At 42.2% G+C, this 288358-nt stretch overlaps 12 protein-coding genes across 17 annotated transcripts in view; 7 read left to right on the forward strand and 5 right to left on the reverse strand.

Annotated features, from left to right (window-relative positions):
- Positions 1-7998, reverse strand: part of akap6 (A kinase (PRKA) anchor protein 6) — a 154611-nt gene extending 146613 nt beyond the window's left edge. Inside the window, exons 1-2 of the mRNA XM_073483069.1 lie at positions 7754-7998; positions 7462-7633 (exon numbers count right to left, since the gene is read on the reverse strand). Of these exons, the coding sequence (XP_073339170.1) occupies positions 7462-7633; positions 7754-7998 (417 nt within the window). The remainder of the gene's footprint in view (positions 1-7461; positions 7634-7753) is intronic.
- Positions 7999-40069: 32071 nt separating this feature from the next.
- Positions 40070-93348, reverse strand: arhgap5 (Rho GTPase activating protein 5). Of its 2 annotated transcripts, none has more exons than XM_073483511.1 (7): positions 93194-93348; positions 83083-87032; positions 80906-81059; positions 53822-53899; positions 48932-49063; positions 44606-44711; positions 40070-42154 (listed from the first exon to the last, which is right to left on the reverse strand). In XM_073483511.1, exons 2-7 carry the CDS (start codon positions 86815-86817, stop codon positions 41836-41838), a joined length of 4524 nt encoding a protein of 1507 aa, XP_073339612.1. In that variant the 5' UTR covers positions 86818-87032; positions 93194-93348; the 3' UTR covers positions 40070-41835. The 2 variants fall into 2 exon arrangements, with proteins under 2 accessions (XP_073339612.1, XP_073339611.1); XM_073483510.1 differs by having other exon boundaries at positions 93162-93348.
- Positions 93349-125363: 32015 nt separating this feature from the next.
- nubpl (nucleotide binding protein-like) lies at positions 125364-128784 on the reverse strand. Its single transcript, XM_073483720.1, has 11 exons — positions 128622-128784; positions 127481-127625; positions 127342-127376; positions 127111-127201; positions 126871-126910; positions 126668-126758; positions 126493-126586; positions 126241-126326; positions 126027-126147; positions 125772-125854; positions 125364-125658 (listed from the first exon to the last, which is right to left on the reverse strand). Exons 1-11 carry the CDS (start codon positions 128748-128750, stop codon positions 125596-125598), a joined length of 978 nt encoding a protein of 325 aa, XP_073339821.1. The 5' UTR covers positions 128751-128784; the 3' UTR covers positions 125364-125595.
- A 302-nt stretch (positions 128785-129086) lies between these two features.
- Positions 129087-130976, forward strand: dtd2 (D-aminoacyl-tRNA deacylase 2). Its single transcript, XM_073484098.1, has 3 exons — positions 129087-129499; positions 130364-130433; positions 130508-130976. The coding sequence occupies exons 1-3, from the start codon at positions 129389-129391 to the stop codon at positions 130831-130833; spliced, it is 507 nt and encodes a 168-aa protein (XP_073340199.1). The 5' UTR covers positions 129087-129388; the 3' UTR covers positions 130834-130976.
- A 1442-nt stretch (positions 130977-132418) lies between these two features.
- LOC141009970 (uncharacterized) lies at positions 132419-141398 on the forward strand. 2 transcript variants are annotated; one of them, XM_073482711.1, is made up of 19 exons: positions 132419-132632; positions 133644-133767; positions 134190-134326; positions 134446-134615; positions 134738-134933; positions 136209-136468; positions 136564-136649; positions 136768-136829; positions 136918-137156; positions 137229-137418; positions 137501-137542; positions 137631-137751; positions 137833-137974; positions 138362-138508; positions 138616-138733; positions 138924-139552; positions 139629-139746; positions 140034-140103; positions 140224-141398. In XM_073482711.1, exons 2-19 carry the CDS (start codon positions 133644-133646, stop codon positions 140550-140552), a joined length of 3180 nt encoding a protein of 1059 aa, XP_073338812.1. In that variant the 5' UTR covers positions 132419-132632; the 3' UTR covers positions 140553-141398. The 2 variants fall into 2 exon arrangements, with proteins under 2 accessions (XP_073338812.1, XP_073338811.1); XM_073482710.1 differs by having other exon boundaries at positions 136918-137418.
- A 337-nt stretch (positions 141399-141735) lies between these two features.
- Positions 141736-146732, reverse strand: LOC141010948 (uncharacterized). Its single transcript, XM_073484115.1, has 4 exons — positions 145879-146732; positions 145356-145559; positions 144965-145175; positions 141736-144666 (listed from the first exon to the last, which is right to left on the reverse strand). The coding sequence occupies exons 1-4, from the start codon at positions 146582-146584 to the stop codon at positions 144414-144416; spliced, it is 1374 nt and encodes a 457-aa protein (XP_073340216.1). The 5' UTR covers positions 146585-146732; the 3' UTR covers positions 141736-144413.
- Positions 146733-148216: 1484 nt separating this feature from the next.
- yipf6 (Yip1 domain family, member 6) lies at positions 148217-151015 on the reverse strand. The gene is made up of 2 exons (XM_073484440.1): positions 150458-151015; positions 148217-149647 (listed from the first exon to the last, which is right to left on the reverse strand). Exons 1-2 carry the CDS (start codon positions 150794-150796, stop codon positions 149300-149302), a joined length of 687 nt encoding a protein of 228 aa, XP_073340541.1. The 5' UTR covers positions 150797-151015; the 3' UTR covers positions 148217-149299.
- Positions 151016-151628: 613 nt separating this feature from the next.
- On the forward strand, positions 151629-155234 carry snapc1b (small nuclear RNA activating complex, polypeptide 1b). The gene is made up of 10 exons (XM_073483682.1): positions 151629-151887; positions 152288-152444; positions 152527-152667; positions 153124-153228; positions 153310-153462; positions 153552-153614; positions 153776-153838; positions 153984-154122; positions 154311-154382; positions 154626-155234. The coding sequence occupies exons 1-10, from the start codon at positions 151757-151759 to the stop codon at positions 154670-154672; spliced, it is 1071 nt and encodes a 356-aa protein (XP_073339783.1). The 5' UTR covers positions 151629-151756; the 3' UTR covers positions 154673-155234.
- Positions 155235-155906: 672 nt separating this feature from the next.
- On the forward strand, positions 155907-183447 carry syt16 (synaptotagmin XVI). The gene is made up of 8 exons (XM_073483077.1): positions 155907-155928; positions 156122-156268; positions 169031-169204; positions 174278-174505; positions 177421-177659; positions 180479-180940; positions 181016-181205; positions 181681-183447. Exons 1-8 carry the CDS (start codon positions 155907-155909, stop codon positions 181992-181994), a joined length of 1776 nt encoding a protein of 591 aa, XP_073339178.1. The 3' UTR covers positions 181995-183447.
- A 12733-nt stretch (positions 183448-196180) lies between these two features.
- sgpp1b (sphingosine-1-phosphate phosphatase 1b) lies at positions 196181-216948 on the forward strand. Its single transcript, XM_073483355.1, has 3 exons — positions 196181-197284; positions 204782-204871; positions 211167-216948. Exons 1-3 carry the CDS (start codon positions 196487-196489, stop codon positions 211716-211718), a joined length of 1440 nt encoding a protein of 479 aa, XP_073339456.1. The 5' UTR covers positions 196181-196486; the 3' UTR covers positions 211719-216948.
- Positions 216949-218799: 1851 nt separating this feature from the next.
- On the forward strand, positions 218800-222387 carry wdr89 (WD repeat domain 89). Its single transcript, XM_073483681.1, has 2 exons — positions 218800-218967; positions 219756-222387. The coding sequence occupies exon 2, from the start codon at positions 219780-219782 to the stop codon at positions 220935-220937; it is 1158 nt and encodes a 385-aa protein (XP_073339782.1). The 5' UTR covers positions 218800-218967; positions 219756-219779; the 3' UTR covers positions 220938-222387.
- A 2157-nt stretch (positions 222388-224544) lies between these two features.
- Positions 224545-272163, forward strand: ppp2r5eb (protein phosphatase 2, regulatory subunit B', epsilon isoform b). Of its 4 annotated transcripts, none has more exons than XM_073483101.1 (14): positions 224545-224940; positions 233117-233277; positions 259486-259682; positions 261818-261919; positions 263337-263429; positions 263606-263736; positions 264843-264902; positions 267012-267120; positions 267779-267832; positions 268246-268296; positions 268386-268505; positions 268949-269076; positions 270004-270105; positions 271082-272148. In XM_073483101.1, exons 2-14 carry the CDS (start codon positions 233121-233123, stop codon positions 271179-271181), a joined length of 1404 nt encoding a protein of 467 aa, XP_073339202.1. In that variant the 5' UTR covers positions 224545-224940; positions 233117-233120; the 3' UTR covers positions 271182-272148. The 4 variants fall into 4 exon arrangements, with proteins under 4 accessions (XP_073339202.1, XP_073339201.1, XP_073339203.1 ...); XM_073483100.1 differs by having other exon boundaries at positions 224580-225136; positions 271082-272163; XM_073483102.1 differs by having other exon boundaries at positions 224850-224940; positions 233114-233277.
- The last annotated feature ends 16195 nt before the right edge of the window (positions 272164-288358 follow it).

Raw genomic sequence — 288358 nt, forward strand, 5'->3', positions numbered from 1 at the left:
TCTACAGATGAATAACTTCAACTGTATATTTATCAGAAACCTCACGAGCACGCCTGGATTTACTTCAACCAAAACAACAAACATGATTTCACTGTCGACGTCTTGTATCTGCTTTTATCTTTGACACAGAGAAACCCACAGAGCACACACACACACACACACACACACACACACACACACACACACTCACACACACACACACACACACACACACACACACACACACACACACACACACACACACATACTCTTCATCAGCAATGCAACAGCTGCCAGTTGTGACAGTAGCAGAGGAGGGGAGGGACAGAGCGAGGTGCCAGGAGTGAAGGTTAAAGAGATTTCCTGGAACCAAAATGTGTTTCATCATTAAAATAATAATAAATGTCCAACAAAGTGTCAAAACCTTTAAGATCAGCTGTTTTATTCATTTTGGTTTTAAATCTGACACCGTACAAACGTTTTAACGCCCCAAAAAGAAACCCACAGGGACAAAACAAACGTGTCTGACGACTGAGAATAAAAAAAGGTCTTAAAGTTTTGGTCCTTGTCAGTTAAACGGAAATTTTGTTACACGTCATTTTTTTGTGCGGCCGTCTCGAGACCAGTTCCACCAGTTTCCAGTTTGTCTAAACTCAAGTCAGCAGGTGTTTGCTGCTCTGACAGTCGGCCATGTTGGAGGACAGTAAAGTTAGAGCCAGATGTTTCTTCTTCAAGTCTCATGTAAGGTCACGAGTCTTCACGAGGCTTCAGTCTGCACAGAGAGGATATGTGAGTAAGAGCGAGTTGACCTGAACTTAGTGAACCAGCGACTCTCTCTTCCTAACTTCCTGGCCTCCTCCTTCCTCCACATGAATATCTCTCCCTCCATGTTCAGAGCCGTTCCCAGAATTCCTGGCGTAGTGGCGACGGTGACATAAGCAGACAGAAATATCCCGACAGCTGGGAGACATCGGGCTGCTTCTGCACTGCTTTTAAATAAAGCTCTGCGGGTTTGAATCGAGGACACGTAGGTCGAGGTTACAGTGGAAAAACCTGATCACGCATCACAGCGCTTCAGGATTTTAAAACGACATTTCATAAACGAGACTTTTTGATTCACGAGGTCGGACTTGGAGGGAATCTGTTGGTTTATGGCAAAAAATCAGAAAGACGTCGTTCAGTCGTAGAAAACAGCTCAAGTTTCAGAGGTTTTCAGAAATACTTAAGAAACTATTAATGCAAAAGTGACACATCGACACCATGTAGAGTTTTAGTTGATGAGTTCACCACTTGAAGATCGCTGACATTTCTCTGAGAAGGTGCAAATATTTGGAAATCTCATAAATCATCTTTCTGTTGATAACCAGCTGATTCTGGTTCAGTGATCCGGAGGTGACCTCCATCGTCGGGTGTTTCTGTTCTGTAACGTTGACTGCTGACTGGAGCTGGAGGGGAAATGTACTTTACTTCATGAACGTGATGTTACAGAGAGGAGAGAGAGAACCAGAACCAGAACCAGAGTCTCTGCTGAGTGCTGAGTTTAGTGGGAGTTGACCTGAATTATAACACACCAGAACAAAGGTCCAGTTGTTTTTAGACATTTAATGCAGAATCCTCACGTGAAGCTCAGCGTGACTCTCTCCCTCGATTAAATCAACAAACCAATCATGCTGTCGTTGCCGGCAAACATTAACTGTGTTCTCCTCTCTGCTGTGTCGACCCTCCTTCACCTCCAGTTCATCTCAAGACTCTAATTTCTCATCTGATGCGCCCAATAAATATTTATATTATAAATCTTTGAACGCAGGAAAACCTCTAACTAGAGGTCATTTATCACTCGCTGCGCTGTGTATTTTCAGTAATCGTGGAAATTTCCCGAAAGCTTGAAAAGCTGCAAAAAACTCTGAACCTCTTTAACACACACCTCGTAGTTTATCATGAAAATCTCCGATGACATCATTAAGCTGTTGTGCTGAATCACTAAAGTTACTGCTGCTGCATGTGTGAGTGTGTGTGTGTTGTTTGCATGCAAGTGTGTGTGTGTGTTTAAATGTACTGTGTGTGTTCACATCAGCAGCAGCCTCGCCCTCTCAGACATTCTCCATGCAGCTGTTACACACCGCCTGCAGCCTGGATGCTAAGAATGGCTGAGAGGCTGCTGGCATACCAACACACACACACACAGACACACACACACAGACACAGACACACACACACACACACACACACACAGAAACAGCGGTTGCATCACCATAATCGTGTCCAACAGTCGCTCTGTGGCAAGGTCAGGCTATAGAAAAATGCCCTGCAGGCAAACGCATTATAAATATGACAGAGAGAGAGAGAGACGCCGAGCGAGAAGAAAAGAACGAGAGGATAAAAGAAAAGAAACAAAGTGAGAAAAGAGCAGCGAGGACGGGATGAAGGAGGAGAGAGATCACCGGAGGCGTGAAAACTATTTCAAACAGCCGTCTGCCGGTCTGTCCGCTTCCATCCCCTCGCTCCGTCTCAGAGCCTGACGCCCGCCGACCGCCACGCCCGCCATTAAGTCAAATAAAGCTCGGGCCCGCTTTCGACCTGGACGCTCCGTGTCGAGGTAACGTCCAATCAGACGCTCAGCGTGCAGCTACGAGCTCCGACAGGGTGAGCCAGGTCTGCCGGGCCTGAAGGAGCTCATTATCCAAACATTAAACGTCAGCTGAATGTTGAACTTTACGATAAAACTGAATATTTTACAGGCAAACAAACAAAATGCTGCTCGGCTGAGCTGAAACCAAACATCTGGAGCTGCTAGCCGTGATTCACTGCAGCAACATCAGACTTTAACACTGAGTTTAATTTAAAGAAATAAAATAAAAGAACATTTTCATCAATCTCATGACAGAGTGGTCAGTACAAAGCTTGAGAAATGGTTAGCTTAGCATAAAGACTGGAAACGGGGGGAAACAGCTAGCATGGCTCTGAATACCAACACCTATAAACCTCAATGATAAACAAACCGTATGTAGTTTGATGAATCCTGGTTTTAATGAGAGTTATGTGACTTTCCAGAGTCTTGTCCTCAAAGGTAAGTTGCCAGGTTTGGTGCCTGAACAGAGACCAAAATAAAAGCTAAACATGGCAACTTGGGTGACAGTTTTACCTCCCTGTAAAGAAATCACACGTTTACATTATTAGATTTCTGTGTTAAATCAATCAGCTACAACATGTTGTCCATCAGCTTTATTAGTGTTGTTAAGTTTGTTTTTTCTCTTTTGATGAAGCAGTTTTAGCCTCTCAGCCAAATTCAGGATTTTCTATGGACAGATTTATAAGCAAAATACACCATTAACCTGTTAGTCAGGTACATTTTTCTCACACTATATTAATATTCACGTATAGTTATCTACTGTACGTGCACTTGAGTAAAAGTATTTAAATAAAACAGTCTCCTTCCACCTTCAGACTTCACACAGCGATGGGAGGCCTGCTGATGTTCAGTATTTCTGAAGTTGTTGTAATACAGAATATTCACCACTAGATGGAGCCGTCGACCAGAGGAAGAGTCGTCATGCTGCGACAGGATCCACCTGTTCTGCTTTAATCAGAGTTATTTATGCAGTAAAACAAAAACAACATAAAGATTAATAAAATCTAAATTATTAGCACATAAAAAATCATTTTCATTAACTGAAGCTAAAGATATCTGCACCATTATTGATCAGCTGAGGTTTTATCCTCCTGCACATTTTCTGACCCGACCAAATATTTTACATATTAACGTTCCTGTAACAGATTAAAGATGAAACTCTGAATGATTTTCTGTTTGATTCACAGAAAGCTGCTCACTAACTGCTTGTGATCAGACTGTGTTAGTGTCGTCTGACACCAACATGAACTGACAGAGGAGTCAGAGTACATGCAGTGTGAACAACAACACCAGGCGTCACATCTGTTTACGGCCCAGTTTTTTTGCCCCCCGGCTCCGACTGGACTCCACAAACTGTCATCAAGCTTTTTGTCCGTCCTCTCTTTGTTCTTGTCTTTTTGTCCTCTTCTTTCTGTCGACGCTTTTGTCTTTGACAAGCTGCCAGATCTCAAAAGTTGACAGTGAAAAGATTTAATTACTGTCAAGATAACTTAAAGCAAAGAGTGTGTGACGGATAGAGATTCATGCCGGTTGAAGAAGATATGACTTAATGCAGCTTTTAAAAACAGCTGCTGTGTGAAGTCAGTATCTGAGATCGTGTTGCATTTATTCTAAATATAAAAACACTATTTTTAGCACCTATAATAACCATTCTGAGTATTTGTTTACTGGTTTTCTCCTCCAGTTTCTTTCACTTTTATAGTTGCAGCATGATCTAACATGTTCTCACCACCAGAGGGCGAAACCAGGTGATCTATTCCTTAAAAAGTAACTGAACACCTCAAGTAACTGAGTATATTTAGTACTTGAACTTTACAAACACCTCAGAGGCAAACATTGTACTTTTTACTCCACTATTTTTCAGATGTTCCTCTCCTTCCTGTCCTGGTGTGCTGATGTTGAATGTTTTGGGTAAACTGAATGTTTTTTTTCTTCTTCAGCTAAATAAACGCTTTAAAAAACCTCTTGGGTTAGTTGGAAAATGCGTCTTCTCAAAAACACAACTTTATTCACTGATTTGGGTGAAACTGGATCAGCTCTGTCTCAACTCTGGACAGATAGCTTCACTTGTTGCTAAAGTAACTGCTAACTGCTGCTGACACGCAGCCTCCCAGTGAACACCTCTGGACCAGGGTTGTATTCAGCCTCCAAGAATGATGGCGGCCAGGCACAGTACCGAGGTGCTTACGGATTAAATGTAAAATCCGCTAAAATCTGCTAAATGTAGCTGCCTTTCTGTAGTCAGGTTAGCTTCATGAAGGCGGTGCTGTTCTGTCCCGGTCCGGCCGTGTTCATGACGAGGAGCTGCCAGTTCGCTAGGCGGACTGCTAGTAATGGTGCCCCGTGGGAGGCACGTAGCGCACATTCAGCCCTATTTATTATGTGAATCCAGAATAAAAAGGTAGAATTTGGTTCTGATGAGGATTCAGGGATCAGAAGCATCAGTTATATAAATACAGACACACACACACACACACACACACACACACACACACACACACACACACTCACAGTCTGAATGACATCAGTCGTCCACAACACAAAGCTGGAGTTGTAACTCTGTCACACACTGACACACACTCGTCACTGTAAGTCTGACCTCGTCACTCCTCAGAACTGGGCTGTGATCCAACACATCCCATGACTACACACACACACACACACACACACACACACACTGTCCTACACCACAGGAACAAAAGCGCATACAGAAGCACACAAACACACAAACACACCAGAGTCGAGATTTAAATTAAATTTCAGAGAAAGAACAAGATTCTGCTTTTCTCTGTGCTCTCATTTGAAGATGTAAACAAGTTATCACAGCCTGAAATTCACATGTGATCATCAGTCAGAAACACGGTCGCAGGTTTGTGATTTCAGAAGAAAATGGCTAAAAGAGGTGACTCCTGTGTGTTCGAGGCAGCGAGTGACTCAGCTGCAGACTGAGATCTCTGACAGGAAGCAGAAAACATCCTCTCTCTGCCTTCCCATCAGTGTGCTGAGCATCAGCGTGACTTCTGGTCTGAGCCGTTACTGGATACAACAACACCACCAACACCACCGCTACTGCTGCTGCCGCCATGTTTTATTCAGACACACGCACACACACACACACACACACACACACACACACACACACACACACACACACACAGTGCTGCAGAGCTAAAAACAGCAGAGAGGTGAGAGGAGACAAGGAGAGGAGAGGAGGAAAGACTGAGCAGCAGCAGCCTCGTGAAGATGAAACATCTGAGTCACTGTAGTTAAAAATACACACTCATCAATAAAAGATTCTCCGAGTCGACTGCGTCTAAACGGAATAAAACATCTTTATGAATGAATGAATGAATGAAAACAGTCCTCCAGCTGCTGCAGCTCAGTTAATAGTTTATGTTTAGATTTTGAGTTTCATAACAGCAGCACGTGAAACACAACGCTGTTCAGCAGACGAGGAAATGAGTGAAGGAAAGCTCGACGTTCACACTTCCCGCAGGCGAGGCTGTGATTTTTATCTGAAGCGTCACGTTTTACGTCACGAATGCACCGGAAACAGGGAACAACAGCGGATAAAGTGAACACGAGCGAGCAGGAGGAAGCACATTTCTTCCTCCCACTCGGATCAGAAGAAGCTCCCTGATTTCATTATCTTGTCAGAGCTGCATCTCGAATCAACTCGAAAGTCCAACAGAAGAGAAAACAGCAACAAACATTTTAAAATAAGATAGAAATGTGTTAATCCCGAAGGAAATAGTTATAGGAGCCAGAGATTCCTACAAATTTACAGAACAATAGCAACATGTGTCTTTTCTAAATATGACAAATTAACATCCATTCAGTCACCGTACACAACTTCAACAGCATGACACATACTGCGAGTTCACGTTCGTCAGTGATGCTACAAATGCTGATAAACGTTTGTGTCTCCGTCACCGTTTCCAAAAATCTCTTCTTCTGCCCGTCCAGACGTAAACACTGACAATGACATTTCTGAATATCTTCACCCAGGAGAGAGTTTTCTAAATGCTCCGTTTTCAGTGACCTGAAACGCTGTTTACGTTTGTAAAAAGGCCAAAATGCAGAGAAGAAGTGCGGTGACAGGGCTCAGGATCTAAACGTTCCCAGAGATGACAGATTTCAGGATGAATTTTGGGGTGAAATAAAATACAATTCAGCCATTAAAAACATGGCATCTTGTTTTAAAATGTAACTCAATTTTAAAGTGTACGGAGCGTTGGAAGAAGCAGAACCTTTCCCTAAGATCTAAATATAAAAAAGCAGAAATTCAAGTAGAAAATGACTTCATACCGACGTCTTAGTGGTAAATAACATTTGAACAAATCAGGGGCACGAAATGACAAAATAAAAGTGTGTTCGGGTGTTTGTCCTGCTCCTGTGGACACAACAAACCTGTCAATAATAATAGTTTAACGTTTGTTTTTTGGGGGTGAATTTCTACTTTAAAGTAAAGTATGTGAATCAAACTGCTCCAGACGAGACTTCACCTTCTCTTATATAAAATCCACCGGAGATGAAGAGGAGGACAGAAGTCTGACGATGAAGAATCAAACGCTCCGACTTGAGTTACATAAACAACCGAACGGTCAATAGTGTGACCTGTTGGTGCCAGTCGTTACATAACACAGAGCCCGTGGAGAGAGGAGGAAGGGCATTATGGGTAATTTACTGCCTGAGGGTCAGACAGTGAATTGACTGATCTTCATGAACGCAACACAAAACTGCTGAGAGGCATAAATACATGTTTATATGTTTGATAGAAATGTTGGTCTGACTCTGGACTGAGAGGTCACAAAGGTCACCATCCTGAAGACACCAGAGACGTCCATGTTTACCTTGAGCTGCACCAGGTGGACGTCCACGTGTCTGTTGATGCTGTCTTGTCCCACAGAGTGTGTGAGCTGCGTGACTCGGTCGCTGGTCGCTCTCAGCCACTTCTCGATCTCCGGCAGGTGGAGGACGACCTTCCAGTCGGCTCCGGTGTGGAGGGGCGGAGGTTTCTTTGACCTGAGGCAACACAATACTGCACATGAGACTGACAGCTGCACTACTTTCATATTGAAAGTCAACACAAACAAATATGGAGGAGAACAAACGTGGCGTGAACTCAAAAAGATCATCTGTTACCTCCTGGAGGGGTCTCGAGCCAGGTAAGGTCCTCCCCCGGGGAGGCTGCTCCGGCTGGGGCCCGGGTCGGGTGAGAGGTCCCCGTCCTGACACTGATGCTCCGCCTCCAGGCTGAGAGGGGCGTTGGTGACAGCAGCAGACGAGGTGGAGGCGTCGGGGTCACGTGTCGGGGTGACAGGGGTGACGGAGGTGACCATCGGGGACGGTGGCTCGGGGCCCACGGGCGAGAGAGCTACGATGCTCATGGTGTGAGAGAGAGAGAGAGACAGACAGGAATCCTAATGTGGGTGGACGAGCCTCATTGGAGTAAACTGGAGAGAAAGAGAATATAAAGAGGGAGAAATATGTAGTGATCAATCAAAATATGATTCTGGATCAAGTTAGGACAGAAGACACGAGTGAGGGGAGGAAGAAGAAAGGAAGGAAGAAATAAAAACCTCAGAGAGAAAGACAGAAGGAAGGAATTATCATCATATTAAAGGGCAACAAACACATCTGACTGGCTGTTCAAGACCAATAAAAGTGTCTCTTCCTGTACAACAATCAACATTTTATCTGACAAGACTGGACAGGACGCTGCAAGAACAAGGACCAGTTGATGAAATTAAGAGGACATGTCAGGACGGAGAGCAGGCCTGTCACACCGACCCAGAAACATTTACAATAAAAACATACTATTGTCATTTTAAGACCAGTTTTGACCCCTGATGTAATGATAACATAAAAGCATAATAATGCCGTTACACCCTTCAAAGAGCAATCAACTTTTAATTCTTAAGAATATTCACACAGTGAAACAAAAATAGTAAAAACACGAAATAAATAAAACAAATAAAATCAAAACACACAATCAAAACGTTACATAAAATGGACTCTTGAGCTACTTGAACAAAACATAGCATGTAAACATGACGGGTAAGTTTGAGGTCAGCAGGACTGAGGTCATAGACGCATATCAATAAGTCAATAACGTAATTATCATGACAGGTCAAACAAAATGCTTCACAACTTTCACCCATTCAGGAGAAATTTGGGATTCGGTGTCTTGCTCAAGGACGTGCAGACAGGAGGATCTAGGAACCGCCAACGCTGCAATTTATGTTATATGTTATTCATAAACTACAGTTTGAATTAAGGCTGCAACGAGGGATTATTTTCACGATTCATCTTTAAATGGTTTCGTCTATGAAATGTCAAAAAATGCTCATCACAAAGTGACATCTTCAAACTGCAAAATCCCAAAAGACTGTCACACATATGAAAGAAAAGCAGCAAGTCCTCACAGTAACGAGCTAGTGTTTGATATATCTGCATGAAAAATAAGCAAATTTTCTTTTGATCGACGACTCAATTAAGCAAGTAATCGTTGGAGGTTTCTAATGAAGTACTGAGGTTATGAGACAGTTTTCTATTTGTCATCAGTAAAACTGTGTTTAAGTTCATTGGTGTTTTGCCTCCACTGGTAAATCCACTGATACTGTGACGAACCAATGAACTTTGAATTAGTAGATTTTAAATCAGAAATGAAGGAAAGGTGAATGTAAGGGACCCGGGGCTTTGAAATGCATTTTGTCAATGACGGTCCTCACAGGTATAGATCTACAAACGTGCATGTGTATCATACAGCGACAGTCCATTATCTGGTCTGGAGGAAAGACAAGCTGCAGATCAATACGCTGGAGGAGACGGTACTGCTGCACGCACACACACACACACACACACACACACACACACACACACACACACACACACACAGTGTCCGACATCACAAGAACAAAAGCTGATACTGATGCAGTCCTGGTTTGTAAAGCAGGAAATCAGTCCTAAAACACTGGATTGTTTTTAATATAGTCAGTTTTAATTAACCAATAAGGACACAGAGGTCGTATCCATGGTAATATATCAGATCCATCATTTATAAATCTGGGTTCAGCTTTCAAACTTTGTCACTTACGTTAAAAAGTTTCATTTTGATTGTGAGTAAAAGTAACAGAATAATCTGATTGTTTTATCAAACAGAACCCGATCCAGAACAGAACCCAGCTGAAGGTATCATGTATAAATATGCCACAACAAAACAGAAACAGTGAGAGAGCTGGATGACTGTCTGACCTTTCAGCCTGACATCTAATGTCCTACTGTGGAGATAAACACAGAGATGTAAAACTAACTGTGACCTTCATGTGCGTCTGATAAAGTGATGGATCAGCTGTTCAGTAACACGCCCACACAGATCAGGAGAGAACGAGTCAGAGAAACAGAAAGTAAACGAAGAAGAGAAAAGATAAACAATAAGAGCATTATTTTATATTCATAGATCACACCTGCAGCAATCTGCTTTCTAATTATGTAACTTGTTAAAATTGTTTCATCTGAAGGGCCTTATTATTTATGTGGCAGCACAACGACCCACTGAGCAGCAGCGCTCCGGTTTGTTTGGTATTTTCCTCACCTTGAAATATGCATCGCTCATCTGTGTGGTATTTTACTGCCAAGTGCAGAGCACAGGGAGCACAGGTGGGGAGATTCACAACAAAGGCCAGTTGTTGGTATTGTGATGGGAAATGAGTCTGTGCAGAGGATTGATGTCTCAGAGGCACATCTGTTCCTGGTGCAGTGTTAATGTGCTGCCAGTCTGGTAATTTCATCAACAAAGAGACAATAAAACATAAAACATTAAAGACCTGAAGCCATCTGAAGAACATATACTGATAAATCTGTAGCCTCTGACCGAAGAACAAACTTTGAACAGCTCTGAATGTTCTCTAAAATCCACTCAAACATTTTTTCTGACACAAATGTTTTATTTTTTTCTTGCTCCTGTGTGTTAACGAAGTTGAAACCTCATCAACTTAAGTACAGGGTTGGGGCCAAACTCAGTAGTTTTAAAGATAACAACCAATTCACGTCAAATTAAAGTACAAATAATCTGATCAGAGCAACACGTCTCACCTGAGGAAACACCTGCTCAAAGCCAGTTCCTCTGCAGCAGCTGACGTCAGCACGCCTGAAGCCGGCGCTGCGCTCGTTCACGAAGAGTTGAACCTACGAGGTATCGACATCTTCATCGACATCTTTATGTATTTAATCAGCTATCTGGAGAATTGTTGTTGGAGATAACTGGGCTTTCTTGGGAATAAAGATGCAAGTTCAAGGAAGAATGTGTGGAATAAAAACAATATCTGTGGTTCTGCTGCATTTGTCTCCTTTGAGAATAAAAATGCTGAAGTGATGGCGAACGCTGAATTTCCATCAGGAAACAAACCGTGCGCGTGTTTAGAAATGAAGATGGATACGAAGATAAAACAATCAAAACTGACCATATACTTGTAATAAGCCCTTAAAGAGGTAAAAAAAAAAATGCTGCAGGATGCAGAATGGTCACATGGTCGGTCACAATGCGTACAAGGGTCGATTTTATTGCTCGAAAACAACACTGACTGTGAATGTTTCTTACAGGTGACTTATCGGAAGCATCTGCAGGTAATTAAACTCATGATCGTGTCATTATAAACAGATAAAATGTAATAATTGACCAACAGGACAAAAAATGCAAGACAAAGGTAAATTCATTGGCTCTGTAAATGTTCAATGTACTATTTGAATGTGGAAAAACACCAGGTCTATCACAGTTCATGGTTCAGCTTTTATGGCTCGGTAATGATCTTAAAAAGGTGCACAAACAAACAAGAGCACACTGTAAACATCATGTCCCACAGAGAGAGGACGGTTTCAGAGGGGAACAGTGGAAATGCCAGGAATACGGGAATACAGCAATTCCTCAACGCATTTAAGACTTTCAGAAAACTTTGAGGAGGAGAGAGTGGAAGCTTGACTGACTACTTTGATTGATTTGATTGCTCTGCTGTATCTGTACAGAGATCGCGACATGGCTTTTTGTCCAGACGAGAATCTATTATGTCCCGTCTGCCATGAAATCTTAAAGGAGCCGGTCCTGCTGCCATGCAGCCACAGTTTCTGTAACGCCTGTCTTCAGAGATGGTGGAGACAGAAAATAATTCTTAAATGTCCATTTTGTAAGCAAAGGTCTTCACAAAGGGATCCACCCCGAAACTTGGCACTAAAGAACTTGTGTGAAGCTTATTTACTGGAGAGAACTGAGAGACTTTCAACAAGTCCTGCAGATCTATGTATTTCACATGAAGAGAAGCTCAAACTCTTCTGTCTGGACCATCAACAGCCAGTTTGTATCATCTGTTTGCACTCAGATTCACACACCAGCTGCACCGTCAGACCCACAGATGAAGCAGCTCGGGATCACAAAGAGATACTTTGGGAATTCCTGAAGCCCGCACAGCAGAAACTGGAGGTTTTTAAAGACATTAAAGGAAACTTTGATAAAATAGCCAAGGACATTGAAGTTCAGGGTCAAGACACTGAGAGGCAGATCAAGGATGTTTTCTCAATGCTCTCAAAGTTTCTCAAAGAGGAAGAGGAGGAAAGACTTTATGTAGTGTGGAAGGAAAAGAGGAAGAAGATTCAGATGATGAAGGTAAAGAGTGAAGCTCTGAGCAGAGACACAGCAGCTCTTTCTGACCGAGTCAGAGCCACAGAGGAGGTGCTGAGAGCTGAAGATCTCTCATTCCTGCAGAGATACAAGTCTGCAGCTGAAGTAGCCCAGCAATCCCTGCCGGATGACCCACAGCCAGTCAGAGGAGGTCTGATAGACGCAGCAAAGCACCTCAACAACCTGCCCGCTGCCATCTTGGACAGGATTAAGCAAATGGTCTCCACTTCTGAGTACAATGACACAGGACTGTAGTCTGGCTTAAGAATCACAGATTTCAAGAAAAACTTAATCTTGAATCATTTTTTCATTGTGTAAAAAAATCAAACTGGGCACGGGGTGCAGGCTGTGAGGGAATTTCCCAAATGTCCCTTTGTTATTTTGATACGTTATTCTTGCATATGAAACTTAACGAGTACAGAAGACGTGTTAAGAGTGAAAACATTGTGTCTATGAGCCTCCCATGGTTTATGTCCTGTGACAGTTTTATGGTTTCAGAGCAGAGAGGTATTTTTGTAACCTTTTCTGTGTAACCTCTCCCGTGTCTATGTGTTCTGACAATGGTTGATGTATGAAACATTAATTATGGGATGTACGTGCATGTTAAATTTATGTTAACCAGTGGAGAAAGTGGATGTGGAGACAATGGGAGTGTTATTTAAATGAGTCCGGATGTAACCTTGTGACTGCTTCAATTGTGTGTGTATGGCTTTCTACTACTATAAAAGCTGAGGAGAGACTGCCTCTCTTCAGTCATCATCTATGCGCTGCTGTGTGACTCTTGCTTGCAAGCAATAAAATAACTTCTAGAAGAGAAATATTGTGTCGAAGTTGGTGTTTGGATCCTTTTTTCCTACGTTTTTATTTCTCAAACTCCCGACACTCGCATTTTGAATGTAACTAATTTCAAAGTTGAATCAACTCTCGTCTAAAAATAAATATATAGAAAAACAATCGCACCTTTTGAAAAGGTAGGACTGATGTGTTGGACTGCATTAGTTTTAGCTAGGTACAAGTAATAATCAGGAACTGAGAGAGTGTTTCTTTTAAAAAATAGGGAATTTTGTCATATTTAACATCAATTTATGTACAGTCTGTATTTTAGGGTCAGCGTTTCTTCTCACCCTGGTTCCCTCGAAAAAAAAGCCTGACTGATTTTTTAAATTGGTTTTTCGATTATAGCCGAAAAATGTGTGATACTTACACATTTTGTTGATCAAGATAATCTTCACAGATGAACACCACTTTTGTGATGTTGGAAGCGTAAATTAAATGTGTAGCAGTAAAAAGCTAATGCTAGGCTACAAACAGACGACATCACGGTCACATGACTTAATCGTCTCCACCACTGAGCGTCTTACTACACAATTACTATCCAGGTTTTCTATAAACTGATCGATGTACGAGTTGTAAAGTCAGAGTCAGAACAGTGTGTAACTAAAGTGGGCCTGTAAAGACGGACTAGTGAGTAGATGAGTCTCCGTGTTCGCTGTGAGGACGTTTAATGTCCCCGACAACCTCTGTAGTCTCATTCAGACACTTGTTAGCAACCGCTAACCGTTTTTAACACATGAAGAGCTTTATAATTAAACTGTGAGACATTTAATGATGGAGCTCACAGACTTGAAGAGTAAATCGAGTCGAGATTCACTGATCATTCCACTATTGTTGTCATAATCAGGGGTTGTTACTGGGTACACGGGACTAAAATCGTGGACCGAATGATACTGTACCTTTTAAATAAGCCATGCTGTTGACGGCTGTGAATTATTCATGCATAGCTCAGGTTAAGGAGTCATGCAGGAACTAGTTATCACATCATTACTGTAACTCACCTGGCCTTCTTCCCAGGTAAACCCACGTCATAAATTGTTTGGGTGCCAGTGAATCCATAAAAGACAACATTGCTGATTACTGACCACCAGGGCAGCATCAACAAATGGATCAACTCTTGGAACATTATAAAATGTTAAAGTTAAATAAAATTCTGATTCAAGTTGACAAAATGCAGCTCTGTAATGCTCAGGTGTGGTGCATGAGGAAGTAAAGCTTATCTAAATGTGGTGTATGAGTTGTTAATCAATGCAATCAGTGTGTAATGAGAGAGCGATGTTTGGAAATCAGAGTTCCACCCATCACCCGAGACAAACCAGAAAACCCAGTCTTTATCTGTCCTGATGAAAACTCAAACAAAAGCACTACGACTTACTGTAAAACGAAACTTAACTGCGAGAGGACAGAAAGAGAGAACGTCAACGAGCTGCTGACTCCTGGAGAAAACATTTTCAGAAGTTTCTTGAGGAGAAAACTGGATTAACTCTACCGAGGTTACTCCTGTTTCTTTCCTACATGCTGAGATTATTTTTTACATTTTTTTCTCTTTGCCATCAAGACCTGGGGCTGTTGAACCCTTTGTGTGACTGAGATTATGGCTACAAGTTCAGAGGAGAATCTATCATGTCCCGTCTGCCATGAAATCTTTAAGGAGCCGGTCATCCTGACATGTGGCCACAGTTTCTGTAACGCCTGTCTTGAGAGATGGTGGACACAGAAAACAACTCTTGAATGTCCACTGTGTAAAAGAAGATCTTTACGAAGGGATCCAACTCCAAACTTGGCACTAAAGAACTTGTGTGAAGCTTATTTACTGGAGAGAACTGAGAGACCTTCAACAAGTCCTGCAGGTCTGTGCAGTCTGCATGCAGAGAAGCTCAGACTCTTCTGTCTGGACGATCAGCAGCCTCTGTGTGTCATCTGTCTACACTCAGAAAGTCACACCAGCTGCACCATCAGACCCATTGATGAAGCAGCTCAGGATCACAAAGAGATACTTCGGGAACTCCTGAAGCCCGCACAGCAGAAACTGGAGGTTTTTAAAGACATTAAAGGAAACTTTGATCAAAAAGCCAAAGACATTGAAGCTCATGGTCTACTCACTGAGAGGCAGATCAAGGATGTTTTCTCAATGCTCTCAAAGTTTCTCAAAGAGGAAGAGGAGGCAAGACTTCGTGTAGTGAGGAAGGAAAAGATGCAGAAGATTCAGATAATGAAGGTAAAGAGTGAAGCTCTGAGCAGAGACACAGCAGCTCTTTCAGACCGAGTCAGAGCCACAGAGGAGGTGCTGAGAGCTGAAGATCTCTCATTCCTGCAGAGATACAAGTCTGCAGCTGAAGTAGCCCAGCAATCCCTGCCAGATGACCCACAGCCCGTCAGAGGAGGTCTGATAGACGCAGCAAAACACCTCAACAACTTGTCGACCGAAATCTTGGAAAGTATTAAGAAGAAGGCAACCCCCACTGTGAACCCCCAAACTGCTGATCCACAACCCACGGCTGACTCTCTGGTAGAAAGATGGTCCAGGATACAAGAGCGTCTGAGAGAAAAGGAGAGTGCGAAGCTATCAACACAACTCGATTCACTTCAATATCGTTTGGGAGCTGAGGGAGTTGGCAGGAACAAAGTGCCCTATTATTGCCCCCCTAAGCCAAATCATTGATGATTCGTACCATACAAGACCTGCTTGGTCTTTAGCTGGTATCCATCTTTCAAACAAAACATCTGATAATGTGAGAGATGTGATCACAGAGTTGAAACAGCATGAGACTTTCATGGTACGATAACCTTCGCAGAAAATATCACAGATAATTTTGGGCTTCCCGGTGATCAGACACTCAGCTTTTAAATGCTGCAAGAAAAAAAATCCAGCTGAGGAAGCCAAGAAAGACTACGGATATACTGAAGGTATATGCAACTATTGCACTTGAGCATAATGCAATCACAACAATATTTTGATTAATTGTGATGTTCAAATGTATTTTCTGAATATTTAGATATTTACTTGTTAATTCTATCCTTTTATATTCATGTCAGTAATTTCTGTGATCAGATGTCAATTATTTTTGGTGGTGAGAAAATATATTTGTGCTGTTGTGCACTAAATGTACATCACTGTGTTTTACAAATGCTTTTCAATATGCTCACCGTGATTATATGTGTGTTGGACAAAATAATATTAACACCTGATAGCATAATGCCATTATCAAAACCTGAATAAATTGATTTGTAAATGTACTGATGATTTACTGGCTGTTGTTTCATCATCATGATGCATCCTCAACACAAGTGTAAGCTACTGATTTTACGCAGGATGTGTCTTAAAAACAAATTTTGCAGGGAAAAATGTAAAGTATTATACAACATAACACTAATGCTGAAAGTTAAACATGTAAAGTTTGGATTGGAAACAGGAAATTGCAGGAAATAGATCTTTAAAGCTGGTTATAAAATATGTTAGGAGAATACTGCAAGACCGTTTTAATGTTTTGTGTTTTGTTTTATTTCTGGGTGAACTCTTCCTTTAAAGATAGTAGATATAGTAATACCTACTTAACATTAGCATGCTGATGTTAGCATTTAGCTCAAAGCACTCAGAGCTGCTAGCATGACTGTGGACATTTAGAGGGGGAAGTCCTCACTTGGCAAAATGTCCCCTCACAGTGGTCCTCACAACGTACAAAAACAGACACATGCACTCCGTACCTTTTCATCTGCGCACGACATTTAAAAGACATAATAATCCCAAACTTTAAAACCAGGTGGAGTCGTCAGACTCGTCCACGTGTGAAGGCAGAAGATCAAACGTGCGGTTCGAACGACAACAAACTGTTTATCTCCTCCAGTCTTTCCTCCGTCTGAACCAGAGAGACGAAACATTCTCGTCTTTTCTTTATCTGCCAGTCACACTTTCTCTCTCTCTCTCTCTCCACTGTGATCCCCTCTGTCTCTCTCTCTTTCTCAGAAACATTCAGGCTGTCACAGCATGGCACTGCACACACACACACACACACACACACACACACACACACACACACTCCACTCCTTCATCTCAGCTGTAGCTTGAAATCCTTTTAAAGCAGCACCAGACGCAGCGAACAGACAAATAAAATGTTTTATTCATATTCCCTTTTTTCTCTGAATAAAATATGCATCCAGCTCCTGATTCAGCTCGTCTGCAGGTTTCAGCATTAAATCCACATCGATATAAAAACATAACAGAGCAGTTAATGGTAAAAAAAATAAGCCGTCTGCATTAATACACTGAGTTTAAAAAGGGAAGATAAACATCAGGCTGCAGCTTTAAATAAAGATTTATTTTTTAAATATATATTCAGCACATGGAAGTGATTCATCTGTTATATGTGCATAGAAATGCCATTTTTTATAAATTCAACTATTATAATAATCACCAAACTGGTGTAATTCTTTGCTTTTGATTAAATTAAAAAATCCTAACTCAAACTGAGAATGAATAATTAGTTGTTTATGGCTTTTTTCCAGTAATGAGCGCTGTTATACTGGAACAAACACAACTTTTTGGAGATGTTTTCCTTTAGTTACTATCTTTGAAGCCAGAATATAAATCAAATTAAAACATGAATAATAATTAAAATGTTGGTTGTTACTGATTTTAAAAGATAAAACTTGAATTCTCGTTAATGATGAAGAATCAGAAAAGACAAACGATGCCCACGCCTTTAAAGAATGTGATGCGTTGGCTGGTTCGATTTTACCTTCTGGTATCAGTGTGAAATCTCTCTCTCACACACACACACACACACACACACACTGTGATCCAGTAAACACCAGCAGCAGCAGTGTGTTGCAGTGTGTTGCAGTGTGTTGCAGTGTGTTGCAGTGCGGGGGTGACTCAGGCTCTGTATTGATCAGCATTAGCAGCAGTGAAGCAGAGAAATGATGTCAGTAGAGCAGCCGAACGAACACCAGTCGCTGATAAACTCAACCTGCCCGACAGGATTAATGACGGTAACCCAGTTCAGCCCGGTTCAGCCGAGGACGGGGGTCAGAGGGAGGCGCTGGTTTGATTGAGTAAAGAATCAATTTTACTTTTGATGATCATGAAAATAAAGAGCAAGGAAGCTGTTTGCATCCAGAGAGAGTCCCCCGAATATACGACCAGCTGCTGTCACCTGACTTCAGTTATAGTCTCGCTAATCCTGCTTTTGATGTTGATTACTTGTGACTCCTCTGGTACTGATCCATTAAAATATAATAAGGTAACGACCTTTAGGACTGGTTTGGAAGATCCCTTGTTAATGTTTTGGTTCCTCTGGTGTGAAGCAAAACGTCCTTCAACTATTTTCAATCTGTTGTTGCTCAGTTTCGTCTTGGAGACCACTGAGATTCTTGCATCTTCACTGTGCATTTATTTATTTCTTTGCAAAGGTTTTATCTAATTTAATATTTTCTTGCTTTTCAGGTTTTTACGGTTTTAACTTGACGGCAGTGTGTTAGATGTTACAGACGTCTCATGTCATGATTGTTGTTGTCAGCTCGTACGCTGCTACTGGATGTCCAGATTCCCCTCGGGATCAATAAAGTATCTATCTAAGATTTTGGGCAGACGCTGGATTAAAATGTGTCCGATACTGAAACACTAATATGATTTAAGTCTAAAAGAAGTGAAGCTGACTCCTCCAAAGACTCACAGCAGTGAGACCTTGAGCTGCTAATGCGTCTGATCAGACACCATCATTAATGTTCATAAACTCTGAGCTGCTCGTTGATGTTCAACGTCTGCAAACTGCTCGGGCTCAAAGCCTCGTTAATATCAATCAACGCAGGAGATTCACACTCGTTCAGCCAAAGTTTCACAGAACTTCGAGACGCTCGATCCGACTGATAAAAGATACGATAAGATAAAGTATTCAGCCTGTTAACATTTCTTTAATAAATCCAGATTCCCTCTTTTTTGGCTCGTGCCCCCTTAAAACAAACGATGTGCAGTTTACAATTAGTTTCCTCCACAGACTGATTCATCTGAATCATCTTCTGAATCAACAGTGTTCAGAATTCACAAGAAAAAGGTGACGATTAGAGGAACAGCTTGTAAAAATAAACATAATTTGTGTTGCAGGAGTTTATTTAAACTCTGTTTCATCCCTTCAGTCAAGGACGAGCCCACTCATTTACTTTCTGACTTAATTATTTTGTTTTTAATGACATTTAATCCAATTTATTCTGTTAACTGTATATAATTACTTACTTTCCATCCTCTTTCTGGAAATTACCTCCTCTCTCTAAACCTTCCTCCTCCCTCTTCCCCTGAATCAAACTCATGCTCGTATGAGAGAAGCACTTCCTGTCTGTGAGGCGTGTCAGGATGAGGTCAGTGGGCAGAAACAGACATGACATCATCAGCATGATGTCATCTGCCACATGAGAGGGAGAAACAGCAGCGAGACAGGAGAGGAAAGAAGATGATGAGGGGGTGATGACGCTGATGATCATCATGAGAACAATGATCACATGACTCAGATCAATAAATCTTTTCATCAGCCTCCATAAGACGATGACGAGGAGTCGGTTACATCGACCTGCCTGTAACGATCGTGACTCGTCTTTATGTAAAACAACGACTTCCTGTTAGTCAGACATAATCTGATAAATCTGCATTATTAGATATTAAAACTAATTTCTCTTAATGTTTGCATCTGTGAACCACTGCTGCTGTTTTATTTTATGTATGTTTCATTTCAAAAGAAAAGAGCTTTGACATTTTATTTGATAGTTTCCATGAGACAACAGGTGTGTATCCAGCATGTCCGTCCCTTTTTACTGTCCCCTGGAAAATAGCAGCATTTCTTTCAGTCTAAAAATCTATTTTTTTCTCGCCTCCCTGCGCTGTAAGTGATCTCGGTCTGCTGACACAAAAATGTGGTTGGATTGATAATAATGAAGTATTTGTTTACAGCCCTCAGTGGTGAGAGAAGTTAAAAAAACAAGGTTATGACGCCCTCCTTCCTCTTTCTATACTGACACAACAGGGCCGAGTGTTCACGAGTTAATGAGACCGTGTACAGGACAGTAAATAGGTCATTTTCCTGCAGAGATGCCAACAGGGACGCAGGCTGGACACGTGAGTGCATCACACGCATACACACACACACACACACACACACACACACACACACACACATATATACTATAATAATAAGAAGTGAATATGAATCTGTGTTTGATGTCCTGCAAAACCATTAAACTAATTTTAATTCACATTAGCTGCAGAAACATGGACGATATTTCTTCAACCAAACAGAAATCGTTCTGGTTACGTGGACGATAATTAAAGTGATTCTGGAAGATGTGTGTTTTACATGCACTGATAAATATTTATAATTATCGAGTGTAATCTCCAGATCTCTCTTTGACCTTCGCCTCCTTCTCTTTCTTTCTTTCTTTCCTTCATCTTATAACTCATGAACCGTCTCCATGTCACTGTCCTGTCTGTTTGTAACCTGCACTGCTGCTCCGTCAGCCAGGTCTCTATTAATAAAGATTTTTTGAATCCTTGTCAGGCTGCCATGATTTAATAAAAGTTAATTTAATAACACGAGAGGAGAAAATCGACCAACATCACATCAGTCAGCGATAATTCACTTAATGTAGCAACTAAGACAATTAAATCTCAACTCAAATGAACCAATAATGTCAATTTTGTGTTTAAAAGAGAGTTTGTGTTGTCGTCTTTGCTGGTAACGAGTTGTGTGAATCTTTGTGTCTTTGTTGGCAGCGCTGCCGTAGAAACGTTAATCACTCAGCATCATATCGTCTTCGTCAAGGTTAAAAAACAACCTTTACTTCCTGTGAAACACTGTGAGAGCAGAGTGTGTGACAGAGACGTGACTTGTGTCGACTGTAACGCACAAATGAAAAGATGTGTTTGAGCTGCTGTCACCCTCAGCCTGTGTGTGTCTGTGTGTCTGTTATCTTCTCATCATTTAGTCTGCGAGATAATAACGAAGATGAAGTCGTATTAAAGGGAATTCCGGTTTATTTCATCCTGGCGTTCCCCGTCAGCCCGGTCACATCCCACCGGCTTCATTTCTTCTCTGAGGACGATAAACTCCTGCTTTGTTCAACCTGTTTGAAGAAGCTACACTGAAAACTGCTCTTCATGGTGCGTTCAAAGACACTCTGACATGTGAAATGTGACGCTGGTGTCTCTGTATCATTGTGACCACATACCAACACAGACGGATTATCAGATGTAACACATTTCCAGGACGATAAATAATCAGTGTCGATGTGAGAACGTCCTTTACTTCCACCTCTTTCTCTCCGTCTCCAGTCGCACTTTTTATCAGCTGGAAACACCGAGTCACAGAGCGAAGCCGTTATCAGCGCCGACAGAAACGACGTGGAACATTTATCGTCGCCGAGCGGATCAGGAGATGGAAATTGTTCTGCAGAATCAGAGTGTGTGTGTGAGTGTGTGTGAATGTGTGCGTGTGATAACGTCAGCGGTCTGAAAGGAAACACTGAGCTGTAATATTACCCATAATTACACGGGGAAAAAAAACATGGCCTCCTCACTCCTAATGGTTCTGGTTTTGGTCCCGGTGGGAATCCAGACTGGAGAGTGAAGAGCGGTAACGTCGTTAATATAACGTGATGCAGGAGCAAACCGCTGCGGAGGAGTGGACATAATGTGAGTCGTTATTTAAAGGTGTGGACATAAATAATGTGCAGCTCTACGCTGGTGTCGTTATCAATTATTATTGGTTTAATTAATAAATAAATGTAAAAGCGTGTAAAATCTGCGGAGACTCTCAGTCAACTTCCCTCCTCGCTGTCTGACGTCTCTGTCACACCGTTACCTCGAATATATTACGGATTTTAGCGCATAACTAAACAATAATAAGACACGTCGAGTCATTTTAATGCAGAAATGTTACAAATTATATCTTTAAATCAGAAAGTGGTTAAAACCTGATATAAACTGTACAACATGTCAATGTTTTTTAGAAGAAATGAATTATTAGATGAGAATAAATATTGAAGATCATTAAAGAAGACTTTGACTGTGAAAATAGCTATTTTCCTAACAGTTAACACTTTAACTTAAATTATCTTTCAGCATATTTACATTTTACAACATATTATGATACATTTAGCTATCGTGCAAATAACGTGTATGTAAATGGACGTATCCTTCACGTACTGACCCGACTTAATCACTTTTATTTGCACAGATACCTGCAGGTTCTGGTAAATAATGACTCCTGTTTTTCTGCCTCATGTTCAGTTTGTATGTAACTATGAGAAACACTAAGATTAATCTTTGAGGTGAGGATTATGATTATATTTGTGGTGCATGATGAACTTGTGTTGGGTTAAAAGGCCGAGGACAGGACAGCAGGTTTGAACCCTGATAGGTGAAAGCAGGAAACTCGCTGTTAAACCCTTCATTCCTCTAATCTGGGTTTTGGGAGTGAGGAGGACTGAGTCGCCCTTCATCCCCGAAGAAAAGACGCCTTTGCACTTTAACAACTTAACTTTTTAACAGCGACCTTCGTCGAGTTACATTTATTTTCTGCATCAGTGTTTGTGGTGCAGTCGAGGTTCAAAAGGTCGATACAGCCGCAACACGTCACCGATTTTAAAATGATTTCTTTAACCTCTGTTCTCCATCTCCTCGCCCAGAAACACGATACAGACGAGAGAGAGATTAACAACCAGGAAGAGAAGATCCTCCAACACATCTTCCTCCCCGATGATACATTATTCATACTGGGGCTGGGCTGGGACACCCCTGGGACACACACACACACGCACACACACACACACACACACACACACACACACACACACCCTGTTGTTCCTCTGTGACTGCAGTCTGCCTCCTCCACATCGACCTCTCCTCTGTTTATTCTGAGTCCCGGCATCACAGTGACGCTCCTCCTCCTCAACATGAACAGAAACACACAACGTTTGTGCGTTCGCTGTAAATGATTTATAACACAAAGTCGTGTCCTGTGAGCCGAGATCACCCTGGATCCTGTCCGCAGGCTCGCCATGTGCTGTGGGCGTCGCCAACGCAGAGCTAGTTGTGTCTGTGAGGCTGAAGCAGAGGATGATGGGAAACACTGAGCAGACAAACATTCAGCGATGTCGTTTGTTGTATTTCAGAAAAGTACTTCTTGTTCGTGAAGATACTTTAGTTCACAAGTAAGAGCAAAGACTAGAATAGAAAGTCGTATCAGCAAGATGTTAGCCTCAGATTGCTAATATCATGTCAAACCCCTTTTATTTATTTATTTTATTAAGTGAGGACAAAATATAAAAGCAGCACAAGGGAAATGGTGAAAGAAGAGGCCGAGGGATCAGGGATTATGTAAAGTAACAACACATATCCGTCAGGAAGCTTGTAGAAGACCTTTAAAAACTAAACTGATGATATTTTGCAGCTTGTATCATGCTCAGGGTGCAGAAAAGTAGAAGTAGAGTGGAGTTTTTTGTGTTTTCGCTGCATTCAAACTGGACGTCACGATCGTTGTGTCTTTAAAAAGCTAATATCAAATGTTGAGTCCACAGCATCTGGATGAGAGCTGAAGATCCCTCCTCTCTGCTTCGAGGCTCCAGCTGATAAAACAGCTGCCGTGTTACGTAAAGATCTTTCCCGATGTGGCTTTAATCTCGGCTTTAATCTCACAAAAGAGAGTTTGAATCGGAGAGTCTCCTGTCTGACTCCCAGACTGCTGATTCACAAACAGCCGCCGAGCTTTGAATGGTGAGATCAGAGAGGATTAGACGTCACAGGATGTTAAACAAGACGGTTTCTGTAGCGTGCGCATGTTGTGAAACTGAGAGATGTTTCTAACCGTCAGCTGAGCTCACACAGATTAAAGGACTGTCTGTTTATGATGCGTGTGACAGACTGAAGCGTGAAACGTTAAAGCTGCAGACTGAAGGTTCAGACAGGGCGGCACACACACAACATCTGGCTGCAGGTTCCTGATATCACGACATTACTTTGAGACATTTCTGGACAACCGTGATCCTCAAACGTTAACGGTGTAGACTCAGCTTTTCTATATATTATTTTCTATATATTCAGATTAAATGCAGAAAGAAAGAAAGAAAGAAAGGTAAAAAATAGAAATACACAGTAAGATCCAGATTGTCTTCTTGTCGACTGCTTTCAAACATGTTTGACTACCTTCTTACATAACGCCTCGAGCTTTTAGGCTGATTTATTATTTAAAGGTGCTATTTATAAAGAAAAGTTTTTTTGAGTCTCATTCCCAAATCGTTGACTCGTGTCGGCCGCCATCCCAAAGCCTCAAGATAAACTTTTCTTACAAAATAGCACCGTTAAAGTCGTGTTTGGTTAGCTTAGCTGCTAACTGCAACCTTTAGATGTAGTTAGTTTGGATGCTGCGTCTAAAAACCTTATAACGATCGAGAAAACCCTGAATGTGAGCGCCACCAAACCAGCTGGTCTGGAGTCAGCACGCGACATCTGGTATCTGCTGCTGGCTGGTGTCCTGCTGCATTTTGTCAGATAACTGGTCGATTCCTGCGTGTGTGTGTGTGTGTGTGTGTGTGTGTGTGTGTGTTCAATAACTTATTTTCCACAGATAACAGCCTCCCTGCCGCTCTGTCACAGAAACTGGTGGACTGAACCGGCCGGGCTGCAGAAGTGTTGCCCAACATCACGTGCGATATTAAAAACTGTGCTGGAGTTTTAATTCTGGAGCCGCGTCGACTACAAACAAACATCGTGACGTCAGCTTGATCTCCTGCTCACCACAGCTGGAGCCGGCAGATGTTACGCTGAAGCTGAGGAGGAACATCAGAGGCTCAGACTTCAGGACGTTCCTCATCAGTCTTTCTAGTGGTTTCTAGTAGCGAGGTGTCTTTTATGTCCCAGAATGCCGTTCAGTTACCCAATAACAACAAGGTGACACGAATGTTGCATTCACAGCAGGTTCAGCCGGCTGATTCAGACAGAAGAGTTTTACTTTTGGACCTCGACAGTCTCATCTGAACCAAAATTCCCAGAAATCCCTGCTTTGTTTTGCTTTCTTTTATTTTTTTTATAATAAATATACAATTATTTGACATTTTTCACAGTTTTCTGATCTATTTATTTGTTTTTTCTCTTTTTTTATTTCTTTATTCATTTTGTCAGGATGGATATTTTATATGCACACATGTGTGTATGTGTTTATACATATTTTTTTCATATTTACTTTTTTATTTATTCATATATTTATTATCTTTTTACTATCCTGTGGGGTTTTTCTTTAGATTTCTCTGTGAAGAATAATTTGCTCCAACATGTTTTGAGTCCAGACCTGCAACAATCAATCGATTAATAGTTCAGTTGCCAACTACTAAATTGATCTGCAACTATTTTGATTATCGATAAAGAAAGAGTCAAAATTCTGATTCCAGCTTGTTAAATGTGAATATTTTCTGCTTTCTTTCCTCCTCTATGACAACAAACTGAAAATCTTTGGGTTGTGGACAAAACACGACATGCGAGGACTTCCTCTTGGACTTGATCGACACTGATCGACATTTTATAAACCAAAGAACTTATCGAATAATCAAGGACATAATAAATACATTAATGGACAAAGAAAATATCTGTTAGTTGCAGCCCTGTTTGTGTTAAACCCAATAAAGATAATAAAAAAGGAAACCTCAGTATTTCCTTCCTGAAAATCTGTTCCTGACTACATTTCTCGTCCACCAGACGCTGTGGCTCTCTGCTCTGTAGCTACTGTTCACTGCCACACCCCGAGGTCTGAGCAGATGTTATCAATACAGAGAGAGACGAGGAAGACGAGGACGAGGAGGAGGAGGACGAGGAGGACGAGGAGGAGGAGGACGAGGAGGACGAGGACGAGGAGGACGAGGAGGAGGAGGACTGGCTCGCTGAGAGCAGGACAGCTGCCAGCAGAGACAATGAAGGAGAGAGAAACATAGAAACAAGACAGAGGAGAAGAGGAAACGGGAGGGTGAAGGGGGAAGACGTATGGAGGATAAGAGGAGGATAAGGGAAGAGGCAAGGTGAGAAGAGAGGACGTCACGTGAGTCTGGAGGAGAAGTGAAGGAGAGAGATGATGATGAAAGGAGGAGAAGAGGAGGGAGAGCAGAGGAGGAGAGGAAGATGATGAGCAGAAACAAAATGTACAAAGAAAGGACAACTCGATGTTTCCTTCCTGCCTCAGCACAAAGTAGATTCTTCTAGATACTGCACATGAAACCACAGGCCCATATCACAGACAGCTGAAGGCTAACTACATGCTAAGCAGACAGCATGGCTACCATTAAGCTAAGCTAACAACAAGCTAGATAATGACCATCAACAACAAACGAGTGGATAACAAACTGCAGCTGAGGACGGACCTGAGGAAGAAGACTAACACCGACCGTCCTGTGTTCCCGCACCAAAACCAACAGAACAAAACAAACATGGACGCCTGCAGCGTCACCGTTTCTGTGCAGCAACATTTGTGTTGAAAAGGATGATAAAAAGAGGAAACAGCTCAGAGTTTCCTGAGTGAAGTTAAAACAAAGTTAGCTTCAGGTGAACCTGCCGGCGCAGAACGAACAAGCTAGTTGATCGTCGGCCGTCGTCACAGGTGTGTCGGTAGCAACAAGCTAGGCTAACAGCTGGACAGGGCCCCATCTGGCCCCGTATTCAACCAGCAGAGGTCGATGAAATCAAGGATACAGTCAGGAGCCACTCACAGACGACCTACAGATAATCCAGCTAATCACAAGCAGCACCTCAGCCAGAGAAACACGGTCAGAAAGGAAACAGATCTGAAATTGTTGCACAACCGCAATATATTAAAACAAGAAGTGGAACGATATTCGGCTGACAGCGTCCTCAGCTCTGCTGCTGACTGAGAGTCGTTAAAGGAAGTAACACAGCGAGTTTATCAGTTTAAACATTAAATATCTACAGTTTATAGCGTCGCACCATCCCCCATATTCAAGTGTGTGTGTGTGTGTGTGTGTGTGTGTGTGTGTTCTTGTGTGTGTGTGTGTGTGTGTGTGTGTGTGTGTGTGTGTGTGTGTGTGTGTGTGTGTGTGTGTGTGTGTGTGTTCGGGGTTAAAGCGGCCTATTCTCCAGAGAGGAGCTGGATGACCCTGAACCTCATCATGTGGCGCCCATTACAGCCTCACACACTGTGAGTGATTCGTTCAATTTAAACATGGGGGATGGTGGGATCACACACACACACACACACACACATACACACACACACACACACACACACACACACACACACACAGCTGACTGAGTTCCCAGCAGCGTTGTGTGGTGCTGGAGGAGGACGGGGCCTCTGGTCTCCTGTTGAAAGCTTCATTAACACGTCACAGTTTGAACAGTGAGAGTTTAAAACATCGCCTAACACTTCCTGCACGGAGCCGCTCAGCCCGTATGAAACTACTGAGCACTGGGTTTGAGGAAGCGGTCGGATGTAACTAAGTAAATCTGCTCAAGTACAAATTCGAGTTACTTTAAATTTAGTTGAGTTTTTTCTTTTTGTGCTACGTCCTCCTTCTACTCCACCACATCAACTTCCATCAACCAGTGATGAAATAAAAGTATAATTTACTCAAGTATTGTTCTTAAGTACAATTTCCAGGTACTTTACTTTATTCTTCCTCTCCACTACTTTTATTTTATATAGATTCAGATTATTCAGCGTTTAGAGGCTGTTAACTGTGACGTGGTACCAATCAGAGAGCGTGATGGGCGGGACGATGTGTGAGAGGAAGCTGCATCAGAGCCAAAGAAGCAGATTTTTAATTATTTTATCGGCAATCTGACAGAATAATCTGCTGAATATCGGCCCTGAAATGTTAGCTACGCGTACATCCTCCGGTTATCATCCCTTATTCTGAAAAAAACTATATTCAGACTGAGCTGTTGGTTTATTCCCGTGCAGACCCTGATTAACGTAATGACGCACGTCCTGTTTAAGTATTTTACTTCATTTTCAAACTGCAGTCACGTTACAGAATTTTACTTTACATTTTAAACACAGGACTTTTACTTGTAACAGATTACTTTCACAATGTGGTATTAGTACTCTTACAGAAGTATCTGATTACTTCCTCCACCTCTGGTTTTGCTAACTCAGTTTAACATGTACGCTGGGTTTTTAAAGATGCTGATTCGACTCAAGATTTTTGTTTTCTTTCATCAATTAAATGATTGTTTCTGTAATATTTCCAGTCAGCTGCTCGTCTAAAGAACGAGGACCTCCTGAGGAAACAAGCAAATTAAAATCAGCCGTAGTAACAGTTGTAGTACAGCTTTCCATCCTGGAAGAGGAGGAAGTTAGTTTAATGTGATTATTGCGATTAAAAGCACTTTATATTGATTATTGCTGCCACGGTAATTAGATTGCATTATTACTACCATACTGAGTCAGTATCCTTTGAATTTAACACTTTTTGAACATTTTGCTGTCAGAGAAGAAAGACGTCTTCAACTGTGACATTATAAATGTTTAAACAGGAAGGTATGATGACGAGGATGATGATGAAGATGATGCTGTATCATCCTCTCACTACAGCAGATCATCATCATCCTCGGTCCCTGATGGGGATGCAGGGCGTCGGCTCTGCAGAGAGAGACCGAGGCTCCAGACCGGACCAGCCTGCAGCTCATCATGTCAGCTGTTACAGGATCGCTTCTGCTTTCACTTCCTACAAATCTAAAACCTAGAGCTGTCAGAAGAAAACTGTGAATCACCTGAAGCTGTCTGATAATCACCCAGAAAACAAGATAATTAGTAAACGAATAAAAGAAGAGACATTCGCATAAACGTAAATAAAGGCGAGGAACATTTTATGATGTAAAAAGCTGCAGAAAAAACACAGAAAATGTTAAATTCTGAATCATTTTTGACTGAAACACTTCCAGATGTGTTTATTACAGTAAGTGCTTTACAAATGAACTTGACCTGAACTGAACACAACTTGCTCCTGGCTAATTGCAGATGATCCTGAGGGAGTCGGTCCATCTGTACGGGGAGATTCAGCACGAGTCTCACTCATTAACCATCTCTGATATACGACTGTGTGGAGGAGGCCGGGGGAATAAACGCCGGAGGTTACAGATTAAGGTCAGGGGCGAATGTCCCCTAAAAGGTAAGTCGGGAAGAAAGCCTCTCTGCGTCGCAAAACAAATGGCTAAACTGCATAAAAATGAGACAGAAAGACGAGCTGCCTCCTCCAGGTGTCTGCAGCATGTGATGTCTGAGGGTGCTAGCTTTAGCTCAGCAGCTGAGAGCGTAAAGCTGCTGCTAACCAAGTGATGCACACGAGTGAGGAGTGAAGCTGCTGCATTAATGTCAATCATCCCGCCCGAACCAAACAGCAAGGAGACGTTTCACTCTGCTGAAACAAAAAAGCCTTTGTCCCTGTTCGTCCACGACCACACCTTCAAAATACGTCTGCTCAAACTGCTTCAGATCAGATTTTAAACCAGCGTGGACGAGGTTGTCTCATCAGAGCAGAGACGCTCCGTCTGACACACAGAAGACACCGTGAGACAAGACAAAAGGGACAAAATGGACCCTGATTACACACTTAGTGGTATAATAAGTAGAACGAGTCATGTTCTAGATAAATGAGAGATTGTGCACCTACATTAGCTGGATGACACGAGATAAATAAGAGTGAAACCATCTTGGTTTTCCAGCACTGGATTCAAATCTGGATGAACACTCCAGTCTGCATTATGAATCATTTCAGCTATAGTGTGCTACAAACAGTTCAGACCGTTAGCGAGCAGCTAACCAGAAAATAAACCTACAGAGTCTGCATAGATCACCTGTTTACATACATGCATTTTACATACAAACATTAATTGCTAATCACTTGTTGATACTCATATACATACTAAACAGGGCAAACACAATATATTTCATGTTGTCATTGATTTTTTTAAATATCTTCTTAATTTCTTCTGAATTTGATGGCAGCAACAAAAGACTGAGAAAGTCGGTTCACATCCTCGAAAGGCTCGTTCACAGTCTGGGATGGGCCGAGGTTCACAGGTTTGTATAAATGACGTGAGCTCGGAAACACAATGTTTAACTGCCGTCTGTAAACACAATTTGCAAAGGATTGCATTCTGTGTTTATTCATGTTTGACAGCGTCACGACTACAGATTCATGAATTTTGCAGCCTTAGAAGACGACATATCCAACAATAATCGCAGCTTTCTTTACAGCACGTCGCAGCAGTTCACCGTTAGTCAGTTTGGTTTTTAGAGTTATTTCTCCTGCTCACACGAAGTTGGATGTTGGAGCTGGGAATGACGTCAAACCCGAGTTGAAATAACACTTCTAGCCAAGTTAGCTCAGCTCAAACAAATCATGTTTAAGCCACGTGTATCCTCAACTTGACACAAAAACACGGCTGCCTCCTCATTTGAAGCATCGTTGGTTTGCTGTCATGATGGAAGCTGTATGTTGTAGAAAATAGATTTCTTATTTACTGTAGGTTAAATTGTGGACTGAACGGCCTCAGATCATCTCCCATCTTCTTAAAATGACTGATGTCATTGATATGATGAAGCTGAGGCTGCTGGAGGAGGTCGGCTACATTTCCACTGTCTACATCAGCATCATCGTGTCGACGTGTGCGATCCTCCGGCAGCAGCTTTCCTCCCCTCTTTGTTTCAGATGTGATCTCAGACACCATCTGAAACAGGAGCAGCTACACCCACTGTAACCTTCTCTGACATCTACACTTCTCTGCAGCCACTCAGCACAAGTTTAACAGCCCCGGAGGCGGTTACATCACATCCTGTGGAGTGGAAAATGCAGACAGTGAGCTGAGCTGTACTCCAACAACTCCCTGCTCTCCGCCATCAGCATAAATATAATGTCGCCAACGTATTTCCCCTTTTAAAACCGCTTGTCGTCTCCTTCTTTGTAGCCCTCTGAAGGAATCAATCCAGACAGCATCCTCTCAGGAAGCTTTTGTTTTGTGACAGGAAGTTTCTTTGATGCCACGTCAGAGAGACATTTATTGGGTCAAAACCGGCCCCACCCGGCTTGTGATGAGCAACAATAGTCGAGGCTGATGATCAGTAAATCAATCCTCCACGTTATGAAGGGAAGGTTTCTTTCACCACGTCCTCCGCTGCACGAGCTTCCCACAGCCTCCCAGATAAACACGACTCTCACAGGAGCCATCGCAGCTAGCTGTAAAGGGATCTACTGTGTATCAGAGGCGATGTCATCCACTTCTGACCTCACGTCTTTGCTTTCCCTCAGCAAGGAAATACAAACAGGATCAACCCCCCCGGAGTCTGACGCTGGGACGATCCACGCAGGAAACAATCTCAGAAATATCAGTCGGGACTAAACAGCAAAGCTGAAGAAGGGATTCCTGCAGGAACCTGCACACAATGAGGCCTTTAAAGCTCGGATGGAGATTTAAAGGACAACAGATCAACTTAATCAGAAGTGAAGATGAAATAAGATCACACAGCGAGAGATTATTACTGATTAATCTCAGAAAGATCTGATGGATCACATCATGATTTCACTTAATCAGAGCAGCATGAGACACTGTTGGGAAAAAACAAAATAACTTCTGAGTTATTACAAGTTTGGACCAATCCGAGGTGTTTCCTGCCCTCACCAGAGGAGAACCGGGCAGATTTTGGGTCCGATTCCCTCCTCACTGATTCGAAGCTGTGGTCCGTGGGCCAAATACGACCCTTTAACGACCTCATCCAGCCCTTTTATCATTTTCTTAGAAGGCAAATATACTAATAGGCGAGGCAATTATATACTTATACTCTCATTTCATTAAAAAGTCCTCACCCAGGTTGTTTAAGCACGAGAATCAAATCAAACTGACCTCTACTATCAAAAAGGTGCGTTGTTTTATTTCCCTTTACTTTGTACATGTAAAGTTTCTTTTTCAATTGTGAAAAAACTAAAAGTCAAAGTGTAGAAAAACACTTTAACTCATTTAAATCAGGAGCTTCAGGAGCCTGAATCCTTCGTATCAAACATGTTCGATGTTAAAGGAGCAGTGAGCTTAGTGCAACAGAGCCGGTCCGCGTTTAATGTCTCGTGAAACAACCGGCTGCAGACAACAGTCCGCCTCCATGTTTGTTTTTGTCTGAAGTCACGTTCGATCATCACGATGAAATCATTTAGAGAAATCCTCGTCCTCTGTGAATCCCTCATCATGTCGTCGGGCTCACGTCTTCACCGGTGTTAACACCGTGTTCCCAGAACTCAGCAGTGATCAGGGATGAGCACATTATTAAAGCCTTAATGAACTTTTCCTGCAACTCATGTAACTTCACTGACGAGCCAAGAATCACTTCTGCTTTAAAGGAGCAGTCTGTAGATTTTATGCAGAAATGTTAACCAGAAGAGGAAAACAAAGTAAATACAGACCCTGCCCTTTATTCACTTATATTACTCACAAAAGTTTGTATTATTACCTCATTATTATTGTAAATATATGAATTTCTTCTCCAGAAATACGTAGTGCACCTTTAATCTGTTTCACCTGTGCTTTTCAAAATGTCTGCCGTGAGAAAGGTGATCAGATCCAGAGTTTTCTCTGAAGCTCTTTGTTTTTCGAGTGTACAGACGTGCAACTGAAAGTCTTTCCATCATTTTCACAATAACTGCATCACATCCCTCCTTCCTGCATCAGTGGATCTGAGGTGGAGCAGGTGAAGGTGTTCATCATCACGCACCACCACCCTGGTTAACCTACAGAAACTTAGGAAGGCTGGTCGACTTTTACAGGAGGAGCTATAGAAAGCATCACAAACTGGCCTGGTTCATCACGGCCATCCACAGAGCATCAGTAGCCATGTTTCCACAAAATGTCAAGCGAGTTTTAAGCGAACGTTTGATGAATATAAGCTAATTTGGAAGTTTTGAGAGAATTAACTCGGCTACGTAAAGCGTAATTTGGTCAGAGGATGAGGCGGTGTAGGCTACATGGATACAGAAGTAAACCGAGGCTAGAGGTAAACAAACCAGGAGACAAGATGGAGAGAGGTCTTCAGGAGTTACTTTCCAAGTTGTAATCGTCCACACGTGCCGACTGCTTACAGAAACTCTGATTCACAAACAACACCTCAAGCGAGCGAACAAACTTTTTTGCGAATCAGAGGAAGTTTTATCAAATTCAACCATAAAATTTCTGACACATTATTCTTCAAAATGCTTTATGGAAACACGGCTCACGACGTCGGTGAAGTGAGACGTCTGCACTGAGCCCAAAGATACCAAAAGACGACACCCACCCTGCCACAGTCTGTTGACCTGCTGCCGTCTGACAACAGATACAGAAGTATCTGCTGCCGTACCTCCAGACTCAGCACCCTGCGTCCAAACACACAAACACTTTCAGCCTTCGTCGACACATCGCACAAACTTCAAAAGTTAAAACTTTGAGAAAAACAGAACAGAGGCGTCGGACAGGAGGGAGGATTTCCCCTCACACGCAGCAACAATACGAGGCTTTTCCCCCAGTAGAGTGAAGCAGCAGGACGGCCACCAGCACGAAGCAGGGCAGCAGACTGGGAACAGAGAGGAGAGGTGTTGGCCTCTTTCTGTATGCAGCAGGCAGAGCGAGCTCGTCTGCAGAGGCCTCCATAACAAAAGCTCCGGGAGAGAGAGACACTGGGAGTCACCTCCCTCTGCCGCTGCCTCCCTCTTTATCTTTACCCTTTTGCATCATTCGGGCGGCGTTAGCATCAGACAGCTCATTAAATCAGCATTCCACGAAGGATTAGGCACACACACACACACACACACACACACACACACACACACTCGTCTTTCATATATACAAAACAGGAGGGAGGTGACACAGAGCAGCTTCAGCACTACGTACCACATCTCTCTGGGCTTCGTCTCCTTCAGTCCATCTCGTTTCTTCTTCTCTTCCTGAGTGTCGGATGCTGGAGGATGCAGAGAGGGTGAGGGAGGGAGAGAGAGAGGGTGAGAGAGGGTGAGGGAGGGAGGTGCCTCTGATGTTGTGGCAATCCCACTGCAGAGAGAGAGAGAGAGAGAGAGAGAGGAGGGGGAGAGGGTGCTAACAGAGAGCAGGCTAATGCTAAACTAGCCACCAGCTCCGTATGGGACGGTGGGATGGACGGATGGGAGGGATGAGGATGATGATGCGGCACCTTTCAGTGTGGAAACAGAGAGGGAGAGGGAGAGGGGTGCCCTGTTACCTTGGAAACTGAGATGATGTGATGGAGAAGGTGGGGCTGAGCTCTGATTGGCTGACAGGGTGTGGTGCTCCCCCGTGCTGAGGGAGGGAGGAGGATGACAGAGCAAAGGCTGGGAGGATGTGAGAAGCAGCTGCTGCCTCGACGCGCAGCACAGGGAGGACCAGGAGCCATCAGCGCCCCCCGGTGGAGGCTGGAGGAGGTGCAGGGGAGGAGGAGACGCTGCAGGAGAGGAACATGTACAACAACGTGTTTATATTTAATATTCAGGGTGAAAAAAAGTTTAGTTTAGATGCCAAATATAAATATTTCATGTCTTTTACATCATAAAACTATTCTTCCATCTGACATAAAATGAAAAACATTTAAACGTGTCCTTAATAAATTACTTTTACCATCCTGTTTCAGCCAATATTATATTCAGTTGTCGTACAGTTGAAAACGTTCAGATTTAGAGCTCGAGCACGAGGAAATAAAAACAAAACAAAAACATAAAAATATTTTTAAAAAGACGCCAGTTCACAACAAAAGTTATATTACCACACTTTTTAATTACAGCAGGTCCTTCTAGAGGTTTGTAAACTCATCCAGTGTGCTGCCGTTAATCTCCAGCTGTTTTTATGATCCATTTAACTCCAAATTTAATATTATTTTCTTCTTTTGGTGCAAATTTAAACATCTTCAGGTCTTATAAACACAGAATATCTTAATATAAACGTTATAATTAATCCACAGCGCCACCTGCTGACGGATTACAGAAACCTCAGTGACATGATGCAGCTGTGTGTGACACTCACATGAAATCTGACCGTCCAGATGATATTTGTGTTTCTGGCAGCAAACAGACTGATGGAGCTTCTTTACTGCAGACACATGAGCAGGTGGAGTTAATGATCTCAGTGAGCCACAGTGAAGTGATTAGTTTCACCTGTGACTGAAGTCATGAACACTGCACACCAAACCCCATTCAGAAAAGTGTCTTTTTTACGTCGTACATGATCGGCCACATCATTAAAGAGGAAACATTTTACTTCTACTCCACTACAATCACCTTATAAATAACTTTAGTTACTTGTTATGTTGCAGACTCATAATAATAATACAAAATACAAACGATAACAAATAAATTATAATGTATTAAAACATATTAAGATAAGTAACATCACACTTTATTGATCCCTGGAGGGAAATCCACAGATTATCATTGTATGAATGAGCTCTATCTTCACCAGCTGTAATATTAAAATGATGCATCAATAATTATAATCCAAAGATATGACAGAATATTCTGCTTGATGAAACTTATTTGCATGAAATGTTGCATGGAGGACTTTAACTTGAGTATTATTGTACTTCCTGCAGTGTCTTCACTGCTGTGTACTTCACAGTTTGACCACTAGATGGAGGTCTTGACCTTCTCAACACCTGTCTGTGTGCAGGAGCAGCTGCTGTTGAATTTAGAGGTCACCTGTTAAAGCTGAAATAATGCAGAAGGAAGCTAAACACAAACATTTCACCTCAGGAGTACTTTTACTCATGTTTGATACTTCGAGTACATTCTGCTGCAGGTATTTTGTACTTTTATTTGAGCAGGGGAGGAAGAGGTACTTCAGTAAAGGTTTTGTTGCTGGAAAAATATTTTATTACAATTAAAAGTCAAAATATCTGGGCTTCAATGGGCAGCATTTTTCTTTTGTAGCTGGTCACTTCTGTATAATTTAGTCCAGTGGTTCCCAGAAGCCAGACGCAGAGGAAAGACAGAAAAGCAAAGTATGTTTTTATTTTTAAGGACCTTATCTTTGCTCTTTATGTGAATGATTGGCCGAGTTATTTAAGAAGAAGTTTAGAAAAGAAAAACAGGCAACTCCCTGTTTTATTGGGAGCATCTGCAAGCCAAACAGTTACAGAACCGCTGCATTAACCTTTAATAATGTGTTATTTTATGAGTGCATCTTTTTTTTAATCTAAAATCTTAATCTTAAGGGAAACCAGTAACCACAGCTGCTAATGAGGCTGTAGTGGAGAAGTAAACCTCAAAAATGAGGTGTTGCTACTTTGTGTTGTTCTGCTTTGCATCACCTCGTGTGTTTTGTCTGCAGTGGTTTGTGTTTCCTGCACAGAAGCAGAACAAAATGAAGTCTGCAGCTTCGGTGCTCGATGCGAAAAAGAAAAATCAATACATTTATAGAAGCAGGACAAAGAAAAGAAGATAAAATGTAACACAAATTCTGGACAATGTCTACATCTGTGCCGTCCTGTTGTGGCTGCTGAAGTGTCTTTGAGCAGGTTTCTGGACGTGTGTGTACAGAAGAGTATCGGGGCCGGGGCTGAGAGGACGGAGGACGTTTTGTCTTCATTATGCACTTCAACAATAAAGTCGAAATGTCGAGGATAAAGTCGACACTTTGAGATTAAAGTCGACCTTTTCAGACATCAAACAGCAACAAAATGCCTCGAGCCGATGAAGCTGTACCTCAGAATCAGACATTACTTCTGTTTTAGCTCATGAACAGTGAAGTTGTCAGTTTCAGGACTTTGAACACAACGTCACACTCCAAGGACGCAGTGATGTCAGAGACCGGAGGCTCGGGCAGGAGGCGACTTTATTCTTGAAGTTCATAATGAAAAAGAAAACTTCCTCCTCTCATTTTCTTCCTCGCCCCGGCCCTCGTACTCCTCCTTGTGTTTGTGGTTTCTGAACATCTTTCAGTCTTGATGAGATAATTTCTTGTCCCAGTTTATTATAAAAACTAACAGACTTTTATTTCTAAAGCCATAAATGTAAAACCAGTCAAAGGAAGCAGGAAGAGTCGCTGCAGGTTTGGAAAAAAAGAAACTTTATTTGGAAACATTATGGAGAGAAAACAGAAAGAAATAAAACAAAACTTGTTTTAGAGTTTTTCATTTCTGAAAATCATTTTTATTTACTATAATACACAGCGGATGACGTTAAGAGTCAGGTGGTTTGTACACCGGTGTGACTGGATGATAGAAACGAAGAAGAAGAAGAAGAACGGTTGATTGGCTGATGAAAAAAACTACAGACGAACAGCTTAATCTTTTATTATCTAGCAGCTGCTGAACCCCTCCTCACCCTCCCACCGCCCCCCCCGAACACTTGAACATGGAGCTCAGGGAGCTCCTGGCTCCGTTCCACTCCCCGCCGCTCGCTCCCTTCGATGTGCCCTTCAACGTCCTCTTCAGTCCAACATCATAAAACCTTAAAATGGGCTTCTGGCTACGTTCCATTCTGAATATTTATCCCCTTTAACACACCCTTTAGCCTCTCATTCACATCTCAAAGGTAAATTATGTCTCATTTGTCTGCGGCGGGTCCCATTCCAGACACATGTCCCCTTCGAAGCGCCCTTTAAAGTTTGCTAAATCAGATTTGTGGCCGCGTTGCGACAGACTTCTGGCTCCGTGTCTCTCCTTCAGGACGACCTCGTCCTCCAATTAAAATATAAATGTTGGGGCGTTTCTTTTCTACTTCTTCTTATTCTACATAAAGTCCTAAACATTTCAGGTAGAAGTTAGGGTTAGAAGTTACAGCTACAACTATCATCACTTTATCTGCTCATTGTTTCAGATAACGTCTTCAAAAACCTTGTTTTGTCCGAACGAAAGTCCCAAAGCCAAAACTTTACAATTAAAGTTAAATAAAACAAACAAAAATGTAAAAACATCCCTTTATGAGCTGAAAGGAGCAAATTTGTGGATTTTTTTGTTGAAAACCTTCAAATTATATCAAGTTGTGCTGATAAACTTCATTGTTTCTGTGCTGGGGGGAAGATAATTTAGTTATTCTGTCAATAAATGAACAAAAAAGGCTGAATTTGACATTAAATCTCGACCTCTGTTGCCGCCTGGACACAAATATCAGCCAACCAGGAAACAGGAAACAGCTGACCATTCTGAGGACACAGGAGACACATGTCTTAAATGGGACACACCCCCGCTCGACATTTTTGTGTGATTGGATTCATCCCTCATCGCCGACGTCATCGAGACACAAACATCCTCCGACTGAAGCAGAATTATTCCACTACAGTGCAGTGCATTCTGGGTAAGATGCCTCCTTTAAGCTGACAGACGTCGAGTTTAATAATATAATGAAACCGGCTGCAGAGAAGAGCAGAGGGGAAGTTAATGAAGGAGTGCTCAATTAATTAAAAACAGCTTTTGAGGAGGCTTTTAATTTGGCGAGGAGACTTTACCGCCTGGGAATCTGTTGATTTTAAACATCACGATAACTGAGAGCAGTTATTCTTATTGTGAACATGTTTAAAAGACTCTCATCTCTTATTTTTCAAAAAGTTAAAAACGATCAGGATTCAGTTTTTCTTGAGGCTCCTTCAACTTCTTTAGAAATTCATTCATTAATTCGATTTAAGTGCAAACACAAGTTGGATTTTGCACTTTTTCACGTGGAGCCGACCTGCTGCGTCCTGATTAAAAGACTCTCTGGGCGACGCCGCAATTAAACTGGAATTAATTGATTAACATGGTGCTAATTTAACAGCCTATAATTAGCAACACATTACCAGAGCTGAAGGTATTTAGATCCTTTCGTCAGGTAAACATACAAAAGACCTGACGGTGTGAGCAACACATTAGATTAAATGTAATTAATGTTACTTAAAGGAAAAGTTCACCCAAAAATCCAGCCATCATCTCCTCACCAACGTGCTGATGAAAGTCATTTCTGGAGCTTCACAGTAAAACAGAGCTGCAGCATTCTGCTGAACAGCTGAAGCAGCTGGAGACTTGATTTAAAATGTAAAAAAATAAAATCATAAAACATAAAATGTCTCCATACAGCTCGTCTGCTGTAATCCAAGTCTCTCCAGAAGCCTCGAGATCCCAAACTGATCTGAAAAGATGTTATTTACGTCCTTGACGAGCTCGTGCGTCCACTTCAGACACTTTTGTCTCAGCAGCTACAGTGAAGATTTCAGTTTAATAAACGGTGTAAATAACATCTTTACAGATCAGTTTGGGATCTCGGGGCTTCAGGAAACCTATTGGTTGTTTTTTTAAAGTCCTCAGCTACTTCAGTTGTTCAGGAGAAAGTTTTGTGGACGATGAAACTTCACCTGACTTTCCTTCGACATGGAGGCGAGGAGATAATGACTGAATATTCATTTTTGGGAGAACTTTTTCTTTAAGTAACTGCAAATTACAAAGTTCTCTCCAGGAAACTATGGAAATTATTCAGACGTGTATATTTCTGAATATATTTATGTCGATACTTGTGATATTTCTTTGCTCTAACATGGAAAACTGGTTTACAATCTTTGTATTTTTATCCAAACAGACTTAAGATCGTTGCAAGATTCTGGAAAACCTGCCATGAATGTGTTTAACGCCCTCCAGTTAAAGATTGTCGGGGATTCATCTTTCAGAACGATGACGCTCGCTCAGCACGTGAACAGAAACAAACTCAGGCCGTTACTAAACTCAGCCTCGTTTCTTTGTCTCTCCGTGTCGTCGATGAAGAAAAGCGATGAGGGATGTTTGATCTTCTCTTTCAATCAAAGAGGAATTAAAAACGATCCGTCATTAAACCCCTCCCCTCCACACACACACACACACACACACACACACGCATTCACACACACACCATCAGAAAATAAAAAAGATGGTTTCAGTTACACCATCAGATCAACAAAGAAATATGATTATAGCTTCTGACAGATTATACAGTCCAGTACCCCGTGGTATTTCACTAAATCAGCAACCTCTGCTGCTGATAAATTTATATATATATATACTTATATATACTTCTTTCCTCTATTTAGGGAAAACTATTCAACATATAACCAAAAATATGATATTAAGAGTCGATTTCTTGCATGACAGAAAAGAAAAAACGAAACCTCTCGTAAGAGTTTTTTCCCCTTAAAACCGAAAAGATTCAGATAAAACGATGCAGATCTGAACAACAGCTCCTGTTAGAGAGTTTCATTTCATTTTTTTAAACTTTAAAGTTCTTTTTTTTTCACTAAGTGGCAAAAAACAGAGACATGCAAAGTTTTAGTTTCCAACAAACCAACAGAACAAAAAACAGAAATGACAGAGTGGGATGTCCGTCCGTCATCCAACACGGAAGACGCCTCCTCGAAGCGAAACAGATCCAGATGCATCGTAGTGGTTTTTTCTCGCTCATGTGCCGTCACGGAGGGTCGGAGGGGGAGGAGGGTCGTCCCTTCAGATCGAGGGGACGTCGGTCGGTGCATTTAAGAGTTAGAGGCTAAAGAGACGAGACGGTTAGACTGAAGGTTTGTAGTGAAGTCCGTAAAAGTCTGATCTCTCGTACGGAGCGTAACGAGTCCGTCGGTCCACGTTTTTTCCCTCCTGAATCCCTCCTTCCCTCTGCAGAGAAGGTACAAACTGGCTGCAATACAGACCACAGGTCAGTTCACACAGATCACACACACCATCATCATCACACACACACGAACACACAAACTGGGTAGAAATCAGACGATACAAAAAAATATTAAAAAAAGAAAAATGATAAAACATAAAACTACGCAAACAGACATGAAGTTGGCGAGTGGGACTTTTGACACAAATCGTGCATGTGCTGTCCGGTCAGGGGGTTCGTTTTGTTTTAGTCTTTTAGTATTTAAAACAGAAGCCCCCCCCCTTCATCCTCCCCAAGACTAAAAATAATCCACAATATCTCATTTTTCTGCGAGGCGTCGAGTTCACAGCTCCACCGTTTGTACGTCTGGTGTCGAAGGGAAAGTTCTGGCATCGAGTTCGTCCCTCGCTTCCTCTTTATTTTGGGTCGAAGGGCAGCAAAAAAAAAAAAAAGAAGACAAAGAAATAATTTCCTGTGCCGAAATGTGGAGGAAGACTCCGTGAAATCCTTTCAGCCAGCAAACAGTCGGTCAAACATCGAACGAGTCAGTCTGTCAGAATCAGGAGTGTCAGGTCAGTGATGCAGTCTTGGGGACTCTAAGTTTTAACTTCCCTTTTCTCTCGTCGTGAGCAGGGAAAAGGTGGGCGGGTTTGAGGGGGACGTGCTGAGGACCCCAGTGTGCTATTTCCATCAGGGTGAGTTAGAGTGTAATCTTTATTTGTCCCAGAGTCCCCAGAGTCCAAGTCCGACCCTGCTGAACGATTAGTGTTATGTGCCAAATCAAATCAGTTCATTCATCGACTGGTTTCAGTCTTCGTGTCATAAAAGGGGCAGTCAGATCCAAAAGTTACTTCCAAAAGGTGACGTCCGATTGTAATTCTCTAATCCAGGATTTACCTCTTGAGCCGGTCTCACAGATTAATCCAACAAACGGTCGATGTGTCTCTAAAAGCTGACAAACAGCTGCTGATTCCTCAGAACTTATTTTATGTTTTATTTGAACGGCCGACCAGCGTTGTGTAGAGAAGACGACCTCCAGGCGATCGTCGGCCCAAAGCAGCTGGCGGCGCACACAGTCAACCCCAGACTTCATTTCCCAGCATGCTCCTGCAGGCCGTTAGATGAGCGGGTCGGGGTGCAGGGTGTGTTGGATCTGCTGCGGCTGCAGGGGCGGCGGCAGCTGCAGCGGCAGCAGAGCCTCCACCATGTTGTGGCAGTGCGGCGGCGGCGTGCCCTCGCTGCTCGAGCTCTCGGCCACCTCGCCGCCGTGGAAGAAGTAGTCGCTCTGCACGATGAAGGACTCGATGACGGCCTGGTTCAGCTTGGTGGTGGACAGCGTGTCCTTGTTCTCGAAGTCCGGCCGCATCAGAGTCGGCCAGAAGCAGATGGAGAGGTTGTCGGCCGTCATCAGCGTGGTCTTACTGTGCTGGCTCACCCTGCAGGAGGAGACGACGCAGGGAAATTAGATTTATAATTATATTTCGACACTGCAAGATCATTTCTGTGCAATACTGTCATTATAGTATTATAGAGTATATCTAGGAGCGTCTGAAAGTCTATCCGAGTATATTCCCGGGAACGATGTGTAACAGACGCCACCAGGAGGCAGAGATGCTGTTTTGTTGCAGAGTCTGTCAGCTGTGATTTTTGTCTGGATGGAGCATCAGCTGCTCGGCGAGCTTCCTCCTCCAGCAGCTGACTGGTTGTTTGAAATCAATAACTGATGAAGTGTGACATCATGATTAGGCCGCTGATTCATTAAGTTAATTAAATTAATGACAGCTGTCCAGCTTGTTGGGCTGATGTGTTGAGCAGGATGAAGAGAAGCGACAGGACGGATAACGCAGCACCAGATCTCATCTGATTAATCACCAATTAAGACAAAAACAACAGCTGAGAGACTCGTAGAAACAGAGCTGGATGAGACGCTGTCGCTGTCATCGATTTGACGTACAGATTACTCAGCAGATCATAATCATGGCTTGTCAATTTACTGAGAGGTTTTTCACATTGTGGGATGTTTCTTGGCATATTTCAGCAGAAAATCCTGATGCAGTTCAGTTATTTTTAGCGTCCTTCTGCAGGTTTCTGTCCAGTATCATCCTGTGTTGCAGCAGCTGCTCACATGAACAATATTTCTTCCTTCTGGTTCTGATTTTGGGTCAACTTCTTAAATCGGATGGGATCAGGAGGGTCTGGTGTTGTGTGACCTTGTCGGATATTTTATCTCTTTTGAGTGTTTGATCAGCTCCCTGTCCAGACGATGGTATCCATCGTCGTCTTCGTTATTTAAAACAACACTTCAGGCTTTTAAACTGATTACAACCTGAATATTAGGCTCGGTGTGATCACAGCGACCACATCCCCTCCTGAAGGCTGTAATATTCTCTCTTCTACCGTCAGCGTCACGTCTCTTTGACTGCCTCTCATATTAGCTGTGATTGTTTTGCTTTGTCAGACATTTTCCAGCCGCTAACAGGCCATTTCCTCTTTATATCTGTCACAGTGCAGCTCTGCTCTGATGACACGCCGCTGGCAGCTGTATTATTAATGTTTTCTACTTGTTTCAGATCCTCTAATATGACTCCTACCCTTGTCATGTTTCTGTCTGCAGCAGAAGTTGAAGCTCTGCAGAGTGGAAGTCTTGTTTTTACCCTCTGGTGCACCTTCATCTGCCACTTCTTTTAAATCTTTAACTACTTATTTTCTTGTTTCTGTTGCAACTTTAATACCTCTAAATGTCTTATTTCTACAGTGTGTCTATGCAGCTGTGAAGCACTGTGAATCGCCCTGTGTCTGATTATGAATAAAAGTTTTAGGATGAAAATATATGAAAATGTTCCTGCAAGAGGTCCGATGAGACAACGTTGTTTCAGCTCCTGGTTCTTCTAGAGAAATAGTTTAAAAACTACGACGACATAGTCAATGTAAAGGAAAAACTCTTTTTTCCACCCTTGACGTGCAGTCGTGGTCGTGCACCCTCCTCAGACGGGGTTCATGCCACAGCTACAAGATTTCAGCCTATAAAAAGGTGTGAATAATGTCTTTTCAGATAAATTTGGGGTCTCGGGGCTTCAGGAGACTTGGATTACAGCAGACGAGCTGTATGGAGCCATTTTGGGAATTCATTTTGGGTTCGTTTGTACATTAAAGAGGACGTTATTTACGCTCTTTTTAAAGCTGAAATCGTCAAACTCTTCAAACGCGACCGCACGTAACGTTTTTTTCAAACCATTTTATGTTTTTTTAAGGTCAATCAATCAAGTCTTTGAATGCTGCGACACTGTTTTTCTGTGAAGCTCCAGAAATGTTTTGTGGACGACGAGACTTCACCTAAAGTGAGCAGATAATGACTGAACTTTCATTTTTAGATGGACTGCTCCTTTAAGAATGAAGCACTGTGGACAGGACAGAACCAGGAGACGCTGTTTGATCCATGATTCTTCTTCTCTGACACTAATTCAGGCGTGTCTTTGACTTCGCCTCGGCTCTGATCACTCCGCTGGATGTTTTCACAGCAAATTAAACTCATTGGAAACGTTCAGCTGCTGCCAGCGCTCAGAGGCTCGATGTCGACGCCGCGTCGTTTACATCCTGCGACGACTCAGATGTTTTTAAGTCTGAATGAAGGGCACCTGCTGTGATGTGTTCACTGTCATCACAGGTATGTGTGCGTTCCAGCGTCGAGGCGTTTAGCTGCTGATGGAGCTTCATACTGAGGATTTCTCACACATGGATCAACAACATCACACTGACTGAGGAGGGTGTGTGTTCATTCTGCACACGGGCTAAACGTGTGTGTGTGTGTGTGTGTGTGTGTTTAAGTACCTCTAAGCTTTGTGTGTGTGTGTTTACGTTTGTGTGTGCATGTGTACTTGAGCTCTTACCTGTTGAGGTGTGTGATGATGTATTTGAAGACCTGGTAGTTGACTGGAGGGAACTTCTTCACGATCTCCCGCAAGACCTGCAGACGCTCGATGTAGTCCACGATTTCTGACACACACACACACACACACACACGCACGCACGCACACACACGCACGCACACACACGCACGCACACGCACACACACACACACACACGCAGGGAGAGAAGACAGAAGGCGTTTTACATTTTACACACACTCTCTCTTGGGAACGGAAATTATACTCTCTGGAAAACAAAAGGCTGAGATGCTGCCAAGAGCAACTCCCACGCTGTGCCATACACACACACACACACACTCACACACTTATACACACACTCACACACACACTCACACACACTCACACTCACTCACACACACACTCACACTAAGCCTTGTGGGCAGAAGTGATACTATATAATTTTTAAGCTGCATCACGTCTTTCTCTGCTGGCTTAAATGAAAACAGTTTTCTGCAGACTAACAAAACAAACACGTCCAAACTGTTCAGATTTAATAAAGTCATACTGAGCTGTTTTATTATTTTTATTACTATTATGAAGCTACAGAGCTGAACAAAACTTACTGAACTCCATACTGGTATTTTCATAGTTTTCCTGCCTGTGGTGTTCGACAGATGTAACTTCGATATGTGAGTATTCGGTGTATGTGATGTTTTTGTCTGTGTCCTGTTTTTCAGATGTTTGTATGAATCAACATCTATTGATTCTACATTTTTGAGATGTTTGACACGCTGAGAGGGTTCGATGGTCAACCACACCTGGTGACAAAGACTCCATAAAGATCTGACCAGGAGGATTAAATCTCAGTTTAATCAATTAGAAAAGAGCGCACATCCAAGCTCGTTAAACACTCGGTGCTGGACAGAAGCTTAAGTGAAGAATATGAAAATAGAGTAAAGCTCTTCTTCAAACACAAAACAGGTGCAGAGGGTCACCTGACAGGTCATATCAGTACAAATACACATGAAATACAAGATGCAATATCATCTACACTACCTAAATAAACCATAACAAGATCATCAGGTTGTGTTAGCGTATTTCTTGTATTGTTGTTAATGTTCATGGGAGCGTTAACGACAACTTTCCAGGACGTGTTCGGAGACTTTCCACGACCTAATAACTGATCTTTTCTCCAGGTTTGATTGTTTGTCTTTCCCTGCGCTCCCTCATCGAACAAGTTTTGCTCCATCGTAAGATGGCGGGCTGCAATGATCGGCTTGAATCTGTTGATTGGTTTTAATCAATTAATTACAGTTTGAATATCCAAAACTATCATAAAACTGTATGCTTGGGTCAGCCTCCCGGAGAGGGAACCGATTCATGTTTTTAAATTTCTGAGCAGCGTAGCCTCGTGTTTGAGAAGATGTAATGAGCAAACATTGAGGTTTACTTGATGGATATTGACTCGTTGATGATTAATTGATTGGTTTCTTTCTTCCTCTATGACAGTAAACTGAATATCTTTGGGTTGTGGACAAATCAACAAATGTGAGGACGTCATCTTGGCCTTTGGGAAACAATGATCGTTATTTTTCACTCATTTTATCGACCAAACAGTCGACTTATCAATAAGATAAAGAGGATATTGTGAGACGAAAGGCTTTAAATATTGTTTTATCAGCTGCTAATGAGTCAGACATGTCAGAAAGAGAAAACTAAGACAAATGTAAAGCTGGTCGACGTGAATAAGAAGTGGCAGCAAAACCAACAAACACGCTGTTGTATTCCTGAAGAGTAAACCTTCTGTGATGTTTCCTCGACATCCTTCCTCCTCCCGAGAGGATCCGCCACTTTCCCTCCGGCGAAAGCTCGTTGGAGCTGAAACGCTTCGCTCACTTATTAAATATTTAAAGAGCAGATGTGAAATACGAGCTTTTACCTTTGGACTGTCACAACAAAGATACTTTAACACGACCGTGAACGTCCTTCGAACGCTGGAATATTCTCCAGGATATTCCAGACATTCCAGAACCAGCGGGAAGCCTTTTTTTTATATTTTTAGACGATCGCTTACAGCCGAGAACGTGACGGAGCTCAGATTTATTCATCCTGCGCATCATCAATCATCTTAACGAGGAGCCGACGGGACGTTTTGTGCCTCTAATGGCTGCGAGAGGTCAAAGGTCGTTAATCTGCGCTGCTGAATCTCGACATTAGCGAGAAATATAAGAGAAAAGAAACCACAGGACCAACTGAACAGTTTAATCCTCATTTATCAAAACACTGCATGCCGTCGTATATATCATCATATTAATGCTGTCTACACTGTGTTCCCACAATGCAATGGGCTCAATAAAAGTGATAAAACTATAAAGGATGAGTTCTGATGAAAATTTAATGATCCCTGCACCAGGAAGAGATGCTGCTGCCGCTACAGGCAAATAAAATATAGATAAAAAAGAGAAAACATGCTGAACAGAAACGTGTGAATGAACAATTCAGGATCTCAACCAGTGAAACTGAATCAGGTAAACAAAATGTCAAATGTTCAACATGAAGATGTGACAACAAACAACCCACAGTTACAATATTCATCTCTTTATTCTTTACGACTAGAAAACAAACAAAACAAGTAATTATCCATCCATTATCCAAAGCTTTCATTTATTTCACAACTCTACGGACGTATAACATTTTATTTAGAGGTTTTATTGGATTGGATTTATGCCTGCTGAGGAGAAATGGAGCTCTTCTGTCGGGGAAATTATAATTATGAGACGTAACTTCTGAGAAAATTACTGAGGAACTGCAGATCTTTAAAACCAGGAAAACACACTTTACTCCACTAGCAGGTGTGATGGAAAAACAGCATATGACACGATACGTGATCAGCAAACAAACCCGAGACCTGCAGCAACTGAAACGGACCCTACCTACCCGGGAAATAGACCCAGCTGCTCTGGTCCAACGACAGGCTGGCAGTAGACTTTTTCACTTCAACTTATTACGGAGTAAAGGTTGATTTCGCAATGTAATGGCTTTTAGATTGGGTCCTTCACAACGTCGCTTTTACTCTATTTGGTCTGCCACCGGGCACAAAGTGTCCCCTGACAGTGAAGGCAGCCTGACACCATTTCTATTTGCTTTCATGTCTCCATTAGAGACTAAATGAATGAATAAACTCTTGTTTTGTCCTGTGGAAAACGGAAACGATCCAGATGTCTTTGCAACAGCGGTGCCGATAATAAAACCACTTGGAAACGCGAGAGGAAAGTTGTTGTTTCCACTTTAACAAATGATAAACAGGCAAACCCATGACGACCTCCTGTCAAGATAATACATTAAAACCTGTCAAGTTATTTTTCCCAAGTAAAAAATGGCATCATGTTTAACGGAAGCCAAAAGTAAAGGAAGTAAAAAAAGGAAAAGGGAAATGATCCTGGGAGCGTCACAAAATCCTATCAACGTTTGCTGCTACAAGGAAAAAAGAGAAAGAAAGGAGGAAGAGTGTGTGTGCTGACACAAAGAGAGAAAAGCCAACGGGATTAAGAAACAAAAAATGAAAGTAAAAACAAGATGAAAAGAAGAAAAAGGAGTGACGGAGGGAAAGAAAAGACTGGAGAGATGAGAGAGAAGAAGAGTTCCTGCTTTATATGACTCATTTTCCAGAGAAGAAGAAGCAGCAGCACTCTCAGTAAGACACTCATTAAAGTGTGTGTGTGTGTGTGTGTGTGTGTGTGTGTGTGTGTGTGTGTGTGTGTGTGTGTGTTTGTACACGTTCGTATAAAATGTTTTTACATCTCTTGTTTTAACAGTGTGTGTGTGTGTGTGTATTTTTGGCTCATTAATCTGCTGTAGTCAGCTCTCTGCTGGTTTCAGCACTCAGCATCACTCACATGCAACCAGGAAACACACACACACACACACACACACACACACACACACACAGCAGAGAGTAAATGTCTGACAGCATCCTGGGGCTGAAAAAATCCTCTTAAAAGTGTGTGTGATGTGACAGAAAGCTGTGTGTGAACTTAACCTCTGCAGCCCTGAAGACAGCAGTTACTATAGACCAGAGGTTAACGGCACAGGTGTGTGTGTGTGTGTGTGTGTGTGTGTGTGTTTCCAGTGAAAACTGTGTCAACAGTGTATTTGTGTGTTTTTTCTCGTCTCTTTTCTGGGCCCAGAAAGATTCAGGGAGAAGACTTTTTTTTGGAGAATTTGGCAGACTCACAGATTCAGGTGGTGTAGACGGTGTGTGTGTGTGTGTGTGTGTGTGTGTGTGTGTGTGTGTGTGTGTGTGTGTGTGTGTGTGTGTGTGTGTGTGCGTGTTGTGTTCATCCTTACTGGCGGCCTCCACCAGCTCCGGGTGCAGACTGTAGGGGATCAGCGGGTCGGGCAGATCGGCGAAGAAAGCCTTCAGCGCTCCGGCAGCAGCGTTCACCGCCACGTCCATCGCCACGAAGTCGATGCTGTGATCTACAGAGACACACAGAGAGAAAGAGGGAGAGAGTTTGACTTTCCACCATCTGCAGCAGATTCACAAGGTCACTTTTCATGTTTTCTTCTCTTGTTTCGCAGCAGCTTCAGCTACAGAACGCCTCTGCATCACAAACAGAGCAAACAGGAAAACAGCTCCACCCAGAAGAGCTGCTGGATAACATGATCAAACTCACGCTGCTCTCGACTCTGCAGGACTCAAAATCCTCCAGTTTGACACTCACATTCTCCTCCAGCGTGCAGAAACACATTGCCGACTGTCTTTGGCTCTATTTATTCCTACATGGTCCCTATAATCAGTCCCAAATGACATAATTCTATGCATGACAAACAAAGCATAACCAATGTTAAGTACTGAGAGTTATTCATGAAAGAAAATGAGCAGACTCAGGAACAACTGTACACCGCCTGCCCGTCTCAGAGTGAATAAATAACGTGGACAGTCGGAGGATTGTTTTGCAAACACTTTCAACACCTTTGCCACAAAATTTGAGGACTCAGCAGAACGAAACAGCGAGTTCTCAACGTGTGATAAACATTTAAAACCGACCGGGACCAGCAGCTCCGAACAGGCTGAGTATGATGATGATGACGACGAAGGAGCAGCAGAACAGAACAGGGTTAGTTTGAGTTATTATTATTCAAGACATCAGAGGTCGAAATTCTCTGTTTCCTGCTTCTTGAATGTGAATATGTTCTGGTTTCTTTCCTCCTCTATGACCGTGAACTGAAAAAATTTGGGTTGGGGACACACGAGACATTTGAAGACGTCGCGTTGGGCTCTGGGAAACACTGATCGACATTATTTTTCAATAACTGTTGGTTGCACCTTCAGTGTGCTGCCGTGTTGTTTTCTGTGATGTGGCATGAAGAGACTCATAGTTCAGCTTCGTTTTGCAGCCATGGTGTCGCAAGATGATGAATAAATGAACTTCAGGCAGAACTGAGTGACGGTCGGTGCTGGAGGAGCCCAGTGTCAGATGTTTTAAGGTACTAACTCACAGAAAATACTAGAAAGAAAGCTTTTTATCTTTTACATATCATGTTCTTGTTCTACACATTTGGTCCCACAGATAAATAAATCATCTTAAACTGGGCTGAGGCATCAAGAGTCTGTCTTTTATCTTTGCAGTCTATATGATCGTCGAACAACACAACACACACGCTTCACACAAAAAAATCTTGTCATGGCTCCTCCTCAAGGCACCACAACAGAGCCCACTCTGGGAAGGACCGTCACAGAGGGATGTAACGTCTCTGTGAATCTCTGCAGACTTTCTTGTAACCAAAATGTTTGAATTATTCAATTATTAAAGTGGAAACAGACGCCGCTGTCAGAAAGACAAACAGATCGCTCGCCGTTTTCCCTCGGGTAACGACTGCAAACCAACAACAGGACAACATGTGAGTTTATTTGTTCATAATGGAGCCGCAGATTGAAACGGTACCAGGCCGACTGGATCGTGCCCAGTGACACGGAACAGCATCGTTAAAGCAAGTTTATCGGGAACCAATCAAAACAATCAATAATCACCATTATTAACCTGCGTCTCAGACCCGAGTCTTGATAACCCTCGCTGAGCCATTCAGATACGGGATATTTCCTGGGTCAATGCTTCAGTTTAAAAGGATTTCAAAGAGCTTGTGAGTATTTGTGTTGCAGCAGCGAGGCTCACAGCTGAGCTTTGTGTCCGAGCAGCCGAACAGAGCTGCTCTCTGATTGCAGCTAACAGAGGTTATCATCAGTCTGTCTGCAGGCACAGAGGCCCGAGTGTTTCTCTGACTGAGCCCGAACAGAACGCACGTCCACTTCAAACAACCGGTTTACTGCTCTGTTATTCCTGTCGAGAGAGGAGGGAAGCTCCGGTTTGATTTTATGTTGTAGCCGAGCAGGTCGGGTCATCTGATGATCAGACTGATGTCAGCTCTGCCATTAACCCCGAGTACAAATACTGCGTAATGACGGCGTATAAAAAAAAAAACAAATCGCACATCGGCCACCAGAGACTCGGGATGACACTGAAATATATATCACTTCCTGTTTTGACACTGGAACGGCCAATAGATGACGGGAAGGAGGAGAGAGAGGGAGGCGAAAAGGGAGAAAGAAAGAGGACAGAGCCCTGAGGTAACACGACAGCTGTCACACTGAATCTGAAAGGCTGCCAACACACACACACACACACACACAGTGGAAATACTCTCAAGGAAATAAAGAGATTGGAGGGAGGCCGAGAGGAGAGAGGAGAGAGATTTAAACAACAGGAAATGCACAAATAAAAGGAGGACAGAGAAGGAGGGAGGCGACGGCAGAGCAAGACAGAAGGAAAGAGGGACACGACTGAAGACGAGAGGAGGAGAAGAAGAGGAAAGAGGAGGAGAAGCTGTTGTTTAATGAAGTGTTTTTAATAAACAGCCAACAAATGCTGCTTCAGCCCAAAGCGTTAATGAAGCAGAACCACGGTGACCTCTGAGTCTCCACTCTGCAGCTCCCCGAGCAAATATATTCAAACCGTCTCCATAAAGAAACATCCAGAAGCAGCCGGCAGCTAACAGCCCACCACCCTCTCTCGCTGACAGAGGAGCTAATTGGCTGTAATGGTGCTTTTCACACAGACACGACCGAAGCTGCACAGAAATATGAAACTAAAGGACAGCAGCTGTAATCTCTCTGACAGCGCGATCCGTGTTTGATTTGTTATCTGGGACGATTTATCAGATATTTGTTAAAGACGCCATTTGGTGACATTTAGTTGACAACAGGAGACACCTGAGCTGACTGACTGGAGCCAGAAACACAAGTTATATCACCACATGTTTTTTGTTAATGGTTCGTCAGTTTAACCCTGAGCAGCTTTTTATCTCAGTTTCCTTATTTACAGCGATATATCACGAGTCGCAGCAGAGGAGGAACTTCTGGCACAACTTCACCTACTTCTGAAGAGCGTGGGCGACGGGAGAGATGCTGAGGAGAGGAACTCCAGCGACTCTGAAGATTGAATTTATGTATTTTCATGTTTATATAAAGGGTCTTTGTTTCGTGCTCTGATGACTTTGATGCTCGTCCCACTAAAACTTTATTTTCAGGAACACTTGGCCCATTTTAGAAAAATATCAGCTGGCAGTTGAGCGGTTCTTCATGCTGCAGGACAGTTTCATGGAAAGAACTCAAAGAACTTTGAAATAGTTTTAATCTTTTCTTGCAGGACCACGTTTCCAACACAAATATCTGTATGTGAATAGATGCAGGGTCTAGTGTTGTTCCTGGAGCATCATAATTAATGTAAACATGGTTAAACATGGCTTGAACACACCACAGAGATTGCGACGGGCGGCCGACGAGCTTGTACGTTCTGCGCCTGCCTGAGAAGAAATACCTCTCAGCATATGATGTAGCCGCTCTCGCTGATAAAGCAGCTACTAATGGAGAATATGTCTGATGAAAGGTTTAAAGTCTCACAGGAGGAAATAAGGAGAAACTGCACTAAACAGGTGAAGTCATGGATATCTGTTTCCGCTTCTCTTTTCTGCACTGATCCCCGATCGCAATGATTTCTCTCACCAACGAGCTGGCACCAATTCTACATGCTGAATCGGCCAAAAATCCTCCGACAAGGGTTGTTTAGTGCCAACGGAGCGGGACACACTGCTCTGACAATGCCCGACAGCTGACAGTCAGCCTGCTGTGTGGGGGGGCCTCTGGGGGTGTAACGACCATAATGAAGGTACATTCAGAGCCTCAGTCTGAAAGTTCATTTTTGTTACTTCTTTTTCTTTTCTTCTTCCTTTTGCCACTAAATTCCCCACAAAGAAAGACTTGGATGTAGATTTGGAACGAGGACAGTAGCAGAGTCAGTGAGTTCGCTCTGGGCTTTTCACCGTGAGTCCAGTTGTTTTAATGTATCTTGCACCATTAACAGTCACGACGCATCAGGATACTGGCAGTTTCTGTTTACACTGAAACCAACTTATACACACAATTATCAGTGGATGACTTCTGATACTAAAGAACATCTCATTTCTAAATGTATTTATGGTTTATTATCTGAAGAAGACAGGAAGGAAAAGATCGTATGACGTCTGCATGTTTCAGGCTGACTGATTCATGACACTGAGAAGAAGGTGCATAATTTTTTTAGATGCATTTAAACGTATATTTTTATTATTTAAAGGGGAAAACACTCATCATATTTCGGCTGTTGACATCTGAGGCGTCTATTAATCTGAACAGTCATGACACAAATTGATTGACTACAATAAAAGAGGAAATAACGCGATCAATAATCAGTGTGGGACTCCCTCTTTCAGCGGCTGGCTGTAAACTGCCTGGCACTGCTGACCGTGAGCTGTTGATTTCTGCCTGTGGTGACTTTATTTATTCTAACAGCCCGTCTGGCAGCTCACCAGCCCTCGTGTGCAGGTTCGACGCTGCTCCGCGGGGCCATGTGTTTCTCTTTAAGCACTTCTGCTGCGTGGTCAGATTTGGGATCAGTTTTCTCTCTGTGGGTTGAATTTACTGCACACATCACACAAACCCTCCTCGATTGGTAACACGTTTCCAAAGAAACTCCTGAGTTCCCCAAACGTTCGTGGGAAAATAATTCAGAATCACGATCTGTAAGAAAATAATGAGAACCAGCGGCGCCTGCGCTTTGAAACTCCTGTTACACTTCAGGTAGCTGAGTGTGTGTTTATGAGGTTGTGTGACTCTGTGCAGGTGTGTGTGTTTGTGTTTACCTTGATCAAACTGTTTCTGGATGTTGTCCTGGTCCGTCTTGTTCCCGCTGACGCGATACAGGCCTTCTGTCGTCAGACCTGCGAACACAAACACACCTCGGCTCAGAAACAGCTCCGACTGGACCTTACACAGAAACTGCTGAATTCAAACAGACGGGCCGACAGGAGTTGTGTAATTGGTTTCAGATAATGTGGTTTTCTGTGACCACACAGTGAGATGCTTTTGGGGATAAAGGTTAGAAACTTTCATGCCACGAATTCCCGAAGTTTCCCAGAACTTTTTCTCTGACACAGTATCCACCGCTCGCATCACTAATTTAGGCTTTTTCTCATTAAAGTCTCGATAATTTCTGGTTTCCTGTAAGTTGGCGTCATCAGTTTACTTTGAGGGTCGCAGAGGAGAAAAACACATGCAGCACAGATGAAAACATGAATCAGTAAATAAACAAAGTGATACTTAAGAAGGATTACTTTTCTAAACTCTGGGTCGAGTTATGGATCAAAAACAACACTGCTGTCCGGCACAAACACATCAACATCACAATCACTGAATAACGGAGGAAAGTAGAGAGCAAATCTTTATGTAGGTCAAAAAAATCAGCTTCTAATTATCAACGAAAGGTGAAGAAAGCAGCAGAGAAGAGAAGCTCAGTGAGCAGGTAGAGATGGAGGAGGAAAACCAGCACTCAGCTGAATATTTCTCTCATTTTGTTTTTCATTTAATGCAGAAATATTTCACAATCTAAGATTTCAAGTTTGTTTTTTCAACTCGTGGATATTTTAATAGTTTTCAGCCTTTAATATGACAAATTTGGGACTATTTGCATCTCACACTTCACTTTAAGTTTTATTCCAATTTTGCTTCTATCAACATTTTGATTTATTATTATATTCTGCCTTGTGTTTCTTTTATATCTTCCTTTTTATTGTATTTAAGCAGAATTTGTTGGCAATCATTTATGAGTCATCAACAATATCTGTTGTTATTTCTTTATACTTCATAATACGTGTGGACTAATAAATAAAGTAAATACAGTACTGTGAGTCAGGTGGGTGTATAAGCTCTCTAAGCTCCGGCCTACAGCTTTTCGGTCGTTGCTATAATCTGTTTCAGATATTATTTTGTGTCTCATTCTAGGTTTCAGTTTGACATTGTTGTATTTAAGGAAAATGTGTTATTTTCACCCTTACTTAAGCTGAAATCTTCATTGTAGCTGCGAAGCTAAAACCACTTTCGTGTCTGAAGTGGGTGCACGAGCTCGACCACACGTAAATAAAGTCTTTTCAAATCAGTTTGGGATCTGAGGGCTTCTGGAGATTGTTTTTTTGATTGTTTTTTCCATTTTTAAATCAAGTCTCCAGCTGCTTCAGTTGTTTAGCAGAACGCTGCAGCGCTGTTAGAAATGTTTTGTGGACTACGAGACTTCACCTGACTTTCTATCAGCATGGCAGTGAGGAGATTTGAGACTTTTGGGTGAACTTTTCCTTTATAAATACAGCAGTTATTGTACTGTGAGTCAGGTAGGCGTGATAAGCTCTCTAAGCTTCAGCCTACACCTTTTCAGTCTTATTTTGTGTCTGTTTAAGCACTCAGGTGCATTATGTTCCTCCGCTTTAACTTATTGGATTAAATGTCAACGATTTCTATTCCTCGACAACGTATGACGGCAGAGTCTTCTCCAAAACGTAGCTGTGATTTGCCTGAATAACGTTTAAGTTTGTCCAACGTGTTGTGGTTAAAATCACTCATAATTCAGATGATATTTCAACCTTAAGCTACAGACAGTATGTGCAACAGTTGTTTAGAGCAACAACAACAATACCAGACAAACAAGAAGTCAACAAATGATTCTGAGCCTTCAGCCGCTCTCAGAGCAGCTTCTGTTCGCGTCTCCGACCGTAAAAACATCTCAGCCAGCTGGCACCTGACAGCTGATCTCAGACCAGCACATATGGAGACAGAGTGTCTTAATTAGAGCTATAATGTGCGTTCAGGCTGCAGGGATGAACACAACACACACACACACAGACACACACACACACAATCCATACAGGTTCTGCTCTGTCGCTGCTGCAAGGTCATCCACACTGCAGCATACATGCCTGTGCTGTGTGTGTTGTCTCTGCAGAGGCAGTTAAGCAGAGACAGTATTATGTAAATTCAGCTTTAATGGATTCAACTAAATCATGTCAAGTGTGAGAAACTGTGGGAGTGTGTGTGTGTGTGTGTGTGTATCTGTGTATATTAGTGTCTCCCTGTGTGTTTTGAGTGTGTGTGTGTTGACTCAGGTGTGTGACAGAACACTTTGTCTCTTAAAGTTAACAGAAATCTGAGGAAAGCAGCGTTTTTTTCTTGCTAAATGAGTCTAATCAGCAGCCCACTCAGCCCAATTTGTGTGTGCATGTGTGTGTGTGTGTGTGCATGTGTGTTGTGGCAGCGTCTCACACAGTCAGCAGAAGCAGCTCAGAAAACAGAGTGGGTGGAAAAGCCTTTAATATGTTGCACTGCTGTGTATTTAATATGCTCAGATTACTATATTTGCGAGGACTGACAGTGAACACGCCGAAGCGTCGACCTTCAGCCCGATGACACACCGATATCACGCAAATTACACGGTGGAGAAAAACGCCTTGTTCAAACATGTGAACTCATCCGAAGCCTCTGAGTCACGGTCGTGCGACTTTAAACTCCGGTTCTGTTTCCTCACATCGAGTTAACTTGCCGATGAGACCTCAGAGTTTCGATGTCTCACAGAAAACTGAACATCGAGACGTCGAGCAGAAAAACCACAAAAACATCCACGAGGAGCTGGTTCCTGAGGAGGAATTTTAATGATCGAGAACACAAAACAAATGAGAAAGGCTCAGATTTTAATGTGTGCTTGGCAGTTTTTTGTTCCTGGAATATTTACTGAGGTTAGACCAAAACTTTTAATTTAGTTTTTCTGCCGTTATTTTTATATTATTCTATTTTTGTCTTGTTTTTCCATTTTTATCATTCAGTCACTGTTTTTTCCCTCTGCTTGTGACTCTTTGAGAACATTTCCTCGCTGAGGGATAAATAAAGTCTTTATTTTCTATACTAACATTAAATATTCAGACTTTAAATCTGAATTATCAGAAACACATGCAGACGTATATCTTTCCTGTCTTTTCATTGGGATTGTCTTCAATTTTGTGCATCACGCTCAACACAACGCAATAAGCAGTAAAGACCATAAAGATGCCAGTTACCAAAATATTATTTTGTTTTTAAGAACGTTAAATGAAGCACAATGCAGCTGTCCTCTATAATACCACTTTCACACAAACCCACAAACACTCACTAACATCTGGCTTTTGTCTTCAAAGATCGAGGGAACAACATCATTTATTCCCGATTAAACGACCCTGCAGTAGTCGAGGATATTTATCGGCTCCAGCAGTGATGGAAACATGATATCTGGGCGGACACGCTCATTTTCACCGGTGCTATTCTGTAACACGCATTGACATTAAGGATGGCGGTGCCTTAAACGTTTCTATCCGTCTCTGTTCAAGCAGCACCCGAACTCTGTTCAATCAGTGTTGAGTTTGAAACAGAGACTGAAGTAAAAGATATTAAAAACGTACCCACGTTCACTGTGAGTCACAGCTGGCTGGTCGGTACTGAGCATGTGCAACTTACAACAACAAAGACGAGAAAGAAGCAAGACGTTCCCGACATCAAACACGACGCGCCATAAAAAAAGTTTTCTTGTTTTCTTTTGTTTTTGTCTTCAGTCTTGTTTTCCTGATCGAGACCAAAGATAAATCAGTTATTCTGTTCTGTTCTCCTTGAACAGGTTTGTCTTTGTATGGCGACAGAGTTAGCTTATGTGAACCTCACAATAAAGTGTGATCTAATCTAATAAACTATTCTGACGCATTAGATGAAACATTTGTAGTTAATTATTGTCAGAATTCGTGAATGGACACTTGAACTTCTTGCCAAGTTTCCTACCTCTTGTAAACAACTCATTTCCGGCGGTATGACATCAAAGTCCGACTGATACGTTGTTACAAATTCACATTTCAACCAGTTTCATCACATCAAAATGCCTTTCTCTTCACAACCAGCAGCCCATTGTTTAAAGCTTTCGATCGACCCTTCACTGACCCGCTTCAATGGGAAACACATCACATTAAGGAAGTAATGTTCTTTTGATTATAAAAACATTCACCTGGCATACGCTGGTCTGTAAAATCAGCCGATAACTATCAGGAAACAAACGTTTTATGTGTACAGGCAATTATTTTTCACGATTTCCTTCGTAGTAATAGCCCGGCCGATGAGCAGTTACGTCATACAGGTGACTCATTTTTACGATTCTTCCACGTGTCCTGAACGCAGCATCGCTCATTCACCTGGGACTTTAAACTGACCCGACCAAACGAAATGCCACCACCCCGAACATCTCTGTGTCCTCGTGAGGACATTTGATTCTCAACAGGATGTGCGCACACACACACACACACACCAACACACACACACGCACGCACACACACACAGACACACCGTAAACCTGAGGGGAAGGAAGTTAACAGTGCAGCTCATGTTTGCATGTTGAGATCTGATAAGATTCATCCTGCTGTGATGTGATCTAATATCCTGATGCATGCACACACACACACACACACACACACACACACACACACACACACACAGTTCCTCTCATCACTCTCTCTCTCTCTCTCTCACCATCTCTATCTGTCCATCTCTTTCTTATCGCCAAACTCTTTCACTCTCTCCCTCTCTACCTGTCTCTCTCTCTCTCCTCCCATTGGCCACTTGCAGCCGTTATTTTATTGTCGTGACAACCATCTGCCGTGGGAGGGGACAGGAAGCCAGTTCAATGAGTGAAAGTCAATCATTGGCTATTTTTAACTCTTATTTTGCCAGGCAGGGACACACAAGCCTGATTTTCCATCACATCTGCCGGCCTGGCTCTGCTCGGTTTGACTGCAGTGGCACCGAACGTTACGACTGCTCAGTTTGAGGCTTATTTAAAAAAGCTATTTTAAACTTTACCTGCAGATAAAAGTTTCATAAAAGTTTCATAAACTTTACAATGTGTATGGTTATAATTATGCTGCATAACTGCGACCGAACTCAATAAAGGTTTTGGACTATATTAACAAACGTCTTGTGTGATTTTCTGCATCGTCAAAAAAACAACCACATTCAAAGTTTCCAATAGAGAGTTGATGTGTTGAATAATGGAACAAAGATGCACAGAAAATAAATAACTCCTACACTGTTCGACACACACAGAGAGCGACTGTTGTGAGAACTGCAAACAGTGTTGTTGCCCCGAGGAAAAGATCCAAACACTTTTAAAACAGTCTCCGCTGCTGTTCAGGGATTCATTCAAAGAGACTGGAAGCTGGCAGCAGAACTGTACTGCTGTTTATCATCACTGTGTAGGGTGACCTTTGACCTCAGCTGTTTGATAGTGACTCAGACTGAGGTGTTTACTCGTCTTTATAAATAGAGCACAAACCTCCGAGTGTTGAACATGTTATTCCCATTGAGATAATGACTTTAAAGTGTTGACATGACACCGAGATAACCAGATTTAAGATAATGCAGCTCAACACGTAAACACGGTCTGTGTGTTCACGGCAGGCTGTCGACCTCCACACAGGAACAGGAAGCCATTTTTAACAAGATCTAAGAATTATCAAGTCGACAGTGTTTTCTTCACATCACATGTTCACCTGCCATTGTACCGCGTCCTTGTTGGATCGCACTAATACAAAGCCTGATATATGTCATTCCTCTGAGCTGCAGAGCTCCATTGTTGTCCGCAAACTATTAAAAACACATCAGTGAGTCACACACGCTGTGGTTTATTTTGATTCAATCCCACATACGCCATTCTGCCGCCACGAATACTCACTGGGGCTCCTAATGTGCATGCCAAAATAATTCCTCTTGTTTGTTTTAAGAAAAAACTGGGACTTTTAAAGGGCAACTCCACCAGCTTTCCACATTAAAACCACTCACTGGTTAAGTGAGAGTTAAAATCTATGTTAGCCTGTTGGAGAAGCTAACACTGATAGCCTGTTAGCTTTACATTTTCTGGACCAACCGCCTCCACCAACACGCATCAAAGCTAAAACTGATCGCCTGTCTGATCAGTACGTGTCATTCAACCAGAACCAAGGATCCTATTAAAGCTAATAAACTATTATTTGTAGGTTCCCTGACCAGAACCAGCATTTTACATGTTAGCAGGGCGTTAATCGTGTTTATTAGAGCAACTGGTTTATGTTCCCTCAGAACAGTACGTGCATCGTTCAATCATGAAGATCCAAGTTAGCGAGTTTATCGTATGCGCATCAGTTATTATCTGATGTGTCAACTATAATCATAATAATCTCGTTAAAACTGTAGTCGGGGATTTTTTAAGGTAACATAAGAGGTCTGAGATATGACAGGACACAGCTACGAGTTTAGGGACTGCTTCTGTAACAGGAAGACGGGATTTTTCCTATGTGAAATTGAAACTTTAGATGGGACCAGCAGCATGGGAATGTTTCTGTGATGAGGCTCCAGGGTTGCAGGAAATCTGACACCGACCCAATAGTAAAGATTTTTTATTATCCACCTGAACATACGGCAGCAGTCTGAAGTGGGTTTCTTACCTGTGTGTTAGGTTGTTTACCCTGAACACACAGAAACACACACGCCCACCAGCGTCGGTCAAACCCGACAGCAAACAGGATCTGCTGCTTCACATCAGCAGATCCCAGCCCGCATGTTCCAGTTCCTCGTATCCAGAACATTGAGGCCTCATCCCGCTCATTATAAATGGTCCATGACATGCAAACATGCAGCGACTCTTATAAGGAAGATGAATGTGCAGGTAAAGGCGCTTTTTTTTCCCCCCCTGAGGAAACCGAACGCTGCTTTTTCCCACAATCCTCAGGCTGAGAAATGAGCTGAGCTCTCAGGTCTGGAAGTCATTCTGCTGCCGATACTCTACTCCAGAGAGACTGTGTGTGTGTGTGTGTGTGTGTGTGTGTGTGTGTGTGTGTGTGTGTGTGTGTGTGTTAAAGAAAGAGTGCAGCTTTATGTGTATGGAAGTAATGACCTAAGGTGAGCACTTTCTTTGTCTTTTTTCCCCTCTCTCTCTCTCTCTCTCTCTCTCACTCTGTCTCTCTCTCTCTCTCACACACACACGCACACACATGCACACACATGCACGCGCGCGCGCACACACACACACACACAAACTCAGAGTTGTGGTCTGGTGGAGTCATCAGTTTCTCCACTGGTGTGTTAATTTAATGACCAGCCCTCCACACAACCATGGGTCAATATAAATCAATACAAAGGCTGCAAGGAGTGTGTGTGTGTGTGTGTGTGTGTGTGTGTGTGTGTGTGTGTGTGTGTGTGTGTGTGTGTGTGTGTGTGAGTATGATTTAATATCTGGGCACCTTGTGTAACGAGATCCATACTCACACACACACACACCCTGAGCAGACACCAGGCCCACAGCTGCAGTCTGAGATCTGTACAGTCGGGAGTTAAATCACAATTTCATCAAATGTAAAGCTTCGGTGTTCGTCTGCACTGAAGAAAGATGGTGCGTCTGGTTCTCTGCTCTCGGAGGCTGACAGCAGTTTCTCTGCAGTCAAACTGTCAAGATAAAAAAACGAACAAAAAAATCTGAAACATGACACGCCGGGCCGCAGAGGGAAGGTGAGCTGTAATTTCAGAGGAATATCAGCCTCCTCAAAACGCTCCGACTTTAAGACCACCGATGAAATATCAAGCAGCCCTCAGGACATCACATCAAGATCAGGATGTGAGAACAGATGTATAATGTCTTCTGTTCCTCTGGAGGAGCCTTGTCAAGTCTGAGAAAACTACCCCAGTCAAGTAATCGTGTTTCTCTCGGCTTTTGAGACGACAAAAGTGTAACAGGAAGTCTGCAGTGAAAACTGGAAGCTAGCACTTGGCAGGGAGGGTCTAGACGAACAGAGATCTTCGTGGGACACCTCGGGGATGAAAATAGGCATGTATGACTATTGTCCTCTCATGCTGTCATGGTTATCTCTCCCGCCACAGTGCTAGTTATAAAAACTACTCAGGGTGAGACCTGAGAAAAATATGATGGATTTAAACTTTTTGAAAAGGCGTTAAACTCATTTACTAAGGACAAATGTTATTTTATTCTCCCATAATACTTTGAACAATAAGTCTGTGTTGAAATCTGAAGAAAAAGAGCTAGTTAGCTGTTAGCAGTCGGTGGGTAGCAGTCTTTTTTACACACTATTAGCATCTAGTATTTTTAAGGCTTGATCCATACAAGAGATTAAAAGTCAGAACATCTCTTCCGACTCCTACGTTATGCAAGTGCAATAATAAATCACCAGAATGCCCCCTACATGACCCAAAAAAATAAGCCCTGTCCTCTGGTAAGCATCTGGCTTTAAACAACAAGTATTTACTTTATTAATTTAATTTAATTAATTTAATTTGGCACCGCAGACAGAAAAAGTTGGACTGGTGCATCTTCACGAGACACAGAGAAAGAAAACTGGAAGAGAAATAATATGAAAATAAAAATAACGGCAAAATTACTCAAGCGAACTATTAAATCAACAAAGAAACTGAATCAAATGTCACATGACGAAGCTTTCAAATTGCTATTTAAAAGAACAAAACCTGCACAGAGATGTTTCTCATTGGACCTGTTTGATGATGTGAAACGCAGCTCGACTGTCAGGACATTTACATCAATATTTAAAGTCGGGCAGCACGAATGTTTCTGCAGAACAGATACAAGAGGAAGAAAGAAGAGATGAGACGCGAGGAGCCGAAGGCCGATCGCTGCGAGGCTGATAAGAAGCAGAACCATGTTTGTAAGATCTTTCTTGTGTAAATGTCTCATTTACATCCCGTCAGCCTGAATCTGAGCTACATTTGTTCCACGCAGGAGAGGAGAGGGGAGGGGAGGAGAGGAAACACGAACACAGTGGATGAAGAAAATGAAAGCAAAGGTGAGAGCAAGACATATATAGTCAGTGCATAAATGCAAATATACACAAACATTAATGCAAATAGTAAACGTGGCTGTGAGGGTGCAAACAGCGACATCACCCTGCTGATCGTACGCAGCTCACGTTCTGTTGGTTTCATACTAAAGTTTCAGACATAATAAAAAACCTCACATACTGTTTCAGTCAACTAAACAGCATGTTGGTAAGAAATGCCAGACGAAGTTTTGGCTAACGCTGGAAAAAATGCTCAGATGATGTCAAACCAAGACGGTGAAACAACTTCTCCAGCTCCAAGTAAACTTTTAATAAGGCAACTGACGAGAATAAAGAAATAAACGATCTCGAAACAAGAATATGAAAATGTGTGTGTGACAGTCACCTTTTATTTACATGTGATATTGTGCAGCACGACAGATCGTCTGTTTTATTCTCAGACGATGGCTCGTGTTTAAAAAACTTTTAATAATTACAGCTGTGAAGGATCACAACCTGAAAACACACGCTGACCTCCACACAGCTTCCCCGTATGAGCGGTTGTGATCTGTGTGTGTGTGTGTGTGTGTGTGTGTGTGTGTGTGTGTGTGTGTGTGTGTGTGTGTGTGTGTGTGTGTGTGTGTGTGTGTGTGTGTGTGTGTGTGTTGACAGTCGGACAGATGTCCAGCTTTCAGGAAGCGACGGGAGCAGCCGACAACACACCCACACAGTCACACACACTAATTTCTAATGTAACAGAGACAGATGGGCTGGCATTATAAATAGAGTCGTCAAGCTGCAGCTACCTAGCTACCGCTCTATTTACTCACACGCACACGCACGCACGCACACACACACACACACACACACACACACACAGTCCACTTTTTGTGTTGTCCTGTTTTTCATTACTTCTCGACCTGCAGCTCGATGAGTTGAATGATAATGAGGCCTATTAAATTAGATCTGAACACACAAACTCTGCAAAGACAAAACACCGACTATCGTCCTCCACACTGACACCAAATTTGTACGAGTGCCGCTTTTTTCTTTGTCCGTGCAGCAACAGAACAAACTTACAGCGGAGTTATTTTTTCTTTAAAATGTTTATGACAGCAAACTAAGATATTATTCACCAGACAACTTTCCCTTTCTAGCTGGTGCAACAAAAAACAAACAGATAATGTGTGTTTTCCTTGGAGTAGCCACTACCACAGGACCAAACTTGAGTTCAATCATTCATTTAGTCTGTAATGGAGACGTGACAGCAAGTTGATTAATTGTTTCAGGGAATTTTCATGCAAAAAACTCAAACACTGTCAGCGTCCAGCTTCTTAACTGTGAGGATTTGCTGCTTTTCTTTGTCACTGATGACAGTAAATGAAGAGTATTTCAGAGTTTTGGACTGTCTGTGGAAAGAAGAAGCCATTTGAAGACGTCATTTTTGGTTTCGAGACATTTTATAAAGAAAAAGACCAATCGTAAAAACAACCAACATATTAATCGACAATAAATATAATTGTTGGTTGCAGCTAGAGATGGAAATGGTATAAAAATTCCCTGTTTTTTATTGATTAATGCAGATTCAAGATTGTATTTGCTGTAAAATGTTCTGAATTTTGTCCGACAACGAGTCAAAACCTCAAAATTATGCCGTTTACTTTAATTTGAGACAAAGAAAAGCAACAACTCTTCACAAAATGGAATGTTGGGCTTTTTTTTTTTTTTTTGCATAATGGCTGCACGGTGAAACATCCCCTTAAACCTCGATGCACTGACGAGGAGGGCAGCAAAAACCCACAATCTGACCACCAGCGCAAACATCTACTACAGCTGTGGGTTGTGAGTCGTGAGTCAGCTGTCAAACTCTGTTAAACACACACACAAAACTGAAGACTCACACTGCAGTTTTTCAGTGACTTATCTGAACTCACCAGCACACACACACACACACACACACACACACACACACACACACACACACACCAAGCATTTATTTTTGGTAAGGCTAAGAGACAGCACGGGGGAGAAGAGGACGGAGAGAGGAGATAATGATGAGATGGAGAGGATGGAGAGTAAAGCCAAAGAGAGGAGCATGAGAGGATAACAGGAGAGAGATGAGATGCTGGAGGGAGAGGGGAGAGAGGAGAGGGGAGAGAGGAGGGAGGAGAGGGGAGGAAGAGAACGACGAAAAGGAAGAGGGGAAGATTAAAAGAAAGGATTACAGAGGGCAAAGAGGAGAGGAGAGGGGCAGAGAGAGTCAGCACCTTGTGTTGTACAACATGGCCGACTAAACGCCCTCCAGAGACCTTCATCAAAGCTACCGCATCATCAGAAATCTGTGTGTGTGTGTGTGTGTGTGTGTGTGTGTGTGTGTGTGTGTGTGTGTGTGTGTGTGTGTGTGTGTGTGTGTGTGTGTGTGTGTGTGTGTGTGTGTGTGTGCGTGTGTGTGTGTGTTAAGCCTGCAGCAAGGTGCTCGTGAGGTCAGCGGCTCTCAGAAGGGCGACAGACTGACATGTCTGTAACAGCAGGACTTCAAATCCTCTCAACACTTTTCCATTTGCAGCTAATGTCCAGCTGTTAAAGGACTATTCCACTTTTCTTTTTTTACACTCTGACCGTTTCTAAATCTGTGTTTTCTCCCCGTCTCATTTAGAGCTGATTTGGGTCCATCGCGGTGCCTAAAAAGCCGACAATAATGGATGTTTTCTTGCGGTTATGTAAGGCCGTAATCACAATCCAATTAAAAACGAAACATTGCCAGCTGTATTCATAAGCCGTGCAGATTGTTTGTTTCTAACCATTCACAAACAAGACGTAAAAAAAAAGCAGACGCGACAAAAGCTAGAAAACATTCACCTCATCGGGGAGGAGACTCAGGGAACGAGCAGAAACTCACAGCGAAGCTTAAAACAGCTAAAAATAAAGACGTGTTCGGCAGACAGAATCACACCCACCGCTGATCCCACTTGGGCCAAACTCTGGGAAACGATCGTTCAAAGCGTTATGAATGACACTGATCAGCGAGAAGTGCAGTTACAGCCGAAAAACAAGGTGACATTTCCCTCCTGATTGGCTGAGACGGCGATGACATTACCCAGCGAGCCGGGACATTTTTTTTCTTACTGCTGCCTTGTTAACAGCGAGAGACGGAGGAAGTGTTGAGTTTGAGGCTGTCGGAGTTTATTTTAATGTTTCAATTTCAGCTGAATGTCAGAAAAAGGATAAATTTGAATGCAGATCCGACTGTCAAAGTGTTCAGTCCTCAAACTTTTGGACCTTTTCCGAAACAGACTCAACTGACAGGACTGAACTTGTCAAAAAGGTTCCCCATCACCGTATATCAGTTATATAAACTCTTACTGAATAACTCCATACATGACAGACACTCCCTGCTGGTGAGGACTGAGTTTAGTGCATCCAGATAATAAAGCAGGTCTCCAAGCAGCTGATCCGTCTATTTTAATGAAGGTTAAATTAAATATACTTCTTTCTTCAATATGTTTTACCAAAGTTGAGTAAAGAGAAACTTCTGATCCGCTGTTCTGAACGTAAGAGTCCAGATAATCACTGCAATTTAGACCAAAGCTATGGAAAATACTTGTCTGTGACCGGTGAATCAATGCTCGTGGTAGCGTAGCTTAGCATACATTAGCGTCTGCGTCTCCGTTTTGGCCTGAGCCAAGCAGATAATGGCAAGAGGCAAAGATAAACATGACAAGGATATTCACTCCCTGGTCGGGAGGAAGCGTGGAAATAGTTTTGATTTTGGAGAAAAGCTAGCAAGCTGAGATTTAACCAAGATGTTCTGTCGGGAGACGCAGCAACTTAAACCAGCGGTGAGTAAGAGAAAGTATAAATAACGTACAATCTGATACGTCACACGTAGAGAAAATGTCGGCTAATCACTTGGCTAATTTATGCTACGTAACATGTCATAGGCTTCAGCTAATAGTCGTGACTAGCAAAACAAAATTGTTGTGTCTATGAACCTCGACAGTTTTTGCAAATTGATATCCCATCATCAAGGATCAATATCATATTGTGTCATGATGACACTTGTGATTTAAAGCCCTGCAAAGTAACACTAACATATACAACACGCTGTATCTTTAGGATCCCACTGACTGATGAGTAAAAGCTGAAGTTTCAACATACGCAACCTTCGTTTTCTTTGTACCTGTGCTGTTTTCTTTGCCTCACCTGACCCAGTTGGATCAGAATATTATCCACCATGTTTTAGCTTTCATGTGTTGGTTTACTGAAACTAAAAACGTTGGGACACACTGTGAACAGTTTTCATACACATGATTACTTCAGCTCCAAGTAGCTCTTATAAAAACAGTGTGTTCTGTGGATTATTCAGAGCGACCCAGACTCTGTGAAGAGACGTTGTCATGCTGTCAGCACCAGAAATTCATTTCAAATGTATTTGTGCGGAGATAGAAATCTCAAAACCTGGGCCAATAACAACACGGCTATTTGCAAGATAGCACGAGAGCCAAGTGAGAAAATATATTTGTTTTGTGTCCTCTGGGGGATCCAAACTCTCGTCTGTGATAAATGGCCAATGATGTAATCCAAAGTGTCCGATTGAAAAAGAAATAATGCGACACTGTGATTCGCCTTTCGCTCCACTGCATATATTATCCTCACGCACGGAGGTCCGAGTGAACGTGGTCACCTTCTTTGTCTTGATATTCACTCTGCTGCTCGCTCGCTCGCCCGCCGGTTTGTTTTCAGAGCGCTCACATGTTCGCTGGCGGCATCATGGCAGCGAACATGAGAGATAAAAAAAGAGAGAGAAGGGCAGCATAAGGGCTTTTCAAGGCAAACTAAAGGAGGACTGGACTGCTCAGATACAGCCACAGGACACACACACACACACACACACACACATTTACACACAAGCCCCATTAGACCAGATGACTGCCTTAGAGCTAGGTGGCATCGCACTAGCCTCCCTCTCACCCTGCTTCCTCGTTCTCCCTGCACAGCCTGGCCCCAAGACACAAACACACACAACGACCCATCCAGAACCTGATGTAGCCCCGGGCCTGAATCAGGCTGGCCTCGTCTGTCCCCCCTAATACTCTGCTGCACACACACACACACACACACACACACACGCTAGAGGCCGTAACCAATTGCCTTAATCTAATCCTGCACTGGCCCTCTCACTTTAAGCAATATGGAGAAGGAGGGAAACAGAGAGAGACTAAAAAGGGGAAATATCCTCTTCCTCTTCTTCTTCAAGTCAGCAAACAAAGACTATGTTCATCACAGCCAGTGTGTTGAGGGGTGGACTGAGGTTTGGGTTACTTTATTTGTGCTTGTAGGTAGATTTAGTTTGCAGTAAAAGAAGACAAAGTATCTGTCCGGACAAACACGAGCTGTACTCTCAAACCCTTCATTCTGCCCACTGCTGGTATCGTTGTTTAAACACTGCTCGGGCCAAAACGAGCCCATTATTGTCCTTCTTGATAAACGTCAGCTGCTGTTCTCGACTGTAAAATATACCCGTCATAATTCTGCAAATTACTTTCTTTGGCTCAAAACAGCACAAAACCCTGAGAAAGTCTTTTAACTGTCCTATAATACACAGAAAAAAGAGCAAATCTTCATTAGGGAGCTGCAGCCAGAACATTTTGATTTGCATATATTTCCATTTCTATTTCTGTTGTCAGACGACTGAACGAGTATAAAACACTGACTTCATCGTGCCTCATGGACGCCATCAATTAGGAATCAGGTGACACGGGAACTTTTCACACCTGTGGGGATTTCCCCACGTTTTCAACTGCGTCAGGAGTCGTGTTGAGCTACAGCTGCTGAAAACCCAACATTACCTGGTTCTGCAGCTTCATAATAAAAGGTTTTAAATTACTTAATATTAACAAGACTTGTAATGTGGAGAAATTGGAGAACGTGAAATGTGTTTATTAACAAATTAGCGGGGCTTTGTTAGCGGCTATTTGTCGATCTTACTGCAGGGAGGAAGAGTTTTTAAATCTGCTCAGTTGACCACTACTCAAGACGAGCGCGTCATCAGTTAAAGACACACCTTGGCGCAGGTAGCCCTGCTCGGACCGATACCAGTCAAGCCAGAACATGTGGATGGAAAAGCCCCAAAAGACAAAACCAACCCAGGACACTCTCGCTGCTGCAGAGATTTCATCTTGAGTCGATATTTAATGTTTCACAAAATGAAAATAAAGATGCTCTGTTAAATTTGCTCCTGGCCATGTTTTTTTTCTCACAAAACATTTGGCCAGCACCAGTTCTGGAAACCACTTTTAGAAAAGCTGCATTTTCTGGGTGAGAAAACAGAAACTTAGCGTGAAGGTCTTAGCCGACATATTGTGGACGTACTCGCGCAGAGAGAGAAGGTCATGATGGATATTTCTGAAGCCAAAAACAGGCGAACACTTTCAATTAAGTAAAGTACAAAGGATGCACCAAGGCCTCTCTCTCTGTCTCTCTGTCTCTCTGTCTCTCTCTCTCTCTCTCTCTCTCTCTCTGGGGATGATCAGCACACAGAGAGAACAAACACAAGAGAAGAAATAAAGAGGGCGAGCGAGGGAGGCAGAAAGAGCAAAGTTTGCCCAGAGGGAGGGAGGGCGCCTGGATGAAAGAGGTTAGAGTCCTGCTTCACCTATTCACCAGGAGAGAGAGAGAGAGAGAGAGAGAGAGAGAGAGAGGGATGGGCGGGAGGGTAATGGAGGAGTGGCTGTTCAAATATTCAGCCACAGGCATCACACAGACACACAATGACACACACACACGCACACACACATTTTCTTATCTCTTAGTGTCTCTGAGTCGGTGACCAGGAAATCCACAGGGAAGAGATTAAGAGTGCGGGCAAGGGAGCAGGATGTAATGCAGAGTGTGTGTGTGTGTGTGTGTGTGTGTGTGAGTGAAATGACAAGAAATGTTCATTTAAAACTGTGTGTGCGCTTGACTTTTTGAGGGAAAACTGAACCGAGCTGAAACACTTGAGTGCCTAAAATTGGGTTGTTACGATCACACAAGCGGTCACACACACACACACACACATAGAAACACACACACACAGACACACACACACAGTATGCATCCAAGCCCAAACATCTTTTTCAACCACCAGCAACAACCCAGACTGGTTCCACAAATACATCCGGTCATACATACATTCATAGTGTTTTGGTCTCGCTCTCACGCTACCTCTCTCTCTCTAACACACACACACACACACACACACACACACACACACACACACACACACACACACTATCTACCCAAAAACCACACGCCACACAAATAGCTCCCATCACCTCGCTGCCTCTCAGCTGGTGGTTTATCGCATGTGGTTAAAACTTCCAGTTTGTCTTTTCAACTGGTAAAAATCAAACACGAGTCAGTGACTCACACACTGGGAAGTATTAAGAAACACACTCTGACTCAGTTCCAACATCACCACTATAAAAAAAGGTCAAAGGTTAGAGAAGCGGGCTGATCAGAGGGATTTATCCTGAGCAGGAAGTTAATCAGTTAATCACTGCAGACTGCCGTCATGTAAACGGAGCTGTATAAAACACCTGCTGGGGCTGAAATATCACAAACCTCCAGAGTCTCGCTGGACGCAGTCATGTGAGAAAATGAAATTCGCCAGTGACCCGGAGGTAATCGTAGAAAGGGCAAGATTGTGTACGCTGAGATTTCCTGGTACAGCGGAGGAAAACTGAAAGAGTAGCTGGAATAAAGCGTCTGGCGTGCCCTGGATGGAGAGCGTAAATAAAGCTGCAATGATTCATTAGTTGTCGACTATTAAAATAATCTGCAACTATTTTGATGATTGATACTCAAAATTCTCTGGTTGCAGCTTCTTAAATGTGAATATCTTCTGGTTTCTTTCCTCCTCTATGACGGTAAACTGAATATCTTTGGGTCGTGCGCACAACGAGACATTTGAAGACGTCATCTTGATCTACTGGTCGACATTTGTCACCATAAATGAGACGTTTGCTTCGACCAATGACAAATACTGGTGAAGTGTGGTGAGGTGAAAAGATCAGGACAGCACAGTTGTTTGGTTTTCCTTCTACTGTGTTGATACTGTAGGAATTCAAAAGTGCCTGTTAGTTATCATTTGTTTGCAGTTGTCTGCTGACACACCTGTCCAAAATAAAACAGCGAGCTAACATCTCTAACGTGTTCAGATATGGCTGCACTTCCTGTAGCTGCTTCATAATTATGACTCCTCCAGTATTTCCTTTGTAGAAAAGCCTGTGTGTTTGGTTTGCAGTAACAACAGCTGATCAGAGCGCACATATTGGCTGAAAAGGAAAAGAAAAAGGAAATAAAGCTGAGTGTGATTGTTAGATGCTGCCCTGACCAACATGTTTTCTGCTGCTCAGTCTGGTTTCTGTCGTTGGTGACTCATTTCGTAGCTGTGGATTGTTTGTCGTAAAGAAAAGGCTTCCACATAAAGTTTGAATAAAGTGAGATGTTTTCATCCCAGACAGACAGAAACACCAGAAGGCCACAGGTCAGACGGTCAGACCAGTCCCAACAGGCTGCTGGGAGCACTGGCTGCTCTGGACCATTGAACAGGACGCCCGGTCAGTGTGTTTCCATTGGACATGACGTCAGCCCAGCTGCCAGCAGGAAATCAACACACACATGATTACATCACAACACACACACACAATGAGTGTAGAGAATGGGGCTCACGCCAAGCGCCAATCAATTTCCAACTTGAACTCTCACTTTAGCTGATTTGTGCTGGAGCTCAGAGAGCTGGAGGCAGAGATATAATAATAAAGAGGAGAGAGGATGATTGACGGGGAAGAGCAGAAGAACACAGTGTTAAGATTACGTCTCATCTCCTGTCAGTTGTGCTTTTGTAGCCTCTTATATCTGAACGCTCTCCGTCCAAACTCTTCCTTCCACTGAATGACGACGAGGCTCTTCAAGCGCACACTCAAAAGATGTACTCTAAAACCTATGAATTATTTTTATAAAAACCTATTTCACTCCAGAGAAAATCCCTCTATTCCGCTACAAAGTCAGGAGTGGTGATCTGACTTCAAAGCAGGCTGAAAATAGCCAATAATCAGCTTTGTATGAAGCCCGGTTGACACGGCTGCTGAATAATTCTCCGGCAGAGCTCAGAGTGGAAGTTAGAAACCAGCCTGCTGGGGTTTCCCTGCCTCGCTCCTCCAGAGAGACGCCAGATGGGCATCTGCAAAAATCTGGCACCGTTACAACAGACTGAGGAGACTTACAAGTGCAAGACGATGTCACTGACACCAGAAATTAGATATTCACGCTGATAGAGATGTCTATTATAAGTGCTGACCATTAACACGAAGGAATTATGTTATTTTAAAAGCAGGGCGGGGCAGTAGACGGTTGTTGTGTGTCTCATGCTCCTACTCTGCATCAAGTCTGCTGGTCGTTCACCATATGCAATATTGAAATACGTAAAAATGCAGGACTCTCGTGCACAAATAACAATGTAACATTAGCTAGCTTGCTAATTAGGGCCCGAGACATCAGCAATCTAGTAGTTTGTTTCATGCTGGTTATTGAGAAAAGGACCCAACACTTCACCCCGCCCCTCTATCCCAACAAGAATCGGGACACCCTATCCTAAGGCATCAATGTGCAAAATGGAGGGTAGGGCTAAGTGGTATATTGGGATTGGGCCGAAGCATTTAATTCCTGATAAGAATCTCACCAAGTAAAATAGCACTTGCACTGTGCTGTTATGATAACCAAGGGTTATCGGGGGGTTTAATTCAGAAATGATGGCACAACCAGAGACGATGGAAAATTAAAAACCCGAATGATGAACGACATGTTCTGACTGAAAATTGCTTTCAAACAAAGGATAAAAAGTGCAATTCTTCCAAGAGCAAACTTCGTTTAAGACGTGTTTTTATTCAGTCAAATAGCCGAAGGAAGTTCTTTTGAAAAGCAGAACAGAACAGAACAGAACCGCCTCTCCTCCCTCCATCCATCCCTCCTCCTCACATTATACTAAGTGCTGGAGAAGATAACAACCAATGGGACTTCCAAATGCATCAACATCAAAAAGCTATTTAATCATTGCTCTGCCTCTCTCTCTCCAGCCTTCGTGCCAAATACCATTTCATGTCTCTGGGGAGCAGGAAACATTTAATAAAACTTCTCTAATCGAGTTCGGCAGTGGGGAGCTGCGTGGCCTCGCTCACGCAGTCGCATCCGGCTGCTCGTCATCTGAAAGACTCTGCTTCTGCTCCGAGTTCGTCAAATGCTTTTATTCTCAGAAGCCACCGTGATGTTTCTGAGGGCTGTTTTGTAAGCAGACCTGACAAAAATAAACCCTATTGTGCCTTTTTTTTATCCGGCTTCAAGCCCAGGGGTTATCAAAAATGAAGTTTTAAGGACTGCTAGGGGCTGGATAGTTAAATTTAAAAGACATTTCATTCACTGTACGTTAGAACAAATGTGCAATTGAAGCAGCACTTAAACTAGATTAAAATATATGCAGCCTGAACTGGTGCAGACTGCAGCCTGGGGCGTGTGTGTGCTTTAGCCATTTTTAAAATACCAAGATGTCAGCAAATTTGGGTGAACAAAGAGCATTTCGGAGGCAAAAAACAAGTGAGCCAGCGCCTCACTTCCACCGCTCTGCATCCACTTCTCACCCGTTTTTTTTAAAGCATTTTCCCATAAAGACAAATGAAACATCAGGATGACTGTTTTCCAACTGATGAGACTGATGTCGTTTGATTTCTTGAAGAAAAGTACATCTTTAAAAACCCGGCTTGTGCAATGATGCGGTTGCCGTGCTGTTAAAAAGGCAACACGGCCGGCATATAAAATATGAAGAATTTGCATCAGCACCCAGCATCAGCCAGCACTCAGAATTAATTATTCACTCCTGCGCTGTATATTAATAAAAACGGGTTTTAGGATGCAAATGAGAGGTTTAAATGTTGCAGCTGTCTTTATATTTCATCATTTTAATGCCAAAAATTAAAGAATAATCAGTGTTTTAGAGGAAATGTCTCCAGAAGGACGGAGTTATCACGTAGCAATCACCTTGACCGAAACAGTCAAGGACAAAGTCTTTTTACATAAAATTGAACGTAGGCTTACATCTGTCATCTTCTGTGGTGAGACAGTGACACATTTTGGGTGTTTACGCTTAAATTTGTCACATCAAGTCAGTAACTGTCAGTTGAAACATCCCGAGGTTTACTGCTGGAGGCATGCTAACACATTTGGGAGCTCAGTTTTAAATTAAAACAGAGTTTCAAGGCCTCCCCTTCTTTTTTCAGAAACCTTGAAGGCTTTGGTTAATTTATTCCTGGAGGCACGTTGACAGATTCGGGCACTGCAAGTTGTTTTTGTCTTGTAACGAGTAGAAAAAACCTGCCAGTGGAACAAGAGAAAATTAACTAAAAACAAGTCTTGTTTATCTCACTGAAATGAGACTTTCTGGGTGTCTTATATTAAGTGTAATGACATATTTTTGACTTGAAAACACACAAATATGCTCGTAAGTATTGAGTTTTTGCACCGCTGCTAAAACGGCGACATGGTTGGTACATAAAATATGAAGAATTTGCATCAGCACCAGAACCAGCGAGCACTCACAGTTAATTATTCACTCCTGCGCTGTATATTAATAAAATGGTTTGAGGATTCAAATGAGAGGTTTAAATGTTGGGACTATCTTTATAGTTTATCATTTTATTGCCAAAAAGTAAAAGATAATCTGTGTTTTCTGTCCCCTTCACTTAACTACTGAAATGATGTCATCGGTTACAGCTTTTTAAAGATGTAATCTCAGTTGTTTTTTGGGGCCAAAGCTGATATTTGGAAGTAAAAAATTCTGATATGTTGACAATTGTTTTGCAATGATCCCTTAAAATGTGATTATCAAAAAACAACAGGATATTTTACAGTTGCTGCCAGTTACCTGTCGCTATAACGTCCAATTAAACGTCCGGTTATCCGTCAAAGATCGAGGAAGAAAGTCGGCGAACATCACTTAACGTAACGTGAATAAAACTGTTAAAAATGACCTCGTCTGTGAGCATTTCTGAGTCACATCAGATAGTTTTTTCAGCAGGACGTCCCTGTGTCTCCCTCTAGGACAGCTGGACAGTGTGACTTTTTGGGACGTCTCCTTTAACTTTAACTGAGCCGCTCCGCTGCCGGAGACTCTGCTGGAGGACGACTAACACTAACACGCTGCACTTCCCTCAGTAAAGAAGTCATTTTTCAAAAGCTACTCCTGCTGTCTGAATACCTGAGAGTTCACTTCTCATACAGCGAGAGGTTGCTGAGCGCGTGGGCAGGAAACTTTAGAGAAGTACCTCATGTCTCCACTTACTCATCTCTCTTTAACAAAAAAACCCTTTCACCTTCTTCTTCAGCTCTTCTTAGCTGTCACTTCTCTTCTGCAGCGCTCCTCTTTCCGGAGTATTATCAGGTCTCCGCGGCTCTGACCCTTCGCCTCCTTAATGTCGGCTTCTAGTAGAAATTGAAGTTCCTCCCGCCGATGACCTCTCGGTACGTCGTTCCGGATAACACTGAGAGCTTAATGCACAAAATACAGAGTGCAGATTTGTGCTCGACCTTGTGCAGTTGGGTAAAACGGTGGCCGTCTAAAAGCATGATCCCCTGACTGCTGCATTTTGGAGAAAGGTAAGTTCAGGACTGATCGGTGTGCTGTAAAGGCCACACACAAAGAGATACCCGAGGCAGAGGCACACCGAGAGCTTTAGAGACCAACAGACTTACTCTCCTTGAGATACATTGAAAACATTTCATTTACACAACCTCAGGTACGCGTATATTTACAGTTTCTCTGAGATAATAAGTGTATGTATGTGTGCATGTGAGGCTGACACACAAAGTCCAGGTAGGATTTATTTTTGTTCCCTGCTAAAGGATACTCCCATCATCCACAGTGTTTTTACACCTGACTGCATCCCTCTCAGAAGAGGCATCTGACAGCTGGTGTAGCTTGACAATGAAAGAAATTGTTAACCTCTCACACCGCCACTGTCATCCGGAGATATTTTCTTTCTTAACTCCACCAGACTTCCCTCAGTTCAATTAACTCGCACAAAGGGACATTTTATAATCCTAGGTTTGTTGAAGCACTCTCATTCTTGCCTGTACCGTCTATTCCCTCAACAAGGCAGCGTCACTTAATCGATTAGTTGTCAGCTATTTTGATAATTAACCGGTTTTGGTTTCCAGCTTTTCAAACGAAATATCTTTGGGATGTGGACAAAACAAGACCATTTCAGTAGTCCTCAATATCTCAGCACCGATCAATAAGTATAATAAGAGGAACACAAGCACACGTGGAGGGTTGATGGATATAAAAAGATCCTAAAAGCTCATCTGAAGAAGAAGAAGAAAGTGAGCTGTCACAAGAAAAGGAGAGTCCAAAGATTTACTTAGAAAATGATGTTACATTTGTATAAAGCTGTAATCTACAGCACTGAAAACAGCTTGAAACACTGAGTGGATGATGTGAATCGCATCACAGGGGATTTTCTGCATAAGGACGTACTTATCACGATGTAATCACCTTGGCCGACAAATTCAAGGACACTGTTTTTCTGTCTTTTTTAAGATAAAATTCAGCGTTTCTTTGTTGTCGGTGTCTGAGGTAAGAGAATCACACGTTACGGGTGTCTGAGCTCACATTTGTCGTGTAAAGCCAGAGTTAAAACATCCCTGGGTGTTCGTCTGCAGGCGTGTTGACAGACTTGGGCGCTCGGTTTTAATTCAAAACAGTCCTTTCATGGCCATTGTCTTTCAGAAACCTTGAAGGCTTTGGTTAATTTTTTCTTAAACAGTACAAACCTTTGAGGGTTTCCAATGCCCTTGGGAAGCCTGTTAGTTATATTATAATTAGAGTGCGGCGGCTGGAACGCACTAAAAATGATAACAAGCAGATCCCTCCGAACAGGAAACAGAGAGACAGCGAGCGCAGAACAAGCATCATCCTGATTTAATGCAGGCACTTTATCTCAGAGTTTCTTTGACGCTGCACACTTTACACAAAACTCTTGACACAGACGTGCACTTAATTAGCCGATTCCTGGGGAAAAAGTCACATTGCGTTGTCACCATGAGACTCACGGAAAAAGTTGTGCATCTGCATCGAATCCGCCGGGCATAGGAGGAGCTGACGTACACAGCACGCGGCTCAGTCTTATCACTTACACAAACCCACCAAATAAAGGTCACACACAGAAATCACAGCTTCACGTCTTCACACCTTCAGTCACATTTACAGCCACCCTCCGTCACACGCACACACATACATACACACACTTTTGTCTCACACTCATAAATTCACAGTTTCTCCTCTCACACTTTCTGGTCTGAAACCGACGGCACCACAAACAGCTATCATCACCTCTCTGCCTCTGTGCCTCTCGGCTGGCAGTTTATTACATGTGGTTAAACTAACCCAACCAGCCGTCTGGCTCCTCGCTGCAACCAAACAAATAAAACAGTGACCGTACGAGGGCTGCAACTACGGTTCATTATCATTGTGGGTTCATCTATTGAATCATTTTTTCTGTGGCGTTGATTAATCCAACCCTCTATCAACAAAAGACTAATCAGGAATGATTTTCATAACAGATTTATTTATTGTTCAAGCAGGTTTGCCACATACATCAGTGGTCTAAACTGCTCAGATGTGAATATTCGTCTTTTGTGATGGTAAATTGGATGTCTTTGGTTTTGGAGTGTGAAAACAAATAATAAAAGTGCCTTTATTATTACAGATCAAACAATTTATCTGCATATTCATCAACAATTAGAGGCGTGAATCTTTACTGGGCACGTTTCAACCCTTCCAGTCTACGATATAACACCAGTATCTGTGTGACCCATCTCTGTACATAAACAGCAGCAGCTCGAACACGGGACACTTCCTGAATGTGACAAACATCACAAATATGACATCTTTCTTAAGAGTCGGATGGCAAAGTTGACAGAGATTTGCTGATTAACTGGGCTCGCTGTTCTCTTCGTGGTTGCAGACGACAACTAAGGGTGAAAACAGCCATCAAGTGTGCATCTTGTCCCATTTATGCTTCCCAGTGTGTTATTACAACCCGAAATGTCCACTTATGTAGGCTGCAAACACTCGATCATGTTCTGTCATTGCATTGATGCAAAATCTTCCACGTCTGCATTGCAAAGCCCTGTTTTACTGATTTATCTCATAACCATTTAGCCTATAAAACATCTCAAACAGGAAGAAAATGACCATCACAAGTCCCCAAAGCCCAAGGTGACGTCTTAAAATTGCTAGATTTGTCCAACCACTCGTCCAAAATTGGCGATAGTCAAAGAATAAATCAACAAGACTGAAAGTCCGACCGCATTTGATCCCAATTTTGCATATTTGTCGTTAATGGTTTTTTTAATTGCCACAAACACATTTCAGTCATTATGGGCTGTATTATGGCATCATTTGGCTTAAAGTCATTAAGCTTGAGTGTCTGTAGGTGACGCTCTGAGCCACAGACTAGAGACATAAAACAAATCCATTTCTGTGAGTATTTTTCCAGAGATAGAAACACATTAAATGGGCCAACATAGAGGGAAGGAGTGCGTTAACACTTTGACTTTCACCCCCAATCATTGTGACGAGTGTCAACAATAACACAACATCATAGTGACGTTTTAATGATTCCCGCTGGGACGCTCTTTCCTCCCACCCTGCTCAGAGGTCAGAGGTCAGACAGAGAGTCAGTATCTTATTTTAGCAGACAGTTTCTCTTTCTGAAGGAGTGTCTCCCTAACACCGACACCCACCATCACTTACACCTCTCTACATCCACAGGACGACCACACCCTCTGAGCAACAAACTCAAATATGTTCGACAGGCAGATTAAAGCCCTACCTGGCCTCCTAAAGAAAGAAACCACCTGAAAGGTCTCATCAAGTTGCAAAAGCTCTTAAATTGTCTTGATATGAAGCACCTTACACAACAGCAGTCTTTAAAAAAAAAAAAGGACAAAGATGTTCTCACTGCGTCTGGAGAGAAATGATATTTCACAAAAAGAAGGGAGGGGAAAAGCTATTAAATCTACCCAACAGACCGTCTGGACTTAAAGGGTTTCACGGCACCAGCCATGAAATCTCCAATACACTGCTGTCAGCTGGCAGGCGTCCGCACACACACACACCAAAATCCACACACGTACAGCGCCGGGATTAATCCTGAATTTGGTTGGCAGCCACCGACGGGCTCATGTAGATCCAGCTGAATATCAAAACATATTCGGAAGGGATTTTCAGGACAGGAATTAACAGAACGAAAAAGAGCTCAGACGCTACCTTCAAAACAGAACCGAACACTGGGAGGAACACAGGAAATACCTCCTTTTTAATGGACATGCTATACATTTGCTGCACATATGGCTTCGACAGCGAAGGGAATAAGGTGATAAGACATGTGTTTTCAGTCTGCTGTTAAAGGGACTTTCCTGTCGACAGCTGAAGGGTTCATACGATGATAAACGTCCTAAAAAAAGATAAGTAACTACCTTAAAGAGCCTTTCTCTAAAGGCAAATACTACAACTGATCCAGAATTGAGCACACAATGAACAAACTTGAGTGCCTGGAGTAACACTATCCCCCCCGAACACACAAACACTGGACAGGAAACATGACGTCAGATATTTTAAAGAATCTGACTGGGGGTGAATTTACTTGGAGGTCTTTCACCAAGAGACACTTTTGCTTCTTAGAGCTTATTCAGAGGCATTAAAACATGGAAAAGAGTACTGAACCATAAGTAAATACATTATGCAACAAGCTAATAAAATATTGAATATGTTTAAAATATTCATTTCAGTGGACAGGGGGAGAAAGTAACAGTTTGGTTGCTGCTGTTTGGGTCTTTTAATAGGCAGAGGGGAAGGTTTATGTCTTGTGTGGTTTAATGTGGAGAGCAAGGCATTAAAACAGGCTTGGTTGTGGGTTTGAATCTCACTGCAGTCCTTCAGAAAGACTCTTGCACCACACATGGTGTATAAATATCTATCAGACTGATCCATGACCTCACTGAGGAATCTCTCAGACTTTTGGGGAGGCCGCCGTGCAACAGCTGGGCAGGAAGCCAGACACATTCCCAGCATGCACTGGTGTCTGCGTCAACAGTTAAGGCATGTCTTATTTCAAAAGTAAAGTTATCCAGAATATGATCAGTCTGCTCGTCTGGTATAACGACTGACTTCTACAGTTGGCAAATTCAACAGTTTTAAAAAGGAGCTGAGTCAAAGGATGAGTCAAGCAGCAACGATTAGTCGATTAATCCCTCGAAAGAAAATCAGCTGCCAACTATTTTGATAATCCATTAATTATTTCATTCATCTTTCAGGCAAACATTTCCTGGTTCCAGCTTGATAAATGTGAGAAAACCACTTATCATGAAAACATTCATCAGATTAATATATAGTGACAACTTCTTGCACTTCTTGTGCACAGTTAGGAATAAATGGCACGCTCTGTACCTGTGTTAATCTCTGCTGCCGTTCCTCAATCAGGTCTTTGATCTCAGTAATCTTTTAGCATCTTATTTTGAAATCACTCCAGCAGTTCTTTGGCAACACATCAGATGCTCTGCCAATAATGCTCATTGAATAGAAATTGACTTGTATTGAGTGGCAGCCTGGCAGGCTGGATGACAGACCAGACAAAACATGTTCGACAGGTGACATCAGAGCCGAGAAGTGAAGCTTCTTGGAATTTAGATTCATGGGTTTTCCCCCCACATCCATCCATCCATCTGTCCAACACTCATTTCCCCGTTCGCTTACTCATTTGGAAAGACATGACAGGCATCTTCACAGCAAATAACCACAAAGCTTTTGCATGTAACAACAAACCGGCTCTACCTCGCAAGAGTTACAAAACACCAGAGAAACCTGGCTGCACCTGAACGCACAGGCGGAGAGCAGAGAGAGAGAATAAAGGAACAGAAACAACAGAGGAGAGAGGGATATGAAACAGAGAGAGAGAGAGAAACTGATGAAAAGGCACGACTCACCTGTGCGCTCGATGTACTCAACACATTTCTCGATGAAGAGTGGGATGGGTCGATCCGAGGTCACCAGGCTCTGCAGGGGAATGCCAAAGTAGTTGCTCTCCCAGGTTCTCCGGGTGGGAGGGTACAGAGGTTTGGGGGGCTTGGAAGATTTCGGCTGTAAAGAGAGATGAGAGAAGAAGAAGAGGGATGAGATGAGACAACAGGAAACAGGGAGTGGGGGTTAAAGAGAGGCAGGAGATAAGATTGGTGAGAGAGGGAAGGAAGGAACAAATGGGAGGATGAAAGGATGAGATTAGCAAGATGTAAACAATGAAAAGAAGTTAGAGAAAAGGGGGAACAAGGGGGTAAAAATAAGGAAATAAAGATGGACAGAAAAACAGGAGAGAAGGAATGAGGAAGTAAAAGAGAAGAAAACGAGAAGTAGTTTAAAGAGGAAATTGAGAGAAAGGAAAACAAGAAAAGAAGCCAAATGAGATGATGGAGGAGACACACGAGCAGGTTGGGATGATAATAATTGATGAGCAGAAAGGAAAAACAGAAGAGGAAAAAGCAAAAGAGGGAAAAGGAATGAAAGAAGAGGGATTTGAGAAAAGACACGAGGGAGAACAGAAACAGAGGAGAGAGAGTGATGAGAAAGCATATCAGAGAAGAAGAAGAGGAGGAGGACGAGGACGAGGAGGAGGAGGGCAATCGGGGAATAGATCAGAAAGAAAGTAAGTGGGATGAAGGGAAAGAGGGAGAAAGCAGAGGGAGGCCCGTGTGGAGGAAGACGAGAAGAAAGAAGACAACAACAGACAAAACTGTTATTCAAGACTGACACTGGGACGAGAGGCAAGGTAGCAAGGTGGCTTTGATTTCCCACACCGCTCTGCTCTTCAAAGTGTTGTCATGCCTACAGCAGTTCGGGCTCCTCTCTAATTGGTCAGGACGGCGACTAAACACCTTCCATTTTGTACCTTGTGGTTCTCCCCTTCGCTCTCCTCTCTGATTATCAAAGACAGTTTGAATATATTCTAACAATGCCCTGCATTCATGACGCCCATGTAGTGCCGCCGGCTGTTTCTATACTGATTTGCACACTACTATCTGATTTGTGCCAGCATGTTCGCTCTCATGCATCTGTGTGTGTTTGTGTGCGTGTGCGCTGCAGTTGCCAAAAGCCAGATTTTGTGTATCGTGTTTTCAAGCGACGACAAACAATTTAGATCAAAATCAGATGTTCCTGATTAAGTTAGAAGTTTCTTAATTTGATTCATAAAAACTGTCTGAAAGGATCCATTTTGAGCGTCGAGCACTGACTTCAAAAATGTTATTGCCATTTTAGATGTCAGTCTCAACTCTTATGTGAATGTACCTGTAAATATACATCCTTTTAATCGCTTAAGTTACTAGTTACTTTGCAGACTGTGTGCTGCATCAGAACTAAAGAGGTACCGTTTTAAAATTAATTTTGTTTTATTAGGAATCGGTCAGCCGCTTGTTTCTTTAATGTGACCATTCTGATTCCTTATTTACATGTGTGTGTTTGTCGACATATAAAAATGCTAGTTTTACTGCCACATGCATACAGTATTTGTTTTGGTGTTTAGATAATGGTGGCTGAATAAAGTGCACTTGCTCATTTTTTCGTGCGTGTGCTCTCAGTCTCAGACAGGCCTTTAGAGAGCTGTTGTAAAGGATAAGCAGGCATCATATCGCAGAAGCGGCCTCTGCTCTGAGATTATACAGACAGAGCCCTACTGTCTTTAACAGGGCTTCTATTATCAAGCTTTTTATTGGTTGTCTGGGGCCTGTGGGGTGGGGAGGCTCATAAACCATTTCAGCAGTGGGGCCGATCAATCAATTATCAGATTAGTTTATTCTCACCACGAGTCCCGGGCCTATTAAAAATAGCAATCTGCTCATATCTCACACCCATACTCTATTATACACAATCTATCTTTCACATACACTCACATACTCTTTCATATTGAATGCACTGAAGCTCTCTTTCAGTCACTCTTTAAAAAAAAACACACACACAAGAAAGCTTTAGCTCAGTGTCTGGGAGACTACAATATCTTTGCTGTCTTGCTTCTTTCTGTTTTCTGTTGCTCTACAAAAGGTCTTTCAAACCACCATAAACTAAACAGACAAAACTTATCCAGCATCGAAACTCAGATTTATCACAGACTCACCTTCTTCGGTTCCTTTGGCGTCTTGGGCGTCTTCTTCTTCTTCATCTTTTTGTCCTCCTGCTCAGGGTCAGAGGTAATGGCTGGGTTATCTATCCCACCCTTCCAGGGGTCGGCGGGGGACAGCAGTGGGTCCTCCTCGCTGCCCCGGTGGGCTCTTCCCTTTTTCTTTTTCTGCGTGGCGGGGCCAGACTCCTCACCGTCACTGTCAGAGTGGAATCGTCTTTGGTAGGCCTTTGTCTTGCTGAACAAGATCTTAGAGCGATGTTTGTATTTTGACGGCCGCCTTCCAGCCTGAGACTTCCTGTCGTATCCATTCTCCTCCTCTCCTCCTCCATGGAGGCCATGTAATCCACCAAAGGAGTTTCTTATTTTGACCAGACGGCTGTGTGCGTCATCAGGCACGGCATAGATGTCGTCGTTGTGGAAGCCCCTGGACCTTAGCAAGGTGTCCACGGGGTCTGCATAGTTGTCTGACGCCTCCACGTCCTCAGAGTGGGTCATTGGGCCACGCTGCATCCTACGGTTGCTTCGCATGCCGGCCTCAATGGTTTTGAGCAGGTTGGGGTCCAGCTTTTTGACATTAGGTTTGGGGAGCACTGGTTTGGGCCGGACAGGTGGAGGCACTTTGTGGTTGCGTTCATGGTCTCCAACAGGCGTGCTATGGACTGGGTACTCATTGCCTTCGAGGTCGATTCGGTACTTGGCTCGCTCGCTGGGTGTGGGGAGAAGCTGGACGTCATCACCTATTGGACTGTAAGGTGGCGGGGCCTCGTTATCATCATCAGATTCTGGGTAATAGGTGTTGTAGGCTGGGGAATGGCTATGTGGTGAGGTGGGGAAGACGTCTTCACTAGCTCCAGTGGTGCATTCCCGTGACGAGGTGTCAAACAGGAAGGAGCTCTCAATACTTGGCTTTTTGTCCAGCACTTCATTGAAGAAGGGTGTAAAAACCTCCGTCTGACGATGATACTGTGACAGTGAATACAGTGCTGTAAACTTGGCAGCAATCTCTGTGGCAATGTGCTCTCCCTCCGTCATCAACTCCTTGATGGCATCATTCTCAAAGAAGTCGGCCTGACTGTCTGTGATCGCCACCATCTGGACGGGGATCACGTCCTGGACTTCAGCCAAAAATGCCCGCAGGGTCGCCATAGAGGCTTTGCGTTTGGCAGAGTAGACCAAGATGTATCCGTGCACAAGTTCATCTTTGCGGACACCGATAGCAGAGTGGTAGGAGAGGACAGTGACCTGGATCCTCCTCCTGCTGTCCCCGATGATCTTGTCCAGTATCAGCGTGTTGGGCTGACCCGGCTGTCCTGCGCTACAGCAATGCGAGTCTAAGAAAGGCGAGAGGATGAGGTCAACGCTGAAAGGATCCCAGCACATAGCACACATGACTATCCTAAGGTCCGTCTCTGACATGTCTTTGATACAGGGCAGCGGGGCCAAGACATCAAAGTTATGCTTCAGCCCCTCCAGCACTGCTCGCAGACCCTGCTTAATTTGGAACTCTGTGAATTTACGTGGAAAGGCCCCAGAGGGGATGTCGACAAAGGTGCACTGCAGCTTGTTCGCCAGCTGTTGGCCCTGGTGCCTCAGGATAGGTATGTTTTTGCAAACACTGTCCCTCTGATTTGCCAGGATGAGAATGAACGGTAGTGGCTGAGCAAACCTATCTCTCCTACTCTGTGCTATCTCCGCTCTGATCCTGCCTATGCAATCTCCGATACAGTTGAGAGATTCTATGGAGTTGAACACACAAAAGCAGCCGTGTGGCTTGAAAGTGTTGACCCATGCATGGCTGAAGAGCAGCGTGGAGTTGACATCTACGGGAAGAAGCTCCAGTTCATAGATTTTACCGTCCAGGGTGTACTCATCATCTGTGGACTGAGCTCTGATCTCATTGGCTAGTTCCTGTGAGAGACCCTCCCTTCCCAGGAGGCAGAGGTTGATCTTATCGATGTTGGCACTGTTATAGTAGAGATTAGAGCGTCCGTGGTCGAGCTGCACCAGCCTGTTTGCTAAAACCTGCTCCACTTTCAGATCCACACAGTTCTGCCCGCTCAGGCATGTCTCCTTAGTGGGATGGTAAACAAACCCAATGTGTTTGAGGAGGAGCGACTCTCTATCTGGGGCAAGTTTCTGCAGCGCTCTGTATCTGGGTTCCTCATTCAGCACACTGTGAATTTCGCTCATCTTATCGCAGCTGGGGGTTGCATTCAGATCCAAGTCATAGAATAACTCAGCATGCTCAAAAAGCATTTCCTGAAAATCCTCTTTGGCCCTTTCAACTATTTCCTGCTGGTGTCTACAGTAAACATCCCTCCTATCTGATTCTGTGATGTACTTGTAGGCCTCGTCCTCCATGACAAAGCACATGACTTCCTCCCAAGGCTGCCCTGCACTGATAAAATGAACCCTGTCCAGCGTCTTCTTGAATCTGTCTTTCATCTCCACCCTTCTCTTCTCGGAAAGCAGGTGCTGGACGTGGTTGTGGTAAATTCTCTCACCATCGGGTGTATCCAGGAGGTCAAAGGGTATCCTGCGGTCACTGTTGTCGATGTGGTCCGACTCGTCCCATGGCGTTTGTTCCAGAACTACAAACCAGTACTGGAAATCAGGGCGGTTCCGGATTACACTCTGCGCCTCAGGCCATGAGAGCTGTTCCACCTCCTCCAGGTTATTGAGGAGGTTGTTAAGGGTTTTCGGTAGTGTTGTCAGGTACTCTTCCCTCCTCCTCCTGATGTGCTCCTGCTTCAGTTGTGCAATGTGCTTTGTGAACATGTTGCGTGCTTTCCTGGAGCCCTCCAAGGTGATGAAGTCATCATAGTCTGATTGGCCCTTCAGATTATTGACCACTGTTTTCCACGTGGTGTGGTAATCTCTCAGCGAGTGTACCATCAATTTCTCAAATCGATCTGTTACTGAGGCAACAAGCTGCCGTTGGATTTTATAGGCCTCCAGGTATGGCACAGTTTTTGGCTTCCCCCTCGTTTTATCCAGCTGCTGGATGAGGGAGTTGAAGGAGAGCTCCACGTTGATATTGGAGCGTGCCGATGTCTCGATTAGCAGCAGGTTCTTCTTGCTGGCAACAAAGGCCTGCAGGTCCCTCAGGTGCTGGTCAACACACTCATCACATTTTGTGGCAGCGACGACGATCGGCTTCTTTGACTTGACAATTTGAGAGTAGAGGCTGTTGACAAACTTCATTTGGTCGTCAAACTTCCTATTGCAACCCTTGCTAACATCAATGCAGAGCAAAAAGCCATCGATGTTCAGCTTCCCATCAGGCATCTGTTTCTGGTCAAAGTCCTGCTCCAAACCCAGCTGATCCGTGCAGATGTACATAAGCTTCTCCGCCGACTGGAGCTTGGTTGACGCCGCCCGTTTAGTGTACGGCTGCAGGTTCGTACTCCGATGCGGAAGAAACGTCTGGTCATCAATGAACTCTGTTTGTTCGATGATTTGGATTTTACAGTCCAACCCATCGTCCCCTCGATGGCAAACGTCCCCCCAGTACAGGAAGTGGTCATTGTTAACCACACGTCCCCCAAAGTCTATTGTGCTCAGCACTGAGGTGTGCTCCGTGTAGTAGCCATCCGCATCGGGACGTACATAACGGTTGCATAAGCAGGACTTGCCCACCCCACAATTTCCCTTCTCTTTCTCCGTCCCCGAGAGGCCAACCACACTGACGGCGAATGTCGGGGGGCGCGCATCCTTGTTCTTGGCCATTATATCCCCCCGCTCATCGCTAACTTGGTCACTTCCAGGAAAAAAGGTCAAGATATCATTCCAGTTCTGCTCATCAGTGGTACAGAGGCACTTTCATCCTGATTTTCCCCTGGTAGTGGTGAATCCCCCTCCGACTCTTGGTATCGCTCTCAGTTTCTATCCTGGGTCTTCTTTAAGCTGGGATAGAACAGCCGGCTTCTCCTTTTATCACCTGCCTGCAAGACATGGAATTCACAATAAGGAACAGATAAAAGGCAGAAACAAATAAAAACACTTTTGCATTGATTCGTCCTCAGAGCACTTCAGTCTCCTTATCACAACTAATATAATTAGCTCTTTGTTTCTCTGCATATCCCTCCAGGACACATATGCACATGTTTTCATTGTGTGGTGTTTTAAAACAACAAATCAGACATGTTAATCTGGCATTAAACAGAGTTATCAGAAAATTAGACAAAGGTACACATTATCACACTTGTGCAGAACAAAATAATCCCCCCTAAAAGGTTTTTGATTGGCCTTTCATATATTAGTAATAAAACGTGCTGGTGTTACACTAATAATATAAAAATGTGATGGAAAAGCCTCCAGCATTTTTGAGAAAAGAAATTATACAACTAAATGGACTTTTTGAGAAAAACAAAATCCAAAGTGTGACAGTACGACTTATATAAGAGAAAGGAGAGTAATTCAATCATGGCCTGCGCTCAGCAATGTCACTTTTCCCCTCGCCGAGAAAAAGAAGTGCTTTCAACCAATTTGTGCCGAGGCAGGATAAAAATGGCATGCAACTCCAGCCCTTTGACAGTCACTGACCTAGAAATGATTTGCTTCGCTGTGAGAATGAAACAGAGAAAATAAATCAGTTCACAGATTTGCTATCATCATCAGCACATCCTAGGGCTACATGATTAGGGCTAAACGTATAATCTTGATTATTCTGCCTGTCTGTCTTGTAATATATTCTGCCTGATATTCTGGTCATGATTATTAATCCTAATTGACTGTCTTGATTTGCTGCTTGCACCTCATCTATTCAACATTAACAACCTGGTGAAATTATTCACTGCTGACAATACCAATATTCAGCAGTTACAGACGGTGGAAATGTGGCAGCAATGAGGCATATGCATGTGATTGACTGTGCAACCTTTCTGTCAGTATTATCTGGGTTTGCCACAGCCAAATAAGCCTGAACCCTTCCATGACCCAACTAGGAGGCAGATAGCTGATAACTGCAGAGAGAATTGCAGTCATTGTTGCAGTTTTACAGAACGATGGCAATCAGCCAGTGAATTTGCCTGCGTGAGCTGGAACTGCTAGCTGCAGCACGGCGGCATGCTGAGCCTGAGAAACTGCACCAGAGAAGGAATTCGGTCCACTGAGACGTTGCAATGAGGTTTCCCCTGACTGTTTATAGAGGCCAAGGTGATGATGTCACCTGAGTGGGGGTTTTGTGCAAGGAAATAGACTTTTTGTGAGTTCAGCAGATCTGCAGCAACCTTAACAAACAAATCTTATGGAAATGTATGGAGGAAACACGTATGTATCTTTGTGCAACTACAAACAAACTAGGTGAAGTTTACCTGCAGGCAATGTGCCATTAAGGTTTCGTCACCTGATCTATAATTCTGGCTCCTCCAGCCAGGAGCACCTCAAACACGCCTAGGATATTAGATGATGTAAGCGAGCAAACCGACCAGCAGGTCAGTCAGGTTTACAAATCTAACCATTAGCCCCTACAACAGCCTCACGTTCCACACCTGAGTGCAGCAGGCAGCAGTGTATCTGAGCTTATGAACAGCTGAGGCACAACACATGCACATACAAAATGCCAAAAATGGCCACCATAAATAAGCAAAGTCAAACAGTCCCCGTTTGTATTCACTCATAGATACCAGCCACCTAAATACACCTGATTTTTTAATCAAGATCCATGCATTGCTCCCTGAGAAATTGACAAAAATGTTGAATAACGTCTCACGATGTTTAAGAAAGTGAGAAGTTTCCTGGATCTGGAAAAGCTAACAGGGTCTTTTCTAGACTGAGACCCATCCTCCATCCAAGTTTCGTGGAAATCTGTTCGGAAGTTTTTTGTGTAATCGTGCTGACAAACCAACCAAGAAACAAACAGACATGAGGGAAAACAATACCTCCTTGGCAGAAGTATATATGACTGACGGCTATTTTCACAATCAATCGAGTTTAGTCTATAAAATGTCGAAAAATGTGACACCTTCAGTTTGCTTTTGTCCAACCAACACCAATACACAAAGACGCTTCATTTACCGTCATAAATGATAAATAAAAGCAGCATATCTTCACATTTAAGAGCTTGAAAAATGACTTAAAATATTATAAAAAATAGTCGGCAACTGATTTTCTTTCAACTTATCAAATGATCGACTAATCGTTGCACCTCTGTTGCACAGTACAAAATTAGCCTCACTGCTAACAACCGCAACCACTAAGACTAATTCGGGCTCTTTACTTGGCAATACTCTGAAACCATCAATTACAACAACTGAAATCTATTAACTTCCTGTTGATCGACAAACCAACTAATTATTACAGCCCCACATTCCTCCCCTGACTCCCATCCAAACCACACAAGATCAGTCACCCGAATCCAAACATCTGTTTTACATTTTTGTCAGCCAATATCAAAGTCTTTTACTCTGCCGTCAACACACAGGGTCGATGTAAGCCTCATGAATAACTGCTAACATGTATGAGGGGAGCAGTGGTAGCAGCGTTCGCCTGATAGCTGTACTGTAAACACCTAGAAGGAGTCTATGGTTCTCCTACTGCAAACAGCCAAAACTGCATTCATGCTGCACTAAAATCTAAAAGTGGCGTTGTGCATCATGATTAGTCTATTCACTGTGAGGCTGCAGGGGGGATTAAGGTATCACTTGGCAAGCTGGTTTTAGAGATGACTAAATGCTGTTAAGCCCTGAAACACAGCAGAACACTGTCAAGGATGGTAGGTCTTTTAAAGATGCACCCAGCTGGATATTTAGGAAAAAAATTAACTTTTGCAGCTACTTTAACAAACGCACTACTGACTCATTACGTTTCCCCGCAAGATATTCTGATCTCGGGTGCAGAAGACTCTCCTCCCACAGGAAGAGATGAATCAAAACTCATGTGAAATCCAAACCGACTCCTATTAGGAAGCAGAGAAAAATGAGACTCCCCAAACATTACATCTTTTCCTCTCTTTGCGTCGTATAAATCATGACAGACGAGCCAGGAGCTTTTCTGACCCCGCCTCACAGGATTTCTAGGTGCTCACTTTCAAATTTTTAACCCATTACCTGTCGCTGACGCTTTGTTACGTAATGTGGTTTTAAATTTCAGTCACAGCAATTACTGTTGTAATACGAAGCAACACAGAGACTCAGTGTGTCTTCCTTATGAGTGAAAAAAGAGCGAGACCATCTTATTTTTACAATAATTAGACTTAGTGGTGACATTATCTGCAATTAGACCCTAATATTCCACTAATAATCAGACTAAGAGCCCAGTCAGAATAAAAATGACTCGTGTAACCACCTTAATCTGAAGAGACTGAACTGACTCGGCCCAGTCTGAATGAATTTCAATCAGGTCGAGAGGGGTTGGTGTAAACACTGGCTAATCAAATCAATAGGTAAATATTAGCGCCTAATAACCATGTCACCACTTAATCGGATCGTTTCTCTCCACTCAGAATAAATATATTCGTTCTGCGTGTCTTCGCCTCACGTGAGGGGCTTTTCTACCGCCACTGAGGCGGCGGCCAAGTCAAACTGAGCCGCGCCGCAGCCAATTGAATTAATGGAAATGTAAATACAAACAAAAGATCAGAAACGACTCAAATCTGTGCTGGATTAGTCACATGATGGTGTGCTGTGTTGCTGCAAGTTTTGACAACATCGAATACTTTACTTCATAACTATGAGGAAGGCACACGGCTGTTGCTTCCTGGGAAATAATTTTCCTTTTACAGAGCGTCAGTACAAAGCTTGTGTAAATAAAACTGTGTCAGCCTGCTCCAGAGTCAGGTCCAGACCTGAAAATCGAGCGTCACTCATCTGACTTCCCCTTCCCGAGGTGGCGATGATGTAAGAACAACAGTTTATAGGCCAACTGACACGTTTAACCGTGCCATCACTCAGAACAGGGCTCGCCGGTACCGATGCCCCGAGGTGGTTTGTGAAGCTGAGACTAATATCGAGTACTTCCCACCGTATTAGCATATGCCAATACCAATATGCATTCTTGCACGGATCTTAACGCAGATGCACGTCTAGAAATTTCTATCCATTGTGACATTGTTAAAGACGTGTTGTTGTACTCATGCAAGCTGATGGGAACCTCAAGTCTAATATGAATACACAGCTTTGCTTCAAACTGCCCATTCAAGAGGAGAAGAAGGAGGAGAGCAGACTGACAGAGAGTCCTTTTGAGTCAATTAGTGAGAAAAGGACGATAATTTAACACCACCGGTTCCCACTAATAAATGTTTTAACCTTGTCTATACCAAATAACTGGCAGTGTTGGAGGTCACACAGCGCGTGAGAGTAATATATATTTCTTAAAGCAGTAACGGAGTAATAAAACGCATTACTAATAATATTTCAGTAGTATACTACTGCAGTTATGTCACGTAACGCGTTACAATCCACGTTACTGACCGAAGTGAAGCGACGTTTTTGTTTTTGAGGATCCATCCACACGGCACATGACTCGTGTTTTTTTTTTCTTATTGCTGTTTAATGCAGGATATCGGCCAGGCTCGTATAATACTGGTTTGCAAAATAGGTCCCATCTGCTGGCCTCCTACGAGCACACTTTTATCTGCATTGTAGAAAAATATCGATGCCTCGTTCTTTAGTGAACCTGCTTAGAAAACGTGCTAATATCGGATTTGTTTTTTAATTAAAGTGACTACGAGGGACTCTCAGTTCTTGTTGATTCTAGCGACCTCTTTCGACAAAAGCGGTACGACACCAGCGCCTGCTGTTGTAAAGATTGACAGAGAGACCGCAACATATATACGTGACCGGACCCGAGCAGAGGCGTTCGTAGTAACTATATTAAAACAGCAGTCTTTTCGCTGATGGTGTCGTTTGCCGTTACAGGTCATCTATAATCATCAGAGGAATCACTGAAAAGTTCCTCGTAGTCACTTCAAAATTCACTTGGCTATCTATTGCATTTTGAAAGTGACTTGTCCAACACTGATAACTGAGGACTGCAAGGGGGCTGACCCGTTGGATAAACTGCAGACTGTCCCTTTAATGAGAGTTTTGTTAAAGGGCAAAGGGAAGCTGCAGCAGTCGGAGTCAATGCAAATGGCATGCAGAGCTGCTGCAGGACAAACCCACTGACCTGCCTGTGAGGATAAAAAAGTTAACACGCTGCTGATGACAAACTGTGGCCACAGCTTCTCATCACAGCTGAGACGTTTATGTGCAAAAAGACAACAAAAAAAACAGGCTGGTTAATGTAGGAAAATCCAATAATCTGCTCCAGAGACACTCCTGGATCTGACCCTCCATCCATCACATCCATCCTAGATGCTGGTATCAGCGATTAGCAGGACTTTTAAAGGAAGTCATGATGGGTAAAAACAGATAAATAGAGATACAAGCGTGTGAATGCTCTGAATACAGATGTCAGCACAGCAGCTGTGATATTAATCTTCCTCTCCTGTCAAAAGGAGGTTAATTTCCAGCCTGTTATCTTGTTATAAAAGCTGCAGAAAAGGGAGGATATCGTGCAAAAACAGTGAGAGAGACAGAGAGAGAGAGAGAAAAGGGGGAGTGAGAGTTAAGGGAGTTAACGTGACTGAGTTTGTGGAGCTGCTATTAAAACCAATAGACCTTAATGTTAATGCGTCAATGCACCGTGGCTAACGACCGCGACCACAGGGTCCGATCCGGCTCTCGGCTCCTCCTGACGGGGGAGGAGGGGGCACGGAGATGAAGCCCGGCTCGGCCTGGCTTGGCCCTGATACTCCAGGAGAGAGGAAGAGAAGAAGAAGAAAGAAAAAAAAATCCCACCTTTCCCAATTTGGGGATTAGCTAACATTAGCCGAGCTGTGCTAGCAAAGAGGGGTGAGGGACACTTAGCTTGCTAGCGTTAGCCACACCAATCCCGGGCTAACGAGAGGGAGGAAAAGCTGGTTAAAATCACAACCCGGGCTAATTTAACTAACGCGCTCGCATTCCCACCCGGGCTACCTTTGACCCGGGATAGCGCACGTATAGAGGCAGGTTTTCGCCCACATGAAAAGAGTGCTAGCTAAAGCTAATGAAGTCCCAATCCCGGTCCAAACACATTCCCCTACCCACCTAATAACATGGTCGCTCCCAGATCCACATACCACGGAAAAGAGGAGAAAGCGTTCCCACATTTCAGGGCAACAAAACTCCCTGTTACAATCCACAGTCCGCGGGCAATAGTGTCCTCCGAAGTTGGCTGTAGTTGAAGGTGTAGTCCCGAGTACTTCCAGCCTGTATTTTAGTGTATTTTGCTGTAGTTGTTGGTGTGGTATGCGCTGTAAGCCGAAACCTGCTCCTCTCTGCTCCCTCCCCTCTCAGCAGCACTGCCAGGCAGTAATGGCGACTCTCTCTCCTCCACCCCCCTCCACTCTGTGTCTATGTCGCTCTACCTTTCCATTCACTCTCTCTCTCTCTCTCTCTCTCTCTCTTTAATATCATATTTATATTTTGTGCCATTTAATTTAAAGTCATTTTAAAAAGCAGGAAAAATCAAATATAAATGCGTCAAAATAAAAATCTAAACGTCCACTTAGCTTAATTAAATCATATAAATAAGTGTGACATAGAGAGAATTGAACATAATGTGCATTAAACATAATAAAATGCTTAAAATATTTAGTGTAAATGATGTAAAAGTCACATTAAAAAAAATTATCTTAAAGAGGTCGTACTATGCTAATTTTTAGGTTCATATTTTTGTTTCGGGGATCCTCGTAGAAAAGCTTTGCACAGTTTAGTTTTCAAAAAACACATTATTTTTCTCGTACGCTGCATCGCTGCAGCATCCTTTTTCACACTGTGTCTTGAAGGCTCCGTTTTAGCTACAGAGTGAGACATCTCGCCTCTGTTCAATCTCTGGCACATTACTTAACCAATCAGCCAATCGGAGGCAGAGTAGGGCGGGGCGTGCCGAGCAAGGTAGTGTGATCTAAAATAACACAGCATATATATTTTATAATACATATATAAATATATGTATTTATATAACTCCTGTTACGTAGTGATGCGCGTAAGTTACAGAAGTAAAGGCTCGACTCCAAACCAGGCGTTTCAGGCAGTGCAGGAGAGAGTAACTGCCTTTGGTGTTGACTTGAAAATGCTACATAACATAATAAAGTCAAGGCAAAAACCCAAAAAGCAGAATATGACCTCTTTAACATCGACCGAGGGATGCAAATTTTAAGTAATGCCTTACTTAAAATTGCCTTAATAAAAGACTAGCAATTAATTGTTAATAATATGTAAATCATGCTTCAAAACCAACCCTGCCATGACTGCATCTAATATTTTGATTAATATTTAGTCAATAAAACTTCACAGATACACAATTTATGTCATTAAATCTCTCATTGATATAAAAGCAGAGGCAGAATGACCACTAGGGGGCCCCAGGGCAAGACTGAGCCCCTACTTACCCCCACTATCTGTATCTCTACACTTTATGATAACCGTCAATAAGAAATGGTAAATTTATAGTTTATTAGATTTAATGAAGTAATTTCAGGATGAAATGGTTCATAAATCAACTGTAAAGGTTAAAATCATCAGTTGAAACTCTCTAATGGCTCTAATTTAAACATACATGTAACTTGACGACAGATTTTTCTCTTTCTCAGGAGACATTTAGACTTCGGCTAATAACATTAGCAATGCCTCTGTTCTGTGGAAGGGCCCCAGTTAGCGATGGTAGCATGTAGCATGTATGTACGATGTATGCAAGCATGTGCAAACATGAGAAAACAAGTACTGCAGGAGTTCGGGGTACCAGGGACGCCATGGGATCCTCGGCAGGAAGTCAAACACGTCTTCACCAGGGTTGTCCCATGTCACCGATTATGAGCTGTCAGTTTACGCTGGAAACCTTCACAAGCTTAGAGATGAAAGGAATAAAGTTCCAGATACGAGCAGATGAAAAGCTTTAAAAACTATCATAAGGTTTCCATTAACAGACTAATCGACTGATCAACTAACTGTTTCATCATATGAAAACATCTGTGCTGCCAAAAGAGGGAACATCAGATAAATCTAACAAACATGAAATATAACACACGTAACAGTGAGGTAGGTTCAGTCTATTTTGTGTCTTTCCACCTCTTTTCTCACTGTGTAAGTCTCCATCATCCCGTTTATATAAATACATAATAAACGTCTCTTTCTGTCTCTTTTATTCGTTTCAATAATCCTCTTTATTGGCATGAATGTTAGATGAACCGCGCTGCCAAAGAAGCATCTAAATACAAATTAGAATCTCGCTCTCGCTCGATCACTCTCCCTGTGATGTAATTATGTTGGGTTTTTTTTCTTCCTATGAAAATTGTTTAATTATGTATAATGTTGCTGTAAACGAAAACATTTGCTCGACAGGGAACGCAGGCTCAGATGGTGGATGAATGCTGTCATTGTAGCCGTAGCTGCTGCTTTTAAAACAAAGACGGCTCATCAATCAGTCGATCAGAAAATGAATCTAATCCAATTTTGATGATCTCCTTTGGTTTCCTGGGTAACTGTTTTCTTTTTATCTCACAGTGCTGGCTCAATTCTCCCCTAATAAGTGAGTTAAACAACATTTGTGTGATGTCGGAGTCACGGTGTTGACAGTAATGAAAAGAAACACAGCAGCCGCTGTTAGATAATGGTGGGCTGTGGGTGCACAAAGGAGTCCTCAGTGGAAATCCCTCATTTATATTTCAGTTGTTCTGGGCCGGGATCAATATGGGCTGCTGGTTCCAGTGGATTCCCTCGAGTGCAATGCTGTGTTAATGAGCCTCAGAGCTCAGAAACACTACTCTCACCCAGATAAGAGTGAACAGACGCAGCGGGGACGGGTCAGAAAAATCTAAAATTAGCCCGCTGCAAGGTGAAATTAAAAGACATATAAAAGCGTGAAATACTTGTTAAAGTTAAATTGTTGGTGGTGTAATAAATCCGTGAAAAGCTTCCCTTCTTCCTGAGTTGAAAACAGTTATTAGAGATTCTCTATTGTTCTCCATCCTCTGGATAAATGGCCAAATGTAAATGAGGCTGCGCTTACTTCTTAATATATTCAGCAGCTTCACTGGCACCAGATATTAGGAAATGTTGTAAAACATATGATGATTAAACGTCTGTGTTTGGGTTCAGTGTGTCTGAATTAAAGAGCGAGGGCCTCTTTCAACAGACGCCATTTTGCACCAATGATGTAACGACCCCACAGGGACAGATCCATCACCGGGGAGGAAACACTGACACCAATTTGTATCTCACAGCAGCGGGACAGAGACCACAAGACAAAGTATCTCAGGGACGGCTGTCCCGTAGAATAAAGGGGGATGTCCACAACCACGGACATATGTAACGTGTCCGCCTATTGCTTCATTTATGGGCCTATATGTCTTGATCTGCTTTCCAGGGCTAAAATGGATGGATATTAATAGGGCAGGACGATAAATCAATATTATATCATTATCATGATAGGAGATTGTATGTGGTCTTTCCTGCTTTTAAAGGCAGTAGAGTATCATCTCTAAAATATTGTCTCAGTATCGATATCAAGGTATTTGGTCAAAAATATTGTAATATTTGACTTTATCGCCCGGTTGTGGAGATTTCCAAATATCGAGATATAGATTGTGTATCGTGATGAAGTCTAAAAATGTTGATATAGATATACTAAACAAATAACATTTAACTTGTCATCTGTTTCCTGTGATAACAGTTTTTAAATGTGTTTTCTCTGGTTATTTATGTCATTATCACAGAATAACAAATGTTTTCCCAACATAAAAGATAATTAATCATAAGAAAATGACTTCATAAGATTCATAAGAGTGGACCATTACATACACGCTGCTCTGTGGGCTGGTTTATGGAGTTTCAAAGCAAACCACGTGAACTTTCTATGATTTTTCTCCATTATTAAGCTTTAGGGAATAAGAGGGAACAATCTTTCGTTTGTCTTGTGATAATGGATTAATTCAAGCTTTGTTATCTCGAGAAAACAAATACAATTTAAGTCGTTATCACAGGAAAACTGAGGGAATGATGTGCTCGACCCATAACTGTTTAGGACTTCAGTATTTTAAGGCCATATCATTCATCACTACAGATTAATTATAAAAGATAGTTAATAGTATCTATAATCAATATTGTTTGAAATTTGGATGGAAAAGGCTGCAGCCAGCAGGGAGTTAGCGTAGCTTAGCACAAAGACTGGAAACAGGGGGAAACAGCTAGCCTGACTCTGTCCAAAAGGAGCAGAATATGTCCTGTAGCTCCTCTAAAGCTCAGTAACTAACATGCTTTATCTTTTTGTTTTAAACTGTACAAAATAGTGTAAAAATAACAAGCTGTGGAGAGCTGACGCCTTTACCAGCTCACACTGAGAGACGTGGGGCTCACCTGGACAGGTGTATAAACACATTTTACATTAAACCACAATTTGCAGGAGGAAATCTGAGTTCTTAGAGATTCAGATATGGAACCAGTCCTCAGTCCTCAAGTGGACCCATATTCTGCATTGTTTAAAGACATTTTGGGAAACATAGTCAATCCACACTAAAGTAGGAGTTGCTGAGAAGGTCGACTTTGTGTGTGTGTGTGTTCGTGTGTGTGTGTGTGTGTGTGTGTGTGTGTGTGTGTGTTGTATTTGTGCGGTGCAGTCGGTGGCGGCTGCAGGCGACCCCTGCTGCAGGCGCTGCACCATCAGCACCTCCATATGGAATCTGCAGATGTTTCACTTTCTGTCAGCCTTTCATGTTTCACACCTTTCTGGTTTGTAAAATCCTGACAGGGCGCTTTTGTTTTTTTCTTTTCTCAGCGTGAGGGTTAGACCCTTAAGTTCCCTCCACAAACGTTGTGTTGCTGAAACACAGGACTGAAGCAGCAGAGCGCGGCCTCTGATTGGCTGCAGCAGAGTAGAAGCTCTCTTTTTGATGAGAATCCATCGAGCGAGGCAGGAAGCAGTCGTCACAGTGGAGAAGCAGGAAGTTCAGATTGAGGTTAAAGTAGCTTCATCTGTTAATCAGTAATTACAGCGAGTGTAAGAGGAACAAAACACGGTTCCTGTGAAACCACAAGCCGAAAGATTAAAGGTAATAAATTCAACACAGCAGCTTTAACTGACACAAACGTCTGGATGCAGAGGTGCTAAAAATACTGCAGAATAACAGAAAATAAACATCCTCTGTCTTGTAAAAACAAAGTAAAATATCCATAATTAAAATACAGTGTATAGCTTTAATTTTACATGAGATCGTGTTTATTTGTTGGCCTTTAAAGGTTTAATTAACTATATTTACACACATATAAACAATTGAATTACCTTTACATATGCTCAAACTGTACAGAAGAGTGCTTTTATTAGCTGGGTTTTCACCAAACAAACAAAAACAAAACAAAACAGGATGAATGCTGCAAAATTACATATTATCTTCTGTTTTATAGCATTTTTGGAGTTGCTGGAAAGTGTATTTTTCCACACACAATCACAGCTTTGAAGGTTGTTGCTGGGATTAACAATGTAGACGCCTTTGTAGCTACCTGGACATATATCTTTTAAACCCCTCACTTCTCCTGAATATGAATCTGCCTGAGCATATTGACTTTCTCACAGCTATATGAGAAGATGTAACGAGTTACTCTCCGCCCGCGTTGACAGGAATGTAAAGCATCTGTGTAAAACATACACAATGACTCCCGTCTAACACATTAGCAGTCATTAGCATTGCAAATGTAGCGCTCTCACATCGTGATTCATTTAAAAGTGACAGGTGCAGTAAATGAAGCTGAGGTGCAGCTTCAGTAAACCTGATCAGTCTGATGGATTGTGGGAGTGAAGAGTTAAGACTCCACTTGTTTTATGATGTGACTCAGAAGTATAACAGCTACACCCCCGCAGTAAAACACACAGGGAACTGTTAACTATCGCTCCGTTTAGAGGCCAACTCATTTTTTAGCTTGTTAAGTAGTGCATCACATTTTCTCCACTGGAAGGTCAACCTGGAGGGGATGTTTCCTGAACACTGGGCCATGAGAGGGCAGTTTTTCATGTTTAATCATATTTTAACCACATGGGCATTTAAGAGGGCATGCATCATCCCCCCAATGACCCATGAATGTCTCCCGGTGCACCTGAGAGCATAGAGAGAATAGAAAAATGTTAATGTTTGTGATTATGTATTTACAGAGTGCAGCTTTTGCACACCTGTGGATTGACAGGTGCGTAGGAGAAGACCGAGGGCCGACAAAATCAGGGAAAAAAGCTGTCCTGAAAAAAACACTGTCCACTTCACTTGCAATACGTTTTAAAGACAACGTTTTGGTACTCAGACCTTTATCAGGTTAACCTACAATACGATACAATACGATACGATACGATACGATTCGATACGATACGATAGAGTACGATACGATAGAGTACGATACGATACGATAGAGTACGATACGATAGAGTACGATACGATACAGTACGATACGATACGATACGATTCGATTCGATACGATACGATACGATAGAGTACGATACGATACGATACAGTACGATACGATAAAGTACGATACGATACGATAGAGTACGATACGATACAGTATGATACGATACGATACAGTACAATATGATACGATACTATGATAACCTGATGACACTCCAGCACACTGACCTTCAGTGTGCTGGAGTGTTTTTTTTCCTGATGTGATTCTATATTTGAAAATGGTTGCAAAAGCTAATGAGAGGAAGTGTTTGATGATTAGAGGCGGGAATCACAGAGTAACTCAAGATACAATTCATGATACATCGCCCACGATAAAGATTATATCACGAGACAATCATCTGACTGAACAACACGATATCTGTCAAACTGATGAAAGCAGAACAGTTCTGCTGGTTAAAAGAGTTTTTTGGGGGGAGTTCTCAAGTCTTGAGCCCAAGGACAGAATCCATCATACACAACACAGATTGTGACGTGTAATTTGTGATAAAATTGACTTGACTTGACATTTCTTGAGGAAACAAGTGACACAGTCGCAGAAAAATAAAATGACCTCCAACCTCGAACAAGAAAAAGACAAAAAAACAAAAAGAAATGTGAAGTAAAACTCTTGTCAGACACAAGAAAATATGTCTGGTCTCCTGTATTTCATGCGTAATGTTTAGTCTTCATGTCACTGGGTTTCTATTATAACTCATGCCTTTGTGTTTTTACGGTGCGTGATACAGCGATGCAGCAGGTCAGGAGGTCACATCTGGAACAGCTGGTCAGCAGTGACCACAGTCCTTGTCTCTTCAGTCTCCAGGTAACTGAGGCCATTATGTTCTCGTGTGGCTGATTGCATTAACGGTCGTCTCACTGAGGCATCCGTGTCCTCTGCCGACGTGAAGAGATCCTTCTGAAGTCGAGAACCGTCTCTTCTGTCTCGTTGACTCTGAGAGAGAGAGATTGTTGTCCTTGCTGCAGATCTCTGCGGGCTGACTCATCCTTGTTAGTGAAGAGCTGCTCTGCTGGGGTGTCATCAGCAGATTTAATGACACCACGGCTGTGATGTGAGCGCATCAGGTCAGGAGGAGGTCCAGGTGTGACTGCCTGAGGTCTGTTGCTAGGAGCTGAACGGTGATGGACTCAGTCTGGAGCGTTTCGGTCAAGTGTTTCTGTCATCCAGGTGTGAACGAGCCAAGTGTGATGTGCCTGTAGTGAAGCGTGTTTCAGTCCAGTCTCATCATGAACAGCTGCTTCGTGACACGTCGAGTGAGTATGAAGGTGAAGGATTCAGGTAGCAAGTCGTACTTCTACTTCGTCCGTCACTCTTACAGAAGCAGTGGTACCTCAGTCTGGTGCACCGACACACAGACAGGCGGACAGATGTTGCCATGCTGCATGTGTTAAAATAATTACAGATATAGATTATTATAATATCGTTGACAGAGAAGCTGAGCTGTAACAGAAGTGTTTTATATTGATGCTCTGAATGATGAATGATGAATGATGAGTGATGCTGACTCACTGCCTGACATTTACACAGAAGCTTCTCGGCATCGTTTGGACGTTAAAAATAAAACTCTGTCTGATGAGATAGCGAGCGAGCCTCCTGTTGGATTTAAAGATTCATCAGCTGATTTCCTGCCCTGCTCCTCGCCCTGAACCCAGCAGAGAGTGTGGAGAGCATGCAGCATCAGAGAGATGAAAACGGCATCGATGACAGAGAGCGATGACTTTTCCTGCCTCTCAGTCGGTTATAACACTCCGGGGCTTACCAGGCGTATTTTTTTTTTCTTGGGAAAATCTCCTTAAAACCCACTCAGAGAGTAAAACCCAGAGGGTGAGAGCTTTGAAAGAGACATCAGCCGGGCTGAGAGGACGTCCTGTCCTCCCCTGCAGCTCTGCAGCAGCTCTGAAGCTGTCGGGTCAGCTGCTGGTTCATAAACTGCACCAGTGACTCTGCCCAGCTGCTGTTCACGGGCCGGATTTCCCCCCAGTCATGATGTCACGTCCTCGTATTTATTTACACCTGCAACTCTGAGCCATGATGAATTATGATGAATTAATTTTAATCCACAGCTGTGATGTCAGACTGTCATGATGCTGCTTTCTGTTTCTGTTAGCCAGAGCGCTAACGTCCTGCTAGCAAGAGTCAAAGCTTATAACATTATGTAGTAGTACTAGTAGTAGTCGTAGTAGTAGTAGTAGTAGTAGTAGTATTCTTAGTAGCAGTATTACATCAGCAGTAGTAGTAGTAGTAGTACTGGGACTAATATTAGTAGTAGTATTCTGAGTAGCAGTACTTGTATCAGCAGTAGTAGTAGTAGTATTTGTACTTGTATCAGTAGTAGTAGTAGTAGTAGTAGTAGTAGTAGTATTTGTACTTGTATCAGCAGTAGTAGTATTTTTAGTATTTGTACTTGTATCAGCAGTAGTAGTAGTAGTAGTAGTATTCTTAGTATTTGTAGTATTTGTGCTTGTGTCAGCAGTAGTAGTAGTAGTAGTATTCTTAGTAGCAGTACTTGTGTCAGCAGTAGTAGTAGTAGTAGTAGTAGTAGTATTCTTAGTATTTGTACTTGTATCAGCAGTAGTAGTATTTTTAGTATTTGTACTTGTATCAGCAGTAGTAGTAGTAGCAGTAGTAGTAGTTGTAGTAGTATGTGTACTTGTGTCAGTAGTAGTAGTAGTAGTAGTATGTGTACTTGTGTCAGCGGTAGTAGTACTTCAGTAAGTACAGTAGGTACTTCTGTAAACTTTAAAACACATGTATGTGTACTTGTGTAAGCAGTAGTGGTAGTAGTAGTAGTAGTATGTGTACTTGTGTCAGCAGTAGTAGTAGTAGTAGTAGTAGTAGTAGTATGTGTACTTGTGTCAGCAGCAGTACGAGCAGCTGTAGTCAGAAACAGAATAAACAGGAGATACCAGTAGATACTTCAGTAAGTACAGTAGGTACTTGTGTAAACTTTAAAACACATGTATGTGTAAACTTGTAATAACTGGCAGCAGCAGAGACACAAACAGATGAAGTGTTGAGACGATAATGAACCCAAACGGTCTTGTGATTATTCGGGCCGAGCCGGTGTGAGATCCTGCAGGATTTGGCTCGTTCACAGCTCCGTATTGTTGGAGAGGACGGAGATATAAATACTCAGACAGCTTCCTGCTTCTCCCTGCTGGGGTTCGGCGTTACAGGCGTCCCAGCTGAGCACACACCCAGACACAATAGACCGGCCCGGCCCGCTTCACCAGGCCCGGGCTGGCCTTCATGGAGGATTATCCCACACAAGTCCCCTTCATGGCTTTTTATTCAGAGCGTGAAGGAGGACGGACACAAAGCCGGAGACATTCAGAGTCACTTACGGTTTAAAATCACACGAGGTGATGAAGTCAGGAGGAAATCTGAACTATTTCTGCTCAGATTTCACTGCCAGCGTCGTTTTTAGGTACATTTTGATTTCCAGGTACAGATACTTTTTATTTCAAATACTTTATTTAAGTAAACTCTGAGTACTGACCTCGGAAATCATAGATGACTAGAAAGAGGAGAAGTGAGCAAACTAGATTATTAAAGGAACAGTTCACCCCAAAATAAAAATTCAGACATTATCTAGTGCTAATAGAAAGTCAGGTGAAGTTTCAGCAAAGCTTCACAGCAAGACATTGTTGCAGCCAGGGGTGGAAATCAATAACCTTTATCAGTGAAAACATATCATTTTAAAGTGCATAATAATATGCATTGAAAACACTTGTGTTGACTAAAGATGCAAAACAATAGTTTCTAAAGATTGGCTCCCCCCCTCCATACGCCTCACAGTGGTTTGGTCCACTGCGCCTCACACATCTGTCTCTGTGGAGCGTCTCTGAGTGTGGCGGTGCTGAAGGGCCATAGTGAGTAGATATTGTGTAAAAGTTGACTTTAAAGAAAGCTGCTATTTTTCTCTTGTCACACAGTTTTAGGTTTAAGCTAAAAGAAGCTCCCTGTTTCAGTCACCGCTGTAGATCACCTGAGGTCTCGGTAAAAACACCTGGTTTTGTCGCGACAAACAGGGATAGAAAATGTCCCTGGTTGTCCTTAGAAACCTTCAGGGGTGAATGAGATTGTTTTGTGTTTATTGTCCCCCTGAACAGTGAACTGAAATATCCGCCCTTGGTCGCAGCATTCTCCTAAACAACTGAAGTAGCTGGAGACTTTTTTTAAAAAAGCCAAAAGCGTCAGCCTCGACAACAAGACGCGGGTGTAAATAAAGTCTTTTCAAAATAATTTAGGATCTCTGGGCTCGCAGAGACGCCTGACGAGCTGTATGTAGTCTCCAGCTACTTCAGGTGTTTAGCAGAATGCTGCAACGCTGTTTTATTGTGAAGCTCCAGAAATGTTTTGTGGACTACGAGACTTCACCTGACTTCCATCAGCATGTTGGTGAGGAGATAATTACCACATTTTCATTTCCTTTTCCTTTAATGTTTGTTAGTGAACTAAAACTGAGAACAGAAATCAAACAGTGAGGTTTTAAGAAGAGGAAGCAGTCAGTGATGCATCAACACGAAGCTCAGCTCAATCTGAAAACTGTCCTCCTGTTGTTGACACGTCTGTTGGGACAGACGGGGACAGACTGCGAGGTCAGTGTCACAATATTGAAATGTTTGCATCGAGGCAGTCGAGTGTAATGAAAGTCTCCGCGCTCGCCTCCTCAGGTGGGCGAGTTCCCACATCAGCACCTGTCACTGCTCCTGCTGAGCCGTGGGATGGAAAACAGCCGACGCTGATAAGCTACAGACTTTATACTGCTGCACAGAGCTGGAGAGTAACTAAGTACATTTACTCAAGTACTGTGACTCCATCTCAGAGACAAATATTGTAGTTTTTACTCCCATTACATTAATCTACTTTGCTGTTTCAGGTTAATGAAACACAATGTAAGCGACACATAAATGATGATGTGTTATTATAGATTAGAAAAATACTTTATTGATCCTCGGGGGGGAAATTCACGAGCAACCCAGCAGATTACACAGTAATTAAAATCAGCTCCACCTTCACCGGCTGCAATAACTATCAGGAAATGGATCCTTCTGCATGAGTACTTTGATTACATGTAGATGCTGATACTTTTGTACTTTAACTTTAAGTATTTGAGTGCGTCTTCCTCCTCTGGTGAATGAACACAGCCTGGCATAGCGCGGTGACCTCCAAAAGGCAAAACATAATCAAACCTACCAACAAACAAAATGCAGGATTATTCAGCAGCAACCGTAAAAGCTGCGGCAGCTGAGAGGAACTCTTGCTGTGAGCGAGAAACACGTTAATGCTTTGCGAGGACTGTGACCGACTCTTTTACTACCTGCAGTACAAAGACCCCCACACACCCAACTGACATCAACGATCGAGCTGCGACAAAAGGACGACTGTTGTGTTGTGTTATGTCACCTCTCCAAAAAGCTGCACTTGAACACATCGCAAAGATTACAGCTAGCGGCCAACAAGCTGCGCTCCTCTCTGCTGATAGACAGACCGTTGGTATGATGATGCAGCATTTTCTGACACCACTCTCGCTAATGTAGCCGCTGCTGATGGAGAATATGACTCCTTCTGTTCTTCTTCCATTTCTCTCTCCTGCACTGATCTGCTCGCCTAAACAGCCAATCAGAGGGATTTCTGAGTGTCCAGTGAATCATCATTATTTCCAAAAACCGTTTTGTTTCCCCACAGGATGTCTGACCATCTCCATCAGTGATCCTGCCAACCAAAACAGGTATTTTAATTCAAACCGTGATGTTGTCCTAACCTTAACCAAGTGGTTTTAGTGCCTAAATCCAACCAGAGCATAAACACAGAGCTGTGACAAGAAAGAAGCAGTAATTTCAACCTAAACTTGAACTTATCTGTGGTTTTGCAGAAAAGTACTCAGCTAACATTTATTCTGGCGACCGGGTTGGTAAATCATTGTTGTCGTTGTTTGCTCCTCTTTCAATGAAATAAACTATATGCTATAGCAGCTACACTAACCTCTTGAGGAGCCGCCATTGTTGTTTTAAAATGAACAGTCGCTTCTCTCGCTGGTAGTCACACCTAAACCACTCCCGCAGCCGCCAGCAGGTCTTCAGAGGTCGCTGATCTGTTCAACACCTAGATTTATGAGGTAACACGAGGATTGTCTTCTTCTTATTGAAGCTCTCAACTTGGCGGGCACAAATCTTATTACTACCAAAAGCAAGGATGACAAAAATGACGAAATATAAATAGTGAAAAGACTGAATTATCCGTATGCTTAAAAGCCCACAGGAATATGAAAGAGAGAGCTTTAAAGTTTAAGAGATGAAATTCAAAGTAGAAAAGATCTTTTCCTCCTCGGTTCATTAAAAAAGTCATTTAGTATTTAGAGATATTTTAATGTCAGATGGTTTGTTATATCTCAGCTTTGAAGACTCTTTCCTGCAGCTGAAAGGTCATCAGCTGGAGTCAGCGTGAGTCCGTCAGCTCCTTCGACTTCTGTCAGCGAGTCCTTGAGCGATACAGCGACCCCCCTCCTGCGTTAGCAGCAAGTCGCCCTGAAACATCGCGTCAGCGAGTATCTGAAGTGTGAATGCAGAGCGTACAGTAAGACCTCTCCCATGCCTCCTGATAGCAGCGGAGAGCGTTTCATCAGACGGGGCCTGCCGCTGCCTGCCTCCTGACTTCCTCTCTTTGATCCTGAACCCTGCAGTCATATGCAAAGCAGGCTGGGAAGACGCCGCCATGCTGGGAGGCATCGCCTGTACAGAGTAAAGAGTGGAGTAGACTGTGTTTCCTTTACAAAGGTTAAAGTCTGACGGGGAGATTCACACCGGAGCTGTGAATTATACCGATGATAACAACACCACCACTCCCTTCATATGAGACACACAGTCATTCTCCAACAAAGACTTTAACTGACACAGTTTACTATAGAGCGTGAACCTGTACGTCATCACAAGAGCTGCAGATGATGAATAAGAAGCTGCTGGTGAAGCTGCCTATGCCCTCACTTTTTTTTCCCAAAATGGCGATCAAGAGTCCTCACAAAATGGATGTAAGATTGTTTCTTTGGATCAGCAGCGTCCTGGTAAACTGAGCTGTTCTCTCCGTCGTGTTCTGGCAGCTCCTGGTGAAACCAGTACGAACAAGCCTCTGGTGAATGTGTTCGTCTGTAACGCCAAGAGAAAAGAAGAAACTTTGACTTACGGGTCAGTGAATATGTGTCATTTGACAGATGTAATTCTCCAGTTGCACAATATAGTGTGACGTTTATCCACTGTACAAAAACTCCACGTCCTTTTGCTTCTGGTGCTGACTCCACAGTATTCTGTACGTCTACAGTTTTTAACATTTGTGATTCAGTTTTCCTCAAACTTTTTCAGTCCAAGAACCACTTAACCAAAAAAAACAAAACATCACGGACCATTTAACTTCCCAACATCCCTCAAAAACAATTGTCATACTTCAACAGTTTCCATCTTACTGGCTTTTTTTTCTGAGACATCGATGAGACAATGTCTGGACCCAAAACCCACTGCACTGATCATTGTGGGTCGGCTACACTGCTGAGGCCTGACAACACAGCAAAACAGCCAACTCAAATAAAACATGGTTGAATTTAAATGCGAGTTGATTTAATATTAAAGACAACACATCAGTTCCACTCACGACGAGGCTTTGGGGTCGCTCAACATCACAGACAGTTTGAGAAACACTTGAATGTGATATTTTACCAAATATACTCACAAACCACTTTTAGGTCGCTGTGGCTCTTTGTTTACGCTCGGTGCTTGGAAAGTGGCTGACGTACACCACCTCGGTAAACCGAGCAGTATAAGTATTAGTAGTCATTTTTAAATGTCTTCCTGCCTTTAGTTCAGTCATGCCGCAGTAATAAACATTTTCTTTACTTCATTCCTGAGTGAATTGGCAATGAACAGGCCTACAGGAAAACCAAGACTGAACCAGACAGGAAAAGTGCTGAAAAACCAAAATCATGAGATTAAAAAGGCTAAAAAGGTCCATAAAGCAGGAACCACGCTGTGGTTTGGTTACCCCCCTTTTTACCACTGGTCAAAAATCCCACGTAAACCCGCTCCGATTAGTTTTTATTTGATCTGAACGTAAGACCCGGGTGAACACGCTAAATCCTGCCGCGCAAAGTGATGACACGTTATCAACATCCAGTGGTTGACACGCGTTTAAAAAACCTGTGTAGACCCGCTGATTTTGGTGGAAAAGCGGCATTATTGCGAGCAAACCCCTTACACACTAAAAGACCAGCTATAGATGGAATACATTATTTCTCCAGGAGGCAGCAGTCTGTGGAGGGAGATCTCCTGCTGAGCTCAGAGTTCACACTGATTCACAGACTCAGATTGAACTGTGGTCGTCGTCACAAAGGCTGATGAGATTCACGTTAATGCTGAGAGGAGACAGCAGCAGCCGCTCTGCATGTTCCTGCTTCCTCTGAAACTTCAAAGTTCACTCTGACGGATGCTCACGGCCGCCGTCTGCCAACGATACAGCAACGCTCATCTTTTAAACAACGTGCGCTTCTGTTTTCTGTCATCACGATTCATTTCTTCTCTGCTGTAGCAACACATGTGAGGCGATGGTGATTTAAACACATCGAGGAGGGAAGACATTTTGGGTGACCTATTTGGCTATTTCCATCAGGATAAGATGACTTTATCTGCTCGGTATGAGGGTGGAGACGACACACACCAACACACACACTCACTCGGGGAGGTTTAACAGGCCTCCACAGGGGGTCTGTGCTGCAGCGGCGAGCAGCTGGCTGCATCTGATACTATTAACAGAAGTGATGTGAGTGTGTACCGCAATAAAAATGTTTCTGGCAAATGTTGAATATGTTATTGTGGGTGTGTGCTGCTCGATCTGATGATTGGAAGTTTGTGAAGAAAACGCTGGAGACGTGTGGGAGGGGGAGGACAGTATGTGAGGCTCTGTGCACATAGTTTTAGTAACAGTCACCCAGAATCAAATGCCTCATTTACATTTTCACTAAAGTGACTTTTTATCACCAAACGAGACAGAGACAGAGACAGAGACAGAGACAGAGACACAGACGCTCCTCCTGGTGTACGAACGGTTCAAACTTTGACCGAGTTTGACTTCTTGGCAGCGCTCGGTCCCTCTGGTGCCGAAGCCGAATCCAAACCTCAAACTATTGTTTTGTGAAAGCTTCTCATAAAAACAGCTGCTGGTGATTTCAACTGCTGTTCAGCGTGAGTGTCTTTCTGGAGATAAACATTGATGATTTCAAGATTCAAGATTCAATTTGTTTGTCATTATGCAACCAGGATTGTATAATTAAATAAGACTGAAGACTGATTATGCTCGATAAAAAGGAAAGTTATATAAATGGTTGATTAAATCAGACCTGATTAAAGTCCGAAAAATAAAATTCTTCATCAAATTTCTTTCTTTTTTCTTTTTTTTTGGTGAAGTGGAGGATGAATTGGATGCTTGTCCAAATGTTTCCAGCAGCTCTGGTCAGGTTTGCTGGTAAATACTGTGTATATTCAAGGATCGAAGGCTTCAACAAGCCAACAAGGCTGCCAAACAAAGGACCCGAGTTTGAGTCACACCACTGGATATTTTGAGGACAGTTGCAGACATTTCCATCCGTAATCGTAGCAACCAAAGCAGATATTTTAATCCAAACCATGATGTTTTCTAACCTTAACCAAGTGGTTTTGGCGCCTAAACCTAACCAGAGCACAAGCACAGTGTTGTGACAAGAGAGACATAGAAAATTCAACTCAAACAAACGGAAAGTTGCAACATAAAGAGCTTTAACGTATTCTGTGTTTTTGCAGAAATGTAGTTAGTGAACATTTATTCTGGAGATTGGGTTGCAAAAACTACTTTGTTAGGTTTAGTAAAAGATCAAAGTTTGGGTTAAAATGACCTTGTGAAGGCTAGAGGAGCTTCTTCGTCATGGTTACAACTATAAATAAAAATAAAAATTTAAGTTTGATACAAAACAAACCAAGATGGACGTGAGAGGAAGGTTGAGTATCAGCCAGGAAAAACACAGTTTAGAGAAAGGATTTTTTCATATCTAACTAAAACAAAGTTTGTGGTTGTCAGAAGAGTGGAAAGAGGAATCAAGATGGTTTGGGTTTGTTTTATTTTGTTTTTGTCGAGTTTGAAAGAAATGTGTTTTGCGATTATCTGCGAGGTAAAATTGCTACTTTTGTCAATGTAGTCTGGTGGCTTTCCATAATTTATAACAATCTGAGCCGGTTAGTGGCAAAAACAAGCACTTTTAGTGGATGTAATGATTTAACGATCACTGGATGTTGCACGGGACTCAGCTGCTCCCAAGAGGAACATAATGAGGGCCCATTAATGAGTGTAGCGGCACTACAGTCCATCAGGGCAACTGCAACCCGACATGTTTACATTTCTTTACTTGACTTGTCTTCAAGTCTAAGTTTGACATCGATATGATCAATAAAACATACCCATCCCTCGTAACTTTGACAGTCAATGTTGCCCACAGGGCAACACCAAAAACTGTCGCTCCATAACAACATCACCTGATTCCCTCCTTTACACCTACATCCACCAGAGGACTTTGTAAGGTAAACAAATGCAGTTATGAGGCTGAAACGACAGATGCTGTAGCTGTGTGTCCACATACTTTTGGCCAAACAGTGTATGTAGAGTCAGGAGAGAGGAGAGGCTCCAGAGAGAGGAGAAAGTGCAGCATAATGAGTGTGAAAGTGAAAGAGAGAGAGGTGACAGTCAGAGGGAGGAGGGGTGAGTTTGCATAAAGAGGACAGGGAAGGGCGAGAGACACTGAGAGAGAGAGAGAGAGAGAGAGGTGACATTTAAAAATAGAGAAGAAGAAGAAGAGAGGACGGAGGAAGGAGATGTGTGGCTGTATGTGTGTGTGTGTGTGTGTGTGTAGCAGCTGTTTTCCTTCATCCACTGAATACTAAAGTCATTTTCTGTATCAGGGCCACAGCGCTAATTTCCCATGATCCTCTCCTCCAACAACCTTCACTCCTCCCTGGTGTGTTTGTGTCATTTTAAACAGGAAGGCTGAGGTGTGACACTGACAACAACACACACAGACACACACACACACACACACACAGAGACACACCACACACAGATTATAAAATCAAACAGTGATTACCGATTTCCAGCCAATTCATCATCACATGTGATGGTGATGTGATGAAAACAGCCAATAATCAGATCTTTGTATCATTCTGTATTTCAATTTTAACCAATTTTACTAAACATATCAACTGTCGCAGGGTCGGTAGCATGAAAAAGGACTGCAGACAACAGGGAAATGTAGATAATCAGGCAGGAACAGTTCAGGTTTTATAATAATAAAATGATAATTCATATGTTCACAGGAAAAGGCAGCAAGTCCAGACAGAATATGTGGCTACGTACCAGACTGACGTTTTTAACAAAACTGTTAGGGTTAGGGTCAGATTACTGTAAGGCCGGACCCGCATTGGATCCGGTGTCAGGCTGGTGCAGCGGTGTGGGAGTGTCACTCCATGGTCCGTGTGTGTGACGTGTTGGGAACCCCCCGCTGATCAGTGTGTCGAAAAGATGAAGCTTTAGTTTTGATCTCTCTTCAGACACAATGGTACCAAACCTGGCAACTTGAACAAATGATATCCTTTAGATTTGTCATCATTAAAGGTGTTCATGGACACGTTTTTTAAACTTTGGACAGAGCCAGGCTCGCTGTGTGCTAAGCTAAGCTAACCAGATCCTGACTCCTAACACACCAACCTGAGATTACTGTGCATCTTCTCATCCAGCTCTTCTAAAAAAGAAAGTGACTACGCTTCCCTGAACTGTCTCCTTTAAGGTCACGACTCCTCTTAACGGGATGCGACATTTCAGGAAACGTCTGCTCTTTTATTAAACTGCTCTGGTTTCTCAGCAGGACGAAATTCAGTTGTAGAATAAAAACAAACTGACAGGAAAAACCAATTCAGTCAACACATACGGGAAGAGTCTGAAAGAGTGTGTGTGTGTGTGTGTGTGTGTGTGTGTGTGTGTGTGTTTCCAGAGAAGGAAACGGCCTTACAATCTAAACAAAAGCTTGTCATGAATCACCTCTCTCTCTCTCAGCTGCTCTCGGTTTGTTTCTTTCCTGTAACGACCGACCAGCAGCTCCGTCACTCACAGCTGCATCAATCAGCAACAACAGCTTCAGAGTCCATCAGTGACTCAGCAGCTACAGCCTGAGATTTACTTCACAGAGCGATCAGTCAGACTCTCTTTCTTTAATGTGTCTCAAACAGTTTCAATATTTTAAAAACATCATGAATAACTCTTTTTTTATGTGTTTGCAACTTCTAAACAACAAGGAGCTTCTTTTTTTTCAGTCTCGTCGCAGCAAACATCGGACGAGTAGCTGCATCACGTCCCTCGTTAGAAATAGTCCCAATTTATTAGCGATACTAAAAGTTTGGTCCCCCTGGATCTTTGTGACAACAGTTTCAAATGATTCAATGATCTTAAATAGATAAAACTCAGCCTGTTCTTTCTGCACAAAAGAAAAAGTCAAAGAAAATTAAATCTATTCAGAATATTTGATCTAATAAATGAAAACCTGGGTCTGCATCCTTCATGAGTCATTCAGAGTGAGTTAATCAAAAAGACAAGATTAATGTTCAGTCCTCCGTCTGGCAGAATCGTCTTTTTATTAAAGCCTTGAAACCTGAATGATAAAATATCATGTTTGAAATGTGCTACTACTGGTACATTATCAGGTTAACATCACCACTCAAAGAAATGTTTGAAACACTCGTGTCTCATACCGACTACTGAGGTTGAGACCAGGGGTTCAAGAAGTCCTTCACATGTCTGTGACTGAAGTTGAAAAGAAGACTAAAATTACATTGTAAAAACTCTATATTCTCTATATTTTGAACTCTGTAAGGACGTCACTAGTGAACGCTGAAAAGCTCAGCGGGTGTCCTCAGCAGAAAAAACGACCATATATGTCGACTGTATATCAGCTAATTATGACACATATTTACGTTTCTTGTTCGGTGGCGACCTTGAGCGGATGTGGTAGTTATAACAGCAGCAAAGGAGGAAGTCAGGATGAGTAATATAAAGAGCGAAAAACAAAACAATAAAAGATCTCAGTGGGGAAGGGGAGCCCGGGTGTGTTTGGTTATATAAACAAAGAAGAATAAAGAGAAAAAATAGTTCAACTGAAATAAAAACCAATACAAAGATATCAATATTTGTCCTGCCTGATTAATTTTGAAAATCTGATTCATGCAGTTTTGCTTGATGCTTCAATTTAAATGTAAAACAGAGAGGAAGAGTAAAGAGAAGTACAAAGAAATAACAATAAATAGATAAATGAATAAATGTATTGCTCTATTCATTCTGTGTGATACAAATCAATCGGACGAGATAAGATGAACTTTTTCTTCAAGCTGTTCAGTTTTTATTGTCGTCTCCTCGAGCGCACAGATGTGACGATGAATAAAACATCTCACTTTTTCCTCAGGAGCTGCATGTCTCTCTAGAAAAAGTCACAAAATGTCAGTGAATATCTCTGGTTTATTCTGGTGTTATAAAGTGCAAATAAAGAAAATATTACATTTTAATTTTGGCTCACCAGTTTCCCCTCCTGTGTGTTTCTGTATGGTATTTTTAAAAAGCAGAAAAGCAGCAGAATGTGGAAGTGAGAGCAGAAGCATTAAATTTCAAAAAGGAAGAAAAACAAGAGGAAACGCTGTCTTTTCACCAGCAACAGAGAAACATAAGACGCAGCAAACAAACACTGAAAACCCAAAAAAAAGGGAACTTCCCCCCTGCGGTGAACGGCTGCTTCCTCCAGGGGGAAAGAGCTTCAGGAGGAAGAACAAGAAGATGTAATTATTATAGCAGGAACTGAGCTTGAAGAAGTAGAAAAGAAGAAGAAGAAAAGCGCCGCAGTGTGCAGCAGCGCTGATGAGAAGATGGATTTGGGTTTGTTCCTGTAATGCAGTCAGAGAGCTGAGAACAGACGAGCTCTTCATCCTCATCTCTGCTGCCTTGACCTCATTCCTGAATGCGTCTCTGTGTTTGTTCCACTGAAATGTGCCGTGTTTACTCCCTGCAGAGGTGAAAACATCTGTACATGTCATTGTGGAAGCTGTTTGAGGACAGATGAACTGTAAAACTCATTTTTTGGAGGAGTAAATACAGCCGTGCTCGCAGCTCGGAGACGCAGCTGTGCTTCGAGCTAAACGCTAACGTCCACCTGAGGGGGGCGCTCGATTAAAGGTCAGGAGATCCCCCGAAGTTTAGAGGATTCATCGTCCAATCGATCAAAATTGTAAAGAGATATTTCAGTTTGGAGCAAACCGGTCGAACACTCGACACTGTACACCTGTGAAAGAACAAGCTACTGCTCAACGTCTGCTAAAAACCAACGAGCTGATTGTTGATTGTGGAGCAGGTGAGCAGTTTTAAGGTGCCTAATTATTATTATAAATCATTTTTAAGGCTCCGTGTTCATCACAAAAAGGAGAACCGGGGCGAGAGGGTCAAAAGCAGAACAAACAGAGCGAAGTTTAAACATTAACCCGACACCTGAAACATCCACAGCACACCTTGTTCTCTGCTGGAGGTGTAAACCGGTCCGTCCGTCCGTCAGTAATATTTCATAAAGTACTTCGGTTCACCTATATCGCCATAGCAACCTCAGCCTGATTTTAATTGGAGCCCGAGGCCAGTCTGCATCCCTTTCATCTTCCACACACACACACACACACACACACATCCACAAAGACACACTGTACGCATCTGTGCTCACTGAGACACACACAGATGCACCTCTCTTTCTTTATCACACACACACACACACACACACACACACACATACTGCTCCGAGGCGTTGTCTCCCGACGGGACGAGACTGATCTGGTGTCAGTCGTCGCTCTTGATGTCGAAGGTTCAAATCTGGTTCACGAGTGTCAGTCAGCTTGTTTCTTCTTTAGCCTCGTTTTCCTGCCGCAGGTTCTTAAAAGAAAACAGGTTCAGAGTCGACCTGAAAACAAGTCGTGTGAACCCTGAAGCAGGTTGAGCTGCCTGTAAACATTCCTCCTGCTCAGACTGGACATTAAAATGAAAGGAAAGCTTCTGACATGCTTCAAACCTCGCTGATGGACGACAAAATCCATTATTATAAACTCAAGTGGATATCTTCAAGTGTTTTTAGTGCAAAATCCCCCATCTGTGTGTCTGTGGACAGTGTCCCCCTGCTGAGGGAGGTGGAGGTCAGCGATATTTAGTTTGGTAAGACATGAAAGCCAAGCAGGTTGTAGGAGGTGAAAGCTTAAAGCTGGGCATGCACTGTACGATTTTAGAAATGTTGTTAATTCAAAGTTACTGTACGAGTAAATCGTCTGCGATGTGAAGCCAAAGCTCACGGTCAGTGTGTGCTCGTCAGTCCCTGCAGACCCTCCTGTCCATCGACGTGCTGCCGTGGCATTTTCAGGTGATATGCCGATCCTTCACACTAACTTCTGTGGTCAACGTCGTGAAACTGTCTGATAAGTTTGGTTGCTGTCGGACACGAAGTTAAGTGATGAGATTGAAGTTGATGAAGACGAGGGCAGCCAGGTGGAGCAGGCTGAGGTGACATCCAGGCTGGAGAGGTCTCACAGGAATCACAGGTGAGCAGGTGAAGAAACTAACGAGGGGATGAGGTGCAGGTGGAGGGACGCTGGGAACAGGGCGGTGCTAACAAGGCTGATGTGAGACAGGTGTGGGGGAGGAACACGGGAACAGGTGAGCAGGAAGCAGAAAGGAACTACAAAATAAAACAGGAAATAACTGACCAAAAACCAAAACCGTGCCAGAAACAGTCTGGTTTGGGGTTAAAATTAGACGTGACGTAACTTAAAGGGGCTCTACGTAACAATTTGGAGCAACTTGCATGTACTCGCTTGTTAGACGACACACAAAAAGTCAAAACATGGGTTGTGGTAACGCTCAAACTGACTTCACAGTTGCTGCAGTAATCGTCCACCATGTGTTGATACCAGGCTTGTTGAAAATATTAGTTTAGTTCTATATTTTTTGCCAGCACTCGTTAAAAGTGTCGCCATAATGAGATATAATGAGGCGTCCTGCTGCAGCTCGTTTCTCTGGTGTCAGCCTGCTCAGCTTCCTGTTGAAAGTTGAACCTCTTTCAATAATGCAAAGTTGAAAAGGTCATCTATTTTTTTTTTTTAGGATCCATTAAGTAGGAACTCCCCACAGCTCGGAGAGATGGATGAAAATGTCCTCGCAGCACCGAAGCTTTTAAAAAAAAAGATGGTGCAGCATAATATTACTTGAGGTTTCAAGAAACATAAAACCAGATGGATTTGGTGAAATGTCAGAAACTTAAAAAATAAGGAAGGAGGAGGAAAACACGCCTGAAGAGCTGCTTATATCAGCTTAATAGATACGAGCAGGAGACGACTCCGAACACGGACTTTAAAAACTAAATACAAGAAACTGAATTTGTGTGCGAGTCGACAGGAAATCACTACACCAGCCTGCAACTCCTCCATAACTCTGCACCGATGGTCGGGCGAGACACTGAAATTATGAAGAAAAAGAAATTAAACTGCACCGATTTTCGTTTTAGCTATAAATAATTCAGACACACACACACACACACACACACACACGTCTGACCGTCTGGCCCGAGGCTGAGGGGACTCAGGTGAACCACATCGCTTATTAACCCTCCCACACACACACACACACACACACGCAGACCTTTAACAAGACAAAGGGAGGCTCCATCTTTTGACAGGCGGACCGAACACACACTGTTGTACTCCATCTTTGTTCTGTTTCAAACCACTGGAGCACAGAGCATCATGGGAAATGAAAGGGGGGAGGGGGGCTGTCGTGTCACGATTTCCCCCGATAGTTCAGTCAATCAATCTGCAACTTTGGCAATTAAGTTTCATCGTCGTACAAGTAGGAGAAGAAGAAGGAGGACGACGAGAGACGAGCTGCTCAGCGCCGACTTTTGTCCAAAATGGTGGAAGATATCAGTTCATTTCTAATTAACCGTCCTCTGTTGAAGCATTTAAGGGTTTATAAACAAACACACACACGGTTCAGTTTATACCTCACTGCTTATTTGCATACACAAATGTATTTTTCTCAGCGACCCTCGAGGCTACACAGATGTGACAGTATGAATCAGATTAAAGGGGAAGAAATCCAAACTCAGAATTTTAATATTTACACTTTTAATGAGGTAATAATACAAACTCAGAAATGTAGAAATGTGTATTTTTCCATAAGTGAATAAAGAAGCTGTTCTCAGAGGAAAACAGTAAACAAACACAATAATTATCGCACATCTGGCAGCGCCGGTTGTCGACTAAATGAATGAATAGTCGTGTTTTATCCTGTGTGGTTGGTAGTTGTTACTGTCGTCGCGACGATAACACCGCTTGGAAACACTCGAGGGACGGAAAGTTGTCGTCCTACCTCAGATTTATTCCTCTACGGTGGCAGTAAACACAACAAACGAGCTTTCCTGTCTTTTCAGAAGTGACTCAGAGAGTCGGATAGTCGCTCTGACTCCATCGCCGTCCATGCTACGTTCACCCCCCTGCATGACCGACTGTATAGTCACAAGGCCACGCATGCTCGTCACTGCTCCCTTGTTCTTTGTGTAAATGCTGGGAGGGAGAGTTTTCAGCAGCATTTGAAGTTGCAGAAATGGAAGAATTGTTCCTTCAGTGTTGACTTTGTGTCTGTGTGACGTGAATCATGAAGAGGAGACGAGACGAAGGGAGGAAGACTTCAGCCAGGAGGGAGAGAGAAGGGAATAAAATGAGACTATAAGGGGAGGAGGGAGAGGAGGGAGACGAGGGAGACGAGGGAGAGGAGGGAGGCAACAGAGACAATAAGAAGTGAAGGACGAAGAGGTGAAAAAGAGAAAGATTGTGTGAGAAGGAAAAAGAGATAGAAAGAGCAAAATGAGATGAGGAGGTCTCACCTTGTTTTCCCAGAAGAAGAAGACAGATGAGTGGAGGAGTGTGGGGGTGCTGCGTTAATGAGAGCACACACACACACACACACACACACACACACACAGTGACACATACACACACACACACAGTGACACAGCACAATTGCTACCAGCTGCTGCTGTTTATCGTTATTAACGAAAAAATCCCAAGGTCACTAAGGAGTGTGTGTGTGTGTGTGTGTGTGTGTGTGTGTGTGTGTGTGTGTGTGTGTGTCCAGGGAGAGGAAGGGAAGGCGAGTGGGCGACGGGTGTGAAGAATCCTTTGACCTCCTTCATGATAAAAGCTGCGAGCTTCACTGAGACACACACAGTCGACAACAGAGTCGACAACAGAGTCGACAACAGAGACACTTTCACTGAGAAACACCGAACATTTGGGTGCACGAGTCACAAAATGGCGCTCCAGGAAAAGTCGCTTGAAACCAGGTTGCACATTAAACACAAGGGTCTATGGCGCCTGGTCTGAAGTGCAAGATGCAAGTATTTTCAGGGTGTGTCCGACTCCGCTTTGCTCGTTAAGCGGCGGATAATCTGGCCGCAAAGTGAGACGCACGGTAAAAAGAGGTTGTATTTAGCAGCAAGACCTTTGCTAGCGCGAGTTGGTGGTGCGTGCATTTGTTTTGGAAGCGAGTGACAGAGAGGCCGCAGGATGGATCACGATGAGGTTATGTATTCCAGTCTGCAGGATATATTATTAGCAGTTAACGTCTCTTCAAACCACAGATACATCCACTGTTCACATTATATGCCTATTAGCCACCTTTCAGGAGGTGAAGAGGATGGTGGCGGTGGTGTTATTACAGCCGGTGTTAAGTGTTATGAGGCAATTAGCTGCTGAACCCAAATGCAGATAACACCAGAGGAGCCAGGAAATCAGTTTTTTTTGCAGGAAAAGGTATAGGTATGATATATAAGGTATGATAAGGAGATGGCTTGGCTGGCGAAGAGGACAGGCAGGACTGTGAGCGGATGGAAAACAGGGTTATTCACTCAAAGGCTTGAGTGGCTGCACGAACAACGAACTGGCAGCGTGGAGATGACTGAGCAGGGTACAAGAAGAAGAAGAAGAGGTCTTGATTGCGCTGATGAAGTGCAGCTGGTGGCTCCTCCCTGACAACAACCATCACAAGAGAGAAACTGCTGCGAGGCAAACAACCGAGAAACACGGTAGTCAAGGAGCCGATGTTACAATAAGGCTGCCGACCGCAGTCACGCCACTGGATTTCTTTAGGGACACCTGGAGACATTTCCAGCTGTTTTTGTGGCGTCAAACCGTGATGTTTTCCTAACCCTAACACAGTGGTGTTCATGTCTGAACCTAACCAGAGCATAAGCACAGAAGTAGAAAATTCAACCTAAACAGACGTAAAGTTGCAACACAAAGATGCTCAAAATCTGTGGTTTTGCAGAAATGTACTTATTCTGGAGTTAGCTAACCAGAAACATCTTGGTACGTCTTTGTTTCTTCAGGAATTTGTCACCTTGTTCCCTGAAGCACCACGGTTTCGGCCCTGTGGCGATAAACGTATCCACTTGGAGTAAAGTGGGTTTCGTCTCTCGCTCCCTGATGGATCCTGCCGTCGCTACATGCTTCTACTTTCCAGCGTTTTGTCCCGCCTGCCTCTCCTGTTTCGTCGGCTATCCGACGCAATCAGGAAGCTCGAGACTCTCGAAAACGCCGTTTCATGTCGACTGTTTCAGTAACAGGCGCTTCAGTGGATTCATCGTGTCGGCTCTGCTCGACTTTCCCCCAAATTATATATTTTTTTGTTTTATCTTCAGCAAAAGATGAAAGAAAGCGAAGCCGCGCGGCCTCCAAACCTTCTCATTATGACATCTCGTACGCTGCAGTCTGTGGTTTCATCACACAGAAAGCTGTCGACTTCCTCCAAACATTTTTTTTCTTTCTGTTATTGTTTACGGATCCGAGTCTTCACCTGCACTCGCCCAAAAAAACACAGAGCAGCAGCAGAAGAAGACGAAGAAGAAGTAGAAGAAGAAGACGAGCGGTGGAGGATCGCAGTGTTTGTTTCTATGTTTGTAAAAAGCCGTCTCTCCCACTCATTTTCTCCGTCTTCTTCTCTAATTTGGGAATGCAGGATGTGGTTTTCATAACAATGAGGAGTTATATTTCATTTCAGGGCTGACTGAGGCACAAATACACACACACACACACACACACACACACACACACACACACACACACACAAGATAATTCACATTCACCGACTCACACAGAAAACCTGCTCATTACACAGGCCGATACACACACATGTACAAGTGTGTATTTTATGTCTATTCCACATACATTATGCAAATGTACAACACTGACACACTCACACACAGACACACACACACACAGGAGGAGGAGGAGGAGGAAGAAGAAAATGGAAATGAGAGTCGCTGCTGGATGAGTGACAGACGTGATTCAACTGCAGCTGAACTCTCGACGTGCTTTGAGGATATTTTTATCCTCGTCCTGATCATCTGCACTGATTACGTTTCTTTTATCGTCGTTTTTTTGATTTTCAGTATTTATCTCATCACGCGTCGCAACTGTCCGCCGTCATCACGGCCTTGAAGGTGTGACTCCACGAGATAAAGTTAGATTAAAGTGTCTCGCTCATTACCGTCTCAGTTTTGATCTTGACACCTGGTTATTTATATCCCTGTTTTCTTGACTCTGAAGCCTCGTTCACACAAAGATCCCAGTTAATTACTGGGATAACCTTTCAGGCACCGCGACAGATCTTTACTAACCACACGTACAGCTGCATGTGCAGGAACAGATGCTGCAAGAGACGGTCCAGTGATGTCCATGGATGCCAACAACAATTCTTCTTCCTCTTCTCCTTCTTCTTCTCAACGACATAAAAATCAACAGTAGAAGAAGAAGGCGGTGGAAGGCCGGATGTACGTGAACGTGGCTGAGGAGCTGTTTTTGTCCGGTGCTCGTGTAAAATCGTTAGTAGTCGACACGTAACGCTTTATCGTGATCAGAAACACATCGAAAGCAACAATAAAAGAGTAAATACCTCATCAGAGTGTTCACTAGTGTTTGAAGCCTCCTGAAGTCGTGTTTGAAGGTCAAAAGTAGAGCTCAAACACAGACGTAAGCACCAGCGAGGGGAAAACTGGATCCACCTAACGGACTCCTGATGCTGCTGATGTTTGACTGGTGCTACCTTCACTCCGGTCGGTACAGCACTTAAAATGTCCTTTATAAATAAATCAAACCCGACTTGATAAAATTAAAGTGTGCTCTATCTGCGACCGGGGACGTAAAAAGAAAAAGCTCCATCCTCGTGGTAATTACTCTTTTATTTTTAATCTGGCTGTAATCAATGAGATGATTAAAATGTAAATGTGATCTCTGAGGCTTTCTGTCGCAGCGTCACATGAATGAGTTCTTGTGAGGTGAGAAGTTTAAAGAAGTTTCTTAACATAACCCGAATCAATAATATATCTCAATGTGTTATATTATTCATGTTCCTGCTCTCAGCGCTGATGAATCAAACCGGAGGAGAGGAAATCTTTATTCTGTATCTGATACCAGAAGAGCTCAGGATCAGATGGAGGAGAGGAAATGTACAGGAAGGGCGTCTCCTTCTTCTTCTTCTTCTTCTTCTTCTTCTTCTTCTTCTTCTTTATCTTCTTCTTCTTCCTCCTTTTCTTCTTCTTCTTCTTCTTCTTCTTCTTCTTCTTCTCCTTCTCCTTCTTCTTCTCCTCCTTCTTCTTCTTCTTCTTCTTCTTCTTCCTCCTTTTCTTCTTCTCCTTCTTCTTCTTTATCTTCATCATCATCTTCTTCTTCTTCCTCTTCTTCTTCTTCTTCTTCTTCATCTTCTTCTCCTCTTCCTCCTCGTCCTCCTCACCTCCTCCTCGTCCTCCTCCTCCTCGTTCTCATCCTCCTCCTCTCTCCTCTCCTCTCCTCCTTCTCCTCCTCCTCCTCGTCTTCCTCCTACTCCTCCTCCTCCTCCTCTACTTCCTCCTCCTCCTCGTCTTCCTCCTCCTCTTTCACCTCCTCGTCCTCATCCTCGTCCTCGTCCTCCTCCTCCTCCTCCTCCTCCTCCTCCTTCTCCTCGTCCTCCTCCTCCTCCTCTTCCTCCTCCACCTCCTCTCCTCCTCCTCCTCTCTCCTCTCCTCTCCTCTCCTCCTCCTTCCTCTCCTCCTCCTCCTCCTCCTCCTCCTCCTCCTCCTCCTCTTCTATATATCTGGTTCATTTCCTGAGCTGAAATAGAATTGACTTCCTGATTCAAGGTTAAATGAGTTTGGTGTCGGTTCTCTGCAGGGAGAAAGAGAGACGGAGCGAGGTGGAGGTAAAATTAATATGTTGACTGATGGGTGTGTGTGTGTGTGTGTGTGTGTGTGTGTGTGTGTGTGTGTGTTTTGCATTCATTATTTCCATCCAGGAGCTGAAGACAGTCAGACATGTTGAGAGCTCAGTTTTCAGTCTGTGGTTTGTATTTATGTGTGACAGGCTGAGACGGTGATGTCGCCTGTTGCCTCATGAAACTCCTTTTTTCCTCATCACAGCCCAGTCGACAGGGTAAAACGTTAGCAGTAGACGTTTCTGCCAAAATATGTCACATCATGTTGACATTACAGGTGTATTACCTCTCTGGAGGTGGAGGAGACGGTGGTGCTGTTAAAGGCGATAAGGCTGCCGACCCTGGAACAATTTGACGACAATCAGAGTACTGTTTCATGGAGCCTCTCCCAGCTTCATTACTGTTGTGTCTTTTTCTTTTCTAAATGTTTTTAGCTTGTTTTTAACTTGTTATATAGATATTTATTACAGTTAAAAGCACTGACACACATTGGAGCTGGCAGAGACGGTATTTCGTTTCATTTTGTGTATGCAGATACTCAATAAAGTGAATCTGAATCTGCCGAGTTTGTACAAAAACTGGATATCTATGACGGTAAGTCAGGTATCTGCAGGCCATGTTTGTGCGACCAAAACAGGTATTTTGAGCCAAAAATGATGTTTTCCTAACCCTAACCAAGAGGTATCTGTGCCTAAAGAAACTTAAATCTGCAACATAAAGAAAAGTTTTAACTCATCTCTGGTTTTGCAGGAGAATCCTTTGCTAACATTACTCTGGCGAATGGATTGTTTTTCACTATTTAGTCACTACAATGTCAAAACTTGAAGTTTTAGTTCGCTATCGTGCATAACTGAGAAGCTGTAACGAGGCACTGTTGGTTTTTTTTCTTATAATGGATTCATGGATTATAAAAAAAAGATTATTTTCTCACAACAAATCATTTCAGCTCCTCTCACCTCTGAGCAGTGATACGTGTGGCAGGTGTAGTTTGGTAGAAACAGCTCACAGCGAGGCAAGTTTTTTAAATGTTTTGCCATCTAGAAGTCGGACGTCTCCAAAACTCTGCAACTCAAACCAAAACAGATGTGGATAGACGGATAAACAGCACGATAAGAGGAAAAATATGTATTTTCGATTGGTATTCGACTGTTGAGGACTGAAGTCTGCAGTAAACATCAGCAGTGCTGTACACCGCGGTCACACTGATCAAGTGTCGTCTTCCACATTATGAGACACGCATGCTGTGAATCCCTGTGAATCCCTGTGAATCTCTGGAGCGTGGGCGTGCAATTTAAATCCCATTCACAGAGAGTGGACAATGAAAACCACTTCACAGAGAAACAGAGAGGCAGCGACAGGACGCAGAAATTCATCAAGTGGAAGAAATCAAGAAGAGTTTTGATGTCTGAGAAAATCTGGAGGATTATGAGTTTATGTTGCTGTTTTTGAAACCAGAGGCCGAGGTGTGTTTGGTGTAAATAAATCCTGATTATGCAAATGTGTCGTCTGTTTCAGTTTTATTTCAGAAAGTGAATTAAAGCTTTAAAAAGAAACTGTACGCTTGTTTGTGAAAGCAAAAGTTTGAGAAGACATCGAGGGAAATCCTTCTCAGGGACACATTTTGGACTCAGGACCGGTTCATCTGGGCCGGCTGGGTCAGTGGCTCGGGTGAGAGTTCTGGTAAGTGTCCAGGAAATGAATGTAAGTCTTTGTGAGTGTGTGTGCTTCAACCGAAACAAAGATTTTCTCAGATAAGACTCAGTCCTGAACACTGTCCCGTCACCTTCCCAGAGAGAAACCTCCTCCCTCCTCCTCCGTGTCTGGAAGGAGCACACACCCACACACACTCGTTGACCTTGGGATTGAGAGCGGCGTTGCCTCGTTGCTGTGACGACACAGCTGGTACCAATTGTGCTGTGTCACCGTGTGTGTGTGTGTGTGTGTGTGTGTGTGTGTGTCTGCAGTGTATGGGGGTTGTTCAGCGCCTACACAGTGAGACATTTCACAGCTGCGGTCAGTTTCTGGCGAAGACTGTGTGAAAAAAACGCCTGTTTTGATTCAATGTCTTCGTCTGATGACATCACTGCCTCTTCCTCCTCCTCCTCCTCCTCCTCCTCCTCCTCCTCTGGTCATGTGACTCCGTCCAATCAAAACAAACAACAGATTTACAGATTTAAAGGAAAAACATGAATAATTCAGAGATAACTTTTGTACTTTCTACTCCACATCTACATTTATCTGACAGCTGTAGTCACAAGTTACTTTACAGGTTTTTTTTTGTTACTTTCTCTTTAAACTCTTTAAAAAGCCTCTCGGATCAGCTGGAAAACGCTTCGTCACAAAGATGAAAACTGGCTGTTTTTCTGACTTATCTGATGATCTTATAAAATATGAGGCGTTGCTGTAGATTAAACCGGCCAACAGTGTGTGAAGGAGTTAAAATGAGCTCAACTTTAAACATCTCCAGCAGTAAAATGACTCATTAAAGCAGCAGAAACATCAGATTATCAGCTGTGTGATGTGTGGACCGGTTCATGTTCAGATGAAATCTAGAAGACTAGATGTTACACTATCATGACATCTCAGCATTGTTTTTATTTGTCAGTATGCAGCCAGCGCCCCCTGCTGTGTGCCCACAGAAGTGAACAGTGTCAAGAAATTGTCCAACATTAAAGGATCATTCAGGTTTTGTGACAAACCAAACAATTTTGTTCCCAGTTCCCTAAATTGCAGCTCTACAGTCGTCAGCCTCAGGAGTGACCTTCATTAATGATCCTAAATAAACCAGAATCTGTCGTTCAGCTCGTGTATCTTCAGACAGGTTCAGGCTTTTATCTGAGCAGCTACAGTGAAGAGTTCATCTTTAAAAATAGGATGTAAATAACTTATTTTCAATCAGTTTGTGATCTCGGGGCTTCAGGAGACTTGGATTACAGCAGACGAGCTGTATGGAGACATTTTTTATTTTTTTTAGACATTATTTTGTAGCTCTTATTTCAGGATCAGATGATGAAGATCTGACATGAAACATCCAGGAAGGCTTTCTTCTTCTTCGTCGTCTTCCCCCAGCTTCTAATCTCCAGCTACTTCAGTTGTTTAGGAAAATGCTGCAACGCCTTTTTGTATATATGTACATTACAAATGATACATACATACATGACATAGTGACAGTTATATAGAGGCTTTATTTGTGATGTGATGGTTTTATCAGCTTCTTGTTTACAACAAAAATACAGTTTTCTTAGAAGAAAACATAAAACATGTAATTTACTGTTGCATGTATCTAATAATTATTAGATAATTATTAGATAATTATTGTTTTTTTTCATCTTCTTTATTTTATTGTCTGTCATTCAGACTACATTGGAACTCTGGGTAATGAAGTTTAAATACATGAACCTCACCTCACAGTTTTATTGAATATCATCACACGACTAAATGCATCACATTTATTCAGTAATACTGCAGTACTAGTACACAGTAAACTATACAGTGTGTACTGATGTTAGTAGTGCTTTGAAGTGAACGTATTGTGCGTTACGACAGCAGAGACGTTTGTGCGTTTCTGTCTCCATGTGTGTGTTGCTGTTGTTGTTGTTGTTTGTCATGGAGTGTGTGTTCACGTGTGTGTCCACAGTTTATGTTGACTTCCTGTTGGAGCTGTCGATCAAGTGTTGAGCTCCTCCAGTCTCCGGACCACAGCGGACGCCACCTTCTTGTACGCCTCCGCCTAGAGTGGACACACACACACACACACGGAAACACACACAAATTAAAGCACTACACAACAAAAATACACCTCAGAACAGAGCAGAACAGAACAGAACAGAACAGAACAGAGACCTCTGGGCTGTCAGGCGAGGAGACGACCACTGGCTTCCCTCTGTCTGACATCTCTCTGATGTTTAGATGAAGAGGAACGTCACCTGTGGAGTAGGGATGCATCGGTTACCTGATTTCACTTTTGTACTGGTGATATAATTGAGTCAAACGTTCAGGATGTTGTGGGTTTAACGTACTCCAGAACTTAATCATAAAACATCGTCTGTCTTTGCTTTAAAATGAGCAGCCGATGTTCCCGCCGCTCCTCCTACCTACCTAACAACTGGACTCCCAGAGTGTCTGCGAGCTGTCGGGCCCCGTCAGAGCCGAAGATGTGAGTCTGGTGGTTACAGTTGGGACACTGGAAGACGCTCATGTTCTGCACCAGGCCGAGAACCTGCGGGAACACCAAACACTTTCACCCTCCTGTAACTTTAACACTCAGTCTGTGGATGAACGCGTCAGACTTAACGGCTGTGGCTCAGATTACCGGCACGTGAACTTTCTTGAACATCTCGGCTCCTCTGCGAGCGTCGAGCAGGGCGATGTCCTGCGGCGTCGACACGATTACTGCTCCTATAGAACAAAACACAGACACATTTTACGTCTTCAAATTAAAACTCACCGTCGGCCGTGGCCTTCCTGACATCAGACAAGCTATCTGAGCACTCGCCACTTCCCTTGTAGAGATTGAGAAAAAGCAGAGAAAGTCATAAAAGGGTGAGGGTTTTTCTGAACTCACCTGCTATCGGGATGTTCTGGGTGATCGTCAGCTGGACGTCTCCTGTCCCAGGAGGCATGTCGACCACCAGGTAGTCCAACGACCCCCAGTCCACCTATAAACACTCCGTCTGTTAGAATTCAAATCAAGTTTGTTTTCCGGCCACTCTCACTATCAGTCTGCGACACGTTCTCACCTGTCTGAGCAGTTTCTCTATCGCTGACATCACCATCAGCCCTCTCCACACGATGGGAGCCACGTCCTCCACCAGGAATCCCATCGACATGCTGACAGAGAGGAGGGCAGAGTCACAAGAGGGTAGAACAGGAGGGACAATTTAATTTGCTTTTGCCTCTAAACTGGGAGCTCAGAGAGAAGGGGGGAGATGTGATGACTCACCAAGGAATCCCATAGTTGGTGAGCGGGATCATCAGATTGTCTGGAAGAAAAAGAAAACAGCTGAAGTCAGATTACAGGAACAGAAGCTTCATCAAATGTCTCCTGATTGCACAGAAATACACATCAGTCATTCAGACGGCAATATATTTTAACTTAGGGCCCATGTTAAATAACACTACATTACATAAAGATCACTGACCAAAGATGGATATAAAGAGAAAGATCAACAATGTGCCGTACTGTCAGAGAGCTCCGGGTTTCCCTTCAGGTTCATCAGTTTGGGAATCGACGGACCGTAGACGTCAGCGTCCAACAGACCGACTGACTTCGACTGAGACGGAAAGAAAGAGAAGATCAATATACAAGAGTATCCAACTTTCAAACATTTTTCTTGGTAAGAGCACAATTTAGGTAAATGACTAAATGGCTAAAATGTAAAAGAGGAGAAAAAAAGAAAACGAGACTTCGTACCGGACTGTTGGCCATTAATCCAAGAGCCAGATTCACTGCAGAGACAGAGAAACAGATTACTCAGACATGAAGGAATTAACTCCTAAAGATCTGTTTGCATTTGCTCTTGAAGAATAAAAGCAGGTAATCTCTGCTGTACCTGCGGTGGTCGACTTGCCCACGCCACCTTTCCCTGAAGCCACGACGATGACCTGTTTGACCCCCGTGATGGGCTTCTGTTTGGGGAGACCTCTCGCCATGTGCTGCTTCTGCCTCTCCTGTAACGCCTTACTGTCCACCGACCTCTGAGAAACACCACAACACACGACGTGCACAGTGAAAACAATCTGAAGGTTTGGACGAGAAGACTCCTTTACCATCTACCAGGAAACTCTTTGAAGCTTTCACACCGGAAACTAGTGACAAACAACTTCAAGAAAAATGAACATAAATGCTATGCTTTTCACTTTTTTTGATATATGACCTTAAAATGTTCATTGTCACTTTTAATAACACCAATGTTGATCTATGGCTCATGCTGAATTTACCATTAGTCCCACATATTTCAGAAAACATCCAAACATATACGGTACAAGCTCTGTTTCTTTGATGCTGAGAAAGAAAACCTTAAATTGACAAGATTTAACATGGAGTCTGGTACGAAGTTAAAGTTTTTTTGTTTTCTGTTTTGGGGAGCCAATCACAACTACATAAAGCTGTGACAATTCATACTACCTCTTTATAGGTGAGTTAAAGGTCATTGATAAAAACACTTTTGGGCTGCCAAGATGGAAAAATATCTCAGTTTTTAGACATATATATGAGTTACACACCCATTATAAAGGGGGACAGTGGTCCAAATTATTAGCCCGGCGATTAATTAATTATAATGACGTTATTTACATAAAACAGAATAAAAACTAAGCAATGAAACCAATTTATTGTGCAAATATGTGGTCACTGACAATCTCTGAGTAAAGTCCCCACGAATACAACACACACTTCCGGTTGTTGTGTACTTTAAATAATACAGCATTTAAAGTAATTTACGCATCGAAGCGAAAATACCCTCATAACACATGTATCTAATAATTTACAATAAAATAAAAATACAAGAAATAACATTCAATTACGTTATGAATATGTATTTTCTATTATTATCCGATGTGTCGCTTTTCTTTTTAATACAAAATAAAACCCACTTCCGGTTTGAATCCTGCTTCCTGTCTAGCTTGACGCTAACGCGAAGCCGCTAGCTAGCTTACCTGTGTTATGCTAACAGTAGCAGGCTGTAATCTCACCTGGCAGCGGACGAACTGGACACAACAGGCAGGTCCGAGGTTTGTTTCGGTCCGTGTTCGCAGAGCTGAAGGTTTATTGACGGATGTTCTCAGTAAATGCGACAGTCTGCTGTACGTTAGCTGAGCCATGCTAGCTCCTCTGCGCGTTAGCCTGGCGCGCGTCAAGCCTGCGCAAAGTACGCATGCGCGGTAGGCGTGTGTATATTTTTATTTTTGTGGTTTGTTTTCTTATTTAATCAGACCTAGTTTTCACTTTTTAACTGTAAATAGTGTTTTTTTTTCACTGTTTCGTTAGTAAGTAAAATTTCCATTTTTATAATACATTATTTTTCTCTCTCTGCTCCTTTTATTTTGTTCTTTTAAATATATACACTTTCATCTTGTGTTTGATTTCTTCACTTTAACTCTCGTGTCCTATCATGTCTTATAAATTAAAATTAAAATGTTGATGCGTTGCATAACAAAAGCTGATGATGATCATGAAAAACAGGCAGTAAAAGGAGAGAAAGGAAAGTAAAGGCTGCGAAAACGATGCGCAGCCTTGAGCCTCTTTGAGCAGCTTTAGGTGACGTTAATGCGGAAGTGAGTTGCGTGAGTTTTTCTTTGCCATTCATTGAACATTTCTGTCAGTTTACGAGTCAGTATTGTTCTGTTTGTTGGCTGTTCGGGTTGGGTTTGTTGGACCTGGTTCTTCTGCACCGCTGGTTGATGTTTAAAGTTTAAATCAGGGACGTCAGAGAGGATAAAGAGTCGACACCTGAGGAGTAATGTCGGAGAAAGGCTGCGCACCTGTGGCCCGGACGGTGCTGCAGCAGTGTCTGCAGGCCAGGCTGCAGGTGAAGCCAGCAGAGGAAGACTCAGAGGCTCAGTTTGTCCAGGTGAGGTCAGGTTCACTGCACCTGAACTGCACACATGTTTACAGTGCTGCAGTGATACACACTTATTTTGACTTATTCTCATTATGCACTGCAGCACAGTTCCCTGTTATAATGAGATAGCAATAATATATATGTAATATGGAAAAGAGGAAACATCATGAAGCTAAATTAGGGGGCAGGAGACCTTTAAAGTAAGCGTATTATATCTATATTATATTGCACTTAAGTAAATAGAGGTTACAGAGCATTTCACAGGATAAGGGAGAAAAAAATGATTTTTTTTACCCAAGGTTTGTGACTTCTAAGTAAATAAATATGCATTTTGCATCATTTAGGATCAATATTTTTAACATATCTGTGTACAAAATGTTGCTTTTCCAACATTTTTTACACAGATATGTGAATAATATATATATATATATCTTGTCTTATTGATTTTCTTCCCCTCGTCCTGTGAAATACTTTAACTTCCATTCACTGAAGTGCAATATAATAAGCTTACTTACTTCTCATTTTGACCTGAAACTGACACAAAAAACTGCTTTATGATGTTACATTTATTCCATATTATATGTATTATTGTTATTTCATTACAACAGGGGACAGAACTGTCGTGAATCTACATAAATCATTTCAGATTAAGAATACATAAATAAGAATAAGTCAGAATAAATGAATTGTGAGTGGTAACTTCTAGTGTTTCTTTGTATATCACTGTACTGAGCTGTACTTTACTTTTGAGTCTTACGACCTTTAAGATTCATAACCTTTAATCGATAATGAATATATAATAGTAAAAGATATCAGTGGATAAATTACAGCGTACATTGATAACAGGACTGGGCTCTCTCTGTTCTGCTGCAGATCGACAGAGGGATGGTGATCTACATCTGCTTCTTTAAAGGAGCCACAGACGACATCCTGCCCAAGATGGGTCAGTGACCTTCCTTAACCTTTTGACCCACATATTCAAACCCTTCATTGAGATGTTAAATATTGTCTCCTCAGTGTCCACTCTGCTGAACCTGCGGCTGTGTGAGTCCGACTCGGGGAAGCTGGTGTCGGTGCTGGAGCTCCCCGGCAGCGTGCTGATCGTCCCTCAGGCCACGCTGGGCGGGAAGTCCAAAGGCAGGGCCATGCAGTACCACAACAACATCGGCAAAGAGGACGGGCTGCGGCTGTACGGCAGCTTCGTCTCTCTGTGTGAGAAGGAACTGACGGCTGCTGCTGCTTCAGCTGAGAGTGGAGCTCAAGTGAAACACGGGACTTATGGAAACAGACAAGTGCTGAAACTGGACACCAACGGACCCTACACACACCTGATGGAGTTCTGACCCACGAGGAATCGGACTTTATTGCTAGTTTTCATCACAAAGGTGGAAATTGTCTCTTAATGTTTAAATATTTACCAACAAGGCTGCAGCAGCTGCTGGTGTATCACGTGATTTATGCTTTTGTGATAAAAACAAGACACACAGTTGGAGTCTGTTGTTGTTTTTGTGTAAGTAGAAAACAAATAAACACAAATAACACATCAGGTCATTAATAATAGTGTTGAATAATAATAATGCCCTTCTCTTCCGGCCCAGCAGGGGGCGCTGTGTGCGCGTCAGGGAGCGGAAATGAGCAGCACTCGGTAAGATTGGGTTACAGCAGCGTTTACAACCTGCGTCAAAAGTGCTGCTCCTCCTCAGGTCAGTCAGCCTGCAGCAATAACACTTCCGGTTAAACTATCCCCGCCAAAATAACAGCACACAACTCAGGGACTACAATGTAAAATCAGCTGTTTTGAAACAATTTTATTCATAGTGGTATCAGCATTTTAAAAAACATGATTTATAATAATATACAATCACTTATATTGTTTTTTCTGCTCTTGAAACCTTTTTGAAAATTTGAAGATGTAATTTTGCAAATATTTTTTTTTCCTTATTGAGAACGAGAGCAATGTACAAAGAATTCAGGAGAGCACATATTGATGATGTATATAAATATAAATGAAACAAATGTGCATAAGGAATGAGAAGAAAAAGTAGAGATACTAAAAATAAATACAAGTAAAGAAAAAATAACAAAAACACTGAGGTGTATGTATAGACAGATATAATCAGTCCAGACATTCATTACAACTTTTGTTCTTTATTAAATTGATGGATTTAAGCAGCAAGTTTAGTTCCAGAAAAATATATAGGGATGTACAAAATTTCTGTTTGTAAATAAAGATGTAAATCTTTCAAATGAAAATCAGTCATTATGTATAAAATGTCTCATATTTACAGACCTTGTCGCAAAATAAATAATAAACAGAATATGTTATACAGTAATTTAAATTCCTGTATCAATGTATGGATATATTTTAACATCCTAAAGATTCATGGTTGTTTAAGGAACTTTGATTTCAGCCCAAGCCTCCACATTCTTAGTGATCCACAAATGATATCTAAGGACGGACCGATGGACTTAATTCACACCAGTATAATGGTGGAAAAACAAATTATTATGAGGAACTGGAGGGAATGGTTCACAGAGCTGTCAAAAGTGGCATCACATGAACAAATCTCAAGGGCAGGACAGAGAAATATATGGGAAAGTGAACCGACACTTAAGTAAAATACATTTCATGGGCATATTATTGTTTCTCTTGATTTTTATGGAGAGTAGAAATGATTAGTGTACCGTAAATGCGAATGTAGAGCAAGATGCTAACTTTTTATTTTATCTATTCATTAATTTCCATTTGGTTTTGTTTATTTCCTTTCCCTGTTATTTGATTATTTAATCGTGTTATTATTATTTAATTGTAATTAAAAAAAAAAAAAAATAAAATAAAAATCCTCGTTTTAAGCAAAATATAAACCTTTATTTTGAAAATCCTTACCGGAACGCACCGGGTCCCCTGCTAGCTGCTGCTAGCTTAAACCTGCACAACACCAAACGCCACATTTAGCCTCAAATTTGAGCTGAAACGTGTCAGTCTGCAGCTTTTCTGTGAACATTTAGATACAACACGATGGATCCAGATGTTTTCAGGAGCAGCTCGGTGGGAAAATCTCGCAGTTAAACTTGAGCTTTTGTTGAAAGTTGCTGACGGTGTAACGAGGATTTGTGTTGACCGGACGCAGGATGTTCTGAGGTGGGGAGCTGAAACTTCACACTCACAGCAGGAATGTGTTGCATGAGGAGGAGATGCATGTGTTTGTGGTGTCACAACTAATGTGAAAGTCTGTGTGCATGTGTGTTTTTGCAGAAATAGAGAAGTGACAGTCAATCAACCAATCAATCAATCAATCAATCACTCAGTCAATCAATTAATCAATTAAGCATTTGTTTACAAATTGTCATCACTAATGAGGAAGTGTCTGTCAGGTTAAAATGGCTTATTTTGACTAAATTACTGTTCAAAACCCAGATGTTTTTACTTTAATGTGGAAAAATGTCAGAAAATGTTGAATTATTTGCTCATTAGCAACAAAAAGGAGAAGTTTAACGTTATTATTTCATATTTAACAAACCAGCCGTTGATTATTTGTTCAAGCTGTCCACGCTGATATGAAATATCCAGAGGTTTTCTATAAGGAACGGAGAAAAGAAAGCAAATATGTGACATTCTTACTTGATAATCATCAATTAATTTAATATCGAGATTGAGAGTCTGTTAGTCAATGCATTGAATAATCTTTCCAGCTTTACTGTGTAGTACAGTGAACGACATCCTCTGTTCTTAAACCCTCGATTCAAGTGAGGAAAAACTTACTAGATTTAGAGAAAAAACCTTTTACAGGGAGAAAAAAGACGGAGGAAACCTCAGGAAGAGCCTCAGAGGAGGGATCCCTCTCTCAGGACGGACAGACATGCAACAGATGTCGCCAGTACCGACCAGAACATCAAAATCCAGGAGGACGACTGAGCAGAAGTTGTGCCCGAGCCACATGACCTTGGTGACCTGGAAGAGGGAACATAAGATACACATCTTATTATCTATCTGCCACACAAGATAATAAGCAATAAAAAAGAAAACATATCGTAAAACAGAGGAGAGCAATGATCCAGGGTGTGACGATCATCGTGGTCCATCAGAAAGGAGCCTGAATGAAAAGAGTTGCATGAGAGTTGATTGTCTTTGTCTCTCTTTCCTCCGTTACAGATGCCTTCGTTCGACTTCATAGATAAGGTGGAGCTTTTTGTGCGGACGGGAACTTTTCAAGTCGGTGCGTCAAAGAGTTCAAAGAAAGTAACCAGAGCTGCCAGCAAACACTTCATCTATAAAGGTATTTCAGAGCTGCACCGGCAGCTGACAGAGACAGACACTTAAAGGCCCAGGCAGGTTAACTTCAGCTTCCTGGTAGTAGTGAAGCAGAAGTCTTAGTGACAGATGTGTAAAAAAACATTGGACACCAAATCTGTCTGAGAAAACACACAAAGTACGCAGAGGTCGGGTCAAACTTTATTAAAAATCAGAATAATTAGACCTTTAGAAATCTGCAGTCAGTTGGTCTAATAGGTCACTGATGTTCCTGATGTTAAAACTCAACTCGTCTACTTTAAAAGTTAGAAAACACTGGCTCTGCTGCACAGCAGTGAACCCGAAAGTGTGCGAAGGCAGAACGCGCTCACTCACATCACGACGATGAACTCGTCTTTGTTTTTAGTTTGTCTGTAACCGACTGTAGTTCCTCCCTCCGTCCTCCAGATGGCTGTCTGTGGCGTTCCTATCGAGGCCGCCTCCTCCGCGTTGTCAGGAGCGACGAGGAAGTGAGGGAGATCCTGGCCCGTTACCATGACAACAACAACCACGCCGGCCGGTCCCGGGCCGTAAAGGAGATCATGGTGATCAACAGAATATTAAAGGATTTACACACCTGCTGCGATGGCGAGCGTGGTGTTGCAAACAGGGTCTGTTTCTAATCCTCCTCCTCTTCCTCCTCTTCCTCCTCTTCCTCCTCCAGTTGATGTATTACTGGGTTGGAGTGACGGAGGCGGTGAAGAACTGGATCAAAGCCTGCGCTGTTTGTCAGAGCAAAAGTCCGGCCGAACCCCCCGACCCGCCCGTCCGCTTCTGCCTGGCCTACGGCTGCGACGCCTCCAACTACGTTTACCCCGGGCTCAGCTTCCACAGGTGGATCTTCACACATCAAGTATCATATTCTTAGCTTTGTAGCAGTGGTACTGTGAGGCTTGGCCCAGTTTGTCAGCCTCAGTTCTGTTCTGGCTCAGTATGAAAGTACTTTTTCCCTGCAGGTTTCCAAAGGAGGCTGAGAAACGGCGGTTGTGGCTGGCGGTGGCTCAGAGGGACGAGGGCTCGCTGCGCATGAACTCCTGCCTCTGCTCCAGACACTTCGAGCCGTCCTGCTTCACGCTGAGCGAGGGCGGTCAGCTGACTCTCCCGCCAGACGCCGTACCCACCATCTATTCTGTGACCGTGCAGGAGGACGAGGTGACACAGTACAGCTAATAGAGGCAGTTGCAGCTCATCTGCAGGCTTAATTTCGTACATTTCCAGGAATAAGGACAGGTTAATAATGCAACAACAAAACACGAGTTTATTCTTTCAGTTAGTCTCTAGTAGAGACGTGAAACTCTCACTCTCCCTCTTCGTCTTCTTTGCCGCCTCCATCAGAGTTTCCACAGTTGTTCCAGTTGTTGCATCGTTACCTGGAGATAACGACCGGGGAAAACAAAGCCTCTTCCTGTTTTGGTTGCCAGACCGACTCGCTCGCTTCCTTTGGGCTGTAATTCGACCTTTGCTTTTCTGGGAAAACCCGAGCCTGGGGAATGAAAAGCACAGTGAAAGAGAGTTAAAGGGAACCGGTCTATACGTGGATCGTGTCATTGATACATTACAGAGATTATTAATATGTCAGTTTTTAGTAAATACCGATGATACAGTGTAATAGCTGCAGGAAAATGACAGCGTCCACGTATAAACCTCGCCTCACTCTGCTCTTCAGGGGCTGGATTTTTCCTGACAAACTAACGTCGAGTTACAGCACGAAGGAAGCTCGTCTGTCATTTGGCAACCAAAACAGGAAGAGACATTGTTTTCCCTGGTCGCTTTCCCAAAGGTAACGGTGGAAACACTGATGGAGGCAAAGAAGGTGAAGAGGGAGAGACCGAGGTAAACCTCAAATGAATCATCTGCACTGTCGTCTAATCGTCTTCTCTCCTTCTCTTGTAAACTTCAGGAGAGAACATCAAGAACAAAATATGTTTATTTTACAGCAAAAACACAAAGTATTTCTGATGCGTCCTGCTTCTGTCTATTAGGGATATATTGATTATCGGAAACAGTGGAGCTTTTTGTCCGATTGCCGAGATATATTAATCATCTCCACCAACGAGGTTATGTTTTTGCAAACTACTGAAAAGATTTTGACTAAACTTGGATGTGGACCGCATTAACACTTGGTGTGGTTCTGGATAAAAGGACGGATCCAGGAATTGTTTCTCACTTTCTTTAACTTCTGATTCAGCTTGTTTACTCCAGTAAAAGTAATAGAGTACAGGCTCTGAAATGTACTCGGAGTAAAAAGTCTCCCTCTGAAGGACATTTGTGGTCAAAGCTAACTGAAGCTCACGTCATGTTAATATAATTCATTAAAGTTAAAGGTAGAATCAGTAGGATTTGTCCCAGCTGTTCCTGAACGCACCACAAAGATAGCTGATTGTCGAGTCTCATTCCCAGGATAACTTCATCCTCTTCTGTTTTCAGGTCTCCGTCCCTTCAGATGAGGACTTCCTCCAGTCCAGCACCCTGGAGGACTTCCTGTCCACAGCTGCTGCTGCTGCTGCTGCTGAACCCACAGATCCGTCTGATCCGGCCTTCGATCAATCTGAAACACCCGTGGAGCTGCAGGAGCACCAGTACTCCCTCCCAGCTCCCGATCCCGACTCCATGGAGACGGTGGAGGAGTACAAGAGGAGGAAGACCACCATCGAGCCGAGCTTCGCCGTTTACAACCAGATCGCCAGGTAGACCTGTGATCACCTGACCGCTTCATTCACGTGTTCAAGTTTCTTCATTTAACGGAGGTTGTGTTGAGAGGTTTTTACTTTTTATTCTGCAGGTATCTGAGCCACAGGATCTTACCTATGCAGAGCAAGCAAAGCAGATTTGCTTTAAAAAGGATGTCCAAGCGCTTCGGCCTGATAGGTGAGAGGACGGAGTGATAAAACACAACATCACTCACTTTATTTACCTCCTTCAATCCTCAGAGAGACAGATTTTAGTATCAAATTATGTCTTTAGAAACATTTCTCTTGTGTTTCAGACGGAGTGCTGATGTACACTCGAGTCTCTCCTCCTCTCAGAGTGCCGCGCAGCAGAGAGGAGGTTTGTGTCGTCTACTCACAGCGTCAAGTCTTCATGAATCATGTGAAATGTGTTACGTTGCTTCCCATCCTGCCTTTTTTGCTCCCAGGTGAACTCGATCCTGAAGCAGTTCCACGACAACCAGGGTCACTACGGACAGGGGATCTGCCAGCGACAGATCACAAAGCACTTCTATTGGGCCAGCATGACCCGAGACCTGGCCCGCTGGATCAGCAACTGCAACACCTGCCTGAACAGAACCAAGAGGAAGTGGCTCCGCTGCAGCGTCAACAACTGCACCAACTGCTGCGGGCCGGTGGAGAGAGGCCTGGGCCTCACCTTCCACAGGTACGAGCGCAGGTCAGAGATGTACGCATATTTGCTTCTTTTCACTGCATCTTCACCCGTCATCGCCTCCAGGTTTCCTCTTCACAACACGGTCCTGCTGACCCAGTGGTTGAGGGCTGTTGGTCGTCCGAACTGGCACCCTCGGCTCCGCTCGTCTATTTGTTCGACCCATTTCACCGAGGACTGCTTCGACCGCAGCGGGGACAAGGTCGCGCTCACTGCAGACGCCCTGCCCACGCTCCTGGTCCACGGCGACTCGGCTGTAAGACACAAGAGTTACTGACTGTATATCTGAATTATACATTAGTCTGTGCTGTTTTAAACGTCGTGTCTTTCCTCCTCAGACTCCGTCCAGAGGTCCGGCCCAGCCTGCTGCGGGGGAGGAGGTTCGTTTAGATGATCACAAAATGAGCAAATGTCAACCTTTTACAGCCATTTGGACTTGATTTTAACTTCCTGTTTGTGTGCGAGCAGGCCTTTTTTGCCAAGTACGATGCCGTGGAGCTCTACCTGAGCAGACGCATCTATCCTCCTGGACTGAGCTACGTAGAGAAGAACACCTTCAGGAGGTTCTGCAAGAAGTTCGCCATCAAAGGTTTGAACAGAACTACCGTCATCAGGATTGTCATTTAATTCCTTTAATACTTACTTACATGACCGTGTTCTGGTTTTCCAGACGGTGAGCTCCACATGGTGAGCGAAGATCGGCTGCGTTTGGTTCTGAGGACCAGGCAGCAGGTCGAAGCCGCTCTGGTGGATTATCACAACGAGCTGAACCACCTCGGAGTCAACAAGTGTCTCCGACTGCTCAACGAAAAGTGAGACTAATAAATCGCCTCCGTCAGGATGAGATGAAACTTTATGATCCTGCAAACAGAAGGTTTAAAGTAAATCTAGGTTTAAGCAAAGTTTCAGCTTATTTTACTGTTTACTGTCTGACTTAAAGACATATTTGTTCATGTTGTGACATATTTGTAAAACCTCAATCTGTGTCTCAAACTTTGTCATGTTGGGCCTGGAAAGTCCTTGAAAAGTCTTTGAATATGATGTTTAACAAAACATTATTGATCCATTGTGTAGCATCCTGATGCTGCATGTCTTCAAGAGTCAACGCAGAAAAGACAAAAAGGAAAAGTTTGTCAAACTGTTGGGACGATTGTAGGATATCCTTGATACTTTACTTGATTACACCTGATCTCTGACAGGTATTTCTGGAAGACCATGAGAGCTGATGTGATGCAGTGGGTCAACAGCTGCTCTCAGTGCAGCAGGAGGAAGAGGAGTAAACCAGAAACAGAAGCAGGACGATCAGAGTCGCTCGTATCACCACAGATACACGAGGACGTGGACAGGTGTGTGGGAGTCTGTCTGGAGACATCTGGGAAATTAATGCTTCATATTGAATTTCTTTGTTCTTACTTCTTTGTCTCTCTCTCTGTCTTTGTCGTCATGTCGGCAGTGGGAAGGATGGCGATGATTGCAGTGATGATGAAGAGGATGACAGTGGGGATGTTGATGAAGGCGCTGGGAGTGTCGCTGATGAAGAGAGACCGCCAGCGAATCCAGAGGTCGTAGTGGTGGGTGTCTCTGCTTCAGCCAACAGGATTCATCTTTGTCATCATCAAGTTATAACTAAAGATTTAAAACAACAGTAAACACTTAAATGAATATTATGTTGTAATAAATAAAATGCTAAGCTACCTCTGAATACTCCACCATCATCAGGAAAGAGTTTGTAAGACAACACATCTCTCATGTCAATCCTAGGAGAGCCCTTCGTCCTCTCAGCCTGAAACTCCCGTCAACCCTCAGCCCAGAATCCCCATCCTCCTCCATCTAAGAGCTCCCATCCACTTCCAGCCCAAAACTCCCATAATCCTCCAGCCGAGGACTCCTAACACACCCTTCGTCGCCAGACTCTGGTCCGTCAACAGAGCGACCCCAGCAGTCCAGAAGAAGACGAACAGCTCCGACGTTCAGCCTGAGAACCAGAGCAGCGTCCAGGTTCAGGAGGATCAGACAGAAACAGGAAGCTCAGAGGGCAGCGCCAGAACTCATCACTGTGTCAAAGTCCAGGAGACAACCAAACTCCTCACAGAGTCGCATCCTCCGCCTGAGCCCACGGCTAAACTCCCACAAGCCCCAAGCAAGCAGGTTCTACTTCCAAGTCAAAGCAGAGGACCAAAGACCCAAATATCAGCTCAAACCCGGAGTCAGGGCGGCGTCCAGCGCCTGGAGAAGAGAAAGCTCGAGTTGGCGGCAGGTTCATCAACTAAGAGGAGCTGCGGCGGTGGTCTGGAGCCTGTGGCGGCCTCGAGCACCAAACCCTGGCCCGTCTTCACCATCGCTCAGTCTGCCCCGACTAAGACAGCTGGACCCCCTCCTGAGGTGGACAGGTACGGCACCACGTTCTGCCTGCTTTCCTTTTATTAAGTGTTTTAACTGAATTGTAATATATGTGTGTGTGAGCAGCCCTGCTCTGTTTCGGAGGCCCGGGAGTCTTCAGGCCCGGACCGTCATCCAGCAGTGCAGCACGGCGAAGGTGAAGACCAAACCAGCCGTGGACGGAGCCGATACTGAGTGGGCGGAGGTGGGTCTGTGTGTGGATCTGTTTATTATTGTGTTTATTCATCTTCAGTAACTTTAGATTATGATGCTCCTGGGCTGTAGTGATGTGGATCCAACAGATATCCTGTCAGATCCGCTGAGATCGGAAGTACAAGGTACATCTTTCCCAAATGACTGAGTTTAAAGATCGACCTAGAACAGAGAGATTTGGGATCAGAAGTCTTGATGTTCCTGTCTCGGGCCTCACACCACTGCTGGGCTGTGAGATTTCACATTTTGGTGGATTTAGTGGATCTTCTCTGTCCTCAGATCCAGGAGGGGATAGTCGTGTACGTCTGCTTCTTCCACGGAGCCACTGAGGACGCCACTTACGAGATGGGTAAGATGTGACAACATGTTGTCTTAATTCATAATGTTATCACCAGATACGTGGATGCAGAGTGACGTATAGCGAGGTAAATAGCAACATAAGTCCAGCCTCTTCTGTCTTTTTCAACAGCCAACAGCCTGATGACCACCAGATTTTTCCGTAAAGACACCGGACACTGCGTCTCCGTTCTCGACCTTCCCGGGAGCGTCTTATTGATCCCTCAGGACTCCCTGATCGGGGAGCCGGTGCCCAAGAGAAAGATTCAGTACAAGGGCGGGTGTGAGCTGTGGTGGGGCGCCCAGCTGTTCTCCAACCTGGTGTCGGCCTGCAGGGAGCTCATGGCCGACTCGGTGAAGTGCACGAAGGCCGGCGTGAAGGTGGAGCACGGAGTCTACGGACAGAAACAGGAGATCGCCCTGAACTCTGCGGAGCCGCTGACGCTGCTGCTGGAGTTCTGAGGTTCTGATCCATGTTTTCTTTTCTACATCTCCTTGTCGAGCTTCTTTTCTGTGTGAAGGTTCTCGCACTCCCGCAGTTAGAGACACATTTTAGTTAATTAATGGGAAACCTGTCAAGTTTACTAAACCACCAGAGGAACAAAACTAAGGAACTGAAAATCCACTTTTTACACGAGGAAACAACCAAAAGTCTTAATTTTGTTCTTTATGTTTGCTGTCGTCTGACTCTGATGTCTGAATGTAATGACTTTGTCAGCTGTCTGCTGACTGTTTGATGGTTATTTATTTCTGCTTGAGAACAAAAACAGGCGTGAAACTGTCAGCAAATCAAGTTTGATTTCTCCTGTTCTTCAGCGTCATTGGTCACTTCCTCTTTCTCCTTTTATATATTTTTTATAGATTGTTTATTTAAAAAAAAAAAGGTCAAACTTCGTCTGGTCCCAGCTTCTGAAATGGAGGATTTGCTGCTTTTCTTTGTCGTTTCTGACGGTAAATGAAGAGACTTTGGGTTTCTGACTGCTGGTTGGACAAAAGAAACGATAAGACACCACATTAATCAGCAGATTCATCGATAATGAAAATAATCGTTTTGTCTCGAGAGCCGTGAGCAGATTTTTGGTTTTCTCATCTAAATTTTACAAAAAAAAAGACACAAATATATAGTTTAATTTTTAAAACAGCCGCTCGCCAAGCAGGAGGATATGGTGCGTTTGCCGGGGACTATTTTCAGCGGCGGATTAATCCACATTTGAAACACAGACGCCTGCATGCTGTCTGTCTGTCTTTTGTTCATATTGTTTATACTGTACAGAGTGAAAAAAAACAAATCTCAATATTAAATAACTATTTTTTTGTTTAACAAAATGTGTACATTGCATTCTTTCAGTACTCCATTCATTGTGTCTAATGAAGATCAATTACTGAACAAGAAGCCACGTAGTGAATTTAAGTGTCTGTGACCTTCCTGCGCGGTTTTGGAAAAAATCTTTAACTTTTGGGTGATGAATTCCTCAGAACAATAACAGCAAATGTCCGATCGTGTGGACTTTAGGAGCTATGAAATAAAGAAAACCATCTTTATTCCCCAAAACATCTGCACGGAAATAAACCGAGTGGATGAAATTAGATAAATGGAACAAGAAAGCAAAATGACGAAGAACAAAAGAAGGAAAAGGACCAAAAATAAAGAATTAATTCTTCTCTTTTAATGTACAATCATTGTTTCCATAAATAATACAACAAAATGTTAGAATTTCATTCATTCAGCTGACAAACAAAAGCATCTACAAACAATAATCACTCTTTCAAGTCTTTTTTTTTACGTTAGCTTGAACGCTACACTGCATCACCCGAGCCAGTTTCATTCTTGTGTTTGTAACACCAGTCAGACCGAAACAGACGTCACATCAGGTCAGAAGAGATTTTTTTTGTCAGTAACAAAGTAGGAGAACAAGAAAGTCAAGTTTGGGTTCATTTATGAGAAACAAACTCAGGAAAAAGGAGAGAAAACCCTGCATTTTCATGGCATTGTGGGAAAATAAAACGTATTGTTACATCCTTAACTACAAAAAAAAGTGGGCTGTTAATTACATAAACTGATCTGGATTAAAATCATTTCAACCTCACAGTAAATCCTCTGTTGTGGGTTTCTGCCGCGATATTTAACAAACTTCTTTTTCTTTCTTCAAACTGAAACATCGTTGTGACATTTTAAAAAGACCAACAACACAAAAATCGTTCCAGATTCTCAGCTGTGAATATTGGCTGCTTTCAAAACGTTCAAACAGAAACTAGAAAACTGAAAAAAACACATTTTAATTCAATGAAATAAAAATAGAAAATAAAAAAAACAAGACTTGAGAAATAAACGAAAATTAAACTAAACAAGGTCGTGCACTTTTTGTCAAATGTATCAACACGACATGTTGTGGCAACACTGCAACGCCCACGATAACATAAAACTACAACTAACTAAAACTAAACGTTCTTTAAAACAAAAACTAAAATGAAAACAAAAATTAAACACAAAATATAAAAAATACTGAATATTTGTATGTTTTGTTGGACAAAACAAGCAATTTAAATTCATCAACTGGGGCTTTAAAAACCTGCCAGAGTTACAGACCAAGTGATTAACTGATTAATCAGGAGAACTATTGGATTTATTGATACTGAAAACAATCATCAGTTGCAGCTGCAGCGTAAATATTATTTATATATATTTTTATAAAGTTTGGAGTCTCTTAGCTCAGAAACAAATCACATCAATATCAGATTTAATTCATCAAAACAAAATGAAAAACACTTTGCGAAGATTTTTCAGCACAAACCGAGAAAATTAGGTAGTTTATACATAAAATAAGAGACGAGGTCATTCGCTGAATCACAAATAAAATACGACAAAACTAAAAATGTTCACACTTTGTCTTCGTTCAGTCTGCGTTCGTCAAAATCAAAACAATCAAGGTGCATTAAGACGTTATTCGGGAGGAAAGTTGGCTCTAAGCTCAGCACAAGTGACACTTGATTTATTGTTAATGAAGATATTAATTCATGGAGTTTTAAACATCCAGAAAGTCATGAAAACTTCCTCATCCATGCATCCTCCAATCAACGACAAAAGTTGCAGCCTAACGACGGAGACGAAGTGCTGCCGGTTTTATTTTGGCACTCGTGCTTCTTCTTTATGACACATTCTCATCTAATCTAATCTAACGGACACGGGAGACGACGTTTTATCATCGAATTATTCTGAGAATCGATTCACCGGTTTAAGTCATTTTTTAAGAAAACAAAAGAGTCTCACAAAACAAGACATTTGAGGACGTCATCTTGGGCGTTACTGATCAACATTTTCCACCATTTTCTGACCAAACGACTAATCGAGAACATAACCAACAGATTAATCGACAATGAAAATAATCTTTAGCTGCAGCCCGAGCAAACTTTAACCGTCCTCCGTGATGAATTCAGTAACACGTACGTACATTTTCACTAATTCTGACAGCGTCATCGTGTCGCCAATATTTCGTTCTCCGTTTCTCTTTTAATCGATTGATTGAGAAAATAATCGGCAGTGAAAAGAAACGTTAGTCGGAAAAAAACAATAGTTTTTTAGCTCTGTTGGTTTTAAAAAGAAAAAAAAGAAACTAAATTCCTCTTAAAAGGGATAAATTAAGTGTGTCAGTCCATTTTTCCTCCATCGATGTGAAGATAACATCACTTCTCTGGTCACTACATGATTCGACTTGATTTGATTTCTGTTTCTTTTAAAACATATTTGTAAAGATCCATAACTGAATCAATGAACTGACGTCCATCATCGTCGCTCACGCTCAGTCATCCTCACTGAAACTCAAGAAGTAGCCGAGCTAAGATCGTAAACACAACACACGTTACACTTCAGCCGTGAGGAACAACAGCCCCGTCCTACAGAAACCTTACAGGTGATCATAATGTGGAGAACTGGGTTTTAAATTTCTGTTTCAATCCATTTCTCCTCCATCCGCTAGTTTACACTGTGTTTCAACCCTTTTTATTGGCTGTTTCTCCTCTTTAATTAAATTCATTTTGCTGAAGTTGTCACAACTCATACACACCCTGTGAACCGGGTCCTTAGTGGACTGAAGTGCTTCTTTTTTAGGGGTCTCGAGCCAAAATGTCGACTGATATTCAGCTCATCGTCTAATAAACTCTCATGTTGAGGCTCTTCTGCCTCTTTTGTCCGTCTCTCTGAAGAAAAGTGGCACCAGCAGCAGTCGCCACCGCAGCTTTTTGATGTCTTTTCCTGCTTCTGTTCCCGCCGCTGTCTTCTTCTCTCTTCGGGGGGAATTAAATCTACATTCCCAGCTCTTCCTCTGCTCAGTCGCCCTCCCACACGCAGTCACACTCCCTCAGCGGGTTTCTCTGGCGCATCGTCGTGATCACGTTGATCCTGTTCTCGGACAGCTCTCGCAGCTGGTTGATGAGCTCCTGCACGCAGGGGCTCGGCCACGGGTGACCGTTCAGGTAGTCCCTCAGGATGAACGAGCGCTCCACCAGCAGCTCCAGCTGCACCAGGTGACGCAGCCGGTGGAGGCTCAGCAGGTCTTTCTCCGGTTCTCTACGGAAAAACCTGAGAGACAAAAGAGGACAGGAGGAAGACTTTTCCTGCATCAATGACCGTGGCCATGCAATGAACATATCGTTTGTTCACTTAAGGCTGATGAAGCTCACTTTAAAGGCACGGTATGAATTCTCTGCCACTCAAAACACAACAAAAGATGTACATAGTGCCTAGCTTGAGAAAAAATATGGATTTCTTGGGTCTTAAACATTGTTCGAAACATTTGCGATAGTGTAAGTAGACAACTCAAACCTGCTCATCTCCGTAACCTCACAGCAAACCTAAAATAACGTCCCGTCTCTCTCACCGTATCCTGAGCGTCCTGAGCTGAGGGAACAACATGGGGATTCGTCTGCAGAGGCTGCCGCTGGAGCGGTTCTGCTCGATGTCCAGGTGCTCGAGGCCCGGGACTTTAGGAGCGATGGAGTCCATGTCTTTGAGAGTGATGGCCACACGCAGCGTCAGCCTGTTCACGCTGGACGGGATGGTGGTCGTGTAGACGGCCAGAGAGTTTCCACCTGAGAGGACAGAAATCACAAGGAAGGGTCACATCAAACCTCTGGACTGACAAGATCCCAAGACAGTATTCACTATTTTCTGATATTTCATTGGCTCATACACTCTTACGGATGATGTCACTGATTGTATATCGCCACAGGGTGTTTTAAATAAAGTTTTACAGTAACGGCCCGACTCACCGATGATGCTGAGCGTCTCCAGCTGTTGCAGAGGACTGAGCCAGGACGGGAGGCGACACTCGATGCCCTCCCTGATGTACCTGTAGCGGACCGTCAGAGACCTGAGCGACGTCAGGCTCCTCAGGGCGTTCTCTGGCAGGATGGTTTCTGGGTAATCCACCAGCTCCAGGGTGGTCAGAGCCGGGCCGCCGTACCGGGGAGCTCCTACAGGACAGAGTTCAGAAAGTTTAGCTATGACACTAAGACTTCGTCCACAGGGAGTCACAGGGGGAAAAGGGTCACAGAATGATTACATTGAGCTCAGAGGACCAAACTTTAAAGGTGCACTATGTTGTTCCTATGTGGCGGACCCTGCCACCTTCCTAGCTTCAAACCTGGGCGGGGTCCGGGTGAGTTGGCATCAGGTGACCCAGGTGTCAGTTTCAGCCCCTAACTGGAGTTAAAGTTCATGTTAATTGTAGTTAAAGAGCTCAAACATGCAGAACCCTCAGGTGCACGCATCACACACAGGTGACCGTCTCACCTGGCTGCTCCGGGTCCGGGGGGCTCAGGTAGTCGTCGGGCAGCGGCTCCGGCGGCTCCCCCCTCATCCCCCAGGACAGGTGCTTGAGCTTCTTCAGGTTGAGCAGCAGGTTGTGGAAGACGCCGCGGGGCACCGGCCTCACCGTGTCCAGCCCGTAGCCCTCCCCCTGCTGGTGGAAGAGCAGGTAGCGCAGGTTGACCAGGTGCGACACGGTGTTGATGAACTCCACCGTGCAGGTGAGCCGGACGTTGCACACGCTCAGGTGCGTCAGCCTGTCCCGCAGCTGCTCGCTCAGGCTCCGCCCCAGCATCGCCTCGTCCCAGGTGGCGTTCCGCACCCCGAACTCCCTCAGGTCCGGGAACCTGCTCAGGTTGTCCAGGTACTTCTCCTTGTACAGCCGCCCTCCGTCCACGAACACGATGGCGGTGAGCGACGGCAGGAACTTGACGAGCCGCCGCCACTCTTTGCGCCGCAGGTGCCGCACCGCCACGCGGGTGAGCTTGCGGTGGCGCAGGGTGTCCCAGAAGCCGTAGGTGTAGCGGCGGAGGTCGGACAGCACCACGGTGTCGGTCCGCCACAGGGACGAGTGGTCGATGAGCTTCTTGAGGTACCTGCAGCAGGTGCGCACCGTGTGCCGCTCCTCCGTGCTCAGGTAGCTGAACACATACACCCAAACTTCCGGCGGGAGCTGCTGCAGCGCGTCCATCGGTCCACTCGGAACCCGGGCCGCGTCAGGGGAGCAGAGAGCGGGTCGGATGGTCCCGGAGCATTCGGGCTGCAGCCACCAGAACTTCCACGGTGTTGTGTAAACGGACACGCAGCTAGCTCAGCTCACACCGCAGCGGCTCGGACGCGTCGCGCTCTGATGACGTCGTTTGTTATTGAGACGCGTTGAATATAAAAAAAAAATAACAAATTAATTATTCTGTAAAAGAGGAAATGTAACGATTTTAATGCCGAAACAAGTCTAAAAGAATAATTAGATTTATTTCTTTATTTTTTTATTTAATGTTGTTTCGTTTTTTTTCTTGTACATATTAGTCGTGATTTTAAATTTTTATTTTTTATTTTTTATATATATATATTTAAAAACTATTCCCTGCACATTGAGGGGGAACTTAACCGGACTTGTGTGTGTACACATACTTTGCCAATAAACCTGATTCTGATTCTACGTGTTAAAATTTCTTTCTGAACTGAATTATTTTAATTTAATCTTTTATCCCATTTAAATGTATTATAGCCTTATTTAACACTGCAGTGAAGATCTTCATTATTCATGTTGATTTGGTGAAAAACATTGTTGCTTGCTTTGACTGTAATCCTAATTTTATATTTAATTTAATTTAATTTAATTTAATTTAATTTAATATTGTCTGTCTTTAAAGGCAGTTGCTACTTCCAAACCTAACACTGTCTCTGTAGATTTTATTATAATATGTATTTTAATGTCAATGCAACTTCTTAGTTAGATAAAGTTTATATATATTTATATCTATGTCATCTTAAATAGTCCAGTGATGGAACATGACAAAATACACTGACTTAACTTCTGTCCTTCACTACAGTTTTGAGGTACTTGTACTGAACTACTTCAATCATGTGTTACTTTATACTTGTACTCCACGACACGTCAGCTGCCAGTTCAGTCGATGCCTGTGATACAGAATGCAGACTAACAGGTTAAGTGTGTGTGAGGATCAGTGTCGTGTGCACATGTAGAACAAAACAGTTTTAATGTACAACGCGTCACCTTCTGTTCCTCTCATGTTTCATTTTCTCCATGTTGAATTCAAGCTTTGCATCTAAAACTGCCTCAATGTTTAATCTTCAGGTACTTTTGGTCTGTGACGTCTCACTGGAAGTTATTGTGGAAGCTGTTTCTTTGCCACCTGTTGTGAATGATTTGAAATAAGCTCATGATCTTCGTGTTTTCAGTAGCTACAAGAGAAGAATTCAGATTTCAAGTGATGGTGGATAAAGACCTTTGGTGATTTGTCACGTGAAAACATTTTGTGTTAACGTAAATTAAACATTTCACAGGTTTGTCTACGTAGTGTGATGAACATGTTAGTGAAATAATCTAATACAACATATCACCAAATGTATGGAAATGATTTAGGTGACATGGACTCACAATTAAATACAATCACAGCTGATCAAATATATTTTAATCTGTTTCATGAATACATATAAATTAGAAGAAATGAACAGAAGTAGCCCCAGTGGTTTGGGAAACATCACGGACAGGATGTCAGGGGTCAAAGGTCACCAGGCAGGTTAGTAGGAGGTGAATGATCAGCCTGAAGTGAACAGGAAGTAGAGATCAATCTGAAACTCCAGACTGAGATTTTCTTTAATGACGTTTTGCAATTTTATTTTTTGATGAACACACTTTTCTGCTTCCACCTTTACACCAGTTACTGATGTGTTTCACTTCTTGAATAACATGTAACATGTTCACCAAAACACTCAGATCCAAATTACAGTCTCTACAATTATTGTGAATTAAGGTGAGCGTTAGAGGTGCAGGTTGTCATTTTAAAACAAGCTAGCGGTTTCCCCCTGCCTCCAGTTTCTGTGCTAAGCTAAGCTAACTGGCTGCTGGCTGTTAAACTACTACTAAAGGGTGAATAGCCATTTTGCTGGGCTGAACAAGATATCAAGAGAGCTCTCTCCCTCTCTCCCTCTCTCTCCCTGAATCCCTCCCTCCAACCATGACCCGAGACATTACTCCTTTGAGATGTCACTCCCAATCTCTGTCCCCTCTCATTTCCTGTCATCTGACTAGTAAAGAACATAAACGCCCCCCAAAATACTAAAAGAAACATCTTGGAAAGGAAAAACTAGAGACAAAGAACTATGTGATAGTTACTCAACAACAGCTCGACATTCAGGGTTCTTAGTCAAGCTGCATAAAAGTTCCTGAAAAATGTTAAAAATGAGGAGTTTAGTATGAAAATGTAAGCTGTCGGTTCAGTGACACCGTCCTCAAGACAGTAAGAGGTTTCAAACACACCCAGAGAGACGAGGAGGAAACAAGAACAATCATAGCCCTGCGAGTTCAAACATTCATAGAGATTTCTGTATACTGTACAAGCCTACGGACTTTATTTTTACACAGCTCGTAAACATCTGGGAGACAAACTGGAAGAATACGAACATATTCATCAGCTTTCTAACTCTCCATCTGCAGCACAGTGTCAGCTGGACCATCCCTTCACCTGACCGAGTCCATTTTGAATTATTTTGGTGTTTCGTGAGTCTAAATACTCAACGAGAGACCCAGAAACACTCACAGTCAGTTCAGTAGTCATTCATCTCCTTTCAAAGGCAGATACCGGTGTTTGTTTGAGTTCTTTCACTCCACAAAAACCTTCCTCATCTTTGTCCGTTTAACCCAAATCCTTCCGTTTCTCTTCTACTGTGATGGCGAGAACGTCAGGACCATCCACCCGATCACGAAGTAGAAGAGGAACACCGGGTAGACCACCAGCGCCTTGCGGTTGGGCGGCTGGCTATCGGCGAGGAAGGCCGTGGAGGCGAAGGTGGACCAGCCGAAAGACGCCGTCACCACCACCAGCCGCACGCCAAAGCTGACCGGCCCCGAGCCGCCGACCAGGACGATCCGGCACACGGCCATGGCCACGGTCAGAGGCATGATGCAGTATCCCAACACACACAGGCTCTGGAAGAAGGAGATGGTGCCGCCCAGCAGCTTGGAGTTCAGGGTGATGATGATGGAGCCGAACCAGATGATGACGAAGACCTGAAGGAAAAAGATACTTCATCATGTTAGTGAGGAGTCAGAGGAGAGATTACGGCTTTATATAAGCTGGAAACGTCTTCAGACTAGATTTTGGCACTAATACAAGACAGAGCCACACAAGAATGTCATGGCATCAATTTTGATCATCGATTAAACGTAAACACAGAAGAAGAAGAAGAAGAAGAAGAAGAAGAAGAAGGCTGTTGTCTTGGAGGAGGACGACTGTGGCCAAAAACTATGTGACAGCTTCTCAAAAACAGCTCGACGGAAAGATTTCTAAGTCAGGCTGCACTAAACTTTTAGAAAAATATGGAAAATCATTAGTTTCAATCACTTTACAAGCAGAAATGTGAAACATTAGCTGGTTCCAGATTCTTAAAATCAAGGAATTGCTGCTTGTCTTTGTAATAAATGAAGAATCTTTGGGTTTTGGACTGTTGTTTGGACAAATTGAAGACGTCACTTTGGCCTCTGGCTCTGGGGAATAATGGGGGGACATGTTGTAGACGAAACAACTGATCGATTAATCGTGAAATAACTCAATAATGAATAAAATTGTTGGTTGTAGCCCCACCTACAGCCCCGTGCAAGACCCACCTTGCTTGATATTAATGATGCAAATTCCCTGATGACATTTTCAATTACTCAAATTGCAAAACACAAACATTAAAGAGCAAAGATTAGTGACTCTGGGGTCTCTGGGGGTCCAGAGACAGTTTCTTACCCCATTTTTGCCCAGTTAGTAATCCTGCTCCACCCTCATCACTTGGTAATATAAATAAAATAGCAGAAAAGATAAGAAAGTGATACCTCAGCGAACTGCGGCCCCCCCTGGTCGTCGCTGTCCGCCGCGCCGCCCTGCAGCAGCAGCGCCAGCGTCACGCAGAGCAGCAGCGGGCCCCACAGGTCCCAGTCCCGCAGCAGAGCCGAGCTGCGCTTCGGGTACAGGACGTGGATGAACTTGTTCCCCACCGCCCGCAGGTCCCGCAGGATGGTCTCCTTCACCGGCTCGTCCAGGGTGGAGAACTCGTCGTCCCGCCTGGAGGAGCCCATGGGCACGGAGATGTCTCCCTCCACCGGGATGTCCTCGGAGATGGACACATCCGACAGCCCGGCGAACGGTCTGCTGGCCTCGTCCGCTGCCGCCATTTTATTTGAGAGCGCAGAGTTTAACGTGAGTCTTCAGTTATCTCGAGAGTTTAGACGACGACAACAGAGGCCATTTAATAAAATACGAAGTAAGACGACGACTGAAGCGACGAGTGCTTCTCTGGACCCGCGGATTCAGTTCCAGTTGGTCCAGTTGGTCCGGGCGATGCTGAAGTCTGCTGCTCCACGTCAGCTGAGGATTGTTTACTTCCGCAGGACGTTGGTCACGCACATCCGGGTGGTGCGTTCACGTACATCTAGTGAACGTGACAAGAGTCTTTCATAACTGAAACAAATACATTTTTCCAAAGTTAATACAAAATAAAGTAATTCTCCACAAAGACGGAATGATAAATTGATTGTGGCTATTTTTGGTTTGATAAAAAACTTGAGGCATGATAACTTTAAACAGATATTTTTCTGACAACATGGTCATCCATTTTGCGAAGATTTGATACAATCTTAAATTTAGAATTATTTTCAGTAAAGCACATTTTTTCAGATCGATTTTCGGATCAAAACGTTTTTCTGTCGCCAAAATATCTTCTTAGGGATAAATAAAGTTATTTTTTATCTTATTATATTTTAAATACATATATACAAAACAACAAATAAATGCTTTTTTAGTGATTATGTTATTGTCATTAGATTAAATTAGCATTTCGACACAAATATCTGCGTTAAATGAAAAATATACGTATGAAATATAAAGTGATACGTATAAACGCTAAGAATTACCTTTGCATTTGAAGGCATCACCAAGGCTGGCGAAGACGTCGCCTACTGATGACGCAACTAGCCGTCGACACTCGTTGCTGAGTCGTGTGTTTACACTATGACAACGTCCCTTCGCTCACACGTTTCTAGCTCGTTTTTATGTATAAAATTAGTTAAATTTATTATTTTATAACACATTTTTAATCTTTGTAACGTGCAGCAGTCTGAGTAAGCAGCAGTGAGATGGATGAAAGTAGGAAACGGGTGAAATCGGACTGTGAGGAGCTGCTGAGACGCTTCCAGACCACAGAGTCCGTCCGCTTCGAGATTTTCTCCAAAATATGGAGGGAAATGAAGTTCTCAGAGATTTTCTAGTAAGTCTAACTCAAAAAAATCTCTTTCTTGTCGATCACAATGTTGTTTATTTACGGATATAAGTCAAGTCATTGGTTATTTTATGGAGTAAAGTGACTTCAAACTTATGTCCACAAAATAAAAGCACATATGCATCACTGTGTTCTGCATTATCTGCTTCTGCTGTGAGTTTGCTTCATCATCTCACCTACAAATAACATTTTCAAGCTGTGGTCATCTACATCTATCTTTCTTAACTGTTGCTAACAACGTGGTGAGCATTGAAATAGGCATAATAAACAAAACATACAGGAAATAACATGGTTGAATGTTAAAACTGAACCTTTACACTAGTTTCTAGACATGTATCAGAGTCATCTTCAGTATTGAACGTACTGTATCACATGTTGTTTTTATCAGCGGCACTGTGGGGCGTCAGAAGCGAGCGTTCAGTCAGCTGACCCTGGACACCGCCAGCAGATTCCTCCTGCCTCCGTTCAGCTTCCAGATCAGAGTCGGAGGACTTTATCTGCTGTACAGCTTGTATAAGTGTCAGACCGCCTCGCCGCCAGAGCAGGTCAGCAACACACTCAGCACGGTATGTTGATCATCACATTAAATAAAGTCCCACCTAAACCAAGTGTTCTGTTCTTCTTCAGATCCGTCTGGCGCTGAAGGACTGGGAGGACATGCAGAAGTTTGAGAAGGACGCTGTGGACGCTCAGCACCTCGACGCCGTTTACATCCTGCGACAGCTGATGTTCCAAAAAGCTTTCCACTTCGCCGCCATGCCCACAATGGTGAGCGCTTACCTTATATCGGCACACACATATATCATTTAACAGCAGTGGATTTCAACAAGGTGAGTTTTGTCACAGAGTCTGGAGTGGGATCCTCTCCTCCTCACTGTCTTCCAGCTCTCCAGTGGTTCTGTCCCAGTTTGACTCCCTCCAAGTCTCCTCCAGGATTAAGAAGGAGAACAGCCAGTTAGTTTAAGTGCTTTCCAGTTGGCTAACATGGTTCTTCGTCACTTCTGAGCTCCCCCAGGCGGAGAGGAGAAAGAGATCAAGAGACGGAGGAATTATATTCACCAAATTCGACACCTTTGCGCCCTCCAGTGTCATTCTGAGAAGATGTTAATCAATAATATGCACATTGTTTATTTATTTTACAGCTATATACCTGCAAATTCATTCCTACTTGCAAATTTACTCTCCCCTCTCTCCTCTTTGTGTTCCCCGTCTTCCTCCTTCCAGCTCTCCTTCAGGAAGAAAAAGAAGCTGGAGAAGTCGCCGTTGTGTGAGGAGTTCATGGAGCGAGCGTCCCGTCCACAGGAGCTGATCAACATCGAGCTGCTGGATGTGAGCAGAGACTCAACAGCAACACTGGATGTAAAAGTAGATTTATTCAAAAGTGTTAACTTGTTTTTTGTCTTCGTGTAGGAGTTGTCGAACATTCATGGCCTCTATGACAAGCTGAAGACGTCTGTCTCTTCGACGTCAGTGCATAATTCGTCCATGAACCTGATCCATAAAGACCTGGTGCCTCAGCTACGCAGCAGTGTGGTGGATTTCTACAAGTGGCAGCAAAGGAAGGTGAGACTTTTAAATTGTTAGACAAACTATCTATGTTGTTATTTTAATGATTTTACATCTGTTTTCTCTTTGTACATTTTGTTCTTTAGTCTTCTCAGGATGGGACCAATGAAGATGAAGAAAGCGGTGAGGGGACGTCGACTCAGCAGGAGGTGAGTTAAACTGCATGTTTTAGTTTATGAGTGAACTTTTCCTTTTAAATACTCAAATTGAAGTCAATTACATAAATCCCTTCTGTTTTTACCTGCACCTTCTCTAAAGTTGTAATAATAAGTTTTGCGCTGTGGTCTGACTGCCTGTTTTGTGTCCTCAGTGCTCCAAGAGAGCTGATCGTCTCGCCTTCATCAAGTCTAAAGCGTACGGACAGGCCACAGAGGTTTGTGTTTCCTGATAGAGATTTTGTTTTGCTTTTGTTTTTAAGAATAGTTTCTTTAAATTTGTAACAAATGATCATTTCTTTATCATGTTAAATGTATTTCTTTCAAAACATCCACATAAACAAAACCATATGCTTTTCTCAGGCCTGCAAGTCGCGGCGTCATCGTCAGGTGGAGTTGGACTTCACGAGTAAAGAGGCTGGACCCTCCCACTCGTCAGGATACATCAGAATTAATAAACCGTCACTCAAAACCAGAACCTGCTTAAATGTACAAATCACAGGTAAATCCCTCCTGCAGCTTTCTACAAGATAAAATATGTTACAATTCTTCATTAAAGTTTATTACCGTATAAAACCTCTCCCAGAGTTGAGGAGGATAAGGCCGGCTGAGGAATCGTGGGCTCCGAGGGGGTTTTTTCTTCTATCTTGGACGTTTTGTGAAATAATCCTCACTTATTGTTGTTGCCAGATGACATGATGACAGACGCCATAGCGATCACTCGGCTCAGTCGTCTCACCGAACTGGACTTTGTTCCTGAAGGTATGCAGCCGGCAGCCACACATCTTAAAAATTAAAACACTTGCTGAAACAGTTTGTACACAGTTACCTTTTCTATTTTCCTGAGGAAGGCCATAGCAGATGGTTTAACTTTTAAATACCTGCACCAAATTTAATTGCAGTTTCTCCGATAGCTGTCAAAGATTCACTCCAGACCATCAGACTGACTTGCCACACTGCATCCTCCACATTTAATACATTTTGCTGTCTCTTTCCTTCATTCAGCAAAGCAGCGCGCAAAAGATCCAAGCCATGATGAAGACCACAGCTGAGTCGACCTGCATCCCGCTTGAAGCTGCTGTTCAGTCGATTCTGAAGTTTGTTTTAAAAAAAACTTTTATCACTGTAATGGTTTTTCTATCATCTTGAATGTCGACGGGTCCAGTTCTGTATCAGAAAATGTGGATGTTTTGACATTTTAATATGTTGTCATGTATTTTTTTAATGAATCTTACAGTGGCTGAGCTTTAAACAAACTGGTGTATTTAAGAAAAATGAAAGTTCTGACTGTTCTACAAACTCAAAGCTGAAGAAATTCTCAGCTTTCTCGTTGCAGTTTTTCAGCCATCACTTGTTGAAAATGTATCCTGTACCTGCCTGTTAGAGCTTTCGCAGTAAAGGACGTATAGGTTTGTCTGTATGTACATTTTGATGAAGCTTAGCAGGAATAATGACTATGAACATTTTTGTGATAAAGCTTTTCTCTCTGTGCAGCTTCGACACTGCAAAAGTTAAAACTGGATATCTGTTCTGCAGCTTTGCCTCATTTTTTGTTCCTTGTGTTAAAATATTTTACATAATTTTGCTGTTTTAAATAAAACAGTTATTTTTAAAGCTGCTGTTTTTGTCTCTTTCTTGTGTGATATTTGATTCAGACTATTGAAGTAAATGTTTATTGTTGCTCCACCTCTTCAATTTGTGTTTCCATCAGCTTTTATTGCCAATTTATTGTCCCTGTGTTTTATGATTTCACTTCTTATTTTGTTTTATTATTATTTAATAAATTAATTTACAATTTAATTAATTTAAACATGTAATTTACATGAAAAGTATCTAAACCTTACAACTTTCCACAAGAATCAGAAGCTCTGCTAAGCAAGGTGAGTTAGCTCATGAGCTAAAAGCCTATAACCGACTAGTTTAGCTGCCTGTAATCACTGTGATTTGATTTAACTGAAGTTAACACTTATGTGGAATAAACAGTCATGGTGGTATATCATCAGATTGTATATTTCAATCACATTAGGACATGTGTAAATAAATCTAGCTTAATTAGCTGGGTGGCAATCTCACCAGCGAGCTAACGATAGCTAGCTTAAACTGGGTTTAACTGTGTAGTTTCTGGCTGTTTTCTTTGACATTATACACTTTTTAATGCGTATTTTATGCCAAATTAAATGCCAGCAGGTATTAAACAAGTCAGATGTTGGTGTTTTTACGAAATTGTGGCTAAATGTATAGCATTAGCTAATGATTTTAGCCCTAGCCCACTGATGGATGCACAACATGTTCAAGGACCGGGAGCAATGTTAGTAAAAGATACAAAATTCGCCTTTTCCTTCCTAAATTGTGTCAATTTTCGCAAATTAATTCGAGAATTTGCGTACAAATGGCAAAATCAACGGATGAAAATCACAACATGAATTTAAAACTAACACATTTTTAGAAAACGACGCGAACGTAAGCCGATGAAGTGGCGACGTTTCCCACGGTCCGTGAAGGCGCCTCCGCGCAGCGCTGTGTGGCTGCGGATCTGCGGGTCTGGAGGACGAGGAGCGGCGGGGACGCTGCTGCCTCAGCTCCGGTCATCACGCACCCCGGTCCCGCTGCCAGTGTGACGGAACCAGCCGCAGCCATGGCCTCGGACAGTAAGTACGACCGTCTGCTCGCCGTGTGTCCGCCTCTGATCACGTTTTTTCCCGCATCAGTGCTGGTGATGGAGGCTGTTTTCAGGCTGTGATGTGGGGATTGTGTGATGAGCGGCAGGATGTGTAGGCCAATTATCCTATTATACCCGATATTATTGTTTCTCTGCATTTTAGCCATATTATTGATATTTCAGGGCCTGTGTCAGCCTCATATTAAATATATATGCATGATATTCCTGCTGTATTCCTGCAGGGGCTCTGACTGTGTAACACTCACTGGAGAGTTGATAGTTGCCTCATCATGGCCACTTCATGAAACCTATTTCTGTGTCTCCTCCAGCAACATTATAATATATTCCCATCCAGGTTTGAATTATTTTAAGATCTCCCCAGTGTGCTGTTTTATAACAGCCCACAGGCCTCGCTCCATTTTGAGTTTAAAGGGACCCTGTGGTACATTTTTCTGTGCTTATTATTATTAATAATCTGCCTCAGTCCTTCAACAAACCCTGAATTATTCCACATTTTTCATATATTCTTGCCATTAGTCAAAGTTTTTAAAGCCAGCAATGTACATATAGCATCAGACTACCAAGGAACCTTAAAATATTTCACATTTTGTATATATTTTGGACATTATTCAAAGTTTTCACAGCCAGCAATGCATATTTGGCGTCAGCTTTTCAACAGTAATCATTCATAACGGGAAGCTCTTCAGATCTGGCCTTCTGTCGTTATTAATAATCTGCCCTCCAATAACTTGCATGAATATTAGTCTTCATTCAGGCATCATTTTTGAACAAAGGAGGCTTTTAAAGAGAAGCATCCATCCTCCACATTTTATATTTTCATACTTTATATTATTTAAAACACCTTGTGAAGGACTGGACTGGATTTAAAAACTGACTGAACACTTGGAGCAGACGACTTGAGTCACATGTCTGTTTCCAACCAATCCTGAAGTGCCTTCTGACGTCACAGCCGTCACCTTCTCTACACTGTAAACAGAGATTATCAACAACAAGATGAACTTCTTGTTCCTTGTGAAACAGGAGTTTAACATTTAGTTGGTTGTGAACCTGATCGGATGTTTTTTAAGCTCTTCCACTGGAATTCGCGTCTGCATGAACCCCCTCACAATGGTACGTTTAATTAATTTCCTTTACTCTTTCTTGGATTCACATATTTGATCAGTAATCATAATAATTTGTGGTTTTCAGAAACGAGCATCAGACTTTAAATACCTTTAAGAAGTCCAGTTTTACTAGTTGTTGGGAAATAACGTGCAGTATCTCCCTGTCATCGTCATTCAAGCCAGTCGAGCCAAAAAGACTTTGCGGCATCAGGAGTGTGAATGTAGTGACATGTCTAAAATAAACAAAGGAAAACCACAGAGGAGCGAACACCATCTCATAACCAGAGGGGAGCCTGCAGGAAGAGACAGAGGCCCGTTCAGACAGAAGAAGAAGAAGAGGAAGAAGAAGAAGAAGAAGAAGAAGAAGAAGAAGAAGAAGCCACCTGTCTGTTTCAACTCATCCAACCGTTCAACTAGTAACCACAACATCACCAGACTCCCTTAACAAATCGCTTGATTTTAGGAGTTGTTCAGTGAGGAGAAACTGAACAGACTTTGTGAAACGAGTATGACAAACTCTAAACCATCGGTGCCTTCTTGTAAATTCAGCATTAAATGCAAAACATGAAGTTGTTTGTTTCCTTGTAAAAAGAGTTTCAGCCTCACTGAACCAGCCTGTCTGCTCCTGAGTCCCTGCAGCTGTTTGAACACGCTGTTTAAACTCATTTAACCATTTACGCTAAATTTATGAAAGAAGAAAACATTTTCTTGATCGTTAAAATGTCAAATGTTACAAATACAGTAAACAGGAACCAATATAGGCAATGTCTTTGACACCCGTGGAGAAAGTCCCCAGACTCCCTTAAGAAATTGCTTAATTTAGTGAGTTGTTGAGTTAGTTGAACCTTTATAAACGTTGTGAAATGCCGTCTTTGACAAACTCTTTATTATTTGGATCTTCTTGTAAATTCGGCAGACGTTGTACATGATGTTCTTTCTTTCTTTGTGTGAAAAACATTCTCCCGGTGAGTTTATTTTCATATAGAGCGTGAAATTGAGCTCAGATGTGGTCACCTGACATGTTGTTCATACCGGGTCTGAGCTGCCTCACCCTGACGTCGTCGTGCAGACAGGTCGAGTGGGATTTAGACGAGGTGTATTGGTCAGAAGGAGAGCGAGGTGTGACTACGGGCAGGTGAACAGCAGATTAAACGCACTGATTCCACTGAAACAAGCTGATTTTTTGCTGTTTTAAACGCTGGTATCACTGTGGCTTATCATAAACACCACAAGTAAACACCAGTGTTGCTGAGAGGAGATGCGAAACAGCATCAAAGATTTCCTCAGCGTGCTCCATTAAACAGTAGGAAGCAGTCAGCCGCGTGTGTGTTGCTGTTTCTGGTTATTGTGGCCTACTTACAGGCTGATTCGATGTCTAATTCATGGCTCTCTCCTCCCCTCTGTGGGCTCAGACTGCTGGCTGACGGGCTGAGAGAGGAGAGAGCTCTCGATCGAGACTCATGAGTAATATTTAATGCTGCTGTGTGTGTGTGTGTGTGTGTGTGTGTGTGTGTGTGATTCGCTGTATCAGGAAATTGAAACCGCTTTGAATCCGTGTTTGTTCCTGTTTATTTGAGGTCCGGGGCCTGTTGATGGAGCTGACTGACGGGAAACCGGACGCATTTCGCTTTCACTTTGCTCTGCAGGATGATCAGAACCACGTAGAGATTTCTCAGAGGTGTTTGGTGAAAATTACGACGGGTGAAGTTATTCATCCGCTGTTAAATGTTTTCACGAGGGGGCATTACGACTCCCCAACCAGCCGACAAGCACTAAACCCTGATTATGAGATAAAAGAGGCTGAAAACAAGCTCTGTGGAGGTGCAGGATGTATCCCACGATCATTTAGCAAATCAGAAACATCCCCATAAATAATGTTTTAAGTTGCATTTCTACCCAAAGTACTTGGAAAATGCTACTTTTTAGGGAGCGTTAAAGGTCTTTCAGCATCTGTTGTCTGTGTTTCCAGCAGGGTCTGAAAACCAAAATCAAAAATGAACCCATAAGTTTAAGAAAAGACATTAAAAACTACTCAACTTCACAAGCAAGCTAGCTTGGTTGCTAACATAACAGAAAGCTAAGCTAAGCTACTTTTACTTTGATTCATCTGCTGATTATTTTCATGATCCAAAACCCAAAGACTTTTTATTTACTGTCGTAAAAGACAAAGAAAAGCAGCAAATCGTCACATTTGAGAAGCTGGAACCAGCTGATCTTTGACATTTTTGTTTGAAATTTGAATGAAACAATTATCCAGATGTTGGCAATAATTTTCTTTTGATTGATTAACCGACGAATCAACTAATCGTTGCCGCTCTCGTCAAAAGCTCCTGAAGAATTGAGGAAGAGTTAGTTAGTTAGACGCTAAGGCTTCCAACGAATGATCGACATCACACTTATTGTCGTCTCACTCGTGTTCCTGATTTGGGAAATTGTAATTTTTGAAATCAGATCCTTCATTGTAGCAGTTCTGGCCTTTACCGTCCGACTCTGCAGTGTTCGGCGGGCGACTTTCTCCACCTTCCTCTGTGTTGTTGTGTCTCGATGGTATTCAGGAAGAGACGTCCGCCTCGCCCAGAGGGAGGCAGGAAAGCTGCGTTGATTGATGGTTTGTTCAGGACGCAGAACTGCTCCGACTGGAGATTTCAGTGAGAGGAGAAAAGAGGGATGAAGGAGAAAGTTTAGGAAGGCGAGACTCAAGTTTATTCTCTCGGGAGGTTGATAGGACGTATAAAGTATAAAGGACGAAGGAGGAAAGAGTAGAGAAGAAGGAGGTGAAGACATGACCAGCGAAGGAAGAACTAACGGGACGACCAGGTCGAGTGGCAAATGTGAGCTTTACATTTTACATTTTACTTATTGCTGAAAACTAGAAAACACAGTAACTGAGCCCAGTTTCTCATTTAATGTCTTGATTGTTTAGTTTCACCTGCTTTTATTTCTACTCTCTGATATCGACGATACTGAAGCAGAAGATTCAGATTTGGGCTGTTTTAACAGGTTGCATCTGAGGTTGTGTCACTTTACTTCAGCTGTGTGATGTTCCAGGTACGTCTGTGATCTCTTTGAGGAACTATTACACATTAAAACTTAAAGGATAAGTCCACTGTTTCCTGCAAGATCAGAAATAATTCAGGATTTATGGGTTCAAACATCCATTAGTGAGTCTCAGCACTGCTCTCAGCCAGAAACTCAGCCTTTTACCAGCAGATGGCGCCTCAACATCAGTTTTGTAAAGCTTTGTTTTGTGGCTCTGCTTCCTCAATTTCAGTTTATTGATCAGTATTCCTAAACTGATGGCAGAAAGTCATTATTTGACTGGCTAATTCTCATACTGTGATGTTTTAGACAAATACAGTTTCAATATCTGAAGGTTAAAAAACAGACACTGTATGGAGTCATCACATTATTACACAAACTGATGACAGTTACAGTAAATAAAGACAAAACATAACATAAAGATATGTTTTGGAGAGTAAGCGTATTTAAGGTAACACTTACGAAAGACAGAATTCACTTAATTTGAATCAATCCAGTCCAAATATTTGCTCAAAGTTAAATAAATGTTTTTTAGAAGTGAGTCCAAGTAGTTCCTGTTCCCAACATCACCGTATTGCTCTGCTACAACTCAAGGATGACTTGTTCGCCCCAAATCACATTATATTGGATTAATTTATTTGTATACCAGTACAAGTTTAGTATTCAGAAATGTTAACATCGTACCGAAAGAGAAAAGAGGGGTTTTGATATATAGTTGATTTATTGTCAATATTTTACAGTTTCTGCACGGACGCAGGACTTTAAGAAGGTTGATATTACAGCATCACATGAACGTTTTCCTACACGTGCTTTGTTTTTAGTTGCGAGCCAGCTAGCTAGCTAATACACCAGCTAGTAGCATAGCTGTGACCGGGCCTGGATGTATCATCACATCTGGATATTGGACCCAAAGATGTCACCTATTCAGTCCAATGAGAAACTGCTCGCCTGGTGCGTAAACACCAGAGAAGTTTCTTGCTTCCAGGCGTCATGATGCGTCAGCTACCGCGCAGAATAAGAAGAGTATCCAGGTGTTATTTAACAGCCATGGACCGGGCGTTATAGAGGAGAAAATACAACAGAAACATCACTCTTGACTCATGAAAATTAAATCAAATATATGTTAAATAATCTGTCCTGTGCGCTGGGTAGTCTCAAGACAACTAAGAACTGTCTTCATGCTTTAGTTGAGCAGATAGTTGTTGGAGAGATCGTTTCAGTGTGACGACTTTGCAGATACGCGGCTCACAAACGTTTCCTCATTAAAGGATTGATATAAAAACACATTATAAAGGAGGCGTTATGTGTTTGATTATAAAAGCAGCCTGATTGTAGCACCTGTCTGTTCGTTCACCGAACAGTAACTGGAAGTTTTGATACTTCGTTCTTTCCCAGTGAATCCTCCTCCAAGTTGTGTTTTTTTTCTACCTTCTTATTCATCATCTCTTCATCTCAACCCTGAGATGCTCTTGTCCTCCTGGCCAATCAGGACGAACAGACAGACAGCGCCATGGTAACATGAGACCTTCTCACATGTGGGTGGGAAAAGGCACACTCATTATACCTTAATAGAGCCACTGGGCTGTTTCCAGGGAAACTATGATTTTCAGGTGTGTGTGTGTGTGTGTGTGTGTGTGGGTTTGAATCAGACATGATGTGCTGATGTTTCTGGGTTGATTCGACCTCCCGGCCCGACAACAACAACAACAGCTCGGCTGTTTGTGTGTTAAGTGCAGCGAGGTCAGTGAACGTCACATGTCAGCTCCGGAGGTTCTTGTAACAGATGCAGGTGTGATCAGTCTCCTCAGGGTTGATGGTTTAATGCTTCCTGTGGTTGTTTTTCATGTAACATCTCATCATCAACTGGTGTCTGTGCTTAAACATTTTGCACAGTGACAGAAGAAGCCTCCAACTGTGAGTCAGGCATGTTTTAACGTCTTACGTGTATTTAAAGTTTTCTTAATGGTTGCAAAGATTAGAAAAATCTTCCTATTACAGGAGCGATTCATAAACATTTAGCTTCATTGAGTCAGAGGCAGTAGACGTGTTTCCATAAAGCATTTTGAAGAATATCGCAAAATTGGAAAAAACGCTCTCGAATTCGCAAAAAAGTTTGTTTGCTCGCTTGAGGTGGTTTGTGTCTTTTGCAAATCATCTCTGACGCAGTGAACATTCAGCTTACATGACTGATCAGCTGTTTCCTGTCTGCAGTATCATCATTGCATTTCTTTGTCGTCTCCGGACAGCATGCAACATGGCCGAGTCTCGCTGACATGCAAGAACAATCATACCCTGCCCTGTCGAAAGTCATTCCTGAAGACCTCTCTCCATCCTGTCTCCTGGTTTGTTTACCTCTAGCCTCTGTTTACTTCCACATCCACGCCTGACGTAACCACGTAGCCTACACCGCGTCATCCTCTGATGGAATTACACGTTACGTAGCCGATTCACATTTTGATTTATTTGATTTTTTGACATTTTACGGAAACATGGCGAGTGTCGATAGAGGAGAGGATAACTCCCCATTGATGCATTGTCCAGGAAATTTAAAGCTAGTAGACTAACTTCGATGTTAGCTTCTCCAAAAGGCAAACATCACTGTTAGCTTCGTCAACAGTTATGGTTTGAGCCTTTCACTATTGTCATTTCAATACCAACCTTATTTTGAATTTAGGACAGGATCTGTGACTCATTCTAAGATAAAACAGGATGTTCTTCTAAACGCAGCGAGGAAAAATGTTTCCGTAACACAAAAAATATGAGGCTAAGTGTGATCCAGGTCGTGTTGCACTGGATCAACTGTCATTCAAAAACCAAGCAATGACAAGAAAAACCTGAAGGGAAGAAGAAATCATCTTCTCAACATCCAACCCCGTGATAACAGGCGCACGTCACTGTTTTGGAAAACCTTTGTTTTTCACACCCACAGCACACAGACGAGCGTTTTCAGATTTCTCTGTGGGAGTGAAAAACGCCTGGTTCAGCGAGGATACAAGGACGAAAACAAAGAGGAGAAAAACAAGTTTCAAAATTAGCACGAAAACACAGATTTATTACGACAGAGGAGTAATCCTGCCCTCTGAATTCATTACACAAAGACTGAGGACGGTCTTCAGCTGTGTGTTATAGTAATAATCTGTCGGCCAAAGGTCAAGACACACACACACACACACACACACACAGGTCCTGAAACTAATTACCTACATTAATGTGACCTTACAGCGAACTGACAGAGACAGCAGGGGCTCCTTTTATTCATCGCTAAAAAAAGAAGAAAGAAAAAACTACAAAGCGTCTGGTTCGTCCTCTTCACCATCTCTCATATCTCTGGTTAATGAGCGGTAACGACGTGGCCTTCGACGCTGCTGCTTCTTCTTCTTCTTCCTTTCCTTTTTTTTTCTCATCCTAATCTGACGCTCACATCAAAGTGCTCTCTTTTCTCCTCTGGAGCTACTCACTTCAAAGCCGGGGTGGAAAAGTCAGCAGCTGCATAGTAATGAGGGGATAAGGATTTAGTATTCACACACACACACACACACAGACGCACACAAACAACCTTTTCACAACCGAGTCTGATTAGCGATTGTGAGATTTTTTATGCTTCGATCTCTCCATCTCATTAGCCTGATCTGATGCGTCTCGCTGACTTCTGGGTCACACCGCCTCCCTAATCCTTGTTTGTACATTAATTCATTAAGTTTCGCCTTTAATACGTTTTCACGTTCGACAAACTGGTTCATCAATACGCTCCATTTTATCTCCAGCTGACTCCCTGCTGGGTGCATTCATTAAATTCACCTCTCACTGAGATTATTTAAGATTTAGATAATATATTCTGATGTAAATATTGTTATCTACGAGTGAGTGAAAGAAAACTGATCAAACATACAAGCAGCAAATTTTGCTTTTAATTCCCGAACAAAACAAAGTCATCGCTGTTTATCATCATCATGTCACTGAAACTTCAGGAATCGTCCTCTCTTCATCTCTCCGCCTGAAATATTAAAATCAACCCTTTTTTTAATGGATGTTTTGATCCAACATGTTGACGTGGCGTGCGTGGGACTGTAGTAAGAGCGATACTTGGCATTTAAAGAGTTTGGAGGGTGGTGTTTTATTTTTTTTCCTTTCCAAAAACACAAGAGTAAAAGAGAAAAAGATTAAATTACACTTTATTTTGGTCAACATAAGCTACTAATGTTCGCAGGTCTACTTATGTTAGACCAGGAGTTACTGTGTTGGACTCTCTCAGCTTAGTTTATGTGTTGAGATGTGTTTCCAAGACTTTTTTGTGGAAGTTAAACATGTTGTTTGAGGGAATATTTTGGTTTATGACCAAAGTAAGAAAGTAAAACCTGCAGAACTGACAAACATCTCCATCAGCTGCTAAAATGTTAGCATGCTAAAGCTGCAAAGCTCTAAAAAGACAGTAAACAACTAAACATCTGCATATTTGCATGCTAATGTTAGCGTTTAGCATTGAGGCGTTGCAACAGACTGGCATTGACGATAACTGTGATAATTTAAAAGCATTTCTGCATTTCTGCATTCTGTATCCAGCATTTCTGAAAGTTGCTCATGCTTGTATCCAAGGTGAATTAGATTTGAAACAGGTGTTAAGACGACAGCTTTGATTGTTTTTCTGGTGCCTCCTCTGAATAGTGTATTATATTTTCATTTTTATATATATATAATTTAGTCGAGAAGGTTGTCGATTGAATTGGTCATTGTGTTAGTCAATTTATAGTCAATTAACCCAAAGATTAAGTAAAAATCTAAGAACATTTTCCCATTCCAGCCCCCCAAACGTGTAGATATGATGCTTTTCCTGTTTTCTCTGGCCGAAAATTGAATATCTGTTGGTGTTTTTGATTGTAGGGACAAAGATTGCTATTTCAAGACGACACCTTGTGCACTGGGAAGTTGTGATGTGCATTTAAAAGAGTAGCTCAGTTTATTTATGTGTGTTAGAGAGAGCCGAGCAAACACGGCTCTCTGCATTTGAAATGAAGTGCGTTCATGTTTGAGTCCTGTGTGTGTGTGTGTGTGTGTGTGTGTGTGTGTGTGTGTGTGTGTGTGTGTGTGTGTGTGTGTGCAGCAGGTGTGAGGCCAGACCTTGACCCGGGGTTTCTTCCTGTCCATCTGGACGCAGACAGTAGGAGGCTCTGAGCCTCCAACACTGAGCTCAGTGTCTGACTGTCAGAGCAGCTGAGAGGGAAACTCCACTTTTACGGCCGCACCCGAACACACCGTCCAAACATTTACTGTCGCGCTGTGTTCATCCCGGCGGGGGGTTTCATTTTGTATATTAATTCACAGACTTTTATTACCTTTTTTCAATTATACAAGTCTTGAAACGTACATTAGTCACAGCTTCAGATACATTTTAGATCGCTGAGGAAAAGTTATTTCAGTTTGTGTCTCAGTCGTTTCTCACGCTATTAAAATAGTCGACATTTGCTCTGTTGCATGGCAGAACAAGTTAGTGGTAACCCTTTTTGCTTAGTCAAATATATGTAGTAAATGTAGTAGAGTGTGAAACAGACATTATTCAAGCACGTTAGCTTGTTAGAGTGCTGCTGTGTGAAGGTTTTGCACATGAAAGCAGCAATAGTGGACTGTTTTTGGCAACAGACCGAGCTGTAAACAACACTGACAAGTTGTGGCGAACGTGTTAGCAAACATTATTTACAGATCCAGCAGTCATGCAGCAACGTTTCTTTAGAGAGGTGTCAAGTCAAATATTACCTCTCTTTCAGTCTCCAACAACTTCTGAGAAAACGATCTGTGTCTTTAGCTGCTGAACGCTCCACTATGTTCACCAGCTAGTGTCTAACTTTGTGCTTGATGAAAACAGTCACCTGCTGCTGCTGGTAACAAGGTTGACAAAAGTGCTGAGACTGGACCCAGCGGTAAATGTGCTGTAAAACCAAAAACAGGAGCTGTAAGAGGCTAAAATACTGTACTGTACAGTAGCCAGAATAAATGCTAACTATGTAGGTAGCACGTTTCTGCAAAACCACACCCATGTAGGGACATTTCCTTGCTGTGTTTATGGCGACAGAACAAGTTTTCTACGCCAAGTCAGCTGTTCAGGCCGATGTTTCAACATTTGTTAGAGTGAAACCACTGGTTAATTTTGAGCGACATTGCATCATTTTCTAGCTGTGTTTGTGGCGACAGAGCAGCTAGAGACCTCTGTTTGAGATGGCATCTCAGCATTTGTAAGCGTGAAACCGCTGGATATTTTTAACAAGACGTCGGGACATTTCCTTGCTGTGTTTATGACGACAGAACAGCTTTGCAGCTTGCGGCTGCCAAGCCAGAGACCACTGTTCGAGACAGCACATTAACATTTCTAAGCAAGAAACCGCCGGATATTTTTAACTAAATGTTCCAGCTATGTTTCTGGTGGCAGATTCAGGTATTTTAAGCCAAAACATGATCTTTTCCTCACCTTAAACAGACCATAAGCACAACATTTATGCCAACATTTATTCTGGCGACTGAGACTTTGCGTCTTGTTCTTCATGTTGACGTGTTTCCAGCTCGAGACTTAATCTAAGATCTGAGACACAAAATGCTGGTGCCTGTGCATGTGAAGGCAGGATTAAAACATTTACAGATGCTGTTGCACGCAGTTTAAGCCAAGACAGCGTCATCGCCACAGGAGCCAGCTGCTGTTGTTGCTCATTATTTTTGCCACCGAACGCACATAAAGTCACCGTTTGCTGTGGATGTTTTCTGTGTCGATTAATGAGGTACATCTGTAGTGCGGGGGGAGATTCAGTGCCTTCAAAATGACAGAGAGAGACATCAGAGTGAGAAAACAAAAGGTGGCGTGTGAAATAAACAAAACATCATAGTATTACATGCTCTCACACACACACACACACACACACCTACGCTGCTGAGTCCTGTCTTTGGCGTCGGCTCTCAGCAGGATGTGTACTCGTCTCCGTTCGCTCCCATTGATTCGGCTCCGCTCTCTGAAATGTTACCGTGGAAACGCGAGACGGCGACCCCCATAATGCATTTCTATTCATCTGTATGGAGTCTGAGCCGCCTCATTGAGATCAGAGTACTACGCCTTGTGTCACCGTAACTCTCTCTTCGTTTCCCTCCATCTGCACATCAGTTTCCCGTTTACTCCTCTGTTTTGGTTTTGACTCGTCCTCACTCCTTTCTTTCTATTTTGGGCCAGATGTTTTTCTTCCTCTCTCCTCCCCTTCGTTTCTCTCTTCTCTTATTAATCATGACTTCTTTCTGCCTCCACTCTCTCTTCCCATCCTTTCTTTCTTTCTTTCTCTCTGTCTTATATTTTACTCGTCTTTTTCGGTATTATTTTCGGTATTTGGTAATATTTGCACGATCTTTTTAAATGTTTGCACAATAGAAGAAAATAAGTCGTGTCCGTGGCGTGCACATAATCCCACAATGCAAGAAAATTACCACTGTACGTCTGTGAGTCTACACCTGCAGTAGCTGCGATTACATGCACCCTTTTTTTCATAAGATTTCAGGTTAGTGTTACGGCTAACGTCCAACACCGATCCATTCAGCATCATCTCTTTTGTACCTTTTTGATGGACTTGTTTGAGTGGGTCAGTACCTCTTATGTTCCCATCTTCCAGGCTTCCAATATTGTTCAGTTCTTTAAGAGTTTGTGCCAAAAACAAACTCTCTGCAGAGATCCAGTTCAGCTCGGAAGAAGACCGTCACTATGCAAAAGGGATCAGAACTTCATGTAAAAAGTCTATTAAATCCAACAGCTGTACTGTACTTTTGTCTTTCTTTGTATTTGTATTCTCAGCATCACTAACCGGGAATTTTAACTGGATTGAGTTGAAATTTCTTGGATGTTCAGGACGAATAATAAATCATCTTTCACCCGACCGTCGACTCTTTCACTCTCAAATATTAATATCTCCACTGTTGTAGCCAAATTTGGATTCTGCCTCTCACATGTTGAAGTTATTTGGTCGTGCAGATCTCGTTAAATATAGCTGCAGAGTGGAAAAACCCACTTTATAACATTATTTTCTCCCAAGAAGGATTATTTTGATTTCTGTGAAATTATTTATTTTCATTGCAGACACCTGGCACATTTTCTTTGTTTTGAACGATTTATAAAAAGCTTTATATGATCGGAGCTTCAAGGCGTTTGGAGGTGTTTCTATTTATTATCTTGTTTGTTATAAACCAAACTATTAGCCTCAGGGATGTGTGACAGGCATAGCAACAGTAGCTAAGAGGGGCGGGACTTTTGCTTGGTAAAATTACCCTTCATGTGCTCTTGAGCAAGGCACTGAGCTGCTGGTTCAGCTCATGAAACCAGCTGGGAAACTGTCTTCAGCTGTTTTTTTTTTTACACTGACTCTGCTCTTGAGCAAGGCACTGAGGGTAACTCAAATACTAAAGTGTCACTCGTTCTGTCTGTGTGTATCACATGTACCATGCGTACTGTGTGTGTGTGTGTGTGTGTGTGTGTGCACGTGTGTGTGTGTGTGTGTGTCCAGACTGTCTGTTCGTGTGGTCTGATCAGTGTGTCATTGTGTGTCCCCTCTCCCTCTCCCTCCTCCTGCCAGTCACCCCAGAGGCCATCGGCTTCCTGTCAGCGGTGGGCGTCTTCATCGTGGCGTTGGCCGTCCTCTTCCTCTTCATCAACAAGAAGCTGTGTTTCTCACGCGTCGGCGGGCTGCCCTGCCTGGAGCAACATGGCCGCCGGAAGAAAGGACGAGTGGGAATCCGCCAGGGGCTCGGTGAGTGACAAAAACTTTAACTCGCATGTCGCATGTCTAGAATAAAAAGATCAGCCGTCCCGACCGAGACTTCACTGAACTTGAACCAGCATCCCTCTCCGGGAGTGAGAGTCAGACAGGGTCCGCTATTTACTGATAGCGAGCAAAAAACTTTTTGTCACTTTCCACGATGCATGGTGGGTCACGATCCCAATCACAACACTTTATAACAGCATCAGTATGATTATAAATTAGATTTACAGGTGAAAACACGGCAATAACACATGATCTCAATGCTGGAGCGGCTCGGTCAGTGTGAACAAACAGAGGCGGCGTAGGGGCGAGCCTTCGTTGCGGCGATATTGCAGAATCTCTGTGTGAAGTTGATCCAAGAAGATGTATAACCAGATGTTAGCGCTCACTGATGCTGGGTCAGACATATTTTATCCCCCACATGCAGTTGACCCACATGTAGATGTCACCTCTCCCTCAGAAAGACAGTAAATGTTGAGCTGACGACATCCAGAAACTGTACAAGTCTTAGTATTTTATATAAATCTGTTACAAGTGAGCGCTGTCTGCTTTCTAGTGAAGTTTCACCTCTTATATAACCTGAGAGATCTCAGCAGGAAAGAGAGGCGAGAGAGTGACTCCTGTATGCATTATGACTCCAATTAAACTATTGAGTAACGGAGAGGGAGCGTGGGTGAGTCTGTGTTTGTACAGTGGTTTCTGTGGGCGAGTTTGTATGTATGAGAGAAAGAGTGGAGTGAGTCAGCCACATAACTGCCACACAGCTCTGCAGCAGCACGTAATAAAAAATATTAACATTATAAAACCTTGAAGAAACAATTCAGCGGAGAGGAAACAGAGAGAGAAAAGGACACACAGTTTGTTTTGTGTTCAACCAGTCAAACTATTTCTTTCCTCCCACTTGTCAAACACTGCTAACACCCACAGCAACGCTTACTAAAGGTCAACAAAGTGTTAGCTAACCCGGCAAAGTTAGAAAATACACCCACAGCTGTCTTATAGTCAAGTTCAGTCCTATTTGTTTCAAACATACACAAACAGGAAAGCTTCCTGACGTCGTGTCGTCACAGCTCCGACACTGAGATCTGTTTTCACAGGCTGCATCGAGGCAGGAGATGTTGTGATTTTCTTTTTTTCTTAATTGCAAAAACAATATTGTAATTTAAGCTGAACAATGTTGTTTGTAAAAGGAGGAACCTACAAACTTTTAACAACCAGCTTGCACGAGAAAACTTCTTTTCTGAGAGCAGAAACTTCCTGGAGTCTCCGCCGTTTAATACGACACCGCTAACAACAACAGCAGAGTGGCTCGTCTTAATCAATTCATAGTGTGATGTCACAAAGTCACGGAATTAAAGGCGGGACTACTGACGAGGCGTTTCAGGAGCAGTATTTTCCGTGGGAGAGAGGAGCTTCTGATGGTGCAGACTTTGACCTTGTTAACTTTTAAGATCTTTAACATGCACAAGAGCTGATATAACACAGGACGATGTACTGTAGATACGTAGGGTTTAAGTCTACTTCTCCATACATCTGCCGTAGGCTTCAATAGAGCTGGCACCAAAGTCTGGCAACAAGCACTGCATTCGAATGTTTGTTTTATGACATAATGAGCCTTTCTCGCTGCTTCTTTATGCTAAGCTACATAAACAGGTTGCAGGATGTAGCTCCAACATGTAGCGGCCAAAGTTTCTCAACTAAAAGCACATTTCTTCAAAGGTTGAATTACTCTTATATTAATATTATAAACATGTTGTGTGGAGTATCACTTCAGTGTTGAAGTGTACAGAAAAAGCTTTGACAGTAATAATTATGAGAGCTTCCTCCATGTGGGCTGAAGTGGGTGAATCCTGCAGGCTAATTTCAATGTGGCTGAGCACCTGTGAGTCATTTCACTCGAAGATCAAAGTTTGGATGGAAATCGGCGTCAGTTTGGACGCCGCTCAGCTGAAGTAAACAGAACATTTTCTGGCTTTTGATGCTTTATGATCAGATCAGAAAATGACAGAAAGATTAAAGTCACATTCCCACCAGCAGGATGTTTGAACATGCGAGTCAAACACTGAGCAAACACTGCGCTGCTCCGCTTGTTCCTCACCTGCAGCAGGTGGAGTTTCTGGTATTTACAGTCGGTTTCCTGAACAAATAAGACGTCCTGTTTGAAGTTACGCCGTGAAACTCACAACTCAGAATCCTCTGCAGCTTCACAGGACGAGGTAGGAGCTCTTTAGTTTAACTTCTACAAAGAACAACGAAAAACTTTCGTCACTTTCAGTAAATATATGTCTCTTTTCACAAAGTTTAACACAAGGCGGTTCAGCATATTGTTGTTAAATGTCTTTACACAATGTCATGTTGTTGCTTTAGCGTGATAATCCTTAATTTCTGGAATTATCCGGAGGGTTATAAGGGGTATATTATGAGATTAGACTGTTACTGAGTCAACATCCAGAAAACAAGCATTTGTTTGCAACTTAATACAATGAAGTATGATGTTTTCTGTATGAAAGGGAGCGTAAACGTTTGTCTTTACAAACTGAGTTCAGCTGAACAGGTTGTGTCAGTGTTGAGTCTTTATATTGAGTCAGTGTATCGACGAGCGAATTCATCAGTTCAGTGATCAAACGACCGCCTCGCCTCGCCTCGGCTGTGTTGATTTTAAAGATTTAAGCAGACTGTTCGGTGCAACATCAGCTGTGAAATGATTTATATAGAGAATATTTTCTGTGTGTTAGAGATGCCAAACAGAAGGTGTAATTCTTGCTTGATTTAGAAAGTATTAATAATGATGAACTGAGGTAGAACGTCCCTCCCCTTCCGGTGAACCATCATCGCCTCGCTATAGAAATAGAAAAGGAGGAAGAAGCGACTGGTTGTTGTCAGAAAATCAGGCTGCCTGTTGCATTTTCACTCAAGAATGAGCAGAAGTGTGTATTTATTTAAGTTATGGTAAATAATTCTGAAGATCAGAAGGTAAAACATCCAGATAAAAGCAGCGTTTATAGGCTTTAAACAGTAGGTCACCATTCCTGTCCGTCCTGAAAACTATGAAACACTTCAGACAGCACTGAAGCGTCAGCTGCTTCATTCATGCTTCACAATCAGTGGCTCATTCATCAGCTGTGTGGCCACCAACACACCCAACGATCCTCGCTGCTGCTCGTTCAAGAGCCTCCGCAAAGAGCCCCGTTTGCTATAAACGATCTCTGACCGAACAAAGGTTTCAGCTGAGATCATCCATACTTCACAGACATTGTTTTGTCTGATGTTGTGTTCAAGTGCAGCAGAGAAGAGCTGACAGGAAACAAGAAGATGCTTGTGCAACAACACATCAGTGTCTTAAACCGCTCAGCCACCAGGACACTTATATTTACTTCTTAATACAGTGTATATTTACTTAAAAAGGAGTGTTTTTTCAATTGGGTTTGGTTCGTCCCCTCTCCTGTCTGTTTGAGCGTGTATACGTGTTCGTTGAGCCACATCGCTCCACTCTGACAGCCCGTAAATAGCTCGAGAAGACAGAAGTTAAGTGACCGATCAGCCGTCGTCGCTCGCCCACTCGCAGAGCAGCTTACTGCTCTGTAGGTAACCATGGCGATCGCTCAAGGTAGAGACGGTGACCTGCGATTTAAAGAGATGGGGGGGTGGGGGGGGGTCTGGTTCGCTCCATCGCCACATCGCTCATTCAGCTGTTGCTATCCAATTATGGTGAAATTATGATGTGAGAGGAGTGACCCGGCGACCCGCTAACGCTAACAGGTTTTATTTTATCCATCAGGGACAGACGGAGAGAGAGCAGGTGACAGAGAGCGAGCGAGCAGCGGTTTATAAATGTTCTCTCCTCACTTACTTTATGAGTCGTTACTCTCAGTGAGCCGATCATCTTACTACAACTGTAACACAAAATGGCTTTTATATCCTGAACCTTTATATCCTGAACCTTTATATCCTGAACCTTTATATCCTGAACCTTTATATCCTGAATCCTTATAACCTGAAACTTTGTGCTTTCTTTCAACTCGGATCTCCTCTTCTTTCTTCCTTGATGCCTTCTCTCCTTTCCTCTTTCCTCCTTTCTTCCTTCTTTCCTTTCCTTCTTGTTTCTTCCTTTCCTGTCTTCCTGGTTTCCTTCTCTTCTCTCGACTTTTCTCCTCTCCTCTCTTCTCCTCCTCTCCTCTCCTCTCCTCCTTGTTTCCTCCTCTCCTCTCCTCTCCTCTCCTCTCATCTCCTCCTTGTTTTCTCCTCTCCTCTCCTCTCCTCCTTGTTTCCTCCTCTCCTCTCCTCTCCTCTCCTCTCTTCTCCTCCTTGTTTCCTCCTCTCCTCTCCTCTCCTCTCCTCTCCTCTCCTCTCCTCTCCTCTCCTCCTTGTTTCCTCCTCTCTCCTCTCTTCTCCTCCTCTCTCCTCCTCTCCTCCTCTCCTCTCCTCTCCTCTCCTCTCCTCTCCTCTCCTCTCCTCTCCTCTCCTCTCCTCTCCTCCTTGTTTCCTCCTCTCTCCTCTCCTCTCCTCTCCTCCTTGTTTCCTCCTCTCTCCTCTCCTCTCCTCTCCTCTCCTCTCCTCCTCTCTCCTCCTCTCCTCTCCTCTCCTCTCCTCTCCTCTCCTCTCCTCTCCTCCTCTCCTCTCTTCTCCTCCTCTCCTCTCCTCTCCTCTCTCCTCCTCTCCTCTCCTCTCCTCCTCTCTTCTCCTCCTCTCCTCTCCTCTCCTCCTCTCCTCTCCTCCTTGTTTCCTCTCTTCCTCTCCTCTCCTCCTCTCCTCTCCTCTCCTCTCCTCTCCTCTCCTCTCCTCTCCTCTCCTCTCCTCTCCTCTCCTTGTTTCCTCTCCTCCTCTCTTCTCCTCTCCTCTCCTCCTCCTCTCCTCTCCTCTCCTCTCCTCTCCTCCTCTCCTCCTCTCTCCTCTCCTCTCCTCCTTTCCTCCTCTCCTCCTCTCCTCTCCTCCTCCTCTCCTCTCTCCTCCTCTCCTCTCCTCTCCTCTCCTCCTCTCCTCCTCTCTCCTCTCCTCCTCTCCTCTCCCAGTTCTTCCTCTTTGTCACTCCCCTTGTCTCCCTGTGCTCTCCTCCTCCTCCAGTGAACAGTTACGGGGATGATGAAGATGATGGCAGCAGCTCCTCTGACAGTGAAGAAGAGGTCCTGAAGCAGTTCGAGATCTCCGTGTCGCGTTCGCAGAGTTTTCGCAACACGGCGTCGAACAGCGGCGAGCAGCAGCAGACGACGCAGCTCGCTCTGGGCCGACGCCACAAATTCACCCGGCTGTCGGACCAGGAGGAGGGCAGCACCGAGCCGTCGGACTGTGAAGGTGAGCTTGAATCAGATTTTAAATGAACGGGGTCAGAAAGTCCAACAAACACAAAACCAGCAAGATCCTCCACTAATCCATCCCAGTGTCGATGAGCCAAAAGGCCACAAATAACGTTTTTAGTGCAGATTAGAGGCTGTAAAGAGCTCAGAGGGGCTCAGTGTGATTGGACCGCTGTGGCCGGGTGAGTGTGGACAGACAGCAGTTTAATTAGGACACTTGTTTGTAGTGAGTTGGATTCTGGCGTATTAAGACTGACCCGCGGAGGATGAGATGGAAACAAACACCACCCAGGAGTTTTTTTTATACTTCTTTGTCTGTGAAATTACAACTAATGTGATTTTGATGGATGAACGTGTTTCTTATTTGTGGGTTTGTTGAATAATTGATCAAATTAAGGGTCAGGACAACAAAAACAAGACAGAAAATATTCTACTAGAGATTATAGTGGTGCATTTGGGACTTTGTGATATTTAGTTTTATTAATATCTGTAGCTAAATATTTACCTTACATTGCCAAATGTTTCAGTAATGTGGTTCCTAAAATTTCCTTCCTAAAAATTGTGATTAATGATAATCCCAACATCCAGTAAAACATAATCTGGATTATCATCTGAGCCTGAGTCCTGCGGCGCCGCCACTGTCTGGTGGGGATGTTTTACCACCCAACAAACCCAATCAAACTCTCCGGCTTCAACGGGAATAAATGTGAATAAATGAAAAGAGCAACACATCAGACAAGTCGTTACCATTTAAACAGGATAAATTACAAGACTGAAACACAATATGAAAGTGCCACACAAAATAACAGACACACTGATGATTCAGTTCTTCTTAGTCTGACCTGATAGAGGAGGTAGAGGGGTCATGAAATCATTACAGAGAGCCGAAGTGAAGCCGGAGAAACCACCACTAAGTTTCTTCTACACTAAACTACAAACTGACCAATGGACAAGCTGTAAAGTCAGAGTCAGAATAGTTTGTAACTGAAGTGGGCCTGTAAAGACGGACACAAACTCATTGACGTTGTTGTCCTTGATAATTCAATAATTCAAGTTGAGTGAGAAATTGAAAAATCAAGCCTGAAAGAGAAGTTCAAAGAAGTTCAGATTATCGACTGTGGAAAGTTACAGAAATTGTCGAACTCGTCTTATTCGAAATGTCACAGAGATGTGGGTGTTTTTTTTTTCTGAAGGTTTTGGACCATCGGACGAGCACGTCTGAAGAAGTATACTGGCATCTTTAGCCAGCTGACTAATACTGAAACATTTAGAGAAGTGGTGATTGATGTGTGTTGTTCTTAATAATTAAATTGATTAAATCAGACTGGATTAGAGATTGGAAGAGAGTCTGGGTAGATGGGACAGATACAGATGCACCAGTAAATATTCAGTTGAGCTGTAGTTTGTAGTATGTTAACAAACTCTTTATTTGGACCATGAAAGTTTGAACTGGAGCTACGAGTGATTACCAATTTAATTGATTAGTTGATCGACTGAACTTCTTTGATAAACAAGCAAAAATACCAAATATTTTCAGTTTCAGCTTCTCAAATGTGAAGATTTCAAACTGTTCTTTGTCACAAAAGACAGTAAATTTAACATCTTTGGACTCTTAAATGTCTTTTTTCACATGAACAATTCATTGATTCATCGATAAAATAACGGTCATTTAATTTGAGAATGTAAATGATCATTATTTGCATCCCAACCATCAATTTTTAATTTTCAAGAAAGACCAATGAGAGAAGCTAGTGGAACAGCTGCAAAACAGGAAGTGACATCACAGCGACTCCTTAAAAGAGAAGTTGTCACATACATTTCGGTCCCAGTGAGTAAAAAACAAAGAAACTGAAGTGAACCTGCCTTCTTTCAGACCAACAGCTGGTTGTTGGTGTGCGGTGACATTGTTAGGTTCGGGTCACTCCGTCTCAACTGGTATTTATTTTCCATCTCCAACATGTGAGCCGTGCTGTTACACACACACACACACACACACACACACACAGCGGCTGATGACTCACCTCAGCCTGTTGCCATGGTCAGCACTCTATGCAGCACATTGATATAACAGTCAGACCGACCTTAATGATGGTGAATTGGAGATAATTGCTATTGATTGGTCTGAGGTACAGGCTGTTCTGCGAGTGTTTCTGTCTCAGGAAAAGGTCAGCGTTTGATAGATTACACAATATCACCTCTGTTAACACACACACACACACACACTCGCAAACAAGGTTTAGGTAGCTTCTTTTAGATCTCCGAGACTCAATTAGATGGTAAACCAGAGGAGGCGATCACGTCCGGCCGGGTCAGATACTTTCGTATTTGCCATCGTCACACGATTAAAGAACGGCTTTTCTCCTGATAGTTTGAACTAAAGCCAATCTTCTGGGTGATAGTTACAGGTCCATTAACCTTTAATCAGCGATTTCTTAAGGGAGTCTGGGGACTTTCTCCACGGGCAACAAAGAAGTAGCCTGTATTGGTTACTGTTCACTGTATTTGTAAAAGTTGACATGTTAATCGTCAATAAATAATAATATAGCGTTAAAGGTGAAATCAGTTGAGTTGAGACGCACTTTAGACACAGGCGGTTACAGTGATGCCGCGATAATCTGGGACAGTATTTTGCTAAAGAAAGAAACAACTTAATGTTTTGCATTTAATGCTGAATTAACCAAAAGGCACCAATGATTTAGAATTTGTTGTAACCGTTTCACAAAGTTGGTAAAGTTTCTCCTCGCGTAGCAACTCTTAAAAATGTACGATTTGTGAAGGGAGTCTGGTGATATTGTGTTCAGATTTAAAAACCCCAACCCTTCTCGCAACGACTGTCCTCACACCCACAGATTTAAACCCGACCACCAGAGGGCCTAATGCTGACTTTCCTCTCCTGTTGCCTTCCCTCTGCAGAGATGGAGGCTCCGAGCCGGCAGGGTTTCCAGGACCCGCTCTCGGCGGCACTAGAGGAGAGCGAGAGGGCGTCGGCGATCTCTCTGGACAAACCGGCTGGACTGGAGGTGTCCAGCGTTAGAGACAGTCCCACTCTGAGTATGAGGCGACAGGCCGCAGACGGCAGTGAGGACACGGAGAAGGCGGTGGATCTCGACAAAAACGACGGCACAGACAGCTCCTCCACATGGAGCCCCGAGGTACTGCAGCCCGACATTGAGCATAAACGTGAAAAGGTTCATATTGGATCGTTTATGTCAGCATAACCAGTAAGAATCTGACTGAAAACAGTGATTTTATTTCTGTTTTTATTCTATAAGTTCACACGTTACATCACAAACTTCCTGAGAAAACTTCTGCAACATTTCACACGTCTCAGCTCACAATTTCTTTTACCAAAAACTAAAAAAACAAAGACACCAAAGCAGGGGGATTACTTAACGAGGTCAGTGAGTTGACACGCAGCCCTGCTGTTACCCATCATGCTTGGCAGAGGTATCATCATCATTCAGCTGTGAGCGGATTATCACTCTGCCATGTTATCCTCTCAGGTTCATTTTGGAGGAAACAAACCAAACACGGCCCACTGAGGCCTCGAGGTTTCGTATAAATAGTTGATATTTCCTCCGCTCTCCACGCTGCGTTGGCTAACAAACAGAAGCTCATGAATAATAATCAGTGTGTGTGTGTGTGTGTGTGTGTGTGTGTGTGTGTGTAAATAAATAAAGTATGCATACATGTACTTACCCTGTATTTCTGTGTGTTGTTGGGTCGTTGGTGTGTGTGTTTGTGCACGTAGGAGAGTGGGAATGTAAAATCTAACAACCTCTCAGTCACCGAATCACACTTTGAAATTGGGAGCAATCTGTGCAGTAAACACCTCCCACACACACACACACACACACACACACACACACACACTCGACACACACACGCACACACATCCCTGGAGACGCAGGGCGATACTGACATCTAGAAATGCTTCATAAATAACAAATGAGTTTGGATCAGTGGAGCCATGTTGTAGCACTTTTATTTATACAGTTACATAACAGCCCTGAAACCGCTAATGCTAACGCTAGTACTACTACTGCTGCTAATAATAATACCACCCCAACAAGTAGTGATACTATAACTGCAAGTATTGTTACTGTAAACAGACGAGTATTAAAACAACACTGATGCAAACAGTCCCTTTAGATTAACGTATATTCAGCCACATTACATGGAAGGTACCGTGTACAGTATTAAATATATGGTAAGTCATAAATATGAGTTAAAAAGTCAAAATAATGAGATAACTGTTGACTTTTTAACTCATAATTCGACTTTCTGTTTACTTTTTGCAACAACAAATTCATAGTGTGTAAAAGATTGCAAACACATAAATATCATAATTTCATGATATGATTGATTAACTGATCGATAAGCTGTGACGGTGTTGAGGAGGATGAAGTAGTAAACATCCACAGATGCTGCAGCGCGCTCGTCAGGTGAACATCTGTGTTTTATCCTTCATGTGTGGACGTTCTGACCCGCACGTTCGACAGCAGCTCCGTCATTATCTTATCTCCTCGGTGTGTTTCCATGTCGACGCCGACACTCGGCCGCGCTCTGTCAACACTCGACACAATCGATGTTGTGTTTGCTGACTGTAGAGGAGGAGGAGGAGGAGGAGGAGGAGGAGGTGGAGGAGGTCAGGGGGGTTTATTTCTCCTTTATGACCGGATCTCTGCTCAGTTTGTCTCTCTGAACGTTTGAAAGAAGCTTTCAGTGACCTTGAGTCTTTATATTGACAGTAGTGGAAAGTAACAAAGTACATTAACTCAAGTACTGTACTTAAGTACAGTTTTGAGGTACTTGTACTTCAGTTATTCTGTTTTTAATGAATGATTTGAATGCGCAAGTTTTATTTGTAAGTATTTTTGTGATATTTGACTCTTAATCTGAATAAACTGGCACTTCTTTTAAGCATATTAAAAGACATAACATGTATGGAGTCATCTTTCTCATTTCTAGTGCAACAGTCTACCATTTTTGTATGTATTAAGTCCAAATATGAGTGTATATTAAAATATATTTGGCTTGAAAATGTTCTACAAACACTTATTTCTTTAAAATCTCTGTTGTGAAATGATAAGAAGTTGTAGCAAGCAGGTGTGTTTGATGCACAACAGTTAGATTCTGGCTTGAGTATCACCTGAAGATATTTGCTGGAGTTTCCAGAGGAGAGTGGATCTGTTCGTTCAGCTGATAAGATTATCGTCATGCTCGGGGAGTCAGGGGCGACTGGAAGGAATCAATGTCCTAATGATTCTCTGTTTGCCCTCGTTCTGTTGTCGCTCTATTCATATCTCTAAGTTATAAATAGACTGAAGCAGAGAGGCCAGAGGCCGAGAGAAGATCAGTTTGAGTCCTTCAGATTTAGTTAATAATAAGAATTACTAAAACAATAACCACTATTGTTTATTAATTTACAAACAGCTTTTATCTCTGCAGGAATCCTCTCCGTAATGTTGTCAGACACATTCCAGTTTGTCTTTGGATTTACTGCAGTATAAAGTCTTGGCTAGTATTTCTTTAAAGTCCTTCTTGTTGTCTTCACCATCAACATTGACACAAATTAGAAAAACACACGCAAACTGACCAATCACAGAAGGTAGATTACCCTCTCATCTTATATTAGCTTAGCATAAAGACTGGAAACACAGGGAAACAGCTGGCCTGGCCCTGTCCACAGTTACAAAAAAATGCACATGTAAAGGTCTCTAATAAACACATTTTATTTCTTTAATTAGTACAAAAATCAACATGTTGAAAACGATTACTATATGCGGGACTATTTTTTGGATGTAAGCAGTGACTTCTTGGAGTCTTGTTGCCTGGAAACTGGTCGTAAACAATAAATAAATAAAAGAAGAAGGAGATTTCTTCCTTCATTCCTTATTTAGTATTGATGAATTAATAAAAAACGTTTAAATAAATAATATCGATTTTTTTTCTCTCCCTACCTTCTCAGCAGGAGCAGCCTCCTCAGGAGGACGTCTTCCCTCAGCCGGTCAGCTCTTCCCCTCGACCTCCCATCTCTAAATGTGGAGACCTGGTCCTCTCTCTGGAGTATCGCCCCGACACGGAGAAGCTGATGGTCACGGTGGTCGCGGCGCGGGACATCCCCGACAAGGCTCGCAGCGGGATGGACTCCTGGCAGGTGCACATGGTTCTGCTTCCCTCCAAGAAACAGCGGCAGAAGACGGCGGTGCAGAAAGGCTCGCAGCCGCACTTCAACGAGACGTTTCGCTTCTCGCGCCTGGATCCGTCAGAGCTGCACATGTCGGCCGTCAGGTTCAGGCTGTACGCGCTCGGAGGGAGGATGTCCCGCGAGCGAATGATGGGCGAGAAGGTGCTGCGTTTAGGTGGGCTCGACCCGGACGGAGGGAAGATGGAGACGACGCTGGTTCTGGAGCCTCGCAGCAACCTAAAGGTGATTTTGTTGTGGTCTAAAAAATAAGTGTACACTCATTTTTAGACATTTATTTTATTTGTCTCTGTTTGACAGAGTGTGGACTCCCAGGTGAGCCTGTCTGCTGTGTCACAGAGCGACAGCGCCTCGTCCACTCAGTCTCTGACCCACGGTGGCGTCCCCGAGCTGCTGGTGGGACTCTCCTACAACGCCACCACGGGACGAATGTCTGTGGAGCTCATCAAGGGAAGCCACTTCAGAAACCTGGCCATCAACAGACCCCCAGGTCTGCAGAGAGCCTCACACACACACACACAAACACCAGACTCACTCAAAAACACATTAGCTGTGTTTTCTTTCTAATGCCCAGCAGGGGGCATCTCCACTGGTTTCAAATGTGATTCTGATTGTATGTAAGCTTATAAGAGAATGACCCTACTTCTCACTTGATTTATGACCTCAGTAAACAGTTTCCTGATGAGTTTATGGTCTCAGTCTTTAGTTTCAAGTCTTCTTCAACACAGCACGATGTTCATTTTGTACATTATGATCCCATTTAGACTGAAACAGCTGACAAAGCAGGGGATGATTTAGGGCGTGGCTACCTTGTGATTGACAAGTCGCTAATCCATCAGACCCACAAAGATACACAGAGTGTCTCATGTATATACACAAGTGAGAGACATGACAGAAAAGGAAGTAACAAAATTACTTGGTTGACATTTGTCTATTTTATCCCGTCTTCCTCCCCTCTGGTTCAGACACCTACGGGCGCCTGACTCTGTTAAACTCGGTCGGTCAGGAGATCTCTCGCTGTAAGACGTCGGTGCGTCGCGGCCAGCCCAACCCCGTCTACAAGGAGACGTTCGTCTTCCAGGTGGCGCTGTTCCAGCTGTCGGACGTCACGCTGCTGGTCTCCATCTACAACCGCCGCAGCATGAAGCGCAAAGAGATGGTGGGCTGGATCGCACTGGGCCAGAACAGCAGCGGCGAGGAGGAGCAGCTCCACTGGCAGGACATGAAGGAGAGTCGAGGACAGCAGGTCTGCCGCTGGCACGTCCTGCTGGAGGCGTAACGCCACCGAGATCTAGGATTTTTTCTTCTGAGCTGGAAGAGAGTTTATTATGGAAGTTGCAGGATGATGCATGTGGCTTCAGAGGCGACGGATTCAAGGACTTAGCTTTTTCCACGATCGTCACATCTGACTAAAGATGGACACGCATCAAACCTGGCTGGTTATTTTATGTCAGCATGAAGGAACAAATTCATCAGCTTTTGGAGGCTGACACGACTTTAACACTCAGTCTCTTTGTTGAGGAGAATGGAAATAAATAAATGAAAGGAAAGAAGAAAGCCTTCAGCAGGGTTACGTGATAAAAAGCTTGCGATTCACTTGATTGGCAGATAAAAAACAGAATTTCTTTGTCATGGAAAACCTTTATACATCCGAAGGTTTCCTAATAAAGAGCTTTGTGGAGCGTCCGTCAGCCTCCAAGAGGAGCTGAGAATTTGTCCTTCACTTACGGCTTTTATTGGTGAAACAGCTCCGTTATGAGACGGCGGAGCTGCAGTTTTGTTTTTCTAGTGAAATGCTGTGTTAGGAAGTGCACACAAATTAGAGGTCTGTGTGCGTGAGTGTGTGTGTTTGTGTGACTTAATCTAAGTGACGTTTTTTTCTTAATCTTGCTGTTCTTTCACTGGCTGGCAAATCAATGGAGATGCAAACAGAAAATGCACAGTGAGACGCTCAGTTGTGAATGAATGCAGACAGGAAACAGAATGAGCCTGTTTATACCCGCCGCTAACATGGTTCTTGTGTGATCCAAAGAAAAAAGGCCACCAAGACGTATTGTGGTCCGATCAACTCAAACCACTTGTTGAGGTGGTCTGGGACAAGTGTGTCCCCGACAAAGATGTCATCAGCGCAGGAAGTGGTGGTTGTTCTGGTCACAGGACGCCAAGGTAGCCCGGGGCCAAACTCAGACAAATAACAGCAATATCACCAAACTCCCTTAACAGATTGCACAATTTTGAGAGTTGTTAAGTCAGGAAAAACTTAAAAAACTTTTCATTTCTGCCTTCTTGTAAATTCGGCATTGACGACAATTCATTAAGTTGTTTATGTCATTATAAAACGTGTCGGTTTGTCACGGCATCACGCTATTTTTCAACTGATTTCACCTTTTACACTAAATTTAAGAACAATGACAACATTTTATTGACAGTAAACATGTCAAATTTTACAAATACAGTAATCAGTAACAAATATAGGCTGTTTCTTTGCCGCCCATGGAGAAAGACAGGGGACTCCCTTAAAAAAATGCTAAATTTCAATGTTTTTGTGTTCAGGGAAACTTTATAAACATTGTTAAAAACTATCTGTCACACGTTTTACATTATTTGGGCCTTCTTGTAAATTCGGCATAAATACAATAAACGATATAGGCCAATTTTTTGTTGCTAGTGGCGAAAGTTCCCAGACTCCCTTCAAAAATCGCTCAATTTTGAGAGTTGTTTCTTAATTCTTAATTATTTGGGCCTTCTTGCCAGTTCTGCTAATGTTATACATCAAATTATTTCTTTCTTGGGGTAACATCCCATCATGTCCATTTGTCTGTACAGGTTTATTTGCAAATAGAGGAGGGAAGTAACGGACTTAAGAGTGTTCACTTGTGATCAGATCATCAAAGACACATGTTAATACCTGGTATGAACAGGCTTAAAGATGCAACATCCTGAAAGTCTAATATTGAAAATATTCCTGTCACATCCTCTCGACAACACAGCAGCTTTGTTTCAAAGATTTCGGGATCTTTGTTGCAGTTTGTGTCTGAGAATGGTGGATTTTATACGATGATGTCGGAAACTGACATAACCAAATCAATCAATATGACCAGATCACATCTCCCACATCTTCACCACCTCATCCTCCTTCATGAAAGCACCCGTTAAAACATTTTCAGCCACAAAAAGGCGAGTGATCGATACGATGATGTCAGTGTTATCACTGAAGGATCACGTGACTTGTAAACCACCGAGCACAGAAACAAACACGAGAGTAGAACTGAAGCTGTTTTGTGATTCGAGTGGAGGAGGAAGGCGTCTCATTCATATTCAGCACTCATTCATATTCTCCTGACACATGTGCTACTACAGGCAGGAAATCTCCAGCAGCTGGAGACTCTTAACCCCCGCTGGGATGAGAGCGTCTCTTCCCCCTTCTCTGCCTCGTCGACCCTGAATGATGTTATTTGGCCTCGGCTCGAACTCCTTCACAGGGCAAAGCTCATTTCAACACCCATCAACGCTGAGCTGAAAAGAGGCTTTAAATATCTCACTGCAGCTGTTAATAACATGCAATGAATTACTCTGGAAGTGTGTGATTTTTCACCACACTCTCTTCGTGGTAATTGGTAGTTACAGCTGTAGAATCGTACAGTGCGATGACGGTAATGCCGCTGTTAATGCTCATCCTCTTCCAGCCCGAGCATCATTGAGTCATAAGGCAGCAGTTCAGCCCGGAGGGGGGATTATATTTGTTTGTGTCGACAGATACTGTGGCTCCAAACCCCTCAGGGGTTCACACACTGAGAGCAGAGATGTGTTTATTTGAGCGTTCAGGCAGGTGACAACAAAACCTCTTTAGAAATGTTGAACTGCAGCTCGGTTTTAAAAAACTGAATGAGACCGACTCAAAAATGCAAGATTTCATGGGTATAAGGAGATGACAGTCTGTAATTAGTTTTGGAAAGTCAACCATAACAAATGAACTGAGAGGCTGATGCTCATATTCAAATTCTTCATGTGGATTAAAGGGTCAGTTCAAACAAATCACACAAAGAAACCTCTCTCCTGCACATCCCTCAAGGCACAGAAACATCCAAACGTTTTTTCTGTGCCGTGGTTTTGAGAGACTTTAGCTCAAATGGAAATTAATATACAGAAACTTGGATCACGATCTCCAGAATAAACCACTTGGTTAGGGTTTGGGAAACATCATGTTTAGGCTTAAAATACCCAGTTTTGTTGCCACAAAAAACTGGAAACTGCCCTGCATCTTGTTAAAAATATCCAGTGGTTTCACGCTGATGAATGTTGAAATGCAATCTCAAACAGTGGTCTCTGGCTGGACAGCCATCTCAGCTAGTCGCCTTGTCCTGACGTCTCGTTGGAAAACTTGATTTTGTTGCCACTAACATGTTTGGAAAATATCCTGATGTCTCCTTAAAAATACCCAGTGGTTTCACGCTTACAAATGTTCAAGCACCATTTCAAACAGTGGACTGTGGCTTAACTGCCATCTCGGCTAGTCGCCTTGTCCCGTCATCTTGTTGAAAAAACCTGACTTTGTTGCCACTATCATGGTTGGAAAATTAGCCACAGCTCATTTAAATATCCAGTGGTGTCACGCTTACAAATTAGGATATTTGTGATGTACAAATTTGAACATATCCATCAACCACGTAAATGCCAAAATTTTATTCTACCGACTGGCGGAGACGTGTTTTTCCAGTTTTTTGTAATATTGAAAATATCTCCATAAAATAGAGGATTTACTTCTCACTACACAAATGAGTGCTCATTTGTGTAGTGAGAAGTAAATCCTTCTTTGTAAATTTTCTTTGGAAGGTAAATTAATTGTTTACCTTCCAAAGAAAATTCATTATAAATCATGGACAGGAGATACTCATTCGAATAATGAACGGGTTAGAAACGTAGGCAGATAAACCCTCAACCTTGTGTGATTCACGACAGAATAAAAGAATGATTCAAATAGTTGGTTTTCACTAACAGACCCATCATCATCGTCATCATCATCATCGTCGTCGTCGTCACCAGTTTACTCAAAAGCAGATAGTTGGACGAACAACACATCACGGATGAACAACACGTACAAGTGTTCAGAAAACATAGAAGCACTTCTCTCTTTTCCAATGACTTATTATGTCGTTAACCGATTCAGGGAAGCAGCGAAGACTGAAAACGAGGTCTTTTATTCAAAGATGAATGACGTGATGAAAGGCACAATTAATGGACTCATTCTATATCTGGTAAATGCAGGAAACAAGCTGTAAAATGCTGTGCGTCTCGTGTTTAAACTGCAGATATGTAATGGCGACTACTTCAGGTATAAATGAAGCATGGGTGAAGAATAGGAGTGCTGCAACTGGTTTGACGTTTTGTTCAATTCAACAGGATTTTTATTTAATTGGTAATATTATTATTTTGCACATTAACACTCCCCAAAGACCAAAATAATTGAGCAAGTTAGCTACAGAGACCAAATCTCTCCCTAAGTGAGCTTGTTCTCCATTAGCTTGTTCTTGTATTTTCTTTCTTTTCTTTTTAAAAACTTGGCCGCTGATTTCCCGACATAAAAATACTCTTTATTCCTAAAATGATAACTGTGATCTGTAGTAAGCTAGCTAGTTAATAAGAAGTTAGCATCCAAGAGTTGATGATCCAGAAAGAAGACGAGAAAGTAAAGATTTTGAACAGCATGTTGAAAACAATAAAATTCTTCGCTGATGATCCCTGCCTTTATATGGAACATGATTGAGTCATTGAGGCTAACAGTTTAGCAAGCTAACAAGCAGGTAGCTTAACACAGGAAATGCAAAAGTATAAAAAGATAATAATTGAGAATATCAACAGAATCTCTAACCTACTAAGATTATAATATATGAAGTTTTCTTGACCACGATGAAATTTTGGCGACCTGTAACAAGAATTTTTTTATCAGCACTCCTATTCTGCAGGCTTCATACATGTGAGCGTGTGAAAAGTGACATGAACTATATTTACTGCACAGACTGATATATTTTATGCATGTTGAGTTGTTGTACAGAATCTATAATATCTATTCTATATTTTTTAAAATAGTAAATGTTTAATGTTCTTAAGTATTTCCCAGGATTTCTATGGTATTTACACGTCTGCATGCTCAGTTTGAGATCCCAGGTTGTATTACACAATCGGATTTGTGCTGCAGATGTAATACAGTCGTGATTCTCTGATGAAGTGCCTGTAAACATTTCGAGATGAAACATATCCGCCGTGACAAAAAGGGATGATCCAAAATTTGCATGAAGCCTTCTCGTTGTTCCCTGTGAATGCTGCTGTAGGACTGCATGCGTGGAGGGTGACGACAGGGCGGGCCGACTCATGTCAAGGCCGAGACCAGGGCTGAAGTAAATTCTACACCAGGGGGTTAAAATCAGGATCTTCTACAAATCAAAGAAAGAAATTTGATTGCAATAACACACAAAGATTTTCTCAAAATCATATCAGGGCTTCATTGGCATCAAAAGTGGAGACTGCAGCTGTTTTATAGTGGACAGCACTGAGACGCCGACACTGTCTACCAGCCTGTAGAGTCTGTCGTCCTGCAGCCCTGGTCCGGGCCGAGCATGCCGAGCCCCCGAGGCACCCAGAAAGCACTTTTTGTACCAAGTTTTGTTGTTGCCAATAAAACCCAGAAGATCCCCGCTGTGGGAATGTCTGTCTGCCATCTGTTTTCTCGGGTCCTTCTCTCCGTCCTGAGCTCCGTTCAGATGTCTTAATTCTGAGAACGAGGCCATCGTCGACAACAAGAACATAATCGCGGTTCATCCTCTTCTGATTGGTGGTAGAGATTTCCAGTTTCACGCAGGAAGTCACACAGAGTGGATTAGAGATTAGGGAAAGTATTTCGTGGTTTTTAAGTGTTACGGGAGAGTTTAGTCTAATCTGTGGTGGCAGATGCTTTGGTTTTTTAATTTGTTTGTGTTGTTTATTAGCTGTCAAGTGTTCAGCGAACCTTTATGCTTTCTTTAAGTAAACACTCGGCGTGTATGTTGGTGTAAAGCAACATTAATTATGACAGTTTTAATTGATCCATTGGGTCACTATAATGTACAATAATATCCAGTCATTATCTCCTCACCTGCATGCTGATGAAAGTCAGGTGAAGTTTCGTAGTCCACAAAACATTTCTGGAGCTTCACAGTAAAACAGAGTTGCAGCATTCTGCTAAACAAATACAAAAACTTAAAATGGCTCCATGCAGCCAATCCAGGTCTCCAGAAGCCCCGAGAACCCAAACCGATTTGAAAAGATGTTATTTACAGCCTTTTTTAAGCTTAAATCTTTACTGCAGCTACTAAGCTAAAAGCGTTAGCACGCACCCCGTCTGAAGTGGGAGCGTCGAGTGTATAAATGACATAATATCAAATCGATTTAGGAGTTGTATTTCACCAGACGAGCTGTGTGGAGCCATTTTATGTTTTTTTTTTCTTTTGGTTGTTTTTTGGGGAAGCAGACATAAACAAAATGGAGATTAGCATTTCACAACTCATTTTAGTAACATGTTACAGTGAGATAACCCTAAAATATGACTTACTTTCACTTTTACCAAAGTAATATTTCACACTATATCTTTACTTTTTCTCAAGTATGACTTTTGGGTGCTTTTTTCCAACACTGAAATTTTGTCAATAAAACCAAAACAAACCAAAAAAATAAGTTGAATTTAACAGTAGTCGACAAATGTAGACATGTTTTCTTTTTAAATAACACGAACATACTAAATCTTCATGAAGAATGATTAAATTGTTGGTTATATCATCCTTCAGAAGCCAATAATACACCCAAACATCACTGTAAAAAGATTGACATGATTTAGTTAATATAATAAATACTTTATTATTGTTAAAACTAAACAAGCAGAAGTGAATTTACTGAAAAAAAAAGAACTTGTTAGATACTTTCTGTTAATTGTCAATATATTTATGATATATTTAACTTTAGTTCTGCTTTACATTTTGACCAAAATCAAATGTCAGTGTGAATCAATGAATGAAAAACTGCAGTATTGAACTTGTTATATTCGTGTTCACAGAAACAAGATAATTTCTTAAGACGTCGTGTTGAAAAAACAAAACCAAACAGCATCATTTTATCCTCCTGAAGTCTGAAAAGTTGCCTCGGTCTGTGTCTGTGTTGGGAAAAAGAGGGAAAACGAGGATTGATGCTGGCGCGTCATCACCGCACTCACTCAGTCTCCTAGCAACAGGAAACATCAGCCTCCGTGAGGACCAATGAGGGCTCGGGGAGAGCGGTGTGTGTTCTCTCTTGTTGCTGTGAACGGGATATTTCAGGAGGCTGGAGAGCAGTGAGCGTCTCACCCCGGAGGAGCCGGAGCTGTCTGCCCGTCTGTCTGCCTTCCTGCCTGTCTGTCTGCACGCGCCGAGGGAGGCTCTGACTTCAGGCCGAGCCGGAGCGTCTCTGAGTCGGTGCGAGGACGGTAGATGTCGCGCCAACGAGCCGAGGAGAACAGAGAGAGAAGCTTTCACTGGGATTTACTGGACTGCTGCTGGACGGACTTATTTAAAGGTAAGAGGCTTTTATTAATGACTTTTAACAGATTTGTTGGTGGTTAGTTTTGCATTTAAAACAGCAACTGAGGGGAAGGAATTAAAACGACATTAAAAAAGGTTAAAACACACAAAAACACTGTAAAGAGCTGAATGAAAAAAGTGGAAAAGATAGTACGTCTTTAACTCTCCTTAGAAATAAAAAAAAATGTTTTCTTAAAACATTTAAAATATATATATACATATATAGGCTTATTGCTCATCAGTGAAAATCCCTGCAGCCGTGATTATTTTTCAGATAAATCAAAGGACTACATTTTTGTCAATGGGATGATTTTATACCTCTTACGTTAAAATAACCACCCCATTGATGACATACACATGCATTGGCAAAAAGCTCAACACAAGGCTGTTTTCTTAGCTTCTTTACCCATCAAAGTGTCTTAATCTGAGCTCATTCTCCACCAATCCTCACAAAGTTAAAGGTGGTTTAAAGGCAGGAAATCCTTGACCTCCTGTTCTGCTTTGAGTGCTGCAAAAGAAGACATATACTGTTGCATCCACACACACACACACACACACACACACACACTTCCCACGCAGCCTCTCTTCCTGCACATTTATCCATCATCATGCATCATTCTCCCACAGATGAAATATTCAGGCAGCAGTTGGATGTTAAAAACTGTGTGAGTCACTGCAGCAGCTTCAGGGGGGCCGGCGCGAATGTTTCGCAACGATAAAGCTGCCCACTCTGTGTTTATGATTGATTTATGGCATTTAAATACACACACACACACACACACACACACACACACACACACACACACACACACACACACACACACACACACACACACACACCAGCCTCTTATCTCTCCTCCCCTCGCTCCTTGGTGAATTTAAATGAGCTTGTTGCCCTTTAATGCAACATTAAAGGGTCAAATCAGGATATTATATTGCAGCACATATACAGATTCTGAGTGCTTTTAATGTGGAAATACAGCAAATAAAGTGCAGATTTATTAATAATAAGAAATTTACAATATATATCACAATTTAAATCTGTTTAATTTTGTTCCTTTTTGATTATTTTTTAATCATTTTCTTTATTTTTTCTCAGCTTCTTTCATCTTTTATTTTTATTCTCAATATTTTTCCTCTCCTAACATTTTTTTTCCTGCTGACAGGTGTTCAGGTGTTCATGTTTTCCTGCTGATTGATTGATGTGTCCTTAACCAAACTCTAATCAAGGCTGATCAGCAGTTTTCTCAGACCATTAGTTGTAAATAAAGAATTGTAGGCTAATGTAAATGTCCTACTTTGCAAGCTTGCAAAAATGTGTCTAAGAAATCAAATTGAAGAAGATAAAAGACACAAAATCAGAGGTCTGACAGATTACACTAATCATGTATCTTCCCTCAGTTGTGTTGTGAGCTTCTGTCTTCATGCTCAATGTTTTGGTCCTCTCTTTCCTCCTCCTCCTCTTCCTCCTCCTCCTCCTCCTCCTCCTCACTGATCTCTCCCTGCAGGAGCCTGAGGGTGATGTGGAGGTTCATATCAGCTCAGACACACTGATTCAAACTCCTGTTAGAGAGCTGAGAGCCGGCTGTGGAGCGTCAGCAGCAGGTAATCAGAGCTGCCGTCTGTTACCTCATTCACACTCACCCACAATGACTTCACAGGTGATGTAATATTAGAGCCTGAAGTAGTTTGAAAGGACTTTTTGGAAAACAGGTGATGAAAATTTGGAGACTTGAGGGTGCTATTGAGATTTGAGTCAGTATCATGGCAGGTAACTTTAAATCAGTATTAATATTAAACATGTTTTGTTGTCTTCTCCAGCAGCCCCTTCCCTGTGAGAGAGACCAAACCATTCAACAACGTCGAAAGTTGCTTACTTCAAGAGGAAATATGCGGAGGAGGAGGATTTACAGGGAGGCCTACATGGATATTTTCAAAAAGTATGAACCTCTAATTCACGTTTCCAACCATTCAAGTCAGTCTTCAACAAAGATCAAAGATCATGTAATTCTACATTTGTTTAACTCTTTACGTGATGTCCAAAAGAGTCACTAATAACACTCGACTCTTTCTCCGCTTCTATGCAGATGATATGTTTTTGTTTGTGACAATTCATCTGAGATTAAACAGAACAGATTAACTAGCTACCAAGCTAACGTCACCTTAATTGTATCTCTTGTGATAATAATACAACAAGTATTAACAAAGTTTTGCTCTTTTGAATTGTACTTGAATCCTCTGGTCAAAACACTGCTTATAACAAGCAACGAATAAATACAAATGTATGATGTTTATGATATCTTTTCTTTTCTAGTGAATTTATCAAAGAGTATCAAACAAAGCCAGCTCGGCTATGCTCGCTAACATTTGCCTACTAGCTATGTTAGCTAACGTGCTAGCTGCTATGGTCTTGCTCCTATCCAAAACCAGATAATGTCCATCGTGTTATCACGACAGATCTTTAGCCTAATGCATGTTCTTTGTGAAAACTTTGAGAAACAGGAAAAGGTAGCAACACAAAGTGAAACAAAATGAATTGTATTGAAATATTAGCCTAGCTAGCTTAAAAACTAGCGATGCCAAGTAAGAATAGACTATACCTTCCTGACTACCTTGATCATTTGAGTTAATTAAACACAGGGGAAATGTCAAATAACCAAAGACAAAAATATTCACACAGTGCACCTTCGTTATGAATTCCACTTTCTATTATCTGCTATATCTGTTTTCAAGGACACTGATGAAGGCGCACATTGCATCAAAATAATGTTCCTTTGATAAAGTTGGCTGTTTAAATCTGTGTGCTTCAGTTGTGGAGCAGTTGAAGCACTTTAAACTTCTTCCTTCAGGCATTCATTAATATTTCAGAATATGTGTGTGCAACTTGAAGATTGCCTCAAGTCAAAAAACCTCCAATATCTTTTCATGTTTCCTTTGAATTGTTTCCCTCTGAGAAACACATCATTTATGTCCTAGAAAGTTGTGGTTGATTCATGAAATTTGCGACATCTGGCTCAGACAACAACAGAGAAGTGTTATTACAGTACGCTGTTAAGATTATCTGCTGAAGACAAGTGAATGTTTTACTTCTTTTATGTTGAACTTAAAACCTGAATCTTTTATCTGCTTCATGAGCTGCACAAACTGATCCTCTGCCTTTGTGTTTTTCACCTGCAGCACCTGATACTGCAGGAGGACCGGAGCTGCATCCTGAAGCTGTCCCTGGAGAAGCTGAGGTTCCTGGAAGACCCCGAGGCCTACCTGAGGCGCTCCGTCCTCATCAACAACCTGCTGAGGAAGATCCACCATGAAGAGGAGGAGCTGGAGGCCGAAGAGGAGGAGGAAGAAGAGGATGAAGTAGAAGAAGAGGAAGAAGAAGAGGAGGAGGTTATAGGAGAGAGGGGGCAGCGGAGGCTGTTGTACCCGGACAGGACGAGGGTGAAGGTGCTGGTGATGGACTGCTGCTCTCCAAAGTTCGGCCTGGAGGAGCTGCAGCACTACCGGCTGGTGCCCTGTTACCCGTCAGCCGGATGCCTGTACAGTCTGGGTACCTGCCCAGGACTCACCCCCAACCACCAGGTCCTTCTGTACAACCTGGACGACAACGGCTGACTGTCTGGACCTCGCTGTCTCGCCTCTTGACAAAGCTGGGAAATGCAACATGAGGTCATGCTATGAACAAAATCACCAGGAGGAAAGCTGCTGTAAATTTGAGGGACATGTATCATCGGGTGTGTTTGTTCGTTGCCGGGATGTCACTTCCTCTCGTCACCTTGCTCAGAGGCAGCAGTGGATCTGAGAAGCCCTGATTCTTCTTCTGCCTCAGGATCAACAGGGTCTCTGATGTCAACGCTCTGTCGCAGCGTCACTGCCATTTATAATGTGAGAGGCTTGAAAAAAAAAAAACAGGCCGGAGTTTTTATTTGCTGTTGATGTTGTGTCATTGATTTTTATTGTTCTTGTCGCTCATGTGAACCGTGAGCAGATTCAGGGATTTACAGACTGCAGGCTACCTTTGATGCACCTTGGCTTGCGTGGAGAATATGCGCTGATGATGTGCTTCTGTTATCTTTTTACGCTACTGTGTGATCTATGAAATATTCTGTGTGACATTCCCTGGACCGTGTGAAGATACTCGTCCTCTGAGGTGCGTTTACTGCCTGCAGGGAAGACTGTTTCTCTCTCTCTCTCTGTATTTGATGTCCCGTGTTCATTCAACTTGCTGTTTTCATTTTGCATCACGTTGCTGCCCTCTGCTGGTCAAAGAACTCATGTTGAAGTGGCTGATGTGTCCAAACCTCATGATGCAAGCGAGCCTTTAGTATTTAAAAACAGTATATGAACATTTAATAAATGGTTTACAGAACATTGTAATGCAGTTGTATGAGGTTTAAAGGGCTTATTCATGCATTTGTCAACAAATATAACTCAGAAATGGAGGCTGGTGTATAAACATAACAGATAACAATATAGTTAAATACAGATATAATCATGTAAAATATCTCTTCATACTAGAAGTTATTTCTTGAAAGAATGGCAGCTAAAAATAGCAGTTGTTTTAAAGTGTTTGATAACACAGCAGGCTAGTAAGAAAATAAAGTTCAGTTACATATAACCTTTAAGATTTTGCAGAAGTTAAATAAAAATACAGTCTGTAAAATGGTGGTTGGGAGGTTTAAGATCAAATGAAATGACTAAAAGGTATAAAAGTAGTGATTTTAATTAGGTGCTGTATTTTGTTCCAGGTGTCAGAGCCACTAAAATTAAAAGCAGTCTTTGTAAGTTTGGACCTAACCTGTGGAAAATAAAGTTTGATTTATAAAGTCATGTAAAGTGGAGTTTCTAAGCTCTTCAGTACCATCACACGTCTTTTTTGATCATTCAGGGACTCCGTAGTTGATCGTTAAAAAGGAAACCCATGTTGTTTCTTTCTCTAGAGGAAAGTCAGCCATCAAAATAAATATTCTCAGTGTTTGAGGGTTAATAAAAATAAAAGGTAACATTTTATAACCATCATTAATAAAAGATCAATTCATGGTTTATTAGCTTTAGTTTACAAACGTTACAAACCTTTTCTTCTGCTCAGTAGTTTGTTATCAGCGGAAAAAAAACATGAACTGAAGTTTAATTAACTATAAATTTACCGTTTATTAATGATTCTCATTATAGAGGGTTAGCAAACTACAAAAAAAAATCATTTATATCTGCATACAGCTACATTATAGTGTGCTATAAACCATATATTAAATGTTTGTATGGTGCTTATAATGCTAAATAATGGAGCTTAAAGTAAAAAGTTAACAATAAGGGTATAATTTAATTACGTTGGAAGAAAAGTCAGGTTTTAAACTTTTGTGGTTTTAAAAAAGGAAAATTGCGTCTCCTCTTGTTCCCTTCAGCTCTAAGAAGTCACAACCTTTATTTTCTGCTACCAAATGATTTGTTTGTGAATTATTCTCAGCCTTATGGTGTTTTAAAGCTGAATTTCAGAGAGCAGAATGTCTTTAAATTGATATTATAATCCATATTTTCAGTCTTGGTTACACAGCAGCTGAAATGTTGTCACGAGGAGTTCATCTAAATTGTTGGAAGATATTATTTATTTTTGACGCGTGCTTTAAAAACTGGACTTATCTCCTTTATGACAATGATTCATCTGTTTCCAGTGTCTCTCTCTGTGTTTTCAGTGTTCGGTCTCTGTCCAGGAGTTTCACCTGGTTTGAAAATTTTGCATCTTGAAAACAACCACTACGATGGAAAAACAACAACAACAACAACAACAACAAACTGCAGGCAACTATTAAAGAGACGTTTGATATTTTAAAACAAGAATTTATATTTTGATGAAAATGCATATTCCATATTTAAGATGAAATATTTTGAAAAAGGGCCGTTGAATTTTTTTTTTCAGGTGACTATCAAAATAAAGTATGTGAGGTGACAAAGTGTTTTTGTGTTTTGATGAATCTTGTTGTTTCTCTATAATATTTTAATGTCTGTTTTATTTTTTGTTTGTATTTATTTCACATGTAAATTTAAAAAGATGTTTTAATTGCCCCACAAAATGATGAGACTACAGACTGAGCGCGGTCACGTTACGTCGTGACGTCTGGAGCGCGTTAACTGTGCGTACGCGCCGGAACTGCTGCTGCCTTCAAGTACTCCTGCAAGACTCAGATTTTCAAGGTTCAATTCGAAAATGCACTCAATGCCCAATTAAGTATCCAAATCCAGAAACTACCCCCTCTGTGATCAATATAGACTAATATAAACTAAGATATTTTCAATGTATCGTGTTTGAATTTGTATTTACATTTCCACAGATTTCTAACAAAGCAGATGCAGTATTTTTAAAATAACTTTATTTCTATACAAGGCAAAAAAGAGTAATAATTTTAAAGAAAAAAGGACATTATTCAAACAACAGTGGTGGAGATGATGCTGCAGCAAAACTGAACACAGACAGCAGACAATAGAAGTACCTTTAAACTGGAAAAGCAACTGAGATATAGATGCATACAGTTTTTTAGCCTTCTTATTCTTTTTTTTCATATATTTCAGTGACTTAAAGGTTTTTGCAAAAACGTGCACAAGCTCTTGGATGAGAGGTGAAACATCTTCAAGAAACTGAAACACGTCCAGTTGAACTTTTTCCTTTAAAGTTGAGAAATGTGAAACCAGTGTTTATGTTTGTAATAGTAGGAAATTAATGTGAACCCAAAGGTTGCTAAAAAAAAAAAAAAAAAGTCCTAATAAAATGGAGTCATGAATGTGCGCCCGTTTCACGAAGAATAGCGAAATTTCCGACAGCACCTAAAGGCACCAGGAAAGGCGCGCGCTCGGACGGCTCCGTGGATCTGTCAGTTGCAGGACTCCCCTCAGGTAGCGGGACACTGAACGCATCCTGCCGCACAAGAACCGACCCGTTGGTGTGTTTTTTGCGGTTATTATCTCACTTTTAACCGCTTTTCACCTCTTTCTGGTTGATATCACCTGCCGTCGTAACTTGTTATAGCTTAAAAACCGGTCCGGGCTTCACTTCTGAGCAGCTCTCCGCCGTGATGCGCGGGTCGGCTAGCTAACGTTAGCCGGGGAGCTAGCGTCCATCATCGGGCTGTTTGGGGGGGAAAAGCAGCGGAGCTCGTGCTCCTCGTTTTGGCGGTGCGGGGGCGAAGAAAACGGGATAAACATGGAGAAAAGCAGCCGATTAGTAGAAATCTTCGACTATTTGCAAGACCCACACCTTGTCGCCCGCTTCCAGAAATTTTGCGGGGTACGCGGGACGTTTTCGAGAAGCGTCCCTGCCTCTACTCCCTCCAGCAGCAGCAGGGACGCGGACCGGACTCACTCGCACAACAACGGGGCATGCCACCGTCACATCCCCGGGGAAAACGAGAGTGAAAGCGCGGCCGTCACCGGAGCCGAAGAAGACGAGTTCAAGCAAACGACAGCGGCCGGTGCTCGGAAGAGGAAACAGGGAGAGGAGAAGGAGAACGTGCCCCAGAATGGAGCGGTGGTGTCCGCGGCGAACGCCGGGGGAGACGCGGTCCTTGCGAGCAGCAACGGTCGCACCGAGTCCGCGGAGGAGGGCGGTGAAGTCCCGGTGAGCAGCACCCTGAAGCCGCTCCGCAAAAACTCTCTAACAGGTGATGCCGGACAGGAGTTCCTGATTGAGAACCGGTTCCTGTTCTACCTGTTCACCTTCGGAACCGAGCTGGGCAACGAGCTCTTCTACATCACCTTCTTCCCCTTCGTTATGTGGAACATGGACGCCTTCGTGGCCCGGAGGCTGATCATGGTGTGGGTCTGGGTCATGTACCTGGGTCAGTGCACGAAGGATGTGATCGGGTGGTCCCGGCCCGCTTCACCTCCCGTGGTCAAAGTGGAGATGTTTTACAACTCGGAGTACAGCATGCCCTCCACGCACGCCATGTCGGGCACCGCCATCCCCTTCTCCCTGTTCTTCATGACCTACGGCCGCTGGGAGGTACGTGAACGCACCTTAACTTTTTCATGTCATAAATGTCCTGAAATCTGATTTTCAGCAGGAGCAGAGAAGGAGAAGTTGGCAGGAGCTGCTTCCCTTTCCAGAGGAGGAAGCAGAGAAAGTTCCCCTTTCACACCAGCATGTGTTTACATATTGAGAAATACTAGAAATTGGTGAAAATCCAAAGAAAACTGCATCCAGAGAGCTTCACATGCTGCTCACCCTTGACCTCCTCACAGGGGCTGTGCAGCTGTACACAGATACTATAACCAAAAGACAACAGTCTGATATTAATCATGATAAAACAACAGCTGAATATATTGTTAAATATGCCACAAACTGGTGTATCACAATATTTAGGGTTAGGGTTAGAGAAGGATGCAATTTGCTTCATTAATGACTCAGTTTGAACCAAACTTAAAATGAATTCATGAGTCATTTATTAGTCAAACTCATTTTATATTTTCCTGCAGATAAATGCAGAAATGTTGAGTCGCTGACCTCATTACAGGGAATTTGTTTGTTAGTTCACATGATCACTGAGGACAGAATCAGCCAAAACCCACTTGGCTTTCACTGCCGTCCTCACGGACCCGGTGTTGCTGTGACATTGCCTGATTTTGGGTCACATCTGTGGTCTACTAGTATACACAGCCCACGTAATCATCTCCCTCGTCATGCTACAGCAACAAAAGCAACCATGTGCAAAGTGCCAACTCTCGATACAGGATCACTGAGACTTTGCCCTCTGAAGCGTCATTAACAATTAATGTGCGGTTGGCCCAGTGGATACAGTGACCAAAGCCCGGGCGGCTCTACAGCCACATGAGTACAGTAGTTTACTCTTTACTGCTTGTAAGACAGTGAAACCAAGCTCACTGTGGACACAACACGACTAAAAGTCTACAGCCAAGTGACAGTCGTCTCATACTGCTCGATACACAACAGAGAGGACGGCTTTTAGATGGATAAATAATGTAGAGGCCAGGTTTTTGTTCCAGCTTCCAAAATATTTGAGTTTTTTTTAGTCTTCTTTAATAATAAACTGAATATCTAATATAATTTTGATTGGACCAAACAATAAAATTAAAACATATCAGCTTTTCACAATTTCCTGACATTTTATCGTCTGAAAAAGATTATTGATTAACTGCAAAAATAGGTGGCAGATAAATCGATTTTGAAAATATTTTGTCAACCTCGGCTGTGCTGCAACTTGAGCTAAATGCACATGGTGAACATGGTGACATTTGGAGTGTAACATTCAGAAACTGAGCGTGTTAACGTTGAGTAGATTAATCGATTAGTCGCTTGATAGAAAAGTAGTTGCTTTTGTCAAGCAAAAATGTCAAACATTTGTTGGATCCAGGTTCCTAAATGTGACGATTTGTTACTCTTATTCGTCATTTATGAGTAAATGAAGAGTCTTTGGGTTTTGGACAGAAGAAGCTCGTCACTTTCTTCATTTTTTGACACTTCACAGACTAAAAGATTACTCGTGAAAGTAATCTACCAATTAGTTGATTAGTTGCCGCGCTCAACATACAGCTATAACTTCCTACAAACTTTCATCACTTCCTCCACTTTGGTCGCTGAGTTCCTCTTGACGTCAGCTCATATTCTAGCTCCGGTTTTCCATCATTGTCAAACATGATAAAAACTAAGTGTCTCATATCGGTGGAATAACATTCCTGCAGGAATTTTGTTTTAACAAGCCGGTCTCTGTTGTTCTTTTCCTCACCTCCCATTCACTCAGGAGGAACAACCCTCCATTGTGTCCAGTCTGTAAAAGCCAACACAAAGTCTGTATTGTCCACTTCCATTGTCTCGCTGAGCATCCACACAGTGAGGGACGTGATCGACCAACTGCAGGAAGTCTATTTGATTTTCATAGAAAGGAGCGATACGAGGAAAAGTCCAACACTATGTGGACTCTCATCACGCTCCTGAACTATATTTGTTGAGTCTTTGGCCACTTTTTGCTCTTTTAAATTCAATATCTTGAACGAAAAAAAAAAATTTTCCCCTATTTTCTGACATATTATATTATTTTATTATTATTATAATAACAAATAATTTTTCAATGAGGCATTGTGTCCCGACAGTATATAAAAAACTAATTCTTACTGTTTGAGTATATTCACAGTGGTTAAATGACAAAAAGATAGTGTACTTTTTTCCGTGCTGATTTGTGGACTCCTCTGCAACAATAATCTGCAGTTGCAGGCCTGTAAAGTTGAAGGACACTGCACTGATTACCACTTTTTGTCAGGCAGATACTCTTATTGTAGCCGCCGTCTGTTTTTCAGTTTTCCGTTATGTTCTCCAAAAAGTTGCCTGATGTTCGGCAGTCTTAACTTTGCTGTGGGTAGAAAAAAAAGCCCAGAGTTTTGGAAAGAGAAATGCGTGGGATCTCAGTATTGTGTTGCTTGAATCACAGCAGTCGAGAGCAGAGGTGGGATTGATTTACGACACTCTGCCTCCCCGTCTGTCTGCCAGAGGAGGAGATAAGAGGGCCGACCCCCTGACCTTCGAGTGTGGGGCTCAGCGATAAGATTGATTCGGTTTCTGGAGCTCTCTCCTGTGTCCTCGCGGTCTCAACAGGTCTTTCTCTTCTCTCCAACCTGAGTTTGAAAACACATAAAAGAATAGAAAATAGTGTTGAATGTCAGAAAAGCGCCAGAATGTCTGTTCTTTACATTCACAAACAAAACAATCTCTATTCAAGGTCTCAGACTACAAACTGCTGACGTATCCGTGTGGGACAGCAGATAAGACTCTCACTTTATGAACCTGATGCACTCACGTTTGTTTTGGTAATCAAAGATATCCTTATTTATCTTATCTTACATTATCGTAGCATTTGGTTTGACTAAAATCCTTCATCCAGTTAATAGATATTAAAAAAACAACCAAGACTGTGACATGACTTGAAACTGTTAGAAAGTAGTTGATTGGAAATGTTTAATGTCTGCCCATCCGGTTCAGTCTGATCCACCATCATTGTGATCTCATCTTCCAAAAAGTTTGACTTCCTCTTTTAATCCATGGCTGTTCTGCTGCCTCGGATGACTTGTCTGAGCAGAGCAGGAGTGTTTGGATTTGGAGGAGTCACAGTCAGCCAGACGGTCCTCCTCCTCCCATCACACCACCGCCCTCATCTCCAGCTCAGACAGTAACTAGAGCCAGATGTGTCTCTGTGGAAGATACTGGGGAGAATCAAAAAAAGGGAGGGGATGAGGGTCAAAAAAGAGAAAAGAGCAGCTCGAGGAGTGGAAAGTAGAGAAGAGATTAGACTCGACAGATGAGAGGAGATTAGACAAGATGAGACTGGAGGGCAAGAGATGAAGAAAGCGAAGAGGAGAGACGAGGTTGGAGGCAAGGAGAGAGGAGAGGATTAATACAGAAGAGTGATGAGGAGGACGAAGGATAAAAGAGGAGAAAATAGACTCAAAGAGGGCTGGAGGAGGAGAGTGATGGAGAGATTAGAGCCTGGGAGGCGAGAGAACGACGTAAAGGAAATCCAAGAGTTTCAGAGCTGCTCGAGTGAAAAATACGGCCGTGTTTTTATCAGATTGTGTGACATAAATTCTCATTATGTGGTCCAGCAGAGTCAGAACAGAAAACATTATGGTAAACAGGCTTTGTGTGAGACTTCCTCTCCCTGAGTGGGACCATTAGGTGGGAACTGTTCAGCTTTTCCTGCGAGCATGAATGAATTTAACTCTATAGCATTTCCTAAACTTCCAACTCTGAGTTTTGCATTGTGTTTTCATACAACGTGCAAATGAATATCAACCTAAATCTCTTCTGTTGCATTCAAAAGAAGGACAGTTTCAGAGTCTCAGTACTATTTAAAGAGCTACAGTAGAGTTTTATGACAAAGAGGGGCTGTAAACAGGAAACAGTGGCCTATAACATTCAGTTATTAGATATAAGTTCAAATGTACGAGCCCAATTTCAAGCCTGTTGCAGCAGATATGTGTTTGTTATAATGCACAGTTGAAGAATCTTACCTCAGCATTTGTAGGTCAGTCCTTATTAAATGTTGTAATGTGAGAATAGCAAGAGGAAACCTCTTCTTTCCATTTTTAAAAACATTTTTCTCTTGTTGACTTTTAGAGCTGCAAATGTGTGAAGTAGCAGCTGCCAAATTAAACATCGTAATAGCGATTTAAATTGTCTTTTTCTGTGGTATTATCAATTTACAGCAAAATAAGAATATTCACAAGTTTGGTTTGAAACCCACAAACCCGGCTAGTTTACGTCTTGGCAGTGTTGAAAGTCAAACACACACCCTGACTGCGAGCCGTGTGGTTTGGGTGTGTGTATGGATGTACAGTATGTACAGTATATGTCACGTGAGGGAGCGAACCCTCGACTGAGTCAATGAGCACTGTGCAGAGAACCACAGGCCACACAAAAAAAACACCACGTCCATAAACCTTTGCATGAGGTGACGGCCGCAGCACCGCCACGGTCAGCGGCGCGAAGCCAGAGCGAGCAGGCAAACGTGGCCGTGAGACTTGATGACACATGCTCTGTTTGCACATGGACAGAGGATACGGTTTGGACAGCGTCTCCACAGATGGTTTCTTCAGTCCTCCCTCTCTGCTCTACCCTCAGATTTGATGCTAGTCTAACACAGTGTTAGTCTGAGCATGTCGGGCGACTGCGTCTGAGCTAATCCACAGACAGAAAGACGGCTGTTTCTCAACCAAACCTCCCTCTGCGCTGACCTCATTTTGAAAGAGCCCTCAGTCTATAATTGACACTTGGTGGTTTGGGAAACACCTGTAGGAGAGGCTCACAGGAGCTGTCTGACTGAAGTGTCTCCCAGAACCAGACAGTCACAAACGTGATGCAGCAGCTTTTGACCAACTGTTGTGTCTTGTCCTTCTTGAGTAAGACATCTTTGTCTGATGACTGTGGATCAAAATGGCTGATAAGTAAATGCTAAATTATTGTGATGAATATCTGAAATGTCTGTCATCGTCATATCCGACCTGCTGCTGAAAATGAGTCTTTAGGAAGTTGATTTAAATATCTTTGGGTTGTGGACAAAACGAGACATCTGGGGACGACATCTGGGGCTTTGGGAAACACTGATCAACAGTTCATCATTTTTTTAACTTCCTTTAGACCAAACAACTAAATGATTGATGGAGAAAATAATCGACAGATAAATAAACAATGATAATAAACATTAGTTGCTTTATATTAACAGATGCAGTTTGAACAATTATTAATAAAAATGTATTTGCATGTAAAACGTGAATGTTTATTTACGTTTCCATGAAGTACAAGCTGTGAAGTCGGCTTCGTTGACCTTACCAACAGCTACTTTTTGGCAGATAAGCAGCCATTGTGTGGAGCAAAGGTTATCTCTGTGTTACAGAAATACATTAGTCCAGTAAAATACTAAGAGGCTGGAGTTCAGCCATCGTTGGCACAAAACAGCCACCTATCTTTTTATCCATCAGGCTGTAAAATGGCCTATATTTAATAGTTGTTTTGTCTTCTTTCAGTTTGCTGCAGGCTATTTATCACCTCGAAACACATTGTTGCAGCAACATTTCAATAAAGTAGATAACATGTAGATAAACGTTACAGGCTGATAGGGTTTCAAGGACAGCCGGTTCATAAAGTGAAGCAACATTTTGCCTAACAAATATATGGGTGTTAAAATCTTCAGTTTTCAGAGGTTTCAAAGGCAAATTCGCTGTGAATCACTGATGTGAGGCCGCACCGTGAAATGATCCTCGTCTCTGTTAAATTAGCATCAGCACCATCAAACGGCTCTGATTAGTCATTCCTCCCTGAAGCCTGGAGGTGCTGGAGTCACAGTGTTTTTGTGGGATTTTGTTAGAGGAAATCTGAACTATCTCAACAACAGGAGCCACAGTGAGGAGAACAAAAGGCTTTCAGCAAGGGTGCAAACCTCAGCAGCTTTCATCTGTCGTCTCTGTCTCTCGGCTCAACTGTCACTCATTTTCTTTTTCTTTCATTCTTTCGATCTGTCTGGCTGCGTTCACACCACAGACCTGCATGTTTAAGTCTGGATCGCTGCTTTATTTAGAGCTTAAACTATCGCTGTGTTGTTAGGCAACATTTACGTGATTTTTCAAGGCTAAAAGCCAAATATGTCTTTGTTTCAGCCTTCGGTTTTATGTGATAATAGACTGAATATCTCTGATGTGACATCGGCACACACGTGTAAATCATAGCTGCATACAGTGCAGATTTCTCACCAGATTTTCCAGCCAGAATTTAAATAAATTGAACTTTGACCCTGGATTCTCTCTCTGACCTCTGTGATGAAGGTCTGGAGCGATGGGAGATGGAAATATTGAAAGAGCTGAATTCACTGTCGTCTGATTTACTGACATTTTGTGACCCAACTCTTTAATTCTCTAGGAGCTTTAGAGAGAGGACAAGACAATAAGGTTCAAAATATTATTATTTCAATTGACTAGAGCTGCAACGATAACTCAATTAATCGATTAGACGACTGACCGAATTGTCATTTTTGGTGAAAACAGTCATTAGTTTTTTGATTTATTAAACATTTCTAGTAGCATATTAGTTATGTGATTATGTGATATTCATGTACTTTAATTGCCTCTGCAAGCACATCACTACAGCTTCTTCTAGCTAACACTAACTTAATAGTTTGTTGGGAGGATGATGATCCATTTGTGAAATGCGCAGCAACCGTTGGGTATTGGGTCTGATTTAAAGCCATGTGTTCGTGTGACCCAGATCAGAACTGCAGAACCCTGACCCAGTACAGCTTTCTGCAGTTTATGCCGATTAGAAAACAAATAATCAGAGTCACACGGAGGGAGAAAGAATCTGACTTTGGACACTTTGAGCTGCAGTATGAACGCAGCCTTTCTTCTCTCCGGCTACATCTGATAAGGAAACCGCAGAATCGCTGAAATATTTATGAGGTCCGTTGAGCCCAGAACACATTGGCAGATAATCACGTCCACTACATCACTGCAGCATTTTATCTGGGCCTTTAACATACTGTACATTGAGCATATTGACTCCGGCACACACAATCATTTTATTATCATGTTGTTATCTGCTCAGAACAATAAACGTGTCGGGGTTTTATGTATTTATGCTTTGATACAGAGACTCATCATCGGATCAGCTACAGTATGTATTGCATAATGTGAAGCATGAGTGCAGATCAAAGAAGAGTCGACGCTATGTGCATTGAGATGAACGCAGCTTTAATATTGTGAAATCATTTGAACTCTTTCCACTCTGTTGTACATTCAGAGCTACTCACCAAACCTCTTGTGTATCTGTGAGAGGTGTAACGTGTGTCGAGTGCATTTCCTTCCAACAAATAATAACCAACATTTGATAAAGTTATTCGTTATCAAAAAAAGAAGTTGTCGCATTAATCTATATTTCAAGTTTCACCTGTAAACATTTCATTAGTGTGAAGCTGTGTTGAAAAGTCTCCTTTCTCCTCCACAGTACCCGTTCTCACTGGGCTTCAGCATCGCTCTCTGCTGGTGTCTGGTGGTCTGTGTTAGCCGGATCTACATGGGGATGCACTCGGTCCTGGTAAGTCCACACACACACACGCACACACACACTGAGGTGCGAGCCTCACCACCCGCAGTGTCAGTTTAGCACCGTCGGCAGTTTGAACGTGATAGCTGATTTGTGGGAAACCGAATCCGAGCAGCAGTCACCTCGGCTATATAACTGGGCTGGCGTCAGGTTCGGGTGTCACCTGTGTAACTGTAGAAATGCAACACACAGAGCAAAGACACATACTTACAACACAAGACATTAGTGTTGACCGATCACTGAGAAAACAGTGAAAATGTTAATGTTTCCTGGGCTTTGGCCAATATTAGATATTATCGAATATAGAACAGCTGTGTGACTCTGCTTCTTCCATGAATGTGATTCTTTACTTTAATTTATTACAGTGTACAGTGTATTCTTTGCACCACAGTCCTAATTTAAAAGTTTTCAGTTAATATTATTTTGTTATTTCATAGTGATGTATATGTTGCTGCAAAGGCAGAAGTGATAACATTGTCTATTGTGATATTTGGGCAGGCCAGAGCAAGCTTGATATGGTGAAAACATAGACTGTCGGTGTTCGTTGTGTTATTTGTTTGGTGTGATTAGCTGGCAGGGTGTGAAACAGGAAACCTGTGCAGCCATTGATTTTAGGCAGGAGGTGGAATCTGAATTTAAGCCTCCAAACAATAGTTTTTCCTGCTTTAGAAATGTGGAGAAAACAAGCTAAGTCCACCAACATCTGCCAGGTGTCTGCAGCTTATTCACACCCAGCAGGGGCTGTTATTATACTGAAATCACTGCAGAGTTCCTTTCTTAAATGTACAAAAGTGGTGAAGGAATGAATTTCTAGTTTAATTAAGATAGAAGGAACTGTTTTCTGAAGCTGTGCTGTTTTCCAGAGGTCTCACTGTCACAGCTGTCCAGATTTTAGCATTTTGTTCCAAGATTTTTGAACCTCTTTTGAGTGTCTACCGGTGTTACCCGTACCACACAGTGAATCTCGATCATGCATCATATCTTCAACATGTTTAGACCTGTATATGTATCTAATAAAGGTTAAAACAATAATCGGCAGCATGTCACACTTCTTACCGGAGAAGCATTGAGACATTCATGCCTGCAAAAACCTGCTCCTGCTCCCATTATCCGCTGCTGTCACGTCAGCGGGCTGTTTTGCCGACAGCAGGGCTTTGGTTGGATGAGATCGCTGCTGCACAATACAGGTACAGTCATGAAAAACATCATCTAACACCACCAGGTCGGGTGGGTGCGGTTGCTTCTGTTGCCCTGCAGCGTACAGTAATACTGGGTTGTGAGTGTCAATAAAAGAGGTCACTAATGGCTTGAGTGAGCTCACTTCAGTGTGTGTGTGTCTGGGTGAAGTGCAGTAGTCACACAATCTTTTTCAATCAAGATAATTAGTACTGATGAATCATCCTCGTCTCAGACAGAGTGAACCAGGTTTGTTGGGGGAACTTCGCTAAGCATTTCACCCGTAAGTTGGTTGTTTTGTCGGTTTGTCAGCAGGATTACACAAAAGCTAACGATCAAATTTCCATGAAACTTGGATGGAGGTTGGGTCTCGGCCAAGGACGTTATATTACATCATGTGAAAGCTGCTCAGCTGCGTTTTGAAGCCAAAAAAGCTCGACTTCCTGGCTATGAAAATTGTCAATGTTTTGCAGCTGATAAAGGAAAACAAGTAAGACCAACACATTGGATTAATAAACATATTAATCTAATTCACCATGCCACCGAATTCAACAGACCTCGAGCCCCAGATGTTAAAGACTCAGACAAATTATTTTGGCTCATAAAGGTCATAAAAATCTTCCAGATGTGTGTGTGTGGGGGTTCTTCTGTCCACAAGGCCGTCACATTAACCCTCGTTTGGGGTAATTTCCTTCACTGGTAAATGATGTCACTGTTGATCGTGCAGTCTGTCGCCGTGGCAACAGTCACAGCTGTGTCAGAGGGACTGACGGATGATGTGGGACCAGCAGACGTTACAGTACGCCGGCCGTCCTCCCACACAAACTCCAGAAGGTAACTCCACATCAGAGACTCTCTTTAAGGGCTTTCTGTGGCTGCCCGCAGGCGGCGAAGACCACGAGCACATCTGCCGGCTCATATCTCATCACAGCTGCAGAAAAATATCCCTGTTTTCACTCCTCTGATAAAAGAGGCCTGACCTAGAAAAGGCAATCAAGACGATTAATTCATCTAGATAATTAGATTTACAATTCACAGAGCAGAGCTGAGTCATCCTGGTGAGCTCAGCAACAACCTGCGGCACGCCTCATTTGTCCTGGCAGTTCACCAGCTTCAAGTTCGACCCAGCACCAACAATCCCACAACTCTCAGACATATGAAACCCTCAGCTCGTTTGCCTTAGAGATGACTTGTTACTGTGATCAAGATTTTGACAGTGAGATGGCATTTAAATGAGTCTTATCTCAATAACTGACAAACATTGTACGGTTGAGACAGGTTTTACTTGTGTGACACCTCCTGTGGGTTTATAACTGCTTCAAAAGTTCAGCTGTTCAGTCTGCAGACATATTTTTGCGTCCTCTTTGCACCAGAGGATGCAGCTTCGTTCAGCAACTAAAAATAAAACACACATCAGTGCATTGTTTGTCTGTTTACAGCGAGGAAGCATTAAACCACCTGTTTCCTTCCTGCAAAGTACTTTTACTATTTATTCCTGTTACAGTTTGTCCTCTCTCCTCTTCCTCCTCCTCCTCCTCCTCCTTCTCCGGTTCCTGGATAAAATCATCCTGCTGCTTTTCATTCTGTTCATTTTTCCTCACTTTCAACCTCACGAGGATGTAAATAATGTCTGTAACTGTAGCAACCGTTCATTTCAGCTCAGGCCTGTCAGTTTATCTCTAAGATCTAAATAATCCCTTCCATAAACTGTCCCCTTCAATAAACTCAGAGAAACCATATTTTTCCACATGCCTGTAATCTGCGTCTGATTCTTTCTCTGCATCCGTGAAACTATGTCGTACTTGTAATGGCTAAAGTATTCAAACCAGAGATGCTGTTTATATTGGATCATTACATCAACTGGGAAAAATCTGGATGTCCGATCCATGTTGTCCATCAAAGCCTTGTGATTATTCAGACATATTTAGGATGGAGCGGTCAGTTACAGCTCGGCCCTTTTTATTTCCGAGCTTTTTGTCTGCACAATAACACATTTCTGACCTGCTACTTTCTTACTGCTTCATCTCAAAACACTGCAGTTTAAGGCTGGATTACAAAGAAGTGAAGAAGCTCATGTCCACCTGCTCCACAGTCGGACCATGTGTCGACCGCTGTGTTTCAGGGAGTGGAGCTCGAACACATGGTGCGCCATTATCGGTCTGCTCTGCTGTGCAGGCCTGCCGGGTACTCTGTGTGTTCTGGAAATCATCACGCCCAATAAAACAACTTCCTCCTCCTCTGTTGTGCAGGAAGAGCTCGGAGACAAATAGCTGTTCTGCTACTGATGATGTTGTTGACATCTGTTAACCTTTTTACAGACTGCCCACTGAGCACTTTCTCACAGTTTTGTTGGTTTAAGTCTAAAACGAGAAGAGAATCTGAACCCTTCTTCTGTGTTTGTTTGGTGAACGGCGGATTAGAGTTTCTCGTTATCCAACTAAATGTGTGTTCGGATAGAAAGTGAAGCAGATTTTAGTCGTGTTAGAAATATAGTCTTCATGTTCCTCCAGTGTATTTGATTTTCCTCTCCTCTGTGACATGGATGTGTATTCTTGACGTCTCTTCCCGTTGACCTTGTATCCAATCTCACCGCCCCTAAGACTCATGTTTAGTGTGAACACACAGTAAGGTAGTCAGAAAGCCCTCAGAGGCAAATTTGTAAGTATAAATATTGAAATGTATAAATCATAGAGCTGAAACTAATCATTTCTGTATCTTTTCATCCAAAGCTTTGTTAGTTTCAGCTTCTTAAATGTGAAGATTTGCTGTTTTTCCTTTTTTCTTTGATAAACTATGAAAAAATCTTCCGGTTCTGGACTTTTTTTTAGGGACAAAACAACTAATGTATCAACATTTTTCAGTATTTAGTGAGATTTTAATGAGGAATCCAGAAAATAATAGACCGACAAAACAATAGTTGAAATAATAATAAGCTGCATCCCTTACAAAAGAAGTGGGTATTAGTTTGACTTAAGTCTGACACATATCTCTTCTGTCATAATAACATTTAAGCATCATTTGAGTTGTATTAATGGTGGCGTGATTGTAGAGAAGGATGGCTGATACCAATGCTTTACGTTGGGTGTGCACGATGTTTTTAGCTAAATAAGCACAGATAATATTCGACCGGAGTTCCTCCCATTTTTCCGGGATGCTGAACTCTTCCAGGACACGTGAAACTCTGGTCTCGGGGGAGAAGAGATTATTCACTTGCTGTCCAAATGTCCACAACTGAACTTAGTTGAACAGTGTTTTAATGGACGCTGATAGCAGGAACCATTAAGTCATTAAGGCTTCCAGTTGGACCTCTGGCTGACTGAACATACAGTGTTATTAGTGCTGTAGTTCTGCTTCTACTGACACGATATCCTCTCATTTATTTTCATTATAAGGCACTTAAGATAAAAGCTTCGACCCAGTAACATGTACATGTTGTTCCTCAGGGCACCACGCCACCCGCTCGCCCTGTTTCTGGACATTTTTACATCAGGCAGCTGATTGTTTCGGAGCTCCCTCTAGTTGTGTCAGTGGAGGAGAAAATTACAGACAGCTTAAAGCTTTCAGCGTGTGTCATTAAGAGAGAGAGGGCTGATAAAAGTTTGCAGCGGCAGCACGGAGCTGATGAATCAAAGGTTTCCTGTCGGTTATCTTTCTGCTGAGTCACCTGTCATTGGTCGGACAGTAAAATGTGTCCTTGCAGTCGACCGTGTCCACTCAGACGGCCGGGACACGAGTCCTCTGCCAACATGTGACGTCTCTGGTACGTGTAGGTTAATGACTGACTGTGAGAGCAGGGCTTCTGTGGACCACAACATGTATTTAAGCAGCCAGATAGATATTTAAACTGTAACAGGACCTTGGTTTGCTTTCAGCGAGGTCGTCCAAGTGGGATAACCTGCCGGCTGAAATGTTCCAGCGTTTGGCTGGCGGACGGAGACGGGTGTGAATTTACAGTAACACTCATTGATTTCTCTTCCAGGGAAAGTGAACACTGATTACACTCGTCTGAAGGAAAGTAAATACTGAGCACACCCCAGTCAGACTGAAGAGGGACTGTTAACTCTTGATTTACACTCTCCAGCTACTGTGCAGTCTGTGCAGCGCACATACGCACTTTGAACGAATGTAAATAAACCAAAAATGGCCAAGAAATCAAGTGAACTCAGCAGAGATTTGACTGGAGCTGCTAGTTAATCTGCCAATTATTTTCTTCATTAACTTTTCAGTCTATAAAAGCTCAAAAAACTGTGAAAAATGCTCATCACAATTCCCCAGAGCCCAAAGTGACGTCTTCAACTTGCTTCTTTTGTCCGACCGAACAGTGCAAAACCCAAAGACTCTTCATTTACTGTCAGAAATCATCACAATTGCTGTAAATTCTACCCTTCTATCCTTTAATCTCTAAAAGTAACTAACTTCAATATCTGGAAGAAAAATATTTCATGTTAAACCCTGAATTAGGTTATGTTAAAAACAAAAAACTGAAGCATTTCTTTAATTTCAGGTTGTCTCTAAAAGTAATTAAGATGTTTTTGTTCTCTGAATCATCAGTTCCCGAGTTCTACGTCAGCTTCGTGGTGAATTCAGGGAAATGTGATGCGGAGGTTAAATGGTACACGTCAGTAAATCTGCAGCAGGAAGCCAAACTGTCAGTTTGTAGCTCGGGTCGATAACTAAACGACTGTGATGACCCCTGTGCTCAAAGTTCACTGCCATGTTGAGCTCGCTGATATCCCGTTTCCTGCCGACAGTCAACTTCCTGTATCCATCAGCAGAAAATGCACCAATAAATTTCTCCTTATCGAAAGTTATCTGATAACGATGTTCATATTTAAATTCAGTTTGCAGGAAAATACTTCACTGATTCAACAGTAAACGACAAAAGATAGAAATTCAGTTTGTTACAAAGTTCAGCTTCTCTTATCTGTCCAGAGTGAACCCTCCTCCCAGACAAATCAATAAAGGATCTCTGAAAAAGAAAATAAACACACAACATCTCCGGTGGCTTCAGATATTCAGAGTCAATATGCACCGCACACCGCTACAGAAGTGTTACCTTCATCATCACACTACGACACGTTAACCTTCTGCTCCTCTGTTTTCCCTGCAGGACGTGATCGCCGGCGTCCTCTACAGCAGCCTGATCCTGCTCTTCTTCCTGCCGGCGTTGGACCTGATCGACGGCTTCAACCTGACCTGCCGCTACGCCCCGCTCGTCATCATCTCGCTCCACCTGGGCCTGGGCCTCTTCTCCTTCACCCTGGACACCTGGAGCACCTCTCGGGGCGACACCGCTCAGATCCTGGGAACGGGCGCCGGGGTGGCCCTGGCTTCCCACGTCAACCACCTCCTGGGTCTGATGCCCGACCCGACGCCGGAGCAGCTCCCCTTCACCGCGCCCACCCTCAGCGCCGGTCTGGCAGGCATGGCCATGCTGCGGCTCGTCATGGGCGTGCTGGTGCTGGTGACCACGCGGGCAGCGATGAAGGCCATCACCATCCCGCTGGTGTGCCGGGTCACCGGGGTGCCCTGCGACGACGTGAGGAAGGCCCGACAGCACATGGAGGTGGAGCTGCCTTACCGCTACATCGTGTACGGGATGGTGGGCTTCAACGTGCTCTTCCTGGTCCCGTTCCTTTTCAGCTGCCTGCAGATCTCCTGATTGGATGTTAGTGCACTACCTGGTCAGATGTTCACCGGGACCTCTTTCTTTAGTCCTCTGGGTCGGGACTGAAGTGAGTTAAAGCTGAAACACTGATCTGAGCTGACGTGTGATCAGTTTTTTGGTTCAGGTTGTTTTCAGGATGTGTTCGACTGTCCTGACGGACTCGACTGTTATCAGTTCTACCTGTGGCGACCCGTATCGTTCTCGTTCTTTAGTTTTTATTTAAAATCAAATCAGACGGCTCCTCCTGATCCCAGGACACACCGAGCCACTCCTCCTCCACCAGCTTCATTCATTAGAGAGCAAAAAGCTTCCTAACAGTGGCCTCTGAGAGACTAAATACGCCACTGATTGCTACTGATAAATGACCTGTGTCTTTAAAATTGTTATTATTAAGAGTTCAGACAAAGAACCACAAATAATTCACTGCTGTCAGTCTTTTTACAAGCTGGAGAGTGTTTAGTGACTCGTTTAAAACCTTGTGGACGAGTTCTTGACATAGTTTTGATGTAGAGCTGCAACTAAAAGTTATTTTGATTGTCGATTATTCCCTCAAATTACTCAGTTGTCAGAAAATGTCCTCAACTGTCTTGTTTTGTCCACAACCCAAAGATATTCAGTTTACTGTCACTGAGGAGGAAAGAAACCAGAAAATATTCACATTTAAAGAAGCTGGAATCAGAGAATTTTACCTTCCTTCCATAAAAATTACTCAAACAAAATGAATTTAATTGTTGACTACTAATCGATTCTTCGTTGCAGCTCGAAAAAAAACTCAAAAATACTCAGTTACACTAATAGAAAATGGAGGGAGACGGCATATCCTCACATTTCAGACTCTTGACCTGAGAATTTCTGTAGTTTGGTTGCAGATACAGTTTTTGTTGTTTGAACTTTGTGTGGTTCTTTGTCAGGAAGCTTCTTAATAATATCTGATCTTCCTCTCGTCTGTCTCAACTCTCAAAGCAATAAGATCCTTCTGATTTTATACTTTCTTATTCTTATATCAGAGTTTATACTAGCGGAGAAAAAGGTTTCTCTTCGACCTGTCGAGTGAACTCCTCTTGATCACACGTGCACAGTCTCTTCCTAAAGGGCTCTTCCACTCTGTCTCCATTCAGACAATTTATCGTCTCTTCTCTGCGGAGGTTGAGTCTTTTCCTGTGACGAAGCCACGACCGGCACATACTGTAGGATTCAGGAGGAAGCGTCACTTTGTTTGGGAAATGTACAGAGAGGTTTTTTTATTATTAATAGTTCATCAGGATGACAGGAATTTGTCCACTTGGCTCAGCATTTCTTTTGTAACACTGTAAACTGACTTCCTGTTAGAGATGCTCTCGATGGCACGCAGCCACTTCCTGTTCAGAGGAGAGTTTGATGCGCTCGTGTCAGGAGGGCGGAGGAGGTGGAGAAAACGCTGCTCTCGGGAGGGAAGACGCGTGGAGCGCTGACGGTCGAGAGACCAGAGGAGGGAGGTCAGGATGATGAAGGGACGACGACTGAACAGATGAATTTAACACAAAAAAGTTACGTAGCTTTCTCACAGGAGGAAAAACAGACGGAGTACGGCGAGAGCAAGATGCATAAAACTCTGTAGATTCACAACTAAATCTGTGTGTACGTTGTGTATTCTGAGTCTTTGTAGTCGGGTTTCACGTCGACACGCTTCGTTTCCTCCCCCGTCAATTATTCATATTCGGTTGCAGAAATTCGTTGAATAAAATGTGACACGATCACAAACTTAAACGTTGTTAGTTCAGATTAGATTTTTACACGAGGAACATATCGTGGCTTCATTTCGTCAACATGAACGTCGACACTACACGACACTCTTGATCACCTCTCTGACATTTATTGATGGTGATCACTGGTGCAGGCACATGTGATGAATAAATAATAGGTGAACTATAAATAGCCACAGCCGAACGACATGCAGCACGATCAGCCTCTACTTCTCTTTTCTTTTCACTGAAAACACGAGTAAAGGTGCGTTTACATCCAAGAGTGTAGACTCATATTTCTGCCATCTTTAGTCGTGAATCTACTCTGAGTTTATTCATCTCGCCCCCCAGAAATTTAAAATATTATGACTGTAAATGGAGCGATAGTATTCATTTATATTCTGCCTACAAGTCTGTGATTTATCCGATGATATGAAGACTTAATCCAGGACACTGGAGACTTTATATTTTGTCACAGAACAAGATTTCATGTAATTTGTAAAGATTAACAAGAAGAAAATACAAATTAGTCGAGTTTAAAGAAAACATCTGCAGGTTTTCCCCTAAAAACAGTTCAGGAATAAAGAAAACAGACTCGTCAGCCTCCACGTGGACTTTGACTCCAGCTTCCTCTCCGCCTGTCGTCCTCCACAGACCACTAAAGTCTTTCTTTCTTTATTTCTTTCTTTCTTTATTTCTTTCTTTCTTTAGAAAAATGAGTTGAATTTCAGAGGTGGTACACCAGGTGTTAGTTAATTATTAACTACGGACCACTGAGTGCCCCTTCAGCAGAAACACCAGTGATGCGTTCAGTGTCTGAAACATTTCACTGTCCTGTGTTTGAACTGAACTCTCGAGGCAATAACGACTGAACATCTGGACCGAAGCTTGATGTTTCATTCACACATTCCTCCTGCAGCAGATTGTGGGTGAAGTGCCTTGCTCGAGGGCAGTTTCAGGTGCTGCTGCCCTCTGCTGGGGACCTTTCACCTGTCAGAACTGAACACCAACAGAGTCCAGAGAAAAACAGACATTTCAGAGTCTTAATGAGCCTCAGTGAGAGCAGCAGGAGCCACAGCTGACCTGCTGTACGTTGTTGTTTTATGGTACTGTTCTGATATGAATGCACTGTTCCCAGAATGCACTGCTCCCCCCCCCCCGAGCCGGGAAGAAAATCTGAAGTCAATGTTAATCTGAGGAAACAATTTAATAAGATTTTTAACCACTGCCCGGCTCCTTTCACTTCCTGTGGCCTTGCCTCGTGCACCAACACATTTCTGTTTGTTGAAGCGTTTTATTGTCTGAATGTGGTTTCCTGAAACGGGAAGTTTGTCTGCGTTTGCTTTTTTGTGTTTTTCGGCTCATCAACAAAACAACTTGTGTTCATCCTGTGGCGGGACGAGGTTTGTCTCAACAGTCACCGCTGTTCCAATAGATTTCAATAAATAAAACACACCTCCATCAGTTCATGCAGGAACGTTATCTCCAGGAGTTAGATGAGATTTTTACAGATTCACAAAACCAAAACCCTTTCAACGTCTGTTGATATTTGACATGACCAGTAACCTCCATCTTAAATAAGTGAGGTAAAGCAGTGATAAATCAGGATTAAGCTGTACGTGTTTAAACATGTGTCGTGTTTGGTATTTACGTCGCGGCGGCAGCAGGAAGTTTCCTCTGCAGATGGAGAAACGATCGAGGAAACGAGATGATAAATGAGATTAAACCAAACTTCCTGACACTGATTATAATAATCGTTTCCATTGTGAGGCTCCAAAAGGCCAGCACACCCGTATATTCACGTTCAACAACCTGTGTGTGTGTGTGTGTGTGTGTGTGTGTGTGTGTGTGTGTGTGTGTGTGTGTGTGTGTGTGTGTGTGTGTGTGTGTGTGTGTTGGATGAATGGAAGATCTGTGGTAGCTACAGCAGAGCTGGCCCGAGGTGTTTCACTGGACCTCAGATGGACTGAAACTTATTTATTACAATTTATTACACTTAAATTTAAATTAACTTTATTTGACAAATAACTCGAGAGAAATCAAATAAAGGCAGCAATGTAAAAATAACATTGTAAAACAATAACTGAGTATTGGATCTCAGATTTTGTTGTTGTAATCCAAGAAATTATTAAAATCCCTAATTTCATTTGTTCAAATCCCGTTTATTTTTATTTGGCAGAGTCAACCCCAGATTTTGTTTAATCCTAAACATTTAAATCTAAAAGTGTATTGGGTAATCTATAAGTGTAATTTCTTTTTGTTTGTTTAAAACAAATAGTTGTCATGATCCCAAAGACCAAGCAGCTCACCTCAAATGTGTTTTAATCCTGAATATTATTTGTTTTGATCCCAAATTTTGGCCTGTGATAAAATCCTAAAACGTGCCCCACGCTCCTGAATTACGTTGTTAAATTTACCCTTTTTTAAATAATATGACCAAATTTTATAGTGACTCTGCTCAGGAAACCCCAAACCCAAATATGTTTATGCCCAGATGTTGCCAGCTGTTGAACAACAACAAGAAGTTTATTAGTAAAAGTATAAATGATATTTTGTGTTTTCCACTGAGCACAGGAGCCTTCACGAAGGTCTCAGCTCCTCTGGGGCCCCTGGAGGCCGAGGGCCCGGCTCTGTTTGTTGTTTCTCTTTTGCTTTCGTTTCTATAAAATACTTTTTATATGAAAACTCTTTCTTACTTTGACCAAATATAAAGAGGTTGAACTGTGTCGCCTGTAGCTCAGCTAGCTGAAGTTGCTCCACGCTTCTCTTTAGTGCCTTTCAGGAAGATGTTTTATATTTCCCGACTTCTGTTCCGACTCTCTTCCGTCTGTTAGTCGTGTTGCCTTTTGCACTTTGTCGCTGCGTTATGTTTCTCTTCAGGGAGGGAAAATGGGGGGAAAAAAATGTTTCCTGGTTGATAATTTAGTAAATTCAAACCAGACTTTAGTTTCCTGCACTTCTGCCTTCACTTGAATTAGCAACAAGTGAGTCACTGTAGTTGAAATTTAAAAATGTTTGATTTGAACCTTTTGGTCCTGTTTTCATTCACTGACTGTTTGCATGAGAAAAATATTAAATGAGTCACTGATGATGATTTTTTTTCTGCCTGTTTGTCACCAACCAAATAAACCTGCGAGTGATTCTTCTGTTTGGTTAAAGTGACGAGTTTCATTCCAAAATGTCTCACATCCGTTTCAGGAATAATAAAGTTCTCAGTTGATAAATTATTTAAAATATTCCGGATCAGATGAAATGTTACGGTTAAGTTTTATCTCGTTGTCCGAGCTGGTGTCATATTTTTCATTTTGGAAATAAACTCTTCATATTTCAGTTTCAGAGTTCGGTCATGTCCTGAGCTGACGGATGTGTTTCACAGTATTGTTTTTATATTTCTGCAGGTTTTATTGTTGGATTTGATCTTTGATTAAAAAAATGAGGATCCGTTTCTGTCCGATTGTTTGTTTGTGTGAAATTAACTGAAATAAAAATGATAGAAAAATGAATGTACCCACTGCTCTTTGGTTGTTTATCTTGTATAAGTACCCAAAAGTCACACTCGGGAAAAGTGAAAGTTATCTAAATGAATAGTACTTGAGTAAAAATCTTAAAGTATCTGGTATTAAATGTGCTTGAGTATCAAAAGTACACAAAAGTATATTATACGTGTATTTTGACGTATGTATAAACTGTATGATGTGTCGACTGACTATCAGATCTGTTTTCTAGCATTTTTCTGATTATTGGGATCAGTTTTTTTATCATATCGTTGATAAATTGATTCAAGAATTAGCTACTTTGACTCTGATGCAGCATGTATTCTGCAAAGTAACTAGTAACTAAAGTTATCTCAAATAATCGTAGTGGAGTAAAAGTACAAATTGCCTCTAAAATGTAGCGGAGTGGAAGTGTAAAGTAGCAGAAAATGGAAATTTGAGGGAACGGGCTGGAAAGTCCTTGAAAAGTTCTTGAATTTGAATAAATGTCACCTCCTGAGTGCTGAGTTCAGTCAGAGTTGACCTGAATTCTGTCTGATGTGACGTTTAGTCTCGTTCTGACTTCCTTCCTCGCTCTCTGACTCTTTCCTGGCACCGTTACCTTTAATAAACTTGTGGATTTCTCTGGTTTGAGAATATGTAACAAAGGTTGAGTCGCTTTTAGACATTTTAATACAGAAGTCTGACACATTATATCTTTGAGGCATGAGGGCAGAACTAACAGACCTCTGAACCATCTGTGACCAAACTGCAGCTGCATCAACCAGAAAAACTGCAAAATTATCTGAGATATTAAAAGAAAAAAGTCTGGAATAAATCATGACAACTTCGGGTTAGATATTTATTTACATTACAAACGTCTCTTTGGGCTTCGGGCCTAAATAAAACCTGTGTAACCTCCTCTAATGTGCAACAGAGCTGCTCTAGATGCAAATCATGTTTGAATACGTCCACGGGGGTTTTAATGACTTCTCCTCCTTCATCCACACATGGTGCTGTGGTGCTGTGGTGCTGTGGTGTGTCACAGGACGACCGGTTTTCCACTTCGCTCTGCCAAAGCTGCAGCAGAGACAGACTGCAGCTGCTGGCCTGGACATTAAAGACATCTGTCTTTGTTTTTTCTTCTTCTTCTGCCCAGTGGCGTGTCAACCCCAGTGAAAGCTCAGGAGGATTGTGGGTAAACTTCTGTGAACTTCTGTTTTATTGGAAATGAGTCACACAGGCCGAAGACACCTGCTGTCACTGAGGGTCAAATGGACGGGGCGCTTATAGGGACATATTTAGATTTTTGCTTATAATCCTCGTCAGAGTCTTTGCCCTCATGTCTTTATTAGTTATCAACACTTAAATTCATATTTTCCTGACGAGTGACTTCTTGTGGTAATGACTGATTTGTGGCAAAGGTGGATGGAGCTTGTTGTTTTGAGTTACCTGCAAAAATCTCCTCATGTTAAGCAAATATTAGAGTTGGCACAGTTAAATAAAGTCAATGCAAAGACAGGAGTGGGTGCAAACAGATATGAATTCAGTCAGCAGGAGGTGAGTTCAGGTAAAATCATGAAATAAGAAGGAATGGAAGAGAAACTGGAGCAAAACAACAACAACAACAACAACAACAACAAGACAGATATGTATTAAATCTGTCTGTGTGTGACTGAACTGTGCCACCTCAGATTTGGGTCAGCTGGAGAGCTTCAGACAGCTTTAAGACCTGCTGCTGCCCCCTGCTGGGCAACTGAGGACTCACATCTGAGTTGCGGAACCATTTATTGAAGGAATGTTGCCACCCGGCTGTAAATATTGTGACACAGAGTATTTCCTCCATGCGTGTTTTTACAGCAAAAGAAGTGTGATGATATTATCGATGATTTTTACGAGTTTTTGATTAAAATTAATGTTTAAATAGTTCATAAAATCGTCAGAGTGTGGTAGAGTGACGTTTTTTCCCAAAATGGCGACAGACTTGTTGAAGTAATCTACAAAGTTTGGGTAGTTTTTCCTGAATTTGTGGAGATTTCTAGCACGTAGGTAGGTTGGAAATGACAACACATGACACATTAATAACAACACTTAACACACAAAAACAATGACTGGTTTAAACTGTGTTTGTGACCCGATTTCTGCTTGAATCTCTCAGAGTTGAAGAAGCTAGCACCAAACTCCATTCAAAAATTTGTATATTTTAGGTTTCCGTGCCAAAAAAATATCACATTAAATACAACTAATATCCGTCACGAAGTGGTATGTTTTATTCTTCAATTCGGCATTAGTTGTATCCACCAAACGACAATTTATTGTAATAAATTCTCAAATTGCAATAAATTGTGAATTTAATTACGTGAATTAGCAGTTAATGTTGTACTGAGTGTATGCCGAATTGCTAAATGATTTTTACAGATTCCTAAAACATTAAAAGTTATGTGTTAATGGCCACCCAACGACGAAGATGATGAAGAAACGTTTTAGCTGTTTTTTGCTGTTGTACACAGCTGCAACCATTAATCCATTAGTTGTCAACCAATATATACCTCACCAACTATTTTAATAATAAGTTAAGCAGTTTAAGTCATATTTTAAGAATAAAGAGTCAAAGTTATCTGATTCCAGCTTCTTAAAAGTGAATATTTTCTGGTTTCTTTCCTCCTCTATGAGGGTTGTGGACAAAACAAGACATTTGAGGACGCCATCTTGGACATTTTACAGCCCAAACAATTATTTGATTAAAAGAAAAAAAAATAAATCAGAAAGATTGCATGTGACAAGAAGCTTCGTGGCCTCTGAAACTTTAAGTCTATGTTTTTTTCCTTCCTGTTCAGTTTGGTCCAATCCACTGAGCATTCATGGAGGGTTTGGACGAGAAGCTCAAAGGTCTGTCCATCGCTCGCCGGTCTTGCCCAGATGAACCCACCTACCTGCTGGACGTGGCCCTGCAGCCGGCCGGCCTGCTCGCTGTGTCCTGCTCCAACTTCACCATCCACCTCCACAACAAGGACACTCTGAGCCTGGTGGGCGAGTATCGAGGCCACAGCGGGCCGCTGTGTGGGGTCGTTTTCTCCCACACCTCCCCTGACTTCCTGTACTCTGGCTCTGCTGATGGGACGGTACGAGGCTGGGACGTCCGCCGCCCGGGGACAGATGCAGTCCAGGTGTTTAAAAGCGACCCCTCACACAGCTACAGCAGCTTCGACCTCAGCTGCAGCGACACGCTTCTGTGTGGCGGCACCGAGCAGGTGAACGAGGAGGACAGCTTCCTGGTTTTCTGGGACGTCAGGAAACCAGGCAGCGGGCTCCTCGGGGTCTATTCTGAGTCGCACAGTGATGACGTCACACAGGTGACCTTCCACCCTCGAGATAAAGACCGTCTGGTGTCCAGCTCCACAGACGGCCTCGTTAATGTGTTTGACCTGAGCCGGGGGGCGGAGGAGGAGGCGCTGCTGGCCACCTGTAACAGCGACTCATCCGCCAGCTCCGTCTGTTGGTCCGGAGCAAACTACACCCAGCTGCTGTGCCTCAGCCACGACGAGGGGCTCCACCTGTGGGATCTGTCTCAGCTGGACACAGACGAGCCTCTCACGATCTTCAGCACCTCTGACGCCCGCAGCCTGACTCTGACAGCTGACGGAGGAGGCGTGGATTACCTGGTGGGAGGGAGGTGGCTGGAGGAGGCCCAGAAGCTGCTGGTGGTCGGAGGGAAGAACAGCGGGGAGCTCCACCTGATGGAGTGTGACGACGGGGGGCTGCGTCTGCTGAGGAGCCTCGAGGGCGGCCACGCCTCCACGGTGCGCTGCTTCCTGTGGGACGCAGCGGAGGAGGCTCTGGTCACCGCGGGAGAGGATGCTCAGCTGTTGCTATGGAAGCCAGGAGGGGAGGATGCGCTGGCGTCGGGGAAAAGGGAGTCGATGAAGAGCAAATCAGCTTTGAGACTCAAATCAAGGCCGCATAAAAAACACGGCTACCAGAGAGAGAAGAAGAGCGAAAATGTCAGCTCCACACAGTGAATCACACTGACTCCTTCACCAACGTTTAATTTATGAGAGAAACATATTCAAACTCAACAAAATCCTTGAATCTGAAAAACTCTTTGATCCCACTGAAGGTTTGGTCACATTACACGTCTGACTCTGAATATTTGCTTTCCTGTGTTGGTTCAATCTCCAGCTGCTCGTGAAGACCTGCAGGCCAAAGTTCATCCTTGTTCACCTTCGACCGGGCGACTGGCGTGTTTTATCACCGTATTTTGTACATTATCACGGAAGTGTCACACTCGTACACCGTCTACAGTCTGTGATGCAAATTATTTAGGTCACTTGTTCTCAAAGTGAGGTCCGGGGACTCCCATGGGTCCTTGAGTAGGTTTTCAGGTCTTCAGCAAAAAAAATTCAATCCATAAGTAACACAATAACAGAATATGTAACTATTTTGGTAATAAGTTTTTTGTATTAAAACACCTAAAAGCAAAATCCCTGTCAGACGGGGGACCCTGGGACAAAATCTTCTCGAATCTGTGGACGACTTTGTGTCAGTTTAGTTTGAGAACATTTTGAATACGTCCAAAAGTTAATATATACTCACTCTTTCAGTATGAAGACTAAATCCCTTTGATTTTTCTGTGAGCTGTTGATTGGATTTTTGCCTCAATGCAACACACAAAGGAAACAGAAGAAATAGAAATATTTGTTTTCTCTTTTTAAAGTTGGCAGTTTGGTCGACGACCACCGGTACACATCGTGTGTACTTTCCCACAGGGCAGTGAAAAACACTTATTCTTGAATACAAACTGAAAAAACAATGGAGCTCAACTGAAACTGGATTTTTTTGGGACGATATCAATTCTAGAGAGTAAAAAATGAATCAGATATCAATATATTGGCTGATATTCTTATATATTTTACACAGAATATAAACATAAACAGCCATTTTTTGCAATGATCCCTCAAATATGTTTAATAAATTATATTAATAACAGTTGTGGCAAAGATTTGTACGTTTGTATATGTTTAATTATTAATTACCTCAAGTATCTTTCTGCATTTTGTTTTGTACAGAGAAAACATCTGCTGATATGTATAAACAGTACACAGAAACATCTGTATTAAACAGTATTCCCCTAAAGAAACTGGTACCCAGCTGAGTAATCTTTGATATTTCCATTTTTAAATTAAGATTTTTACCACTTTTGAATCACAGATTTATTGCGACATCTTATTCCTGTGATATGATGGTGATTTCTGCTCTGAAGCTGCTGGACGACTTTTGTTACTGCATCACATCCTGAAAGTCACCGGAGCCGCCCAGCACAGCAGGATCCCACCGAGAGCAGCTTTCAACCTCACATGGAAAAGACTGGAATAACATGATTGGCAGTGTGTGTGTGTGTGACTCCTGCAGTGAGTTGAGGCAAAAATCTCCTTCACATTAGAGACATTAAAAGATTTTCAGTGATCTGTGTGTGGGGTTTTATTTTATTGAAGCTGACACCATGTTATAATGAAATAAAAGACATATTTACATGATGAGACAGACTGAGTCATTAAATTATTAAATCTGCAGGAACAGAGAGGTTATAACAAGAGATTCTCTGGAAAAGAAGCATCTCTGGGGTCTTTTAAAACAAATATTCAGTATTTTACCACTCATAGCCGCAGACAGATTATTATCCATTATTAACTAAAAGAAGTGGTTCATTTTTTAACCCTTTTCTTCTCATGACTTGTTTTTTTTTGTCCTGTAGGAGCTGAAGAACACACTGAGATGATGGTGTTCGATAAAAATGTTAAAAAAGTAGTAATATTTTGTACAAACACTAAGCTTGTGTACCAGTTATTGGTAGAACTATGATGCCACCAGAATTTAGAGTTCATTTTAAGAAACAGTGATTTTAGTGTGCACGCTGGGATTTTTAAATATGCTAACGATGGGAAGCCAATCCCGCGTGTGATGTGGAAACTTGAAGCCTCCAGTGCACACACACACTCTGAGAATGGACTTAACAGTGAAGTAGGAGACATCTTGTGTCTATTTTTTTAACTTGAAAAATAAAAACTATGCAAATTTGCTTTTTCTTGAATTTTTTAGTGGGCGTCATCTCAAGGATTTGAATGTGGTAATTATACTTTTTTTCTGCAAACACCAGACAAACATTAAGGAGTTTTGTATGCAACATTACATGAGTGGATGGGATTTTTAAGTACATTTCTGATTGTTGTTGGCTATATTACTTTATCTATTATTTTATTCCATTTATTGCACCTTAAGATTTAAAGACCTTTAATAAGATATATGATGTGGAGACACAGTAAGTTAAACCACCAAACACAAGATAAAATCCCACAATAAACAAACAGCCAGCTATTTTGGACATTTTTCACCATTTTCTGACATTTTACAGACCAAACAACTATTTGATTAATAGAGAAAACAATCTACAATGAAAATACTTGTAAGATGCAGTCCTAGTTGTACAAATACATTATAAAGTGCATAAAAAAATCACAGCTTGTGCGATTTGAATATTGTACTTGTTGAGTGTTAATTCTGTAATATTTCTTCCTTTTCTGTTTGTCAAAGCACTTTGTGAACTCTGTTTTTAAAGGTGCTGTATAAATAAAGTTTATTATTTATTAAAGTTTGCATATTGTTCATTGTACATCTTCTACCTCATTGTTTCTTCTTATATCTTTTAGATTTATAATGTTATGTTATACCAATGTTTTTCATTGCAAAGCTGCAAGGAACATTGTTTTTTTCAGCCGTGCTCCGGATGATAAACACTTTAACTTTAAAAACAGTCAAAAAAACAACAAAAACATTTTAAAAACTGCAGCTTGTGCGATGTGCATATTGTACTTGGCCATATTGCCATTACAATAGTTGTTGCATATTGTTCAGTGTACATCTTCTGCATAATTTTCAACCTCATAGTTTCTTCTTGTATTTCTTTTTTAGATGTTTAATGTTTTACCTCGTGTTTCATTGCAAAACTGCAATGCAAAGTGTTTTTTTCAACCGTGCATGTGACGATAAACACTTTAACTGTAAAAACAGTCAAATAAAATCATAAAAACATAAAAACATTTGCAGACGGCCACAAGGGAAACGCAACACATTGCCCACCCTGCTCCCTCCTGCATGCACGCCCATGTCCGTGCCCTAGCATTAGCTTTATGCACAGCAGACCTGCATGTTACAGTTATGTAACTCTCTGCCCCTGAACGCATCCCTCTCTAATCTCGGGGCTTCCTCGGGTATCCTCTCTCTTCCCGCACACGGCGCTGAGCCGGGCCGGTGTATTATTATAATATAATGCAGTAAAAGCCCGGTCACAGGGCCGTCAGAGTGCGGGTTAAAGAGTGTGGAAGTGCAGGGCTGGGCCTCGGACAGGTTTAGCCTCATTCCTGCACGCTGTGTGGCGGAGACTCGCTTCGCTTTCTGCCCCGATCTCTTCCCTTGTCCCTTCGCCTCCACCTAACCGACGGATTCGGAGCCTCATTTCCCTCGAACGTGATTGACGTCCGGCGCCGTCCAATCAGAACGCGTGACATTGCGCCCGGCGGCCAATCGGCGTCGTACGTCGATCTCAGCCCCGTCCAGCACGCTGCGGTGCGTCTCTGTTATGTGTGCCATGGTCTCAGCCCAGCAGTGTTGACAATAGGGTGAAAAGAAACAGCCCCGAATCATAAACGAGCTGAGGAAAATACCAAAATCCAGGGGTTTTGGGGAAGACGAGCAATTGAATCAGTAACAGGAATGTAATTGCGTGAACCTAATCGTTTTATATAGCCGTATTTTGTTATTAATGGGAGTTTGAGGATTATTCCGTTGGAAGGAAAAAGGTACTCGTGGGTTTGGCTGTTTCAGGCCAAATTTTCCTGCTGTTCCGCCGCTGCTTGGGAAAGGCTGTTCGCACCGAGCTGGAGGTAGCCTAACAGTTAGCCCGATAGATTTCCAAACATAGGATAAACTCCTCGCCGCCGTCTCCGTTGCGAACCGCAAAGGATCAAGGTAAAGTACTACAATTGGAGGGCTAACAGCCACTCGGTCGGCTGCAGCTTGTCGGGCTCGGGTCGGGACTCGGGACGGTGTGTGTTTCCCAACCCAGTCGGTCTGTCAGTCTTTGAGCGCTAGCTAACGGTAGCAGCATTAGCACTGCCCCTGTATTTACATCTGGGATGATGGGTGATCGCCCAAGCCCGCCCAGGTAACGTTACTTTACCTGCACACATGTAAATTTTTAGATCTGATCCAATCAATGTTTTCACATCAGCTTCTTGTGTTTCATTTGAAAGATGCACTGAAAGCTAGCAGGTGGCGGCTAATGAGCTAAAGCTACATGTTCTACTTGAGCTAACCCGCGATAGCCGTAGCACTAACGCTAGCTAGCTAGCTACCTAAGATGCCATTTCATGTGATAAAACTTAACAGTTTTGGTAAAAGACTAGATTGTCTCCATGTTAAGAATATTTAAGTATTATGTGTACATTCAGGAGACAACTAGCTAACCGTATATTGGTTTAATTCAGTTAATCGGGTAGCTATAGTAGCTAGCTAGCTAACGCTAGTGAGGTTATCGCGCTGTCAAGTTTTGAATATTATGCTGCTTGCTGCTGCCAGGCCCAACATGGCCAAGCTAACGCCAGCTCTCCTAAACGGCTTGATTTTTGACCTTTTGTGCAGTTGTTGGCCTGCTTTGCTGCTCTAGCTGATAACAGTAAATATGTAACATCAAATTGCACTGTAAACGGATCTAATCTTTATTGTGTTATTTGGCTTTGGTGGTGGCTTAGTGGCTGATCTTTCCAGGGCAGAGCTAAAGCATTCAGGTTTGCTTAAAAGTGAATGCTGATGTTTAATCCCTCATGGGTTGGAAAAAAGCCCCTGTGAATCTGGTCTGAGACAAGTTTAGCCGCCCTGTCAAGTGAAGCCAACTGTCAACTGTGTGGTGATAATCCGATATGAACTTTGACAGTGTCTGACAAAGTCCTAACTCTAAAAATGTCACCGGTCTGTCATGTATTCTTGCCTTTACATCTTGTGTAGTGTGTGTTCAACCAGTCAGAGGGAGATCATCACCACTAATGACACTGTAGTGACATGGATGATGAGAGGTAGTAACACAGCGAGGAGTGAGAGACGTGAGAGCATGATGTGTGCCGGGCTGCCTTTGTCGTAGTAAGGCAAACATCTCGCTCACACTTTTACCTGTGTACCTTCATTCATGTGTGAATGACAGCATGCCAGAGGCCAGGTGTGGCACATGTGATGGTATTTGCAGTGCCTGTGTGTGTGTGTGTGTGTTTTTGTGTAGGCATATTCCTAGTTTTGGTTCTTTCACAAATCTTCAAGGTTTTTTAATGTCACGCCACGTTGAGGGTTCAGGTCCAGAGCCGAGATAGGTGAACATCCAAAGTCTCTTGTGTTTATGATGACTCGGGTGTAGTAACTGCCTCCCTCTTATCAGCTGTGTATGCCTGTCGTTTTGTGTGTGTGTGTGTGTGTGTGTTGAAAGTTGCTGAGTTCATTTGTTCTCGGCTGTGTGAACAGCATAATTATACCTTGAACGTATCACACCAATTAGACATGCTGTCAGATTGCAGTATTCAGTCAGTAGTGACAGCAGTGAGCAGCAGACGGATTTGAAATAAGCAGATCTGTGATTCAGACTGATATAATTAGTGCTCGGACCACTTAACCGTTTAGCAGTAAACCTATGAGAGTGATATGTAAAATAACCGGTCCATGTTGCTGTGACAGGCCTGAAACTCTCTCGGTTCTGGCCTCAAAGTTGAAGAAGCTTTGGCTTTAATTTAATACGTTACTTAAAGGTAAATTCTTTTAGTTTCCCATCGTCATCGTGAATGGTGGCGTGTGGCTTTCCTTTTTTAAATGCAAACATCAGCATGTGAACACAGATATTGAGTTAGAGCTGCGACAGTTAATATATTATACATAGACTAATCAGTCTGAGTCATCTTTTTATTTAAAGAAAAAAAATAATTCTCTGATTCAAGCTTCTTAAATGTGAATATTTTCTGGCTTCTTTCCTCCTCTGTGACAGTAAACTGAATATCTTTGAGGACATCATCTTGGGATTTGAGAGACATTGACATTTTTCCCAGTTTTCTGATATTTCATAGACCAAACAACTGATCGATTAATCGAGAAAATACACAGCAGATTTATCGACCATGAAAATGAATGTTACTTGAAGCTCCGTATTGAAAATGAATCAGTTGAGAGTGTGTGCACAGTTTACAGAGCTGAAATGAGAAGTCTGTGAAATTTTTGCTTAAAATAATACAAAAAACTCATGAAGCCTCTGGTTCAAGCTTGTCAGGTGTGATTATTGCTGTTTTTCTTAATCTTATATGAGCAAACTGAATGTTTTGGGGTTTTAGTCGGGGGGATGACCAATATGGGGTTTATAGGGCCGATACGGAGGCTGATTATTAGTCGTCAAGGACGCTGGTAACAGATATTTGGAGACGATATACATTTGCAGAATTAAGAATAATCAGTGATGGAAGTACGATTTGTGGGACTACAGACACAGAAAGGATGCTGCACCGAAGGAAAAGTGTTATATTTTTAAATTGATGTATTTTATTAGCAATCAGACACAAAAAACACAGATACCCATGATGATAAATCGGTCCATCTCTTAGATATTCTTAGTCTGCCTGAACTAAAAGGCTACAATTTCCAATTACATTGCTCCGGTTGAGTGAAATGAGGAGTGAATATCTCAGCCTGCTTGTTAATCACGTTCACATTCAATTTATTTCCCCCAGAAATCACACGCGAGTTTAAATGAACTAATATTCAGACCCGAGGTTGAGTCAGAAATCCAGCGATGTTTGATTTTTGCAGCCCCGTGATATTTGAATTTTAACTTTCAGACCACAGGCGACATCCTTGAGCTCCTCTCCTGCCAGCCTCCTTTTCATCTCCTGTGTGTAAGTGTGTGTGTGTGTGTGTGTGTGTGTGTGTGTGTGTGTTTGCATTTTGTTCCCTCACTTCAGCTCTTTTTCGCTCTGCCTTGCCGATGCCTATTTGTTGACTTCCTGGCGAACGGCAGGCTCCCTCCCTCCCTCCTCTTCCTCCCTTTCTGTTGCTCTCCCTGTTGTCGGCCGTGCCCCCTCCTCTCTCCTTCCTCCTTGTTCTTTAATCCCACCCTCCCCGAGCCTGTTCGGATGTCATCTGGTCTCTTATGTAAGAGGAATGGGAGGGGAATGGCTTTGGTGCTCGGGTGCCATACGCCAGACCAGCCGCCGTAGTCCTGCTCTCCCTCGTGTGTGTGTGTTGTGGCGGCACTGGAGTGTTTTCACCATTAGCCGGCTGGTCGTAGAGAGCGATAGACAGTGAGGGACTGATGGTTGTACATGGGGACTCCAGTGCCCCTTTGCACAGGTAAGTGGAGCCGAAACAAGTCCGTTTTAAGATGTTTCTGAAGGAGGACGACTGCAGTTTATCCACTGGTGGCATTCACCAGGTGGCGAAAGCTTTTAAGCATCGGCAGCTCTTTGAATAATCATCGTTGCCATTGGCGATGTAGTAGGAAGAAACTGAGAGTCTGATGAATATTTTCCTCGCTGCTTTATCAAGATGTACAACTTCACAGCAGAGAGACTCTGTTTGATCAGAGCTGAATGAAGCTGACTGGCTGTGTGAAGCCTCCCTGCAGAGACTGGAAGTTGTGTGCAGCATGTATCCGAGGAGGAGAGTGTTTTTAACAAGTGCCTCCTCAGTAGGGCTGATTATTTTCATTCTCGATTAGTAGATTAGTTGTTACGTCTATAACATGTCAGAAAATGTTAAGAAATCACCACGATGACATCCTCAAATGTCTTGTTTCTTTTACTGTCCTAGAGGAGTAAAGAAACCAGGAAATATTCACATTTAAGAAGCTGAAATCAAATAATTTAGACTTCTTCTCCAAATAATTACTTACACAAATTACTTGATTGATTGTTGCAGCTTTAAAGTCAAATCTAGCTACAAATCTCAAAGTCAAAGTGCAGAATCTGTACAGAAAAAGGTACCAGAGCTACAACTAACAAGTGGTTTCATTATTGATTATTCTGCTGCTCTTTCTTCTGTTCTTTTGTTCATAAACTACCAAAAAACGCCCAAGGTGATGCCTTTAGATGCCTTTAGATGTCTTTTTATGTCCAAAAACCCAGAGACATTCAGTTAATGATATAAAACTGACAAAAGCAGCAAATCTCCACATTACAGATGCTGTAAAAAGTGAATTGATGATATTTTTGTTCACAAAATGACTAAAACGTGTGCTCTATTATTAGACTAATCAATTAGCCAATGGTTAGTTTAAAGCTAAACGTCTTTTCTTAGACCCTCCGTTCTTTCCTGAGTGAACCTTTTTTCTGTATATTTGATGGCAGCGTGTTGCCCCTCGCCATCGTCGCGGCAACTCCCAGAAATGTGGATTTTACAGGAATAAAAAACCTGACAGTCACAAAGAGTGTGCACGTCAGAGCTGTGCCGCTATAAGCCATTAGCCGGAGATAATCTCAGAGTGAAGGTGATTTTCAGAGGCTCTGGCCTGCTTTGCCCGGTCTTTGCGAGGCTCAGCAGCACTCAGAGAACAGGTGTTGAGGTGTCGATAGGCAGTTTTTATTTGTGTTTTCACTGGAGCTTGAGATGAGGCTGACATGCTGTTGGGTCTCGCTTTGTATGACATCTGAATAGTCCTGTTTCAAAGTTTGAGAGGCGAAACTGTCAATGAGGGAGAGAAATTAACATATTTGTTTATTACGCATTAGCAGTTCCAGATTAATGACGACTCACCTGCTAGTGGACGAGTTAAACCTAGAAACCACTGATACGACGGATCAGCGATCAGCTAGAGGTATTTTCTGATACTGATGCCCGACAGAATGCATTCATGGGGCTGGATCATTAACAGCTGTGTGGTTATGAAAGAGAAGACGATGAGCAGCGGTGACAGATGACTCTCGTCATCTTATATAATTGGTTCTGTCGTGTGTGAATTTGCAGTGTGGGGTAGTAAATAAAAACAAAAAAGAAGAGTCCCCTGAGTGCTAGTTAAAGTCAATTTACATAATTATGACGTAGATTTAATTTTCCCTGTGTGTCCACTACATGAGGATATTTAATTTACCGAATAAAACAGCAAAGTCATCACCTTTGAGAACCTGAATCCAGCTAATGTTGGCGTTTTTTCTTGATCAGGATTTCTGCAGGTCCTTCAAAAGTCTTAGAAAGTCTTAAATTCGATCGATATTGGGCCTTCAAAGTCATAAATTTGAGTTTTTGACGTCTTTATTGCCACAAACATTTGATGTAATTTAATTTATCCATCTTTTAATTCATTTTTGTCAAAATGAGTCGAGCTCTTCTGCGTGAAAGTCCACATTTCTCATGTTACAATTCTTAATATGCACTTTTTACTTTACACCTGGCAAAATGTAGAGTAACATAATTCACTTTAATAACTATATTACAATATTATACCTGCCTCTGCAAGGGACCACATATATATTACCTACCTTTTATTAATATTACCTGCAATGCTTGAATAAGAAAAAGGTGATTAATCCAGAAATCAGTCTTAAATTTAGTTATAAAATATCTTGAAAGTCTTAGAGTAAAGCGTCTGATACCTGTAGACACCTTGTTGATAATTTACTTAATTGATTGATGTGGCAACAAAAATTTGTTTGGGTTTGATTTCTTCGTTAATCGATTAGTTGTTCTCAAATGTCTTGTTTTGTCCACAACCCAAAAGATATTCAGTTTATTGTCACAGAGGATGAAAGACACCAGAAAATACTCACAATCAAGAAGTCGTCATCTTAAAATCATCTTCTAATAACAACATTGATAACGAGAAGAGATCGGCCAGGATCACGTGATCTGTTTGTGTCACAGTAATTAATCAGCAGCACGTTGTAATCTCTGATAAAAAAGAAAACTTGTTATAAGTTAGGAAAGTAGGACACTTGGCACTTTTGCTAACCAGTTTCCTGGGGGAAACCCTGAGTAGGGTACAGATATGTGGGTCTGGAAAAGAGGTAGAACAAGGATTTGGACATTTCGAGGTCCCGAGTTTGAGAACCGTCTTGTTCTCATGTTAGTCAGCTGATGTAAATATGCGCAACATACCATGAAAACAGAAAACAGATAAAGTTTTAAACAGTTAAAACTCTGCGTATTAATCACAGTTGTCAGTCTTGATTATAATCTCCCTCCGCTTACACTCGTATTGCATCAATGTGCTGACGGTCTCTAACCACAGATGGAAGTGAGTCGTCTGCTCTGCAGTCATTAATCACTTTTAAAACTGCAGTGTACTGTATGATGATGGACGATCAGCTGTGCAGCCTCATGGAGCCTGTAAAAGGCTTTCACTGTCAGCTAGCGTCGTCCGTATCCTCAGGCAGCAGCATGACGTGTGTGTTTGTGTGTGTGTGTGTGTCCGCCGTTATGTACGAGGCCTGCTGGACATACTGTACGACTGCGTGACTTTGACAGAGCATCAGAGATGCAGCCGGCACAGAGTACGGCCCGCAGCGTCTCATTCACGTCTTATTACATAACGGCTTTTTGCTACACTTCTGATTTATTTCTTCTCAGGACTTCTTCGTGTGATCCGGCGGTGTCGCCTCCTGAGTTATTGTTGCTTGTATGGAAGTCTAGACGTCTAAATTAATAAATAAAAGTTAGTGACAGAGGAAGTGAATGATTAGATTGACAGTTGAATTACTTAACTGCAAAATTAACTTCATTTCCATAGATCAGTTCTATTATAAGTAGGGTTTTAAGGAGTATAAAATTTTAAAAACAATTTGATGGATTGCAATGAAATTTGTCACAAACATCCTTGAAGTTTATACATCCCAGGTCAAAACTTACACATATCTAATACGTCTGTCAGTCTTTCCAAAGTCCAAGATGAAGCCCGACAGCCTAAAACTTTGTCTCCAGTATCATCACACGCTTCCTCTGTCAGCTGTATAGAAATATTATTTTTCCTCGTGGGTGTGGTTCAAAGAAGTAGTTTAGCAGTAGTTTGCTATAAAAAGTGCAACATCTGCGGCGGCTTGTTTTTTTTATTGTCACCGCCTGAGCAGCCGGTTTGTTAGAAGTCCTTCGGACCTAATCAGCAGCTCACACACAGCAGCGGACGTTTCCTCAGCTTCCTCCAACTCTGGCGGCGCCTCGCAGCCGCAGACCAGGCTCCATTGTTGTGGGTAGACGTTGGTGTTTGAGTGTGTTTTGAGCGTGATGGCCTGTTGGCAGGTATGAAGGCGGTGTGTGTTTGTGTACTGTAACCGGGCCTCATGCTGGGAACATGAGGCCGTCTGCTGTGGCTGCACAGGTTTGTTGTGAGGCTAATAAAATGCCGGGGATTTTAAAAAAGTTGGTGAGGATGTTGTTTTCTGTCTGTGTTTATAACTTTCATGAGATCACTACTAAGAAAAATGTATAGCTGTGCAACTGCATGGTACATGTAAGAAGAATGCAATTCATTTTCATGGTCATGATAAATAATTTCACAGTTTATTGTTTTATTTATAGATTTATTAGATATTCAACGACTCATTCAAAGTTTTCAGGCACTTCAGAGTTCATTTTGATAAAGTTACAGCATAAAGGCAAGTCATATATTTGTTTTTACATGATTACAACCTGATTTATAAGCGTTGATCATCATCGCCGTCGCCTGTTAAACATTAAAGCTGAAACTAATGATTATTTTCACTGTCCATTAATCTGCTGATTACTGTTACGATTGATCGATTAATCGTTCGGTCTACAAAATGTCAAACAAATTGCAAAAAGTGCTCATTACAATGTCCCGGAGCCCAAAAAGACATCGAAAAGCAGCGAATCCTCACATTTAAGATGCTAAAACCAGCAAAATGTTTGACATTTTTACTTAAAACGATTAATCGAAATAGCTGGCAAATAATTCTCTTTAAATCGACTGATCAGTTAATCATGCAGCTCTATCAAACAAATCAAAAAATGTATATTTTCCTTATGAAATCCTCGTCAGTTGAAGGCCAGTTTCACTTCTGTAAAACCTTCAGTATTCTGTGGTTAATCATTCTGCCCTCAGTGAACCGAGGAGCTCTGTGAACGCACGTCTTGATGTGATTGTGTTAACCTCCCTGTGTGTTTCTCCCAGCAGGGCTATGTCCTCGGCAGCCACCACATCTCCATCTGTGGACAAAGTGGACGGATTTTCACGGAAGTCTGTCAGGAAGGCCAAGCAGAAGCGGTCGCAGAGTTCGTCCCAATTCCGCTCTCAGGGCAAACCCATCGAGCTCACGCCCTTGCCACTGCTCAAGGGTAAGAGGGGAGGAGGGTGTGTGTGTGTTTGTGTGTGTGTGAAAGTTGGGGTTGATTTGTCGGAGTGATAACCCGACATTAAGTAGCTGCTGAAATCCACTTTGTTTCTGTAAAAGTACTCATATTCAGCTCACAGATAAGAAGGGTGTTTCACAAATTCAGCTTGTCTGCAGAGTCTTGCTTCATTAGGCGCCGCTGACCCCGATAGGTCAGTTTCAACACAGTTTGAACTTGTGACTTCTCCATTTAGTGTTATTGAAGTCAGGCGTCGGCTGTCGGAGTAAATGAGATCTGTAATTGTTCTAATCAATGTCGCCTCATCTTAAACTATCTCATGGAAGGAAATTGATCGCTCAGTTCATCTACTCATCGTTCTGCTGCCTCACTGGAGGGAAAAGCTGAAGTTGCATGAGCAGAAGTCAGCAAACAGCCAGTTTTCTCCTTTTTCTTCAAAGATTAGAGCAGAGATTACCCCGTTTGCTAACAGGGCAACAAAACATCCAGCAGATCAGAGAGCATTTCAAATAAAAGGTGACAGCTCTACTGTTGAGTGACCTGTTTTCTCTACAGAGCTGTTTTCTCTGTGAGCGAGTTGTGTGGATGAATGCAAATTAGGGAGGACAGAGACCAAAGATGTACAGTCACTGTAGGAACATGTGCAAAATGGAAAAAGATGGATTTTAAGAGAAAAAACATGCTTACAGATCATGAGCTGAAATGCTCCTTTACCACACAGTCACTGAAGTGAGTTTTGTCTTTGGACTCATAACATATACAGTCCCAAAATCCAAAATGTCTCTAACAGGCTGGACACACTGGATGCGTGTGCTGGGTGGCATTACCTCCCTTTTCATTTCAGCATCCATGTTAACAGGTTCGACCAGCCACACTGGATGCATGAGTCGTGTTTCTCACGCCAGTGTAAAGCGCGGCTGCTGCGTCTGGAGTCTCGCATATTTCTACCGCTTCATGCGTGCTGTTCTCAGTAAAAATAGACCTGAACGTGACCTGTAGACAGTCATATCCACATCATACCGACATTTCGCTACAGTTTTAATGTCTGTATGCGTAATATGTCACATACATAAAGAGAAAATACACGTGAGGGGCGACTTCTTTCTTTCACTTTCACTTTCTCTCCCTCCCTTCCTCTCTTTCCCCCTCGTACTTTCTCGCTCATTCAAGGCGGGATACAGGAAAATAACATCATCATATTCATTGATAATTATTAAAGACAAACTCAGTGTAAACAGATAGAAACCCAGGCCGGAGCCGCGCTGCAGCAGCATCGGCGTCCAGCCTGTAAGGTGGACTTTCAGGGTGTCCCGGTCGTCCAGGGGTTCAAGATGGTGTCTGTGTAGTTGGTTCAGTGGTGCATGACGCCAAAAATGTTCAATTTCCTGGATTTAAAATTACTTCGTAGTCGGCTGCCAAGTGTAAGCTTATGGAAAAGGTGTTGTCAGCCCCCTCTGCATCATGTGACATAATCATATAGTTTGGTCCTTATACCCTTCGCTGTGCTTTCGTCCCTGATTTGAGTAAAACCTCTTTTTCATGTCTGAAATTCTGCATATTTTTAGCATTTGACACGTGCGTGCTGAAATTGAACCTGATATATTTGTTGTTATGGGTCTTGAGTGAAATATAAAGTGAAGTTCTTTGCGTTCAAACATTTTAAGCCGCTCGACACACGTCTGTATCGGCCAGGATGTATCTTCTTCCATGTTCGCCTTGTGGAGTGAAGATTCTGCAGTGAATTTTCGACACTGACTTCACCTCTCCCCCAGCTTAACATGTAAACCACGCACTGTCGGCCCGCTCTCCGTCTCCTGAGCTCTCCTCAGCCCAGAGAAGCCTTCATGAAATTTTGAGCCCAGAAATGATTGTGAAACTGGTGCAGCCGCTAAACTTCGAGCTAGTTTTGTTTTCTTGCTTTGCTCGTTACAGAGTCGAGCTCTGTCTGAGTGTGTTGTTGTTGTTTCCATGCCCGCTCGTCTGTCTGCATAAGTGTGTGTTTGTGTGTGTGCTACGTGCCTAGACAGGTAGATCACTCAGGGCAGGACATTGCTGCTGTCTGTGTCTGTCGGTGACACAGAAAAGATGTCTCGATCTTCTGAACGTTCAGGGTCTGGTTCAAGTTAGATGGACCTTGTTCGTATGTTGTCTCTTAAGCTCTGTACATCTGTAAATGTTTGATAGGGCCATAATAGTGACCCCATCGTGTGACCCCTTTGATTAATCTTGAAGGCCCTTTGTGGGTCCTGACCCTCAGGTTAAAGACCACTGATCTGGACATTAGTTGATTGATTATCACCCAGATTAATTTTTAATATGCGTGTTTTAATGATGGATACTGAAGACGGCAGCGACCTCCTGACATCGTCTCTGACTCTGACTTGACATTTCACACTGCAGATCAAAGTGAGTCGGGTGATGCGTGGTATGAATTTGGGCGTAGTAATACACACCTCGCATTTCACCTGTGTAAATACAGTGCTGGTGTGGTTGCCGGTAACAGCAGGAATGTTGCCGCACAGAAACCAAACAGACTGTCCACCTGTCTGAGTGTGATGGAAAATCACTTCCTGGTTTCTTCCTTGAAACTTAAAAAAAGAAGAGAGGGGTCATTATGTCAACCTGCTCTCCGAAGTGTCTTCTTTCATTTTGTGGAGACGTTTCTTCATCAGAAGTCATACGACATGTTGGGCTTTAGTGTGTTTGTCCAAGCATCTCCCATTTACTTTGACACTCCTTCTTTTTTAAGTTCCTTGGTTTCTTCTCCGCCCTGACGCCTCATAAATGTGTCGTCCCTGTGTTTACATGTTAAAAAGTGTGTGAGAGAGAGTCTGCTTCATGCTCCACTTAGACTCGTTGTCTTTATGTAAACATCGTCATGCCAGCGGCCCACAGCAGCCCACAGCAGCACACCTGACCTCCATACGCAGACTAAGTGTTGATCCAATGACCTGCAGACAACATTAGTAAACACGCTCACTGTTTGAAGGAATTAAACACCCAAACAATGTCATGCTTGTTTGAACTGTTTCAAAGAAAGGCAGAACTGAGGTTCCTAGAAAGCAGAATGTCTCATTTCCTTTTTCTGGACTACTACAAGAGCATTATTATAGAAATAACACGGCAAATATAATCTAAAACATTAGTACCATGACAGTGTGACTCCGGGGTGTATGGAAGGCTTAGTTGAAGGGGTGTGGGCGTCCTTCTCTATTAAAATTTTACATTTTTCAATAGGAAATATGGAATTTCACATCATTGTAGATCATTATTATTAATCAAATCTGTGTAGAGTTTGAAAAGCTTAATGATAGAACTTAGTGTAGGAAGTAGAAGCATTAAAATAAGTTATTAACCTATTTATACACAGGATTTGTAATTTCCCTCGTCTGTTTCCAGGTGACGTTTTGTCCAAATACAAAACAAAGATCAACATTTTCACCTTCTGACGCAGAAGAAGATTTTCCGTTAACGGTGTCAGATGATTCTTTATCTTGTCATCTTGTGCGCCTCAAAGGTTTTATTGTAGTCGAATGGTGCAAATTAGGCCTGTCACTTTTTATTTGAAATTCAGACCATTATAGTGTATAAACGCAACAGGCCGTTCTTTGTACTCCAGCGGGGGAACATGCATAAGTCACTTTCACTTCTGTTTGGTTGCTGTCTTCTCAGTAAATTGGAGGGAAATGGACGAAAGTAGTGAGCTGTAAACAGAAAATAGTGACGTTAAATATTTTCAGACAACAAAGACCCGTCGCTATAGAAGAAAACATTTTAATAAAGGTAAAGTTTTTGGTGACTAACATGCAAGTCACCCGTTAGTGTTCTGATAATTGGACTAAACAGTCATTTGGTTTTAATTTTAATTGATGAACTAATAGTGGACTTGGGTGGTGATTCAGAGGCCTGGAACGAAGCGTAACCAGTTTCCCCGTGACTCAAATAAATGTATTGTTTTTCTTTTTGAAGCAGTGACGGTCCGAGTACACTTTGAATTCTCGAAATATGTGATTTTGTTTGGATTTTCATGGAGAACGGGGAAAATATCTCCAAGTTACATGAGCTGCAACAATCAATCAATTAGTTGTCAACGTGCTGATGATTAATTACTGTGACACGAACATATGACATGATCCTGGCGTATATCTTCTTGCCATCAGTGTAGTTACTAGAAGATGATTTTAACTTTTTCTTTCCTTTGGGTTGAGGTCAAAACAAGACATTTGAGGACCTCATCTGTGGCTTTGGGAAACTCAACATTTTTCACCGTTACTTACCACACAACTAATTGATTTAATCAACAGATTAACTGAAAATGAAAATAATTGTAGTTGTGGTTGTTATTGTAGCTGCATGATGGCTTATTGTGGAAACAAAAAATCAGGACATCAATCCTAAAACGGTAAATAAAGCCCAGTTACCGCAGTATAATCTCTAATCTAGGTGACAGTTTAATTGTATAATTGTACAGTGGATTTGCCAGCAACAAGTGTCACATGTGTAAAACAGGCAGAACGTACTCTCGGTTCTTGTCGGAGCTTATTTTAGTTTGTCTTTTATCGCCGCACTGTAATTATCTGTGTGTCTGTGACTGAGCCGGCACACGGTCGCTCTCTTTCAGCAGCTCCCTGCTTCAGTTTCACACGTTCACTTCACATTCACACAGCTCCACACATTTCTCACCTCCTCAGTACAATCACAGTCTGCTGCTCCTGACCGCCGAGCTGCTCCACTGGAGCTTTTACCCCCGCACAGGCGCTTCAGGAGGCGGGTTACTTACAACAGAGTCGGCCAGACCTAAATTAGAAACATAGTCAGAGATAACAGATTTCATTGTGAGGTGTTATTCCCTGTCGGCTGCTTCTCTACTGTATTCTGCAGAGACTTACTGTACGTTATGAATCAAAACACGGCTCAGATTATCACATTTTTTAAATCGGTGCATCATTGATGTCCTTCTGAATGAGAGTGGCACCAAGTCTCTGTGTGGGCAGGCAGTGTGGCTGCTGGTGGAAGGGCTGTTCAGTATTTCAGACTCCATGTTCATTTTAATCTGCATGATCAGCTGAGACGTCTGGTCTGACGAGTGCTGGTCCAAAGTGTTACTTTCAGTACCAAAACGATCATTTTAATGGCCTCAATATAAACATGCTTTTCTACAATATTCTTGAAGTTACATGTTCCTTTAACACAAGCAGCAGTACGAGAAACGTGCCTCGATAAAATACTGAAATCAGGTTAAAATAATAAAGAGTTATAAATTGTGTTGGGCTGTAGTGGGAAAGAAACAAAGCTGCGTTTTTTTTAAACCATCTTCGGGTTCAGCCAAACGTTTTTCCTTCACTGGTGTGGTGTGGAAATCATTTTGGCAACGTGAGACCAACGTGATGCTGATGCTTGGTGTTGGCTCATAAGATGAATGTGCCAGATTTAGCTAACTAACAGCATTTTTTTTTATGTGTTTTAATGTGCTGTGAATGAGGCTTAATGTCAGCTGACATCCAGAAAAGATGGTTAATATCCTGAAACGGCAACACAATCCTGCAGCTTTAGATAGTTAGTTTATCTACACTGAAAGAAACAGTTCAACATGTTGGTAGATAAGCCTTTTTGCTGTCTTTTTGATAAGTACAGAGCTAGAGCAAAGATGTGGTTACCCTAGCTTAGCATATCCACTGGAGGCATGGGTAAACAGCTAGCTGGGCCAAATCAATCGTGCCTTTTCGTAAATTCAGCATTAAATGCAATACATTAAGTTGTTTGTGAAGAATCGGGACTGGGATCTGGAAACCTTCCATCTGATCACAAGACGACCACACTCACCTCTGAAGCCTCCCTGCGCTCCCATATATGTCTGTCTGTGTAAACCAAGTGGAAGAACAAGGATTAAGTTAGCCTCTTCCCCTTGTCTCCTGTGAACTTTAAGCCACAGTAGACTCTCTGTGACGAATCCCGAAAGTCCCGTGTTAAACCGCCAACCGGCGAAATTGAATTAATAAATGCAATCAACAAGGCCAACCTCAGATGACCATACGACATGCGTGGCCTTCAGGAACGCCACACAATGACTGCCTTTTGTTGACAGACTCTTCTACCTCTAATCTCTCAGCATTATATAACTGCCAGGGAGATGTGTATAGGGCAGCACTGTGTTTTACTAACTGGCTGGCAGTCTCTGAGGCCGCCCCAAGGCTCGACCCATTTGGGAATGTTTTACACCAGGGTTCAGAGAAAGAGGTCAGATATATATATATTTCTGCTTTTCAAGATTTCTCAGATCCCTTTTCTACCTTATTCGTTACCTCCGGGCTGCGTTTCTTTTATTTTAGATGAGATGTTCTTTGTTGTTTTTATGCTTCCTGTTTTTTTCTTTAGATATTCTCTAGACACGTCTGCTTTTCCTTTGAAGTCTGAATTCCTATTCTCCCGCTGTGTATATATTTCTGGATGATATTTCAGGATTGTTTGTTTTATGTAAGAAAGGGACGAGGATACAACAGGTTTTTTTTTTTTTTATTTCAGTGACACTCGTAAAACCATAACTTCCTCTGTTTTTGGAAAAGAATTTCCTGTTTTCTTGCGTTTTCTATTAAATTTTCTAGTAACCGAGGAGGATGTTATCATTTATTGTGGCAGTGTGAATAGGATTTCTGTATTTTGAGGCCACAACTCAACAAAAACAGACCTCTTCTCCTGCATGTCCTTCATTTAACCTTTGTTGCATATTTTTTTCTTTCTTTCTGATGGAGGAAGATGCTTTGCTCTGTTTCTTTCCCCCCCCATTTCCATAATCTCTCCCGCCTTGAGGTACACATTTTCGGCAGCAGAAGCAGAGGTGGGCGTAGATCTGGACGGCTGTACTCTGCTCGCAGACTGCAAAAAGCACATCATCAAGATGCACAAATCACATCTTTCCCCCCCTCCTCCTCTTCCTCCTTCAGTTTCTCCTCCCATCTCTTTGCGGGTTAGTCACCGTCGCAGGTCACACTTCAGCCAGAAATGACAGGCAGGGTCTCGGTAAAGCACGGTGGATTACATAAATCCCGTCGGTGGCTGTGCAGCTCATTCTGAGACGTTTAGAGGAAGACTAGGAGGGCGCAGTTTCCTCAGGGGGATCCCCGGGCAAATGGATGACGCAATCAGGAGGAATACTCGCAGTAGACCACAATAGATTAGTCCTCATTGCTGTGTGAAGCCACCACTGCCACACCCCTGTTCAACAGATACTGACACTGGCTTTTTCCTCACGCTGCCAGTCGGCTCTGTCTCGACGTTTTGGCTGAAGGTCAATGGGAAAAAACTTGGTGAACCTGCAGTACAGTCAATCCAGACGATCTCTGACGTCATGTGGAAGAGAAGTGAACATGCACGGACATGTTAGTCAGTGCCATTGGTTTGGTGTTGTGACTGAAACAAGTAACGTCTTATAATATCCCACAAGTATGTGATTTAATCAAAAATAAAACCCTCTGGGGTTTGGCAGGAGTCTGTTGTGTTATAGTGCAATATACTGATTGTAAAGCACTTGACCTTGACGGGCTGAGAGGTGTCATTCTGTCACAAGATGCAGCAGTAAATCTCTTTTATCTTAAACTGACATTTTGTGGTCAGAGTATGGTTTGTCTTGGTTGCTTGTACTTCCATCGCTTGAAATACACTCCTCGCATAAAACTGGTCTGACGCTGCAGTGGAAAGAAGCAATCATAAAAAAGGGCAGTGGTATTCCCCTTCGCTCAAAAGGTAAAACAACCAGACCAATAAACGGGACCAGTACACACTCACGCTGATGGGTGACGTACTGCGAGTTGGACGGTGCTTGGTTTGGGCTTGATGCCTGTTTTGAAACAGGAAACAGTAAGGCGGCCAGCAAGTAACAAACTCTCTCTCTTTGGACTCGAACGTACTCTTTGCCACCGTGAACAGTGCATAAAAATTGTGGAGCAGTCTGTAGTTGATACAGCAGCCCTGAAATCCTCCAGATGACGTCACGTTTTACGTCAGTCGAAGGATTTTCGCTGGCAAAAGAGCGGGGGGATGAAGGCAAAATGCAAAGATTACCGTTGTTTATTTGCATATACTACCAACACTGTAGAGATACAGATGGTTAGGCTGTTTGATTGTTTGGACAACTTTAGTTGAACATTTTCAGCACACGTTTTTTTTTTTTTGTGACCCATTCCTCTTTGTTCATCATAGCTGTATCTCACCGAGAAACCACAACACTCCCTTAAAATAGGTCTTATGAGCTCTACATCCGAAGGCTAACCCGAGTGGCAAAATTAAGACATAATGAACAGAGTCAAACATCCTCTCCCAAATAGTTCAGGACAAAAACATGTACTGTTTAGACCCTGAGATTACTTGTTTGAATCCTGCAATGACTGACAAAAGATTGTAAGATTGCTGTTCTCGTCTCCTTCAACAACTTCTGGCAAACTGCGCTTGAATCTGACTCTTAATCTTCCACCACATTGCTCAGGTTGTACTACCCAGCTCCCAAATGGGACTGTACACAGCTTTTATGAATGAGAAGCAAAAACAACAAGAGTCTCCTGAATCAATAAAGGTTAAATATAAAGCCAAAAAATGGAGATGGAAATTGGAAGCATTACCTGTTGTTGCTGCCTGCAGACCTCAGGGGGTTTCTATGATTTGTGTTTTGCTGTAACTCGTTCAAGTAGACGGTGAAAAGTTTTCTCCAAAGTAATAAACGTTCATAAGAGGAGGGCAGGAAAAAATCACCAGCAAAGCTCCCTGGTTACCACCAGAGTTGGCATAGCAACAAAGAAGATCACATCACATGAGTCGACCCTTCATGTATCTCGGTATGAAAAGTCTGCAGTGAAATCGTAAATTAACAGTAGCAATTATATAATCTCATGTATAGTTTGAGCTTCGTTAAGTGTTTCCTCAGAGATGTTCGCTGAAGGAGGTAGAACAAGGAATGCAAACAGAAGAGAGAGAGAGAGGTGACGAGGCTGGCGGGAAACCTGGAGGAAGGATTAGGAGTCCTTTTAATGTTCTGAGGCAGAGGAAGGAAAGGAGGAGGAAGAGGAGGGGAAGGATACTGCTCAGCATAAACAAACTCAACTCCTCCTCTGTTCGGGAATCTGTCCATCCCATCCTTCATTCGTCCCCACTCTGTGGAGAAAATGTTACAAGAAGCAAGAACTCTTGAAAATAATCTCTCATCATGTTCGATTTTAATCTGAGATGTGCCTGCACACATTAGAGAAATTCTCTTCTATCTACTCAGAGAAAATCAGTTGTGACAAATCGATTAATAGATTGTAAAATACTTGGCGATTAATGTCATGTGTGTAATGGGAAGTGCAACTCATCACCAGCCCATTTCTGTATTATTCAGTCTTTATTTGGGTTTTGGTACAAACTCCAGCAATTTAACACAAAAAGTCAGCACATCCCAGCCTCTCTTACTTCCATTTTGATGATTTATCTATCTAAATATGTTTCTTTCAAGTCCCATGGCTTAATGGAGTGAGATAGCATATTGCTGTACCCGTTTCATTAATGTGCAATACTGAAAAAAACAAAGATTTTTATAAGCTTACATAAAAAAAAAGAACCACTCCAGTCAAAGCAAATCCAAACTCCTATTCGCCTTCCCCCAAACAAAAGATGTAAGAACTGTTATCCAACATTTGTTGACAGAGGGAAAAAAAGGACGATTACCACCAGACACAATTGTTAGACTTGCCCTTGCCTGTGAAGTCTGGCTGGTAAACTGAAAGTACCGGGGTAATTTGTAGTCCACCAACGTCCGTGTGAGGAGAGGAAAAAGATTTGTGAGTAAAAATCAGCTTCCTTCTGCTCCTGTGACTCGAATGTTTTCCTCCTGCAGGTGCTCTCCTCTCTTTCCTCTCTGACGTTAGCTGCTGTGACGCCTCACGATCGACCCCCCTCCTATCTCAGACGCTGTGACATAAATGGGAAAAACCTGACAAACGCAGCTTGTTGGAGCACATATCTGATTTCTGCGGCTAATGTGGGCCAAATCCTCATGTGGCTGAGCGTGTTGTTGGCATTTTCAACCTGAATTAGGTTCCTCTCGAGTCTCAGGCTCACGTCCACTTGTGTTGGAGGACTGATGCGTCTCTGACCTCTCTGGGCAGCAGGCTTTTAAATAAAGAGAGGGGCAGAAAATAGAAAAGGAAGACGGAGGTGTACAATGAACTCACGGCCCGCCCCTGTGTCTCTCTGCGGCTTCCTCTGGTCTCTGTTTGACCAATGAAGCCCACCGACACGCTGCCTCGTCTTCCCTCCCCTCAGGAGAAACCCGATCCACGAGGTGTCTCTTTACATTTTTCCAGCCCCACTCGCTACAAACAAGTCACAAGCGGAGCGTGGGTCAGCTAAACTCCTGTTGTCCACATGTTTGGCTCAAATCAGCTCACACCGCAACGTTCATGACTGTCGCTTTCTGCCGTTGGCGCCCAACAGGGAGAGGAAGCCTGAATAAGTGAGTGACGGTACTCGTGAATGCGTATGTATGTGTGGGGGTGCTCACCAGCGAGCACAGGAGAGTGTTGAGTGTTAAAGTTAGCCTCTGCTGTCAAGGGCTGACGCTGCTACCAGCCGGCCCAGCCTGTCATGTGTGTGTGAGGCAGATGGAGAGGTGGACTTAAAATGGACTGGGAATGGTAACAGAAGACGAGTGTTTTCACTGGCTGACAGGAGAATGGAAAGTTCACTGGTGGATTGAGAACATTTTATCTTTATGATTCCATGTGGAAGAATGTGCTGCTTTGTATTCGCGTTGGTGTTGACATTCTTCGAAGGTGGATTCAGCCTGTGGCGAGGTATCAAACCTGTCCTGAGCTGGAGCCAAAGAAGAAGCAGAGATTCAGTAAGGAAACATAACTTTTGAATCCTGCCTTTTAGATTCTTGAAAGTGAAGTTTGAGCCTGCTGAGCTTCCATCTTCTTTGCAGTTAAGCACATGTCAATACACGTGTGTAGTGTTTACAACATACTGATTATTTTCATTTTTTAATTATCTATCAGTTGTGCATTTTGGTCAGTTGTCTTGTCTAAGAAAGGTTCTGGAAAATGAGCAAAAGTTTGACTACAGTTGTTTTGTTTTGTTCAACTGTCTGCAACCAAAGACTGTGTTTTCCGTTTTATCATGATTATTCACTTAAACGATCGCCTTTTAATCAAAGTTGTTGCAGATAGATTTTGTACTTTTGATCAATGCATGAGTTGAGCTCTGTTGCAGTAAATGTTTTAAATTATATTAAATCCACAACTGGAGTTATAATTGATTATTAGATATCATTTTGGGTACTAGTGCTGATAAGATACCTGATTTTTGATCTAAAGCTGCAGCGGTTACTCTGTAAGTTGTCAACTATCGAATTAATCGCCAACAAGTTTGATAATCGTTAAATTGATTTGAGTAATTTTTTTAAAAGTAAACACTGATCGACTTTTTTTCAAAATTTTATAGACCAAACAACTAATCGATTAATCGAGAAAATAATCGACCGATGAATTATTAGTTGCAGCACCACTTTAATCGGTCCCTTTTCGATACCTTTGTTGAAACCTTTCTTGTCATGATTTAATTTAGTAACTAATTAGAAATGAATCAAAGAATGAGTAAATACAGTACTAATCGGGCCTAAATTGTCATATTATTTGCCTCCGTGCTATGGGCACACTTATGTTTGAACTGAAAACGTGACCATTAGTACTGAGGTTCAGTCTTAACTACTGAAATCTAATCAAAACTAACCCTAATCCGGTTCGTGGCAGTGGAGATTATCATGAGCTGATGGAGACACTTCTTCTCCTGACACAGCACAAACGTGTACACATGTCAACCGATGCATGCTTTGGCACTTGTGTTGAAATAAAACGTTGCATCAGGAGGTGATGAGTGAGCTGAGGTGATGGACAGGTACCTCCTGTGTTGTGTTGTGTTGTGTTGTGTTTGAATCACCGCTGCTCGTGTGCGGTGGAATTCCTGCTATGCGAGTCCTGTGAGCGAGCCGGCCCTCTCACCTGGACTCGTGAACGCTGTCTTTGTGCGAACCGTCCCAGATGATCGTTCCTGCCGCCGCCTCACAGAGCAGCTTTAACATCGAGCTGATGCTTTCAGTCTCACTCAAGGAAACTTTTGACATGACACATCAGCTGTCAGGGGGTTCAAACCTGTGACCTGTCAGTTATGTGAGTGTCTGTCCAGCCACTGCCAAACAACGCTGCCCTGCCAGTGAGGATACTAATGTCTCAGAAGTAAAACAAATTAAATATTAAAATAGACAGAAAGGAATAAAGAATCTGGCAAAGCGAGTGGAAATACCTGCTTTGAGTTGAGAATTTAAAATATGTAATCCTTCAAGCTTCAGTCTGCATCTTAACAGTGATTGTAATTATATATCTCATATATAATATATCATCAAGACAATAAAAAGCTCTTCTGGATTGTTATTGCCATGTTGGAATAATGTAAACATCAGTGCTGAAAAAGATCTAAAACTTTTTCAATTGTTGATTGAAGCATTTTAAGCAATTAGTCCGTATCTCCGTATCTTCTCTCGACACTTCTTCCATTTTGCTTCATCCCTGCCGGGCGCACAGCCCTTGATTGTAAACAAACAGGTGATTGGCTTAAAATAGTATCTTAAGTACCACTTTAGTTACTGCGTAGTGCTGAGGTTGTGTAAAATGGATAATACCCTGCAAATATACATTGTGTTTTCTTATCAGGCAGGTGCATGATTAGAAACTATTTTAAAACTGCATATCTTCTCATGGAGACGTTAATCTGCCAATGCAACAAGCATGATTACATTAGCACGTACAGCTCAAGCAGGATCAGGAACCTTCATAATGGAAGGATGGTGATGTTTTTAAGTTATGTTTATTCATTGAACTGTACAGGGAATCTAACCTCTAACCTCTGATGAGTGATACAACCAGACTCCATCAGCAAAAAGGCAAATTTAGACATCACTGATTCAGGATGCAGAGTGCTGCTGTTGGGTTTTAACATCATAATGTTGTCATGTTTAAATTATTGAAGGTGTTCTTTGGTTAAGGGGATGAAGAGTCCGCTGAGGCGCTCTAAAAGCATAAGTCTGTTGTAAAACAATAGTTCATGTCCCTTTATGAACATCGTGACATGTTTTCCTTCCGGTAATCACTCCTCCTGTTCATGTTGGCCATTAAGACGTCCCTTCTTAATCTAACCTCAGACAAACTTTGCACAGAATGAAGACTGTGGATTTTGTTCTCCATCAGTTACATTGAAAGTGTATTCCTAAAACTATATTTAGTATGATAAGGAAAAGAGGCCATAACATTTGTTTTGATTGCTCTTGAAATTTAGTATGGAAAGGCTGAAATTGTCTTCCATTTTAATGTTTTTTCCCACTTCATGTGGTTGCTTATCTTTTCTATTCAGCTTGTTATGAGTTCATACCAAATACTTTGGTGTGCTCCTTGTATTTCCTGATATACAGCACTTAAAATTCCTACATTTTATTGCTCATTCTGGCACATTTTTTTACCATTTTTGTAAAAACAATGTTCCCATCTGCCAAACAGACTAAACATATTATGAGAAAAACTCACTTTTCAGCCAAATAATTCGACCGAAGTTGACAAGTTCTTCAGATTTGTGCGCCACAGGGCATTGAAAGACACACAGGTTAATGGCCAGGGGAGTGTTTATTGCAGGCCATACCTGTTTCGATGATTCATATGGTCACCTGATTATTAACGGACTTTTCCTGCAGCTTGAAGACAAAGGCACGTCACTGATGAAGCAGTGATCATGCTTACTGTAAAGTTTTCTGTCATTAAGACTCGGTGAGATATAATTCAGACGTTTAGTACCTGTGACACGTTGTTAGTTCAACACAGCAGTGAAAGTGACTCGGGCCTCCACAGGTCTGCCATCTGCCATGTTGTTGGCTACAGTAGCTGGGAGCAAAGTTTACCCAGGACGACTGCATGTGTTAATGATTGACAGGAGCCTGGCGCCTTGCAGGAACGCTTACATGAGACCTGAGAACATGGACATAGGGTCACGGTAGTTTGTATCGGGATTCGGAAAATATATTTATATATCGGGAGTTCTTCCATTACGCAAACCCTGCTGTGTTACCTATACTGGGCTAGCACATGTATGTACCGCGCCAGTGTTTTCTCCAGGTTTTATGGACATATTTTAGTACAAAATGTGCAATTTCACATCATTTTTAGAGATCCATGTAGAGAACTGTGCAACACGTCTGTTATCTGAAGTCTAAATATATTACAGTCCACAATCTTAAAAAAGGAAATGACATCGAATTGTGTCACCGCACTTATTTAGATATGATGTCATTTTTTTGGTGACTAGATGTTCTCGGAAATTATCAACAATTTTGATAATCAGGTGATCCTTTAAAGCAAGACTGTATAACCGTTTAAAATGGATATGTTGTGTTATTATTTTTACAAATAAAAAGTTGGAAGTAAAAAACAGTAGCAAATGGAGGCTCTCTTTAGTTATTTATCAAGCAGAAATGTTAAACATATGCTGCTTTTATCTGTTTTATGTCTTAATAAACTAAATATCTTTGGGTTTTAACTGTTGTTTGGGCCAAAAAAGTCAAATTACAGACATCATTTGATGTCAGTTTTGCTATTTTATGGCATTTTGTAAGTAATTGCAGCTGAAGAGCACCGTGTTGCTCTTTTTGCACCAGATTTGGTGCACTGTGATCCAGTCCAGCATTTGTTTGACTGTTTGAGTCGGTTGCCATGTTTACAGCTGTTTCGCTGTAACTCATGCGGTCCACTTTCCTCGCTCGTCTTCATTTATCTCTTCCAGCCTGCATGTTTACATCCTCAAAGTGACAACATAATGGGCTGCGGTTTTGTCAACGGAAACATGAACTATTCAGTATTAGTTTTGAAAAAGTATCAAGTTTAGAGTCGAAACTTAAAGTGGTGTGGGAGCAAGAAAAGGTAACTCCTTAACTACACATCTGTAAAGGTTCAAGTTTGGTTTTGTTTGGCAAAGTTTGGCACCAGACTGACAGTGTTCAGATGTCAGACTTGTCTATGTGCATGAAAGCAGCGTGATAGTAACACAAAAACAGAAAGTAGTCTTCTTTCAATTTTATCAAAGTAGAAATCTGCTCGTAAACACAAAACGGCTGAATTCTGCAGAGGTTAATGCAACGGACTGTACCTTTTACATTGCAACAGGAGTGAGATTGACCTTTTGTATGTGCGGTTTGTCTCACACAGGACTCTGCTTAACTGCTTGACAACCATATGTGTGCTCATGTGAACATGTGAAAGCCAGCACAGTGTCATGATTGTTGATCAGCTGCTCGCGTGGCAGCTTCCTGTGGAGATTTATGTCGACAGCTGATGGCATGTTGCTGGGTCATGTCTGTCTTTCTGTGTTGTTTTTTTTTTTGTTTTTTTCAAAGACCAAACAGATGTTGTGGCAGTCAGTGTTTATCATCTCATCTCACTGTAATCCTTTATGTAATGTTTAACCCAAGTGACTTATAGACCCAGTAGCGACAGCAGTGACTGCTGGGAAACTGTTCGCCTCAACAGGAAACATGACTGTGCTTTTACGTGTGTTGTGCGACTAGTTGAATGTAGTTTATTAACGCCTTGTGCCTTCTCGCTGTACCAGAGCTGCACGATGTGGTGATATGATTGCAATATGATTCGTGATAAGCGGGAATGATCATGTTTGCTCTACAACTTTCATTTTTGCAGAGAGAAATCCTGATGATGTGACATTTGTTGGTTTTCTTAGAAGAAGATTTGTAGGTCAGGACATCTCTGCAGCATTACAGTACTTCATGGTGATTTTACTTTTATACATTTTTATGTGATTTGTTAATTGGCCATGTTGCGATCTTGACAATATTTCGATTAATTGTGCAGCCCTACTAGATACTGACTGAAATTATCCATAAAAGTGCCAGATTCTCTTTTCAATAAAACAAACAGCAGATTTGTATCCGCAAGGGTTCAGACGCTAGTTTAATATCTTCTAGTGTGAAGTATCTCCTCAGTTTTTAAAAAAATCTCACAGAAAACCTAAAAAGCCACAGAATCAGATGAACTTTGGTTGATGTTTGATGCCATTTTATAAGCATCTAATGAAGTTTAGCTTTTAGCATTTGAAATAGCTTAATAATAAATAACTAAATCTCTCAGACTCAGCTGAGATCTGTTATCTCTGTTTGTTGTTGTCTCTGACAGAGACATAACCTCCATTTATGTAATGCACAGTTTGCAGTTCGCAAGCTTAAGAGCAGGCGGAGCAATGATGACAATCAACTTAAGTATTTGTTCTTAATTGATGACCTCGAATAAACAAAACAATTTGTATAGAGGGAAGGAGAAACTGACTTCAACAACAGATTATGGTGATTAATCTCGGTCTGTCTTGTCAATTAAGTTATTTACTTATCGTACATCTTATCTTATCTCAATTTATTGAAATATGTATGTGGCTGCTGTCAGTTTTGCTGACCTCAATATATATTTTTCAATATTGTTTATCGCAATTATCCCTGGGACAGTGCATTGTCCAGTATAAGTTATTAATGTAACAGGCCAACCTTCATATTTCCTTCACTTTTATGTTGCTTAAAGTCAGAGTGAGTCACAGTTCAGTCACTAAGTGGCAAAACTTTTAAAACGCCTCCTCAATAACCATTGAGGAGACGTTCTTAAACCCTGACTAATTCCTAACTAACAATAGAAGGCTGTTTGGTCGTAGCTGGCAGGTGAACCAGGGTGCGGCTGACGAGCGGTAACTTTCTCCGAGTAAATAAGGTTAATTAAAAGCCAGCAGCAGCGAGGAGAGCAAAGGTCACACCCACAGCGCCTTCACATTCCTCCATCAATAACCCTGCACGTCTGCCTGATTGTTTGACTAATCTCCGCTGCACCTTCACCTCCACTGTTTATACCTTTATGGCGGCCGGTCTGTGAGTGTGTACACATACATAATATCGTCATAGCCAGTACATAATATCCTACTAACTGACCTTCAGGCGGAGGGGTCCCATCTGTCGGAGCTGCTCACTCTCTCTCTCCTGCCGTAACTCAAGCCCACTCGCCCGGTCACACACACACACACTGCTTTGAGAGAAGAGGGGCTTTCCCTTTTACACTCAGTGTGTGCGTGCGTGTGTGTGTACTGTTCTTAAAGAGTGCGTCGCCTGGTCATCTTACACCTTCCTAGACTTGTGTTTCCATTAAAATCTCTGCAGCGCTGCATGTAGAACAGTATAAACTAAGGATAGAACGCTATAACCTAAAAATAGGGAAGCGCAGCAGTGAAGTTTGTTCGGACTATAAACAAGAAAGCTGATCATAATATCTATGAAATTATAACATTCGCCAGCCAAATGAGGGTGAGGAAACTGTCCCCTGAAATGCATCATATTATTTGTAAAAAATAAAGACGTTATAGTCCATCAAAGACGTCTTTTTATCAACTGAGATCGAAGTGTAACATTATGACCTCACAAAAAGCAACGTCAACATGCAGAAACTTGTAGAACATTTGAGAAATAGGTATACTTCTGACTTCTTCCTCTCGTGTTGGCAATATAACTTCTCTAAGCTCTTGTACTGTTGCACTGAACATGCTTTTAGTAATGTCTTTTGAAGTGACCGATCTTGGAGACACAGAGCAGTGCAGAAAGTTTCAGGGATTCTGGTTTAGTCAGCGGAAATCTAGATAACAGATACCAGGGCCGAGATATCCTCCCAAGGTTTTTCTAAACAGTCGTCTTCATATGAATGCAGATGAAATAAAATAAGCTAATGAAATGCTAAATTGGCGTCAGATGAAAGCTGGGTTCTGAGATTGCATTTCAGCCGATGCATTCTGCCTATTTTGCTCCACACCGACTGTTTACCTGCATTCAAAACAGACTACAAACAAACCACAACGCTTCCATTACAAAATCTCGTCCCTTGCCCTCTGCATAATCCACATGCAGATATCTGTCTACAAAGTAAGAAAAGATAGTAACTGTACATTACATGATTTAGATATTTCCACTATAACCTCTTCCAGGCCCATTTTCTCTACAAATCGTAAATGTAAAGTGATGAAGGCCTGAGTTTGTGACCTTGAGAACGGGTGCTCTGGCCGCAGCGTCCAGCTGAGTCTTTTTCTTTGAGATTTAAACTCATTTTGTCAGTTTGCTTTGTACGTCTTGACCACGAGAGAACCCAGAAAGCTAAACCGTGATCTCGTCAGTATTTGCAGGAAGCTATTTACTTGCAGCAGAAAAGGTGTTTGGTTCAGTTTAAGGAGCCTCCTGCTCTATTTTTATTTACCCTTAAGAAGCAATGCTCTATGATGCATTTATACATCATCAACCTGGAGTGGTACTGAATTACACGAATGACTAATTGATTAATTGGCTGAAGGTTGCTGCTCTAGTTATCACCCTTTGGTTCGGTGCTTTAAACCAGAAACCTTGATTGAGAAGTGACCGCTGTGAGTATTTCATCTTATAAAACATATTTTGTTTGTGTGGTTTATATCTCAGTTTTGCATTTGTACAGTTTTTGGAGCAATTCTGCACTTGATTTTGTTGACTCTTCTTTGCTGTGCCAGACCATGTGAGTCTCCCTGAACACTGCCAAGTCATATTTGGCTACTAAAATAATCAGCTCCTGACATAATCTCGAAGACCCTGAATTTGAAACTTCCCACTTAAGATCTTGTTAAGCATAGTAAACAACATAAAAACAACAGCTTGTTGAAGCCACTCTTCTTGACGCATATGCAAGCTGCTACATCCTGACCCCGTGCTCACTAGGTTGATGCTGTTATGTAATTAGCCAAACTTAAAGGAGTTCCTGTGGCGAGCCATCCGACTGCTCTCTCTCCCTCTCGTGCTGCGAGTCGTTAAGCTTTTTTCCACCATTAATTAAGCAGCAGCGAGTCCTCTCTTCCTCTGCCAAGGGAGCCCAGATGAGAGTCTCTTCCAGAGCTGAGAAACAGAACAGAACCGGCAGGAAGGAGAGCAGCGGGGTGAGGCTGAAGCCAGAGCAGAGCATCAGTGTTTCCACACTCATAAAGTATCTCAGAATAGTCGGGTTGATAGGAAACCAGTTTGTTCATGAGAAGCAGTGATGCTTTTATGTCATCTTTTATCGCCAGAACACAAAATCTGCACCACAGTTTCTACAGTCGGCACAATGACGTCTCCTCGCTGCTGCTGCTGCTGCTGCTGCTGCTGCTGTGATGGAGCCGTAATCATCCTAAAAATGATGGTTGGCTTATACACAGAGTGGATCAGCAACAGCCGAACACTCATTTTTTAACTCTGATTTCATCCACTGCCCGTCCACTGGATTAAAAAAAGATCACATTTGTACCGGCTAAATGGATTTGGGGGATAAAGATGAATGTTAAAAAGTAAATGCTCTCAATGATATGGTTACTTTAAAAACATGAAAGAGCTTCAGATGAGGTCTTAGGACAAATTGGTCTGGTCAGCGTGTTCATTTGAGATCATCTGGATTTATTATGACATGAGTATCAGGTTCTTGTAGCTTGAGAGAGTGAGCAGATTTGGGTTTTTTGATGCTGTTATTCATGTAAATCATAAAACCAAGTTTGGTCTGATCATTGTTTTCCTTTGACTTTGGAGTCTTTGGAGTTTCTTTCCTTGAACTGATATATTAATTCCCAAAAGCAACATCAGGTCAAGTGTTTTATAGGTTTATAGATATTTTGTGGTTTGCAGAGCTGAAACAGAAACCACGGGCCAAACCTGGTCAGAAGTTCTTTGAATGTTTAACTATTTAATGTGTCCGGTCGTCCTCGGTGTGATTTTTTAATTGCTTCTGAGGAGAAAACATTAGCTGCATCGAGGTAAACTATTACTAAAACCTCTTGCTAACTGTGGATTGAGAAAAATTATATCATTTGCTGGTATTTTCGGGCACTGACACATCAAGTTTAGATGTTTGATTCCCTCTAAGGCAGCACATAATTGTCAGACGTATGTATCCCCACTCTCCTGACATTTTACTTTAAAGAAAGAACATTTTTAATGGTTAGTGGCAGAAAATTAATTGGTAACAGTTGTGATTCCAGCTCCCCAAATGTGAATGTTTGCTTGTTTTTTTAAGTAAGCTTAATATATTTGGGGGTTTGGACAAAAACAAGTAATTCAAGTATGTGAGCTTTGAATTTGGAAACTCATAATGCGCCTTTTTTAAGCATTTTCTGACATTATATAGACCTTTTGATTCTCAAACAATAATAATTGCGATGCCAACTAATAAAAAATGCTCAAACTGAATTTTATTGACATAAAGGTCAGCATTAGAGAATCAGCATAAATCATAAATCATATTCTTTCATGATTGCCCTGGTCATCCATGAACCTCCCTGCAGTGGCTCTTTGCCCGCAGCAATCGATAGTGATACTATTTGTTAGTTGCTGCCTTCATATTATCACTTGAGGTTATATTTGTGAGTCCATCATATCTCCAATAACAATACACTGAATGCATATTTTGATTTAATATGTGACCACAATGAAATACGGACCAAATAAAGTTACATTTTGGATTTGAGGATTTGCTGATTTTCTCTCTTATATCACTGATGAACATCTGTGAATTTTTTGGCTGTTGATCAAACAAAACAAGTAATTTGAAGAGTTTATTTTATGGATAAAATGATTAATTGATGAAAGGTGCGAATGTGTGAACCCTGGAGGCCTAATTGTTAGGGTGCATACCACGAGACCAAAATGTCCAGGGTTCGATTCCTGGGTGGGGGAGCTGTGTTGCAAATTAGAAATGATTTTATAAAAGCCCTGTTAAGAATTTTAAAGGTCTGATCAAAAAGTACAATAGATGTTAGTGTGGCATACTGATCATCTGTAGCCCCCTGGTTTGATATGAGGCGATTAAGTGATTATTTTTGCAAGAAAACTTCAAAGCACAGCAAGATAGACCTCAAAAACAAACTCTGATGCCTTTTTTGATTTAACTGATGAAGGTTTGATGCAGATGCACGTCAGAGTTTGTCCTTAATGTCTGACATGACCGTGCTGTGACAATAAAGTAAAAGTAAAATATTTAGTAGTTTAAAAGAGTGTCCTGGGGTTTTCTTGTGATTTTTATGTCTACATGTGTTTCTTTGTTGATTAATGTTTAGTCCACAACCCAACTAATTGTGCTTGTGTGTATGAAGTGTAGTTTTTGGGTTATTCTGGGCTTCACGCACATTATCTCATACGCTTAGGTACAGTCACACACACTCTTTCATGCACACTCTGTCTCTCTCTCTCTCTGTGTTCCTCTCCCACATTCACACTCATGCTCGCTCGCCCTGCTCCAAGCTGGTTAGCTGTGCTCCCTCTGTGTCTCTGTGGAGGGATTACTGTGTCCTGTGTGATTATCTGTCTATTAATAGCTTCCTTTAAGGCCGTTCACATACTCCTATAGTGGCAGAGCTGCAGGCTCCCCGCGACACAAGCCGACCCTGAACCCTGCAGCCAGTAATTACTGTAATGAACTACAGCCTACTGTACACACATGGACCTGCACACGCACACACACACACACACGCTGTACACAACTACAGCAAGTGTGCACACAAAACAATCATGCATGTATTCACTGCAGTGCAATGAAAGGTACTAAAAGGATTATATTCTGATATTTTTCTAGATAAAATTTTTCAGATACTGTTCCAGCTTCTACACTGAGCCAAACGCCTCCGCAGCCACAACACAGAGAGACCCAGATAAAATCTTCTCTCCTCAGGCCAGCAGGGTGGTGAACGCTGACCTCTGAATGTACTCAGCCTCGTCTAGTCCTCTGTGAATACGCTGCACCGCCCTGCAGATTTGCATACTCGCGCTCGAGTTTGCACAAAATCTGGTGCAGAAATATTTTGCATGTATATTTATGTGCATTTTGGATCCAAACATGTTCAGTTAATCAGTTTAAATGCATCTGATGAGATCTGGTAGAGGTTTGTTTCCCCGGATGGGAAACCCCACTTTCTTTCTCCTTGAGTGCTCAGATCTTCAAGAAGTTTTCATGAAGTTTTAAATTCATTCGAGCCAGATTATTTGTTTTTGAGGAACAAAACAGGGTCACAACTGTCTGCACAATCTTTGACAGCTGATCTTTTTGAGGAAAATTGGCCTCTGAAGTGTTTTTTTTATTATTATTAATTGCTCCAAAATTCATCTTAGTTGTTTCACTTCTTTGTGGGTTTACAAAGATTTCCTGACTTGACTCCAAAATGTCTAAACTTAAGTCGTTTTAAACAATTCAATTTTTTTTTTTTTTTCTTAATTATTCCTTGCTGCATATCGATCTTTTAGCTCACAGTCGAGATCATGATGCCAGCCGGCACATATTATATCATCAAGTGAGGAATCAAACCTCTTCAGTCTCGAAAAATGTGCACAAACACACCTTTTATGTCCATTTTTCACAGCACCTAAGCATGCACATTAGAGGTTTATGCCATAGTTCAGCGCGGGCTGTGGAGGAGTGATATTATTTTAAGGTCATATCGCCGACCCCTAATGCATATACATTTACAGGCAAGAATGCACACGCACATATAGACCTACAGCAGTGTGATGCTGTCTGGGCAAATGGCATTTTAAAATCCTGCTTTTAGATTTTTCTCAGGTGTTTTAATGTCACTTGATCAAAGTCTCTTTACCTCGTTTGATTTCTTCTTTTTCCTCTTGTTCTTCTTCTTGACATTTTTGCATTTTATTTAACTGCTGACATTGTAGAGATCTTAAACCTGGTGGGACCAGAATCATGGACAATCAACGACATAAATTGGATGTGATGTTGTCGGATTGTCTATATAGAAAGTTTTGCATTCTGTTGGAAGAATACGAAGGCCATGATTGACGTTTTGGTGTCCTTGAGGCGGCTGTAAACACGACAATATCACCTTACAATGTGGATTCAGTGAACTTCTGAACAAACAGCTGCATATTTACACAGACATTGGAGCGACATTAGCATTCATTCTGTGTTGTTGTTGTGTCTACCTGATGAATCTAAGTTCAATATTCACGCTCCTTGTGGCTCTGGTTTGCTCTCCTCTAGCTCTTGAAGAAAATATCTGGCTCTTTAGCTGCTAAATGTTCAGTTTCTTTACTAGCAAGTGTCTGATTTTGTCTGCTGTTTGATGCTGAGCAGCAGGTACCGTCCAGTTGGCTAAAAACGGGCTGTGCACTACTGCTGGAAACAATGAGAGCTATGGGACGGAACAGATCCAATAAAGTTGCGGCTCGTAAAACAACTTGTTAATATAAAAATATAGATTACAGCAGCTTTAAAACTCGCTTTTGGTTTCTTCTCCACATGCTGATATTTCCCAGAATTTCTGATGCTCTTATCCGGGACAACTTCAAAAGAAAGAGCAGGAAAGAGTCTGAGTGTCTCGCTCAAGGACATGCAGACTGTGCAGCCACCTTAATATTCTGGTCGACACTCTTTTTTTAGGCATTTGGAGCACTGAGTGATCATATCACATGCAGGGCAAAGAGGAACTTGTTTCATCTTGTTGGCAGGTTAACGGTGAGGTACTATCCACACAGATTGTAGATTATTTTCCACCCCTGTTTCAGATGATTTAACACTCAGTTTGAAATGAAACTTTTGCTAAAAGTCAAGAGAGTCTGATGTTTTTGCTCTGATAAATGTCTGGATATTGTGGCATCGAGCACTGAGCGGTCGGTTCTTCCGTCCTGACAAGATTGTGGAGCAGGATTAAATCCTGCAGAGCCCAGGACTCCTGCCAGTCAGTCAGGGTTTGGGTTTGTTTGCGACTGGCCTGGTTGGACTCGGCCTCAATGAGCTGAGCTGAAACAGGAGGCCAACAGGTCGTGAGTAACTCGTGGCATTTGGATCAAAACATGTTCAGAATAATCACTTTATATGCGCTTGGTGAGATCTGCCCAGGCTTGTTTCCCAGGACAGGAAGCTGCACTTTCTGTTTTGAATGTCCAGAGCTTCAGTAGGAAAAGGATTTCAAGACTTTAACCTTTCGTTGACACCGACTGCCTTCCAAAATCTTAAGTTGAGGGAATTAATGGAAAACATATTTTTAGTAATGAAAGACTCACCTCTTCCTCTGATGTGATGTTTGGAAAATGTCTTGAATGAATTTTAAAATGTTCAACATTTCTTTTTCCAAGCACATGCCTCATCTCGAGACACAAATAGCCTGTTTTTTATGAATCTTATCAAGTCAAGAAATCTTAGTAAAATCACATGAGGTGCCTTGGCAAACCAGCAGAAGAAACTAAGTCTGTGATCAGGCTCACATTGTAGCCTGCTGCACGTCAATGAATGAGAGGAGTGCTAATGAGCATTAGCTTCTCCTTTTGGCTCGATGCCTTCCCGGTAAACCTAAAAGCTAAACATAGTTCAGTTTCCATGCAATAGGCACAAACAATCCTTTTTAGTAAATATATTGGATTATATTTTAGTTTATCGGGTCATAAAATGCAGAAATCATCCAATGTAACGTTTTTTGGTCAGAATTTGATTCCTAATGAATCAGTCTGAACAACCGGATGTTGTGAGGAGGTGAAAAAGTCGTTTGATTGTTTTGTAGAAAAGTTTCTCACTCATTTACATACAGTTTGTGACTCAACATGAAGTGCAGCAGAATTCATAATGACAAACGAACGAGCGCTTTGAAGTGTAATTTCAGAGCATGCACACACACACACACACACACACACACACACATACAGTGCTACTGGTGCGCCGCCTTCGGAGCAGCTTATCTCTTACGTAAGAATGGCCCAGTCCTACTGGGATCAGGTCTGGTAATCGGGGAAGAGCGTCGAGCATCTCCCTGAAGGTCTGAACTCTGTGTAACCCTCCGCCATGTCTGCCACTATGAGATCTGAATAAAGACACCTGCCGACTCGTTCTTCCTGTACATCCCTACGGTTTGTGACAGCTCAGCCTCCGTCAAACCCCAGCCGAAGCACTCGCTGCTGGATAATGAGGCTGTCGCACTCCTCTGCTTACAGACAGCGTTTGCAGAAAACATGAGTAAGTGAAAAGCTAAAGCAGAGCAGGAAACTGAGTTTATAACCTGCAGTGTGTGGTTGTAGCATCTCTTGATTTCATTGACAAACAGTTTTGTTATAATCCAACATAAACACCTTTAGAGAACCTGAAAAACTCATGCTTTTGCTTAACTGTAATCTGCAACATCCTTTTGTATTGCTGTTTGTATTGTGGCTATCCCTGTTGATGCTAACCTACCCAGTTCATCTTCTATTTATACCAAGACAGACAGACCTTGCAGCTGTGGCAAGTTTCCTGTGTGTCAGGAAACTGTATTGTCAGCAACAGGATAGAAAATCTGTTGAAAGTATCAAATTACCGCTAAATGCAGAGACACTACTGAATGACTGCAAAGCATCCTCAAAAACAAAATCATTATCAGCTTCTTAACACGGCTTTTCTTCCCCTTCCCTCTTTCACACATTTGCTCTTCAGTGAAGTTTTGCCGGAGTTTGGCTGTTTCTATTTTTGGAGGACTGATTAATGGTTTCTTTTAGGAGTTTGTATGTGATAACACGGGGTTATATATGTCGGGGGGGCTAGTTATTACTTGATGTAAGATCTGTACTTGGGTCAGGTGATGACAACAAAGCAAAGCACTCACCGCTGAGTAGGAAGTGTGGTTGAAAGCTCCACCATAACCTAGTAGGTGGACCTTGAGAGTAGAGTCAGACAGACACCAGAGGAGACAACCACACAAAGATGAGACGACATGAAAGAGTGGATGTAATCATTCAGACAAAACCAAATAAATACACAATCAAACCAGCAGAACAAAAAGTACAATGAGGCACAAACAACACGGAGACATTTTGAACAAGAAACCAATAAATAATTACGTAACTCCTCAGCTGGAATCAAACCAGCAACATCACAGTTACAGTGTCTCAGACCACTGTCTCACGGTGTCTCCATTTTTACTTCCACTGTCTTTATTCCAAGTCTTTGATTCTGTGCTGTTTGGTCTCTGACCTCTGTGGGAGTCAGAACCGTCTGCCCGTGTGGTTCACATTTATTTCTGCACCAATTTAGCTGACGTTTCTCTTCATCTTCTCTTCCTCTGTGTCTTTTTTGTGTCCAGACGTGCCAGCGCCGGAGCAGCCGGAGCTGTTCCTGAAGAAGCTGCAGCAGTGCTGTACTGTCTTTGACTTTATGGACACGCTGTCGGACCTCAAGATGAAGGAGTACAAGCGCTCCACGCTCAACGAGCTGGTGGACTACGTGACCGTCAGCCGGGGCTACCTGACAGAGCAGGCCTACCCCGAGGTCGTCAAAATGGTGAGGAGGAAAGAACACGTGCATTCAACGTACACTAGAGAGAAATACAGGGACCTAAACATGTGTCAGAAGGAGCAGGATTTGTTTTTTAATGGTATTTGGGCCTATGTTTACATATTGTGTCGTCTAAATAACTTATCGGTTTGAATTGGTTCAATAGATCGCCTTAGCTGGCAGCTGCAAAACATCCTCGGTCCTTGGTTTTGCCACTGACAGACTCCTTTTTGTTTAATCAGAAACAGCCGTTATATTACTGGAGACACCAGACTCCATTGACAAAACCAGTAATTTTACCTCACAGAACGGGGGCATTTTTCAAGTTGTGGTGCAGACAACAAAGTGATTCTTAATCCAGCGTTTCCTGACCTATTTGGCTCGTGACCCCTTTAGGAAAAAGCATCGTCTACAGGACGTAAGAATTTAAATTCGTGTTATCTCTTCTTCTCGACCAACCTGTCAGATTTATCCTGCGTTATGCCCGATCCCCAGCTTGATTGATGCCTTACTGTATGGAATTTAGATATGTTTTCACTGAGAAACGAGACTGAGAATGTGACAGATTTTCTCCAAGAAAAAGGCATAAAATCGTTGCAATGAACGCTATAGAGACCCGTTTTAGCTGATGTATTATAAAGTGGCTTAACATATATTTTATGTTGAGTCTCATTTCACGCTCTCCTCGTTGATTCACAACATTTCCTTCTGTGACCTACTACGGCAACCAGAGATATTAAAGGAACAGCTGCCTTGTAAGGAAGATTTTTATGCCCCGAGGCATTTTATTTAAGGGTTGTCCGTCTATATATACGTCCCATTCTATCTCAGGAACAACTTGAGGGAATTTCTTCAAATTTGGCACAAACATCCACTTGTACTCAAGGATTTCACACAAAATGATGAATTACATTTTATATCTAAAAGGTCAAAGGTCAGCTCCAGTCCATCGTCTCAAAAATTGTTCAGCCGTCATGTCAGGTCCTCGCTCTCTCAGCCACGATGGTGACTTCAGATTAAGAGACTGTTTTTTTTTCTGAGGTTTAAACTTTTGGAAACATGAAGATGTTCAACATAAACGCCCGACATGCAATAACCACACGAGGTACAAACAGATTTTAATCCTAACCTTGATATTTCGCTGATTTTGTTTGTGCTCACACACTCGCGTGCACAAATCACAAGATAATCGCATCGAAGTTGGTTTATACTCGGTCCTGCAGATCTTTAAACGCACCACACTCAGACGTGTCCTCAGGTCCTGTCCCATTTTCCACCCCGGCTGTCTTGTGCCTCTGTTGTTCGTACAAACACTCACGTGAGGCTCTGATTTTAACTTGGTGTCCTAGAAGAAACTCAGCAGCGTCAAAGTAATGCAAAGAATCGCTGCGAACACTCAGCTGCACAGTCAGATTTTCAGGTTTATTGTGAATTTTATCTTCTTGAAATTCATATTGAAACATTGATGACGTGTGTGGTTTGACCAAAAAATTCAACAAGTGTCTTAGGTTAAGCTTTCTGCACCATTTCTGACAACAGCTGACTACTTACTGTGTGAACTCAGCAACGGTGGAAAGCTGAAGTCAATGTGATGTAACATGAATAGGAAAAAGATTTGTACGAAAATCAGTCTTAAATTTTGTTCAAAATAATCTTGAAAAGGTTTTGATAAGCATTAAATTTAAGTGTCTGACCTGTAGGCACTCCAATTAAAAACATAGATTTTAATTAAAACATCAAACAGAAAAGAAAAAGGCAAAGCAACCAGATAAAAAGCAACAGAAAGAACTGGAGTCCGTGTGTTTGTTGAAAGCTAAATACAGCAAACGTCTGTACAGTAGGCTTTTTATCTGCTGGTAGAGAATGAGCACAGACAGCACGCACACACTTCAGCAGATAAATTTGCATGAAAAAAGTCTGAAAACAAATTCCCATCGTGTCGTGTGTGGACGCTACACAGCCCCGGGCATCCTGAATGAAAATATTTGTTTACCTAGTGCCCAGAGGTCTTCATCAAGATGTAAAAAACACGTTGTCTCTTTGGACAGGACGGGAACACATCATCTGAAACCAGTCGTAACTCTGTTGTTCTCATTTCCAGAGGCAGATTTTTAAAGTGTCGTCTTTGTGTTTTGCTGCAGGTGTCTCACAACATATTCCGGACCCTTCCGCCCAGTGACAGTAATGAGTTTGACCCTGAGGAAGACGAGCCCACGCTCGAGGCCTCCTGGCCACACTTACAGGTAAACACCGACAAACAAGTGTGTGTGTGTGTGTTCACTAATTAACAGGCTGCATCTTGTTTGTTTAATTGGTACTCAAACATAAATTAATTATGAGCTATTTCTTCACAAACAATGATTCATCCATACTCACAGTACTTTTGTGCAGCCTGATCGACCATAATGCAGGTTATTTAATTTATTATCTTTTAACAGCAACGTGATTCACATCACCACCAACAATAAACACCCGTGACACACACGTCATATCATATCAGATTTCCTGGAAGGTATGAAGTATCTCTGGGCATTAAAGGTCCACAAAGGTGGTGGCCTGTACTTTGATCCTGATGCTAACTCACATCCAGCATAGAGAGGGTGTGCTACATCATAGCCCGTCCTTTTCCTTCCACTTGTGTCTCTCTGAGTTGTCGTTGCCATAAATCTTGCTAGACATATAACTGGCCAAACTCCCAAAGGAAGGTAAATTAAAATAGACAAAAACCCACAAAAACAAATAAACAGCATGTCACAGGCAACCGTAGCTAACATGCAACGCCAGGAAGCGTTTAGATCGTTTTTGTGTGACTAATTTTTATGCGCTGACACTGAATCTCACTGTGACAACAAGACTGTAAGATGCTGCGCAAATCGTCAGAACATTTCTGTTTTGCACAGATTAAAAAAACGAGACACAGCGTGTTAATTCGTGACCTGTAGAGGCATTTATAGGCCTCGCATCGAGCCAGGCTAGCTGTTTTCTCTGGTTTTTAGTCGTTATGCTAAGCTAGGCATGAGAGCGGTATAGACTTCCACTCTTTGAATGTCCCAAACTGATGAATTACTTCATCAGCACCATTGAAGCCACCGATCTGGTGGTTGTATCTGGCTCCTGGTGGTTGGGTGGGTTGTAGAGCCAGGCTCTCCGGTCTCTCACCTCCCCTCCTCCTTCTCTATGTGCCTGCTGCCCAGGACTCCTTTAGAAATGAGATGCAAATCTCAAGGAGAAGCTTCCTGGTAAAACCGCTTTTCTTTTTTGTTTTGTCTCATTTGCCCCAAAGTCATTTTTCCCTCCAATCAAAACCCCCTTTATTCACCCACATTCTGGCCGATCCAAACATGTCTGTACCGAGCTGTACCCGCCGTACTCTGTGCCTCTTGTGACCTTTCTCCCTTTGTCCAGTCCCAGTGATTACGGGGTTACTTTAAGGGCTCTCATTTCTAACAGGAACATGTCAGTCTTCGGATTGTTCTTGCATTTTTTAATCAGCTTGTTGTTGTACAGCAGGACGTTTGTGTCTTCCTGCACAGCACTCGGCTGATCAAAGTTTGATTTGAACTTTTTAGCGCAGATTTTAAATCTTTTTAACATCAACTCTCTCTCTCTCTCTTTCTCTCATACTCCCTCTGTCCATCCTCTTCTTCTTCTCCTCTCCAGTTGGTATACGAGTTCTTCATCCGGTTCTTGGAGAGTCAGGAATTCCAGCCCAGCATTGCCAAAAAGTACATAGACCAGAAGTTTGTCCTACAGGTGAGTTTTTGAGTCGGCATGCAGGTCAAACATCACCTGCTTCTTCATTCTGTCATTGCACTGTTTTTTCTCCCTGCTGCCTTCTCTGTGTCTCTCTGCTTCAGTGTTTCTCTTTCATCTTTCTTTCTCTCTGATTCTGACTTCCTGTCTGTCTGTGTTCCTTCCCCTCCGTCCAGCTCTTGGAGTTGTTTGACAGCGAGGATCCTCGGGAGAGAGACTACCTGAAGACAGTCTTGCATAGAATCTACGGCAAATTCCTGGGGCTGAGGGCTTTTATACGAAAACAGATCAATAATATTTTTCTACGGTGAGTTGACATTGGTTCTTCAAATATCAAATATTCATGGTGTGTACGTATTTTACCATATTTGCCGATGAGCTGTTTGTAACACTGACTTGACACGTTTTGTGTTAGCTCGCTGCTAGCCTGCAAACTTTGCTAAAACATGATTTGTCTCCTCGTGTTTCGTCTAACATAGCACACCACACCACCACCACACACATTTAGGGTACAGTTAAGGGTTATCACAACCAGCTTCACTGGCAACTCTTTACTGTAGCATCCATTTTTGCTGTAATATAGTGAAAAGTGTACGTCTGCATCTACTACTTACTACTTTAAAAAGCAACAGTGGCAGTGAAACTGTATTTCAGACTATTATGGATAAATTTAGCAGTTAATCCACTGTTAACATGAGTGGATTTCCAGGAATAGTCGTAGTGTTGATAATCTTCACTCCTCACCTGTTGATGCTGCACTTGTTGAACCGTCTGCAGCTTTGTTCATCTTAAAATCATCTTAAAGATGTTAATGCTCACAGCTGAAATCTATTTCTGAGGTCAGAATGAACATGACAGTCACATTTAGGTGCTTATCAATCTTTTGAAAAGGCGTCTTTCTGTCAGAGCACACAGTTTTCTTCAGTATGCAAATGCCCAGACACACGTGCATGCTATAAATACTGAGGTCGAGCAGGTATTTTTCTTGAGCAAATTCCCATGACTGTTATAAATATCCCTGAACAACATGCCAGGCACAATTTAAAGGGATCTTTCTACTGATAAACTGCAAAAAAATCTAAACAGTATTTGTCTATAGACACAATCATCTAGAAACTTGGATTTTATGGAGGATGTTCACTTTGTTTTTTGCTGATTACAAGCAACAACACCTTGTAGATATTGTTTTTTTAACACATTTTTGAAATCGCAAAAGAACAAAGAACACGACAGACAATTATTCTGTCTTTAGCTGGTACCCAAAGCTCAACGCGTCGACTTTTTGTTGTGCATCTTCATTTACAGATCATCTGCTTTTCTTCTGTCCTCATTTGTTGTACTTGTTGAGCCCTTTTTCTGCCTCGGTCTCATTTCTGTCTCCTGTCTTTTGTCTCCTCTTCTCTCTGTCTGCAGTTTTGTTTATGAGACGGAGCACTTCAACGGGGTGGCGGAGTTGCTGGAGATCCTGGGGAGGTATGTGGACGGCCTCCGACCCCTCAGACACACAATTACACTCTGCTGATGCTTTTAAATCCACACAGACCAACAGAACCGAGCTCAACCCTGTTTCTGAGTAGTCGTAACGACATGAGGATCTTTTGTTTCGTCAGTTACAAAGATGGAGATCTGTTTCAGTCGAGATGGCAGAACAAACCGATTGATCAAAATGGTTAAGTCTGATTCGGCTCCGTATAAACAGGATTGCAACAATGTAGAGACGTCAGGTTCAGGCTAAGTTTGACTTGTAGATAAGGAATAAATTAATCCTCTCAGCTCAACAGTCTTTTTAATCCATTTTAATCCATTAAAAAAAAAATAGCCGACCTACACAGACAGTTTATCAGCTTTGTGTCAGGAGGAGCACGGGGTCGCCTGACACGCTGACACGATCGAGGGCGATCTTCTCCTTCTGATAACAGTTTTTGCTTTATTTTTTTTTTTTAAAAACATGAAATATGTCTGAAATGTATCTACATAATCCCTCACAGCTGCTTCTGTGCTCTCGAGTCTTTAATAGAACGTTTAGTCGGACAGAATTTAAATGACACCCGGACCGTTTCTATTTCCTGGTGTCACAAGTTAGTTTTTGGGACCGAAACCCAAGTTCAAAAGGCCTGAAAAGGTTCAAAATGAAGCTGATTAACAATTAATCAATTACGTATCATCAGTTCTTCAGTTTGTTTGCTGGATATGTTTTACATTTCCAGCAGCAGAGATGTAGGTAGTGCCGAAACAATCAGTCCGTTAATGGAGTTGAATGAAATAATGATGCATTTATTATTTAATCTTTCTAAAAAAGAGACTTAAACTAAGCAAAATATTTTTTTTTTTAATTATTAAAAAGTATTTTTAAGGACTTTGCCACCTTCCAGCATACACCCACATATTTTCAGTTAAGTCTGACATTAATATGAAGCTGAAACTTCAGTGTGCAGCGTTTTTACTGAGACAAAAGAGAGAGCAACAAGTGGAGGAGTCAAAAGTTAAACCATCAAAGTTTTTTTTCTTTTCTTTAAAAATAACTGTTTGTCATTACAGAGACATCAAACAGCTTCACTGTCTGCCAACGTCACAAGAATTTATTGAATCTTTATGAAACATCACTGTAACTGAATGACTCACAAAAGGAGATGTGTCGCAGTCTGTCTCATTCAGCTCTGATGATTCATTGGTTAAAAGCATCGTTGTAATTAATCTCTCCACCTCAGTCTCAGTGATGAGGAAAAGGAAAAGTTGTTGTTAAAAAGTTGACGAAAACGGCGTCATCAAATCGATCTACATCGAGCGTCATTGCAGTTTCTTGTCACTGTTCTTTGTTTTTTTGACATTTGAAGATATCAGGGTTGGATCATCGTCCACTTCACTCCTACTTATCTGAACTTTTGTTTGAAGTGAAGTTTAGGCAAGTTTTATTTATAAAGCACCGTTGAGACACGAGGCAAATCCAAAGTGCTTTACAGAGACACGGAAATGCATCGAAATAAGACGTAGAAACATGAAGAAAGTGTTAAAATTGCATTTAAAAGACAACAAAAATAAGAGCAAGCAAACAAAAAGTTACAGATTAAAAAGATTGTAATGTTTCAAGCGTGCACTGACAGTTTTAGCAGACCTCAGGTATTCAGGAAGTTTGTTCCACAGGCGGAGAGCAGAGAAACACTTGGAGATCAACAGGCATGTAAAAAGATTTAATTATCTATCTTGAGTTGATCAACCCTGTTGTGCGACCTCAAAATGCTCGATACTCATCAGTTAAATGTGTTTGTACAGTTCGTCCTTCCACAATAAAACGAAGCTCGTCTGAAAACAAAGAAACGTGTGATTCCAGTGAAGGACCGCGGGGTTGTAGTTGCGTGTCGTTTGTTTCAGGGGCTTTTAAAGAAACATCACATCTGTTCTCTCTGAAGGTTACAGCACATCTCCTCCGTCAGTTCGTCTCTTTATTTCTCCTCCAGGCTCCGTCGGCTGTATAAACATCTTTTTGTCTGCAGCTCATTGATCTTTCACAATGAAACTCTTTCATGTGTTCATGTTTAATTTATGTTCATGTTCTCTCTCTCTGTCTTTCTGTCTCTCTCCCAGTATAATCAATGGTTTCGCTCTGCCACTGAAAGCGGAGCATAAACAGTTTCTGGTCAAAGTGTTGCTCCCCCTCCACACTGTCAGGAGTCTGTCCCTCTTCCACGCACAGGTAACATTATGTGTGTTGTGTTGCTTGTGAAGTCTTGACTTGACTTGGTGTCAAAATAAAGCATGAAATTAATACACAATTATACAATTAATACCGCGATTAAACTTGATACAAACAACTGGTGAAATAAACAAAGTGACAAACATAGATTTCTGTGGGAACAAGGAATTCTGTTAACATACAGTAACAGTAAGTGATGAGAGAGGCTTCAAGAGTTTGGATTCCAGGTTTAGGTACATGGAAAGTGCTTGAAAAGTGCTTGAATTTTACTCTTAAATAGCTGAACGCGCCCTGAACAACCCAACTATCTCTCCAACGTAAAAGGATTGGATCCAGAGCGACTGAAAGTTTCCTGACTGATTTTTTTTATATCTTAGATTTTAGACATTTGAACCCTTAGTCACTATTACGAGTTACAAAGTTATGTATACAAAGTTGCTTGTGATCACTAACAGTAGTGTAAAACATTTAAAAAATGAAGTAATATTTAAGATCTAAAGAAAAGCTGCTCGACCAGTAGATAAAGAATTAGTCGTAGGAGGAAGTTTAATGGTTTATTTTATGACGCAAAGTCCAAAGATTTTAATCTGAGTTGCTCTTGTTGCTAAGCTAACGGGCTAAAATGTCTTCTAACATCAGTTCTCTTCTCTTCCTGCAGTTGGCGTATTGCATTGTACAGTTCCTAGAGAAAGACCCAACATTAACAGAACCAGTAAGTGTCAGCTGATATAACAGACTTTGTACTGCATGAACTTTTACTACTTTTATGTCTTTTTATGTGCGTTTAATGTTCTTATATACGCTGTGATGTACCTCTACATGAGTCTTTATCCAGTGAAAGACACATTTCAAATATTTCTGCATTAATGGACACTAAGGTTTGAGATCAGACTCTTGAATCGTCTAATAATGTGGCAGAAAATGTGTATGAACTCAGTGTTTTGGGTGTCAGCACCTGTCACAAGCCGATCCTAAACCAGGGCTGCTACACTTCTCCCTTTTCCTGCAACACTGATATCACTACACGCTGCAGACAGCGCCCCACTGAGGCGAAATGAGGAGTTTCATGAACATTTTCCTGAGGAGAAGTTGGATGAACTCAGTCTGTCTCTTCTTCCTCCTCAGGTCATCAGAGGCTTGCTGAAGTACTGGCCGAAAACCTGCAGTCAAAAAGAGGTGAGGCTCGTCTTTTGTCTTTGTGTGTTTGAACTCGTGTGTGAACTGTGTGTGTAGTAACACTTTGTTGCTTCTGTGCTGCCGTGCAGGTGATGTTTCTAGGAGAGCTGGAGGAGATCCTGGACGTCATCGAACCAACACAGTTCGTCAAGATCCAGGAGCCACTCTTCAAACAGATCTCCAGATGTGTCTCCAGCCCACACTTCCAGGTCAGAACCAAGCATCTGGATTTAAGAAACCGATAACCGCCGATAGAAAAAGCTACTTCTAGAAGCAATAAGCTAAAGATGCGTCTGTTAACGTTACTTTCTTCTTGTGTGGATAAGTGCTAGTTTATTCTTCAGTTCTGGCTCAAAAACAGCACATTTTCTAATTTAAGTCAGTTTGAAATAACAAATTCGAAGCCTGCGACACCTACTGCAAGAAAACGCTTAAATTAGGGAATACAGGCTTTAGAGTCGCTCAAGAAGTCAGATAAAAACTGTGAAAAGTCACCAGGAATCACCTGCCGTCACTCAGTATTGTTCTGTGTTCACCAAAGAGTAAATTAATTCACTTTGCAAGTAATTTAGCTTCTGTATAAAAACATGTGGTCGTTATCACATCGTAGACGGACACTGAGCCCAGTTTGTGTTTGTCTGCTGTGTCTCAGGTTGCAGAGCGAGCTCTCTACTACTGGAACAACGAGTACATCATGAGTCTGATCGAGGAGAACTCCAGCGTCATCCTGCCCATCATGTTCGCCAGCCTCTACAGGATCTCCAAAGAGCACTGGAACCCGTGAGTACAACTTACCAGCTTTATGTCATGATTACAACTCATTCTTTGTCTTTTTTTTAGTGATTTTAAAACAGGAAATATCCAGGTTTATCATTTCTTATTTAAAGAGGATTTTCTCCCTGACTTTATGTTCCCACGCTACGTCATGTGGCGTCTTTGTAGTTTTGCTGACCGGCAGAATAATCTGCAGCTCTCCTCGTATTTTCCGTTTTTTCTTCTGTGCATTACGTACAAACTGAACCGTCTTTGTCAGATAAGAACGGTTTACTGTAAACGGCACAGAGCCGCATCTCTTTGCTGCAGAAAGAAAACTTTGTAGAGCGTGAGAAAAATAATTCCAGGTGAAAATCTGTCAAAAAAAACTACTACAGTTGTTTAAAGAAATCAAATGTCAGCAAGTCATGATATATTTTTCAACTGAATGGTCAACCAGTGATGCTGGAAGTCGGTCCGGTCTCCAAGTGATTTAATTTCCAGATCTTAAAGAATATTTGTAAATTAAACTTGCAGGTCGGCATTTTCTTGTGAGTTAATGTGCAAGAAAACGATGTTTAAACTGTTTTTGACACCTGGATGTTTGCATGTCGACCACAAAATGGAGAAATTGGACACATGATAAAGAATCGATAAGTGAGCGAGCGTCAAGCAGAACAATAATAAATATGGAAGTCTTTTAGATTTTGAAGGAACAATCCTGTCTCTTAAAAACCTCCATAAAACACAATATTGGAAAATGTAAATATTAATGTTACAAAGCATAGTTTCGTCTAAGACCTAACGTATAAATTCAGTGAGAAAAGCAGCCTATAAAAGTTGCTCTTTAAATGGATTCACTGAAATGATAAAAGTTTATAGACGCTGTAACTGTGGCTGTCGTGACCAGTTATAAACCGTGACGTCTCTGTGTGTCCTCCTTCCTCCCCGCAGGGCGATCGTGGCGCTGGTGTACAACGTACTGAAGGCCTTCATGGAGATGAACAGTACCTTATTCGATGAACTCACAGCCACTTACAAGTCGGACCGCCAGCGGTGAGAAACTCTTCTCGTTCGCACCATCTTTCATTATCATTGCTGAAGGAGGGTTCATGAATAAATGTGATGGGTTATGATCCCTGCAGGGAGCTGCTCATCACTACAGCAGTGTTACTATCGTCACACTTCACAAACATCAGGTTTAATATGAGCTGTGCTGATGAAAGGAGCAGCGTTAATGAGAGTAGGAATACAAGGAGGGGAAGAGTCATAGAAGCTAATATCTTACTAACACTGAAGTGTTTTAGATGCACCTTTTGTCCCACGACTGATGCTAAAAAATTGCTCCAACTCCAGACAATTTCTGGGACGCTGCGTTGGTATCAGTACTACATGTATATGTATATATCTGCAATATCAACAGAAGAGTTGAAGGCAGAAAAGAGTACAAAGCCTCGCAGTTAATTATATTAACTTTGGCGATCATTGACTCTTCTTTAGGCTCCACCAGCAGGTCAACATGATCATGTCTCCAATACTTTGTTCTTGATCAGATACCTGAAAAAGCTAGCATGCTAACGCAGAGCTGCTCACTTCACTGTTGACTGTTATTTTTGTTTTCAGTGAAAGAAATCTGTAAATGTTATATTTTTAAAGTAGTTTTGAGATCAACTAATAAACAAAAAGACAGTGTCAGAGGAAGACTAAATGAGTTTTAACAAAACAGATCTCAAATATTAAATCATCCGTCTTTGCTCACGACATCTGAGCCTCTGTTAGCCTCAGCGGTCCTGGTTACAAGCTTCATTTTAAAATATAAACATTAGAAGTTATCAGGGATCTGAATCAGCTGAAAGAAATCCAGATAGAGCGTCCCTCGTACCTACAAAGCTCCGACTGGTGGAAACAAACCGTAGATGGGCCCAACACCAGAACTCCCTCAGTCATTGAATAAATCATAAATGTGTGCAGAGGTTCAGAAGTTTGTACCTGCAGAGTCTCACGCTCGTCCTCCATGTTGTTTGTGTTCCAGTGAGAAGAAGAAGGAGAAGGAGCGGGAGGAGCTGTGGAAGAAGCTGGAGGACTTGGAGCTGAAGCGGGGCCTTAGGAGCGACGGGATCATCCCAACTTAACGAAGACAGCGCCGCGTTCCCCTCAGCCCCTCCCCCCACCTCTAGCCCCTGTGACTCCCCCTTCCCCTCCATCCTTCCCCCGACTCCCCTCCTCCACATCAGCCATGTCTGCCCAGAGCTCTGAGAAAACCCCGATACAGGGCCATCGTCTCTGGATCGACACGGAGCGCCCGCTGGTTTCTTAATTGTTTTTTTTGTTTTTTTTCTTATGTTTTATTTTTTTTTCTCCTGTGTTTGTGCGACTTACTTTACAGTAGATTCATCACGTCTGTTTTCATTATTTCAACAGCACTGTAAATAATTATTTTTTTCTTTTTTTTTTCCCTTAAACTGATATTATTGCAAACGGAAAAACAAAACAATAATAATAAAAAAAAGGAAGAAAAAAATAGAAAATGAGAAAATGACTTGTGTGGGAGGGGAATTTAAACAAAAAAAACACAAAAAAAAACTTTTGGACTGTAGGACATGAAATGAACTCTTGGAAAACAAAAAACAACAAAAAAAGAGAAGATAGATTGATTTTAACTCTTCATCCCACTCTTCTTCAGTACAGTCCCGTATGTAATTTTTATTTTCCTGGTTCTCCTCTTTGCTTTTCCTCTCGTTGCCTCCATCTTCTGTTCCCTCCCTCCCTCCTCTCTAACGGTGCATCTGTCATTTCTGCCCCCCTGTGTGGGACGTCCGGACTGATAATGGGTCCCCTCTCCCCTCCCTGCCTCCTCTCTGGCCCGGCCCACCTGCCGACACGTTCTCCTTCCTGTTTAGAACGGGCGGAAAAAAAACTGAACAAAAACACATTTAAAAACAACAACAGGGACTTTCTGAGTAAACACAAACATCTCCTCTTTGAGTGCGTTTACATGCGTGTTCATGGAAGGGTTAACTGTAATGAATATTTATTTCTTTACCCTCAAATCACGTAAATAATTCCCCCAAGATTCGTATCTTGTGATCTCAAAATACTGGAAAAAACTATCTTTGAAAAAGAAAAGAAAAACCTTCGTTTTGCGACCAGAACCTCTGTGACATTGGATTTCCTGTTGCTGCTTCACAATAAAAGCCACTGCTTGTTTCACCGGTTAAGACGCTTTAATGTGGAGGAGCAGCAGAAGGAAATGTTTAATGAGGAAAGCTTCAGTCAATATATGCACGATATTCTGATAAAAATACAGTTTAATGCACAGATTTCGTCATGTTACTCCTGCAGCGCATATATAACATATTGTTATGCCCGTTCTTTATCGTGACCGCCCGCTGGCAGATGAAGACAAATGATGCTTTTCAAAAAACGTTTACATTCAGAGAGCAAAATTAGAAGACTGTGTAGTCAACGGTTTGCATCGTGTGCACATAATTAAAGCGTCTTCTCATCGGCATTTCAGGTCGATGCCGATATTTCAGTTGAATCCTCCGAAGCCGATTACATGTTGATATTATCATGCATCCGTAAAACTGAAGCATGTGAGCTCATCGTTTCCTGTAAACAACATTTTAACAGGGACGTAGTGAGGACGTAAACTAATATATGTACGATCCGAGCATTTTTTGACCCCTTTACTATCAACAGTGACACTGCATGAGATTTAAAAATTCATCAGAATAAACTAAAATGTCATTGTCGTATACATATATTATCTAGAACCAGCGATGTTAAGTAACCGGTGTAACAAATGCCAAACTAGGGAGACAAAATAAATATATTGAATGCCCAGATAATTAATTTAATGTAATATTTTTATGACAAATTCTGTTAGAGCTGCAACCAACTTTGATTCGTCTTTCAAATTCTTTTCTTGATTAATCGATTAGTCGTTTGGTCTTTAAAATATCAGAACGACGTCCTCGAATGTCTCGTTTTCTCCACAAACAAACAAACATATTAAGTTTACTGTCATAGATGAGGAACGAAACCAGAAAATATTCTCATTTAAGAAGCTGGAAACACAGAATCTTGACAATTAACTACGTAGTTGTCAACTAACCGTTCGATCGTTGCAGCTCTAATGTGCACTCATGTGTCCTGTAAACATGATTTAAACCCTGAGCAAGAATGGCGGACCCCGCCACAAACCTATGCAGTCAAAACTGGGGTTTGAAATGATTAAAAGTAAAACACTATGTGTAGGATCAGAGTTTTCCCCTTTACTTTGGTGCCATCCAGTGGTAGCAGTGAAAAAGTAATCAGAGTAAGCTACAATATGCTTCAGAAACTAACTTCAACCAGTGAGTGAAGTGGTTTTTGTGACAAATGTCAAATTAAGGGAACAAAACGAACATATTGAATGCACAGATGATTCATGTGATGTGCTGGTTTTGACCCTTCGCCCATTTATTTAGCCTTTTTCCGTCACCTGTGTAACTTCCTGCTGACGTTGCTCCTCCATGAAACAGAAAATAAGTGTGAATCCAGAACATTTCCGCATGTGAACGCACTCGCCTCATCTCCACCTCCTCCTCCTCCTACGAAAGCAAACTACTTTTCATCTCTTGATTACGTCTCTCCTTCTCTCCATCATTTTTTTTTTTTTTTTTTTTTTTTTAAAAGACCTTCCCTCCCTCCTCACCTACCTGACCAGGTGTCCCTGGTATCAGTCTGGCACTGGTACCCTCCGGCCATAACGGGGACTTAACCAATAAAAACAATTTTGAAAAAAAAGTCTTCAGAGGAGCGCCAAAAAATCTTCCTCCCTGTTGTGAAAAGATCGACTCGCCTCGCCTCGCCCCAATCCTCCTCCTCCTCCCCCCTCCGCCCACCGGGGGGCGCCGCGTTGACTTCACAGTATTACAACAACAACAGTGACAAAAAAAGACAACCCTGTACATTGTTATTGAATGCAGTACACTGATAATCTTGTATCTTGTAGTAATTTAGCCTATGTTTTTTGCTTAGGAAACTGTGGAGAGGAGTATCCAGTATATAAAGAGGTATTATGGAACAAGACTTCCTGGTATTTATGATAGTGTTTCCCCCCTTTTAGTCTGTTTTTCTTTTCTGTCTCTCACTCCTCCCTCTTCTCTTGGTTTTTATCTCATTTTGGATATTTTGATGAAGTTTCTTTTGACCATTGGATATATTTTTTTTAGTTGGGGAGGGAGGGGAGGAGGGGAGGGGGTGAGGGTGAGGGCAGGTAGGCAAGGGAAGTCAGGGGTCAGAGGGGGGAGGGAGGGAGGTGGAGTAGAGAGGGGGGGAAGGCACGGACGGATCAGAACCACTTCGACGAGTGTGACCACGGCGAAGCCTCCCCCCTCCTCCCTGGCAGATTAATGTGTGCTTTAGAACGGCCCAGATATAATATGATTTAAAAACTGAAAAAAAGATAAAAAAGGGTTGGAGAAATACAAATGTTTAATTATTTTAAAAAATAAAGAGATATTAAATTAAACCTGTTTTGTGATAAAGCCCAGACGCTGGATTTGCTTTATTTACTGGGTTCACAGGCCTCGTTTGTGTGTTTGTGTGTGTGAGTGTGTGTGTGAGTTAAACCGTCCTGCAGGTAAACTTTCCTCCTTCAGCACCTCGATGTGAAAACCTGCACAGCGAAAACATCCAACTGAAGTAACACTGAACAAACTGCATTTTCACTGGTGTGGCACTTAAAGTGTTGGATGATGTTTCAGGGTTGTGGGCTCGATGGAAGAAAGCGGTAAAGTTCTGATCTTAAAGCTCCGAATGTTGACACGAAAACCTCACTTTATAATCCAGTAATAAGTAGCAGTATTTCCTGAAGGTTTACATCCACTACATGGACATAAATACATCTGTATGTGAGTGTTGAAGATTCCTCCTGAAACCCTGGATGTTAATGTGCTGTCATAATAATAAAGACCTGCAGGTGTAGCAGCAGGTGTTCACCGGAGGAGGAAGCCGACGCTGACGGCTTTAAGTGCACCACCCGAATAACAAGGGTGCAGTGGATGTAGACTGTGTGTGGAGGCGAGGGAAGGAGTCTGAAGTGACTCAGAGGCTTCAGATTTATAGTCGACCTCCACCCAAACGTTGAGAACAATTTGAAGACTAGAGTATAAATCTGCATTTTGACAGGATCAATAATTGCTTAGGAAATAATATCTATGAAAATTTGACTCAAATTACAACAGAAGAAGAAGAAAAGTGACAAATATGACTTAAATTTATCAAACTTATACGCTTAAAATATTTTATTAAGATGGAAAGATGGATAAAATCAAGTAAAAAGGTAAAAATAACACAATACTTAATACACTAAATATATATGAACGTACATCTGCCACACTGCAAGATTAAAAAGGGACAGATAGAATAAAATCTGAATATTAATCTAAAATGTGCAGAATAAGGGCCTTCACATGGGGAACACTTTTTAATAACCATCAGTAATAAACTGTTAATTTATAGCAACATCAGTTGCATGATGTTTATAAATGAACCACACACTGTTTATTATTATAAACATCAATCTCCAAAAGATGAGTGGCTGAGACTTGCAGTCAGTGTTTCACTTGTTTAAAGGTGAACTGTGTCATTCTGGGGAAAACATTTTAATCAGAAGATAAAGATCTTTATTGACTGATTTCTTTTTTATGTCTTATTACACAAACTGAGTTTACAATCTGAACTTAAAGGACGACACAATTTATACTGTTTTTCTTCGACTTTCCTTTTCAAAACAGTTTGTCAGCGAGAGTCAGTCCTTTCTGCTCATGACTCAGTGCAAAGATTCAAGTGTATGATATCTGATGATGCACCGATAAACTGAAGGCGCAGGTAAACAATGTTACCTGTTCCTGCTTTTCAGGTTCAGGGTGTGATGTGAGAGTCAGGTGAGGGTGTGTTCATATTGTGGGCGTTGGTCACAAGGAGGAGCTGCAGATAGTTTAACTTTTGTGTGTTTGTCTTTGTGTGACGCAGTTCTCTCACCATCTAAAGGTATTGTAACACATGCTTTATATATTGTTATGGATCTTCATGTATCATTATTTTATTTAGTTATTTAATTGAATTTGAACAATGAACAAAAAAAGTTGAGGACTTTGAACAACTTTTCTTCCGTCAGAACTGCAGGTTTGTGGAGTAGAGCTGACGACAGGCATGAAAAGAAAACGCCTGACGGAAAAGGGATTTGGGAACAAAACATAACAAGTAGCCTATTTTTCTTTTAAGAGGGGATTTATTGAAGTTCAAGAACATTTTATAGCAAAAGAAGTTTATTTTGGTTTAAAAATTAATAAAGTAATAACAAGAGTTTGGAGATTTGATGAAAGCAGTTCACTTTAGTTTCATTTTTACCTGTGACGCAGTTTTTTTGTGTGGTTTTTTTTACCATCCAGCTACAGGAAATGTTACTAAGATTATTTTTTAAACGTTATTGTATCATCCATTTATTCAATTATGTCATTTAATTTAGAAATCAAACAAAGGAACAGGTCAGACTTTTGTTTTTTGTTGAAGTCATAGAAGTAAGATGACATTTCTGTTTTTACGTCTCGAAATATGTGAGGTTGACCAACCGATTAAACAGGAAAACCAACGTATTACTTCTGTTTTTCTGAATTTAAAACTATAAAATGGACAAATTAATAACATCTGTTCATACAACAGCAGGAGAACAGCCAGACCCGAGCTCTGAGGTGACATAAAGATCTCTGGATCAGACTGTCCGTGACTGAGAATGGGTGGGGGAAGTAAGGAGTGGACACAAAGCCCTGGATCATTAAACAGACAGTAAGTAATTATCATGTTACTTTGCAGTTGTAGTATATGTTGGCTAATGTGGTGCTGGTATTGCTGTGTGTCCAGAAAGAAAAAAGGTAAATCTGACAACTGACTTGCATAATAAATGTTGCATATCTATAATAGAAGCCTCCTGCAAATGTTTTGTTTTGTTTTGTTTTTTACCATGAAATGTTTTTGTATACAATATAAGAAGTGTATAAATTTCTGTCATGGAGTTTTTCACTTCACTGCCAGCTGCAGTGTTTTATTTTAATTTGTCTCAATGATTCTTACTATTAGAACTTAAATGAATATAAATAACTGAATATAAAAACGATTCAGCAAAATCAATAAAATGGAAACGTTAATGCTTTTTATTCAGAAAACCCACAGTTTTCAGTCATCATGCTGTGTGTGTTGTGTTACAGCCCAGTTCAGCAGAGACCAGACCATTCAAAACTCATGGTACCTGAGATCAACAGGTCACGTGTTCAATCAGATTGGAAAGGCGGGTTAAAGTAAGTCATTATTTTGTTACTTTATAATTTTAGTATGTACGGCCCAATTCACATTCACACTGCCTTTTCAAGGCGGGAGTATTGTGCCTTTATTCCGCCTCACCGTCGTGTGAACAGCTTCGTTCTGCCTCAGATCCACCAGCAGAGGTTGTAACAGAGCTGCAACAGAGGTGAAACAATGTCTGTGTGAATGGATAAGCCGGCAGCGTGGAACAGGAGTGGCACAGTGTTGTGGTGTTCTGTCTGAAAGGGTCTGCTGTTTGCTGTGTTTTGATAGGTCAGATGAATACCAGGTTAATTTCAAAGAAGAACGATCTCCTCCCAGGTAAACTTTTATCAACATACATTCATTAACATTTGACACACACACACAGAGCTTATGATATTAGTATATAGTTTATTACATTTCTGACTATTTCCTCTTTTTAACTTCAAACTGCTCTAATCAGATACATGATGAGTTTATAGTGGGTGGATAGCAGCAGCTTGTGGTGAAGAAGTCAGCTTTTACTAACATTCAAATGTTGCTGCATTTGTGAAGGTTTTGTATAGTTGCACTGCACGTACAACCTCTCGCCTTATTCTGCACACTCCTCACTATCATATTTGAAATCCTGTTGCTTTTTGCTTTCAACATTTCTTTTCATTCTGATGATGTAGCCTGATAACAGTGCTGATTATCTGCTGCAGGTCAGGCTTCATTTCTTCATCTGAGGATGAGGACGATGCAGTAGATGATAGTGATCTGTGAGTCTGATCTGTTTACCTCATTTTGCATTCTTTCACACACTTGTTGAAATATATTGATGAAGCTGTTAACATCATTTTCCTGTTATGCTAGAATAATCTAATAGTTCATGTTAAAGTGAGAAGTCAGGTCAGAGGCAACAGCGTAATGTTGCTGAACTTTTCTGGTTGATAGTTCCTGTGAATCCAGTGATTGTTGTGGCTGCATGGCTAAAAATTGACTTTCCAAACCTGGTGGTCTGTTTCTCTTGTCTAGCAGATCCAGTGGACAATCAACTACATCCAGTGCGTCATTCAAGAGTGATTGGTCAAAAGATCACAACCCTAATTTTAAAGGACAGTCTTCTCTCAAGTAAGCTTTTATTAACATATAAATGTGACTGCATTCATTAACGTTTTGTACAGTCACAGCACATGCACAAGCTCTGTTGTCTTTTTCCTGGATTAGTCCTGATCTTGAACTTGTTGTCTGGCTCAACACAGCCAGGTGACAGACAGGTGGCACATAATTTGGCATTATGCACTTCATATTGAATTTGATAGATAAGTAATACAAGCTTTAAAAAGTAAATTACATACACATTGTGAGAGACAGAAATAAGATGATTACAGGTGTGTGTGTGTGTGTGTGTGTGTGTGTGTGTGTGTGTGTGTGTGTGTGTGTGTGTGTGTGTTTCTTCCTTCCAGAGTCCCTCTGGAAAATCAGCAAACTGCCTCTACTGAGAGTGATGGACGAGATGGTCCCACTGAAGAGTTTAGAGAAAGAAAGTCCTCTTTTAAAAAGTACGTTTGAACTAATTATTAAATTATCATAGTGGTTAATAATACATAACTTTTACTGAGTATTAAAAGTTAAGAGCATTTCGAACAGTCACATACAGAACCTCTGCTGCCTTCTTTCACACTTTATCATATTATCAAGCAACATAACTTACAGTCACGTCATAATAATGATTATTACTCACTGCAGGCTGCGAGATGGTGTCAGACGCCTTCTCAGGAGGGTTTCAAAGAACAACATGGAGACGTAAAGGTGTGTATTTCCAGTCTGTGAGTCAAACTTAGCAAAGCTGTGAACATCATGAAAACTTTACACTTTCAGTAATACATTTGTGTGTTTTTCTGTCACTTGTATCTGGACCAGAAGTCACAACAGTCAGTGAAATCAACTTCTTCTTCTTCCAGATCAAAACCTGCGAGAATGATCCCAGACGATGGAGCAGGATTCAAATTGATGTGTCAGGAAGTTACTTTAAAAAGAGAAATTATTCTGTAGAAGTTAATTTGACTCCAAGTCCTGCCTTGAAAATACTATTGAAGTTAGAGTATTAATACCACACTGTGAAAGTGCAGTTGGAAGAAAAAATCCTGCATTGAAAATGGTACTTAGGTAAAAGTATTGATACCACACAAAATACTCCATTACAAGTAAAGTCCTGTAACCAAAAAGTATGATTAAAAATAAGTATTAATACCACACTGAATAAGTACTTGGAAGTAAATGTCCTGCATCAAGAATGATCCCAGACGATGGAGCAGGATTCAAATTGATTTTGCTGATAACCAAACTGATGTTATCAATGATCAATCATAAAAATGATCAACCTGTTAAATCTTCATATATACTGCACCTGTATCAGCATTTGGGGAAGTGGGTAATATGTGAAAATGGAAAATGACTGGTTTCCTTCTTGCTTGTCAGGAAACTTAACACTACAAAGTAACTGTGCTTAACTTTATTTCTGGTCTGTCATACTTAGGAGTTGTTATACTTTTGGATATGAATGTAAAATGTTGCTCGATCAGGAAATGATCTGAGGCCAAAAAATGTAAGGAAGTGATTGAATTAATGATCGTCACCCAGACTCGGTCAATACAGCATTCCCCTGTCTCTGACTGAAGTTCAGATCCTTGGTTCAACCTCTGAATTTGTTGTTCCTCTTTTTGCATTTTTATAATTTGTTACTCATAATCAGTTTGTCTTCATAAAACCACATAATCCTACATATTTGTGTTTCATTTTTTTCTATGTGATGGATCCAGAACTGAAAAGTATTCTAGTGTTTAAAACAGATCGCATGTGTAAACTCAGCAGAGCTCAGAGGAGCGACACTACTGTGGACCCTGAAATAAAGAATGACTCTTTAAACTTTATATCATGAGGAGAAGTTGGCACTATGTTTTAACAGTCTGGCTGAAGTTTTTTCTCCAGGCAGTGATGTGAAGTAAAATCATATGATAAGACAATTACTCTCAGACAGTACTTTTACTGTTTAAATGTTTTATTTAACAAAAGCACCAAGTTAACTGTGCAGAATGGACCAAACAGTGATTGTTGATGTCATCAAACCAGATTACCGTGACATGATATATATATTTCAGTTTTATACAGAGAAAAAAACTCAGTCTTCTTCCTTTGAATATGTAGTCAGCACTTCGGTTCATCAAGGTTTGTTTAAAGGTGCACTGTGTCGTTTTGGGGAAAACATTTAAATCAGAAGATAAATATCTTTTTTGACTTTTTTTTGCCTAATTACACAAACTGAGTTAACAATCTGAACTTAAAGGACGACACAATTTATACTGTTTTTCTTCGACTTTCCTTTTCAAAACACTTTGCCAGCGAGAGTCAGTGTGTACAGCATCTCATCACTCAGTGCAAAGGCTCCAGTGTTTGATATATGATGATGCACCGAACAGGTATGAACAGGTAAACTATGTTACCTGTTCCTGCTTTTTAGGTTCATGGTGTGATGTGACAGTCAGGTGAGGGTGTGTTCATATTGTGGGCGTTGGTCACAAGGAGGAGCTGCAGATAGTTTAACTTTTGTGTGTTTGTCTTTGTGTGACGCAGTTCTCTCACCATCTAAAGGTATTGTAACACATGCTTTATATATTGTTATTGGTCTGAATGTATCATTATTTTATTTAGTTATTTAATTGAATCTGAACAATGGAAAAAAAAGTATGTTGAGGACTTTGAAGAACTTTTCTTCCGTCAGAACTGCAGGTTTGTGGAGTAGAGCTGACGACAGGCATGAAAAGAAAACGCCTGAGGGAAAAGGGATTTGGGAACAAAACATAACAAGTTGGCTATTTTTCTTTTAAGAGGGGATTTATTGAAGTTCAAGAACATTTTATAGCGAAAGAAGTTTATTTTGGTTTAAAAATTAATAAAGTAATAACAAGAGTTTGGAGATTTGATGAAAGCAGTTCACTTTAGTTTCATTTTTACCTGTGACGCAGTTTTTTTGTGTGGTTTTTTTTACCATCCAGCTACAGGAAATGTTACTAAGATTAATTTTTAAACGTTATTGTATCATCTTTTTATTCAATTATGTCATTTAATTTAGAAGTCAAACAAAGGAACAGGTCAGACTTTTGTTTTTTTGTTGAAATCATAGAAGTAAGATGACGTTTCTGTTTTTACGTCTTGAAATACGTGAGGTTGACAAACCTATTAAACAAGAAAGCCAAAATAAACGTATTACTTCTGTTTTTCTGAATTTAAAACTATAAAATGGACAAAGTAACAACGTCTGTTCAAACAACAGCAGGAGAACAGCCAGACCCGAGCTCTGAGGTGACATAAAGATCTCTGGATCAGACTGTCCGTGACTGAGAATGGGTGTAGAAAGAAGCGAGTCGACACCAATCCCTGGATTAAGTGACCTACAGTAAGTAATTATCATGTTACTTTGCAGTTGTAGTATATGTTGGCTAATGTGGTGCTGGTATTACTGTGTGTCCAGAAAGAAAAGAGGCAAATCTGAAAACTGACTTGCATAATATATGTTGCATATCTATAATAGAAGCCTCCTGCAAATGTTTGCATGTCTCCATTTCGCAGTATGCAAGCCAACATGCTTTTCTGGCTATTCTGACCCACAATCCTCTGCGCAGCAGAAGATACGCCACATAAGACACAGTGTGTTGTGAAAATATAAATAAAGGAGAGAGAACACAGACATTTGACATAATGACAGATGACAGTGAGTTTAAGTGTGAGTATCTTTTCTTCGTAGTCTAAAATTACACACTAAGGCTGCAGCAGGTGTAGGAGCAACAGGGTCAAAGGTCACTGCACTGCAATGACTAAAAGTTCAAAGAAAAAAAAATCTGCAATTCGAAATGCACCCAGAGATCAGCTTTCAGCACTCCACCATCTTCAGTCATCATGCTGTGTGTGTTGTGTTACAGCCCAGTTCAGCAGAGACCAGACCGTTCAAAACTCATGGTACCTGAGGAGATCAACGGGTCAGGTGTTCAATCAGATTTTAGAGGCCGTGTAAAGTAAGTCATTATTTTGTTATTTTATAATTTCAGTATGCACGGCCCAATTCACATTCACACTGCCTTTTCAAGGCGGGAATATTGCACCTTTATTCTGCCTCACCGTTGTGTGAACAGCTTTGTTCCACCTCTGACCCGCCAGCGGAGGTAGTATCAGAGCTGCAACAGAAGCCATACGGCATCTGTGTGAATGGATAAGCCGGCAGCGTGGAACAGGAGTGGCACGGTGTTGTGGTGTTCTGTCTGAAAGGGTCTGCTGTTTGCTGTGTTTTGATAGGTCAGCTGAAAAAAGGATTAATTTCAAAGAAGAACGATCTCCTGCCAGGTAAACTTTTATCAACATACATTCATAACATTTGACACACACACACACAGAGCTTATGATATTAGTATATAGTTTATTTTATTTCTGACTATTTCCTCTATTTAACTTCAAACTGCTCTAATCAGATACATGATGAGATTATAGTGGGTGGATAGCAGCAGCTTGTGGTGAAGAAGTCAGCTTTTACTAACATTCAAATGTTACTGCATTTGTGAAGGTTTGCTTAGTTGCACTGCACGTACAACCTCTCGCCTTATTCTGCACACTCCTCATTTTCATATTTGAAATCCTGTTGCTTTTTGCTTTTAACATTTCTTTTCATTCTGATGATGTAGCCTGATAACAGTGCTGATTATCTGCTGCAGGTCAGAGTCTGATCTGTTTACCTCATATTGCATTCTTTCACACACTTCTTGAAATATATTGATGAAGCTGTTAACATCATTAAAATGTTTTTGTTTGTTTGTAGTTAACACCTTCATTACGTCTGACAAATTGTTACAGACCTGGGATTTGTGTTAACCACAGTGGTGTTGCACTCAGGAATGGGCCAGTTTCTACATAATGTTGCTTTAAAACCGGGCCTGATACCGCCTTTGTTATGTGGACTAATTTCTTCGTGTTGGATGGGATTTTTGTGTTGTAGCAATTATCTGAGACTTGGGACCAATAATTCATAGATAATTGCAACATTAGTACATTTTTCAGACGTCACCTTCTTGTTATCTTATTGAAAATTGGTTTCTTAAATAAGTTTCCATTAACCTGACAAATTCACAGCATGTTATCTTGATATAAAATCACATATGCCATGATAAACATTTTTATCCATATTGCCAACCTGAACTTGCAGTTTAAATAACATCCTGTGTTTCTTTTAGAAGAAGGGACGGGATGAATCTCCCAACTACCCAGAAAATCTGTTGACGGAGCCTTGCTGAGGTACCTGCCAGCAGCTACTTCCACTGGATTGTTCCCGACATTTTGTCTGCTGCTGCTGCCCGTCCTGCATCGCTTTACTTAAGAGAAATTCTTTAGATGCTGAAAATGACAACCCAAGTTCGCCCGTTTGTCTTCAATGCAAATCAATGACCAGTTTTCTACCCAGGAGTGACTGTTGTTACTGTGACAAGTCGCAACTTATTTGGATTGAAGACTTTTGTAAAACGACTTTTTACTGTAATCTGATGTACTAATGAACTGTAATCTTAATGATTGTGCTTCCTGCATTTTAATAACTTGTTACTTAATAATAATCCATTTTATCAAATATATATTTTTCTACAATTCTGTTTTTCATTTTGTTCTATGTAAGGAGAAGAATAATCAAAATATGTGTATGTAAATGTGTAAACTGTCAACAGAGCTTAAAGCAGCTTTTCTAATTTCTTAAGCTGCAGCTGGTAAAGGTGGACACTATACTTTATATACTGCTGTGGATTTAAACCTATAAAACAGATACTTTATTAGTTGACTTATATTTTGTATTAATGAATGTGAAAATGTAACCGCTATTGATGGGAAATAAAAAGATATATATATGCCATTAAAATGTAGTGTGTGTTTATACTAAGTAAAGTAGCATCTTAATGGAAATATCCAGTACTTCAGTAAATATACTTTATTATATTCTACTAGTAGTTGTAGACAACACCAATATGAACATGGTCGAACAGTAAAAAGTATTTGGAACAAGGTACCTTTTAGTAATAGTATGTGTTGGCTGCCTGCAGGTAGGGATGAGGGGATGCAGCAGTGATTAGCTTTGGTATTTTATCATGTAAGACTGTGTAAAGTGCCTGCTGAGACATTTCCCACCGTCAGAGGTGGAGATCAAGATCAGATGATTGTGATTTACACATGTAGAGGATGATTCAGTGAAAGAGTGACAGACTCGATGTTATAAACTAAGCTATCAGTCTGGTACTCTGCACTATATCCCTGACTAGCCATATTATCTAGACTAGTAGAGACTCCACACCAGCACTAACTATCACCTGTTACCTGCCGAGTGCTACATCCCTAGTGTCACACCTGCTTCAGGGGAGCCGTGCGAGCCAGCAGGACTAACAACTGGGCTGGCAAGGACAGAAAACTGGTCAGCAGTCGGGAGGGCTGACTGCTGACCAGGCCACACAACCGGTGACTCGCTCCTGCGGCCGAGCAGGGACAAACTCCACAGCAGCCGCCGACGAGGCTGAGCTAATGCTAAGGCTAACAGGTAAGCCAGTACCAGTAAGCTAGGCTAGGCTAGGCTAACCGGGCAGCGACAGACTGCCCAGTAACAGAAGGTCTAAAAGCCTGAAGTTAGCTACGGTACAAAACCAGTGGGACTATGAAATGACTCAGAAATTGAAGAATAAACAGCTAAGACGGATAAATAAGGAGAGAGACTCGGTAAACAACAGCTTTCGATCTGCCGGAAGTCCCGGTGAGCGTCACCGGAAGCTGCGTCACAGGAAGGAAGTTCACCTCACCTTGTCTTCCCAGGCGGCTCCAACCAAGTACTCACCTGTGCTGTGGCGCAGTTATTTTGGACACGCTCAAGGAATTTTTTAAAATCATCTAGTTAATGTTATCGTATTATTGTATTATTCCGGTATTTCGCTATTCGAAACCAGTAGGTAAGGTGGACATTCGGGGCCCCATCCAGGGAGACATTTAGCATTTTAAAGCGAGTTTCTGTGTGTAGAGTAATGTTTTCCTGTTACTGAGTTTCATCAGCTCTGTGTGACAAAGAAGTAGAGAAGGATTTTGCTAACCTGATAGAAACCGACTCATTAACATCAACATTATGTCAACTCATGAACGGGGCTTCTGTTTGCCTGCAGGTGAAAGTGCAGATGAGCCACCAAGCGGAGACAACAGAGGAAGGGATCAGTCCCGCTCAAACCTCTCTGCATGAGCAACATGGCAGCCAGACTGCAGTTCAGAGGTCAGATGAGAAAGTGTTTTCTTTGTGATCTGTGCAATGCCCCTGTGTTACCCTGCTGTTGACATCTCACGCTGCATTAGCTCAAACACTTGGCTTCTTTCTGACATAATGACAGATGACAGTGAGTTCAAGCGTGAGTATCTTTTCTTCGTAGTCTGAGATTCAAACTAAGGCTGCAACAGGTGTAGGAGCAACAGGGTCAAAGGTCAAGGCGCACTGCAATAAATAAATGAATGAAAATGAAAAAATCTGCAATTCGAAACGCACCCAGAGATCAACTTTCAGCACTCCACCACCTTTAGTCATCCGACTGTATGTGTTGTTACAGCCCAGTACAGCAGAGACCAGACCGTTCAAAACTCATGGTACCTGAGATCAACGGGTCAGCTCGCAGAGGCCGTGTAAGGTAAGCCATTATTTTGTTACTTTAATTTTAGTGTCTACAGCCCCATTCACACTCACACTGCCTTTTCAAGGCGGGATATTGCGTTCCGCCTCTGATCTGCCAGCGGAGTAGTATCAGAGCCGTAACAGAGCTGGATAAACACAAAATTCTGTTCAACTGACTCTTCATTATGCAGGGCATTACTAGTTTTAAAATCTGAAACTTTTCTGATTTCTACTTCGTAGTTTCTATGTATCCAGCAGTTGCTGTGGCTGCATGTTTAACTGTCTGATTTCTTTCTCCCTTGTCTACTAGAGTGGACAGCAACAGCTCCACTTCATCCTGTGAGTCCTTCAGGAGTGATAGGTCAAAAGATTTTCCCTTTGATTTCAAAGGAAGACAATCTCCTGTCGGGTAAGCTTTTATGAACATACATTCATCAACATTTTACACACACAGAGTTTTTGATATTAGTATATATTTTATTATATTGCTGACTATTTCCTCTATCTAAACTACTTTTGCTTTAAACATTTCATTTCATTCTGATGATGTAGCCTGATAACAGTGCTGATTATTTGCTGCAGGTCAGACTTCAGTTCTTCATCCAAAGATGAGGACGATGCAGTGGATAATAGTCATCTGTGAGTCTGATCTGTTTACCTCATATGTATTCTTTCACACACTTCTTGAAATATATTGTTGAAGCTGTTAACATCATTAAACCTTTTTTCAGCTTAGTAACATTAATCTTTTCTGTCACTTGTATCTGTTGTGTGCAGAGACACTATTCAGTGAAGTCAGTAAAATAACTTTCTTTGAAGATGACAATGACTGCAAGTATTAGGGCAAGGAGGGGACAATGATCAAATAAGGGATTTGACATGTATCTGTAGTTTTGACTATCAAAGCAACATAATGTAACTTTTTTTAACTTAAAATAACAGCTTCAAAATCACAGTGTTACATACATTTACAACCACATACAAGTTTTCAGCACATAACATTGTTATGATGTAATGAGTTTTATTTGTAGTTAACACCTACATTACACCTGACAAATTGTAACAGACCTGGGATTTGTGTTTACCACAGTGGTGTTGCACTCAGAAACTCTGGGGGGCCCAACGTGCACAAAGATCCAGTTTCTACATAATGTTGCTTTAAAACCGGGGCCTGATACCGCCTTTGTTATGTGGACTCATTTCCTCGTGTTGGATGGGATTGTGTGTTGTAGCAATTATCTGAGACTTGGGACCAATAATTCATAGATAATTGCAACATTAGTACATTTTCAGACGTCACCTTCTTGTTATTTTGTCGAAAATTGGTTTCTTAAATAAGTTTCCATTAAACTGACAAATTCACAGCATGTTATCTTGATATTAAATCACATATGCCATGATAAACATTTTTATCCATATTGCCAACCTGCACTTGCAGTTTAAATAACATCGTGTGTTTCTTTTACGAAAAAAGACAGGATGAATCTCCCCTCTGCCCAGAAGTCTGTTGACGGAGGTCGGATGAAACCCTTGCTGAGGTACCTGCCATGAGCTACTTCCGCCAGTCCTCTTTCTCTGTACTTCGCTTTTGTGTAGATAGACCGGCTAATTTTTTCCGTTTTATGGCAGACTCCATGCCATGACTGACTTAATCCAACATTATCCACATTTGTGTTGTGGCATGACAAATGTGGATAATGTGGAAACTGTCAAATGCTTTCTCAATATTTGCAGATGACGAGACACATCTGCACCTATGGGAAACACATGAGTTGTAGTATATGCACATTATATGCATGTGTATATATACATATATGTTTGTGTGTGTCTATGTATATATATATTATATATATGTGTGCGTTTGTATATATATTATATATATATATAAGATATGTGTGTGTGTGTGTGTATGCATGGTATACAGTACCACTCACATCAGTATCTTCTCATTCAATTTTTTCTTCCTTTTTATTATTTTCTACATTGTAGATCACAGAAAACACGTATGGAATTTTGCGGTAAAAAAATTCTGGTTAAACAAACCAGACAATGTTTTATATTTTATATTCGTCAAAGTAGCCACCGTTTGCTGTGATGACAGCTTTGCACACTCTTGGCACTCTCTGTCAGATTCATGAGGTAGTCAGCTGGAATGGTTTTCCAACAGTCTTGAAGGAGTTCCCAGAGGTGCTGAACACTCGTTGGCTGCTTTGCCTTCACTCTGCGGTCCAACTCATCCCAAACCATCTCATTTGGGTTTAGGTATAGTGATTG

The sequence above is a fragment of the Pagrus major genome, chromosome 16 (assembly GCF_040436345.1).
Source record: "Pagrus major chromosome 16, Pma_NU_1.0".
Classification (NCBI taxonomy): domain Eukaryota; kingdom Metazoa; phylum Chordata; class Actinopteri; order Spariformes; family Sparidae; genus Pagrus; species Pagrus major.

Coding starts and splice junctions, on each gene's coding strand:
- arhgap5 (XM_073483511.1), bottom strand. CDS start 86,817: ATGGCCAAGAACAAGGATGCGCGCCCCCCGACATTCGCCGTCAGTGTG. Junction 53,900..80,905: donor TGAGTACATCGAGCGCACAG/GTGAGTCGTGCC, acceptor TTGTGTTCGCAG/GTCTGACGACAGAAGGCCTG. Junction 42,155..44,605: donor ATCATCACACACCTCAACAG/GTAAGAGCTCAA, acceptor CTCCTCCTGCAG/GGTGAGCCAGCACAGTAAGA.
- nubpl (XM_073483720.1), bottom strand. CDS start 128,750: ATGGCTCAGCTAACGTACAGCAGACTGTCGCATTTACTGAGAACATCC. Junction 127,202..127,341: donor GATTAATGGCCAACAGTCCG/GTACGAAGTCTC, acceptor TTTCCGTCTCAG/TCGAAGTCAGTCGGTCTGTT. Junction 125,659..125,771: donor CCTCGCCTGACAGCCCAGAG/GTCTCTGTTCTG, acceptor TGTCCACTCTAG/GCGGAGGCGTACAAGAAGGT.
- dtd2 (XM_073484098.1), top strand. CDS start 129,389: ATGTCGGAGAAAGGCTGCGCACCTGTGGCCCGGACGGTGCTGCAGCAG. Junction 129,500..130,363: donor CAGAGGCTCAGTTTGTCCAG/GTGAGGTCAGGT, acceptor GTTCTGCTGCAG/ATCGACAGAGGGATGGTGAT. Junction 130,434..130,507: donor CGACATCCTGCCCAAGATGG/GTCAGTGACCTT, acceptor TTGTCTCCTCAG/TGTCCACTCTGCTGAACCTG.
- LOC141009970 (XM_073482710.1), top strand. CDS start 133,644: ATGCCTTCGTTCGACTTCATAGATAAGGTGGAGCTTTTTGTGCGGACG. Junction 137,543..137,630: donor AGCCTGCTGCGGGGGAGGAG/GTTCGTTTAGAT, acceptor GTGTGCGAGCAG/GCCTTTTTTGCCAAGTACGA. Junction 137,975..138,361: donor CTCCGACTGCTCAACGAAAA/GTGAGACTAATA, acceptor GATCTCTGACAG/GTATTTCTGGAAGACCATGA.
- LOC141010948 (XM_073484115.1), bottom strand. CDS start 146,584: ATGGACGCGCTGCAGCAGCTCCCGCCGGAAGTTTGGGTGTATGTGTTC. Junction 145,560..145,878: donor CCCGGACCCGGAGCAGCCAG/GTGAGACGGTCA, acceptor TCTGTCCTGTAG/GAGCTCCCCGGTACGGCGGC. Junction 145,176..145,355: donor GGAGACGCTCAGCATCATCG/GTGAGTCGGGCC, acceptor CTGTCCTCTCAG/GTGGAAACTCTCTGGCCGTC.
- yipf6 (XM_073484440.1), bottom strand. CDS start 150,796: ATGGCGGCAGCGGACGAGGCCAGCAGACCGTTCGCCGGGCTGTCGGAT. Junction 149,648..150,457: donor GGGGGCCGCAGTTCGCTGAG/GTATCACTTTCT, acceptor TTTTTCCTTCAG/GTCTTCGTCATCATCTGGTT.
- snapc1b (XM_073483682.1), top strand. CDS start 151,757: ATGGATGAAAGTAGGAAACGGGTGAAATCGGACTGTGAGGAGCTGCTG. Junction 154,123..154,310: donor CTTAAATGTACAAATCACAG/GTAAATCCCTCC, acceptor TGTTGTTGCCAG/ATGACATGATGACAGACGCC. Junction 154,383..154,625: donor ACTGGACTTTGTTCCTGAAG/GTATGCAGCCGG, acceptor TCCTTCATTCAG/CAAAGCAGCGCGCAAAAGAT.
- syt16 (XM_073483077.1), top strand. CDS start 155,907: ATGTTCAAGGACCGGGAGCAAT. Junction 155,929..156,121: donor GTTCAAGGACCGGGAGCAAT/GTTAGTAAAAGA, acceptor CGGTCCGTGAAG/GCGCCTCCGCGCAGCGCTGT. Junction 169,205..174,277: donor GGGAATCCGCCAGGGGCTCG/GTGAGTGACAAA, acceptor CTCCTCCTCCAG/TGAACAGTTACGGGGATGAT.
- sgpp1b (XM_073483355.1), top strand. CDS start 196,487: ATGGAGAAAAGCAGCCGATTAGTAGAAATCTTCGACTATTTGCAAGAC. Junction 197,285..204,781: donor TGACCTACGGCCGCTGGGAG/GTACGTGAACGC, acceptor TCTCCTCCACAG/TACCCGTTCTCACTGGGCTT. Junction 204,872..211,166: donor TGGGGATGCACTCGGTCCTG/GTAAGTCCACAC, acceptor TTTTCCCTGCAG/GACGTGATCGCCGGCGTCCT.
- wdr89 (XM_073483681.1), top strand. CDS start 219,780: ATGGAGGGTTTGGACGAGAAGCTCAAAGGTCTGTCCATCGCTCGCCGG.
- ppp2r5eb (XM_073483099.1), top strand. CDS start 225,108: ATGATGGGTGATCGCCCAAGCCCGCCCAG. Junction 225,137..233,113: donor GATCGCCCAAGCCCGCCCAG/GTAACGTTACTT, acceptor TGTTTCTCCCAG/CAGGGCTATGTCCTCGGCAG. Junction 268,506..268,948: donor TCTCCAGCCCACACTTCCAG/GTCAGAACCAAG, acceptor GCTGTGTCTCAG/GTTGCAGAGCGAGCTCTCTA.